At 38.5% G+C, this 212,968-nt stretch overlaps 2 protein-coding genes across 2 annotated transcripts; both read right to left on the bottom strand.

Moving 5' to 3' along the window:
• Positions 1-559: 559 nt before the first annotated feature.
• On the bottom strand, positions 560-42,039 carry LOC139709992 (uncharacterized). The gene is made up of 6 exons (XM_071621945.1): positions 42,023-42,039; positions 41,608-41,906; positions 7,612-7,811; positions 5,887-5,980; positions 4,743-4,846; positions 560-802 (listed from the first exon to the last, which is right to left on the bottom strand). Exons 1-6 carry the CDS (start codon positions 42,037-42,039, stop codon positions 674-676), a joined length of 843 nt encoding a protein of 280 aa, XP_071478046.1. The 3' UTR covers positions 560-673.
• Positions 42,040-80,782: 38,743 nt separating this feature from the next.
• LOC139709993 (uncharacterized) lies at positions 80,783-198,517 on the bottom strand. Its single transcript, XM_071621946.1, has 13 exons — positions 198,216-198,517; positions 178,496-178,576; positions 153,975-154,131; positions 142,013-142,087; positions 133,065-133,286; positions 126,272-126,509; positions 105,177-105,323; positions 103,806-104,390; positions 99,222-99,367; positions 97,148-97,333; positions 92,443-92,629; positions 91,392-91,636; positions 80,783-81,624 (listed from the first exon to the last, which is right to left on the bottom strand). The coding sequence occupies exons 1-13, from the start codon at positions 198,323-198,325 to the stop codon at positions 81,559-81,561; spliced, it is 2,445 nt and encodes an 814-aa protein (XP_071478047.1). The 5' UTR covers positions 198,326-198,517; the 3' UTR covers positions 80,783-81,558.
• Between the last annotated feature and the right edge of the window lie 14,451 nt (positions 198,518-212,968).

The raw sequence follows: 212,968 nt of genomic DNA on the forward strand, positions 1-212,968 counted from the left end.
GCTTTCATACTCTAACAAAATCAGGAAATGAATATTCTTGGAATCATCTGCCAATCCTCTATCACAAATAACCATGGACTTCTTAATCCCCTTTCTACTCCAAACAGTTTAAGCATCGCTCAGTGCACTTCAATACAACCTTACCATCAAAATCTCTTTCTTGATATAAAGTGTCACTGAATTCACACATGCTTTAATTTTTCTATAATATGTTTGGGTTAGCTAGCGACATCCAACTTTAACTTTAGTTGGGCAATTTCGATTTATATTGTTTCAAAGCTGAGACCCTTTTTCTTGGAAATTTTGAATTATCATATTTTTTTTTTCTGCAAGCTTTTTAAAGCAGTTACACCATCAAGTTATTCATGCATTGATCATCAATTTCTCTTCGTATGGGGGGGGGGGGGTTTGACAGAAATATTTTAGAGAGTAAAAAGTGCAACTACTGTAAAAGCTGTTATTTTCTGTACAAATATTTTTATCAATGAGGAGCTTACAGACATCTTAATAGTGAGGTGTTGCTTTCACAATTAGATACCAGGAACACAAATCTAATGTGAACAAGATGAGGTGGTGATATTTTCACACGCTGCTGTATTTGCTGGAGAAAATCTCCCCTCCTCCTCCCATGAATATAACAGCTTTTACAGTATCCAAGAAGGGAAGGAAGAATCTAGATAGGAGGGTCACCTATTGGCTTCATGATGGGCAGGCATCTCGTGGCTTCCAGGATCATCCTCCGATGGATCTCCTCCACGATACCGATGTCCATCAAGTCCTGCTCCTCGATGATGTCACCTCCCTAGCAACAAAGTAGAAATGATGGAATACTGATCAACATCAGTATTTTCACATGATTTTCTTGTACCACAAGCCATAACCATAACCCCCCCCCCCCAAAAAAAAAAAAAAAAATATATATATATATATATTTGCGGGTGCTTGAATTCAGGCTAAGCACTTACAGTTGTGGGTCCAGTCCAGGCAGGGGCGCACCAGGCCCGCGCCCCCCTTTTATTTTTTTGTTAAAACAAAATAGGTAAAAGAAAAGAAAAAGATGGGGGTGGGGTGCGTGCTCCTCCCTTTAATTTTGTGAAGGCACCCCCTATTTACGGAATTCCTGGATCCGCCCCTGGACTGCCTGCTTGCATGTTTTTATCCAGTCCTCAGAAAAGACAGAATTCAATTTGACACATTTATGCGCATGATACTGAGTTTCAAAGTGATGTGTTGCCTGATCCATTCAAATGCATGCCCTGTACAAGAACTGCTGCATACAAAAGGTGTACCGCATGTGCTTGCATGAATAGTAAAGCCTATTGATACTACTACTAGGAACCATGCAAGCACACAAATATTCATACCCGGGAGGCACCACTGACGAAGCACACGATTCCATCCATTCAAAATGTGGAGAAAAAATTGGGAAGATACTTTTGCAGGAGTTTAAGTTCGTGCTAGCCAGAAGTAGCATGAAATATGCAAAAGTTGGACTCTGAATATTTCCACATTCACCGTTATTATCATTACGGGAGTTGTGCGAGAAACAAGCACTATGGAACAGAAGCAATTCATGATCGCGGGGTTTTCCCTAACTTTGCCTTATTTGCTCATTATTACATCTGCTGATTAGGACAACATCTGCCCGCAGTATTTTCGTTGCCAGAATCTAGCAGACATCGAGTCAAGATGATGTAACCCTATACTGATGATCCAATCCCATCACTCCCTTGTGTATCAAAATGGCCTCCACTTGTGAGACTGTTGCATTGTCGCTCCCAAGAAGCTTCGCACATTGTTGACAGTGTTGCCAAGTCTCATGGAAACAAATCACAGACTGCAAGCACGAAAGAGAAGCCTGTAACAATTTATATCTACAGATGTTGGGGCACAGAAAGGGCTAAACCCAAAACATAATCAACCAAAGTGTAATTTCCACCAAGTTCATACTGGCTTACCCCTAAGCGAACTGAAAAAAATAAAAAATAAAATGAAGATAATACATGTATTTGAGGTTTTAGCTATATCAGTTCTAGAGTAAGAAAGTCACAGAATTATAAACCTTTCGATATAGTACTTTATAAAATGGGTTCAAGAATGTAGCCAATTGGAAGCGCTGAAATGAGTCACGTGTGCGTGCATTATTTTCTTCAGGTATGCACTAAGAAGAGTCTCTCTTCCAACTCCCTGGCCTGACGTACGTCACAATGTTTTACACTAGCAGTGCGCACTCAATCAGTTGTTACAAGTGCGTCACGCGCTACTATACGCGCTGTCAATCATGTAAACAACTTCTAGTTCGGGCCGCGGGCTGCCACAACAGCCGGCGGCCTTTCTTGTGCATAACAGTACGTGGCGTACATGTACGTATACTCTTATACGTACGTACAGTACTAGGTGAGTGTGCGGGATTTCCGAGTGCGACGTGCGTAAATGTTTGGGACGAACATCTTCGGACATCTTGACTTTTGAGCGAGTGCTACATGTAGCTGACTGGTATTGACCCACAAAGGTACGTGAATAATGCTGTTAGTTTTCGACCCATTTTATAAAACTAATGATGCACAGGATTATTTCGTGGCATTAGTGAAGGTGCAGCTCACTCTCGAGTATTGACAACGGTTGCAAACATGCACTCGGCTGCGCCTCGTGCATGTCGCACCATTGTCAATACTCTCGAGCGCGCCGCACCTTCACTAACACACTCTATCCTGTGCATCATTAGTATAGTATCTGATTAAATTCTTATGCGGAGGTAACTTCGTGAATTGCTACCCATCAGATATTTTTGTGTATTGTTAATTTCCCAGTGGCGAGGACCTAGTACTCCTTACAATGTACTTCACATTTTGCGAAATAGACAATTGTCAAAAGCAACAAGACTAGTTACATTGTACATGACTTTTGTTGTTGTTGTTTTACTTGGTGATTCCTGTGCATATTTTGTTCTGCATTAGAAGTGCTGTCCTAGTGTGTTGTTCTGCTCCAGGTATCGCTATGTCATGGCTCACGCAGCCAGCGATACCTACCATGTAGTTACTTCGGTGTAGTGTATGCCAACTCCTTCAAGAGTTGGCAGCCAGCAAAACCTACTGTGTAGTTCCTTCGGTGTAGTGTATGTCAACTCCTTCATGAGTTGGCAGCCAGCAAAACCTACTGTGTAGTTACTTCGGTGTAGTGTATGCCAAGTTCTTCAAGAGTTGGCAGCCAGCAAAACCTACTGTGTAGTTACTTCGGTGTAGTGTATGCCAACTCCTTCAAGAGTTGGCAGCCAGCGAAGCCTACTGTGTAGTTACTTCGGTGTAGTGTATGTCAACTCCTTCATGAGTTGGCAGCCAGCAAAACCTACTGTGTAGTTACTTCGGTGTAGTGTATGCCAAGTCCTTCAAGAGTTGGCAGCCAGCAAAACCTACTGTGTAGTTACTTCGGTGTAGTGTATGCCAATTCCTTCAAGAGTTGGCAGCCAGTGAAACCTACTGTGTAGTTACTTCAGTGTAGTGTATGCCAACTCCTTCAAGAGTTGGCAGCCAGCAAAACCTACTGTGTAGTTACTTCGGTGTAGTGTATGCCAACTCCTTCAAGAGTCAATATGATCATAATGAATGAAATGCAAAATACCTGTGCGTCTAATTCTGATGCAAAGCCTGTACGGACACCCCCCAAAATTAACATTGTACAAGGTACATATGTTGCAAATGGCCAATTGTATGAAAACACCAAAGGTAAACACGGCTCTGGCTCGAGTTCAAGCTGGCTGTAGTCCAGCTCAAAGACAAACACATTTGTGAACAACTGCTGGCATTACACACCTCTACTTTTCCAATCCTTATCAGACCTAGCCTTGGCTGAAAGGAAGTACAGAAACAGCAAAAGTACAATCTACTCGAGAAGATGCAAAAATAGATACTCCCAACAATGTAAATCTATAATGTAAATGCAGGCCAATGGTAAACAGCACGTGAAGCCCTTTTCCTGTTATTAGAAGCTGCTTTGTTATTTCTGGAAGAGAAACCTTTTAGAGTTGATCTACTTTCAGTCAATACAAACTTGCTTCTTGATGTTGAGAATTGAATGCGTTTTAAATGTGGATTATACCCCGTTTAGAGTCCCCCTGTCTAGGAGGACCTCAGGAGGACCTCCGGAGGACATGCCAGACATAAAATGAGCCTATTTTTATACAAACTGAAGTGGGGGGTGAGAGAGACCCCCGTTTAGAGTCTCCCTGTTGTCTAGCGGAGTGAGGTCAGCACACATTTCTATGGAAACTTGTGGAAGAGCATTTCTCCTCCAGAGAGGCAATTACAGTAGATTCTCTTGCGCACTCCGCCTCAAACAGGGCAGATCATCGGAAGTGTGTGCAAAGTTCACGCCGTGTTTATGCCGAGATCATTTCAGAGTTCCCTCGTCTGGCGTGACCACGGCACAACCTCTTGAGGTTGTGCCGTGTTTGGGGGGACTCTTAACGTGGTATTACTGTAAAACGAGGAATGTTCGCATGCATTTTAATTTCGCCAATTTCGCGAGCGCCAAGATTCGCGAATTTCGCGAGCGCCAAGATTCGCGAAATTAAAATGCACGCGAAATGTCTTATCTACATGTACACTCTGAAGCATTGAATGCAAGTGGCAATTCGTGAAAATTTCTTGCCACGAAAAAGGCCGTCGGCTCCAGGTCGCGAAAATTTCATGCCGCGCATATATCATGTTTTACAGTAGTCTAGAATAATGGTGGGATGCACTCACAATGAAATCCAGGTGGTCAAAGCCGTTTGCTATCAGCATGTTCTCATACTGTCCCAGGTTTAGGCTGTCCAACCACTCCCCTACAGTCTGTGGTCTTCCAGGGCCTATGGCATGGGGAAGGAGGAAACGGGAACAAGAATAGATAAAAAGAGATAAAAGGAGGGATATGAAAAATGGGATAGATAGATGGATAAGTAGATACATAGATGAATATAAACAGAAAGATAGATATACAAATAGGACATACAGATTATAGACATTATTCAAAGACATACAAATAGACATACAGTATATATACAGATGGAGATATGATAGACAGGTCAGAGAGAAGGAGGAAGCAAAATGACACAAATTCCATCAAAATTTGAAATTCTACAAGAAAAACATGGGGCTTTGATGTTTCACAGGTTTTCACCAATATATGAAGAGTTTGTTCGCAAAAACCAATAAGTCCATTTTTGAAGATTTTGAAGTACGGTCTCTGTCGTAAAGGACAAAATAATACCTTTTAAATGATATATTGGTCACTACATATAAAGGTACATTTTTAAAGTTATGGTCAAAAGAAGCAAAAATTTTCTTATTATTCTCCTTATTTTTCTTGACCTTTAATCGCAAATATCTCCACTTGGCAAATATGGACTGTTTTTGCGAACACATTCTTCATACAATATTATGTACTTGCAAATTGAAAGAAGCCAGTATGTTATCACCTCACAATTTTCCTATATTCAAATTTGGTTTTTACAAATATGTACCATCCAAAGCATGCTTTGGGTAATGATTTAATACCAAAACTGCAATTTCCTCAACCCTAAAATCATGAATGCTACTACTTGGATGCCATTACTAGATTACATCAACTTGATTCAAAGAATATATCTCATTCCTGTTGAAGTAAAAATTTGTATTAGGTTTATTTGGAGACTCATGACACTATGACATCAATACCTCTACTACAGTCACCATTGTAACTATAACAGCATCATTTTTTGAAATAATGGGAAACTATAGAAACTCCATACAGCTTTCTTTTTTAAGGTCTGAATTTAAAGGAACCTCTGCCGTTTCATTTTTTTTTATTTACTGGTTGGAGGTCCACTTTATATTCTAGCACAAAGTGACACTGTTGATGATGTCTCACTTTCAAACATTTTTTCAAAGTCCCGCTGGAAGTCCCGCTCGTAGACCGACTCTCGCACCAGTCCCGCCCCGAACGAGTTCATGATGCTCTCGATCTGTCATAGATGAAAATGGGAAACCAACTCTGCGTTCACATACTGCCATATAAAAATACAAAGGTACAACTTGTACGTCCCTATTGTAAGTTTATCAAAGTCACATACATATCGTAACACCTTACTTTACAGTATTTACTACAGAATTTTTGCATCAACACCTATACACATCCTAGAAATTTGTTTCTTCTTTGAAAAGAAGTCAAGTGGTGGGATTAGTTATTTTTAAGCTAGTGTTTCCTTAAGACATTTCATACAAAAATGTTTAATGTTTGATACACAAATTGGTAAAAAGAGATATCTTTTACTATTCTGCTGAAAGGGAGAAAAAGACCTAATTTGTAAAACAGAGTTTAAGTTTTGTTTGACTGTCTATACAGGCTAGCTTCCACTGTCAACTCGGCAACAAAAATGCTTCTTTTCTAGGAAAGTGGGTAAAAACTGTGGAATAGAGTAGGGTTGCTGGTAAGCAACATGGGAAGAAAAGTCAAGACTCATTGGACGACCTATTACGGTATTACACATACATTGTATATATAAAAAACACTGATAATATCAAGCAGAATGTTAGATAAATTCATGACAGATTTAGTTATAAGCTATAATATCCTCCTTTGCCTTTAAAGGGTGTGTACAGTTCTGGTCGAGGTGAAGATTTAGCTTTAACGTTTTGTGAGATATTCAGAAACCACTCTATGAGATGTGAAAGAGCATGCAGTTCTAAGGGGTATCAAAAGTTTATTCGATGAAAATCGGTTTTGAAATGGCTTAGATATCCAAAAACAAGGTGAAACAAAGAGATACTAATAAAGTTGGGGCGTGTCGCCTTTTATTATTAGCACTTTTTTGGATATCTCAGCCATTTGAAAACCAATTTTCATCAAATAAACGTTGAATCCTTCTTAAAATTACATGCTCCTTCATATTTCATAAGAGGCTTTTCATTATCTTACTTAGGAATGTTCAAAACATGAATCCTTACCTCAACCAGTACTGTACAGTCCCTTTAATAAGAACATGGAATCATTTTGAGATAAAGGCATTACATTGCATGCCTACGTATGGGTGTGTTTATCAACTCACTTCCGGTGTTGCCCAACACACTCATTTTATAATCCAAGAGAGATGCCACGGGTAAAACTCAAAGTCCCAGAGACAACGGTACTAGACAGGTTTCAAAAGCACAGTGTCATACATACAAGTCCAGAGAATGTATCACAAAGAACCTACGTCAATTTTAGATTTGAGAATCAGCTGATGATTATGGTATGATGTGTGTGCCTTCCAAGATTCTAACTTCACTGAAAAAAAAATCAATGAAAATATTGGAGACTTTTCTCTTTTCTGCAGGCATATACATAACGAAATAAGGGGCAAACTAATTTTTTTTATCAAATTTGTTTACAATTTGAGGAATGAACTGAATGGGGAAGACAACGGCATATCATAATTTCCTAAAAGCTGATCTCAAACCTTAAGATCAACTAAAAGTCTTTGCAAACACCCTCCAAATCTCCACTGTAACATTTAGGATCCCATAGTGTCCCAACACGCAATGTGCCACACCCAATTGGGCCTAGACCCGACCAGAAGTACATACAAGTATGGCATCCGCCCAGCCATCCACCTACCTGTTCCCATTCCGACGACTCGTCGATGCCCACCCCTTGGTCGTCTCCTTTCGCCGGCCCGTCCGTCATCGTCCCGTTCATGCTGGACATCCTGACGGAGAAGGCCCCGGCCCGCTCCCGGCCCGGGTGGAGCGCGGAGAAGCGGTCCTGCTGCGAGAGGGAGAAACTGCGGCTCCCACGGTTGGATCCGTAAATCAGTCCTGTCGACGAAAAACGGTGAGAGGGGGAGATGAAGAAAAGAAGAGAAAACAAATGGTTAGATGCTCAAGAAGGTCCAACAATGATGTTTGCTGTATAGACAAAAGTAAAGTAAGCAAGAAATATATAAGCAAGAAATATGTATGATGGAACATAATAATGAGAACTCACCCAAATGACTGTAACTTCAATGCAGTCTTTTCTCAGAGCTCGCATAATTATATGAGAATTCACCAAGGAGTTCCATTGAATAAGAGGAGTTGTACACAAATGGGTTCCCAATGAATATGAATTGATAAAGGATATTCTGCTGATAACACAAAACAAAAAATGCCACGCGAGTAGGACAGTACTTAATGTCAGTGAATCTGGTAGTTGGTCTCTTTTGAAGACACAATCATCTTTCACATAGCTTGCACAAATTGTATATTGTACAAATTTCCTTGCCATATTTTTCTCATAACCACACCCCACAACTGAGGTCACTTTCTTTCTCAGAATTCTGGGGATGATTCAGTCTTGTTTTTTCTTCTTTTAATTCCGACTAGCCACCAAATCATTTCCAATTTTAAAAATCCACTCTTGTTTTCATAAAAGAAGTCAGCTTCTCCCCCACAACAGATGAGGTCAGCCACTACAGGAAGATGAATTCATGAATATTATCCGTCTCGCATGGAAGTTCTAGACGTCACTACCGCTTCACACGGAAAGCCCATCATATCATCCAAACACAAATATGAATGCCTAGCACAATGTCTAACCCACACATTGTCGATGGTGTGTTTTCCTTGTGTGAGTATTGAATGAAACGCAAGAAGTTTTCAATGTTTCTGCGGCAGTGTACATGTTTGTCTGTGTGCAATGCCCCTTGTTCACATTAAGGAAACTAACCGAATATCCTGTGTGTATTCTGGAGCAGAAACCGGGGATTAACCCCGTTGACACAGATATATTATCACCCTGCGAAGATAATTCACTGATCTCGTGGGATTAGGGATTTAGCGGGAAGATGTGATGATGTCAGAGGGGGTGGTGTTTACCACTCATCACCAACAATTTCATTCTGCGCAGCTAAACTTCATCATCACGGGTATGAGCACAACACAGAGAGTGGATTCACTGATTGTGAAAGCAACCCAAAAAGGCATTTTCTTCTTTGATATAGGCATTAGATCTCCACTCAAAGATCATGCCGCATTTTACATGAAAGTCAGATCTCTTTGAAAACAAATGAATAACTTCAGGACCACATTCCTTGTAAAGAAATGTAAAGTATATGATATATCATTATTTAGTAGATCTAGGATTACAACATTCATTTATTAACTCGTCATCTACTGCTAGAGTGCTGCAGAAATTACATTGATATACCTTGTACACATGTAAAAGGTACAAATGTATAAGAATTCAAGCATTAATTGGTACTTGCACAGATATGAAATACCTAAAGGAACTAACTGTTGTTACTGGCTAATTGTAACATGTTTGCTGTGTTCAAATAGAGAGGGAAACAAAGGAAGCCATGATATGGCCCCTACAGGGGAAGATCAGACAAGTTTCATATTTGCATCACAGTACATAAATCAACAACTCCATGTTTACATTTGTGGAAATGAATGTAGTTCTTGAGCAGAGAAACCAAAACTCATTCATTCATTTCCATCTCAAAACATAACATTTGCAAAAATCAAAATACAAACGTCTTGGTACAATTTATCCATTTATTCATTTTGAATGAAGGGATCATAACATCACATATAAAGAGACTTGTTGGAAATGATCCCCATAAAACAAACAGAACCTGGAAAAAAAAAACATTTGAAAGCAAAACCTACACAGTTCTGTCTGAGTTAGCTCCATTCAGTATAATCAACTTTAAAACACTGGCATTTAAAGGCATTTCATCATCGGCTAATTCGAACTACAGAACCAAAATCCATCTATGGAAGTGATAGAGCCAGCATTGGCTTGCACCTAAAAATTAATTTTAGTATAGTATTCATATCACAAGCACAAAGTAAAGTCTGGACTAACACGACACGCAAATAAATCAAACCCGACAGACAGGAACCGGGAACCGATTATTCCGGTTTCACCGTAGAAACGCCAGGAAAACGTAAAGACCTGGCTTCCTTTTCTGCTAATCACACAAACTTCAGATACAATGGTGTGTATACAGCTGAACTCTTAAATGGCAGTCTGAGCATTCAAGCTTTGTGTACTACAGCAGCTGCTGTATGTTAAGCAATCTGAATTCATCCTAGTAGGTAATCTGACACGCTGCAAGAGCATCAAAGGATTAAATTACTAAATAGCCTACTTTGAAGAAATCATATATCCATTTAAATAGCTCTTTCAAAGCAATTAATGTAAAGTTTCTTCAGTGCATATAGACTGCATAGACAAATTCTTTCTGGCATCACAAGTTTTACGGTAAGTGTTTCAATATATGATGTAAAAATGCTAAAATGCACATGTATGTGTACCAGCTTTTTTTCTGCCACTCTGTACCCTATAATACATTACCCCAAAATATGGAACTGACAGCACAGATGGTTGCCAAAATGACTTAAAAACCATTAACAAAAATCTACCTTTCTCTCTCTCTCTGTCTATCTCTCTGTCTATCTATCTCTCCCTCTCTCGTAGGACCTACATATTCAACACTTCATACACTCAAATGATTCTGAACAAAAAAAAGAAGAAAAAGCAAAACAGGAGAGAAACTCTGTAGCCAACGTCCAAGAGCATCGTCCAGAACGATTTTGAACCAATCAAACATGCAGTTCATATCTGACTGTAATGAGTAGTGCACTGGGCATGAACAAAAGGCAATGACAGTATCATACAGAGTTCTTGATAATGGTACCCTCATGATCCGATATTTACCACTGTTCTGTGGACACAACAAACAATTTCCTGAAATTTCCTGGACAGAAATAGTTAAAAAAGGCTGCTGGGTCAAAATACATACAGTTTATGGTCAAATCAGTCAATCCGCTCTACACTGCATCAAGTCACATTATACTGTCACAACAGGAGAGATTTTCCCCGACTAGCCATCAATGCAGACAAAAACCAGAGTGAGTGGAAAAAGGCGGTTAACATTTTGATGATCAGTTCCCCTCTCTAGACCAAGAGTACAGGTCCAAAGACCAAGGTTCAGGGAGACACAGCAAACACCAGCACCACACATCATCTCATCTCTGTTGTTAAGTCAGCCACAGTGACAGGATTAGCACAGAAAGCGTCACAGATCCACAGGCGGGCCCGGACAAATGATATAAAACAAGTCTTGGTATGTTTGCTCTACAAAAACATGATTTCTTTTCTCACTTTGGTGTCTACACCCTGATGGGGTTGTTTAAATGCCACCTCAAGTAAGAGTCGCTTCTTTTTTTCCCTATATGTGAACTAATCAAGTGCACAAAATGGTAAGCGCATGAACAGTAAGACAGAGTAATTTATGAAGATACCATATAGGATGTAAAACCAATTAGAGCTATTATCTAGAATAACAGCCATCCTACCTAACTCACAAGCTTGCTGTACATAGGAAGTATAATTGCTCTTTTTCAGGGGAATAAAATCACAAAGGAACATTTAATGTTATGGCAGTGTCCTACTGTTCTTTTACACTGTATATCAAGGAATTGTGTCCTTTTTCGCAGAAAATTACAAAAGAAAGTTAATTATTCATATTTGAACAAATTCAGAGAGACACTATTCCCACTTCTACAAAAAGCGGTGGATGGAATATTGGTAAGTTGGTAGAATAACAGAATCTGGTTTGAAAAACTAAATGTAAGTACTCTTTTAACATATTGTATGTACCTCAAAACTAACATGCACTAGTTTGCAGTATACATGTACCTACATTTCATAACTGTGTTTGTCAGAAATGAACATAAAGTGCATTTATAAGTAAAAAATCACATGATGGCTAATGAAAAAACAACAACAACAACAACAAGACATCGCAATGTTGTCTCTAATACTAGATTGAGTATGAAACATATTAAAATATCATAAGGCATCAAATTTCTTGAAAGAACATTTCCTATTTTTGACACTTCAGAAATGATATTCTAATTATAATTTACTTTTTTTATTTTGCTTTGATTGCCTGTTTGTCTATTTGTTTGTTTGTTTGTTTTGGCAAAGCACTTTTTGGCAAAGCAGTTTTTGACATGTGTGAGAATACGTTCAATGACCGAAGTGAAAAATGACACGAAAGAGGTCATTCATGTGTCACACAGAGCTATAATCGTGCAAATGTGGCAAAAAGATCACGTACATTTCAAATCTTCATCCTCCAGAATGCAATCAGGGGGGTGTTGGACAATTTTGAAGTAACATCACAGATCATATTGATAGAAAAAGACTAATGTGGGAGAAAAGTGGAATTCTATGCATACAAATGGACCCAATTAGCTCTCCATACACTTCCCCTGTCGTCACTCTACCCTCCTCGTCGCCCCATGAGAAAAACTGGGAGGTGACAAATCTATGTTCGGATGACATGCAATTCACACTTAGCGCCACTGCACGTTGTGCATCCTTGAAAAGGTCGGCACCATTTCCTCCTGAATATTTCAGGGCACTTATTTGTCCAAAGGCTGTTGCCCCCTCACAAACACGCATACAGACACAAACACGCGTACGCACACAAACATGTGAACAAAAATGAACATCAAAGAGGGAACGGAGAGGAAGGAAAAGAGAAGATAAAGAAAAGGGAAGAAATTTAAGTAGAAGAAAGATGGGGGAAAGAAGCACAGAAGAGAAGGGGGAAGGAATATGAGTAGGATGAAATGAAGAAAGGAGAGTATTTGAAGGAGGGAGAAGAAGAAGAGGAGAAAAAGAAAAAGAAGAAGATTTCAAGGAGAGGAGGAGGAGGAGGAGGAGGAGAAGGAAGAAGATAGGATGAGGATTAGGAACAAGTCTTGATGCATACCCAATGGGAGCCTCGCTTCTCTCACTATCACTTGGAGACAAGCATGCTGCAATCCACCACACAAATTCCATATACATGGTCATATATGATTCAACGAACCACCACCATTATCATCACCATCATGAACAGCAGCGAATGAATTCTCACCCCTAAAAGGCTCAACGTCTCAGAGCTTAACAGCAAGGTGGAGACTTTTGCTTCATGATTTCCTTACACTCGACTCATAAAGTCAGATGAATTTCACCTCAAATATCTCACGGAAAACCGAGGGAGGTTGTTGGGAGAACACTCAAACTTTATAGAAGGTTACAACATCCATATCTCAAAGAGAAAGTGCATGGCAGCAATATGTATACGTGCGCATCATTATATATAAGCAAATTACCCCATAATTCAATTTGCCCGTGATGCTTTCTCTCTGCTACAGGGGTATACAGTGTAAATCTAAATTCTACTTGTTTAAAAAATATATATGAAGAAATGCAAAGAATATACTTTTCACAGCAGCTGATGACTGGGCAAGGACATAGACTGGAGCAAGGCTACAGACTTGTGACTCAAAGATCGATCACATTCAAAAGAAACTCCTTGTATGATGGCACTGTACAATGGCCTTGAGAGAAGGTGTAATGAATATGGACAGGCAGATGGAATGAACGCAGGATGATACCCAAAGCACCCTCTATTGGCATATTGTACAGGTGGATCTATGCTTCCTGTATATCAGCATGGAAGGCATTAATTCATACTCATAAAAACATACAAACAAATATTATAAGCAAAGCACACACACAAAAAAACAACAAATCAATAACAAAACAAGCAAACAAATTAACGAAATAATAAATGGAGACTGTCTTATATGGCACTCTCAAATAATAATCTCCCTATTGTAAATAGACCAACATTTTTACAGAATATTCCGAAAAGTGTGGGCATATAGTAGCTCATATCCCCCTCCTCTCTCACCATCCCTCTAAAAAAAAGAAACATACCCACAAACAAACACACAAACAAACAAGCAAACAAACTATTTACAACAAACACAACACAAAACCAATTTTACCGTCGCATACAAAAAAGTACAAAAAAAAAACCCTTTAAAAAAACAAAAAAAAAAACCAACTATGTGTCAATAGCCATTTGAATGTGTCCCTGGCTTAAATTGATGCCGAAACCAACATTCAGCAATAAAAGTACTCAAAACTATAGTCATCATCACATAGGGCCTAACTATTTGTGTCTCTCCTTAAAATCTGTAAACACAATTACCTTTTAGGTGAAGATGTGACTTTACTGTAGCTGAAAGGATATATAAAGGCATACACTGATCCGCGGCATAGAGCTTGCTGCCATGCCGTCTATGTATGAAATGCATGACATTCAAATCTACTGCTGATTATGCAAGTTTGTCCCAACATATGTTTCTACTTTACACCACGGCATATTAGGGAACTACTTTTAGTTTTCTACTCATAAGAGCCTCTAGACATGAATTTACATTTGATGTTAAATTGCAGCTTGTGATTTTGCATTACCAAATTCCATTTTCATCCCACAAACAAAACTAGAACATCAGTAAATGTTCTTCAACAGCTTGACACTCTACGACCCAAAAGAAATGGGGTGGTACAAAATCATGGAGATAAAGCATATTCTGGCATTCTGCTACTGCATGTCCTTTGAATTTTGCATTGTTGACATCCTATTTACAAGGCAATCTGAAAGTAAAGACTGTCTTTGCTTGCAAGTGAATGCAAATCCACCACACTGCAGCCGATGTAGCATCGCCCCACCCTAAACAGCACCAGCGCAGAAGACTTGCAATGACACAAATGATATCCCCCTACCTAATCTTGCAGTTGGTCCTGAGTGTGTGACATGCTGTACTACATTGAAACAAAATTCATGACAATCCATACACACATATAAATTTCTAGTTTTAATACAAGACACTAAATTGCTGAAGCAAGCACGTGTGGCCAAATATGGATTTTAATTCATTCATGGATTATACTAATATGCAAAAACTGGAAGTACATTTTTACAAAATATCTTCATTTTGTCTTTAAATGAAATTCACTTTTATATAAATTCTCAAATGTATGCATATCATATTATCATGTTTTTAAGAAATCTATATCTTTTCCAATTCTAATAGTTCTTTGAAAAAAATTTCCCTACTACATAAAAAGCTAACTCTTATTTTGCATTGTACATTTCCATCATCAGATTGTCAGTGCTGTAATACAATACAATGTCTAAGAGAAGAGAGCATTTACTTGTTATAAATTCTTTCAACACATAAACCAAACATCAATAATATGTCTTTACAACCATATATCATATATCCAGGTAAATTCTTGCCTTGAAAGAACATTTCCTGCCGACTTGGTGCATGGTACACTATGATCCCAAATATGAAAGGGAAACTGTAAAAGTAGAAATTTTCGCACATTTTGCGCAACCTGAAACTAGCATGAAAATAAAAGCACACAAATATTTTTGCTTGCCATACATTCCAGTAGTTGATGTCTTGACTCCGCGGAATTAAAAAAACGCAAAACTCTTCTTACCCTGCCAAGCGCAAGAAATTAGTCGCATGACAATATCAATATTTACAGTAACTGCTGATCTAGCAATTTTGCTCCCAGTATACACGCGTATAAATAGGAAAATACTGAGGAGAACTTCACGATGGGTTGATATCTACCTTTAAGCTTTGCTAATATGGGGTGAATACCGACTACCGTGCCCCCCTCTGGGGATGCGGTATCCACACTTCATCTGAGAAACACTAGACACACTAGCTTGCTTCATAGCTCACTCCACTGAAGCAAGGCCTGAACAGGTGGGGCATCACCGGGTTCATTTCAAATTCCAGCGAAGGAAAGAGAAGAAAGAATACGGGAAGAGAGAGAAAAAAGGGAAATTATGGATGAAGGGAGAGAGAGAGAGAGAAAGGAACTGATGGAGAGGGAGGTTATGGAAAAAGAGCGAGGTTATGGAAAAAGAGCGAAGGAGAGAATGGAAAGAGAGAAGGGCAGAGGATGAGTAGAAGAAGGTAAGAGAAAGCGAGAGGATGAAGGAGAGAGAGAGAGGGAAAGAAGGTGAAGGAGAAAAAAGAGAAGAAAAGAAGGGAGTCTTTTAAAGGGATGGTTCAGTTTTGGTTGAGATGGGGTTTTATAATAGGTTTCCAAATTTTTGTGTGAAATTAGAGCAATGTCTTAACGTCAGATATGAAAGAGCATACAATTCTAAGAGGAATTCAAGGTTCATTTGATTAAAACATTGTTTTGATGTGTCTTTAAAATAGATATAAAAAAACAAAGAGGTCCTAATAAAAGGTGGGACACACATTTCATCATGATCACTTTGTTTTACATCAATTTTGGCTATCTCAGCCATTTCAAAACAGATTTTCATCAAACAAACTTTGAATTGCACTAATGAATTGTAATTTTGTATGCTCTTTAATATTTTATAAAAGTGGCTTCTAATTATCTCACAAAAAACTGAACATAATATGAATCCCCCATCTCAACCAAAACTAAACCATCCCTTAAAGGGATCATGATTTTGGTTGAGACCAAACTTCAGGTGTTTAACATTTTTGGGTGAGATAATGAGAAACCTCTAATGAAATATGAAAGAGCATGTAATTCCAAGAGGAATTCAACGTTTATTTGATGAAAAATCGGTTTTGAAATGGCCGAGATACCCAAAATATAGCAATCCCAATAAAAGTTGGGACCCGTCTTTTATTATGATCACTTTATTTTACATTGTTTTTGGATGTCTCAGCCATTCCCAAACCGATTTTCATCAAATAAACTTTGAATTCGTCTTGCAATGGCATGTTCTGTACTATTTCATAACTGGTTTCTTGGTAATTCACAAAAAGTTAAAAGCCTAATCCTCGCCTCCACCAATACTGTACCATCCCTTTAAGAGAGATGGAGAGAGTGAGAGTAAAAGACAGAGATGAAAAGGGAGAGAAGGAGAAGGAGAAGGAAAGAGGGCGAGGGAGAGACAGGGAAAGAGATGGGATAAAGAGGTTCTCGGTTGTCAGTCTCAAAGGTTCAGGGCCGACATTGCGCCAATGGCATTCATTGCATATTCATAAACTTCTGCCAGACTCTCTCTCGCTGCAGCATGAATCCAGCAGATGAGTGTGGCTGCTTGGAGAAAGGTGAGATGGGGAATACTTCAAAGGTGCACACCACTGGCTTTTAAGGAAGATTTTTAAGGGCAAAATCACCCACTAAAAAAGCATTGACAGTAGATACTTACATCCTTTAGAGCAGATATACCCGTCTGATCAGAGTAGCCAAGAGTGAATAGAACTGAGTTCAACCATCAAAGTGTTCAAAGAGTACATTGATACCCAATTCTGGATCAGAGCAACTCTTAGCTATCTAACAACAGAACATCAGGTCCTAGTTTATTTTGCTGCAGGTATTATCAAATTGTCTTTACATAATCAAATTGGCAACTCGGAAGATTACCACATATCCTATAAATTCCTAAAAATCAGAAAGAAGTTTACAAATTTGCCAATATGTGAGAGAAACAAGAAGCTCTAAAAGGTGCTGTCAAATACAAAAAAAAATGTTTTTCTTTCTTTTTAAGTGAGGAATAATAGCATGTAAGATGCTTTTGATACTTCTGTAACACTACAATTGTTTGTTTTTATATTTAGTTTGTTTTAATTTCCATCTGGGGAAAAAAAAAGGCTTGGTAGCACACATCCAAGTGCACTAGCTGGTCTTCCATGGGGTCCAATTTTTGATAACTTGATAATATGCACCCTGCTCCTTGTGATGAAAGACTGAAGTGGGATCTTTTACGCGCATTGAGTTGTGACTCTCTCATACATGGAACCTCCATCTCATGTCCTATGCAAGGAACACAGTGTTTTCCCTCTAGTACAGGGGACGGTGTAGTAACAAGCAACACTGCTCAGCAAAACTCACCAAGATTCGAATCCTCACTTGAACCCAAGCCATTGGATTGAACGGCATAAAGTCTTATGCTACTGACTGAGCCACCTCAGTTATACTGTATGTGAATAGTAAAGTGCTAAATGGAAAATGATGTCTCACAGTATCTCATGAAACACTTTGATTAGCAAAATAATTATAAAAGGATAAAGCACCAAACCACAAAGGAGGCTTCTCATTCTTGGTGAATTAATTGGCAAACAAAATACGGCCTCACAGGCAGTGCCATTTTATCAATAAGAGAGCACTTGTAGTGACCATAAAAAATTAATCCCAGTGGTCAGCAGTTTTGTGCTCAAACTGAAATGTAGCTACACTCCAGAAATGCCACCTTCTCGAATGCGTTGCATCTTCATACAGTTCGTCAGAGGGCCGGATGGTAATAACTACTTATTGTGGCCCTATATCATTTACAATTGAGGAAATACCTGAAGGAGATGAAGACAAAATGGCAAAGTGCTTTTGGACCTTCCATCCCGCTGTTATAGAAATAAAAGGAAAGAAGAGGAAATGGATAAGAAAATAAAAAGAAAAGGGAAAAAGGATAGCCGGGCACCTTATGACATTTGTCTCACTACATCCAGCTTGAGTCATCGAGCCGAATATAGCCGCCATGGGGGTTTACCGTACTTGACATTATCGGGGGCTGGCCGGCCGGCCGGCCGGCCGGCAGTGATTTGGGCATTGGGAGATTGCTATAAACTTGCTAGGTGTGAGTGCACTTTTGGGTTGGCTTGAAAGGAGAGGGAACGAGGTGTGTAAAAAGCGGGAAATGCGCTTAATATACTGAGCATCTCCCTGCCTGTCCCAGCTGGTATGTAATCTCAAGTAGAAGAATGCGATGCATGTGTTCATTGACACGAGATGCGTGGACATCTCCCGATGGACCAGGATGGATTGGTAAAAAGGGGGGGGGGGTTGGTGGAAGGGAAAAGAGGTATTCGAGTGAAACATGAGGATAGGAGGAAGGATCAAGTGAAGAGATGGCGGATTAATTTGAAAGAAGGAGCTCACTGTACTGTGAACTCTCCAGCATAATGACATGAACCCTGTACTAAGGGTTGGTGCATATCTCGCCTTCAGACATGTCAGAAAGGCTGCACTTGTATCAGGGCAAATAGTTCTATCATCAAAATCTGATGAAATTTTTGAGGGGAAAAAAAAAATCTTAGTGTTCAGTCTTGTAACATTTTTTCAAAGACTTTCTATACTTTCTCAGAGAATGTCAATGTTCCTATAATCTAAGAGAACAACTCCCCCACACAAATCTATAGAAAATTTCTCAAAAGTAAGAGATAGGCCTTTAGATCTACTGTAAATTCATTTAATGAGTTCCAGAAATAAATGCCTAGAAATTTGTACCATTTGCTACAGTTTTTTCCTCACCTAAACAGATATTTCGAAGAGGAAGAATTGGAAAAGTAGCTGTATACACTTGTACCTGTCCCATTATACAACTGGATTTTCTCTTTGGCAAGTCTTGGATTACTCTTGAATATGGAATGTAGTTCAAAGCAGTGAAAATCTTAGAAATGTAATGCATGGTTGTTCATAAGAAAACAACAAGAAGATAGTTATAGGGATCGTATAGTTTTGGTTGAGACCTCATTTCAAGTTTCTTTTCTTTTTTTTGTGTGTGTGTGTGAGATAATGAGAAACCTTTTGTATGAAATATGACAGAACATAAAATTCCATGAGGAATTCAACGTTTATTTGATGAAAATTGGTTTTGAAATGGCCAAGGTATCAAAAAAAGAGCGATTCTAATAAAGTGTGTGACCCACCTTTTATTACGATCGCTTTGTTTTACTTTGTTTTTGGATGTTTCAGTCATTCCAAAGCCGATTTTCATCAAATAAACTTTGAATTTCTCTCAAAATGGTATGCTCTGTACTATTTCATAAGTGTTTTCTTGGCATCTCGCAAAAAAAGTTAAAAGCCCAATTCTCACCTCCACCAATACTGTACCATCCCTTTAAACACTTATACCAACAAAATACATGTACGCATGTGTGTATGTGTGTGTGTGGTGAGAAAAAAAAAATAGTAAGAAACAGACATGCAAGTTAATTTTCTTTTTACTCCTCTGTTTTCTCTCCTTCTCCTCTTTCTCTTTCATTCTTTTTCTCCGACTGGCTCTTGGTCTCAGTCCATCTGATTCAATGTTTTGAATTCCATGGGGGTGGGGTGGATGAGAGTGGATAGAAAAGGTATCCTTTACATGGATAGCATACATTGTAATCTCATCTGAGTCGTATCTTATGACTCAGTGCATTGCAAGTCATAGAGCATCCCCAGCTAACCATTGTATCATTATACCAGGGCTGGTATCATCTTTCCTTTCCTCTCATTAACCTCTGACCTTTGTGTAGCAAGTCTGTTGTGGAGAACAGCTATACTTGTATGGATGGGTTGGTAATGAGTAGTAATTTAGCAGAGACATTTTGATAGGCAGGCTACATTTCAAACATGCAAGTACATCGTAGAAAGTAAACAACCACAACAGGCTAATGTTCATCTGCTCTACAATCAAATTACCCACTCACAATAAAGTGTGTTCACACACACACGAAAATAATGGTTCCATCTACTTTTGCGATGTGATCACAAACTGATTTAAGCAATGTGCGAAACCAAGAAATTACAATCTGCATTGTGCTTGAATATCAGTCTAGCTTTATTTTCTTAAATATTCATTATTTTTCATATCCCTTGCAAGTGCGTATGAAAAGCACATGAATAAAAATCACTTCCTTTCAATCTCATGTTTGGGGATTTCAAACGTGGCACTTGCAGCCTTTTATTCTCGTTTTTTAAAGTCGCATGTGAACAGTGGCTAACAAAATCAATCTTTCCATCGTGGTCCAAAAACTCATGATCCTTACGCTTGAATTTAGGCCTTAATGATATCACGCAACGTTGTGGTATATCTTGCAGGACCTGATAAACAGTGCTTATTTCAGAAATGGTGTGATTTCTGGAAAAATGCCTCAGGTTTCTGTGATTAATTAGAAGTACAGTGTAGTAGGCACCCACTAATTTGAGGGAACTAAAAGGTGAGAGATAAATGACTTCCGCGTAAATGGCAGTAACAATGCTCAATCTCAACCCAAAATGCAGCCCCCACCCCAAGGAACACCCCCCATTCCCCCTCTGACTCTATAACAACAAAGCTAATTTTCATACGCAGATGCCCTATTCCTAAAAAAAAAAAAAAAAAAAAAAAAAAAAAAAAAAAAAAAAAAACAGGCGACATTTTCTACCTAATGACATGTGAGGCATATCTGTGGTAATGAATTGAATCCACATTACTTGTATTCCAATTAGGCGCCCCGGTCAGTCCGGTGCACGTTTGCACCATTTGTCAATTGATTAATCAATCTTCCCAGATACAGCGTACACATTAATAGTCTATGCAGACATAAACACATTTACTACTAGTATCATATGCTGCTTGTCCTTCAAGTTTATATGAAGCATACTCTGTGCAGTCCCAGTAATTCTGACTTATGCTGGAGTTGACTGCATATACAATACATCAAGTATATTGACCACGAGGTAGCTTTTGAAGCTAGTATGTTGTACTCAGAGGAAACAACAGAGGTAAATTCCCCACATCAGAGAATATCAAGAGCTTCTTTTACACAAAATATTCATAAGCTGAGAATAAAAGATGATATGACAGCTACCTCCCATCTATACAAGTTCAAGCGTGAAACTAATCTTTGTACCCATTACCAAAATGTGCACGGACATCAAAACACATCCATTCAATTTAGCATCCAGCGCAAATACTGCGTACAAGAGCATGCAGGAATCTTCCATCAGAAAAACAAAACAAAAGTAAACAAAACAAAAATTAGTTTAGACATCATGAAGAATAAAACAGACACCAAGAACAACAAACTCAATGAGAGTGCAATGAAAGCGAATCTAGAATGTATAAAAGAAGGACAGAAAGGGAAGAGAAACCAAAAGCGGGATGAAGAGAGTCGAGAGTCAACGATTATCGCACTAGATACTGTATAAATCAGATGCCGAGATCGTATCAAAACAGTCATTTTCAGGAAGTGACAACGGCACGCACCACGTCATCGCAAGGATCTCTGTGGGAGGAGAAATAAGTCCACAAAAAGGCGCTCATGTGTTTTACAGCCATTGCTATTAAAAAAAAGTACATGTAGAATCAGAAGTAATCAAAGAAAATAGTTGTGCTCCCAAATGTTAAGAAAAGGAGAAGAATGACCACAATTGCAAAAGTTAGACAATTGACATGAAAATGGAAGGAAGAGAATAAGAAAGAGAGAGACAGAGAGAGAGAGAGAGAAGGGCATTTAATGCTTTAAAAGTTGTGCACTTCTGTTTCAGGCAAACTAAAAGAATGAATTCATATATTTCCAAACCACTTTCCATTTACAGTACTGACATGCCTAGTATTCAATGAATTAATGTCAAAATTCACTGATAATGAATGAATATTCTGATATTCATTATAATGATAAAATGTACATAGCATTTTGCTCATAGATATTGAAATTGATGACATTTGCTGACTAACAAGGGCATCTGGTGGAATGCATGGCACTGTAACACTGAATGATTGATCTAAAAGATGAATTAGTTTGGCGTGTGTTAGAGCTACTGGGATGTCAATAATGGCAGAGAAAACATGTCATGAAATATTCATGCAATATTGAGATTTTTGGTATATCATGCTGTATTCTCTACCACCAGGTAATATCATGGCAACTGTGATGCATGCATACTGTATGATGTAAACTTGTCGAACTCTGAGTTGTGAGCGGATGGGAAAACATGAGACCAATGATCATGATGGCATTACCCTAGTCTTTAGCGGCCATTATATAATCAACTCTATTTCATTCAAAATGAATTGCAGCATTCAAATAAAAAGGCAATTGTTTCAGTATAATGCATCAGGTGTTGAAGAATATCAGCCCTGCATTATTAATGAAAAACAAATAAAATTACCCACAATGAATAAACTTCTATATTTATCACGGTCAAAATCCACAATTTGCATAGTTAAGATATTAGATGAAAGTTTTTTAATGTTATCCTTCTTTTTTTTTCTGGGGAGGGGGGTAGGAAGTTGATAATTCATTGAAATGTTGGAGAGGAGGGATTTGTGTATGTGCCTGTGTGTTGACATACAACCTCTAGGTATAGATATTAAGTCAAGATGTAAATTGGATGGCCTACTGATTTTACCTGATTTCCATTGGCAGCTTGTTTGAACAGTTCAAATTGGTTGTAATTTGCTATCAAATTAGGGTACAAATGAAATGACAAAATTTCAGATTTTAGCAGAAAATCAAGTATTGTACTGTGGATGAAACATTCATATAGCAGAGAATTGAAAGACGATAGGCAAGACAGTGGGATACTCAGAATGGCAGAATACAATATTATGCAAGATACGAATGGCGGAGAGTAATATGTCTCACAAAGACATATATACATGTATGTGCAGGAAACTTGCAGGAAAACATGGAAGATGACTTGTTGCTCAATGACCCATCCACCCGATAGATACAATACAACAGTGCATGGAGTGTGGAAAAAGGAATTAAAAGAAGAAAAAAAAAAGACATCTAAAATATGCAATGAACCACATGTTTATATGGGATTACATAGAGCCGCACAAAATGCAACAAAAGACGATTCGAGTTACCTGAGAATGGACTTCGTATCGATCCTGGTTTGTTTGTATTTTTTTGGTTTTGTGTTTTTGGGGTTTGTACGTGTGAATGGGCATGCAAACAAATGGAGAAACACAACAAAACAAGGTCAGGATACATAGTGAAACTAGACAGTATGATTAATCAACTCTCCGAGCAGTAAAAAAACTATTTTAAATACTACGCAAACTGAGCATCAGGGTATGTAAGTACTGAATATGAAAGCTAAATTCTGACATCACAGATGTATAATGGTTGAAGCATACAATGGGGACTAGCTTTCAAGCAACATTCTAACAAGGTTTGAACTATGTCTTGACAATACAGTGTGTGTACAAAGCATCTACTGTACAACTAGACTTACGATATGACACATTCTATTCAAACTGGACAATGTTTACAATGAATCTACACCACAAATCTATTCAGTCTATAGAATTAAAAATGGTTGATGATATAATACGCCAACTACCAACTACTGTGAAGACTCACTATGTTTGATATCCTAAAACACATTTGTTACAAATTTACACACTGCATTTATTAACAGAGCTCTACCAGAAAATGTGTTACTAACATAGTGACATCACATTTTCACTGGGTACACTGTACAACAGTCATGGGCACAGTGTTGATAACCACACTGTCACACAGTCAGCTACAGTGTGTTCACAACACTGTAGGCAATATGTGATAAGAACACACACACAAACATACAAACATGGACTATCTGTCATTACAAATAGAGATATTTCAGCATGAAACACGTTTTCCACACTGATACATACCGGTACTGCTTTTGTCTCAGGGGTTTAGCCTACGTTCAAGTCTGCATGTTATTCACGGTGCTCAGGCAAACTTCTCAATATGATAAAAGGGACTGTTTATGTCTTCTGGTGATATCTTTACCAAATTGTGTGTATATGTTCACTGATTCATTTTTTCAGAGGATTAAAACGAAAGAACCTTGAAAGTACTCTAAACTGTGATGCAATGACAAGATAAAATTCCAATAGGTATGGTCATACAAACTGTCACTTTTTTACCCTTTTAATAATGCAGCACATAATCAACAAAAACAAACCACAACAAAATTCTGGTATTATGTCACAAGGAATACTTACTTGCAGTTTACTTACAAATACCACAAGCATGTCTTTTATAGTGGTTCCTAGCATATATGTTAAACTATGGCATAACAGTTATTCATAAATACAGTACTGTGTAAATTCTAATGTCATACAGTAAACAGAAAAGTGCACAACAAGAATATTCAAAATATCTATACAAAAAGATCAAAAATAAAACAGAATGAAGCAAAAACAAAGGGGAAAAAAAACGAGGGTAAGTGGTGAATCGACTTGATTGGTTTGGCCTGCCAATATTGAATAAAACACCAGCCTCCCAAACAATATGGACCAACAGCAAAAATTTGGGTGAAGGCCGTGGGCCATTCTCCGAAAAGGGGCACCAAAGGGCATTTTTGTGTCTCCAACCTTCTCTAGGCCATAAAACACGATTTTTTCATCAGGAAACCAATTTTTTTACTTTTATTTATACTAGAGAATATAATGAGTAAAATCAAAATCAACTGAGGTCACAGCACCTCATGAAAAAATTATATACGACAACATGAAATATATATTTGTTGATTTTACCCATGTCTCCAGCCTACTCTGTGATTATATTTCACGCTCTCGCTCTTTACCGTAATATCAGAAATCTATGTTTTGTTCACTAATTTATAGTGCCTTCGGTGCCTAAATAAAAAAGCATAATGCTTAGCGAAAAAAGGTTTGTATATTTTTTTCTGCGATCTTAGCGATGGTGTCTCCAAATCTCCATAAGATACGTTACTTTTTGTATGACGCCCTAAAAAATATGAAGACAATAAAGCAGTGATCTGTATGTCGGTCTAGTGAATGAAGTCCATTTCAACATTATATAAATACAAATAGTGTATTCTGAAACTCTATAATGATAAATATATTCAGATACAAAGTTTGCAATTGTGTATGTTACGATAAGCTGAAATAAGATACGTTACTGAAACTTTGCTCTATTACAGAAAAAGTAATTTGTTGATAGAGTTATAATGCATTTTTCTTTAAAGCACTTTACATTGCTTGTATTCATACATGGGAGTTACGAAAGAAAAAGTTGTTATTTTGTGAAAACACAATGTTGAACATTAAGGCCGTCAAATACGTTACCGTCAAATACGTTACCGTCAAATACGTTACCGCATAAAGTGCATAAAATAGGCGCATCGCACTTTGCGCTAATTCTCTAATTTTGCATAACCTAATGGTTCTCTGCTCTTCAAAGCATGGCGGCCACTTTGAGCGTGATGTTGCATTGCGTTTAGTACCGAGAGTTTGAGGGAGATGTAAGGCTTCTCGCCGTTTGTTATTCGTCCCGGCTACGTGGTTGGTAAGAATTTCATTTTTGAATATCGGCAGAGTATAGTTCATTTATTTATATGACTAGTATGACACATTTGAGAGTTATTTAATGTTGATGGAACAGTTATACGGCTTAAAGACATCTTGTGTACGCATGATATTGTTTCGTGTGTGTGACAGCTCGCATGTACGTTAGAATATTACCCTGCATTGGCACGGTAACGTATCTTACCCGACTGGTAAGGAATCTTATTGGATGATAATATCCTGTTCTTACGTACACGACGACTATATATATTATATTTATGTGTTATTTTTTATTAAATAATATGCATATAAAACTCCCATGCTGATATTTCCCCTCTCTGTTTGTCTCTCGTGTATTTTAGAAAGAAAAAAACATGGGTAAAATGCTTGCTGAGATACAAAAGGCCTATGGATGCAGAGAGAGAAAGAAAAAGAGTGACCCCACGTTTCTAGCGAAGGAGCGGAAAAGACAAATCCATTATAATCGCGTTCCTGTTTCTGATCAAGACATGTCGACTCTTGAAAAAGGAAAATAATGACGTGTTTATATTTTTTTTTCGGAAAACATTTCTTTTTTTGAAATGGGCAAATTAATGATGTAATCCCCTCACAATTTTCTACACATTTTATTTTCAGACATCCTCAAAATTTAATATATCATATATGATTTAGTATAAAGCTTTCCCTCTATTAATCCACAATGAATGACAGATAAAAATTTGTTCTGACATATCTTAATATCAGGGTATGTTTTTTGCCTGTACAGGTATTCTGCAAAAAAAGAATTTCAAAAATGTCATGTATAACATAATGACAAATTATGAGCGGATGACATCAACGACTTGCTCATTAGAATCTTCATAAAGACTGGTCAAGAAATGTTTTCTGAAGATGTGAAATTTAGAAATGTATTATCTTCCTTACTTGGTATACTCGGATTGTATTTTTTGCTTCTCTTCCTTCTTAATTTTATTAATTTTGACCCGGATTTTCCCTTTAAAACTTGCCACATTATGTACAGGGGCAACGTAATGTTTATTGTCAACTGATACGTGGAAGGAGAATATTTATGATTCCTTAATCTAGTTTTTTTTTTTTTTTTTTTTGTCTTGGCTCTCTATGAATGTAAAAAAAAAAAAAAAAAAAAATATGAAGATGTGGAATACGTCAATATAGTGTAAGTTTTAAGATACCGAAATGTTTGAGTGGATGATGAATCAGATGTGTTAATGCAAAGAAGTTTTAGTTACTTGAGGGTTGTGTCGGTTACGTTATTTCCACCATTATCTAACGTATTACTCCGTGGCTTTTTTAAAACAAATTTCATGACAGGACATGTGGAAATATATTGATACATTATACAAAGCTTCTGACACCTATATGCAACGTGACTACTTGCTGGGAATGAAATCTTTTATACTATTTTAGAAGGTTCTTTTGGGTCTTTTTGTTAGGAGCAGAGCCGAAACACATGTAGCCCAAGTGAACATTGTCTTTATAAGATTAAACTGTCAGCAGTCAAATACGTTACCTTTTTACGTTGGAAGTGAAATATTTGTCTGTTCACTCGGAGCTATTCAACTTCATCATGTTGTTCCAAACTGAATATAATGTTGCATATCTATATGCGTTAACAGAGGGACAGAACTACATAATAGGCTGTACATTGTCCATTAGATATCAAAAGTTTCAGTCATTATATTTGAAACAGAATTTTAGTTACTTCTCGGGTTAACTTTTTTGTGTATGTTATCGATTAATAATTTTACTAACTGAAATATGTCAAATCGATTATCCGAGGTTATGATATGTTCTAGGTGGCTATAACATTTTGATGTAGACAATATGCAAGGGCGAGTCTATCGTCATGTTACTTTATAATTCACAGTAACAACATTTTGTAGTATAGATGTCTGTCAGATACGTTACCGTATCGACATGACCGTATATCTTCCTTGCACTCGTATATAGGTAATATAGATTTGATTTTTATTGTTGATACTGTTCCACCTTAATAATGCCAGATGTCTAATCAATAAGATAACAGAAGAAAATGGACTATATTGTACATTTTAAATCAAGTTTCAGTCATGCATTTCAAACAGAACATAATTATGTTATTGCGTAAATTTTGTTAATGCATGCACATAATGATATCATGATGAATGTATGACTTTGTATTACTGAGCAGTGTCAAGGCGATTAACTAGGGCTATAAATATGAATGTTTATGGTTGGTAATTCATTTGGATGTAAGATATAAAGCAAGATTGAGTTTATCGTCATCTTGAGATACAAATCTAGGTAACGAAATTTTGTGAAAGAAGTATGTCAGATACGTTACCGTTTTTTTCTTTCCTTGTAACTCGAAATGTATGAAATCTGTTGTAAAGTGCGCTTGCAATTAGCTTTCTTTGATAATTTCAGTACTTATGTATGACTTTTATTACTATGTCAAAGCAATATAAGATCAAAGTGTATTAGAGATAATAATTGCAATATAGGGTTGTGTATCTTATACGAAAATATATAATTTTGGCGCTGATTTTAACTTACAGGCTTCAAACGTCAAACCTTTTTTTTTTTACATCTGGACCGATCAAAGTTCAAGAATTACTATTTAGTCATGTGCGCATATAGTTACGTTTACATTGAAATAGATATTTACATTAATGGTCCACAAATGATACATCCACTGCCATTTTCTTGTCTAAAGCCTAATGGTAACGTATCTGACAGGTGGTAAAAACTATGAAAAAACGTGTTCAAGTTCAATGCTATTTCTTGAAAAATGTGTTTGTGTCAAAAATCACCCGTTGGTTGTTATGTGTTCTCAAAGTATTAAAGTTTCTGAATTCAAATGAGTTTCGTGACTTTTTTAATGTCGAAATTTTATAGTTTGTCCAACCCTGTTGGTGCCCTTTTGTGGAGAATGGCCCCATATATGCATATCTTGTGGTCAGACAACAGTGCTCATTTACCTCAGCGCATTGCAGCAAAGACCACAAAACATATTGATCCACGTATGGTTCGATACTAAATGAATTTACAATCGCTGGGCAATCAACGACGCACACGGCTTCAAGGGTCGCCACTCAAATCAGTCAACATCATTGGAAAGCCAATGTATGAATATTCATGTGGCTTCTACTCAAGATTGATTTGCAAGAGAAATACAAACCAAAGCAACTAAACATGTGAGTGTTTGAGCATGACGAAACATAATATTTTTGTTAACCCGTTGAGGACGGTTTGATTTTGCTACAACACGCATTTCCCATAGATGCTTGCCCGAGTATACTCAGGACTCGTCCTCAACAGGTTAAACTGTATGATTGCAAGTGCAATATATGTCAATTGCCTCATTTTTCCTGTTAAAAAAAAGTAGCATATTAAAATTGTCATTATGATCACATTACTTCTACTACTACTATACCTAGTCACAATGATCATCAATTGTAATATATCAATAGCAATGAGTAATCAAATTTCAGTGACATGATAATGGCAAAACAAAAAAATCCATCAAAAGTTATCTGAAAATAAAAACACAAAGAAGGTCTAGCATTTTTGTCATGTCAATTGCATTTTCAGCTCACAGTTCAAGTGTACATTATGGCTATCCAAGAAGAACAGAAGGGCATTCACATTGTGCAATGCTATCCCAGAAGTTGAGGCTCTTTGGTTTTCAAACTCTCTCTCCAAATAAGACATGCCCTGCCATTCCAGTCTATACGGGCAGGAAAATTGTGGCACATCTAATGTCTGCCTGCAGCACAGACAGTCATACTGCCTTAGAAATGCAAAAAAAAAGAAGAAGAAGAAGGAAGCAAAACAAGGAAGAAGACCAAAAAAAAAAAAAAAAAAGAAGAAAAGAAGATGGCAGCGCAGCCTTCTGCCCGGGTATTCCAAAGGTGAGGTGAAGAGCTGGTCAAAAATTAGCCACACGTACTTGGCTTCCGGCTCCAGGAGGCGCATCCTGGCCGACCCATCCTCTCTTTCTCTCCCCCCGGAGGTTGGGGAAAACGTTACCAAGGGCAACGGGGAAGAGAAATTGATGGCACTTAGAAAGTCTAACAGCATAAGAAAAAAACAAGACTCCCGAATAGTCTTGATACAAAGACTTTGCAATGGTATTGGCGCATATTAAATATTAACAAAGAATGACATACCAAAAATACTGTTGACATTGTATAGGACCCTACAACAAAGTCACCCATGGGAATGAGAAAGTTATTGTGGTCACTGGAAAACTGAAAAATAAAGATGTATTTATGACATTAATCCAAGCAGAAGTTGTGATCATATCAGTTCTTTAAATTCATTAACTTTCTATTTTTGTCGTGTTTATTTGTTTATTTGCATTATATGGTAATTGACACTAATGACAGCCAAGTGTATTCAGTCATCTGCTGTATATCAAACCATCTTCTAAAATTTCATTATCACTATAAATCATTTGTTTAAGTGGTTATCAGCTATTCTATTATCCAACTTGACTACAAAGATGTAATGGGACACTTGCTCATCTGCACAGTATATTCAAGGGGACATTCATTCTTCTTTCTCTTTTTATACAGAATAGCTGTAACAATGATACTGAACTATTGAGTTCAAGATACCTTTGCAAGGACAATATTATACCGAGCTTCATCTAAATTCCAAAGGAAAAAAAAATACACATTTCTAACAAACCAATTTCATTCAGGTAAAAACTCTTTCGTGAGATAAAAGGACTAGTGAGATTGTGCTGTACAATCAGTGACTTGCATTGAGGTATGCGTGCATGATGATTTGTTGTTGTTGTTGTTGTAGATGTGAGGCTTTTATTAAAGGGTGTGTACAGTTCTGGTCGAGGTGAAGATTTAGCTTTTAACGTTTTGTGAGATATTCAGAAACCACTCTATGAGATGTCACAGAGCATGCGGTTCTAAGGGGTATCAAAAGTTGATTCGATGAAAATCGCTTTTGAAATGGCGGAGACATCCAAAAACAAGGTGAAACAAGAGGTACTAATAAAGTTGGGGCATGTCGCCTTTTATTATTGAGCACTTTTTTGGATATCTCAGCCATTTGAAAACCAATTTTCATCAAATAAATGTTGAATCCTTCTTAAAATTACATGTTCTTTCATATTTCATAAGAGGCTTTTCATCATCTCACTTAGGAATGTTCAAAACATGAATCCCTACCTCAACCACTACTGTACAGTCCCTTTAAAGTGTGATCCATAATATTTATGTTCCATGGCCATTGATTAACTGAACTTTGCGTGATGTGAGTTTCAATTAGCAGAGAAAACCCAATACCTTGAACTCACTGTCTATAAAGTCCCTAGCACAGAAAGGGTTAAAGGGACACCCATTGCAATAATGAACATTATTAGAGTCAGTATTGTTTGGTTTCAATTTACACACTTCAAGGCCCCGTCACACTAGAGCGAATGCCCAACAAATTCGAAAATGTGAAGATATGTTTGCATCCCTTGCTAATACTAGAATGGTTCATAACATTTTTGACATTCTTTGTATTCACTAGCCATTTGTTGAATTTCACAGAAATACGCTGGAGATTTTGGACATGTTAGAAAAAACAACAACAAAGAATCAGTTCCAATGTATCTTCACAAAACATTATGAATAGCTAATGAATACAAAGAATGTCAAATGTGTTTTGAACAGAACTACAAATATTCTTGCTTTAGCAACAGATGCAAATGTATCATCAAATTCTTGAATTGGAAGGGCATTCATTGAGCATTTGCTCTAATGTGATGGGGTCTTCAAAAAGAGACCAGTATAAAATACACTGTCAAGAACTTTTCCAGTGTCATATCCCCATCACATCACACCAGGAGTGGGTCTAAATAATGAGACTAGCCCCTTCTGGAAGGAAGACAAATTTACCTGGGTTCCATGGAGCATTCTTTGGTTTGCTGCATGAACCCGAGGGGTTTGCCAGTGTCACTGTTAACTGAACTTGACTATTTCATTTCCCTCTCCAAAAGAGTACCGTATTCCTGCTATCATGTGATAAAAGTCTGTACAGAACTCATGCTGTGCAATGTTTGATCATGCAATTGTATGAGCAAGGAGAGAAAAAGAACAGGAAGGGTGGGGGGGGGGGCAGAAAATGAGAGAGAAAGAGGAAAGATGTATTCAATGTAAGAGAAACAGAAGTGATCTAGCTCACATCCAGTGTCATATGGACTTTGATACGTGAGCTGCTGGGAATAGAGACAAATGGCGAGTCAATCTGTGATATTTGCAGACGGACTGTGTGCAGTCGAACATCATACCGCTTGCCAGGTGATAAGTTGCGCAGAAGTGTTGCCGAGGCTTTCCTCTACGGACATTTCTGTCTTCATGTCCAAATGTATCTATTCAACAGATTTCAGGGGAACGACCTCATCTCTCCTACCATACGTGTTTTCATCTAATCCTGTTTAGATCATTTGCATGAATCACCCTCAAAGTACGACAAAACATCTTTTCTACTCAGATCTTCTCTCTGTCTGATTATTGTGAACTATGACACTGTATGCTTTATTTGATCTCTTGATCTGCAGCTTATACCATATGTGACAGTGCACCTCAAAACAAACAAAAAGTCGCCAGACATGAATTTTTAGTTAAGTCCATATTCTGAAAGAGCAGACTTTAAGCTTTAAAATGATGTATAACTCAAATCAAATGGACTCTCCTAACCTATCTAAATATTGGAAAGAAAGCACAAACTCAGCAAAAGTGTGAACTGAGAAAAGAGGCTCTGAAGTACAGTGTCTATTCAAGCGCTTAATCTTTACTAAACCGTGCTGGCTGTGCGATGAATGGGACAAAAAAAACAGGAAGTAAACCACCAGAGTAACAACAATGAAGGGATTATCAGATTGAACTGAAATTGAGCATGCCTCATTAACACATTCTGTCCATAATCAATGCCAACTTTCAAAGCAGTAGCACTATTCTTTCAAAAGTTACTAGTGTTGAAAGTGAAGAGTGTGGACAAGGTTTTTCAGAAATGAAAAAAGGATTCTAAAGACACACATAACCACACTATTCTACCAAAAATGTTTGAGATAAACTGCTAAAAAAACACACTTTCCTGCCCGTTTTATGATACCAAATTTTAGCATAATGTAAAAGAAGACCCGCTCTTTCAGAAAATATGAAAAAGTCAAGTTCGGCTAGGTTGACCTGTTTCACTTATTTTCAGTCCTCACGCAAAATCAGTGTGTGCGACTTTATGTTTGTTTTGAGGTGCACGGTCACATATGGATCACCTTTCACCCATCAATTACTGGGAAAAACTGGCTGCAGATATCATCATTTGGCCCTGATCAAAATGACAGCTGAATGTCACTGCAAATCATGTACTGGAAAATAATTAGATGTGACTTGTTGCTACATTCATTTAATCTTCACCAAATCAGAAATCAAATAATACAATTTTATAGATTTTGAAACAGAAACATCATTTAGGGCAACTTTAATCTTCTAAAAAGAAGTACTGCAAGTGTGAGGATCAGCTACACATTTAGCGATTTAGGGGCTTTGGATAATTCTGCAATTGAAATAAATGACATCTCAATAAACATTAAGAAAATTAATTAAACAATAAACAGATAAGTTTCTATTCTACAGTGCATCTTTTGAAATGAAATATGTACTTAAAATGAACAATAAAAGATTTTATCATGAAATTTAATACCCAGCATAAAACCAAAGAAATGTGGTATCTTAGACTTGATGGGTCAAAATGAACAGATCTGGAAAACAAAATCACCTGTTATCCGTCACAGGTGTTTTGACCAGCCATGAACAGGCAAGTTCTGTGTCTGTCCATTTGTCCTCATTGTGCTGACCCTGATTCCTTGCCCAGATTTCAATGTTTTTTCATTATAATAATAATAATAATAATAATAATAATAATAATAATAATAATAATAATAATACTTATTATTATTATTATTATTATTGTTATCATTATTATTATTACTAGTATTATTATTGTCATTATCATCATTATTGTTGTTATTATTATTATCATTATGATTATTGTTATTATTATTATTATCATTATCATCATAATTATTTTCATCATCATTATAAATATTCCTTAACAATGAGAATGACATTACTGTGTATGACTTGGCCCTATTCCATTTCACAGTTATGTCGCTTACACGGCATCTGATGTTCCTGATTTTAATTCAATGTTTTTGTGCTACAAATCAGATGACTAAATTTTGCAACTAGCTCTTTGTATGCAGTGTTGATCTTTACCAATGACAGAGAAGAAAGTTCATCACTCACTGTGAATTACAGCTCCTTTGGTATTCAAAGTTTGACAAGCGCAAAAGAAAAGTTTGCAACAGTAAAGAGAGCTTGTTGACAACAGCTGAAATACCCCTGCACGCTTCAAGGCAAAGATATGGAATATCGATTTGGTAGACAAGGTAGATAAGAGAGCTAAGAACACACTGAAGAGCTTGCCTCCCGTCTTTCTTGGTTAAGGAGATTTCCTGCTGCAGTTATCCCTTCCTAAAGCTTAAAGGTAAACTCCACTCGATATTCAAGCAGATATGGATTCATGAATTTAAAGTGGTATCAGTAGTAAACAATGCAAAAATCCATTCCTCAATTTAAAAGGAATGGTGTGGCTCTCACGGTTGAGATGGGGATTCAGGTCTTAACTTTTGTGAGATAATTTGGAAACCACTTATATATGAAATGTCAAAGAGCACACAGTTCAAAGTTTATTTGATGAAAATCGGTTTCAAAATGGCCGAGATATCCAAAAACAAAGTGGTCCTAATAAAATGCATGACCCATCATTATAAAAGGTAAACTCCACCCGATATTCAAGTACAGCCATGTCGATTTGATGAATATAGTATTCACAGTAAACAATTCAGAGATCCATTCCTCAAACTTAACGCAAAATGCACTTGATTTGATAAATAAAGTGGTATTGGTAGGAAACAATGCAAAGATCCATTCCTCACATTGATATAAAGATAAACTTCACTCAATGTTCAAGTCGATTTGAAGACTAAATTGGTATCGCTAGTAAACAATGCAGATATTAGTTCCTCAATATTTAAAGGTTAACTTCACTCAGCATTAACCCATTGAAGACGAGTCCCGAGTATACTCGGGCAAGCGTCTATGGGAAATGTGTCTTGTAGCAAAATCAAACCGTCCTCGACGGGTTAAAGAAAATTTGATGAATAAAGTGATATTGGGAGTAAACAATGTGGATATCCATTTCCAAACTTAACCCGTTGAGGACGAACTGACTTTGCTACAACAAATATTTCCCATAGACACTTGCCCGAGTATACTCGCGACTCATCCTCAACGGGTAAAAAAAAAAGGTAAGTGTGAAGTTACGTAGATTTGATGAATAAGATGGCATTTGTCAACAACGCAGAGATCCATTCTTGAAACTTAAAGATAAACTCCGGTCAATGTTTAAGAAAATTTGTTGAATGTAAAGTCGTAACTAAAGTGTCGGCACAAATTTGTCTTGCTGTTCCCCACCACCATCCATCCCCCCCCCCCCCCCCCCTCACTGAAGAAGCTGCAGAAACCATTTCCACAATGCACCGCCATCGGCATCCACAGAGGAGGAAGAGCAAGAGAGGGAGAGAGAGAGAGGGAGAGAAAATTCTCTCTGATCAATGGAGTTATGTGGTACCAAGATACATTGCACGTTGTTTACTGTATTGCATCTTTAAAGGGAATCTCCACTCGAACGCACTTTGAAGTTGATTTATAATCAGAGAGAGAGAGAGAGAGAGCAAACTGTAATAAACCACAGGAAACAGTTAGACCGAGTATCGACAGGAGAAAGTGAGAGAAGTTATTGACTTTACTGCTTTCACTCATTTTCACAAAGCAGCAATTTTTGGGGTGATCTCACATTGTTAATGAGGTCATGCTGACAGCAACCTTGCAATTATCTAATTGACTCAATATGACACGAACATTTCATACTAATGCTAAGAGAAATAATGGTATTGATAGTATTAACAATACTACTACTGCAATATAAATACGTTGTATTATCAATATTTTCAATAATGATGTAAACAGCTCATCACAAAGCATGTATGTGATCAATACTATTCTTGTTCTACAGCATGTGACTGTATATTCCGTATAGATCTTTTGTCTTTCTTTACCAGTACATTGTATGCTCAATATTCCACTGTCCTGCTTGTTTTAATTTTACACAGTATCTATTTAAATCAACTGGCTGGCAAGGAGGGACACTTCTCTTTAAACGTCACTGCGTGGGCTCCTGTAATACTATTCTACACATTCACTTCATACCGATCATATCGCGCGAGGCAGAACCTAACGGACAGGTCACTCTGCAGACTGGTGTCTGATGGCTTTGCAGATGGTATATAGCGATCATGTTTAGAGTACTACGGAGGTTTCAATCCCGATGTTCAGAGTACCAGTGCCATTATCAGCCACTAACTACTGTATACCCTATATATTTCGCGGGGGTTTTATTTTCGCGAATTTCGCGAGTCGGGAGCTATTCGCGAATTTAACAACACGCGAAAATATTACCTTCCCAAATGAATCCCTTGCCTTGATGATACGAAAATTTCAGTACTAGTAGTATACCATGTCATGGCTTACCGAACAGACCATATACTGTACTGGCTAAGATTGTTTACGTACATAGACGTCTACTTACGAATACTGTAGAGAGCCAATCCATTATCGCAAGGGGACCACTCGTCAGAAATCTAGCGCGATGGACTTAACAACTTAAAAAATGTTGAATTCTAACTTACTAGTTAGTAGAGTTTGGTAAGTCTTTTTCATGCAGTGTATAACTAGAATCATTCTTATTTGCTAGTAAGTTGAAAATTCATACTTTCTTTGCCACTTCATATTTTCTCTGGTCCCCCAATCGCGAATTTAACCACTCACGAAAATGTGTGACAGCGGCAATTCGTGAAAATTTATGTACGCGAAAATTACAGCGTATACAGTATATGAAACTGACTACAGTGTAGCTGGAGCTCATATGAGACCAGGGGCCCGTTTCATAAAACTTGTTATCAGTGACAACTGCCACATTTCTATGACAAATTTGCTCTCAGCCAATCAGATGCAAGGACTTCAGTAGCTTGTCACATATATAATGACAACTTGTCACTGATGACAAGTTTAATGAAACGGGGCCCAGATATGAAGAGTTTGATAGCAAAAAGGGGGTAAGTGACATCTTTAAACATTTGAAAATAAGTCCATCATCAGGCAGAGCACAAACTAAAAAACCTTTCCAGTGACGCCTCACTTGTTGCATAATAAGGCCTATTTTTGAAAATATGACTTCAAATAATACAATGATAACAAGGGAAATGGGAAAATGAGCCTGGTGAAGATCGATGAAAAAAGCTGTGGGGAATGGGGCAGAAACACAAAATTATTGACAGCTAGATGTACTGTACTTATACAGCAATTGGACGCAACCAACTAGAAAGTAGAATCAGGGCGAACACGAAAAAGAAAAAAAAAATGTAGAGAATTTACATACACCATGGCAACAGGTGTAGAGGGGATGAATCACAACAAGAGAGAGAGAGAAAGAAAAAGAGAGAGATATAGAGAGAGAGAATTAAAGAAAAAGAGAGAGGGATTGCCATTTATGCAAATTGGAAAAGAGTGAAAGAGTTTATGTGGATGGGGGGGGGGGGGGGGGGGGGGAGGAAGGAATATACCAGTACCACAGCGTGGAAGATGAGAGAGCAGTGAATTATGTGCAGACAGCCATATTCATTATTCCGGGGGATGCCGCCTTTCATTTTACGAGGAGTTTATCTACCACTCACGGTAAAGTCACTTGCCCACCGGCGTTCCCGCTCGTGCAGACCCAGAAATCTTTCATCTAAATGCTGGCTCCTAAAACTGCATATTAGATGTTGGTGGTAACACATCATGAAAAATTTCTCTGTTTGCGGCCGTGCCATACGGTGGGATACGATACGCCTTGGCGGCTTCACTTTATGTGATTATCATTTTGCGGTAATTGTATCGACCAAGTGCCAAACCACGCTTTGATATTCATTTGCCAACTCTTCACATCCATTTTTACCACAAACAGAGCAAAACGCATAAAAGCACAGAATGGTGATGGTATTATAGGAGAGAGAGAGAGAGAGATAACAGAGAGAAAAGGAAGAGGATATAGAATGCAGACACAATTCATCACCTGTTTAATGCCTGCGTCGATTCAGTTTCTTTAATCAACACCCATGGAACTACATGTTACAACATAAAACACTTTTATGGCCACATACCCCTGTTGATGATGCACATAAAAGATCAGCCATCCATGCTGAAATGAATGGACGTTGTCTGGTTTCCACGACAACGATAAAATTCACGAGCTGCTTCGAATGAAGCATGAAGAATGCTGGTTTATGCTGTTACAGTAGTTGATTGAACATCCGTTGTAACAAACACTTGGCTATGTTGACTGCATTTCCTCAGTACCAAAGTGGTTGACATTTTTACACCTAAAATCATTACTGTCATTTTTACTTACATTATAATTACACACTGGCAGACTTATTTGCCTGTGTACATAATTATATGAAATTGCATTCTGTTGTCCATGTGCCTATAATTGGGTGTGTATCTAAATTTGCAAGGACTTACAGTATCACAAACTCCTTGGTCTACTGTAAAACCAGAAACACTCATGGCACAAAATTTTCCCTATTGAAATTGGATCTAACAGCCTTTGCTTGTTTGTTTGTTTTTTTGTGTTGTTTGTTTGTTTGTTTGTTTGTTTGTTTGTTTGTTTGTTTAGCACAAAACTCTTGCAAATTGCCACTGGCATTCAACTGTTCATACTTCAGTAATGTGCATTTCATTTTAGAGAATCTTGGCTCCCGGCAAAATTTGCGCAAATTTCATGGAAATGAAAATGTATGCTTTTACAGTAAATTATGTTCTATGTATCATTCTCCTAGTCTTCATCAGCAAGTCATCTTCATTGAATCTCATCTGCCTACACGGCCGGGTACCCTCTTGCAAGGTCAATACAGCAATCTCGGACAATCATGGAAATGGATGTATTTGAGGGTGTCTGTCTTCACATTTTAATTTCTATGGGGGAGGCTTCTTATCAATCTGTGTTTCCAACTCTCCTCTCCCCCCTCCCCCCCCCCCCCCCCCCCACTCTCTTTCTCACAGAGTTGAACAACTGGTGCAGAGAGGTGAAAAATGCCCAATGAAATTTTCTACATCGCTTGTGAGGATTTTGACCTGTGTGCACGCAACCACGCATGAGCTCTGCCTCTCTACTGGTCTTTTCAAGGTTGCTCCTTCACATCAAAATATGCAACATTTTTTTTTTTTTTTTTTTTTTTTTCCAGAATGCTTCTGTCATCAACTCTTCCACTTTCCAAATAAGCATCAGTATTCCAATGTTCTGTTCAGTAAATGCTGCAAACTTTGTGTGCTCGTTTATATCTTTGTTTTAACTTCCATTGTACACAGAAACATGTACTCAGAATTTACATCACTGCGATGTACAATTTAGAATTGAATTCATTATAATTAAAAGTGATATTGCCGAGTTCACAATGACCTTCTTGCTTGACTAAACAATGGTACATGTACAAATTATGTATTCCAATACATTGTGCCAGCTAGTAGGCTACTTTACGCAAGCTTATATTGTTCTTGTGGAGAGAAAAATGATCAAAGTAAACACTGAATTATTAACTATTACTGAATATCAAAGACAGAGGGAGAATTAGGGGCATTACAGATATACAGGTGTATCTCTTGGAGCAAAACAATCACCATTTACAAGGGAGTTTCAGATGATGATTTATCTCCATTGTAGCAATTACATCTGTGATGAACATTTGTATTACAGTATGAGTTTACAGACTTTATGGGATGTTCAAAAACAGACATGAAGTTTTCTCACAGACCAATAAACAGCATGTAAATGTTCCAGGAGATACAGAATACATTTCATGGCATGGCAACAAACACTTGACTGGCATCATACACAGCTATTTCAGAGTACAAGTACAATGTAGGCCAACATTAGACATTTTATACGTAAATGCCTGCACAAAATGAGATCCATGTAATAAGGGAGCATGGTTTGTAAGCTGTTTTTAATAAAAGAGTGAATATGTAGTCACACTACATGTAAGTTCCGCCTCCTAATTTGTGTGCTGGAGGTCAGGCTATCATCAAATAACAGATGTGTGAACCAGAAAAATGGGGGAAAACTGAACTTTACAATACTGGAGAACCATCAGCCTAACATGATGATTTTCAGTTCATGATCACAGAAACATGGTTTGCTTGTTTGCTTGAGAGAGAAAGAGAGAGAGAGGGGGAGAGATGGAGGGGGAGTACACTTCTACTGGCAACGAATGCGTTTCCGATCACGTTCACACGCAAGTTGTCTTTGCCATTGGAAAAAGGTCTCCAAGGCAGCCAGCCGGCCGGCCGTACCTCACGAGTGGGATCCTACCTGGAAACCTATCAGTCTGTAATTATCTGCACCTGCTTGGCAGAGTCAAATGGCACACGATCAGACAGAACGAATTAATGAGCCCGCGGGACTGTTGATCATCAATGCACTATTAGAGAGCGCTGAATGCTTTTACTGCCGGTTAGGTGTACACAGCACAAACAAACAAGCTGGGGCAGTGGATGTCATGTACAAGATATACAGTACACAAGCCAGGGGGCTCCTGATTAGTTTAGTTTGCGAGTAACAATAACAACAACAATGCTAATGAGACAGACAGAGAGAGATAGATAGATAGATAGATAGATAGAGAGAGAGAGAGAGAGAGAGAGAAACAGAATGCAATCAACACTCAGATGCATTCCAGAGATTTCATTAACCCCAAGAGGGAACTTTGCTATGCCAGAATTTAACATCTTGTCATTATCATTAAATTGGCAGTTTCTGACTTTTATTGCTAATTACAAGTATAGTGTACAAGTCATGTTCACTGGAGAAAGACTATAGCGTGTATAGATCATACTGGTGCATTCAACCCATTATATTTTGTTTATGTTGGAGAAAACAGCAGCAGTGCTTCAGACTTGGAGCATGCTATTCTGAGGGCATTTTACTCTGACTTTGGAAAGGCTTTCTTCAACATCACCGTGACTTTGATGATAGCTGGAGACAATCGGTGCATGAAATTAATTAAATGTGACAGTAGTTTAGACGATATACATCTCCAAAGAGCAGAGAGGGAGAGCTAGTAAACAATGGGGAGATGAGAGGAGATAGGGGTGTTGAGAGATGCTGTAATATCAAAACAATCTGTGAAGTAATGTCACAGAATAATAATTGTTTTTAATGGCAAAAGTGACATCAGAGTATAAAACTGGGGCAAAATAGACATTTCCAGTAAATTAGCTTAAATGGTTTCTTTTGAAAGAAAGTCATTGCAAAATATTGCAGGAGAAACATTATGCAACACCCCTTTATATATATACACACACACACACAAATACACACACATATCCACAGCATTATTCCCGTGGAGGATGCGCCATATAAACAAATTTTGCTTTAAAACGCATATCAAATAGACACCTACTCGAGTATACCTGAAACTATAGTCTTCAAGGGGTTAAATCTATGGAACTGTATTTCCATAAGAAGTTGGTTCCTACCTGCAAAGGGGTGTGAGGCATCGGGCTTCAGTATCTCCTCTTCACTGTTGCCTTCCACAAGTTTGTTGTCGAGCGCTCCGGACTCCTCGGACCGCAACCCCCGAGGCAACGCCGGCTCCTTCACACTCTGTCTCCTGTTGGATGATCTTATCTCCGGGTTGTCGTTCTCGAACGGGAAGTGCGTTCCCGTGACGGCGGCCGGGTTGTTGTAACCATTTGGCGAAGTACTTGTGTCGTTTGTTGTCTGGTGGTGGCTTGCCTTTGGCGGCAGGACCGGCTTCGGCTGGAACTGCACCGGGCTGTTGATTCCCGGCGGTGTAATGTTCAGGCTTAGCTGGGAGTTCAGTGACCTCTTGGGTTTCCGCGGCGACCCCGACCGCGACTGCACAGGGCTGCTGTTCTGTCTGGTCAGCGCCCTGGGGTGGTTCCCATTGGCGGCTGTCAGCACCGTGGCGTTGTCAAGGGACCGCCGCTGGTGGCTCTCCTCGTAGTGGCTCTTGTGGACGTTCTCGTAGATGCTGCCGGACTCGCGGTCACTCTGCTCGTAGGGGCAGCTCAGGTGCGACTCCTCAACCCGCGCCTGCCACTTCTCCAGTCGCGTCTGCAGCTGGTCTGCCGCGGCCTCGAACTCGTGGAACTTGCGCGAGCGGTTGGCGAGGTCGAGCTCCAACTTGCGCAGCTGGCCACTCGATGGTTGCTTCCCGCCGTTGGCGACGACACTTTCCTCCTGCGGGCAGTCTGGCGGGAAAAAGACCGAGCTGCTGGTACTGGAGTCTAGAACGTCACAGGGACAAGGCACCAAATCCAGTGGATTGTCGTAATCCGAGTAATGCAACTGCAATATGGAAATAATCAGCAATGTTAGCACTGCACGACATAGACCTCTAATGACTGGCAAAAATGAGGTACTTCCTGAATTCTTCTAAAAAATATCAAATTGACTTTTAGCATACTGCACTAAATTTACTTCTGTGTAAATTCTACTTCAGAAGTAAAATATCAGCAAAGCACAGGAGAAGCACATTTGTTTGGAGAAGTTAAAGCAGGGCTGCACACCAGTCCATGCCAATGGGACCAGTTGGACCCAGTTTTTCCAGTTTTTACTGGTCCATTTCTGAAAAAGTTGCTGGTCCCACAGTGATTTTTACTGGTCCTGGACTATCGGACCAGTGCCAGTGTGTGCAGCGTTGGTATAAGAAATACATCATAAATTATGCCTTACATTGCTTCCATGTAGACATCCCTCTTTCTGCATTCAGTGTATTCATAACTCCAAAATGGCACTCACAGACCACTGAAATAGCTTGAAATATTTGGTGCACCGAGGGAGAGCTGGCTGCAAACGCTCAGCTGTGTATGACCAACAGATTTGCTAAGAGCATGAATTTTGTATCCCTGACATACTCATGGACTGCTCTAGATACACGACCATATGTGACTGTATAACTTTGGCAAGGAAATGATCAACCGTGCATTTTCCTAATTCCTTTTTTATGTGTGTATGTTTTGCATCGTTCACTTTCAATGAAATGATCATCAAATTTTATATCTCTCATCTGCTCAAGGAAAAACAAAAGCAAAACAAAAGAAAATGTACAAATTCATAAGAGTAAAAATTTACTTTATTTTACTTGTACCACAAGGTTGAACATCGACTTCATCAATCATTCTCAAAACATACATGTAGTCCTTACTATGTCTCACACAACACATGAATACCATATAGAAAATATCAGAAGAAGCTAAAGGCAACTAACTTCTCTACACTCTAAATATACTAATCGACAAGGGATGCTGACTCGAGGCATATAACTCTGTCATCCAACGCTTCATTAAGTATGCAAGATCGAGTCTTTCAAAGGCATCCACTGACATGATGGTGAGGATGCCTTGATTTGCAAAGGGTCACCATCTCAACTCATCCTGAAAATATGAAAGAAACTCAAAGCCACACTGTTCCCATCATAATCATAATGATCCCATCATAATCATAGCCATCATCATCATCATCATAATGAATTTGTATTCTATATTTGTTGTAACAGTGATCTGATCAGTTTGCTGTAAAAGTGCTTAATATTTAAAAAAAAAAATTATCTTTATCTTACTATCATTATCATATTGACGCTGCCCATCCCAAACATGCATGGCTGAGCCTACAGAGCCTGGACACTGCAATGGTCAAGACTATATGACACAAATTAAAGTCCCAATTTGATTACAATTGACCCGAGAGAATGTCTGACAGTTGATGCGACGGTCAGGTAGCTACAGTACAGCCCCTGGGGGGACAGTCTCGTTCGTTTGAGGTTGAATGGTCTCACCGCGACGGTTAATTACTGTGGGAGAGAGGAGGTGAGGGGACGAAGTGAAGATTCCACAGAAAAGATCTGATGTCGAATCGGTGTGACTATCATATGCTGTAAAATGCCTCTAGGCATCACTGTGCATGCAGTACTACCCTCAATAAGAAACGGAATATTAATCTCATTGTTAATCTCATATCTAACTGAGGTAGGCCCTACACCTACAATGTATGTCACGCCACATTCATGCTATATATGCACAAAGACTCAGCAAGAGGATGTATAATATGGTGTGTATGTAAATGATATGCAGAGTCCTTGTCAAGACTTTGGTGTAATGAGGGATTTATACACTTTTGATTAATGTCATTCATTTCAAAAGAAGAAGAAAAAAATCCTGGTTACACTTCTTGGAATTTCACTCATTCCTTTCCTGCATGATCATCCCTGTTCAAGAAATAGTCCTCACTGTTCTCCAATCAATTTTCCAAAAGAAAAAAAGAAAAAAGAAAGAAAGAAGAAGATACAAAAAAACAAAACATGAAAAAGCCAAAGCCCCTCCCATACATGCTGCTGTTTGAGTGTCATTGTGCACTGGAAATTTTGCCCACATTTTACATCTTGTTAACTTGGCAATATTTCTCTCATTTTCTTCTTTATTACTGTACATCCCTGCTGCCCCCCTCTCTTTCTGGTCACACCTTATATTCATTATGCCAAGTTTCATTACTGGTACCTACAGTATAGTTATGCCAACTTTCATTACTGGTACCTCAGTATAATACTATGCCAAGTTTCATTTCTGGAAAGTCTGTACAGTGAAGTTTGAATATTAAAGTCTTCACACCATAATGGTTATACCCTAGCGGTAATATACTATGCCTATATATAGACTGTATCTCTACTGAATTATCTACCAATGCCATTAGTAACTAGATCAAAGTATGCATTAGGTATTGCTGATTCGTCAAAACTGTAACTCCCTCTATGAAGTAAACCAGTGGATAGAACATGAATTTTGTATGTACTCTGTATGTATTCCACTCTCCCCAGTCATCTCACTATACCTTTTAAAGGACAGGTTCACCTTCATAAACATAAGGATTGAGAAAATGCAGCACTATAAGTAGAACACATCAGTGAAAGTTTGAGGAAAATTGGACAATCGATGCAAAAGTTATGAATTTTTAAAATTTTTGTGTTGGAACCGCTGGATGAGGAGACTACTGCAGCTTGTGAGTCATATGCGTACAACAGTATAAAGAAAATGTAAAGAAAATTCAACATATTTTCACTTTTTTCACATAATAAAAGACCACTTGACTTGTCTCTTTCTAGAGGCAGGGGGAATAATATTACCCATAACATATGTCGGTAACGAGTCAAGGGAATGTGTACTTTTTTTCAAAAGATGAAATTTTGTGAAATTCTCTTTATATTTTCCTTTAATTGTTGTACGCATGTGACATCTGAGTTATTCATACACTGCAGTAGTCTTCTCATCCAGCGGTTACTGCACAAAAACTTCAAAAATTCATAACTTTTGAACGGATTGTCCGATTTTCCTCAAACTTTCAATGATGTGTTCTACTAATATTGCTACAATCGCTCAATCCTTATGTTTATGAAGGTGAACTTGTCCTTTAACAACTGGCCTACATCAAGTATAACCACTGGTCGGTGATTGGTCAAAACGCAGTCATGTGACTAATACAGGGAGGATTGAAGTCATATAATGAGCAGTGGCATCACATCAGGTGATATATATACTTCAAGAATGTGACAGGCTGCCGATAGGGCTATGATGAAATGATGTGTATAATTATGTAGATCATACTGGTACAGTATAACATGATATTGTCGTATCTATCATTGCAGTATATTGCCTCATCTATCATTGTAGTATAACACTTGACAGTCCCTTGGGAATTATGTTTCTAACTTGAAGCAATTATAATTCTCACATGGATGTCAAGTGTTATACCCCATCTCTAAAAAGGCACTATCTGTATGATGTCAAGTAAAGTTTCAGTTCTGGTTGAAAGTGCATAGTGTTGTAATAAAAAGTTTTCACTCAAACAACATTGGGTATTTCCTCACATCCACTTGTCTGGTACTCAGATGTTTGTTGTGCTCTTTTGAATTTCATTTCCAAAATCGTATTCAGTTTTCTTCTGCAACAAAGAAAGTTTCTACATCTATAGAGCTGTGTAAGGTACAGAGGGGAATTCCCTAGCTGTACTTCTATTCGCTCTTCCCTTTAGAGGTAAAAAGGCATTTGTCATGGATGATACCCATATACTATAATGCCACATATTTTTCTAATGCCTTATTTCACAAAGTGGGACTTGAAGTTTGTTGTGTGATTGTGTATCACTGTGATGGAATGAGGAATAAGAATATTCATTTAACCCTTTTAAGAACAAAATTAGTTGTTACGTTGTATTTCCCAGCTTAGGAAGTGAGATACGTACAATAAATATGGTAACTGTTGTGTTACAGGTGGCAATACTTTTGAGAATTGTCAATTTAGCAAATATCATATCAATGCCTTGCAAAATTCACAAATGCACCCCCCCCACACATGATAATAATTGAGTTATTCCAAATAATTGGCAGTATATAAACATAATTATATGTACCATGCTTGCCAGCTCCTACATTGCACGTCCACCTACAGCTAAACAATTCAGCTGTTTATATTAAATGTAGGACACATTACACATAAACAGCCATACGCACATAAAAACATGCGAAAAAGTAGCCTTTCTATGTTAATATCATCACCAGAGAATTACAGTACAACTTGTATATATTTACAGTGTTGTGGATTAACACTGAAACTACCAAACGGCAATGGTAGTACACTACGTTGGCATCACTGTGCAGATGCGAGGACCAACATGTTCCCAGAAACATGGTCCCATTTCACTTGACTTTTATGACAATCATCTGCTGTTTACTCATCTATTTGGCCACATAGAGACGATGTATGACATCAACAGCCAATAAATGCACTGTTACTATGGTACAGATCGATTGTTTACATATATCTACACCGGCCTGTATTTGCTGCATTCTTCGATGCACAATACACCCACAAACAAACACAAAATGCACCACTTACGTAGGTCAAAATAGTCAACATTTTGAATTCCGAAATTATATGCACACTCACCAAAGCCATCCACAGCCCTGAGCCAATATCATCTGTATTATCATTGCAGGGTTTTCACGCCAAACACAATGCACAAGGGGGGTGAGGTCCATTTAATCAGGACACACAATAACCCCACAGCTGTGACGAGAACCATGCACACCACTGTCATATTCAGGACACGCTGTAATAATAATCGGTTCCAGCAATTGTTCAACTCGGCTGGCCGGGGTATTGTGGAACCCGGCAGGAATACTGTATATCTTCATGTCTGATTCTCACCACATATGATAACATCACTGCATGTGAGCACACTACTACCTCACAAACACGCACGCACACAAACATACTCAACACACAAGTCACAGTAATAATATATACGAACAATAACAACTAGAAAATCCTCTTACTCCATCTGTCGGGAATAAATGCTCAAATTGTCCCCCTGCCTGCTGCTGATGGGCACACTAGCGTAACCTTGGGAGAGAGAGATTCCGTGCCCGCTGATCCCTCGCAACGCCGCAAGAAAAGGTACCCACTGAACCGCAGAGACCGCAAGTGCCAAAGAGCTGGCTGACAGTAATCTCCTACTTTGGTCGGCAAAGAGAGCAACGACTAAAAGCCCCTTGATCCTTCCCCCCCCCTTTTCTTTCAAAAAAATTTTAACTTCATACTGACATCAATATGTTTGTATGTATATTTACTAGTCTATCTGCCTCAATATATCTTTCTTCCTCCCTCATATTCTCTCCCCTATTCTCTCTCCTTGCTACAATCAGTGTCTATCTCTCTCTCCCTCTCTCTCTCATTCTTTCATGCTATTCATCTATCATATCGATGATCAAAATCAAACTCACCTTTGTCGTCATAAAAAAAGAGAGTCTATTCAGGGGGTTGCCTCTGACAATGAATGATTAATGAATTACGATCGTTGACTCCACAAGCCACGAGTGATACCGAGAGCTCGGTGGAGAACACAACATGCGGCTCACCATGAGTAAAATAAGATCGTATGTATGCATGCAGCCCAGCCCCCTTTGCACAGTATAGGCTAGGAGTCCAACCACATTTATGTAGAGTTTCGGAAAGGCTGTAGGAAGAGCCCTTTTTCCTCTCATTTAAATACATTTACCGAGAGCGTGTACTTTGTCACAACGCTACATGCGAAACCTATAATCTCAACCCAAACCCTGGCACTTCATGAAGGACACTGCCATGGGGAAAACAGCAACAACAACAACAAAACAGAGTGGGGATTTTGGCAAAACCTCAAACAAGGGTCTGGCTGGGAAGAATAGATATGTATACTCTGCTGCATCGTGGCTGAGCACCGGTGGCTGGATCACTGGGCACATGCGGTCATTTCCTGGTGTTAGCGTTAATCCATTAGAGTCATGCAACTCCATTAATAACCCCATCTCGTTTGTTAAGTACCTCTGCATTTAAAATACGGTATGGCCCCCAAGTACACAAACGAAAATGGGTTACATTGTTTCGTTTTCAATTTGAAAATCCCATGGGCACATTATCTTAATCATATATCTTTTTTGATCATCCACAATTTCAGCTAAAAAGGGATGGATACTAATGAACAATACAGTTGTCATTCCTAAGAGGTTGTAGGCCCTACATATATGTTATAATGAGCAATATCTAATGACTATCTAGCCACGCGATGCATTTTCACTTCAAAACTACAACCTGTAATTACAGCCGAGTTGAAAGACACTAATGATCTTCAATAATTAGGCTGAGGCTTGTTCTGTAGTCCTAATGTTTAATACTGCATTTAGGCCAATGCACAGATCAAGGAATGCCCATCTTGCTGTATGACAAATGATTTGATATGATCTGATTTCATTCATGTTGTTTTGAATATCATAAATTATTTGATCAATATTCATGCTTGCTTATCATTACTTATAAAGAGTTGGATCATTCAATACTGAAAAAAAAGAGAGAAAAGTTACAGGTTGACAGAGAAACAGAGAGAGAAAGAAGAAACAATTTTCTGTTCAATTTGTTTTGATTTGATTTGTTTCATTAGTCATGGTTGTTGATAAACATGACTAGATATGCAAAGATGTCAATTCTGAGAATAACAATAAAAACAAGGCAATCGCCGAATTGTGTCTCGCCCATTCGCGTACAAGGAATTAATATTTTTTATAACTCCCACAAGTTAATTGACCTGCTTATGACCTTTGACCTTGTGGTGACCTTCAACACCCTAAGGGACATTCACCATCCAAGTTTGGTCACAAACGGACAAAGGATCAAAAGTAATGAGCCATAATCGAAACGCGCCATAAAAACTTAACATTGGGCCCTAAAAATTTGTTGACCCCTTTCTGTGACCTTTGACCCTGTGATGACCTTTAACTTCCCAGGGGACATCTAACGTCCAAGTTTGGTCACAAACAGCAAGCATAGGGATCAAAAGTTATGAGCCACAATCAAAACGCGCCCTAAAACATAACATTGGGCCCTAAAAGTTTGTTGACCCCTGTCTGTGACCTTTGACCTTGTGACGACCTTCACCTCCCCAAGGGACATCTTCCATCCAAGTCTGGTCACAAACGGACAAAGGGATCAAAAGTTATGAGCCACAAACGAAATGCGCCCTAAAAACTTAACATTGGGCCCTAAAAGTTTGTTGACCCCTGTCTGTAACCTTTGACCTTGTGGTTACCTTCAACTTCCCAAGAGACATCTACCATCACCCAAGTTTGATTGCCATTGTAGCAACATGTGCTGAGTTACGTGTGATAAGAGAGTCTTGCAAGTAAACTTTAACGTATGACCTCAAATGACCTTTGACCTTATCATGTGACCTCTTACGGCACCATAACATGAAGGTACCCCCAGTGCATCCATCACCCAAGTTTGATTGCCATTGTAGCAACATGTGTCGAGTTACATGTGATAAGAGAGTATTGCAAGTAAACTTTAACGTTTGACCTCAAATGACCTTTGACCTTATCCTGTGACCTCCAACGGCACCATAACATGAAGGTACCCCCAGTGCATCTATGACCCAAGTTAGGTTGTAATCCAAGCAACTTATGTGAAGTTATTTGTCAAAAGAGAGTCTTGCAGGTAAACTTTAACATAGAAAAGAGAGTCTTGCACATACTCTTTAATATATGACCTCAAATGACCTTTGACATCATCACATGACCTCTGACAACACCATAACATGAAGATACCCCTAGTGCTTCTATCACCCAAGTGTGGCTGCCATTGCTGTAACAGATGCCAAGTTATGCATCATAAGAGAGTCTTGCAGGTAAACTTTAACATTTGTGACGGACGACGGACGGACGACGGACGGACTACGGACGGACGACAGACGGACGACGGACGGACGCCATTTGGATCCCTTAGTCTCGCCTTCACCTCCGGTGGGCGAGACAAAAAGAGAACTTGACTGGAAGCGAGACTAAGAAGGAGCAAAGGACGTTCAAACAGGGAGAAGAAGGAGCCAAGTGTGTGTACTCTTTATCTCCGGGAGACACCTTGCTTTCCTCCAAGGAGTGGTAACGTTAGAGGAGGACAAATTGGCCCCCGGTAACGGGTTACGTCCCTCGTCGCCCGCAAGAACCAGGGATGTGAGAACAATCTCATGACACCGACAATTACCCAGCACAAATTCTGACAGTGCCCGTCAAAAGGGATCATTGCGTCTTTAAAGGCGCATCCGTCCCTACGGGTGTCGGCTGGAGAAAAAATGCACGTCATTGCAATTGATCACACACCAGTATTAAAGACAAATGGTGGAGCTTTTTCAGTAGAATTTACTATTATTCTTTCATCTGTATGCACGTAACACAGGAACTGAGTATAATCAGCTTTCTTACTTGTACGACCCTTCAGAAAGTTTACAATCCTGAAGTAGGATAATCTCCACTATTACAGCCTTTCTACAACTATACATTTTACAATGATGTTGATTCTGCGGTACAACACAGAGGAACCAATATTGAAAGACAACAGTAAAACCTGGGTCCTTCCTCATTTAAATCATCATGGTTAATTCGGCACGATGTATTAGCTGGACCACCTCCCCCCCCCCCCCCCCCACCCATAACAACAAAACAAAACACCATTTACATACCATGCATAATATGGCAGCTGCCACGGCATATCAATTTATTGTATCTAGTAAGACTCTAGTTACTACGTATGTAACAATCAGGGAGTCATGAAATGAATGAATTGGATTAATTAGGTTTGTTCCACGGCAGCTGCTGTGAAACTAGCCATATGTATTACCACCTTTATAATCAGCTCTTGGTTAATTGCTCTCCACGAGGGGGGGGGGGGGGATGGAAATTAGGCAAGCCCGATGGGCGTATTGACTGAACAAATATAATTGATTAACTTTATCTCACTACCTATATAAACAGACGTCTGCTACAGTTCCCATTCGAGAAGGCTTTGCAATTAATGTCATTGGAGAGCGATATTCCAAATTGCATAGATTGTCATTGATTACCCAGATCTCAATATCAATATTAATCAATATTATTGTTTGAGTTTCTGCAGATACCAGTACAGAACAGGTTGAAATGAATGGCGAAATATATACCTTTTTAAGTGGTTTTGCCATGATGTCTAGTGTACCAAATCGTGTCCTCGGCTAAAACAGCATTTAAAAATATGTTTCTCCCAAGTTCAAGTTCCAATATGAATCAATGCCACCATTTGGATTTATATTCATTTCGAAAAGCCCCTACTTGCCAAAATTGAGAATTGGGAAAAGGGTTTCACGCTTTTATAAACAGGCTAGCATCTATTCATATCACTTCTATACTGTTAAGCATGATTTGCTCTGGACGAGCAAGCATATACATCTATAGGGTTTGTTGCACACTGTGAAGTTAGTCTTTTTCCAAGTGGGAAGAATATGGCAGGTCAAAATGAAATATTACACGATGCCTTTAAAACACACAGGATAAATCGTGCACGCTTCTTCCCTCGTGATGGATGGTGCTGCCAATACATATTATGGCCCGGAATCTCAAACACGACGGAGCAGAATCCGTGGAATGGCAACCTCTGGGCGGATTCTCTTTCTTGGGGGTTTTTCACCGTCAACTTTTCTAGATTTCCCAGGGTTATGAAACAAGATTCTTCCACTGGAAACATAATATATATCTAATATATCTTCTTTTATTGTGGCTCTTCCAAAGGAAATACAGAAGCACAGAGGAGAGGGAATGCAAACACAAATACATACAAATATATACATCCTCTTACTATGAGAATATATACACAATGTATATTCTCACAAGTATGACTGAGATATATATGAGTATATATCAGGGTGAAAGTGAATTATGAGGGCATCTCTTATTTTGTGGGGGTAAAAAACACCGTAAAGTATAAAAACTGAAGCAAAAAGAGATGGAATTCAATGATTGCATGAAACATTACTTTAATAACACTATAAGATTTGACCCAAGTACTTGCATTCCAAACCCGAGCAAAACAACAATAAAACAAAATCTGAAAGCAGAGATATGTACAAATATGAAAAAACAAAAACAATGTGAGCAACCATCAAAAAGCCATTAGTATCTAATGTATCTCATCTTCAATAAAGGAGCTCTTCATTTCTTTGTTTCTGGCAAAAGTGTGAAGAACTACATACAGAAACTTTCATTTCCGATGTCAATACATTTGTACATGTACTGTTTTGCCCCCATCCCCCCCTGCAAAAACAAAAACAAAAACAAAACAATGAAACTATGAAACAATGGAACTATTCCGCACCCTCTATATGACTATTGCCAAATTGTGCATCATACTTACAGGACAAGAACAAATGAAAAAAGAATGTTGTACTTACCAAAATTTAGAACCACACAGGGACAATTTTCAATTTCTTACTTAGGACCAAAACTTTGGAACACATTGCCACGAGAAATGCGTGAACAAAGCAAAAGATCTACATTTCGTAAACGCCTTGCAGATTTCCTTCTCTAATAGATATTGTATCAAGTATAATTACTTTTCTACGTTAGAAAATATATGATGTACGTTGTATTTAAATATTAACAGCCATTTCAACCAACCATGTAATAATTTTTCGTTTGTGTTTAGCTTTTAGTATGGAGATCAAGGTGACCAATCTCGACTAGCACGTGTGCTAACTTTTGGTTTCCTTGTTAACAACAACTTTGTAGAATTACGCTACATGTATCACATTTAAATCTCAAATGTCTTCATTTAATCATGGTATTGTAAAGGAGTAATAGATAAGTATTTTTTTCATATATGTATGTAAATACAATTGTAAAATGATTGAAAATGTGCATGTTCAAATGTTGTTGCTAATAAAACTTCAAACTTCAAAAACTTCAACTTCAAAACAAAAACAAAAACGATCAGGTAGTACTTTGTAAAATGCACTACTTTTTATCTCATCCTTACACATAAATGCATCACACACATACACACTCACAATAGTACCAATAGTATCTGAACAGGAAAAACACAAAACCCCATAAACTATAAAAATAAATCCCCTCAGTAAATCTTTGCATATAAACATTTAGAAATGATGAAGAGCCCTCAAACAAATCTGGCTTCCATTCCACACCGCCTCATTGGAGGGGGGGGGGGGGGGGTATTGTACGACTGTCCAAACATTGCCAAAAATGTCTAAGTAGGCAAGCGAGCGCCCCCATTCAAAATTAGCGCAGATCACTATTGCACTTGCACTGGGCAAATCCGGCATGGGTAAACATGCTGCCAATCTCTCCCCTCTGCCTAGTCTTGGCAGCTTCAGACACATGCTGTGCTATCGACTTCATCTGCCATGCACAGTATCATTCTTCACAGGTCCACAGGCAGCTGCAATTACGCAAAATTACTCTCTGGTGAATTCTGGTAGCATTGCAGGGTTTAAAAAACACTCTAAGCTGAAACACTGCTCACCATTTCACAAGTCTACAAAATATCCTAGGCCCTCTCTCAGCAGGCACGTAAGGATATCGTTGAAATTTGTATTCAAACTGATCAAGCATGATAATGGTAGAATTAACATTATATCAACATAATGACACCCCTTTTTTCTTTTAATCCACATTCAACTGTTCTCTTTATCATCAAACTAAAACATTTCATAGAGGAAATGTGTTTATTTCTATGTACACTGTATGAGTGCATCTATAAATACACATATAATAGCTACTAAACTCTAATTATGATTTACAGATTTATAGTCACAGCATGCTGATGATTTCAGATGCTTGATATGGCAGATATCACATAGGCTCAAATGCAGATCGGCCTGTGCGTACGTTCACTCATCATCTGTTAAAGGGTCTGAATAGTAAGACTAGACCATTACTTGACATGAGTAAACACTGAGCAGAAAGCTCAGTCCGTCATTCATGAAGGTTTAAAGTCAGGAAAGCCAAATTGTCTCATGTTTACCCCTACTACGATATAAACACTAATACTATTTGTGTAATTTAAGCACACCACTAGTCTGTCAAAACAGACCTCAATTCAAGTACTCACGAAATTACACTTTCTATTTCCATGTATTCTGAAGGCATGGATTCTTGCTGATGTTTTCATTACTTCACTAGAGGAAGACTACAAAATCATGTGTGTTTCAGTTTCGGGTCCATGATATCTGCTCCTGCAACACTTGCCCCCATGAAAGATCTACACTCTTCGTCAAACCAAAATACTACCTACAGGCATAAACCTAACCCTGAACCTCACATCAACCTAAACCTAAAACCCTATCACAACCATAACCCTAATCCTACAGAGAGTCCTTGGAGACAATAAGACTAGAACAATTGTCACAGGAGCAAATGTTGTGCCACCTTAGGTTTTATGAAATGCGACGAGCTATCCCTTTCACTACTGCAAGGGTAGCATTCAAAGCTATTTATGAATATAATGCACTGTCATCTACTCAACATCTCACCCTTTCCAAAGGGCCTGGGCCCCCGAGGGGGGACTTGTGTTGGACTACTTCCAATATATGAATTTTGTTACATTTCTTCATTGCTCTTATTCAATTTTCAGTACATCTTTTTATAATAATTTTTAAAAATATATTCACTGGTAAAGGAAGTAATTCTTAACTACATGTAATTGTATATACTTTGACTCAATTCACAATAGGAGAAGGAAAGTTGAGTACATACCCTGTAAAAATTTAGAGCAATGTTTTTGGTTTATGAGAAGTCTTCAAACTATATCAGATAATGGATGAGTATGACAGTCTGAAGTCAAGACTACTTGAGGGGAAAAAAAAAGAAAGAAAACAAAAGTTCCTGCATGTTTCATAAAGCCTTGAAGTATGGTAATACAATGTGCATTTTTACACTTCAACAGCACACCAAGATTTCCCCTGGGATGACACATTCTCATAGATACTGCGCTATCAAGTATACATCAAGTCCTTTTTCCCTCCTGGTGTAACCATGTGCACTCATCCGTGACGGTGACAAGGTAGAGTGGTTATTATGTCAGTTCCGCTGAGGGCACCTGGTTATTAAAGAGTTATTAAAGAGGTGGGAGGGGGAAAACTTCTTTGACTGCTCAGCAATGCTATATAAATCTAGAGCTTTTCGCAGGTTCATCTGCTGATTATGCAGCGCCTGTCAAATCGCTCAAAAGGGGCACAGATTCCAGAAGAAAGGGGGTAAATTCTCTTCTGGATTTGATGACCGAGTGGTCCCAGTCAGTGGTCAGCTTTTTCTTTAATGTGCTTGACTTGTGAAGAGTCCATAATAAAGATGGTAATTTAGTGGACCAGTAAGAAAATATGTGTACAACTCCTTTATGAAAAATTTCTGGAGCAGAGAAGTTAACCCAGCATTACGCTTCAAGTATTAGTGGGGTGACCTATCTGCTTCCATCTTTCTTATTATGTATGAACCATCATCACTAATGTTCAAGAAAGCTTAAATACCAGCATTGATTATATGATTCTTGAACTATCAACACTCTGAGCATTCAAATAGTACTTCAAATACTCAAATTTATATCTCTATTAAAATCTATCGTCTGAATAAATCATAATAAAAACAAGCTGGCCACAGGTTAACAAAAAATGGTTTTGGTTTTGAGAAGATTAGCCTTGAATTCTACTTAAGAGTCAAGCATACAAGAAATGATATTTTAAGACAATAGCTCAATTTAAAATACACAGCAATGCGATTGTTTCAGAAGAATAAAATGAACATGTTTTACTCATCAAAAGCATTCCTATGCATTGAAAATTGGACAGGATCTAGTTAAGACATCAAAACACTCATTTCGTTTTGTATTATTTTGTATTTTTTTCAGGATAACAATTACATCAGGATAACAACCTGACAGATTGCATATACTTTAGATGGGAAGTGGCTGCATTATATAGACACCCAAGTGTACTGAAAGTCATGCATGTACACCATATGTGTGTATAAACACCTATCACATGCTACAGGAAATCCTCCCCTGCTTGTCAAGTTCAGCACCAACGTTTGTTGACACACGGTAACAGGAACAGGTAGCAGGCAACCAAGGGGAAGTGTGTGAGTGTCTGCATTGCCATGGTAGCACTGGGATACAAATCTCTTTATTGGCAAGATGATGACTGCTATGGAGCATGGATAAACAGTATGGCTGTGTACTTGCACATCTCTCCCAGGCCAGTTGTAAAATTGTTAAAGTCATTGCTTGGTTGAGATGATTTGGGGTGTGTCTTGACAACAAGGAACAAGCAAAAAGCTGAATTTTACAATATGATGCATACTGCTTGTTCATATTGATACACGATTATATCACCATACTTGATATCAGCATAACTACTACAGTATAGCAGTAATTAGTAGTACAGAGTAGTAGTAGTAGTAGTAGTAGTAGTAGCAGTAGTAGTAGTAGTAGTAGTAGTTAATGTCATTACATCATTAACTTTAAAGTATAATGCCACCATCATAGTAATCATTAGTGTTATAAATATCATTATTTTTTGTTTTAAAAAAACACGAAAACAAAAACAACCTGTATGCAGACAATGTAACACTATCCCTTTAATACAATTCAAGTTATGGGATCCAAACAGGTAATCCTGGAGCACACACACACACACACACACACACACACACACACACACACACATACATACATACACACACATGCAGTACACATTTTTTATAGCCTGTCTGGAAAATAGAAACTCAACACATAAGACTTATCATGACTAGTGGGTCTTTCCTCCCACACCTATGGGGGCATTTCTTTTGAGTACATGTTGTAACCTATCATACTGTAAATTAAAACAGGAAGGAAAATGAAAAGAAGACAATTTTGCCAAGATGAAGGGCTGAAGAGCCACATACTCTACTGTGACATCTTTGGTAGTAACATGCAAAATAAACAATAGAGTAAAAACAATCAGCATTTCAAAACAAGTCATGAAGGCCATGCTCAATGATGTATCAAAATGACATAGATTGATTTACTATGTTACAAAAAAAAAACAACTTACAACCTTGACCTAAAACAGCAGCTTCATCCTTCTCTCAAAGCTGCCATCATTGTTAAAAAGACAGTCACACATGTGGTTAATACTTTAATAATAACAAAACTGTATAAAACTGCCTTCTCTAGATGAACTTGGAATAGATATGAGGAGCAACTATAATGCTGCTACGTCCTCAAAGAGAGAGAGCCACTATGACTGCTGAGAGTTTGGGGGGGGGGGGGTGATAAGGAAGAAGGGGTTGACGAGAATGCAGCGAGTGTGTGCCATGCAGAAAGGGTCATAATCATGTGCAAATATCTAATAAGCGTGCCCCATCACGGCCGGCTTACAGTGATAAATGAGCGCTCGTTTTGACGGCCTAATTCGCCGGGCCGAGCACACGGACCGCTTTTACCCACCATCGACGAAGGCAGAACCAAGGGGGAGATGGAGAGTGGAGGGAGAATACATGTAGGAGTACATTCAACTCAAGACGAACTTTTTCTTTTTTATTGGGGGGGGGGGGGTAGGGGAGAGAATGAGGCCAGAAACAACATACAAATAGGTTTCCAATCAGATACGAGGATAAGGAGAGAGGAAGAGAAACTTGCTGGTCTGACCATAAATTTTTGTCAGCGATTGGGTCGTAAAAAGTGAAGCTGGGGATGCAACGATTCAAAATTGAATTGATTGAAAAGTGAGACAGAAAGATTGCTGCAGTACTGAAATGCCAATATGGTAATGGTCATGTATTAGGATGAATGATTTGCATCAGCATGATGGAAAAAAATATGACAAAAACAGAACTAAGTTAATTGTTGTTCACTGTCCCTCAGACCAATTCAGATTGATTACCTGTGGATTGACAAATAATGAAAGAATGCAGGTACAATAATTCCTAATCAGAGTTAAACAAATGACTGAATGAGAAATGGATCTGCTGATTACAACAAAGAGGAAGAAAAAATGAGAGAGTGGCGGATAAACAGACATAAAGACAGAAGGACAAACACAATCACACAAACATACACAAGGGAGAAAAAAAAGTCAAATTGTTCTAAGTGATGGATAGATATCATTGAAAAAAAATGGAAGGCACAAAAAGACTAAGATAGCAGACAGAAACAGGTACCAAATGTACTTTTGCAGTCAGTGGGTTAAAAAAACAACAACAAACAAACAAAAAACCAGACCTAATTTGTATTATACATAGTGTTGCATAGTGAGAGAAACAGAGAGAGATTGAGAAAGAGAACCATATAGGGTGAAGTACATTGTACATGGGGGGAGATAGAAAGAGATAGAGATAGAGATGAGAGAGAAAGATAGAGGATATACACACTGCAGTAGATAAAAGTGATAATATGCAAAAAGGGAGAAGATAAAATAGTATTACTTTCACTATTAAAGCATGAAGATGTATTTCTTTGTTTGCTGTAGTTTGTCATCTCATATAGACAAAGTCCTCCCTCTTGACATATTTCTCACACACAGTCACAAATACACACACTGGCAGATAAATACAACACAGGTAGGTGAATTAACAAAAGGTTCACGTAGACAGATCAATGTAGTAGATCTGGAATAAAGAATAAATGGCCTACACACAAAAGACTGATAAAGCAAAGGGGTGGGGGAAGTGAAAGTACTTTTCAACCAAGGTAAGAGATATCAAGAGGTGATTAGAAGACAAGGAGAAAGTTGTCTGCAAATAAAGCAATTGATGTCAGCCATGATGAATATAGAGCATGAGAGAGCAACAGGAACAAGGGAAGTGAAATATAAGGATCGATAGAGAAATATATGACAGAGATAGGGGATTATACATGAGAGAGAGAGAGAGAGAAAGAAATATATGACAGAGACAGAGAAATATATGAGAGAGATAAAGAAACATATCACAGAGATAGAGAAATATGCTAATATATGAGAGAGATAGAGAAATGATTGACAGTGATACAGAAATATATGACAGATACAGAGAAACATATATGACAGAGATAGAAAAATATATAAGAGAGATGCAGGAGAGAAAGCGAATGACTGATGGCTGAAGGATAAAGAGTTTGAAGAAATATAATCAGATTGCTGCAGTTTGTCATACAAACAAACAATGACACAAGACTGACACCAGAGAATGAATTACATATGGAAAAGATATAGATGTGGCAACTGTACTTTCCAAATCACGGTGGAATATATCAAACCAGGTGAGCAAACAATGTGAAAATTGTCTGTGGATGAATGTATAACTATGATGACAAAATATTTTAAAAAAGAGAACATGAATAAGTGAGAGAAAGAGAGAAAAAGAGAAAGAGAGGGAGAGAGAGAGAAGGGAAAATGGAGAGTGACTGATTGGTAGATGAAAAGATTTTGAAGGTATATATCACTGCCTACTGTAGTTAGCCATAAACAAGTCTTTTCCCTGCCGAGACCTACATGTTTTCATCTACCTTAGATGACATCCCTCTTCTGGGGATGTACTTTCATCTCTCCGAATGCTGCGCTGTATCTAATTTCCGGAGTGCTGTATGTGCCCCAACCTGCTCTGATTTATGCATGCTTTCCGCAATCAAATGCGCATGGAAAGGCCCCCCTGGGGGTACACGGAACATTCGCAAAGTGGGCGGAATTTCAATGCGAAGACAAACACTCACATACTGTAAGCCAGAAACGCATGCACACAAATCAAACGGGTACCCATTGTATTACTATGCTCCTCATAACTAATAACAAACAACTTACAATTACCCTGGGATTTAAAAGCTTCTCTGCATAAACAAGTAAATAACATATTTACTAATATTTTCCCTCATCCAATAACCCTGCGTGCGCCTCACTTATTTTCTGTCCATAGGTATGTGAGTGAAATGTGTGCACATTTAACTCTATCAATACAGAAAGAGTTAAAGATAAAGTGCATGTGACAACTGTATCAAAATAAGTCCTGCACAAAACAGAAGATCATACTTTAACATGTTTGTGTGTGTACGTGTGCGTTCCTTTTCTTGCCTTCAGACACAGACATTTAGACAGCGTCATCCACTCTGCAGATTTGAGACATTTTGTCTGGCCTCTTGTTTGGTTTAGTTTGACTGAATTTTCTCTTTTATGTATATGCCTGTGTCTTATATCTCTACAGGTATACAGATGCAGCCTGCAACCAAGACTACAATTTCTGTATGTGTAGCTGGTGAGTGTGGTGTGAGTGTACAAGACAAATAGACAAAAAACAAATTTGACTGTAAGACTTGAAGCACTGACATTATGCACTACTCTATAGTAGTCTCATTTCATGATGCAAGATGATGTCATTCTAAATACTCAACAGGGTAGAGAGTTGGAGTATGCATATCTCATGTGCGTTGCACAGGTGTACATGTTGCAGTGTTACACACTTTACATGCACATTTGCACAATTCTAATTTCTATGCTAATAGCTTTTTCATGCCGACACTTTGTCTGTTCGTTTGTTTTTGTATGTTTGTTTGTCCTGCCTGGCCTAGTTCAGTACACCTCCACCAATTGCAATCTCACACTTGGGAGTATTCCTACTCATATGTCAATATCTCTCTGTGATGTTTTCAATTCTATGCAAGCTCAGTGTGACACTACGACATAATTAAGTGGATTCTTTCGTAGTCAGTGGTTTACTCAGAACACCTTACCCCGTTGAGGACGGGCTGATTTTGCTACAACACGCATTTCGCATAGACCCTAGCCCGAGTATACTCGGGACTCGTCCTCAACGGGTTAAAACTTCAGCCAAATTTCCTCATAATGTGATGCAATAACCGACTGCAAAACTTAGCTCTTCATGTACCAAGGCTGCACTCGAACACAGCTTTCTTTCCAGTCTTTTAACCCATAGAGGATGGTTTGATTTTTCTACAACACACATTTCCCATAGACACCTGCCCGAGTATACTCCGGACTCGTCCTCAACGGGTTAAGGATGACAATGAAAACAATAGCATACATCCCTTTTCTAAAATGGGCACAAGGGGGGAGAGGAAGAGCGAGAGAAAAAAAAGGGGGTGGGGGACAATGAAGAATGTCTGAACATTTCCCCCTTTTCCTCCTCTGGGAGCATTCTGTTGAGAGTGTTCTACGTAAAATGAGTCATCAATTATACTTAGCAAGAGACAATGCAGCCGAAAAGGTGGTATATCACGTCCCCGGATTGGAGCTCTCCAAAGAGGGGTAGGGGTGGGAAATGGGAAGGGGGATTGGAGGAATGAGGGGGGGGGGGACACATTTGAAACATTTGTACTTAAAGTCCCTCTTTAATATCCATCAAACAATACAGAAATATATGTCATTAAAATATATGAACAGAATAAACACCGCTAGATGTAACCATGAAGAATTTGATCACAAAAGGAGTTAACTCCATTTTTGTCAATTTGAGATATTGGAGATGAAACCTGCTCTCTCTCTCTCTCTAAAAAAAAAAAATATATATATATATATATATATATGTATAGAAAAAAATATGGGATATTTTCAATCATGACTTCAGGAATATTCTGTATTATGCCACAACTGAGGGTTCATTGAAAAGGTTTTATTTTGTTCAATCTAATGATGGGGTAACTGTAAAAATGTTAATAAATGGCGATTCACTAGTTTTGCTATTAACTCTTCATTAGATTCTAAAGAGGAAGAAGAGTAGTATAATTTCTCACTCGGAAGTAAGAGTGCCCCCTTTTGTTACCCCTATTTTGTTACCCATGCCAGTTGCACTCCTAAATTCCAACCAGAAACTATATGGTTTGATTAGAGACACTTGGTGATACTCTGTCGCACCAGAGCTTAACCTTTAAAAGGCATTTTCCCAAGATGAGACCTAAACCAACATATAGATCCTAAAGTCATCTTCATTTCATACCTAGGGGGTGAAAACGTTTTTAGGTCAAGCTTCCCAACATTTGCAATTCTGCAGCCGAAATCTTGCCGACAAAGACGAAGGCAGACAGAAAGTGATCTGAAAATGGGCTTCTTCTCAAAACGAGGCTGTGTCTACAGAGTCAGAAGATCCGTGCCATGAATTACTGATTGTCTGGTGAAACTGAGGAGGATTTTAGAAGGGTTGCCCCCCCCCCCCCCCCCCACACACGTCATCGAAAACAGCATTCCAGGCAGTTTTGGGTTGCAATTCTTTATAATTGTTGCGTTAATAGAATTTGTTAGTGTTTCATAACGTTGAATATGCATGTGATATTTTTTTTTCATTGAGCCTTTTGTTGTTCATGTATACAAAATTATTTGTTTCAATAACAAAATTTGCAAAGTCTCTTCAATTTTGAAGTTTATAACTGATTCTTAGAATTCTCAACATATTTTCACAAAAATTAAAATCTTTGCATCTCTCTAAAATTGGTTGATCAGTTATCATTATTTTGTGCACGTGATTCTATGCAGGATGAAATGATTTTAACAAGGTTCATGTATTTTTGCTTAGATTCAAATTTCTGCTCGAAAAAAGACCCCCTGACTTGATAAAAGATGTCTATGTACTCCATAAAGGCGTCTTGGGAAAGTGCCTTGGGAAATCTGTCAGTAGGACACATGGGGTATCAAGCTTTGTGATTTGTCAAAACACAGACACGGTCTTGGCACATGAAGGTCAAAGGTTAAGCTGAAAGGTTAACCTTCCCAGTCTCGCAAGCATCATGTTTGCATACAGTATGAATAGAATCTATTCGTAAGGACTGTGGTCCCAGAAGGGTTAAAAGGAAGGAGCCATCAGCTTGAGTACGAACACTAAAGCATTACAATATGATGTAGTGTACCAATTAAATAAAGGTCACTTCTGACCAATATACAAAAGCCATGTTGTTAGAAGTGTCCTCGCATACATTGCATGTTACTATGCTGTGCATGGAGTCGGGACTGGCAGTAGAGTTTTGCATGTACACATTCACCAAACTGGGAAACTAGGTCAAGGAAAGATAGGAATGTAATTGCAGGAACAGATTTAGCAACCACAGCCCGCGGACTAGTCACGCTTCTCTTTCCTTTGAAAACCCCTACCTCTATTTTCCCCCTTCATCCTCCCACCCCTTCTCTTTCTCCCTCTCTTTCCCTATTTATCTATCTATCTATGGTATCTCTATCTCTCTCTCTCTCTCTCTTTTTATCTCTATATCTTTTAATACCTCTGTCTTTTTTTTTCTTCAGCCCTCACTCTGGCTGGAAATGGTGATGGAAAAGGCCTTCTCCCGACAAGGACACATCTGTCAATTTGTATCCTGCCCTATGGGATGCTGCGAGGAGGGGGACGAGTGTGAGTCATTCTGTACAGAGCACCATCTTTTCCCTCCTTACCTTTTTTTTTCTTTCTCAACTTACCCACCTGCTTCTCCTTCCTTTCTCTACCGCCTCCCACCCTGCTGCCCCCCCCCCCACACCTTCCATAAAAGACAAGGAAAAGAAGGAAACAGAATTCATTGGGCAAGTGTCTTCTTTCACATGACTAATACCCCGTTCAGATTGCGAAATTATCATCGGGGTGTGAAAAGCACTCTCCAAGGAAATTTCGTTGGAAACTTCGATGAAATATTGCACAACATATTTGAGCAAAAGTTCTCTTTTTTTCCAACCTCCTGGGTATAAAACTCACTATTGTCTGAAAGGGTCTCCACACTAACGTAAATACATTCACACTTGCTGCCTAGTTATGAAGTAGGCACTATCACTTTATCTGTAATTTTTAGCTAGCCGAAGATTGGGATTCATGTTTTCACGCTTGGGATTTATGTTACATTCCCTTTCCTTTTCAGTCTCAAAGATGGAGAGAGAAACTTGTAATAATGAGAGGGGCCTTTTCACACTGAATCAATGGAATTTCAGTGAGTGATCAATTTGGGCGAAGTCAGTCTGAAATGGGGACCAAACGGAATACTTTTCTGAGGAAGCAGGAAGAGAGGGTTACAGCCTACCCTTCTGGTGGCGCTGGGAGTCAACTTACTTTATGATCGAGATGGATTACTCCGTGTTGGTTTCTGATCATCTCTTTTTTCGGTCACACAGGGCTTTTTTCTGCATGATTCAGTCCCAACGTTAAATGGATACTCTTCTTGCCCAATAGGCTGCGATGGGCAGACCGACGTCTTGAATTGTCATACAGTCAACAGCGGCAACACTGAAGCCCACAAGGAAGAGATGGCGTGTTACTTTAAATTTTCTGCAATTTCCGGTTTGTCCGCCCTCTGACACAGTTTGGCAGCTCTAGAAGTCTTCCTACATCCCAAAGTTATTACTTCCCATGAATAGTGCTAGTTCTTTTAGCATGACAAATTTTCAAAATGTTCTTTGGTCATAGACGGTAAAAGATATTTTTCAATGCATTAATGGTCGTGGCATCAAAGTTGTGATTTGTAAAACAAACTTCTGATTTCTTCAGCAAAATTTTTTCAGTCTTTGTTCACTTTGTTATTCTATTTAATGCTTTTACAGTGTTTGTGATTTCGATAATACAGAGCAGGAAACACAATATACAGTGGTCAAGAAAAAATAGATAGGTGGGCAGTAAATCATTTTGAAAGATATAGCTAGAGCCCTCTTACAACTATGATCTCAGTGAATGCCAAGGCATTGTCATGTAAAATGTATGAAAAATGTGACCGAGTTCACACTGTCTCGGTTACTCTCAAAAAAATGTTGAAGTGAAGGTGCTGGTAAAGTACACCATGTTTGCTACAGTGCGATGGTGGATGCACCAGTGTTGCCACAAGTTCTGCATTTTGGGCAAAATAGAATGCATGTATTCCTCCCAAGCTGCTGCCAACGAATACGGACGAATTTATGAATACAAATCATCCGAACTCAGGGGGTGTGCTAGCATCAACTCACCCTGACAAATCTGGTGTGATTACACAACAAGGGACACCCACGATAGAAATTATTCTCCTGTATCTTTTATGATGCTGGAGCCATTGCAGTCAAGTAACTTTCATCATGGACTGACTACATCTCTCCTACACCAGGTGTGTTCATGCAAGCTGTGACCATCTCATTCAGAGCCAATGTGTCAGGAAAACCTTGCACAGCAAGGCATCTATTGACATCATCTCCTGAAATCATTCACTGTAAACAAGGAATGTTCGCGTGCATTTTAATTTTGCGAATTTCGCGAGCGCCAAGATTCGCGAAATTAAAATGCACGCGAAATTTCTTATCTACACAATATGCATTGAACGCAAGTAGCAATTTGCAAAAAATTCGTGAAAAAGGCCGTCGGCTCCAATTCGCGAAAATTTCGTGCCACGAATATATCATGTTTTACAGTATGCATCAGGAATGCTACTTAAAAATTGAAACAGAATGTATCACAGATTCAAACACACATACATTTATAAACAATGAATAAACGCTCATAAAACTTTATCACAGAAAAATAAATGTATACGGAAATCAACTAATGAAGCAACAGCAACAGGTGGACAATTAGATACAGGTGTTGTTTTTCCAAGTAGGCCCTACTTTCATACTATTAAAACAATATTTAAATGGCGTCCTTCCATTTTTGATCGGTGAAACATCGCATGGCGGAAGTTCCAAGTCTAGTGTCTGATTTATAAGAATTTAGAGGTTACACTTCATCTGGATTTAAATGACTGTCTGCATCAGTTTACCAATGTTTTACAATGTTTCTATATAATGCTGCAGTTTGAAAGAAATTGGTATAAAATGTTTCGAGAAATTACTGACAAAACTTTTCCACAGAGTATCAAAGGAAGGGCGTTTTTTAGGAAATATAAATAATTAAATTTGTAGAAAACTGCAATCTGTATTCAATGTGTACAAGTTGAAGTGTTTACGGAGACAGGAGTATACTTTGGCACTTGAATTGTACAGTCTGTTAAGTTTAGTAACTTAAATCTTATATTCTATAAATTGAATATGCATGGCACATTTATATTCAACACCTGCAATTCCCATCTGACAAGCAGTATTTGGAATCACTAAAATGTCTGGCTGATCTATTTGGGGGTTGAGCCAAACAAACTGCGGCAGCAGTGATTGGGAAATCTACTACACTTATGATCCACAATCATTTTGGTATTAAAACTTGATATTTTGCCCGGAGTCTTTAAATCACCAAACATTTGGGATTTCATTTTTGGATACAACAGCAAAGATCAGATAAAAGCTATTTATAATTCTATTCCTCCACAGTAAATGTTCACAGCCTCCAAATGAGATTACAGTGTATATCTTCCTAAGTATCTTTGATTTCCCTTATTTTTTTCCCTATAACACTAGCAGCTGACATATCAATTTTAGCAACACCCCCTAAATCCAGGGGCATGAGTCCATCAAACAGGGCACACATATATCAGCAAATATAGTAGTTGGCTTGCAAAAATTTTTTACTGCATGACAGATATTACCGGCAAAATGAAACAACAGAGCAAAATTAGATTGCGGAGAGGTCATTTTCAGCTTAAAATACCTTCTGCCACTTTCAGCTAACACATTGTAGCAGACTCAGGAAAAAGAAAAGAAAAAATAAGAGCAATACACACAAGGCTGAAGGAACTGATGGATAACTGAAAAAGAAAGGGGAACTAATTAAAGATTTTCCAGCAAAACTGGCCTCTAAACTGCAACAGTGCTTTCTCTACTGACAGAGTAAGCCACAGTTTGTGGCGCCCACATGCTATCAGAATGTCAAGGGGTCCTGCCTGAGCAATGAATGACACAGTTCTGAAATGTTGGGGGATATCAACCGAGGGCAGAATTGCAATAGACATGACATGTCCAGTCAAGCGATGCTCTCTTTCAATGATGCGGCACATTGAATATTCCAGGCTGAGGCAAATTTACATAGAGGTTTTTGTTTTTGTTTTTGTTTCTGTTGCTTTGAACACCAATCTAATATAAACCTAGACTTTACAATACGTCCTCCATATTTTCAATGTCCTATTAAATTGACACTGGTTTGTTTATTTGTTTTTGATAGCATTTATCATTTATGATTTTCAACTCTTTATATAATATTCTTAGCTTCATATTTACAAAAATGTATTAAGAGACTTTGGAAACATGCGAGTACCAGGCAGATCATCTCTTCTTTCTTATCATTTTCTATAGTACCTTTAACCCTTGGAGTCCCTTGAATGCCATTTGGGGGCATGTGTATACTGTTCGAAGTCTCTTGTAGAGAAAGGGTTAAAAGCCGTGACAGCATTCCTGATAGGCCCCTAGTGGCTGGCTACACTGTGAGTTGCAATGGCTGAAAAGTGCTTTGAATACAAATTATGTTTGCCATGGAGTAGTCTACTTGCTCAGGAAGCCAAGTTGTAAAGAAATGATAATAACAATGATGTTATTAATGATTATGAAAACAACAACAGCAATACTAACAGCAATAAAAGCAATACTACTACTAATAAAAATAATAAGAATGAGAATAAAAAAAATAATAATGACAATAATAATAATTAATATTATTATTATCATTAATATTGTCATCATTATTATTATTATTGTCATTATTATTATTATCATTAATATTATTATCATTATTATTATTATTATTAATATTATTATTATTATTATTATTGTTAAATTGTTATTATTATCATCATCATCATCATCATTAGAAACTTTTGATAATAACAATGCCAATAGCTGCATATCACCTGATATTGATATCAAAAGGACTGTACAGTACTGGTTGAGGTAGGGATTCATGTTTTGAACATTCCTAAGTGAGATAAAATTTCATAAGAAAAACCTCTTATGAAATATGAAAGAGCGTGTAATTTTAAGAAGGATTCAACGTTTATTTGATGAAAATTGGTTGTCAAATGGCTGAGATATAAAAAAGAGTGCTAATAATAAAAGGCGACATGCCCCAACTTTATTTGGATCTCTTTGTTTCACCTTGTTTTTGGATATCTCAGCCATTTCAAAACCGATTTTCATCGAATAAACTTTTGATACCCCTTAGAACTGCAGTCCCCCTTACATCTCATAGAGTGGTTTCTGAATATCTCGCAAAATGTTAAAAGCTAAATCTACACCTCGACCAGAACTGTACACACCCTTTAAAGAGAGAGTGGAAGGAGAAGATAAGATAGAGAGGAAGAGAAAGGGAGAGAGAGAACGGAGAAGGAGGGAAGAGGAGGAGGAAAAGGAGGGTGAAGTTATTTGGGTCACATGCTTGGCAATATATTCATAACTTGTCAAAGTGCCTGGGGCGAGTAATAATTCAGTTCAAGCTGGTGATATGAGAGATACTGAAATAATTGCCTCTTTTTGTCGAAACAGCTAAGGTGACATCCTATGATATGTTTTACACTTTGATGATTACAGTAGCATGCAGTTTTCAACTACTGTACAATGTGCGTCCACATGATGCCTACAGTATAATCTTAGAGACTTCATTTTCGAGCGAGTGTCCCCCCTTACAAAACCAGCAGATATACATACACGCAATGCTAGCGATAAACCTGATAATGTGCGACAATACAGCAGTGAACAATACACACTGGAGGTTGACCCGGAAGCTATTAAAGGGGAATAGAGTTCACCAAGAGGTCACGTGAATGCTGAAGTCCACTGGTTATCCTGTCTGCATGATGCTAAACTATTTAGTGGAGACTGCTGCCCACTGTGGCTCATGGATAAAGTGTAAACCCTGAGAAATTATGCAGTTTTAGTTTTCAAGCAAACTTTGAAGATAGCTAATTTTCAAGTGCATCTAAACAGTACTATAAACTACATGCTAATCATTCGAGTTTAAAAAAACTCTAAGCTAACCTCTACGTTTATGAACTTTCTGTGAAAGTAACTACAAAGAAAAAAGGCACACACATTTCACAATGTTTTATTAAAAGCTAGCAATATACAACAGTGTAAAACAAAGTGGAATGTTTATGCGTTCATATGATGTACATCATATCCAAACCAGTGCACTCATTAACAAAGTTCTCTCATTCAGGTCTACCACAGGCCTCACGGAGAATTAAGCTATCCATGCATATACAGTGTATTCAAGGATTAGAGGCTGCCTAGGCTGGTTAAAGCATGTGACAATGAAAGTTCTCAGTACAAACAAAAACACAAACCAATGTTTTTACACTAGCTTTGCTCAAGTACTGGCAAGGACTTGTAACAAAATTTCAAGTTCCTGTAAAAGATATAACGATAATAATGATAATAACTCTGAAAAGACACGTACGATTCACAGGGTATAAAAATGGATTCAAGGGGATGAATGTTTGTAGAGTAAACAAGAACTCAAGATCAATCTCAGCTTGTCTGACGTCACTGCTGTTAAAAGGAAACCCTTTCCTGGAGAGAAAGTTATTTTGAAAAACATCAGGAAAATGTGACGGCTCTGTGGGAACCAAAAGGAAATCTGACAGGACCTGCGTGAACATATTATGGCCATTTTGGGTGTCTTCACGTCAATTAACATAGTATCCTCTCAATATCTCAAAATAGCTGATGTAGCCATGTGATTGTGAGCTGCAGCTAGCATCATACTTCCTATTTGTACATGGCAATCCATTCCAAATCCTCACATGCCTCAAAATTTCATTAAAATCATATTTTCATCAAAATATGTCAAGGCCACTATTTTCTGTGTAGTACGAAGAAGAAGAAGGAAAAAAACAATGCCTCCGGCACCCTTGGGCGGAGGCATAAAAACCCTGAAAATGTTTACTTTTACAACTTTCAAATCAATGATGCAATCACCTCGTATATCTTCCATCAAAGTGTACACTAATAATCAGTACATTAATCTTTCTTGACACAAAATCAATAGGTACAACGTAGACGGTGTATACCCATCATTCGCAGCAAATTATTTCGTACTCAGATCGTAATAACATGGCAAGGGTGACTATTTGGGGGAAATAGGTTGAAGTAGCTACATGTAAGTCATTCATGATGCAAAAATGTAATTTCAGTGGAATTTTGCCAAGAGGAGATCAGCCAGGTGATGACATCATCACATCTTCCAATTTGAATGTGTGATTATGAGTAATAGTACTATTTCCTGAAAAAAACAACACTGTATACACATAAAAGTAAAGAATAAAAAAGAACAATTAACGTTGCCTTATTCTGTGTAAAAATTGAAGTTTCTAACTTTATAATCATCTAAACATACTTTCCTTTAATACAAAAGTTAACTTGATACACGGTGTGGATGTGTTGATAGATTAGTTTATAGAAGATATTAGTTAATACACTGTACCACTGGCATGCTGAATTTTTTCTAAAAAGTGATTTTAATAATCACAGGACAGTCATTGCACAAAACAATATCTTGGTCTTTGATCTGAGTATGCACTACATGTGACATCATGGCCATTTTGAGAATTTTGCAAGTTTTCAACAAATCAACATATTTCACACTCCTCCATAATCACTTATCTCACATATTTAGCCTCTTCAACCTGCCTTGCAAACAACAAACAGATCTGAGTCCCTATGCCGCGCAGATTTGTTAGTTACGGTGTGATCGCTATCAATCATAACCGAGAGGACTGACAGTGTAACAAACAAAGTCATCCTCACCTCATACATCGTATGAATCTTCAAAAAAGCCCTAGCTATCCTTTTGCATAACAAATCTGGTTATGATAATGACATGCACATCAATATTAAAACCATGAAACCTAAAAGGTGTCTTTTTAGACACCTTTTTTCTTAATGTATATTGTATTGAATTCGAAAAAAAAGTATGATGTTATTTGAAATATGTTGTAATATGTGTATAGATGAAAGAGAATAATAAATATCCCAGTGAGGGGAAAAAAAAAATGAAACATACCTTCAACAAAAATCAGATTTGTTTCAAGTTTTGGGGGCTTTTTGTTTGCAATGCACTGTTCACTCAAGATTTTAAATGACCAAGATTTTTTTTTTTCTTTCAAAGCCGTCAAATATTAATTCAATAAATCAGATATTTATTTAGTTTTCTTGTTTGTTTGTAGTTTGTTTTTGTGTGTGTGTGTTTGTTTGTTTGTTTGTTTGTTTGTTTGTTTCTTAACCCTGTGTAGTCCAAACAGTGGTTTCTAAAATCAAAAGTATCCCTGGGGGCCCTGCAACATAGTAACAATTAATTCAAAATACTACACAAAGTAACAAAGCAAGGGCATCGTCTTGAGCATGGCAATACATAAACCATGGCAAAATTGTATGCAAATAATGCCAAGTAATACATTGTATGCACAATTCAACAATTTGTCAGAGAGATAAAGTTGCCCCAACTTCTCCACAAATGATCTTGCTTGTCATATCATGATGACTGATGTACACATCCAGGAATAGAGGCAGGAAGTTGAAAACAAAAACATTAGGCACAGGCTGTTCTTGAAGGCTAACACAGACTAATCGAGCGGTATCAACAGTGGCACACCTTGAGTCTGACAATGTTTATCAAGGGGCCTATGGTATCAGTAGGTCAAGGTGGGCAAAGAATGTGCTTGTTTTTTATATAGCTATTGAAATGCTCACCTTAAAAATATCTACAGGTCTAGGACCTTGCCACACTTACTAAAAATGATAGCATATATATCTCTCAGCAGTTTGCATACTGTACATTAAAGGTCTTTTTAAAGGCATAATTTACCATTTGCAGATTAAACAAGAACCCAGCATTGGTGCTTTAAAATAGTCTAAAATGTGAGTTAGAGATAGAAACAACCACTGTAAAAATTTTGAATCAGTATAATCAATGTTAATTGTTAAATACACAAAATGTGAACAATAGTTATAATAAAAATGCTTCCAGACTAAACTGTGTACAGTTATGGTTTATTGAGAAAAATACTGATATCTCCCTATATTCTAGGCTTTAGTGGGGAAATTTTATATGGTAGGATGTTTTGTGATACAACAGACCTACACATGTATGCATCTAATGTGATATCTTGAAAAATTTTTAAATCACTGCTCCCAGAGGTAAACTGGACCTTTAACCTAATCCCTACAAGAGTGTCAATTGTCATGAATTATGTTCAAGACTGCACAGGTTCATGAACGTCATGAGTTAAAAACCACTGGTTCAGAGTACCAGTACAAAGTTTCTCCGCACTGATACAAGTTGGTATCATACTAACCGCATGTGTAACTTAATGAGGCACGCTGTCACTGACGAATGTAATCGAACACCTTAATGAAACCATAACTTTTTATTCCATATGACTCTTGACTGACGGAGCATTGGGGAATTATACAATTCATCATGGACACTGAATTTAACGGGTGTATGTGATAACTTGAAATATTATACTTGATCGTGGATGAGAATTCTGCATTTCAAAAATAGAATTGTGTTCATGTCTTCTCATTCTTTTTAAGATATTAACAAATTAAGCAATGTTGATTCACACAAACCACAATGGAAGGGCTCAGATGGTTCTGTAGGCTTTCAATTTACGTGTGATGTGCTTTCATATTTTCTTTTTTATGAGTTACAGAATTATCTTATGAATTTGAAAAAGGAAATATATTTCTCCATCTATTGCTATACTTCACTACAACTGTATGGTAAATTCAACCACCTGCAAAATTACTGGGAAGTCTTCATTCGTGTGTAAATATTATATTCGCTAGATACTGTATGGCATACACAAACTGCGTAGATAGTATTTCATGATATGGCATATGGAAGTCATGTTAGGCTTCAATATGCTACAAACAATCCAGATATAGATGGATTGTTGAATTTATATTTCTTAACGCTAAACACCATGATTATGAAAAAAAAAAAATCCCTGTCATTCACTCTTAAACAGGAAAATAAACCCCCTTGATGTTACAATGTCCCTTTTCTATTCATGTTTACCCTCCTACACCAAAGTATGAATGAAGTGTTCCATAAGATCCACAGTTTACTGTACACAGTATTAGCAGATCTCCCTCATAGGACTGTACTCACTGGACTGTCTGCTGGCCTAATTTTAAATTTACCCCATTTTGGCATCTTAGCAGGAAATACTTCATGAGCGAGATTAAAGGGAGCGACGGCGCTACTGCAAACATCCTTGAATTTCCAGAGAGGTGACCTTAAAATGGACGGCTAAGCAAACTTTCAAAAGGCACACAACTTGTAATTTACCATTTGCAGATGAAACAAAAACCCAGCATCAGTGCTTCAAAATAGTCCTAAAATGTGAGTTAGGGATAGCTAGGAACAACAAATGTAAAAATTTGAACCAGTATAGGTAATCAATGTTAAGTATTGTTAGATATACAGAATGTGAACAATAGTTATTGGATAGTAAAAATGTTTCCGGACTAAACCGTCTACAGTTATGGTTTCATGAGAAAAATAGTGATATCTCCTTACACTATAGGCATTATTGCAAAGAAAAAAAAATATATGGTAGGATGTTCTGTGATACAACTGACCTACACATATGCATCAAAGGTAATATCTTGAACATTTTTTAAATCACTGCTCCCAGAGGCAAATAGGACCTTTAATGCACAGAGAAACAAATTGAACTCGTTACTGCTACCGTACTATGGCAAAGAGGCGATCATGAATGATCGTTTTGTTTGCTGTGAACTGTGAAACAGAAATTATCCACTTTCAGCCATTTCCATTTGTCTTTAGCTAGGACTCTAGTAGAGTAACCCTTCATGTGCTTTGAGTGCTGATCAACACAGAATACTCCATAGCATTGCAAACACTGTCCACAGTCTATGGCACAGGAAGGGTTAAATATCACAAAGCTTACGCCATAATAAGGAATTTTGAGGCACTGGCTAAATCTTCCTCAACAGAGTTACATGTGCGGTACTGTAAACACGCATGTACAACAAACAGTAAGTCGCACCTTTTTTTACCGCAGAAAATATCAGTAAGGGGTGCGCCTTATACACGAATCCAAATACCTCTGTTCATGTTTTGTTGTTGTCGTTTTTTGGTTTTGTTATTGTTTTGTTTTGTTTTGTTTTGTTTTGTTTTTTTTTTGGTTTTTTTTTTTGAGGGGTGTTTTTAGGGGGTTTTTGTGTGTGTGGTTTTTTTTTATGTGCTTGTTACTCTGCCCCGATATCCAAAGTTGGGGTTCATCTTATACAGAAGTGTTTACGGTCAGTCCTTGTACATTTCCTTGAATGTGTAAACAGGCAAAATTAGATTTTGTGGTACCAGACCATTTGGACATGAAAATATCATACATACAGACACAAACGTGGCAGGCATTGGGAGTAGAAATGCCCATTACTCAGTAAACACATGCCCCCCCCCCAAAAAAAAAAAGAGAGAAAATGAATAAAAAATAAAAAGATGCCGCAATCATATAAAAACCTCCACACAAGCTACTGTACATGACACATAGAGAGTGTATTAACCTACATTATAAACATGGATTTATGGTACATGTTCAACAATGTGGATGCTTTGATAAGGAAGAAAGAAGGAAGTAGATGGTATGCATTCTTCTACACCTTTCAGGTACAGTCTCAACGGCAAAACTCAATAAACAAATCTGTCAAAGCGAGACAATGGGGGACAAACAAAACGATCTCTATGAGCATGAAAGACGTATCGTGTGGATTCACTCACCCGTTGGATTTACATTATTCCAGACAATAGAGTGCACGAAGTCTTTGGAATAGGAGCAAAGTACCGGTAGGAGGATTATATCCAGATGAGAGAAGGGGAGAGCGAGGTGGCCTTGATTTCCCCCCTGATCCCTGCCTTACCTCTGGCTTCCCTGAGCGGTGAGGTATGGTAGGTACTTAGTCCCTGGCCAGACCGGCGTATGCACACAGCTGTGGTTCTACACTGATCTCATCACAAGCCCTTGCTCCTTCTCTCTCTCTCCTCTCTCTCCTCCTCCTCTCTCAATCTATCTATCTATCTCCTGTTCCTTCCTATATGTTCTCTCTCCATGTCCTGCTCCCTTCTCCTTCTTGGGACAACTGGAGAAACATTCCTTTTAATACTACACACGTCGCGTTGCACACTCAACAGGCATGAAAATACTTCTCCAGGTTCACTGGCTGCCGACACTACCACACACAGATTGTTAGCTGACTAGCCGGCCGGGCTGGCAGGCAGACACACAAGCGACCCTTCTGCTCACTCACTGAACGTGAACTGCAGGTATGTATCTGGATCAGCAGAGCAAAGCAGGAGCCCTCTTGTGACTATAGCTGTCCACAAGTGTGCCCACTTCACACGCAAAAGTTAATTCCCTCATATCTTGTGCGTGACTCCTCAGCAGTGATGCACAAGTGTATAATGTACAAAGTGAGCACTGCTATTGTTTCAAGTATTTTTAGCATTGGGTATAATAAGAACTAGGGTTTAGTGCATGCTAGTTTGAAACTCAATTGCGTGGAAATCGGCTGGATGTCTTGCACAAGAATCATGCACTGCTCATCAGTGTTCATACAGCGTAATAATAAATTAGGGTAGATAGCACTGATATTAAAGTTTCTGCTCAGCGTCAATTGTCGGTTGATGGAAAGGCACAATATTTCTAATATTTGTATCATCACAATCAGTACACATAATGTGTGCCAGCACAAACATTTCGAAAAAACCTCTTACTATTAAAATGTTTAGTCCTCGTTAATACACGATGTCAAATAAAAAATGATGGTCATATCAAATGCAGATAAAGCTTTAGGTTTAATGCAAATGATACACAATATTCTCTTACCCACACATCTGCATACACAGGCACACACACAAACACACACACACACACACACACATACACCCATACAAAAATCAAACAGATCCAGTACATCCAAGTATTCAAAAGTAAAGAGGAAGGGAAAGAAATTCACATGCAAGCAAATAGGAGCGTATAGATGAAGGTGGAACTGATCTCCAACTGCACAGCGATCGGTGATCAGTTGGTCCGGATTAATTCTGAGCAATAAGCGAGCATACAAATAAAATCAAAAAGGTCACTACAAAAGCACTTGCGAGCAAATCTGGTTACTTACAAGTTGTAAATAGAAACACGTAGAAAGTGTCCCGCTGGATATGTACAGAAGATCTAGATAGGACGCACACTTTTGTTCATTTTACTCTTTTCTGTCCATGACGTAAATGGTTATATAGAAACTGAGAGTTTGTCATATACAAACGCCAATTAACTTTTTTTCAAAGTATGTGCCTACGCACCTAAGATCTAACTTCCCAAGTATTGTCATCAATCATTATTCTACCCATACATGTACCTACGCCTCGTAAAGTTAGCAAGCCCACTCAGAAAAATGTGGCTATTAACAAAGCATAGCAAGAACCAAAAAAAAAAAGTGACCTTTGCTCTTACTGAGCTGTAAGAGAGTGTTATTTTAATATAAAAGACGGATAGCAACAAAGATTCATGCACATATCACAACAGTTCATAAAAATCATGTTGTTGCTACCAAGATATCTTTAACCAGAATGACTAAGCTATAAACTATTGACTGCATAATTCAATTCAAGACTATCAATTAAAAAAAAAAAGTAAGTATAACAGATTCATCAACTCAAAAACTCAAAAACTTACACTTTTCTTTTTAGTTACTATTTCTGCTTATAATAGACTAATTTCTCTTTATCTACAGTCTTTATTTCAGTGTTTATTTGCTTTTTAATGCAAAAGACACTGGTAGAAGAGGAAACATTTTACATGGGTCAGACTTTAAAAGCTGAAAATTAACTGCGTCTTAAAAGCACCTGGATTTTCAACCAAAGAGTATGAACAGATCTTATTTCTGCTCATCTGTTTTTGTCCAGTCTCATTCCATGGTTGTTCTATTTTTGTTTTGTAGTATGTCTGTATGTTTACTGTTCTGTTTTTACTTGATGTTGTTTTTTCCTTTGTGTCTCTCTTTCTTTGTTGAATAAAAAGTTCATGTGAGGTTTAGGACCCCCCCCCCCCCCCCTCCAAAAGGAGAAGAAGAAGTAGAAGATATCTAGAAAAATTTATTACATAAAATGGGGGAGGGGGATATACACACACACAACAATCGAATGCATTCAGGTTTGGCGATATTTTGCCTTGTGCTGTTTCTGATGGCTTTTGGCATTCATTTCTGGGAAATGGATAATCTAATCATCACATTTTAGGGGAAGAAATTTCCATATTACTTTGCAAATGGTAACTGGCAACTAATGCCTCCACTCCCCCATATCAGAGCTGTAATGATTTTTATGCGACTACATGTACATTAAAACCAACATTTTACATAAATCATAGTATCATAGAAACCAAACCAAAAATAAAAGAAGCAAACAAACCAGCAAACAGAATTTATGACAGCCAGTCTGCAATGTGGTGTAAGATAGCAAATTCCTGAAATCATAAAATACATCCATTGTGAATCAGCTTGACGAAGAAAACTTGTGGTACATGTATATCGTGGAGGGATGAAACAACTTTATTTGTATCTTTGTATTAACAAAAATGATATGGACCAGAGATTCAAACATATGTATGTACAGTATCTGTATGTGATCCATACAGTATCATATATATTATACAGTCTTCATGATGTATACAATATAGTAGAGATCTGTACATAGTGAAAGTATTTACAGCTGACATTGTACACAGAATGACATAACCATGATATAAGATAAGAATCTTTATATACAATTGTACACACACACAGACTTATCGTACACTGTACTGTACCTTAAGATGGCACAAATTGGACCAGTGCTTGTCAGAATAAAGATTAGTACTATCAACTAAAAATCAGATCACATTATAACAGTCTCAAGAAATAAGCAAGTGTCCGCATATAAAATTGTAAACATTGGCAAGTGGAAGCCTCAAAAGCACAATCAAACGGAAAACACACTTTTGTCACTCAGCAAACTACATCTGTACATTCTTCTTTGTTTTCCATTTCTTTTCCTGGTCAATAGACAGTCTGTTTTGCCTATGAAATTTTCAAAACCTGTGGCCTATCTTGGAAGAGATTAGGATATGTGCCAGCAAACAACTAGTGTGAAGACTAGTAGAGCTGACATGTACCACAATCTGCCACAAGATGGCAGTATGCAGTCTAGTGGTGTCCTACAGCATTAGCTGCATATGTGTACATTCATCATCATGCTTTAACTGTAAAACCAGAAATGTTTGCGGCATGAAACTCTTGTGAATTGGAGCAGACAGCCTTTTTGTAGTGTAAAACTTTTGCAAATTGCCAACCGCAAAACAAAAATTTTTTAAGGTGCCGGTATACCATTGTACTCATATTCAATACAGGCATTTGCACGCATACATTTTGCTTTCACGAATCTTGGCTCCTCGCAAAATTTGTGAAAGTATCATGCACACAAAAAATATATCTGGTTTTCCAGTATTTGAAGAACTCTCTACAAATTACCCTCCCCTCAACCCTGCCCCCCCCCCCAAAAAAAAACAAAACAAAACAAAACAAAACAAATATAAAAACAAAAACAAAAACAAAAACAAAGAAAGTGCATTCCATGCTTATAGGTGAATTATTTTTTCAAAGAAAGAGCCCTAAATTCAGCAGGCTTTAATTGGACATTTCCAACCTCATAACAGGATGTCAGGTTAGTTTTAATATTCAAACAGCTACATGTACTTTTACGTCATCTTTTTGATATGGCAGGCAATATGACATGGATTTATCAACCTTCCTGGGTAATTATAGTTGTTATCCAGTTGCATACTGTAGCAATGTAGACCCTCTTCTGTAAAGATGCTCAATTACTGTGAGGTATACACGTAGATGACATCTAATTACACAACTTCACATGACAAGCTAATTTTGGAAATACTATCTAATGAATAATTTTCATCATGTTTTTGGTTTTTTTTAGACAACAAATTTGCCCTCTAAATCCTTGAAAATTTGCTTCTATTTCCTTCAAAATTTTCATTCTTCTAGTATATCAAGTATCAGGTTCTTCCCCATTGAAATAAACGACAATAACATTGAATGCATACAGATCTGCAGTGGTTATAAGCCAATGACCACTTACGTTTAACAGACATGAGCATACCAACGCAAAAGACTAAGGCTCATATATTGAAGGGTTAAAAAATATACATATATCTTCATACTCAGACAAGAAATGAAATACAAACTTAAAGTCAAACAGACTTAATAAAACATGATCTTCAGGTGGAATGTTCCGTGGAGGTAACCTCTCGAAGTTCTCAGTGTGCACTGTGACACCTTCATAAAACGTTTGCAATAATGATGTTAACAAGAGTTGATAAAACAAAAGGAATCATTCAAAACTTGTAGAATGTAGATTTTTTTTTTCTCTTTTTCATTTCCTCTCATGATTATAGATACTGCTCTCATTTGTTTGTATATTGTTCAGCAATCCTAGACTCTGACATTTGGACAAAATTAAGCTATCAACCTTTTAATTTCCATGACAAGTGTTACACTTTATACTTTTCAGCCAAATCCTTGTATTTCATGATTTTCTCGACTGTACTGTATGTATTGTGTAACTTTACATGAGAGGTATTATTAAACATGGGTATGAATCGAAGGTTTACAAAACAATAATCTTTCTTTTCTTGCACAATAAACTCATTTGATATTTTGCATGGTCATTCTTGACATAAATACGAACAAAATTGTCACAAAGAAAATATGTTTTGAAAGTCAAAAGTTTGATTTCTCTATCAGAGTCACAGTACATGTACATGTACATGTTTCAGAGGTACCTTTATGGTAATACTTGGGTTATTACAAGGAAAGAGAAAGATAAAGGAAAGCTGATATTCCCTGAACTCATTCCTGCAATGTTAGGCTGCCTAAAAATGGTAATAACCATAGTTGGTTCTAATTAAATACTATGCAAATATTTACAAAGCACTGCTTTTGATATGACGGTTGTATATGAGTGCTTCGCGCCGTATAAGTAACAGAATCAGGGCAACCTGCGTGATATATCACTTGCCAAAAAACAAAGTGGAAAGTGTCAACAATTATTAATTGCTTGCCCTTTTTTCCCCTTACGGGACTGTTGACAAATTTATATATAATTATATACAAATGTACTTTGTATATCAAGACCCTGTACACTTTTCACATGGACAAAACTCAACACTGTTGTCTTTTTTTCAATATCATTCATTCGTTTCCGCTCTGAATCATGAATTCAGCATCTCCGCATATTGGACAGTAATTATCAAAAAAAGCGTTGCAACATGGCAAGAACATCCCACCCTATGTATTCAGGAAAATATATAAAATGTCCTATCTTACGCAAGATTATTTGAGATATTTTGCAAGTTACAAACAATTATGAAAACACCTATTAAAAAAAAAAATAGTGGAGAATACAGGCATGAAACTAACTTAAAGAATAATTCATCTAATGGGGATAGAATCAGACAGATCTGAAGATAAAATGTATACTAAACTGCATGTAGTTGATTTAGAATGAGAATTATCAACCAAAGGACTATAATTATAGACAGAAGACTGGTATAGATTCTGTTCACTTGAATTTGTTGACCTTCCTACAGAAATTATATTGAAGTTTTAATATAAATGTACAAGTACTAGCCATCCACTTTACCTTCCACCATACATATAATTATTTCTTTCTCAAGGTATCTAATTCTGTCACTGAAGAAACTTGACATATTTTGCCATGACACTTTTATATAATACATCTAGACTTTTTTTTTTCATAATCTCGATTTGAACAGAGCACAGCAATGACCTTTAGTTCTGCGTAAATTAAAAACATCCAAGCTATACTGTTGTGTCTATTATTTAAAGTTAATGACATTTATCAAGCAATATTCATCAAAAGTGACTTCACTGGAAAGCTCTCTTCACAAAAAAAAAAAAAAAATAGCTAAAAGACTTGTTAACTATTCTCCTTCATTGATAACAGCCCTTCAGTAAAAGTTCATAAAACAGATGACACACAATGATAAAAAAAAAGATTAAAAAACAGAATGTGACAAGCAAGTGCTTGTGCTGAACAGGCGAAGGTTGTTAGCGATGGCAGAGGTACGTTGTACATTGAGCAGTGTGTGAAAGGTTAGATCTTACTTTGGGTCGCCTCCTATTCGCTCTTCCGAATACGAAGCAGTTGAATTTGCATCCAAGATGCTCTGTTGCCATAGTAACCCCACATCACCAGAGGTTGAGACAGGGAAGAGGAAAGGAGAGGAGAGGAGAGGAGGAGGGGTGAAGGGAACCAATGGCACGGTAGAGGGCGACAAACAGGTATGGCAAAGGTGCAAGGACGTCAAGACGCAGTACGGATGAGATGCAGGTGGTGAGGCGGAGGGTGAGTGAGACAGAAAGACAGACAGACAGAGAGAGAGGGAACAAGACAAGAAAACACAGACAAACACACAGGTGAAATATTGCAAGGGGCGCAAGCAGAATACAGCAGGTGTTTTGTGTGGGTTTTTTAATCACTTCTTTTTCTATTTCTACGCTTTGCTACGTGTAGGAGGAGGAGGAATTAGTGCTATGAATATAATGACATCTAGCCAATGACGAATGGAGCATTTCCTTGGTAAACATATTTTCATATGAATCCAAGGACTTATGAATAAAACATATATAGATATGTGACTGAAATATGTTACATATAAATAACATATGCCAACCTGCATAATGTATGAACAAATATATACCACTTTGTGTGCAGTATATTTGACCAAATTTAAGAGGTGCAGCAACTCAAACCACATTCAATGAGTTACCAACATATTAAAGTGAAATTTGGCTGTACAAAGTGCAAAATGTATTGTTCAGCAGTCTTAAAAATAGCAAGAAGGGGTATGTTTGCATTTCAAGTATTAACAAGTGGAAAAGAGATCATACACGAATCAAATACCCATTTAAATTCCCAGATAGGCAGAAACCCTCATTAAACTTATAATACCAGGACATTAAATGTGGCCTTGCATCACAAATCCAACAAAAAAAATTGCACCATTTGATTTTACGTGAGGGACAAGGAACCAGCTTTTAAGTATAAAAGGATATATAAGGGAAGATTTTTTGGGGAAAAAAGACAATTTTGCACGAGGGATAACACACACAAACACACACAAAATGAAAAAAAAAAGGTAGTAGTAGTAGAAGAAGTAATTATAATATTAATAATAACAATAATAATAAAAATAATGATGATAACAATAATAATAGTAATAATAATGATAATGATAACAATAATAATAATAATAATGATATTACTAACACAAGACTTTACAATCTAAAATCCTTCAACAGGTGAGCTGGTATCAATAAAGCAGGTAAAAATGACATGATACCTAAAATTCTAAACTCTGTAATAATCCTGTTTGTACCCGAACATTATGAAAGTGCTGGATTGCTAGAGACTTCCTTTTATCCCAAATATCTAGTTTAAAAAATACTCAGAAGAAAAGTACTACATTTTTGTATCAAACTGAAACAACAAAAATATTGACAAATAAAAATGTCAATTTGTATTAAAAAAAAAAACAACTCTCTAACAAATTCAAGTTGTAGTGAATGCAAAATGCAAAGATATTCAATAGTGAATGATCTATGGCATATTGTAAAATGCATGAGAATAATACAAGGATACACAATGCAAAAAAAAAATAATAATAAGTACATGATATTACGCTTCTTCTTTTTTTTTTTCAATGATTTTTGGTGTAACAGTATATCACAGAGATAATGCGCTTTGAAGCTACAAGTATAAAGTCTTTGTGGGCATGAAATGGGAAGAAATAGTGATTGCTTTAATTATTATTGTTGCTGTATTTTAGTGTGTGCTTTGTTTTGCTGTTGCTTTTTATAGGGTGGGTTCTGTTCATCTAATAGACGAAGTTCAAATGACGTCATCAAGTCATACTGAGGAACAAAAAAATTGCATACGGGGGCCTCGATATGTATTCACATGGGCAAGCGCGTAAGTGCTACATCCCATGTCCCATCATCGCGTGCGATTTTATCAGCCAGCAAGGCAGGCTGGTATGCTGTACGTGTACCACACACTAAAACTATGGTGATTTGTTTTTTGCCCCTCAGGCAACACATTTTTTGACGCCACAGAACCTCGTCTACAAAACTTGAATGGTTCCTTTGTGGTGGAAATTCTAAGCTGAGAACATTTGCATGTTTACAAAGCTACTCAACAGCCGACTCATATTATGATAACTTTCACAATTACTAGGTACTACTGCCACTACAACTACTACTAATCATACTGCAGTCAAGTTTCTAATCATGGCCATCCCTATCTTCAGGTCTGCTTGCCTGTTTCTTTTAGGCGTTTGTTTGTTTGTTGTTTGTTTGTCTCTCTCTCTCTCTCTCAAGTTTTGAAGTAATGGACCTTATGTGAGTATACATAGGTGCCATTATGACAACTTTTAGAAGATTAGTTGAGCAATGAGTAAAAAAAGATAAAATGTACACACATAGCTATGCAGTGTATAGCAAACTGTTACGATTATAAAAGTTGCGTGGCATTTACTACCAGGAACAATTGCAACACGAGTATAGTTTGAGAAAAGAAATGTGAAGAAAGCGTAAATATTTATGATAACAAAGACAGAAGAAATTGCACATATTGTTCATTGCTGGCATTCCTACAAACTTGTACAGTCCTAAAAATATGAATATTGGAGAAACCAATAAAAAGTTAACTGAATTTGAATTCAACCAATGACAAGTAGTGGATTTTGATTTTGCATGCATGGGTTTGAATTTAAAAATGTCTAGAGAACCTTGATTCATATCAGTGATAGCATCACTGGTTGGATTAGGAATTATTTCTTGTGATTATATCAAGTGCTGCATCTCATCACACCACTACAAACGGAATGAATATTATGTGACTTGCTTTTATCATTTGATATACTGTAAAACATGATATTTTCGCGGCATTAAATTTTCACAAATTGGAGCCAATGGCCTTTTTTGCGGCATGAAATTTTTGAGAGTTGCCTCTAACATTCAATTCATATAGTGTAGACAAGAACTTTCACGTGCATTTTAATTTTGCGAATCCTGGCTCTCACAAATTCGTGAAATTAAAATGCACGCGAACATTCCTCGTTTTACAGTAGTCATGGACCAAGCATTTGGTGCCATAGCAGAGTATACAGAAGATGTGTCAATATCAATTGCTAAAGGCAAACGCCAGGCGATGTCTGGCGCGCATATCACAATCGTGATGATACTTTTATAGTGCTTTTCAATGTACAGTTATTGACCTTTAAACCTTTGACCTTGTCCGACTTTATTAACCCATCAATATTCAAAGTTGACCGACATTTTTAGGTGATGTAGAAATTGTACCTGCGGTGATGAGTTTGATGGTAATAGCTCAAAGCTGTGAAAAGTTAGAAGGAGTACACGAAAATTGTTGACTATACTAACAAAGATGATGGAAAAGTGACACCTATGTCTTCATTTTGCTCCGCAGGTGAGATAATAAAATAATAAATGATGAACGTCTTGAGAATCACAAGTTATTCAGCAAGCTCATAAAAGTTTTCTTCTGCTTTTTCTTTTGTTTTTTGCACAACCAGGCTTCCATTATTACGCTTACTCCATCTTCTGTGAATCAAAGAGCATCAAACAACTAAAGTCACATCTTTGCTCTGTCAGATGCCACAGCAAGCAGGCCTACGAAGTACATAAAAACTACCAAACAAATCACAAAAATCAGTGAGACTAGGAGAGCCCGCCTGACAGTTCATGCACTAGTTCTTGTTCTCAAACAGTGTGAAGGAATAATGCTCACTACTTGTCTCTCATTTCTTTCTTGTTTCAGATTTAGGTATTGAACATGACATTATTTGAAGATAGACAGTAGGAATGTTGACCCATATCCATACATCACACACACAAATCCACACTAAAACAAGAAAACACAATAACTTTCAAACACAAACCACACATCCACACGCATACAATGTGTACACAGACTGTCAAAAAAAAAAAAAAAATGTCATTAGCTTGCTATTATGACTGGGAAAAATTCAGATATACTTCATTGCCATTTTCTCATCTACTTTCAATAATGTGGACCACTTTTTAAATGTATTAAAATCCATGGATGTTTCCTTTCCTACAGCATAGCAATAACTCATTTCATCCACCTGCTCTCTCCACGTTTCTCAAGCATACATTCATTCAACATTCATCAGTAGTTGCTAGGTAGGGCAAGCCACCTCCAAGCTCAATGGTTGTTTAAAAAGGAAATCTTTCCTTTTTGTGAAGAAAGTACAATGTATGCACAGAATCTGATATTTGAATGTATTTATTACAGACATGGTTTATTCCCTCTCTCTTTTTATCTACTGTAAAAGTGGAAATTTTCGCGGTGTTGAAATTTTCACGCATTTCGCGCAATCAGAAACTAGCGCGAAAATAAAAGCATGCAAATATTTTTGCTTGCCATACGTTCCTGTGCGTGATGTCTTGATTCCGCAGAATTAAAAACAAGCGAAACTCTTTTCACCCGGCCAAGCGCGAAAAATTAGTTGCGCGAAAATATCCACTTTTACAGTATCACTCACTGTTCTTCAAGCAACACCCTACTTTTTAATATGTGTATGTGTACAACTTGTGTGGGTATTTCTAGGACAAACTCATTGCAGAAATATTTGCATATAGAAAAAAGAAGAACCAACGAATAAAGCAATGCAAAGTCATTGTGTGTTCATGTGGAAAGATTGTGGATTTAAAACTGTTTTGTATTGTGGGAAAAATGACAGATACCCACTGACTCATGTGTGAACAGTTTAAGCATGGTTGCACACAAACACACACACACACACACACACACACACACACACACACACACACACACACAAAGTTTTGGGTGACAGAAATTCTGATTCAGGCAGCAACCATGACTGTTTAATGAACAGAGCTGCCGATCTCTGCATATCAAAATATGTGTAATCGTGATACTGATACTACTCATGATGAATAAATGTACACTGATGCACATTAAAAACAACAATTTCATGGGGAAATATATCTGGATTGAATATGGGAAACGTGCACTTACACACTGTTTCGTACTTTGGATGTAAAATAAGTGTTCATTTTTTATTTCTCATTTTAAAAACATACATTTCTATACTTGTAGCAGTTGGCAGCACTGGAATCTACAATGTATGTATATAGGAAAGGACAAAGTTGCTAAATATGCAGATCAAATACTCCATAAAATATATCTGACAAAAGCATTTTTGCATGATTGACCAAAAAAAAAGATACTCCTGAAAGCTATCAATGATCTTTCGTCACAAGTACAATGTACAGTGTGTATGAATGCACTTGTGAGATGACTGAACCACTGAAATAGTCTGAATTGTATGTATCCCTTATAATTTGGTAACAGTGATAGATTTGTACAAAACCATAAGGCTGTACATACGCAATGGAGTTTTGAATGCATGAACCATGTCTAGACATTTTGTACATGTACACATTTTGCTCATAATGGGGTTTATGAATGTACAATGTATGAACCATCTGAATTGTTTGAATTACTCCTGTGCATTTGCCATAGATTTCACTTTAGATGACAACAGCGATAGATTTGTATGAAATCACTTGTCTGTCTGTGCGCAAACAAAGGGGTTATGAATGCACGGACAATCTGACATTGTTGAATTGTTGGAATTGAATCATCATGCATTCTCATTGAAACCATGATGCAAATAGATTTGTATGAATTTGCATGTCTGTACATAAGCACTTGCGGGGATGACTATTGTGACCCTGTGAAAAGGTATAAAATTCTTGACACAGCAGCTCACTGGTGGACAAATAATGAATGTTTGTCAGGGCAATGGACAGAATATTTGATGAGGTGAAAGATGAAATGATCCATTTAATGAGGCGCAGCCAATCAATAATGTCATCTTTCAGGGGAATGAAATATTCTGTCCATTGCACGAATGAAAAAACATCTATTTGTTTTATATAACACCTTCAAAAAGATCCTTGTTATTTGATGTTTTATTGACTAATAAAAACAAGAAGAACACAACTGAACTGTAAACTGAACTGGATTAGGGAGTATTCCATGTCATTATCTGATTCCATAAAATTCAACTGATGAACTTGTTGCCTCGCAAAATAAAAGGCACATTTTCCATAGATATTATGCATAGCACACCAGGGTTCTGTTGTGGCTGAGGGTTACCAACTGACAACAGTGGCTCTGCTCTATGTTCTTGGGTCTATTCCACGTAAATTGTGGCACAGAGTTACTTTTTTTTTGCCTTTCTGGTTTTTTTTTTTTTCACCTACGATTCATCTGTTCTACATTATCTACTTGTATGCTCTGTCTTCTATTCACATGCATTCTATCTTGACGTTTCCTAATCTATTGTTGTCCTATTATTCTGTCTATCCTGGGCCATGAGAAGCTGCTGATATAAACACATGCATTCGGCTTTCCTCCTTTAATAACATCTATGGCAGTGAAACTTGAACATGTACGGAGAAAGATTGCAGAAAAACTGGCCAATGTGCATGTGCATGTATGTTTGTAGCAACACTTTCACTAGAATTCACAAACAGAGCTTAAATCAAGTCCATAGTCAAAATCCAATATCTGACCGGAAAAATAGGCAAAACAGGAGTACTTGCATACAACTATATGCACATTTCAGCATGCATCCATTATCGGATACCTTGGTGTAGACAATGGGTCCCATGCATTTACGTGTACGTGTATGCTTTCACAATTTGCATAGTCTACAGACTAGATTGAAACTGTTTGTGAGAAATTTGGCCTCTATTTTCAGACGAAATATTCCTCCTGCATGATCAAATTTTGTCATGTGAGAATGTAGCCATTGATGTCATGGGCAAGATCAGAGTCGAGACAAAACGATGTTGAAAGTTCAGATGAAATAAATTTTTCGATGAAAAAGAGAGACAGAAGTATGAAGGAAGTCAAAAGAAAATAAAAGAGAAGAGAACAAAAGTACAAAATCAAACATCGACATCTCTTGCGATTTGTTTCAAAGTACAGTATGTACATGTAGCAGCTACTTGGTAGCCTCTCTAACACATTTACAGAACATTACAGACCCTGGTACCACGGGGATCCATGGAGAATAAATGCTTGGCCAGTTCAGGATGAATTTAAGAATCCCTGTAACGAACTGTGTCCATTTTTATCACTGATCTCTACGTAAGTACACATACAGCTGAACAATCTCGACTAGACCATTACCGATGAGCATAAACTTTGGTGCATATATTTACAATGTATGCATTTGCTGACCGGTGTTATTCATGGTTTTCGAATGTACCCAGTGGGTAGCTAATGAATCGGGCCACCCATGAATTCCCACGCCACCTGGTTTTTAAAGGGGAAATCCAGCCCAAATATTTGTTAGTCTTTAAAAAAAAATAAAAAAAAAGAGTAAAGTCTATGCGAGTTCAATGGTAAAAATTTGACTGACATCGGATGAAAAATATGGAAGTTCTGACATTTTGAACGTTTGCCAATTTCTGCAGGACAGTTCTTGTACAGTGGATATGAATATGCAAATGAGTGAGCTACAAAGTGTAATGATGTCTAACCTCACAATTTTCCATTGATCGAGTACAAAAAATGATGAAAAGTCAATGTTTCTGTCATTGAAGTCTGAAACATGATGTTATTCCTGGCTGAATAACTTCAGAACAGTGATCAGTTTATAAATACATTGTATACCAGGATTGAGCCTTGGCCATAATTGCATTTGAATGAAAAACTGGAAATTTCAAAATGTTGTGTACAAACTACATGTATATGGCAAGTTGTAAGAGTATGACATGCTTACTTTGCCATTTGCATATCAATATTGACTGTTCAAAGGCTGTTTCCTGAAAAATTAGCAAAACTTCTAAATGTCGTTCCTTCCTTGTTTTTTTTTTCACCCGATTTCGATAAAATTTTAACCCCTAAACTCGTAATATTTCATTCTTTCTTATCAGACTAATTTGTATTTGGACTGGATTTCCCCTTTAAGCAATGAAAGGAAGACATTATCTTTCCAGATCTCGACCTGGTTTGACAAAGATCCATGAATGATGGAACATGACCTCCAAGTCAATAGTAATTTGATATCAATCCACTAAATTCTAGTTATGAATTATGACTTGTGTGGAGATGCTGGTATACATGTACATGTACATGTAGAAGGTATGGTGGTGTGTATTATTATGCATCAACAAACTAAGGATACATTTTAGCTTCACACCGTCTAATAATTCAACAAGTGGCATAGAAAATCTAAGATACAAAAAGCCGTAGCATTGAAACACAGGGGATAGGGTGTTCCTATTAAGTGAAGAAAATACATACACTTTAATGGTAGATTGGTACATCAAAATGTGTCTAGGGGTAATTCATTTGATGAATATATCAAAGATACTAAAAGCTGTATGAAGTGAGAGTGGTTGTCACATGTAGCTTACATACAATGTACAACTGTATACATTGAAAAATGAATGTGTCATACCCATACAGTGAATCTGAGATAAAGCCATCATGTGTTTTCTTTGAAGAAAAAATAATAATGATATTCATGAAAATTTGTACGATGTAAATGAACAGATCGAAGTCACACAAAAAAAAGAAGAAAAGATAACATGTCATCTGCTGTCCATTTGAATGTCGTACATACACATGTACTTGTTAGTAACCATGTATGCCAAGACTACTAAAACATGGTACATTGTACAGAATTGCTGCACGAATGTGCAAACTGTGTCCCCTCCAGTACTGCACCTCAAATAATCATGACACATTTACAAAGACATCCTACAAAATAATTTGTGCCAGAAATTGTTCAAAGTCAGCAACAACGGGATCCAAGCAACATGGAGTTTGTTAGCAGTAGGTCTAGGGTTGGCTTAAGATGAGTTGTAGGCAAACCATACCACCAAGGGTTTCTTTAGCTTAAAATCAACAACCCAAAAGGTATCATGCATGTGTAAACATTTTGTGTGCCGCATTTGAATGCTTGACTCAGTCAACAGCTTGCCAACTTCGCACATTGTGCTCAAATGCACAGTTAATACGCATAAACTGATGGATTAACCGCAATATGCTAGTAAAGGTAAAAGTGCCATAGCCATACACGTAGCTTTGTCATGAAATTTAAATCACAGCAAAGCTTGTAGATTTCTCTACAACTCTACTGTACTGCATCTTTAATATAAACACTTCTACAAAAAGTTATATGGCTTTTGAACAACAACAACAAAAATGTTTTCCGAAAGCGCTCATGTGTTATGATCTCAGAGTAATGTGGCATAAATGGGGCTTATGCTGCGGCACGCAAAGAGTTTAACTCTGTATGTGCCATGGTGTAAACCCTCTGTGTGTCACATTATTCTGACATTATTGTCATGCTTTGGGAAAACATTCTCTTTTTCAAATCTATGTAACTGTCATAGATTTCTGTTAAGCTGGACATGTAGTGAGCAATGTTGTAGAGAAAATACCAAGCTTCGCTTTGATTGTACACTGTATGACAAATCTATGATTGCTTTTCTTTCAAAGGACTAGAAGATACATTATTGTAAAGGCATGACTTTTGCTCACAAAACAGTGACAGAAACCTAGAATTTAAACTCAGAATCCAGTAGGGAACACCGCTTGCTGGTCATTTGCCACATAAAATGCCAGCTACACTGCATGTGCGAGAGGAACAGAATCGCGAGAAATGCTTTCATTGTACTGTGGCATTTGGTGATTTATCGATCGGTTTGGGCGGGTTTGTGTGTTTGAGCAGAATATGTGAAGTTGGCACGCAGTCGAATGAGTCGGGCGTGCGAACGTGGCACATAAAGAGTATAAAGGTGTGAAGAAGAGTAGGAAGTGTAGTAAGAGTTGGCTTACCTCTGAAGCACTGAGCTTTGCGTGGATGCCCATCATGGCCGTGTTGGGCGAAGGTGGGGGTTGGTCCGGCGTGCCGGGGCGCTCCAACGCCCCCCCTCCTCTCCCCTCCCAGTGCTCGGATGCCGTGGACGATGTCAGCTCCTCGGACGGAGTGCTCGGCTGCGAGCTGATGGAGCCCGGGGATCGCTTGGCGGGGACAGGTTTGCCGCGGCGTGGTAAAGGCACTGGTTTGTGTAAAGGTGAGGCTGTAAAGGATTCAAGGCAGAAATTGTTAGATCTTGGAACCAGGATAAAACAATCTTCATATCTGTATCAAGTATGACTATTAGAAAAAGAATACAAGGCTGCAAGAATGTAGAACACACAACGTCTCCATTCATTTGTGTGTTTTCATGATTAATCTCTCTCATAGGTTAAAGGTTATATATAAATCACTTTTGAAAAAGTCACAAAATTATGAATGGTGGAACAATATCTCCCAACCCATGTTGCCATCGGGGGGGGGGGGGGGGGGGGGGGGGGGGGAGGTTAATGCCCTGAGCGGGCGATTCAATGCACCTATGTATTTGCTGACACATACAAGCCTGTACAGTGGCTGATGGGTGCTATTTGTGGCTTTGAATGTACCCTGGTGGGCCAAGAATGGGGACCGATGCAATCAGACCACCCCCATTTCCCAAGGCTACAAGATCTTAACCCGTTCCTTCAGTCTGGAATTCTCTAAATACCTTCAATGTCCCCCAAATGAGATTCTTTTTGCCCGTCGACAGAGGACCTTATGTAGATCCTTAGATCCTTATGTCACTAGGTGAGTCCCATCTTTTATGAGGAACACTTTGTTTTGGAAATATCGCAGCCATTTCAAAACCAAATTTTCATCAAATAAACTTTGAATTACTCTGAGAATTATTGTATGTGCTTTCATATTTCGTACGAGGTTTCTCTCTATCTCTCACAAAAAAAAAAAGTTGGAAACCTGAAGCCTCATCTCAACCAAAATTGTACCATCACTGTAAAGGAGGTTTTCTGGTCCCTTTGAACGCTTCATTACCACTTTCAGTAGAAGGCACGGAAGAGGCGGAAGAGCTGGTCGGTGTTATCCTGGGCTTGGGCTTGGGACGACCCTTGGAGGGACTGCCCCCCGTCATGGCCTCGGACAGGAGCTCGTAGGCGTCTAGGTCCTGGTCGTCCTCGTGATCGAGGTTATATTCTCCTTCGCAGGTCGTGTTCACATCCGTCTGTGGGATGAGAGACAAGGAGGGAGAGAGAAAGGACGGAAAAGAAAAAAACAAAAATAAACACATCATGAGTCATTATTTCTCATTCCACTGTATTGTAAAACCAGAAACATTTGTGGCAAGAATTTTTGCGAATTAGAGCCTACTGCTTTTTTTTTTTCTTTTTTCTTTTTTTTTTTGCAGCATGAAACTTTCGTAAATTGCCCCTGGCATTCAATGCATTGTGTAGAAAAGAAACATAAAGTGTGTGGCCCTGAAAAGGGACTACCCAATCCCGACGTTACGGCAAGCATGTTTTCGCCATGCTCAAGGGAATGCGTGGAGCACCGTGAAGCCTTCTACCACCCAACGTTCTACCACCATGGAACCCTTCAAAGATTTCAAAGAAACATAATATTGTGTGCATTTTACTTTCACAAATCTGGGCTCCTCGTGAAATCATCAAAACTTTATGCATGTGAAAATAGCAGGTTTTACAGTATCGCTCATGGGATGACAAGACCTCCTATCTCAAAAGTCATGTATGCTTTAATAAGAGAACAGAAATAATATTTCTATTGTATCTACAGGTATTCAATTGTTTCACTTTCTTTTGCTTTCCTTTGCTTTCCTTCGTTATTTCAAAGGATGTCTGCTAGAGAAAAGAATTAACTCAGCTTGTCAATCAGCTACTGTAATGTCCTTGCACTACGTTCTGATGTGCATGTGTGTGGGGGGGGGGGGGGGGGGGGGGGAGGAGTATACTACTGCTGGTCTGTCAGAAGGAGCATGGCTATAACTGTCACCAAAATGTGTCATATTTCCACACTGCAGAATTAGACCACACACGGTGGAAACTTGTAGGCTGCAGTTTCCGCGTGACCGCCTCGGCGTGAAAACCGCTGAACCAGCCGGAGGACAGTGCACACGGAAGATAAAACACATCTCACACCACCCACTGATAAGTGGCAGGATGCAATCACTTCAAATTGTGGTATGTACTCAGATGTAAACATAACCTTTAATGGCAAATACCATTCCCATTAGACTGACTCATTACATTTATGCAAACACTGTTTGCAATACTTCTTGAGTAGAACATTTCCCATTTTTTCTCATATGTAGAATTTGATTGCAAAATGGGTTAATTGCCATTTTTAAACATTTTAAGGTAAGTCTGTCATCAAACAGAGCAAAATGAAACCTTTCCAGAGATGCCTCACTTGTTACACGACAAGGAGTATTCTTGAAATCAATACAAATATCTATATTTTCTACATTATTTTCTTTGTGTCTTTTTTTTTTTTAGCAGGTTTGATCATAAAATTTCTCAATTTGACAAAAGTGGAGTTGACTCGTTTTGCAATCACACTTTTTATATTGTATCTTGTGTCAAAAACATCATCAGAGCACTTACAGTTTAAAGCTCCCATCCTACATGGAATGAGGGACGAAAAATTGTCTGTCATTGGAATGCATTTGTAAAACACAATTTGTGTTTTGGGCACTACTGATATCTACCACTCTAGTATTAAAAGCCACAACTTTGCTCGAGACGTGTCACCAAATGCCTGATTTAACGGCTGAATACTGATTTCCTGATTTTGACATCTGTGGATTTTCCAGACACCATGCTCTTTGATAGCATATAATTTCGTTCAGCTTATTTTTACAAATCTGCCGCAGAAACATTTGGAAAGTCTGCCACCAAATACAAGTTTACGAGAATATTGATTTTGATATTTACATGCAATCAAGCATGCAAGAGATCGAACACAATACGATACAATAGTTTACTAAACAATGAAATGCAATGCACTACAGAAACATACTCAGGAACAAAGAAGCGTCACAGCTGACTTAGCTGTGAACTTAGATATTGGGATGGGTTCAGATTTTTAAGTATTGATTTTCTTCAGCAAACTTTGAGTAACAATGAAAGCAGATTCTTTCAATGTGCATTAAAAATACACAATTTGACTTTCACCCACTGCTTTACATGAAGCTGGTATGGCATGTGTTCTCTCTATGAGGCATCAGGCTAATTTACATCTTTGTGATAATCCCCTTCCGTAAAAGTGGAAACTTTTGCACAACAAGCCAGTTCAAAGTTACACATTCTGCATATGAGCAGATATAAAGGTCAACTGAGAAAAACAACATATTGAGACACAGAGTTGTAGTGAGCAAAGCCATGAACAGTGCCTGAACGATCTTTTGATATTACAGTGATAGAACACTAGAAAGCATTAGATCTTCACACCATGGACATTCACAGGAAAAAAAAAAAGTTCTGAGTATGCACACAAATTCCTTATCAAAATCGATCTCGCGTTCTCTTGAGTTTTTCACTATGCGTTCTGGGCCATTTTCGCATTAGCTCAATTCACTACGCAGAGAGCTACTGTACTTGATGCAGTGATCATACGAAGGCACTAATTTACTGTGTAAAGGCTGCATCCTCGGGTAATCTATAGGTGACCCGCTACAACAAAATGGTCCTAAAGTCGCGCACGGTCGAAGCCGTGAAAATCGAGTTTGACGTCAGAGCATCAAATTGGTCAAAACTTACTATTTTCTGAATTTGACATATCATTAGAGTATGGCATGTCTTCTATCATCTGTCGAAATTTTGAAGTAAAATGATGAAAGGAAAGACCAAAAAATAGCGTTTTTCTAGGCCATGTTTTTTGGCGTTTCAAGGAAGCAGAAACTGGTTCGAACATTTGGATTGAGCGCCACAGATAGGCTCCGCCCCTAACAATGACCAGAGTGATCTCATTGGTCAGTTTGCTGCTTGCCGCTAACCGAAGCGTGAAGCTCGCACACTGCCCAGTCGACTGGTGCGTGCTGGCGGGGTGCGCTATGCCCAGCCGCTTCTCCTCATCCTGGTCACTGATTGGTCGGTGAGGAGACCGCCGACGCTGTGTTTGAATGAGCATTTCGGGGGTTGCTAGGGCTTACCTTCTATTGTCCAGAGGTGAATACTGACTTGCGTGTCCCTTGATCGTGATTACGTCGCAAGGAGAACTTTTAGGGCGCTTTTCTCGAAACAGTGATTTCCCAGACGTCTCGACATGCTCTCTTTTAAACATCGATATCTCCGCAGCCGATTATTTTTGTAAGATGTGTTATATATCAATGTAAAGCAGAAAGATTAGGGAATTGTGTCATGCAATTTTCAAATAATCGACCTCGCCCGACTTTAGGATCATTTTGTTGTAGCGGGTCACATAGCTTCTTTGCAACACGATGCAGGGAGAGAGGAGAACGACTAATGCAATCGTCGTCTGAACGTCCACATCACAAATATAAAGCTCCCTATTTTAAACTTTCAAGGGAGCTTGTTGAATAACATAACATTTTGGATCACATAAGAGGGTGATATCTAGCTTTATACACCTTGTTTCATTTTGCATTGTTTGAAATTTGAGGTTATTTGAATCATAGCTAATTGTGAACTCGCCTATTGCAAAAATTTTGTGCTGGACCCAACATCAGTGAACCTTACTTGTTTAGAATTATATGAATGGCAGTATGTTTGTTGAAAAATCTAAATCATTAGAATTCAACGCTGCAAACTGTTCTCATGGTCAGAAATCTAGTTACCTATGTGACACGTTGTCACAGGGAGTGGCAACTGGAGTGGAAATAAGCCCTAAACAGTTGATCGATCAGTGTACTTTTGAGACAAAAGTGTACACTTTTCTTCCTTACATTTGATTAGCCCTGTAATTTGATGTAACCACAAGATATTGTGTACATGTACATCTTATCATTTATAAGGGCCACAAGAAATTTTAGTAACAAATCGTGGAAGGGAATGGTAGATCAAGGATTCTGAACGTCGACCGTCCAATTTTGTGAACGCAGAACAGAGAGTTTTGTCTGTATCATCACGTAGAGTCATATGCACTGCATTCACGCTCACGTTCCGCATACAAACAGAGGACTGTTTGTTTTCACTCCAATTTACTGGAAGCGATGTGTCAGAAATCAGAAATCAGAAATCTGTGAATATAGTGTGTCTTTAGTAACATTTTTCAAGCTTCATGCCACGTCAGCTGTCTCAATGAGGGATCATCCAATCTGTGAAAACAAACCCTAAAAACAAACCATCAATCGGTACACTTTTGAGGCAAAATTATCTACTTTTCTCTGGTAATTTGCTTTGTGATTCCATGAAACCATGAGATATGGTGTGTCCGAACATTTCTGATTGCCACAAGAAATTTTATTGACAAATCACGAAAGGGAATGGTACACGTAGATTGAGGATTCTGAATGCCGACCGTCCAATTTTGTGTTGAAAATGCAGAACTGTATTGTCTTGTATAACCACATATTCACTGCATTCATGCTCACGCTCCGCATACAAACAGATGACTGTTTGTTTTCACTCCAGTTTACCGGAAGCGAATTGTCAGAAACCAGAAATCAGAAATCTGTGATTACAATGTGTCTTTAGTAAAACATTTTTCAGCTTCATGCCATGTCAGCTGTCTCAACGAGGGATCATCCAGTCAGCGACAAACTCACCAGACTGAGGTCGTCCTCGGGTTCGTTGATGTGGAGTTGGATGGAGACGTGGTGGGGTGGGGCGGGGTAATCGCTACCGTGAATGGGCGACCCGCTCTTGGCCGTGGACAAGACCTCGTAGATGCTGCCGCGGCCTTCCTCGCTGGCATCGGTGGACGTATTGCCTGGACCCTCGTTCATTGCATCCTACAAAAAAAAAAAAGCGAATAGTAGGCCTAAAACAAAATGACAAGTTCGTATGACAGGAAAATTCAAGGAGGAAATGTCTTCGTCTGATAATTCGCAAACTCAACCAGTTTGCTTGACCTTGAACTAATTGATATTTGGCTTCATGGATGAATTTCTACATCTGAAATGTTGAGCTTTGCAACTACAGGGTACTAATTCTATCGTAATTACTAATTCTTGCTATACATTTGTACATTCACAAAGGATACTTGTGTGTGTACACAGCAGTCCAGATTATCATTATACAACCAAGCTGGTAAATACAAATAACCTCCACTACAGATTATTGCAATCATTTACAACTACTCCAAAGAGGACAGCTATTGATTTCAATTTGTATTTTTAACATAACTGTTTCACACAGCTGAAGTGAACTGTGTACAGCTTTGTCAGTGATTTCTACATATTAGCACAGGCCTCGAATTAACCGACGGCCACCGACGGCCATGGCCGTCGGTGCCCCTCTCGTTGGCCGCAATGCCTTTTGTTTTTTGATCAAAGTTACGGCCAAAAAAAATGTGCCCTTTTTCTTGGGGCCGTGGTGCCCTTTTAGAATGAAAGTTATTATTTATGACGTATGATATGCCCTTTCTCAAAGTCTCTTTAATAAGCTTGAACAACTTTCCTGATCTCAAATATCATACCTTCAGTTCACTCGCGTCCCGATATATCTGATTCAAACTCAAAGTATCTTTCCGAGATACGAGACGACGTGTACCTACATGTACGCCCGACCGGCTTTTACCGTCCCGACTAGTGGACTGCCTCCGCAGCGCAGCGGCCGCGAGTATGTACTAGCTAGGCAGCGCATATTCAGATAGAGTAGTGAAGAGTGAACTCCAAGTTCACCAAGAAAAAAAGAAAAATCCCACGATGCCAAGGTGTGCCAGACTGGGGAATGGGGAGGGGTGGAGAGAGAGAGAGACCAATCAACAGAAGAAACCGCGCGTACTTGGCGCATTCTTGGAGGTCATGAACTGTCTGTCACAGACTAATCATAGCAATCTACACGCGCACGCAAATTCCTTTGCCTTGTGGTTTTGCCAGCCAGCTGTCGGAATGTGCTTTGAAGTTTCATGGCAGCCTGGCTGGCCTGAAAGGGTGTCGAGTTTCAATCAATACCTACTGTTGTTTTATTCCTGTTTAAAAAAAATGTTGTTTCACTGATAGAAACGCGGAGATCGGGAATGTGTTACAGCTGTAGGGAAGAGGTTTTTGTTGTGTGTTGCACTTTGTGTGTGTGTGTGTGTGTGTGTGTTTGTTTGTTTTTCTCGGTTTGTTTTTCTTCTTTCTTTTTTCATAAACACCAAACATGCCCTTTCCAATGTGGCCTTGGTGCCCCTCTGACTGACTTAAGTGCCCTGGCCTCTTGGAAAAAGTGCCCTTTTCTAAATGGCCGTGCCCCTCCAAAATCCTATTTCGAGGCCTGTTAGCACACACACAACCAAAGAATCTCAAAAGGAGTCGACGCTTTGATGCACACTTTCGCTGACCACCGCTATTCATGGTGTTCGACTGTATCCCAGCGGGCAGCGAATTAATCGTACCACCCGTGAATCCCCCCCCCCCCCCCCCCCCCCCACTACTGTAAAGGTGGAAATGTTCGCGGTGTCAACATTTTCGCGCATTTCATGCAACCAGAAACTAGCACGAAAGCAAAAGCACACAAATATTTTTGCTTGCCATACCAGAGCATGTTCTAATAGTTGATGTCTTGATTCCGCAGAATCAAAAACATGCAAAACTCTTCTTTAATACCTACATTGTAGCCGAGCGCGAAAAATCAGTCACAGAAAAATATCCATTTTTACAGTATATAAAGATTTAAAAACTCTATAAGTCTCACATAATCAGGCTGCGGCGGACTGTAGTCCGTCTCTCTGTGCTTCTGAGGTTTCGGAGGCGGCGCATCTCTCCGCAGCTGGGTGTACTCTCCGGCCTGGTCCACGTCGTAGTAGTTTCGGTCTGGCAAGGGGGGTGGCGAGTCGGAGTCTAGACATTCAGTGGGGGAGGGGGGGGGGGGGGTTTAAGGGATGTGAGGAAAGAAGGACAATTATCATTAGTAAAAGTAGGCAGCTTTGCATACATGTATTTTATTTTACCTCTTTATTCAGTCTTATTTTAACAGGGTAGCCCCATCAGTGGGCAGGTACTGTTCTTCCTGGGGGCCCTGCACATACACCGTACAATCGTAATAGATAACAAAACAATCATGACATTTACACTAAGTACAATATACGTGGACAGGTACAGTTCTGCCACCGAACCCCATACATACAATCACACAATAACTACAGCTACACTGTATGTGTGCCTTGTTCTTTTAACCCGTTGAGGATGGTATAATTTTACTACAACACGCACTTCCCATAGACACCTGCCTGAGCATACTCGGGACTCCTCCTCAACGGGTTTACCATGACCTTTAACCTGTTAAGGACGGATGGATTTTGCTATAACACGCATTTCCCATATATATAGACACCTGCCCGAGTATTCTCGGCCCCCTTCACAGTGGGTTCATTGTACATACTTGTACAGGTTTACAATAGTACGATCTTTATGGAAATACATGTACTAATATGCTTCCATTCTGAAGCTTTCGATTTGGCACAACTGCCAACTCTACAGTTCATACAAGGTATGATGTCATTCAACACAAGAATGGCATACATGTCATCCTGCTAAAAATTCATATAATTTCCTTTCCTGTCGCAATTTTTAATTTCTAAGTTCATGATTTCGTCAGGTTAGTATAAATTCCAATGTGCAGAAAATAGTATCTTAAACCGTTGAAGACGAGTCCCGAAAATACTCTGGCAGGTGTCTATGGGAAATGCGTGTTATAGCAAAATCAGTCCATCCTCAACAGCTTAATGTGTATCATATTATATGCATGTACATACTACAAATACTGTACATGCACTCGTACATATGACTAAACACACATCAGGGTATGCCAGATCCCTCATAAACCAGTCTCTATTCCTTTCAATTTATGACTCAAAGGGTTTATCAGGAATTGAATTCATTCTACTCTTCTTCTTTTTTCTTTTTCTTTTTTAATTCATCACAAGCTAGTGATCATAAATTCGGGAAATAATATGAAACTCATCTCATACTCAACCCTCAACTTTCATAACAGCAGGATTGGGTACCATACATAATATGTTAAAGGGTTTTTTCTGTGTGTTTTTTTTTTTGTGTTTTTTTTTTCTTGTGTTTATAGTCTTTCGTTATTTCTTTCTTTCATTTTAGTCTGCAAAATCAGAAATAACTCATTTACACTATTGTTGTTTGAACAGAATGACCAAAACTCTGATGCCAAACATTTGACACTTGGTGACTTTACAATTCATCGCCATGTAGTGCTTTGTCATATACCTGCAGTTTGTTGCAGCACTGCACAAATTGAAAGTTGGACTGCAGATCTGCAAGTCATCCCTTGAACCACTTCACAAAGTAATTTCAGACTCTAATCTTGGAGTTTCAAACCTTCCCTTGACCTATTCCCTAAATTATACTTACAGGTGCATACTTGTAATTACACTCTACAAATATCTTGTAGTTTGTAGTCAAAATCTGCTCAAATTAAGGAATGCCTGAATGGTGATGAGGTTGTTGGTACCCTGGTATCAATTCGGTGGTTATCTACAGTACATCCATGTAGGGCAATATGTCAATCGGTTGCAGTAAAAATCTGAGACAACATTTCTAGAAGCTGATCTATTGTTCATATTCTGAGCCTCTGGACAATTAAGTCCAATTGGTTCCTCTTTTAATAGTGAGGTTGCATTGACATTTCTATTAAAAGCTACAGTGTGCTCACATACAGCAGTACCGGTACCGAAAGTTATTCTTACACGTCACTGTAGTTCACAGAACATAATTGCACAGACATTTGTTTGTACTGACAAGAGGGAACAGGGCCAATATCCACAACACTCTCCAATTCTATGCTATGGAGGCACTACCAATGAATATATGCAAGGCAATTTACAAAGAGGACACACATTTGGGAGGATTCTAGGTCGTTTTGTAAACACTAGCAACAGGTCTGCCGCAAAAGGCTGCGTTTAACGCTTTGAGAACTGGGCAGGCAAATGGTTTCCCCCATTGTATCACTTGAGTACTATCGGATGCAGAAACTACACGCTTTGAGAAGCAGGGGCTTAATCTCTGGTGCATTCCTACATATAACAGTTGACTGATTAGCATTCTGGTAAATGCTACAGAGAGCTCTGCCTGTGAAGAAACTTCCCTCCGCCTCCCCCGTCCCACCCTCCCCCGTCCCACACTCCCACCGAACCGAGTGCAATCTATCTTAGTCACAGGCGACGCACAATGGGAGGCAGCGCACCGTGAAGGTTGCAACAGGCAGCCATGCAGAGCTCACCCACCCTTTGTGCCGCTTTTCAATAGATCAGATTCAAACAGGAGGATCTCAAATTACCCCCCCCCCCCATACTCCTCTCTCTCTCTCTCATTTCAACCATTGTCTATTCTTTGCCAATCGTTTTCCCCCCCATTGAATTGATCCTGCAAACTGTCAGGAAATGAATACTATGCCAAGCGTGTACATGCTTTGGTTAAAAAACTGACAGATATTTGCCTCACTGCAGACAATGCCATGGCAAATTTGGCAGGATGAGTCAAAAAGTTTGGGAAACAAATAAAGTTTGGGAACTGGTAGGCACTTGAAGAAAAAAATATCCCCTAAAGTTATCCACCCTTGCCCCATCAAGAAGATAGAGAAGAAGATGAAAGAAGGATGCAGCAGAGAGGAGGATGAAGGAGGAGAGGGAGAGGAAGAAGACGGGAAAGAACAAGAAATAGAAGAAACAGAAGAAAACAAAAACAAAAGCAGATGAAGAAGAAAAAGAGCAAAGGCAGATGAAGAAAATAAAAGGCAAGAAAGAAGGTGGGTAGAATGGATGACTGAGAAGAGAAGCTAGAAGAACATGTTATTGGCAGATAACCAGAGGGGTGCTATGGCAATTTTAAGGGGTTATTGAGTTTAATATTGGTATCACATTGTAGAGATTGATCTCCTCTACATGATGGTGTCAATTTTAGATTTAATATTCGTATTTCCATTTTCAGTAATATGTTAAAAGTCCAAGCCAAAAGGGTGCTATTTTACCTGATATTTGGAACAACGCTTTAATGCAAATCTATCCAATTTTGATTAAATAAACTCTTTTATTTCATGAAAATTGATTGCTTCAATTTATCTATGCTCAAATCTTTAAAGGCATAATTTACCATTTGCAGATGAAACAGAAACTCAGCTTTAGTGCTTCAAAATAGTTGTAAAATTTGAGTTAGGGATACAAACAACCAATGTAAAAATTTGAATCAGTATGATTAATGTTATTGTTAAATATACAAAATGTGAACAATAGTTATAATAAAGATGTTTCTAGACTAAACTGTCTACAGTTACGGTTTATTGAGAATAATACTGATATCTCCTTATAAGAAATAGTCTTTATTGCAAAATTTTTACATGGTAGGATGTTTTGTGATACAACTGACCTACACATATGCATCAAACGTCATATCTCGAACATTTTTTAAATCACTGCTCCCAAAGGTTACAACTGTACCTTTAACCCTAAAAAGACATTTCGCGCGATTACTCTGCAACACGCAATGCTCTCGCCGCGATGTTCTATGACTTGACACCAAATTTGTGACGCCCGGGGGTACAGTTCTGAAGTTACGTAACTTTTTGTACATGCACGTGAGGCCGAAAATGGCTCAAAACTGTGATTTTGTGTACAAAGTCAATGCAAATTGAGTTTTTTCACATGGTTCATATAAATATGCTTATTTTTACTCTCAATGGCTAAAATTAATTTGTTTTAGGAGTATTATGCTTCAAAAAGTGTCTGCCACAAATTTTGTTTAAAAAAACAACAAAAACAAAAGGTCGATAAAACAAGGAAATACATAAGAAATTCATAAAACAATAAAATAAATAAGAAATTAATTTTGATACCGATTTTTTTTCCAAGTACAATTGCAAAGAATGCCACTAAGAATAATTAGACCAAAAATGAGCACTTTTGGAGCTTTATTTACTGATTTAGATCAAAGAGTCTGATTTCTTGCATAAATTAGCATAATTAATCAAAATAAAATAAAAGAAGACTATTTTGTAAAATTTAGATATACGATCTTGTAGATTACATCGCACACTACCATTGTGCAAATTTCCGCGGCGATCGCGCGATCCACAGCCGAGATCTTAAGGGGGGGCCCTTTAGGCCCTCCCCCAGTCTTTCGAGCTACCAAAATAGCCCAGTCTTTTTAGGGTTAATACAATAGCACCCTTGTGGTTCTCGGCTGATGATGTACGACACACACATGTAGAAGAAGCAGTAGAAAAAGATCTCTTTCACACACACTTGTGAAGGTCCCTTACCTTGACTTGACAAGGTGTTGGAGAGGGAGTACTGAGGGCCCTTGACTTCCAAGTGTGTCGGTCCTGATCCAGGCAGGGGTAGCCGGTTCTCTGGCTGTTGGTGGACGTCGGTATGGAACTCTACCTGGGAGCCCTCGTCGTCGTAGATCTGGTCAAGCAGGATGCCGATGGAGTTGCGCTGGGGCTTCTTGGGCGGGCCGGCGTTCCTCAGGAGGGGGATCTGGTTGACGTTCATGTAGAGCTCGCCCCCGCCCCCATCTCCGTCCCCGCCCCCTCCTGCCGGTGGTACGTGGGAGCGCAGGGGTTTGAGTACCCTCTGCCCGGTCGGGGGCGAGCTGTGGAAGGCCCGCAGCTCCTGGTGGAGATAGTGTCGCAGGTAGGCGCCGTCGTTGGGCACGTTGTCGTAGATGTTGTGCGACATGTCTGCGTCATCCGGCGTGGAGTGGGTGGGGCTGTGGGAGGGGCGCAACCCGCCGTCGTACCCCGGCCCCAGGCTGGGGTTGGACCCCCTATGCTCTCCATCACTGTACAGCGGTGACACTGAGCTCTCCACTGCACTCGGAAGAGGTTCACCTCGTATGTGGGCTAAGGTGTAAAACAGATAAAGAACAACACAACAATGAAAAGAAAATAAACATATAAAATCAGTTTGATAACATAATACAATACAATGTTTTTGTAAATCAATGTGTGAGTGTAACCTTTCTTCAGATTTTGATTAGACTTTATTGAGCCTAGATCCTCAAAGAATGACTCTTGCACACAATTGCCTGTGTCAAATGTTCACCCACTGCAAGTCACGCATGCACAACATATCTTTGATAGATATGTCTTCTATTTTGCTCTAAAAGTAAAGAAAAGCGCCAAAACTTGTGCAATGGCTCTGTTTTCATGCTCGATCATAAAGGTAGGAGGGAAAATATATGAGAAACGTATAAACACACACAAAAATATACAAAACCATCTACAATAGCATTGAGTGTTGGTACCGGTACACTAAAACAGGATTGCTGTAGAACATTGTCTTCTCTGCTGTATTATAAAGCATGGTACATATGATAAGGGCTCGAATCACACCATTTTAGTCAGGTCAGGGCAAACTATTGAATGTACGATGTGCATTCCCACACGCGTCTTGTTGACATGAATATAAAGAAGTTATGGCTTTCGATATGGGAAAAACTCGAATACAATCCACGCCAAACTTTGGTGAAAGAAAGAGGGATAGCAGCTGTTAATTTCCATTTCTCAAGCATGCGTACAAAGATGACGAGACAGTATATTCAAAGACACATCGAGCCCATGCTATGTTCAGATTTTCATGGCCAATGTGAAGATGTGGCTGCACACATTCTGCAAGCATGTACTGACAGCTTTTAATCAGCATCGTCTGGCAGTGTAAACTCAGGGCTGTTTGACAGATCTTGGGGATAAAGATCGCCTTGATTCGGAAATCACACGCCCAGTTTACTGCTGTGTCTGGACCCCGATATGGATCCGTAATGTGATCGCCGTAATCTGTACAGCAGTAAAACAAGGAAGAGCAGACTGTACACATACAAGTGATTTGTCAAGAACATTGCTAAGCGGCTCAGTAATACAAACTTGTAGGTATCAGTTTCTCTCTGTGTATCTTGAACATATATCTCTATCATCTATCTCTATATATATCTCTCTTTTTATTTATCTTTCTATCTATCTATCTAATCACTTGTTATCTATGTTCAGGGACTTAGTGATAACACTAATATCATTTTTGTTTCTTTAGCTATTCATCCAAAACATATGCCTGTTCTCTCTCTCTCAAACTCTTTTTCTATCTTTAAACACCTATATATTCATCTACAGTACCATCTATCTATCTCTCTACCTATCTGTCTACATATGGATCTATTTTGTATATTAGCTATCAACTTGTATTTTTTTTTACATTAATTTCTGTGTTGGATATGTATGGGATACATGGATGGCATAACAATTTCCAAAGGCCTTTTCATACAGAAACAGATTCTATATGTCCCCTGTATAAAAGAAGTATACAGAAATACAGTGTACATACTGTATCAGCAGGAGAGAAAATTGTGTTGAATCATTCTAAGAAAGAAGCAAGGACAACTGATAATATGTTAATTTTGGAAAGAAATATCCAAGTATTGAGGAAGTTATGGCAATCTAAATTACTTTTATTCAAGCAAATGTTCAGCCTTTTCCCTAATCTCTGACACTGCACTGAGATCAGTATTCAGATGATCAAAGCTTTCCAAATCTAATCTTTAAAACCTTTTAAATCCCTGATTTTTTTTTCTTTCTTTTTCCCAAATCCTCATGGTAACAACGATGGCAAAAGCTTTATTCCCCATGGGGGCCCACTAATCTCACACAGCTCACTAAAATCCCAAAACAAACAAATGGCTAAAAGTGAATCAGCAAATAAAAATCTTTTTACTGTTATATCTAAATAAGACTGTATCATCTAGACTTCCAATCACTATCTACACAGTGACTGCCTTCATGCAGCAGTTCAAGCCTTCCACATTTACCAGCAAAAGTGCTGTTGGGGCCCCAGACTCCACCGAATTAACTTGAGCACCTTTTGCCCGGGCCTCTGTCCCTGGCTAAATTAAGTCTGTGACGTGCACAGCAGAATCTTCAAAACAGCTTAAAACCAACTAGAAAAAAAAAAGTAACTTTCCATTAAAAGCTGCAAGGATGAGATTAGAAGTCCCTGTAGATAAAGAAGAAAACAGTTGCCCTCATCCACAACTCCTCACCCCCCCCCCCCCCCCCAAAAAAAAAGAGGGGGGTGGAGGACAAACATTTGTTGGGGTAAAGGACAGGCAAACGCTTGACGCAACTTTGAACAAGTTTTTTTGTTGTTGTAATTGTGCGTTTTTTTTAGCGTACTTGTAATTCAGCAAGTGCTTTAATAAAAATATAATCATATTTATAAATCAAGCAGCTGATGGCGCAATAACTGTCTCCAGTCTGTCAAAACTCCTTTGACTCATCAGATCCGAGATTAAAGGCTTTTATCTGCTCAGCATCTCCGGAGCAATTATGAGCGCATTTGTTCGACTTGGAGACATATGACTGCCACTTGCAAGAGATATGAGGAGCAATCTACGGCTTTATCTCTCCATACATCAGAAGAGTATGTGTTGAACATTACACCACCTACACTGTAGTTAGCAAACAAGACACCATATACAGTGTATATAATAACCCTCTCTCTCTCTACTGTATTTAATTGCAAATTGTGCAATCTGGTACTGTACTATATAGGCAGAGAATCCAACTCTCCCGCTTTCGACGGGAGATCTCCCTCCGAAAGCCCATTTTTGCAAAATCTCCCGTTCTCCCACTTGAGATTTAATTTCTCCTGCCCTAGCTCTAGCCTGTGTCTCCCGCTTGAAATGAATTCTTACTTTAATAGTGTCATCGTATGTTGAAAAATAAGCCTGTGATAGCGCAAAAGAGCATCTTGAACCCTAGATGCCAGTCGCAAGGAACTTCGCGCTCGTGATGTGCGCTTCGTGTGCACATCAAGTTGGAGTCTCCCGTTTGCTTGGGGTTGGAGTCTCTGCTATAGGCCTAGATATATAGCGGCTTATTCTGATTTAAAAGGATATATACTGTATCGAAATGTCACTTTTGGGTGGTTGGAAATCCATGATTCTTGTGATGGGGGGGGGGGGGGGTAAGTTTGTGCTGCATGAGAAAAAGCTTATCGGGTATGCACATGAGAAAGACCCCAGGGGCGGGAGTCTTGTGCACAAGGCACCGACACTTCAAGTCTGTTTGATAATTCTTGTTCATAATTTATGTACGATACCTACATAACTAGATACTCAGATATCATAAGAGTGTCTATTTATGGGACTCTTTCCATGGAGGAGCCATTTATATTCTATATGGCCACATATCTTTGATAGCCAGGATGATCCTTGCTCCTGACATAAAATATTTTCAAATGCTTGGACAGTTGTCCAACCCCTGACTCTGTCTGAAGGACAGATAGTCTTATAATTTCAGACTCCTCATGAAACTACACGTATGAGTATTAAATAGGAATGGGGATGAGATTAGAATGTTGTAATGACAAGATGTCAAAGGGCAAATTCTTCCACCTTTGCCTGGTGTTGAAAAGGGTCATACAACTAGCCAATTCATTGATGTCGACTATCCTATGTGTATGTCTACACTGTATACCGCTGATGGCCATGAGGGGGTATGGATAGCCAGACTACCTGCCAAGCTTGATTACTGGTAACTGTTGATGCTCTCTTAGGCCTGCTCTAAAAATTGTGTCTTTTATAGTTTCCGGTAGACAAGATTCTTCCCTATCCTGAACTTCTCTGTATTAAAGGGACAGTCTGGTTCAATTGCTTAAAGGGGAAGTTACCCCCAAGCACATTAAATGAGAATTCAGTGAATGTGGGAAAGATCTCTATATACCAAGTTAAAGTTCTAGGAAAAGTAGATTATCTGCTTGAAAGTATTGATTACGTCTACATGCCACTGTGTCCTCAGGCCACCCATTCTACCTGGAAACTCTACAACAATCTGCTATGTCACAGTGGTGATGCAATATTACGAAATCATAACTGGATTTTCATTTAAATCTAATGTTTATATGTGACCGTGCACCACAAAACGAACATAAAGTCGCACACACTGATTTTGCGTGAGGACTGAAAATAAGTGAAATGGGTCAACCTAGCCGAACTTGACTTTTTCATATTTTCTGAAAGAGTGGGTCTTCTTTTACATTATGCTAAACTTTGGTATCATAAAACGGGGAGGAAAGTGTGTTTTTTTAGCAGTTTATCTTGAACATTTTCGGTAGAATAGTGTGATTCGGTGTGTCTTTAGAATCCCTTTTTCATTTCTGAAAAACCTTGTCCACACTCTTCACTTTCAACTCTATAATAACTTTTGAAAGGATAGTGCTACTGCTCTGAAAGTTGGCATCAATTATGGACGGAATGTGTTAATGAGGCATGCTTAATTTCAGTTTAATCAGATAATCCCTTCATTCTTGTTACTCTGGTAGTTTACTTCCTGTTTTTTGTTCCATTCATCGCACAGCCAGCACAGTTTGGTAAAGATTTAGGGCCTAAGCGCTTGAATAGACACTGTACTTCAGAGCCTCTTTTCTCAGTTCACACTTTTCCTGAGTTTGTGCTTTCTTTCCAATAGTTAGATAGGTTAGGAGAGTCCATTTGATTTGAGTTATACATCATTTTAAAGCTTAAAGTCTGCTCTTTCAGAATATGGTCTTAACTAAAAATTCATGTCTGGCGACTTTTTGTTTGTTCTGAGGTGCAGGGTCACATATTCAAGGTACACATAACTGGGCTATCTAATCTGTGTTTTGTCTTTTGTCCTCAAAATATTACATATTTTGAATCAGTGGCATCATATAGAGGTATTAAATTAAAAAAAAATAATGATTACAAATCTCCTTGCTAAAACTCCGTATATCAAAGCCAAAACTTTATTTGTTACAGTCTAACCTTTGCTATACGGCCATGCTGGGACTGGTGCCCATCCGAAAGCAGTTTTGACTGCCATCCGTATAAAAAGCAGTTTGGACTGACTAGGGCTGCGTTCATGCGAAACTAGAATTGCATTTCTAAACACGTTTAGTCGCTAAACATGTTTAGTTGCGTTGCGTTCATGCGATTTTTCCATTTAAACGTGTTTCAAAACGCCGATCTGAAACGCGAAAAAAAGGGCGTTTTGAATCATGATTCTGCCAGAATCACGATCGCAGAAACCGCATGAACGCAACCGTGATTTCAATCATGATTCTATGACGTCATTGTGCGCTGTGCGCATGCGTGTCTCATGGGGTACCTCATGCACAGCTTCTAGTTCTCTTCGCGCGCTTGTGTACGTCCTATGAATCGTGTGTTTTGGTACCATACTTGCACTTGTTTGTTTACATCAACGCCATACACCGATTCTATGCTAGTATCTAACGTTAACTGTTTAATATCATAATACATGTAATCACTCTCCGATTGAGTTGATAAAAGTAATAGCTGCAGCGCTGTGTCTACCAAGGGAAACAATTGGAGAGAAGAAAAATTAGGATTATTCCTCGATCTGTGGGCAGAGCCTGCAATGCCACAGCTTATCGGAAAGTACAGTGCCGACCGCGGGAAACGTCACGCAAACCCCTAGGGCAAATGCGGGAAGCCCTTTCGTCCGGGCGTACTAGTTTATACGCGGGCGTTTGGACGCGTACAGACGAGGGAAGTCGCCCGCACTTTCACGCTCGTCTAAACACCCGCATTTGCCCGAGCGCTCCAGCGCGGAATTAATGATATGAAAATCAAACTCTCCCGTCAACCATCGGCTACATGAAGGAAATTAGCTGAAATCGATCCGCGAAAATCTTCTGAAAAGTATCAGTAATTTGCCGGATGTTTGCTTTTACGTTCGAAAGTAAAATAATAACCATGACACTCAGCTCCCGAATATGCTAAAGCAAATGTCGAATGATCCCTTTGACGTTTGGAAATGAATAACAATAATACTCCGTACGATGATTAAATAAATGTCGCATGTTTGCTTTTACTTTCGGAAGTAAATAGCAATAACATTCATCTCCGGAAGATGCTAAAATAAATGTCGGATCTTTGCTTTGACGTTCGGAAATGAATAACAATAATATTCAACTCTGTACGATGATAAAAATAAATGCCGGATGTTTGCTTTTACGTTCAAAAGTAAATAACAATAACATTCAGCTCCGGAAGATGCTAAAATAAATGTCGAATGATCCCTTTGATGTTCGTAAATTAATAACACTAATATTCAACTCCGTATGATGATTAAACAGATGTCGGGTGTTTGCTTTTACTTTCGAAAGTAAATAGCAATAACATTTGGCTCCGGAAGATGCCCAAAAAATGGCAGATGATTGCTTTTTACGTTTGGAAGTGAATAGCAGTAACAGTCTGCTCCATATAATAAAATAAATGTCGGATATTTGCTATTACATTTCGAAATGAAGAACAGTAACATTCAGCTGCGTTTGATGGTAAAGTAAATGTCTGATGTCTGCCTTGACGTTCAAAATGAAAAACAGTAACATTCGGCTCCGTACGATGCTAAAATGATTGTCGGATGTTTGCTTTTAAATTTGGAAATGAATAACGGTAATGTTCTGCTCCGAACGATGCTAAAATAAATAACAGATTGTTGCTTTTACATTTGGAAATGATTAACGGTATTAATCGGCTCAGTTAGATGCTAAAATAAATAGCGGATGTTTGCTTTCACGTTTGGAAATGAAAAAGGATATCATTCAGCTCCGTAAGGTGCTAAAATGAATGTCGGTTGTTTGCTTTAACATTTGAAAATGATTAACGGTAACATTCGGCTCCGTAAGGTGTCAAAATACTAGTAAATGTTGGATGATTGCTTTTACGATCAGAAATGAATAACGGTAACTTTAGCCTCTTTACAATGCTAAAACAAATGTCGGATAAATCAGATAATTTTGCTTAACATTCGACGTCGTGCGACACCAAGTTGATTGCATAAACCTTCGACACTTCGTTGCTGCTCAATTTTATTTGATCTCGACATTATGGACGCTATACCTATTTGAATTAATTGTCCTTATTTTATCAACCTTCGACATCAGCCGCTACTTTATAGTTTTCTCGATCACTGACGTCGGACGGTATGACCTAATCAACTTTGGTCATTGGTCGCTATTTAATAATTTCATCAACCTTACACATCGGTAGCTATTATTCCGATGTTCGTTATTCCGAAGGCTCTCTAGTCCGAAGATTCGTTATTCAGAAGGTATATTGTTCCGTTAATTTCATTTTCGGATTCATGAATCTTCGGAATAACGAACCTTCGGAATAACGCCACAAACGTTCGAATTAACGAACCTGTAGGTTTAGGGAATTTGTGTGTTTCGAATTTAACGACCCTTCGGAATGACAAACCTTCGGAATATTACGAACAGCACCCATCCGATTATCAACCTTCGACATCGATCGCTGCTTACTGATTTTATCAACCTTCGACGTCGACCGTAAATAACGTATTTGATTGACACTTTCGACGTCGATCGCTGCACATTAGATTGGCAAACCGTCGAAGTGTCGATTGCTGCCTATTTATTTACTGGTTCCCCAATATCTGACTTAGTTACTGATTTAATCTACCTTCAACATCGGTCGGTCATTATATTGTAAGTGGCCACTTATTGTCTCGAGCTTGATATTTCCCAATGGCGTCCACGTCCACACACACACACACACACACACACACACACAAAAGAAAAAGATCTGAGTCTTAAAGGTCTAACGAGGCGTGAAAGTCTTTGTGTGATGCTTTTAATTGTGTCATTCACAATAGTGTCACGGTCCCTAAGATGGATGAAAGAGGAGCAGATCTTAAGAAGCCACTTGAGTTGAAGTTTAGCACCGTCTGTCTATTCTTAAAGTACACGATTTGTAGGGAAAAAAGAAAAAGACAAAGAGAGGGAGAAAACAAAGAAAACGTAGGAGAGAGAGAAGGGTATGGCGAAACCACCAGAGTGGCATTATGTAATCAACAAAGCTGCGTTTAACCATGGAGCTACTAACAGAATAGCTCCATGGTTTAACTTTACTCGAGTCCCCGAGAAGTGGTACTACACGTGCATGCATAATGTTTATCTTGGATACAATGGTACCCTTCTCTCCTTTCATGATAAATTGTTTATACGTATCACGTAACTATATCAATGCATGTTTACGTCGCAATTTGTCCAATCGGGGTTTTCCCTCTTTAAGGAGTGCTTGCTTTCCAAGAAAAAAAAAAAGGATGAAATGATTATGAGCAAAACTGAATGCATTTAAGCAGCGGAATCGCGCTACATCAATAGCACTCCAAAATCTTCGAGTGATCCCGGAGGTCACTCCGAGTGAAAATGAACATTTTCACTCAAAATTCACTCCAATTTCACTCTAAATTGACTCCGTTTTAAATGTATCCACCCCTTCAAGTGTGAATGTTTTCATTTTTTTTTAAGAGAGAGAGAGAGAGAGAGTAGGCCTACTGTGCATTGGAATACGAATCTCTGCTGTGCAGCGATATTATGATCGCTATAAAAACGATCAGTTCGATGAGCAAAGCACGTGCTTGCCCTGCCAGCAGTGAGTGCGCCATGTGGTTCCAACATACTCATCTTGTGTGCCCAGCGTGTTTTTATCACAGAACTCTTGTGTGTAGAGTTCTGTCGTTTTTACGTTATGGTCAATTCATGACGTGTGAGTGCTTCGACTTGAGGCCTGTGAGATTGACAGGTGCCGTTTACAAGAATAAAAACTGTCAGTAGTGACTATCAATCCCAAAATCAGTTGCTATAGTAATCAGACTAATTACTTAAGTGTAGAGTTACATGTAGTTATGTATTTCGAATGACAATGCGCACATCCCCTTTATCATCACACTTTTGATACGGCGGACAGAAGGCCGTTAAATTTCATTGCTCTCAATGATTCGATACAATCATAGCTTTTAAAAGGTCCAATTAAACAAATCGGATATGAAATCACGGTTACAGCTCGTTATTCCGAAGGTTCGTTAGTAAGGTTCTTTAGTCCGAAGGTTTGTTAATCCGAAAATGAAATAAGGTTCGTTATTCCGAAGGTTCGTTAATCCGAAAATGAAACAAAGCTCGACTTACTTCGAAGGTTCGTTACGGACCCTATATCATTTCGGATCCTATATCATTTCGGATCAACGAACCTTCGAGATAACGAACCCTATTTCATTTTCGGATTAACGAACCTTCGGAATGACGAACCCTATGTCATTTTTGGATTAACGAACCTTCGAAATAACGCCGCAAATGTTCGAATTAACGAACCTTTTTTCGTTTTCGGATTAACGAACCTCTATGGTTTAGGGAATTTGTGTGTTTCGGATAAACGAACCTTCGGAATAACGAACCTTCGGAATAACGAACAGCACCCGAAATCACGTCTTTATCTTGTTAAGATATAAGACAAAAAAAAAGGTCTTTATATGGCAGTGTCAAACATTCTTTACGAGACGCTGTTGCCCCGATTTCGTTGCTGTTCCCACGGCCCTCAGTTCATGAACTTGCGATGTTTCTTTATTGCGTGTGTTTCTAGCTTGTATTTGGCACTCACGGAATGAATGCGCGTACAGTATGGTAGGCTACATACTCGTGCTCTTGTTGTTGCTGAACATTTCCCCTTCACAGTGATTGTGTGGCATGATCGTTGAGTATGTTCAGATGGTGTTAGTGCGTTGATTAAAATGTTACCACAATAGATGCACGTGTGCTATAACAACGATCTGAGGTCTTTGCTCCGCGCTGCTTTCTTGTTTACAAACATTGAATCTTGGTGAACTTAATTCACTATCGTCCCCATGCTAACATGCAAAAGAAGAAAACGCTTTTGTTCTTGTTTATGTGTACCATGCAGTGAACAGAAGGTAGACCTGTAAACTGTGCCGCTAGGCCCTAGCTGTAGTTTGCACTTTGACGGATTGTCACTGCTCGTCTACTATTCGAAGCGAAATGAAAATCAAACTAGAGATCTCGTGCTGTATACTTTCTCGTACTGTGTACTATATACCATATTTAAAATGCAATTTGTGGTAGTACTTGTCAACGCTGTGTTTTTGGCTCAAACTTTTCTCTCTCAAACTTACTTGGTTACGCAGGGGCGGATCCAGGGAGGACCGCAACCGGCGCCCCCCCCCCCCCCCCTTTTATTTATTTTTTTGTTGAAACAAAAGAAATGTAAAAAAAAAAAATGGGGGAGGGGTGCGTGCGCCCCCCTTTAATTTTGTAAACGCGCCCCCACTTTACGGAATTCCTGGATCCGCCCCTGTTACGGGATAATACCTATCAGAATCTTCATGTAGTATTTCTTGTGATTTTGGTGCAAGCTGCATGGCAGTATTGATTTTGAGACACTTCTATGGTCCGTCAGCACCTGATTCTCTTTATGTGACGATGTGCACGTGAAAAGCATTCAAACTTTCCCATGTTTTTGCTCTTGCATTAAAGGCGTATTAATTCACCACGTACATGAAACAAAACCCCCATAGTTCTGAAATGTGAGTTATAGGGATAGAAACAACCGCTGGAAAAAAAAAAATTGAATCCGTATGATCGAAAATACAGTACACAATGTGAACGGTTACAGTTCGCTATTCCGAAGGTTCGTTAATCCGAAAATATGAGGTTTGTAACTTGTTATTCCAAAGGTTCATTTATCAAAAAAATGAAATAAGGTTCGTTATGCCGAAGGTTCGTTAATCCGAAAATGAAACAAAGGTCCTAATTCCGAAGGTTCTTTACAATCTATAAGAGAAATACTGATATCTCCTTATATTCTAGGCTTTATTACAAAAAAATATGTAGGATGCTTTGCACAACGGACCTATTATGCATCACATGTGATATCTAAAACATCTTTTAAATCACTGCTCCCAAAGGTAAACATATGACCTTTGTGTATCTACTCGTTTGTGTGTATGTGTGTGCGTGTGGGGGGGGGGAAATAGTTTCCTTCTTCTTCTTCTTTTTTGTTAGAGTTTATCTTAGTTGATCTTGATACAGTGTACCTCTTTCGGTGCGCCCTTTCTCTTGTTATGTCACTTCATCTGTTTCTACATTTTGAAGCAAAGTAATTTGTTCAAGCATTGTGTATGTCCTCGTAACCGTAATGTGTCATTTTGCGGCGATGAGTTGGTTCTAGTAGGCCCTATTATCGCTGTGAGATGTAATTTTTGTAATAACGTGTTGAGAATAACAGATTTTTGTTTCTGAACGAAAGGAAAATGACGGAATTGTTTTGATAACCAATGTGGATGACGTGTTGAGAATTCTGATTCCTGTTTCAGAACGAAAGGAAAATGACGGAATTATTATTTTGATAACCAATGTGGATGACTACCTTCTATAAGTGATTTTGGTGTGAAAAGAGAGTTTGCTCAAAGAAACGCTTCTCATGAATGGTCAACGAAACAAAATACATCATACAATGCAACGTGACTCGCGTGCATTTAGCAAACGAAATGTCTAGACCTCCTTTAAGTTCAAGTAAAATGCATAAAACACAGAATAAGAAAGCAGACAAACTAACAAATATGGAATTAATGACCGCAGACGTAACGTAGGAAAACCTGACACCTATGCTTGAAGAAATTCCCACAAAAGCAGAGCGCAAGATAAAAGAATACATGTGCGTAGTCCATACAGGTCGTGATGCGCTCGGTCGAAATGCGTATGTCGCAGTAAACGAAATTTTAGGCATGTCTACACATGTATATATAAATACTTGAATTCTACATACATTGTATAGTTTTATCTTTACAATAATATATAAAACAACCCCTTTCCGCATCCCTAGAAGTCATAAAAGAAAAAAAAAAAGAAAATCGCCCTTAAAGTTCAGGTTATGTTCAAGCTCACAACCCGTTCCCCCCCCCCCCCCCCCCCCCATGATGCAACAGTCCTGCTTAGCGACGGCGTTAACGCTTCATCGCACACACATAAATGGCGACAGCTTGGGTGTGTGAGAAAATTCATTCTTAAATGGATGCACCCCCATGGCACTCAGGATTATCACTGACCCTCCTATGCCTTTTGTCTATCCACCCTCCTGCTTTAATCCCCCTCCCTTCACCTGTTGGCCTCCTTGCCCATGACCTCCCATCCTCTCCTTTTGTTTTCTTTGTTCCGTGTCCCTAGCCTGTCCCTGACTGTTCGTGTTGTGTGAACTTCTTTATAATGTGATTGCTTTCCCTGCCTGATTATCATTTTGCCTCTGACGAATATTCTTCTGGAATCAAAAGCTCAGGCCCCTTTAGAGTATAGACTCCATTTTACTCCTTTGGCACGCCACTGATATTCGATAAGCAGTTTTCAGCATTTTTGTGTTTGTTTGTTTTTGTTTTCGTTTTGTTTTGTTTTGTTTTGTTTTTGCTACAGATAATTAGCCAATCACAAGACAGATATAATTCGATTCTAACCAATACCAAAATACGGTTGCCTGAATGTAAACTTTGGTGTGTTTGTGTGTGTGTCGGCTGCAGTGTAGTTTGAAACAACAGAAACAGAAAAAAGAAAGAGGCACGCAATGTGTGCTATATACGAAAAGCCTCATTTACCGAGAAAGTTGATCGCTTCCATTCTCCTCCCATGTTGTTGTCAATGGAAGCTAAAGAGAATGCTTTTAGCAAGTATACCAGTACCTAAAGAGGACCTGAGGAACCCGTTGTTTTGAATGCTGTGCTCGGTACGAATTCAAAACGCAGTCGAAGTTATCAGAATGCCATTATAATAGAACTGATAGCTCTATAGAAAACTTGTTTAGGTCAGTAAAGGTTGCCGTAATGCAATCTTTGTGGAATTGACTCATTACATCTGAGCATTTTGAAAAACGTGTAGAGTACTTTCGTTTTGCATATAAATGTTAAGAAATAGTTTGAACTATGAAAATAAAAAAGTATGGTTACTTCAACGATGTTGAATAGTTCGATTAGCCGTGATGCATAAAGTGAATTCATGAATTCATCTGACTAATCCTTACCGATTGATGATCACTTCTATAAGCCAACAGTTAAGCTGAACTGCTTTGGAGTGATAAGACGCCAACTAACGAACAAAATGCCACATAATCGCGCGATTTTCAAACATTTTTGTGAGCGTCACCCGACCAATTTCAAGTGACGAATGTAACACTATTATATTACTGTATAATAGCAGACTGCTTTACAATTTGTAAATATTACGATCAACTGTTAATAAAAAAATAAATAAAACGATGAGGCAAAGATGAGGCAAAGTACGGGTAATTGCGAAAGGGTGTATTCCCGCCTTTTCTAGACAGGTAAACGATGAAAACTTGGTACATGTTGTATGCTATTATAATTATTATAAAATCCTGTAGCCAGAACTGATTTTACGATCATCTTTAACCTTTCAGAAAGTTCCAGTTTTCAACTTAAATAGTAGCGATAGCTTGTAAGAGTAAATTAGCATCCCTCTGACTATTTTTGGTCAATATGCATACTCTTAACCCTATTCTAACTGGGGGGGGGGGGGTCAAATTGACCCCCCCCCCCCACGTTTCGCGCCACGATTCTGCAACGCGCAAAGATTTTGCCGCGTCGTTTCACAACTTTTTTCATTGAAGTCTTCCGCATATTTTGAGACCAAATTTGCGACGTCTGAGTACACCGTTCTGAAGTTACGTAATGTTATGCAAATGCATGTCAACCGGAAAACAGCTCAAATTCATGATATCGTGTGCAAATTGAATGCAAATTGTGTTTTTTTGGTTAAATTGATATAAATTAGAGTATTTCATCTTTGAACCATTGAAATTAATCAATTCTAGTGTAGATAAGCCTGAAAAAGTGCCTGCAACAAATTTTGAAAAACAACAGAAAACAAAAGGTCGAAAAAACAATAAAATACATAAGAAATTAACAAAACAAAAAAAACAAAAGAAATTGATTTTGATTGTGCTTTATTTTTAAATGAAAATTGGTTTATATGTCTTGAGGAATTTTGACACAAAAATTTAGCAATACTTCAGTCTTTTTTATGGAGTTATAGGTGAAAATATGATTTCATGCACAACTTTGCATAATCAATTTATTAAAAATAGAAAGGCAATATTTTTCTATTGTATGACCATGTAATCTTGTAGTTGACATCCAGCTCTATCTTCAGGAAAAATTTCGCAGCGATCGCGCGATCGGTGGCCGAGATCTGAAGGGGGGGGGGGGGGGGGGGGGGGGGTCACCCCCAGTAAAAACTCCTCCCAGTTAGAATAGGGTTAAGCCAGCTGGACAGAGCGATCAATGGGCGCGATTATCACCACGCGTGGTTAACCTAAACAATGCTCGGCCGGCTTGTTCGGTTTCAGTGTTGTTTTTTGTTTCTATTTCCCCCTTTTAAAAACGAAGGTTCCTTAGTCCAGCCATTGTTTTCGCTTCCTGCTCAAGACATTGAACAGTTCAGCAAAGCTGAAGTTTAGATCACTAAACGGCGACATGAACTCATGATGATAATAGGACTTAGATCACAGCCGAAAGTGCGCTCCTTCATTACTCTAGAATGAGAAAGAATACCCTGTCTGTGTTCAAAGTTGGGTTACGGACGATGAAAAAAAAAGGTTTGAATCATGAATTGTCGGATGACGTCGACAGGTTGATGATATAAATATTAGCGTATCATGGGAAAGATTAAGTAATGATGAGCCCAATGATATCGCAGGGCTCCAAACTAATTTTTATTTTTTGACCACCAAAATCATTGATTTCTATTTTTTTTTTTTTTTTGGTGGCCAAAAAAATCAAGAAAAACATAGGAAAAACTAAATCGGTCCTGCTAAAAACAATTATTAAGCATTACTGACGTGACAGGTACCCATGTCTAAAATAAATGAATACAAAAGTAGATCATCTTATCACCATTATTCTGAATTCTAAGATTTAGCAAATAGGCTTATAGATAATTATAAAAGTTGATGCCTATTAGGTGGTCATAGCTTACTTTTGGGATGAGAAAGTGGGAGCATTTCCAGATTGTTTGTTTTAGCATTGTAAAGAGCCGAAAGTTACCGCTATTCATTTCTGATTGTAAAAGCAATCATCCAACATTTACTATAGTATGTTAGAACCTTACGGAGCCGAATATTACCGTTAATCATTTTCAAATACACTGTATAAAAGCAAACAACCGACATTCATTTTAGCATCTTATGGAGCTGAATGTTACCCTTATTGATTTCCGAATGTGAAGCAAACATCCTCTATTTATTTAAGCATCATACTGAGCCTATTTATACCATTAATCATTTTCAAATGTGAAAGCAATAATCTGTTATTTATGTTAGCATTGTACCAGAGCTGCCAACCGTTCCGAAAAATTCGTATACGAAAAATCGAAGGGAATACGACAATATGAAAACGTCCTTAGAAAGTACGAATTCACAGTGGGGAAAAATAATGGGTAAAAATATAGCAAACGCACGTCGCATGTGCCATGTTATCTGTATTCAGCTGGGATATCGATGCAACGCGTACGCACCGTATGTGGAAAGCGCTGAATAGAAAAATGTGCGCACACGCATATCGCTGCTTGCGTACTGTGTACACCGAACAGAACTTCGCGCGCGTGAATCCCTGTCGCCTACGGACCCTGGATGTTTACATGGATCGCCGTGGTATCCCCATGTGTGGCCGGCCGGCTGGGGATTGTCTACACACTGTAGCCAGCTGCCACTACAGTACCGTATGAGGCGGGGTGAAAGCGTCCCGTTGTGCAATGTCTGCTTCTTTTTCTCTTCTTTTCATCCTCTTGTCCCTTGCCTCCCAAGTACGAAATGATTTTTAGAGTGTTGTGTGTTTTTTTTATAACGCTATTGCATCATTTTCTGCGAGGAAGTTGTAGAGGTGAGTTTCTGTTCGTGTATTGATGACTGATGTGCACTGCCCTCTGCAGTATATGTGCAGGTGAAAAGCGTTCGAACTTTCTTTCCCGAGTATCGTGGAAACTCGATTATTTCTAGGCCTATTAAAGGAGATCTCATATAACAGAATACTTATAACAAACTATTTTCCGGTCAAAATGAATCAATTTCCTTTGTTTTGTATCGTTTATTGACTTGATCCCATAGGATCTCGTCGCAATACCGAGTTTTATATGTGTGTTTATTTTCGCGTAGCTTTCGGTGCTGCAAAACTTTTGCTAGGGCCTAAGCTTACTACTAAACTTCGTTTTATTTCCGTCGTTTCTCACACCTCGTTTAGTACGATTTCTTCCATTTTATATCACTTTATCCGTTCCCTTTATACTTTGAAGTATTTAAACCTAATTCTCTTAGTGTCTCGCACTGTTATTTTCGTAACGGCGATTTCTCCGCTTCGCTGCAATCGAAGCGATCCCAGCCGCTTCGATGTGCTATTTGTTGTCTTTTCTAAATGTTTGTGTTGTTGGGAGGTGTTGATACTTTGTATTTATTATTGAGTTTCCTAGGTATTTATCTCGAGGGGTTATGCGTGTTTCTTAATGTTGATCATAGGAAAAGGCTAAAATGATCTTGAGTGATGTCTGATAGTGATGATAACTCTGCTAGTGGTGACTGGTGTAAAAAGACGGCTTCCTGTGAATGCTTAGCGTACGTGACGTTTGTTTTATTTCCCTTTCCCTCTAGTCTTCTTTCCCCCTTACTCCTCTTTCCCCTCTCAAGAATGATTAAAAAAAAAGAAATTACGTACACCTCACAACAAAACGAACCATGTGCTATAGCAACTTTCCTAAAGTTAAATTTAAATGTTCAATATCAGCAAAGAATAAGGCGAAAACACGAATGACAATAAATAAAAGCGAAGAGATTGTGTATGCAGTCTCTTCGGCTCGAAGAAACTTGACACCCCACCCCTCTCCATCGTGGAAATTTCCACAAAAGCAGGTGCCACACCCAGGTGCGTGCCAGACGAAAGAATGCGCGCATTGGAATAAACAGCGTGTAAGTGTCCTGGAAATATCGATCGAAGAACCAGCTCATTAGTTGAATTAAAGGAATAATTCCAAAGATATCATGATTCTATGTCTATAGCCTTTCTTTAGGCGCATAGTAGGGAACATCGAACAGTCCATTATAGTGTACTTGATCGAATATCTAATGTTCCCTGAACAATAAATAAAAGGATTGATTATTCAGTCAATTAAAAATGCAATCACAGAAATACATGAAAGGTCTCGTATGCCCAGACAAATTCACTACGAGAAGGTCCAATGAGATGCAGTCATCACTTGGTTAGACAGCAAAATCAACGTGTAATGACAATTAATTTCAGTTCACGCGCATCAAAACTGCTTATTACTTTTCAAAGTTTTGGCTATCAACATTCGTTCGTGGGTGTGTTTTGTTTGTTTGTTTGTTTTGTGTGTTTTTCCCTCGTGAAAGACGTAATGATTTCTTCATATCGAACGTAAACTGCATGTTTACCGTAAACAAGCCATTCAGCTCAGCTCAGCTATGGCGCATTCGATCCATCGAACTTGCAGTAACCTCTTATAGGCAGGAGCACATGGCGCATTCATTTAAACTTGAAAATGAAGCCACGTGTTTGCACCACATCGGCGCTTCCACACACAGCGCGGCATTTTGCGATCATCGTTATAGCAGACTTTCCGATTCCAGTCAGGGGAAAAGGAATTGGAATACTTCGAAAAATACTGATGTTTAAAATCCAATAAAATGAAAAAAGCCTGAAAACAACGCATGATTATGTTTTGATAGTACATAATTGGAAACACAGAACAGAGTTTTGCATCCGCTCACACAGAAGCTCTCTTGAGAAGATCAAGCATTCCCCGTCCCCTGCTAGAAAGTGGAAGCTTCCATAATCAGCCCAGACAGTTTTTGGAGGTACAAACTTGCACTTGTACACATTGCGAGAAAGCAATCAATCAACGCTGAACATTGCGTAGTTTAGAATCTTTATCGTGCTGGTGACCAGCTGGATGCTTCGGCATGTGTCATAACGTTATGTTTAGAGCCTGTAGGCCTCATAGCAAAAAGAGGGAGATTGAAAAAATACGAATTCTGATGGATAATACGAATTTTGGAGCTGCTGAGTACTAATTTGTGCTTCGAAAGGTTGGCAGCTCTGTCGTATACGGAGCAGAATTTAACAGTTAGTCATTTCCAAATATAAAAGCAAACATCCGACATCTATTTTATCATCGTACGGAGCCGAATGTCACTGTTGTCCACTTGCGAAAGTGAAATGAGTCATCTGACAATTATTTCATCATATCGTACGGGGCCGAGTTTTGAACGTCAAGGCAGACATCAGACAGTTTTTGTGTGTGTGTGTGTGTGTGTTTTGTTTTGTTTTGTTTTTGTTTTGTTTTTTACCATCAAACGCAGCCGAATGTTACTATTCATTTCGAAATGTAATACACATGTAGCAAATATCCGACATTTATTTTAGCATAGTACGGAGCAGAATGTAACTGCTATTCACTTCCAAACGTAAAAGCAATCATCCGGAGCCGAATGTTATTGCTATTTATTTGCGAAAGTACATAGCAATACAAATTATAAGCAAGCATCCGACATTTATTTAAACATCGTACGGAGTTGAATATTATTATCATTCATTTCCGAAAGTCGAACGGAGCTGACTGTTATTGTTATATTTCGAACGTAAAACTGAATATCAGACATTTATTTTATCATCGTATATACGGAGTTATTTGGGTTATTCATTTCCGAACGTCACAACAAACATGCGTTATTTATTTTATCATCTTCCGGAGCTGAATGTTATTGCTATTTACTCTTGAACATAAAAGCAAACAGACATTTATGTTATCATCATATACACGGAGTTGAATATTATTGTGTTCATTTCCGAACCATCGAACGCAGCTGAATGTATAGTGTTATTCATTTCGAAATTTAAAAGCGAACATCCGACAGTTATTTTAGCATCGTATGGAGCAGAACATTACTGCTATTCACTTCCGAACGCAAAATCGTATATACGGAGTTGAATATTTTTGTTATTAATTTCCGAACGTCACAGCAAACATTCGACATTTATTTTAGCATCTTCCGGAGCTGAATGTTATTGCCATTTACTCTTGAACATAAAGGCAAACATCAGACATTCATGTTATCATCGTATACACGGAGTTGAATATTATTGTGTTCATTTCCGAACCATCGAACGCAGGTGAATGTTACTGTTATTCATTTCGAAATTTAAAAGCGAACATCCGACAGTTACTTTAGCATCGTATGGAGCAGAATATTACTGCTATTCACTTCCGAACGTAAAATCGTATATACGGAGTGGAATACTTTTGTTATTCATTTCCGAACGTCATAGCAAACATTCGACATTCTATTTTAGCATCTTCCGGAGCTGAATGTTATTGCCATTTATGTTATCATCGTATACACGGAGTTGAAAATTATTGTGTTCATTTCCGAACCATCGAACGCAGCTGAATGCATACTGTTATTCATTTCGAAATTTAAAAGCGAACATCTGACAGGTACTATAGTATAGCATCGTATGGAGGAGAATATTACTGCTATTCACTTCCCAACGCAAAATCGTTTATATACGGAGTTGGATATTTTTGTTATTAATTTCCGAACGTCACAGCAAACATTCGACATTTATTTTAGCATCTTCCGGAGCTGAATGTTATTGCCATTTACTCTTGAACATGAAAGCAAACATCAGACATTCATGTTATCATCGTATACACGGAGTTGAATATTATTGTGTTCATTTCCGAACCATCGAACGCAGGTGAATGTTACTGTTATTCATTTCGAAATTTAAAAGCGAACATCCGACAGTTATTTTAGCATCGTATAATGGAGCAGAATATTACTGCTATTCACTTCCGAACGTAAAAGCAATCATCTGACATCTATTTTGTCATCTTCCGGAGCCGAATGCTATTGCTATTTACTTTCGAAAGTACAGGCAATCATCCGTCATTCATTTTATTATCGTAAGAAGTTGAATATTTTTGTTATTTATTTCCGAACGTCAAAGGGATCATTCGACATTTACTTTAGCATCTTCGGGAGCTGAATGTTATTGCTATTTACTTCCGAACGTAAAAGCAAACATCAGATATACATTGTATATTCTATCAACGTATATACGGAGTTGAATGTCATTGTTATTCATTTCCGAACATCAAAGCAATCATTGAACATTAATTTTACCACCGAACGCACCTGAATGTTACTGTCATTCATTTCGAAATCTAAAAGCAAACATCCAACAGTTATTTTAGCATCGTATGGAGCAGAATATTACTGCTATTCACTTCCGAACGTAAAAGATCTGACATTTATGTTAGCATTTTCCGGAGCCGAATGTTATTGCTTTTTATTTTCGAAAGTAAAAGCAAATATCCGTCTTTTTATTTTATCATCGTACGGAGTTGAATATTTTTTGTTATTCATTTCCGAACGTCAAAGGGATCATTCGACATATAGCCTACTCAAGCATCTTCCGGAGCTGAATGTTATTGCTATTTACTTTCGAACGTAAGAGCAAACATCCGGCATTTATCTTATCGTCTTACGGAGTTGAATATTATCATTCACTTCCGAACGCCAAAGCAAACATTCGGTATTTATTCCAGTATCATACGGAATCAAATGTCAGCGTGATTCATTTCTAAAATCAAAAGTAAACATGCGACATTCATTTTTGCGTCTTACGGAGTCGACTGTTACCGCTGTTCATTTCCAAAAGTAAAGGCAAACATCCGACTTTTTTTGTAGCCCGATTGGGCCACCGAATTTTCAGCAATGAAATTTTGGTGGCGCAGGTCGTTAAAAGTCGTGAATAGCGAGATGATCGTAACCGATGTCGATATGTTCTAATAATTATTGATACTTGAGTGATGAACGCATGTGCACAACTTCCGCAGGTGTACTTCTTTAGAAAGTAGCGAACAATCAAGGCAGTGGACATCAGAGTGTGATTAAATCGAAAAGAAGCCCCTGAAATCGGAATTTGATGAAAATGGGCAAAGTCGGAACTCCATGAAATGTATTTTGATTGAGCGGTCAAAATAAAGCTTAACGGGAATGTGCCCGTGAATACCCTCGTCCACCCTCGTCCACCCTCGTCCAACCCGCGTCAATCGAGACGCATATTCCCGAGGATGGATTTTCCGTGCGGGCGGATGGACTCGTCCACTGAACGCGTATACCCGCGGGTACCCGCGGGGATACGCGTCAGTGGCCTCGTCCAGATCTCGGAAAAGCGTGACGTTTCCCGCGGTCGGCACTGTATTCATCGAAATAAAAACGTAAAGGCCTGTACAGCTGGAATAAGGAGGTCTGGCTCGAGTTGCAGAGACAAGGTCAAACTGCGCAGTGCGCTGCGCAATGGCAAAGGATGAGCTGAGCCAGAATCAGCATTGCGAAAGCCCGCGTGAACGCTCTTCCGCTGAGACCGTGATTTGAAACGCCGTTTTGAATCATGATTCATGTTTGTGATTCTGGCTACGAAATTCGCATGAACGCGGCCATAGAAGAAACAATGTTTGTGTATGAGTACATGTACACTGCTGACCCAGTGGTAGCTGCGTATGAAGTGTTCATCCAAACAGGGGTGTATCACGCTAGAAACTACTTACATCATACAGCTAGTCTTGAAGTTCCAACATTTTACTATAAAATCAATAACATGTTTTCTTCAGTGTATATCATAGATTAAATTGCGTGAGTTTCACAGGAGTCTTAAGTTTGTTTGAAAGCACTCTTTTTTCATTTCTATTTTTCTTTTTCTTTTTCACTACTTGGAGAATTTCAGATAATAGAGAAGTCTGGATAAGTAAGGGCCAGATAATTGAGGTCAGACTAAACTTCTAAATCGCGCAGGTCTGCGACCTGCCACATGGTTGTGTACTCCTTTCAAGTTGCCCCACACGAGGGCGCTCTCACCCATTATCATCTTGGAGATGTCTTGGGAGACCTTGGAGGAGTGCGACTCGATCTTCTGCAGCGCCGTCTCGCTGTGGCTGTCGGCGATCTCGACGTCGATGGACTGCCGATGCTCCAGGAGCACTCGCACGACCTCGATCTTGCCAAACACGGCCGCTTCGTGAAGAGCGGTGCCATTTTTGGTCTGAAAGAGATTATTAGGGGAAATGAAAGAAAAAGAAGAGAAAATAAAGAACAGGAAGCTGACATGCAAAGTTCACGTAGATGACAAGCTATGATTTGCTTTTTGCAGTAAATGCAATTAAGCAAACCTCAGCGAAATGATTCAAGACCACAGTATGCCTCTTCAGCAAACATACAGTGTACAACGCCTACATGTACATCTATCAAAATTGTCTTCTCTCAATTCCTCTACCACCCCCTCTCTTTCTTTCACATCATTGCGTTTTACATGTATATCAATCCATATCAGTTTCACACCGGTAGATGTGAGTTTTACCACAGACCAGTGAGGAGGCTTTTTTAAGCTTTAAAGGGATCGTATAGTCTTGGTTGAGACCTAACTTCAGGTTTCTAATATTTTGGGGTGAGATAATGAGAAATCTCTTATGAAATGTGAAAGAGCATGCGATTCCAAGAGGAATTCACCATTTATTTGATGAAAATTGGTTTTGAAATGACCGAGATATATGCAAAACAAAGCGACCCTAACAAAAGGTGGGACCCTCCTTTTATTATGATCGCTTTGTTTCACTTTGTTTTTGGACGTGTCAGCCATTCCAAAATTAAAATTATTTGAAATTATTTGATTTTCATCAAATAACTTCAAATTCCTCTTAGAATGGTATGCTCTGTACTATAAGTGGTTTCTTGGTATCTTGCAAAAAGTCGAAAGCTAAATCCTCATCTCCACCAATACTAAACTGTCCCTTTAACTTGTCAGAAGTGGGTTTCTGTTTTCACTCTACCATCGTCTCAGGTGACCACTTCCTTTATTACTTCATAAAAGTGAAGCTCTACTGGTGTGAGAATCAGCAGAATATGACATCAAAAGTGGACAGGTTTCACCCGAAACAATGAGGTAATCTCTTTCTGGGGGAAGTACATAAATAACAGCTGAAAAGTTTGATCTCAACATGAGCTATTACAAAAGCGCCGTTTAGTCTTTTGTAACTACTGGATATCAATGGACCAGTTTATCTTTACCTTTGGGAGTAGTGATTTGAAAAATGTTCAAGATATCGCCTTTCATGCATATGTGCACATGTAGGTCTGTTGTACCACATTACATCTTAATACCATATATAATTTTTGCAATACAGCCTAAAATATAAGGAGATGTCAGCACTTTTCTCAATAAACCGTAACTGTAGACGGTTTTAATAGCATGGAAACATTTTTTATCATAACTATTGATCATATTTTGTATATCTAACAATATTCACCATCGATTTTAATGATTCAAATTTTGACAGTGGTCGTTTCTATCCTTAACTCACATTTTAGAACTATTTTAAAGCACTAAAGCTGGGTTTTTGTTTCATCTGCAAATGATAACTTATGCCTTTAAACCTGAGGCCTACTTTATGAAGATGGTACAGAATTTTCCCCGATCATCTATCCGTTGCAAAGTGTCAACAAAATGGGAAGGTGCGTTCACACCATGCTTAGCAAGCAAATCAAGAAACAAGGAAACAACAACAAACACAGACAAGCCATCGGCTCCATACCACTGCTTTACGGGGGAACCGGATGTACTAAATATCAAAAGTCAACGGAAGAACCATCAAGTGTTTAGAGTCAACAAGTTAATAAAGACTGCAAAGATCAAAGTCAACGGAGGGTTTTCTACCTAATGATTATAGAGGAAGTGCTTCAGCAATTTCCAGATACTCATTTGAGAAACCAAACAAGGTGCAGCCTCATTAATGCTGAAATACAAATGCCATGGTACAATGTGTATGTATTCATAGTGTAAAAGCAGATAAACACTCTATGTTGTACGACCTGAAATACAGTACATTGCCAAATTGTACAATGATATAAAAGTTTTAGGGTGGTAATTCAAACTTTACACGAAATAACATATGCGCAAGATTTGAGTGTGAATCATGCCATGAAATACCAAATTGCACCACCAATCGTCGTCGCAGCAGAGTACATGTAGTTGTCATGTGATTTGACACACTTCCTGTTGTTGTTGTTTTTTTTTCCTGCAGAAGTCATGCGCAAGCACAGTCCTTTATACCAGAAATATATACAATATGTGGTTATTTTGCGAATGAGAATGGTACCAAGTAAATTACTGTGATATCTATCACTGAGATATTTTGATGAGAAGGCTGCCAAGAAATAACCCCGACATTTAATACCACAGTATTACAAAAATGTAACTTCAAATGTGAATGCACAAACGGACAGTGTATTGAAGTTTACTCTAGGGGGAAATGTAGGTGGTGCTTGTACACTGTACATGAACGTTGTATTTACACATATCGTTTTCGGTCAAATATTTGCAATGTACGTTGCGTCGAAACAGGGATGAGCTATGTATTATCCTCTTTCAGTCTACTTTATCAATGGGAGTATTGAGTCTTTGGTGCTGTATGCATTCCTCTTGGTAGTATTGACTGTGTCTACAAGGTACAATGTATATTGGTCTGTGAGGTGAGGTTTTGGGTGTGTTTTTAAAAGGGAAGACTAAACCAAACAAAGTCAATTGTGGTTTCGCTCAAATCCCTAAGAAATGGGGGAAAAAAAAGAAGTTTGATGGCAATTTGTTCTCAAATTAACAAATTATTTCATATCCTTGTTTCTTCATTAAATTCCTCTCGATTGTCATTACTTTGATCATCATGTACGTGTATACATGATACAATTAACCTAATATCAAATACAATGTATCTTTCAATTTCTCAATTCAAGCTCATTTCAGTAAGTGTGGTACAATGTACATTGTACCTCACAATCCTTGTTGAGTATACATACATTTGTTGATTTTTCTCATTAAAAATATGAAGTGCTTTTAATATCTTTTTCACAATATCTTCAAAATCTTTTCCATATACTGTAAACGTCAATATTTTCGCGCGATTAATTTTTCGCGCTGAGCAGCTCGAAAACGTATTCGCGGGTTCTTAAATTCGCGCTCCGCAGCAGGTTACTTTACTGTAGTACACATTCACTGCTTTCATCCAAAGCCTCTGCTACATAGCTTGCTATGCCAGCGTACGACAAGCGACGTAGCGAGCGGCTCGACTGCGAGTACAAGCACTCAAATACGTAGTACAGCTGTGACTGTAGTACCGTAGTCACGGGGGAATGTAGCATCGGTGCGCGCGGTGCACACGGCATGCTACAGTACACAGCAATCTATCGTCTCTTCGCACAGTACTAGTAGCGTAAACATGCCTGTACATTGTACTACGTAGCAGTATCATCGATGAAGCGCACACAATTCATCCCATTCAAAATGTGCATAGAAAATTGTGAAGATATATTCGCGCATTTTTGAATTCGCGCTAGCCGAACGTAGCGCGAAATCCGCGAAAATTAATGTACCGCGAAAATTTCCACGTTTACAGTACCTGATGCATTGATATGATAGCTGTTTAGACACAATAGGTAGGGCCTAATTCTTTAACCATGATAATTCATGAAAGCAACTCAACACACGAGTATTTCACTTCTAATCTATGTTAACTTTTCATCGCTGACAACTTCTTGTATCCATAACTCTTCAAATGAAAGAGCAGAAAACAACAATTACAGTTGCGAAACAATTTACGTTAGAAAAATTATGTAAGATAGAAAATCAACATTCAAGCAGGATTCATTACAATTATAGTAAAAGTGGCTGAAAAAAAATGTTTCTCATAGTCTTAGAATGTGTGTTTTAATGTACTGCAGCATGCTAATCCCTTGCGTCGAGCAAACTGCAACGGTGAAGATGGCATTGCATCTGTCAATACAACACAAATTTATTTCAGTCCATAATATGCCAGCTGTTTTTCTCATTGCTTATCTGCTGTAGAATCACATGAGCAATCAACAGAAACCCAACAAAACCACAAAATTCCTGCCCCATCAGTCATTTACATTTTGTACCTAACTCTGTCAATTTGGATAGACACAAAGCATTATGTCATAGACCACATTTCCATTCAACTTGAGAAGAGCTCAGTACATACAATGTATCTTCAACAAACAATACATAGGCCTATATGTCGCAAACGACACACATTGTACATGTACGGTACAAGTCTCGAAATGTGCGTGTTGTTTTCAGTGCTGACACGACATTTGCTGCTGCGACAATTGCTCCGGTCTTTAATATTTTCTCTAAGGACCTAGGGTTAGGGTTAGGATTGTGATAGGGTTTTAGGTTTAGCTTGATGTAAGGATTAGATTGAGGGTTATAATTGCAGGTAGAATTTATGCTTGGCTTTAAGCATGCAAATATTTAATGGGAGCATCTGTCCCAGAAGCACATGTGATGGAACCGTTTTCAGCATAACATTGCAATTAGATACAGATGAAATGTAAATGTCAAGTTTCGTCCCATTCAATACGCTCAGCTACTCATTAGTTTGGCTGGATAAATGGTGAATGTTTACTCATACCACATATAACTGGGTAGAAGAAGCATTTGGAGTTGAACATACCAATAGGGCCAGAATAGAGGCAACAAAATCAAGGAGGTTTCAATGACCAGTATATGGGAATATACCTGAGCATCACATTGTATGTGTGCATCTCAATCACAGGCAACCTCAATCCCCATCTCAACCAAAACTGTACCATCCCTTTAAAGTGAACTTGTCCTTTAATGATATAAAAAAGAAAAAAAGAATGTTCATCGAATGTTCACCTCTTTGCAGGTCATGCAAAAAATAATAATAACAATAATAAATAAATAAATAGAAAATAAACAAATAAATAAATAAATAAATAAATAAATAAACACATAAATAAATAACTGAATGAATAATACTAATAATGATAAAAAATACCTACTAAACCCTTTTAGTGTTTTGACAGCACCGAAAACCCCACAGCACTGTACATCCTGTCTAAAGTCCCTGGCTTTATGGAAAGGGTTTAAAGACTGTACAAAATGAAGATAATCAGCATTACAGTAGGATGATATAGGCTGCAGAGAATCTGGGACCTTCCAAAAGTTCACTGCAGCAATTCATCAACGCTGCAGCTCAAAGAAGAAATCCATCCACTTCCTGGCTAATGCGCAATTAATTGACGCAACGACGGATACTCACAATCCCCCCTACTTTCCTCTTTTCTCGCTTTTTCCGCTTTTTCCGGGATGGCGCGAGTCTGCTTTAATGAGGTGCGAGGGGAAGACATAAGCCGTTTGAGCTCAGCATAAAATAAATTGTCATGAGATTACGGATTAGTGATAGCTTGTTTGCTTCAATTTTTTTCTCTCCCCGAGACATATTGAAATACTGATTCCTTGCCTTTTCTATTATGTTATTGCTGTGTTTGATGTCTGATAATTTGTGAACATACATGAAGGCCTACAGGCTACATAGTAGAAAGAATTCCATGGACGAACTTCATCTTTACGCACTTTTCGTAATGACTCGCATTTCCTGCATTGTCAAACATGGAACTACAAAGTACTTGCAGTACCATGAGTACATCCATTGTACATATTCCTGGAGCCAAATACTGCCTCACCCGTGCAGTATACAGGGTGTATGTGTACAGTGTACGTGTAGACTTTAAATTTCACTAAAATTGGGGTCACAAGGTCGACATTTACCATCAAGCTAAAAAGAAAGGCTAAGTTCCATTGCAACATGGGCAAAGCAAATATCTCCTACAACTTACAAGTGGCACATTACAAATTTTAAGTGAAATTCTAATACCTTCAATCAAAACTAAAATAGGTAATGAATTTGGTATCATGGCTACAGGTACACCACATAAAGGTATGCATTTATTTTGCAGAACACTATCAATGTATCTTTCTTCCTTGAGCTCAAGGCTGACTACAGACAGCCTATAAACCATGAATTCCCCAATCATCCGGACTTTCCCTCTCCCATTTCTCTCGCAGCAGAACCTTCTCTGATCGCAAAAGACCTGACGGCTTCTCAAGTGGGTCCCGCTATTAGAAAACTCAGCGTCATCTATAATTCCGATGCCCTTGGCATTCTACAGTCTGGTGGGGGCAGGGCAAGAAGAACGTGCCCCATCGCAGATCACCATCGTAACCCACTCCGCGAACGGTTCGTCCTTCCGCACGAAGCCTTCCCCATTATCGGCACTTCCTGCTTGGGGAAGAACATGATCACTTAGCTATTTTTTAAAGGTAGACACGATGCAAACCAGAACCAACACTTACAACTTGCCACACGTGGAGCGAATTCATATTGGTTGACTTACCTTGCATTATTACTTTATATTCCACAACAGGGGTGGGGTGGGGTGGGGGATAGGGGGTACGGGTGTGGCTGATTGGCAGGATTCTTGGCGTGTTTTTTTTTTATTTCCTTTACAAAACAAAGATAAAAGCAAAGATGCCTAATATGGAACGATATTGTAAGAAGTATTAAAACAAATCCATTTCTAATGCTGCTGTCTGGAGTGGCCTCACTAAACTTTCGATTACATGCACTGGTCAGCCACCAAAGAATAATGATGATACAACAACAAAAGCTATTCTTCTTAATAATATTCTTCATCAAAATTCAAGATGAAGCTGTGAACGAACCGTTTTGTTGATGTCACAGCCTGCTTCCAGAAGCAGCTTGACGATTCGGTGGTGGCCGTTCTTGGCCGCAAGGTGCAGCAGGGAGCGCGAGTCCGGCACCTTGGACAGGAGGTCCGGCCGGAGCCTGACCAGCAGCTGGACAGTGTCCAGCCGGCCGTACTGAGCTGCCAGGTCAAGGGGACCCTCTTCCTTGCGATTACATAACGTTGGGTCTGCCCCATGCTGGTGAAAAAACATACAGCAAAAACAGACAAGTTAATTGAAATTCATGTTCAAGGCCTACAACATATAGGGGAAACAGATGTACTGTATGGAAACATTATTAAGACAACAACAACAAACTGAGTTCTTTGCAACTGATTGTCAAATGGCAATTTGTCAATCAGTTGTAATGAAAACATCTCGACGGAAGAATTTCATGAATTTGAAAAACTGAGTTCTGTTGACTTTAGGCAAACTACAATTGTAAAATGTAGAATGGACATTACTGAAGGTGATCAGTCTTATACAACACATATAATTATATATGTTGAAATTATACCTTGTACGTGCAGTAAAAGAGAAAGAAAACAAGTCAACTTTACTTCAAATACTGTAGTAAAGGCCAACAAACAAAACAGGAGAAACTTTGTCTACAATGTATTTGAACTTCACACATATGTACTGTAGAACTGCAAGTTTTGGAATGACAAATTATGAAATTTTGATGTTCTCACAAAACAATTGGTAATTTCTGATATGTACATATGTAGCTGAAACACTGCAAAATGCAGATGAAGCAGTTTATAGCTATTGCTACTTCACACAACCTGTTGAATACCTTGATTGAGAACAAAAAAAAAAACAGAAAACAAAACATTAAAGATTAACAATATTCAATTCAATTTTAATAGCCTAGTCATCACCACCTCATCTCAATTGTCAATAAGTGTCACCATGGCTATATAGTATTCTACAACGAGGCATGAGGGAGGCAGACAGATGTCTCTTCTCAGTGCTCAATATCACTTTAAGGAAAAAGTTACCATTATTAAAAAAGATTTGTATATTTGTACCTGGGTCAATGAGAGGCCTGAAACATAATGACTATCCTTGAAGAGATTCACTGCGCTTTGGCTGCATTTATCACCTTTTCCCATGCGTGTTTCAAAACCCACTAACAAAACATGTTTGCAAACACCTTCTGGATCTCATTTCTTAAGTTTTTGCATACAATGTATCAACTCTGTTGGGGGGGGGGGGGGGGAGGGGGGGTAGGCCCAGAGCTACCAAGTCTCACACATTCTGCCTGAGACTCAAGCATTAAGGGGCCGTCTCACGATCTCACGCATGGCACCCATTTTTCTCACGCATTGGGCGAATTCTGCAACTTGGGCCAATGATAGGGAGCATAGCTCGAAGGATTAAAGTGATAGTTGCAATTGAAGGTATATTTCCCTTTTGTCTTTCAAAATAAGTAAAAAATAATCACTTAAGTATGCACCTGCACCATTAAGAGCTGAAAATTAAAAAAGCTCCATACCATGGGAGGTGGGAAAAACCCCTCCGACACCCCCGCTTGCGCGCATTTTCGCGTGCCGAGATGCCGAGTCATGAAATCTCACTCATAATTTTTTGTTTTTTTTTAACTTGGCATCCCTGTAGGCCTTGTCACTGAGAACTGCCATGATGCAGTTTGACCCAAGGAGCAGAGATGTGTTTAAACTAGCAGTAGTTGCGGTGGGCAGGTCAGAGCAATCAACACGTTTCAAAACAACTTTGCGCTTTCACATCAACTCTACAGAAACACGTTTCTGGTTCAAATGCATTTGCCACGGCACGTCACACTTTTTCCTAGTCTCAGAAACATATTTCTAACTCCATAATCAAAACAGTTTTGCATTTAATATCAACTGCCCAAAACTCCCTGAAAGCTGCTTGGAAAGTGAGTTGCTAAAATGCACCAGGGCTTTGATTGTTCCCTGTTTCTGGCCTTGACCACTGCTACTATTAGATGAGAGGCCACCCATCTTTTGACAAATGTGGTTTCTAACCCAGTACTGTAGGTTAACGAATCTCATAAATTTCTTGTCTGATCAAAACATGAAAAATGAATACATAGATTTTAAAAATATTAAAAAAAAAAACTTGGGCAGTTTGTCAAGTGTGTAGAGAGAACAGAGGTGCCGCCACTTCACACAATCACTATAAAGAACATGGCTCTTCTTTCATATTATAGATAAGCTCACTAATCTTGACCACTGACCAATGATGGACATTAACACCCTCTCTGCACAAGAGAAATCTGTATATTTTCATCCATAATTCACCATTATCATTGGACTTTCACATAAACAGTGAAATTCATGACCAGAAATTATAGCAGTTATTAGTTTTCGATTATAGTATTAGGCTAATTATTGTAGCAAAATTTTGACGACATTTGACCTTTGACTTTTACTCCTTTCATTTCAGGTGACTAAGACTGCTTTAAATCAAGTTTTATAATCCTTATTAATAAGAGCTGATATTCACAAGAAACATTCTTTTACATGAAGCAGTGTAATGGTTGAAAAATATTTAAACCTTTTCAATCACAGTTCAGTGTCCTTTCACCTTTTCATACTTAAACCTAATCAGTGCATCTACAACCTGTACACCTCAACTTGGTATTGTTAGCATGGGGTGACCGTGCATCACAAAACCAACAAGAAGTCACACCACTTGATATTTATGTGAGGAGTCAAAAAAGGTGAAACGGGTCAACTGAGTCAATCTTGAGTTTTCATATTTTCTGAAAGAGAGCTCTATTTTTCCGCTACATTATTCTTTAATAGTTTGCGATCATAAAATGAATGGGAAAGTGTGTTTTCAGCAGTTTTTCTTCAACCATTTTTTGTAGAGAGGCCCCTTTTCATTTCTCAAATATCCTTTTATACACACTCTTCACTTTCAACTTTGACAATAAACCTTGAAAGAATGATTCTACTGTGTTGAAAGTTGGCCTTGATAACAAACAGAATGTGTTAACAGAGCATGCTCAATTCCAGCCTAATCTGATAATCCCTTCATTGTTGTTGCTATGGTAGTTTACATCCACTTGTCCCATTCATCACACAGCTAGAGCAGCTTGTGGAAGTGCTTGAACAGACCCTATACTTCAGAGCATCTTTTCGCAGTTCACACTTTTCCAGAATGTGTGCTTTCTTTCTGATATTTACAATGTAGATACAAGCATTGTAGGTTAGGAGATACCATTTGCATTGATATATCATTTTAAAGCTTTGAGTCTGCTCTTTCAGAATCTGCTCTTAACTAAAAATCCATGTCTGGTGACTTTTTGTTGCTTTTGTGATGCAGGGTCATGTGGTCCCAAGGAAGTGATTTAACCTGTTGAGGACAGACTAATTTTGCTTTAACATGCATTTCCCATAGACGCCTGCCCAAGTATTCTCGGGAACTCGTCTTCAACGGGTTAAAGAAAGTTTTCGCAACAAACAGCAATTTCATATTACAAAATATGGGACAGACTGACAGACAAACAGAACACCAAAAACAAACTGTTTCTGACAGTGTACGACTGTACTCCTTCAGGCTGAAGGCCTATGGAATTAAAGAGAGAACACAACAACACACACACACACGCGCGCACACACACACACACACACACACACACACACACACAAAACACTCACAAAGGTCAAAAGGAAAGTTGGAGAATACGAATTCCACATCTATTGTACAAAAGCAAGGCCCAAAACCCAACTGGGTAGCTCGCGCTTTATCACAAGGGTCGATTACACCGGACAAGCTGTCAGCAACACTAACGAGAGTGATGTATGAGACTTGCCAGGTTTAGGTGTCGTTATAGTCAGTACAAGTGAACAGTTGGAGAGTGTGAGAGAATGAGTGTGAATGTTGCCATATGGCCTGGTGTCAACAGCAGGCCAGACTTCTACAAGGGGCTTCCTTTATTTCCATACTTACTGTAATGCACCTGTTGTATTAAAAGGCGCTACCACGTGTGCACACATACTGGCTGTAATGTACAGTGTACGTACTGTACTGTATTGTACCTATAAAGTACCCCCTTGAACATACTGTGTACAAACTCATTACAGATCAAAATGTTCTGACCAGCCTGGCAGTTTAACCCACTGTTCACCAGCAGCCTGGAGGGTACCATACACGTCAGTTTAAAGGTACAACCTAGTTCACACAAGGCATCGAAATTCATCTTCTACCATTTGGAATTTGCTTGCAATTATATCAAAATGGAGATACCAATATCTCCAAATAATCTGCCTGCATTCACTCTCATGCAGAAGATCGGTAGATACTGCTATGCCCGATTTGACAATTGATTTACTCCACGAGAAAACATTTTACAGTTTATGTACAGTAGCAACCAAAGTAAATACAGTCTGTATGCTTTCAGACCGTAATACTGTTAGCATACCTTTTTGGCTACCATTTCTTTTATTTTCGTCAATATCCTTGTGGAACTGAAATTGTGTTATCACAGCATCATTTCACATACAATTGTACTGTATCTTATACACTGCACAAATGATATACAATTGTATGGTGTCCATTCTACAGAGCTAAAATCACCAATTTCAGGTGTAAAGGAAACAATCTTGTACCTTCTAAACACAGGGCAGTTTAAAACAACAACAACAAAACAAAACAAAACAAAACAAATAAAGCTCTTTGTGCATGCTTCTACTCTAGCCGAGTCTAAATTTAGAATAATTCTATACAAATGTCATGTCATGGCTCTGTTGCTTTGTACAAATGCATCTCATTTTATACACACTGCACTTTTTAACCCATTGAGCACGATTCCCGAGCACACTCGGGCAGGTGTCTATGGGAAATGCATGCTGTAGCGAAATCAGACCGTCCTCAACGGGTTAATAGTTTTAAAGTTCAGACTGAACAGAGGAAACATAGTGTGCTGAAAAATCAGACTCATGAAAATTGTTTTTTAGATGAGTTACTTCCCTGTTTTCACCATGAGAATATTAATTGTATGCTAGTAGTTCCTCCCCGACCTTATCAATCAAACAAAAACTGACTTTATCTGCAATTGATCAGGATATACATGTAGCCCTTTATAATGATCTGCCATCTTTCCTCTGCAAAGGGACATAAAACTGCCACAAGAAGTTTAGACATACATTTTTTCCCACACGTAGTCTTTCATTTATTCATTCTTGGCTGTCACTATTGTTTGCTTGTTGTTTTGTTTGTTTGTGCATTAGTTTTACTTCTTGAATGAAAGTTGCTGCTACGAAAACTGTAGGTCGATGGCGGGTCAACTTCAGCAATAAAGCAACATGAAGTCTGAGATCAGAAAAGGGGAAACAAAGATAAAATATGGCTGCTTCAAAAAAAAAAAATAGTATGTCTTATTCAGCTGAGTTACATTGTTTTAACATCTATTTTCTTGTCAAATTCTGTCTTTCTCCTAAACACTCGAGTTACAATGTAGTACACGTATATATATCTCACACATACGGATTATTTGACAATGAGTGGGGTGTATGAAATTCAATACATTGTAATAGTCACAAATATCAACAGAATGATACAACATACAGTAAACCTCGCATGAGTCGAAGCTCTCGGGACTGACAAAAATGCGTCGACTTAAGTGAAATTCGACTCTCGCGAGAGTCGATTTTTTTCCGACTCACAGTTATGTACATGTATTATAGTACATTTGAATGCGTGTGTGTGTGTGTGTGTGTGCGTGCGTGTGTGTGTTTGCATTCAAATTTGTCTGTTCTTGAAGATAATGTTCTTATTTTGTTCTAAATTGAACATGAATTTGTATCAATACTAGTTAAACGTAGTTCTGAGAATGTCTGCGCTAATGTGGCAATGTGCATGTGCTATGTCTATGATGCAACACAGGTAGCCATCTCTGTCAACCAACCCTGAGACAAACACTCTCCCAGGCCCATCCCACCTCCATTGAACAAAACTACTAGTATACAGCAAGCCACGCACAAACAAACTCCGCCCACTTGGCCTGTCACTAAAATATTAAAGCAGCGATTGGTTGACCAAGGAGTTCTGGCTTGACATGGATAAAGTATGGATGTGCTGTGTGTATGGATAAAGTATGGATCGATGTGCTGTGTGTATACATGTATACATGTGTATGTATTCGATATGCGTGCGGAGCGGTACGGTGAGTGTGCATGCATACCTGCAGCAGGTCATGCAGGGACGAGGTTCTGCGACATGCCGATTTTTTTGTTCTCCTCTAAATGTAATGAGAATGCCAGGCAAAACATCTTCGGCTCAAGTGATGTAAACTACGTGTATTTTGTACAAAAGGGACTGAATGTTTTACTTCGACACAGCCGAAATTCGACTCTCGTACTTCGGCTTATCCAAATATTTCTTAGAGAAAATACATAGGGAAAAATCGGGACTTTTTATTTTGCTTCGAGTTAAGTGATTTTCGACTCACTCGACGTCGACTTATCCGAGGTTTACTGTATTGTCAAAATTGATTTTAAAATCATCACTCCTTCCAACAGATATTCATAAATTAGCGAATCATACGGAATAATGTAATCAGGGTGTAATGATAAACACACGCATCCAGTGTCATTGCTATACATTTATAGAGTTAGTAGTAATTTACGATGATGGTCCTAAAAGGGTTAACCCATTGAGGACGGTTTGGTTTTGCTACAACACACATTTCCCAAAGACACCTGCCCGAGTCTGCTCGGGACTTGTCCTCAACGAGTTTAACAATGTACAGTGTATACTCTGCAGCAGAGCAGCACAGCAGAGCAACATGCAGTAAATGTTAAAAAGGTTGTGCTAGAATAGACCCAGTTTAGATTTGATCATGAGTCATTAGATAATCATGCCTTGACATTTTAAATAATTGTACATATGCATAAAATAGATTTAAACAGTAAAGACACTGTTCTGGCTGGATTAACCATGAGGCCCGATAGTTCTTCTGTATGGTACATATAAAACCAGTCATTTAATCATGTAGCTCAAACTGAAAGATTCCGTACCCAGGATGACACTCCCACCAAAGTGAGTATGTGGGACCGTGGTCTTTGAGCAGGCGCTGTTTGTGTTGAACATCTCTGTTCTGTTCACTGCTAAACTTTCAGTTTTCATGAGCAGGCTTGTGTACCGGTAACTGTCATCTTCTCACATAACAGTAAAGATATAAAGGACATACAACACTATTGTACTCGTAGCGCTGCTTTGTTTAATTAACTTTGCAGCATCTATTTTCTTTTCATGGCTTCCTGAAAATGACTTCTGAATTCAGGTGGGAAAACTGAAACTGAACCTACAATTTTTCTTTGGGGCATATAATGCAGGAATTACTTTGTCGTTTAGGAAGAAATGTGTAAACTTGCAAAATTATTTCAAAAGCTTGTTGTTTGCCCATCTGAAATGGCTCTGTGTGGGAGGAAGTGCCTACGTCTTTCATGGAGGGTTTCACGAAAACAAAAGAAATTGTTTGTTATCTCTTTTCAAAGACATGTTTCTTGAATGTTTTAGCAAGTGTCAAGACACAGAATAAGGTTTAATGTTTTAGCAAGTGTCTAGACAAAGAACTAGGTTTATCTCAATGATGACATTACTCAGTTTGTACTGCAAACAATTACATACGTACAAATACCACACACCACTGATGGTCAGACACATTATATGCAACTCTCACTGCACATTGCGACATAAAATACAGTATGAACACACCACTGTGGATGTGTGTTCAGGATTGCGCACAACTCCACCAACTCAAACGTGTCTGTCAAGTTGTTTAGTTTTCAACAGCACAGCTTAGATCAGTGCTGACCCATTCAAACACGATTTCAGAAATTACATGTATGTGATTGGAAATATTATGATTCATGTTTGCTCAGACTTAAAAAAAAGAAAAAAAAATGAAAAGACCTAATTTGCAAGAAATTTGATGTTTGATATTGGGTGGTTTTAATATTATGCAAGTATACTTCTCTATAAAGTATGATTGTTTTTTTACCCCTGGATCATCCCACTCCCCCCCCCCCCCCTCACCCCCACCCCACCCTTATTTAGTGCATGCCTACCTGAAGACTCGGCGCCACCTTTCACTTCCTATTACCCCTTTCCCCAACTTGATGATTACATCACAGCTGCATTCTTGGGATGCCTGGAATACCAGGCATACCAGGAGAGTCCATATCGGGCCTAGGCAGGCCAGGAAGAGGGGGTGAGACAGATGCCCATGACTGCCACGTACTCTGGCCTGGTAACATAAATTAGCCCCATATCACAGGATGTTTGTTTTCATGTTTACTGCCCATCTCCGTATCTCTCCCTGGCCGATCAAGAAAGAAAAGGGCCTTTGAGCAGCTGCCAAGCAATTTCTTTCATTGACTCAAAAGAAAGGGGTTGAAAGGGGGTGATGTACAAAACAACATCGCAGGCATCCTTGGGCATCCTTGGGCAAGCGAGGCATAATAATCACGGAGATTGAACCGAGATAACATACTTTAGTATCGGCATTAGAATTTCATAGTCGAGAAAGACACAGGTGTACATGGTAGATGTTCCACTGGAGAAAGAAGGTGCCCCACCTCCCCAATTTGACAAACTTCAGCAGCCGAAACTTTACGCTGGCACATGCATCCAACATTTGGGGAAAGAAAGGAAGGAGATTTAGGAGTGATGGGCAAATTAAAGGGGGAAAAAAAGTTTGGTGAGTTGATTTCTTTGCTAACTATAGATTACTGTACATCACAGATATTATTCAAACTCATCCTGGTACATATTGCATCAGTGATGTGATAACTATGTAATCTGTTGTTTTAGAGCATTTAAACCTTGGCAGAAATGTGAATACAACGACAGATGGGCAAATGAAAAAATACACCTTGTACATGGGTGTAATGTGTTATAATCTCATTTGATGCTGGAGTTACACTTACATCAAGCAGGATAGAGACGACTTGTGTGTGCCCATACTGAGCCGCGAAATGGAGAGGTGTGTCCAAGTAGTTGTTCTGTGGGCAAAAACAGAAATAAAAAGGAAGATAAACACTAACTGCAGGTCTGCCAATATTCCCACATCCAAATCAGGGAGATTCCACACAGCAATCAGGGAGATACTGTATCTGTGTGTTACATTATGCATTTCAATGGGCAAAAATAATTCTCAAAATAGGGAGATTTTAGTATTCTTTTATTCAGACATGAACAGATTTTGACATTTTCAGGGAGACTCCTGCAGAATCAGGGAGACTTGACAGCTGTGCTAAATATCAAATATCACATGCACATCTTTTTTTTTTCTTTTTTTTTCGGGGGGGGGGGGTTACATGTACATCACATCAAAGTAAAATGCTGTCTGTATAATGATAAATATCACAAACATATATTGCTCTAGAAAATATGATTTGCACACAAAGCTCATTCCCTCAATTGCACATTTTTATAACATTAGAATATCAAGATCCTTACTCGTATAAAATACAAAATACAGTTTTAAAGAAATAAATGAACGTGAGGCTATCTATAGGGCTTTTTACACTTGTGTTTCTTAACCCCGGACTTTCTCTGACCCAGGACTATCGTTAGTCCCGTACAAATTTTTTTCAGCTTTTTACACTGGCCAATTAGTCCCGTACTACAATGTATCTCTCGTCCGGAGCTAAGGAGAAAACTGACCTTTTTACACTCATATTTCTTAGCCCCGGACTTTCCAAACCACATGAATATTCATGATTACGCTGTGCACTTTACACGTACACGCACGCACCGGCAGCACTTGATTACCTTGTTTCTGATTGGTCAGTGGGGGTCGGACTTCGTCTCCGTCGCTTAGCCCCGGATTATTTTTTCGTTCTGTTTACACTCACTCGCTTGGCACCACAATTGCGGTGCTAACCCTGCTATTTTGCAGGGCCAGATAGTACCGGACTATTGGTGGGGCTAGCCCACTTTGGCAAAAACCAGTGTAAACAGAAAGTGGGCTAAGGATAGTCCTGTACCAACGGTGGGGCTAAGGCCCCCCCCCCCCCCCCTTAGCCCCACCGTTGGTATGGGACTAAGCAAAAATTTACAATTGTAAAAAGCCCTTATATGCAGAGAAAGAGGGACAGAGAGAAGTCCACAGGGGAAACAAGCAACTGCCTGAAGATTTTAAAGGATTTTGGAGAAGAAAAACGAAAGTAATAATACTACTGGGGTCAAGGGTCAAATATCGTTCTGCATTAGGCCGAGACTTCAAACAAACAAATGCAGTGTATACCCAATACTCCCCCTAAATCTTCACAGACACTCAGTGGGGAGAAGAAAAAACATGACACTGACTTCTAGACAGGGCAGATCTTTATTTCTGTCTGGAGCTGTGAAGCATGCAGGGGCCAACCACAGACCTACTTTAGGAGCAGCACCATATCCTGAATCAAAACATTGTGGCTGGACGGGGCGATAACCGCATCTTTAAAATATCACATACCACCGGGGATCACTGAAGTAAGCCATAGAAAGAAAGGAGAAGGAGATGTGTTGTTTCCAACCATAACTACAGACTGGTAGGCTATATCACCACTTCTATAGTGACAGGCAAAATAAATGATATCAACGGGGTTTGCGATAGACACAGAAAGGAAAACTTGAGGTCTACAATATATGTTAAAATTGTCAGTTCCCCCCCCCCCCCCCCCTTTCTCTCTCAAGTCTCATTCATCTTGGGTATGATTATCCATACTTTGTTTGTTGTTTTATTCATTTTTTCAAGTTGGAGATGCCTTAAAATTTCACCACCCCCACCCCCAAATAATCTGTAAACCACCACCATACAATGTTGTACAGTACAATTGTAGGTTGTAACTTTTTTTTTGTTTGTATGTACACCCTGCACAGGTACAATGTGTAATGAAAGGTTTGGAGAAGAGTGAAATGCAGTTTAGTTTCATTGTTTACTGGATTTTCCTCTAGCCAAGTAGGGAAAACAGTGAAAAGAAAAAACAAAGAAAAAACACTTGAAAAGAAAGGAAAAAACCCCAGATGTATTCAGTGATTCACCTTTAAGGAAGGGGACAGCTTGACTTCTGATACTTTCTTTCTTTGAATATCGTTCCTCACTCTTAAAAATAAACCCTGTTTTTGTTGTTCCCTGACCATTACTTTGTATTTCCCCACAAACTTCTTTGGTTACACACAACTCTGTGTACTTCCTGGCATCAAGTTTTCAAAGGGCATCACATTTTCAAAGAGCATCGACAGGGCTCACAGCTGTACATGTAACTTCACACGTACAGTAACACACACACATACACACACACACACACACACACATGCACAAACACACACACACACACCAAGCCTATGCCAAAGAACACAAGCTCACACCAGTGTACCTTCAACAGAATACGCTGGAGAAAATAGAAAGTTACTGTAGAAATGCTACACCTGACCCATGGCATTGACTGAGAGACCCTTTCTAGCCTGGGGTATATCCTTCCTCCCGCATACCTCAGTGGAGGAAGTTGGTGATATCCCAATGTTTCGAATGCCAAGTGGTGTACACGTAGTAATGCTTGCATTGATATTCGGTATTACAGTGCTCTCCGCTTTTAAAGGGATCATATAGTTTTGGTTGAGACCTAACATCAGGTTTCTAACATTTTTGGTGAGAAAATCAGAAACCTTTTATGAGATACAAAAAAGCATAAAAATGTAATTCCATGAGGAATTGAACGTTTATTTGAAGAAAATTGGTTTTGAAATGGCTGAGATACAGTATATCAAAACAGAGCAATTCTAATAAAATGTGGGATCCACCATTCATTACGATCACTTTGTTTTACCTTGTTTTTGAATGTTTCAGCCATTCCAAACCCGATTTTCATCAAATAAACTTTGAATTCCTCTTAAAATGGTATGCTCTGTACTATTTCATATATGTGTTTTCTTGGTATCTAACAAAAACTAGAAATGTCGCTACAGCGACTGGTTATACCCCCGGCAAACAACATTTCATAAGCTTTGGTCAAAACAACATTTCATAAGCTTTGGTCAAAAAACTGAGGAAGTAGTTAAATCCGCAAGATCTTTCCTTGATCTTCTGCCATTAATATGCCGTTACCATGGCAACGTACTTTCGGGTACTGTCGAAAAATGCGTCTTGCACATCTACAACCAAAGGCACACATCTGTACCAAGTTTCATGGAAATTGGGCAAAAACTGAGGAAGTAGTTTGCAACACAAAGTTTTCCATCATTTTGGCTCATAATATGTGAGCTGTTACCATGGCAACATACTTTTTGTCACTGTCAAGAAATGTGTCATGCTGACCTATATCCTAAGACAAACATTCAATATGAATTCCATGAGAATTGGAAGAACACTGATGAAGCAGTTTTGCCATGAAGCATTTTTCCCTATATTTTACCAATAACATGCCGTTACCATGGCAACGCACTTTTTGCCACTGCGGAAATATGTGTCTTGCACATTAACATATTCAGATGAACATCTGTACCTAATTTCATAAAAATTGATCAAAAACTGTGGGAGGAGTTCGCGACGCAAGATTTGTACCCATTTTTGCCCATAATATGCCGTTACCATGGCAACGTACTTTTGGGTACTGTCAAAAAATACGTCTTGCACATCTACAACCCAAGGCACACATCTGTGCCAAGTTTTATGGGAATCGGTTGAAAACTGAGGAAGTAGTTCGCGACGCAAGATTTGTACCCATTTTTGCCCATAATATGCCGTTACCATGGCAACGTACTTTTGGGTACTGTCAAAAAATACGTCTTGCACATCTACAACCCAAGGCACACATCTGTGCCAAGTTTTATGGGAATCGGTTGAAAACTGAGGAAGTAGTTCGCGACGCAAGATTTGTACCCATTTTTGCCCATAATATGCCGTTACCATGGCAACGTACTTTTGGGTACTGTCAAAAAATACGTCTTGCACATCTACAACCCAAGGCACACATCTGTGCCAAGTTTTATGGGAATCGGTTGAAAACTGAGGAAGTAGTTCGCGACGCAAGATTTGTACCCATTTTTGCCCATAATATGCCGTTACCATGGCAACGTACTTTTGGGTACTGTCAAAAAATACGTCTTGCACATCTACAACCCAAGGCACACATCTGTGCCAAGTTTTATGGGAATCGGTTGAAAACTGAGGAAGTAGTTCGCGACGCAAGATTTGCAACGGACCGACCGCCCGACCGCCCGCCCGACCGCCCGACCGACCGCCCGACCGCCCGACCGACCGTCCGCTGATTCCTATATACCCCCTTCAAACTTCGTTTGGCGGGGGTATAAAAAAGTTGAAAGCTCAATCCTCATCTCCACCAATACTGTACCATCCATATTCCGGGTACTGCTTAAATCAGGTAAGAAATGCTCTGCTACACACAACCTGATTAAGCGGAGACTACTGTACTAACCCACTTTAGCTGTAGCTGGAAAGGGGAAGAGATTGGAAAGTGAAAGTGTGCGGCTGCATTCTGACGAGTATTATTCGACACTGTCAACACACTGTGCAGAGGATCAACATGCTGTGTAGTAGTGTGGGTGTGTTCAGAGGCATTGGTCACAACAATCGGAATATTTTCATAGGTTTCCAGTCGTAGAGTGGGTTCAAAATAACCTTCCAGCCTGATTCATGTCTACAAAAAGGCGGTTTACTACAAACAAATTACACATTGGTACATTGTATCCTACCTTGGGTTTCCCATGGAAGAGCAAAGGTAAACCAAGTTTTCAGCATGGTCTATGGGCAGAAACATGGTACCTGTGTGCATGTACATGTCCTGTCAAGTGGATGAACTCTAGACTTTATTGTCACATTTATGTGGCATTTCCTGAAGTCATTCATGCAACACATACAGGAAATATACGTACTCTTCTCACTTCAGACAATGTGAACACGCCATTGGGTTTATTCCGAAAGAAAGTGATGTTTTCAAATTTGACATGGAAAAAAAAAATGTGTTGGCCTGAGACATTGTTACGACCAAAATCACTCTGAGAATGATCGCACAAAAGAAACAATCAACTGATGTTCAGGCGGTTTATTAACAGTGATATTGTGGGTACAGACTGGTAATCGGTTTCACATCAGTACAATAATGATCAATAAAAATAAATATAAGTCAGTAATGGGATCACTTACGTACGCATTACACGCAATATCCCTGGAAATGTCCAAATACGATGCTCGATGCACAAACGAATGATCCGCGATGCACCGATGAATGATTCCTCTGACGTAACTCCAGAGGCACAGTTTACGATAGTCCACGGTATAAATCCGGGGTAAAATCCACGATATACATCCACGGCGAAACGTTCAGAGTCCAAATGTTGTGACGACCACGTCCAGTTGATGCGTTGAATGATGATTCACTTAATATTGTCCAGCTAGGAATCCAGCCCGTCACAGCTTTTCCGTAGCAATGTCCATTGACATAAAGATGGTGTCTATCCCCAATGAAGGCAAATTAATTATCTGCAGGCAAAATGTCTCCCAGGCCTTATCTCCACAAACATAACAGGTCAGCAGGTAACACAGGACTGACTATAACAAGTCGCTTCAGAGCCAGAAGTGACGTAACTCTCAGAGCAGAGGTGTTGGTTACTCTGCCTACTGCAGAATTTCTCTAGCTTATATACTATCTATTCACCCCTTCTAGCACATTCTATAACTCTCTCCAACCTACTAGCCAGTCCAAGTTCCAGGAAACCTGGATGACTCACTGCCTAACTATGTACAAAACATCATTACCAAGAATAACTACCAATCACATTGGGCTACAGGGACAGTGCCTCACTCAGCCAAATATGTTAGCACTTCCCAGAACATTCTGGAAATGGGTGAAATCATTCTAGATTGAGTGAGCTATAATGTTTTTCCTATTCCATGCATGTACTGTATAGCTACATTGTATACCACCTAGAAAATTCTCCACTGATCTGGTCAGCCTGTATGTACTATATGTATACCACATAGAATGTTCTCCATTAATCTGGTCCACCTGTGTACATACACATTAAAACAACCATGCATACAGTACATCATACATGTACATAACTACTAGTGTGTACATTTGTGACACCATCCCCCATGGGAAAAAGAAAGCCTTGCCGTAGCAAGGGTTTCTTTTACCTTCACAATTTCTCATTATTATTTACAATGAATGTGAGGTAAAATCCAAGTCAAGCTACAATAATCACATACTATCACATGTCTTTTGGATAGCTGTATTCATTCCATGTTCTCTTTTCATGGATACCATTTACAATGATATTGCTTGGATTCTTGGAGCTTATACAATCATATCAAACTGTTTTGCACACATTAATGAATATGCTTAACACATACACTGGAAATGATATATGCCGGTGAAAACTTTTCACCCTTAAATTCTACTGTGCTATCCACTATCTATGTCACACCAACTGACTTTCTGTCATAGCACTCTTTCAGCACATTGACATGACACATCCTCTGATCTTTTCGTCTGTCTGGCGTACTGATCAAATAGTTCACATCATTGAGTTTCTTTTTGACACAGTATGGGCCACTGAACTTGGCTTTCAGTGGTTCACCTTGCATGGGCAGCAGTACAAGAACTTTGTCACCTGGGTTGAAAGTTCGGGCTTTGGCATTTTTGTCTGCCTTTCTCTTCATAGAGTCTTGTGACACTTTCAAGTGTTCCCTAGCTACCTCACAAGCCTTTGAAAGCCTTTCACGAAACTTTGACACATAGTCAAGTAGGTGGACCTCATCATCCTCAGTCATGAATTTCTCTTTGATGAGCTTCAGTGGGCCCCTAACTTCATGACCGTACACCAACTCAAATGGGCTGAAACCCGTCGACTCATTTGGGGAGTCCCTCGTTGCAAACAGCAGGAAAGGGATGCCCTTATCCCAATCCTCGGGATACTCCTCACAAAATGCCCTAATCATTGTCTTTAGGGTCTGGTGGTAGCGCTCCAACGCACCTTGGGATTGGGGATGATAAGCTGACGACTTCAGCTGCTTCACACCCAAACGATACATCACCTCTTGAAATATGCCTGACATGAAATTTGACCCTTGGTCAGACTGCACTTCCTTGGGCAACCCATACCTAGTGACAAACTGCACTAGAGCATCTACCACAGTCTTAGCAGTGATATTTCTCAATGGGATAGCCTCTGGAAACCGTGTAGACATATCCATGATTGTCAAGAGGTACTTATGACCCGACCTAGTCCTAGGCAAAGGTCCAACACAGTCAACTAGAACCCGACTGAATGGTTCTTCAAACGCAGGTATCGGAATCAATGGCGCCGGCTTCACCGAATGCTGTGGTTTACCAGCCACCTGACATGTGTGACAAGTCTTGCAAAACTCAGCCACATCCACATTCAACCCCGGCCAATAAAAATGCCTCATGATCCGATCCTTTGTCTTTCTGACGCCTAAATGGCCGCCAACAGGTAACTCGTGAGCAATCCTCAAGATCTCACCGCGGTAACTAGGAGGGACAACAACTTGACGGACCACCGTCCAATCCTCATCAGCTGGCCTATGGGGAGGTCTCCACTTCCTCATCAAAATGCCATCTTTGACATAATAGCACTCAGGGACCTTTTCAGCCTCAGCCTCAGAACTCGCCGTCTGAGACAAGCCTTTCAACTCAGAGTCTGCCTGCTGTGCTTCAACCAAGGAAGACTTGCTAAACAGTCCATCACTGTTAGCCTCGGAGCCTAATACAGCAACCCCATCATTCAAATCCTTGAAAAAGGTTTCTGCCAACCAAACACCGGAATTCTCCTCCACATCAACAAAATCCGCATCATCTTGAACAGCTCTACGAGCCTGAGACCTAGTCACAACACAATCTGGGAAAATCCCAGGAAATTCCTCCTGCAACTGCTCAGTTTCAGCAACCACCACTGGTTTCTCCGAAACAACTGGAGACGCAACCACCTTGTCCCCAGCCAAGTCATTCCCCAACAGGAAGTCAATGCCTGCCATGGGCAACTCAGGAACAACTCCAACAGTAACAGGACCAGAAACTAGGTCACACTTCAAATCCACTCTATACAGTGGTACTGACATATAACTGCCATCAACAGTCTGAATCAAGACTTTTGCATTCACTGCACTATCTGGTGGAAAAGTCATACCACCATCCACCATCAACGACTGAGAGGCCCCCGTATCCCGCAGGATGACTACTGGCTTACCTGCCTCACCAGAAGTGCATGGGGTCACCTCACCATCAAACAAAAAGCTACGATAGCTCTCATCCACCTGCTTCAGCCTATCTTTGAATTTGGGAGATTGACTTTCAATGGCCTGTGTTTCACTGAACGGGACACTGTTTTCGGGTAGGACACTTTTTGACATGACAAATCCCAAGTCCTTCTTTGTTTTGTTTTGCAACTTCCAACACTGTGACTTTACATGCCCTGTCTTGTTACAGTGAAAACATTTGATGACATTTGCGCTTGTACTGGACCCTTTTTCAGATTGAGGCTTTGGTGCCGATGACATTCCTGAACCAGGATTCCGTTGGTTGCTCGACTGATTTTTGTCTCTCTTATTTCCAGAGAAATTCCTGAAAGGTGGTCTGTTCTCATTTCTATGGATGAGCTCATACTCATCAGCCATAAAGGCTGCTTTATGCAAACTTGTCACTTTGTGATCTTCCAGATGCAACCTCACACTGAAAGCAACACTCTTTTTGAATTCTTCCAAGAGAACAACCTCACGTAGGTTATCAAAGTCCTGATCCACTTTCAGGGACCTGTACCACCTATCGAACATCATTTCTTTTTCACGAGCAAACTCAACATGTGTCTGGCCTGGTTTGCGGTACGAATTTCTGAACTTATGTCTGTACGCCTCTGGCACCAACTCATAAGCATTCAACACTGCTTTCTTGACTGTAGCATAGTCACGTGATTGCTCTTCAGAGAGAGATGAGTACACATCAGCTGCTTTGCCGACAAACACACTTTGAAGGAGCAAGGGCCAAAATTCCTGTGGCCAGTTCAAACTGTTAGCCAACTTCTCAAATGACACAAAATATGCATCAACTCTGTTTTCTTCAAACTTTGGCACCAATCGAATATTCTTTGCCAAATCAAATTCAGAGGGAGCCCTTTCACGATTTCCAAAAGTCTGTGCATGAGTCAATTCCATCTCACGCAACTTCATTTGCTGCTCCATTTCGAATTTCCTCATTTCCATTTCTCTTTGTTCTCTTTCCCTCTCTCTTTCTATTTCTAATCTCATCTTCTCTTTCTTCATTTCCATTTCCATTTTAGCGAGCTCAAGCCGCATTTGATCAGAAATTTGAGCTTGATCTGGAATGTCGATTTCTTCTTTGAGCTCCATGTGACCAGCTACTAAGTCAAGAATCTCTGCCTTTCTTGCACCTTGTGGAACATCAACATTCAAATACTGTGCAATAGCAGTCAAATCACATTTGCGTAATCTTTGCAAGTCTTTGAGGGACAAATCTGTCCTCTGAACAAATGCCTGAACATCCATTGTACTGATTGACATTGTCACAATGTATTATGCACAATATACACTTATACAACCAACTCAACCGGTATTTTGTCTGTACCAATATTCTGGATTCCGGAACGTTCCAAATTCTAAGTTTTGGCTTAAATTCACTTCTCGGACACAAGCCCCCAATTTTGTTACGACCAAAATCACTCTGAGAATGATCGCACAAAAGAAACAATCAACTGATGTTCAGGCGGTTTATTAACAGTGATATTGTGGGTACAGACTGGTAATCGGTTTCACATCAGTACAATAATGATCAATAAAAATAAATATAAGTCAGTAATGGGATCACTTACGTACGCATTACACGCAATATCCCTGGAAATGTCCAAATACGATGCTCGATGCACAAACGAATGATCCGCGATGCACCGATGAATGATTCCTCTGACGTAACTCCAGAGGCACAGTTTACGATAGTCCACGGTATAAATCCGGGGTAAAATCCACGATATACATCCACGGCGAAACGTTCAGAGTCCAAATGTTGTGACGACCACGTCCAGTTGATGCGTTGAATGATGATTCACTTAATATTGTCCAGCTAGGAATCCAGCCCGTCACAGCTTTTCCGTAGCAATGTCCATTGACATAAAGATGGTGTCTATCCCCAATGAAGGCAAATTAATTATCTGCAGGCAAAATGTCTCCCAGGCCTTATCTCCACAAACATAACAGGTCAGCAGGTAACACAGGACTGACTATAACAAGTCGCTTCAGAGCCAGAAGTGACGTAACTCTCAGAGCAGAGGTGTTGGTTACTCTGCCTACTGCAGAATTTCTCTAGCTTATATACTATCTATTCACCCCTTCTAGCACATTCTATAACTCTCTCCAACCTACTAGCCAGTCCAAGTTCCAGGAAACCTGGATGACTCACTGCCTAACTATGTACAAAACATCATTACCAAGAATAACTACCAATCACATTGGGCTACAGGGACAGTGCCTCACTCAGCCAAATATGTTAGCACTTCCCAGAACATTCTGGAAATGGGTGAAATCATTCTAGATTGAGTGAGCTATAATGTTTTTCCTATTCCATGCATGTACTGTATAGCTACATTGTATACCACCTAGAAAATTCTCCACTGATCTGGTCAGCCTGTATGTACTATATGTATACCACATAGAATGTTCTCCATTAATCTGGTCCACCTGTGTACATACACATTAAAACAACCATGCATACAGTACATCATACATGTACATAACTACTAGTGTGTACATTTGTGACAACATGTACATCTTGAAGGTCCTGATAACCTTTGGAAGCAGTGATTTTAAAAAAAAAAAGTTCAAGGTACCCCATTTCATGCATACATTGTATGTGTACTAACTAGGTCACAATTTGTATCACAAAACATTCTATCATATGAAATTTTTGCAATAAAGCCTAATATATATAGGAGATATCACTATTTTTCTCATTAAACCATAACTGCAGATGGTTTAGACTGGAAACATTTACTGTTCACATTAAATTGTAGATTTAACAATACTTGAATAACCCCGATTATACTGGTTCAAATTCTTACATTGGTTGTTTCTATCCCTAACTCACATTTTCGAAGTATTTTGAAGCATGAATGCTGGGTTTTTGTTTCATCTGCAAATGGTAAGTTATGCCTTTAATACATTTTCTATTATTCCAGTCCTGTCTTTGTAACTGTTATGATTCATTTGTTTTTCTTTTCTCTCTTCTTTCTTTTTTCTGTGAATAACTCCAACATAGAATTTCATGGAAATTGGAGTGGTCTGTGAGAGCTTTCTACCGCTAGACATAGCCTTTGCAATAAAAAGTGGGAGGGGCTATACTACTTAGGCCTATATAGAGAAGGTGTTTCTACCAATAGACATGGCCTTTGCAATAGAAAGTGGGAGGGGCTATACTATTCATTAAAAAGAAAGACAAGGTTTCTATCAATAGACATGGCCTTTGCAATAGAAAGTGGGAGGGGCCATACTATTCATTAAAAAGAAAGACAAGGTTTCTATCAATAGACATGGCCTTTGCAATAGAAAGTGGGAGGGGCTATACTATTCATTAAAAAGAAAGACAAGGTTTCTATCAATAGACATGGCCTTTGCAATAGGAAGTGGAAGAAGCTGAAGAAGGAGATTTCAGTGTACCAGTAAAGGGGGAATTGTAGAAGTGGCCTTTGCAACAAACAAACAAAAAAAAAAAACCTCCATATTTCAGCTTTTAACTGCAAGAGGAAGCTCATTTAAAGCCCTTTACACAACAAGATGCATTTCTACTCCAGGTACAGTTGTAGCTTTACAGCACAGAAAAATCCAGTTTTCATAAAACAAATACTGCCCACTCTATCTACCTGTTCGTTTACTTGGTCCTTGCTGACACCGACAGTTAGCAGGGTCTGTACAATGTCCATGTTGCCCGTCCAGGCAGCAAGGTGCAGGGGGTTGCTCCCCCTGTTATCCGCTACCGTCGGCGACGCATCAAACTTCAGCAGCATCTGAATGGCATCCCTGTCGAAATAGAAAAGAGAAAGGAACACATCACAAATGAGAAAGATATGGTGTATGTCGTCAGCATCATTTCTGCACACAATAGAATATGAAAAAAAGTCATTCAGAGCATTGCCATTACAATAGATACAGGCACAAAATATTGTATACAATATGTAATATACATTCTATAACATATAATATATAATATATGATATATCATATGATATATGATAATATATGACATATATAAAATACATGATATATAATATTTAATATATCATATATCATATATTATATTATATAATATATAATACATTATATATAATAACATAGAGCTGTATAGATGAAAGCTTCATCACTTGACATTAGCTTTTATGGTAGGTTGGGGAGAATGAATTGTTGAATATGATTATGATAGTCTTGTGGATATACATAATTTTGTTCAATTTCTTTACTTGTACTTTTTTTGTTGGGGGGGGGGGGGGTTAAAATGGAATTGATTCCACCCTGTCAAAAAGCTCTGATTTTAATCCAATGTACAATTGACTTTAAATAGCCTTCAGGGGTGTGATATGATATTTTCATCAAATTGTCTCGAACCAAGAAGCTTCTTGACATTTATAGCATACTCTAAAAAAGATAATAATAATCACACTTCAAAAGCAATCAATATGTAACATGCAGTTGATTTTGTCTACGATAGATAGCCACAGTGAAGGAATGAAAACTAAATCAGCAATGATAAACATATCACTCTTATTCAAAGAGAAAAAAAAATGTAATCCCCCACATTTGAAACAAAACACAAAACAATCTATAAGATGTGCAATACACTGTACATGCTTTTTCTGAGAGTTGCTCATGTGTATGGCAAACATAAGTTTACTCACCAAATCAGCAAAAAGCTACACATATATGCGGGACATACATATGGCCTACTAGTTCGCAATAGTACGATAGAAATCAAGAAGTGTGTGTAATCTTTCAAACCCTGTTGTACTAAAATCCCCTTGACATGTATGATAAGAATTGTGGTGGGAAATATGATGTTTAGCAAAGTTTTAAACTTGACCTCAATGGGTTAACCCTTTCATGTAGTTTTGTGATTGTCATAGACATTTGTGTACAAACTAACTCTGCATTCAAGTAAAGTTTATTAAACCAAATTCTCTTGAAACAGTTTTGCACATTACGTGTACACTACAGGGGGCAGATTCAGGAATTACGTATAAAAGGGGGCGTACGCAACCCTCCCCCCACCCCATTTTTTTCTTATTTCTTTTGTTTCAACCAAAAGTAAAGAGAGGGTGCGCATCCGGTGCACCCCCCTCTGGATCCGCCACTGCACTAGAAAGTTTGTTGGAACGCAAAGGGTTAACCCTTTGTGTAGGGTTAACCCTTTGTGTAGGGTAACCTGGTGGTTTCTGTAGGCTGCTGCCAGGACACTCCCTGCTGACTGCCACCACAAAGCTACATTCCATACAAACAGCTGTGTCATAATCTACTGGACCTGTCAATCAAACTCACAGCTCTAAAAACTATACATGACTGAACATACATTACTGAACATACATTGTACTACTGAGGGATTTGTTGCGGAAGTACATTATAAATGTCCCAGTTAAACTGAAGTTCCCTCATAAATGTGTCTAAGACGACAGACCCTTTAAAATGACAAAGGTTCATAAAGAATGCAGATAAATTTGACTATGAAAAAACTCCTCCAAATCACATCCTGCAACAATAATGTAGGCACAGTCAATATAGGCATCAGTTAATTTATTGATTTCATCAACAAAATGTTCATAATTGTTTAGAAATGTTAACATTACATTGATGAAATGATCATTTTGTGACGAAATGACTGATTTCGTAACGAAACAGGCCATACGACACTTGGCGCCCCATTAAAAAATATGGTCTTTGTCCATGGTTCTATTAAAGGGATGGTACAGTATTGGTGGAGATAAGCTGGGCTTTTAACTTTTTGCGAGATACCAAGAAAACACTTAAGATATAATACAGAGAATACCATTTTAAAAGGAATTCAAAGTTTATTTGATGAAAATTGGGTTTGGATTGACTGAAACATCCAAAAACAAAGTAAAACAACGCGATCATAATAAAGTGTGGGTCCCACACTTTATTAGAAAACCAATTTTCATCAAATAAATGTTGAATTCCTCATAGAATGATGTGCTCTTTCATATTTCATAAGAGGTTTCACATTACTTCACCAAAAAATGTTAGAAATCTGAAATTAGGTCTGAACCAAAACTGTACAATCCCTTTAAACCATAGTTTCAAATGTACCACCTTCCGTGAATTCCAGTGAAAGGGTTTATAGTGCGCAGTGCAGTATTGATAGATCTTGTACCTACTAATGAACACCTCATGCATAGTGTTTTGTAAGCCCCACTTCTGCGCATAGTTTACATGCTTGGTAACCCAGGGGACCTGTTATTGACAGCTACAGAATGGATGTACCTCCAGCATATGTTTCAACCCTCGGGGGCAAAATATATTGCAAAATGCCTGCCCATGATTTTCATCTCCTAATAAATATATTCCAGAAGTATTCCATAAGCATTTCACTTTCTGCACATTTTTGGAGGCTCTGTGAATCTACCTGTACATAATACAAAGTTCCCTGTATTTCAAAATGCATGGGTCCGTTTCTTGGAAATCGGATCAAGCAGATCGCACCAAGTTGGGAGATTTTAATGTCCACAATGTCAAAAATCTTGTTATAGAATATGGATTGCAATGTAAATCCCAAGATTTGGATTCCGCTTCAATAATTGCATCAGTGTGAAGGCTACAGTTCATTCATGGCTAATTTTTTCACTTGTAAAGATTCTTCCCATTATCACTTTATGATTACACAACACCTAAAAGGAATGTAGCTATTCGATTGGTTGACTGCCCATCACGTGACATTTAGTTAAAAGTTCAATCCTACGCTGTGGCCGTCAGCCGTGCAATTCTGTTTGAGCAAAAATGGAGAGCGCATGGCAGACGTCACCCATTTCCATTGACTCATGTGTTAAACTCACAATGGACTTGAAGTTTTTGTTCCGTCGCACAGCTCTGATGGCACGATGAACAAACATTTGCTGCGCACTTTAAATTACGAGTGTGTATTAGTTTTGTCACCATTTATTCTTTGTAATCAACTTCAACCGATCAGCTTCACGAACGTATAGCGTACATCGTATACACAGTGACTGTGACTGTGCGGCTACTCATTCATCTTTCATGGAAAATGGTTGCCATTCTGTGCTACAATTGTACATAATTCAAGAATCTATGTGGACCAAATCTGTTGACATTCGAGGTGTCGTATTCAAACAAACAGTGCATTGTCTTTACACGTGCAATGGAACAAGATTTCGTACTCGGTGAAAATGAGGCACACTATTTCACTCAGCTTTGCCTCACTGAATAGAGTGCCACTATCTTTCACCTCTTGCGAAATCTTGTACCATTGAACTTGTGACCATTCACTCTTGTACTACTTTACAGTGGGGAAAGAGGGTCATCCGCTCATCCCCTGACTTTTACCTAAAAGAAATGCAATACTTTTCTTCACTCTGGCATGCCATCGTTTGAGGGGCTGTCTCCATCAATCAGGCACACATCTATGAACCTGGGTACCACAGTGACACCGTGGACACACCCCCTGTCGATTGCACTCCGTGCTCAAGAGTACCATGATGTACAACCTACACTGTAGGAGTCAATATCCCGGTCACCAAAACAGGATGCCCCCCTACTGTAGGTTGGGCTGTCCCTTCTGGGCATTTAAATCAATCTGTGAGCAGAAATTCTGTTCAGAATACACGCATTTACATGGTGGGAGGTTTCAGAAGCTGATATTTTTGGAGCAACAATGAAAATCGCAAATACATGCAAGTATTAAAGGTGCATGGTCCCGGTGTTTTAGTCAAATGCGTACGCAGGCGCACGGTGCAAGTTTCCTATAGAGACCTATGCTATCGACTCCTCTTTAGCGCTTACGCTTTGGCCCACTTCCCCGAATCCGAAGAAGTCCGATCCACTGTAGTCAGTGGTCCGATCACAGTTCGGCTCATGATTCCGCTGAGGGGGATGACTGCTTTCATAGCAAACTTCTTTTGTGATGTCATAATAACAAGCACATATATGTACAGTATGCACGCACCCTGGCATTACTACAGACTGCGCGATGCACAGAGAAGACATGCAGTTGACCTTTATTTCCCAGATGGAACGGTGCAAAGCAGATGTGCAGTGACAACACTCACATCCTGATTGAATAATGATTCAATGGTTTACTAGATACACTATCAAAAATAAAGCACCCCAAGAATCATGTTTCAAACCATGTCCGTAAACACCATTTTGAAATGGTTTTGAAATTGATGCCATTCTCTTGTTGAAGCTACAATGCAGGGATCTCGCCAGCGTATATCACCCTTGTCGGCCCCGACAAGCGTGCGGTTGGAAGAAGCAATTGCCGACAAGGGTAAAACTTGCCGACAAGGGTAACACCACGCGTGAACTTGCCGACAAGGGTAACTTGCTTGACGAGCTAAGTTCGGACCAATTTCTCGCCTTTTTCAGTCTTTATTATCTGGCTAGAAAAGAAGCTAGATGTTGAAAGCAGCAGCAGTTTACATACTTATACAAGCGCAAAAATTTACCCACGCAGTCACCGCACCGATCACAACAACGCGGCTCAACAGAGCGACGTACTACCTCCCTGCAGATAACGAACACACCACATCACACACTTGCTCACCACATGCGCTCTGATTTGGGATCCACACACACATGCACAAGCACCCAGCCGGCCACTTATCCAGCCGCGTGCGTGTACAACGCTACAGTGTATTGTGAGAGGGAGAGAGAGGACGGGAAGAGAGGGTCGGAGGCCGAGGGAGGCTGAGGAAGGCTGACACGTGCTCGCTTGTTGTCACGCTTGTTGTCGGGTTACGCAAAAACAAACGATATGAAATGCATGCCCCCCTCCGCCAAAGGTTGTATTTTTTTTTTTTTGGCTGCTTTGGTTTGTTTGTTAGTTTGTCTGCCTGTCTGTCTCTCTATTCGCAAAATAAGTCAAAATTTGGGAACAGATTAGGATGAAATTTTCAGGAACAGTTGGTTGGTAAAATGGTGCAAGGAACAGATGATTAAATTTTGATAGTGAGCAGGATTTATAATACCACCGAAATTCACCGCCAGGATCCAGGATCTTTAGACTTTGTTTCGTATATTTGAAAGGATTCGTATCAATTCTTTAGGAAGCTGGCCATCGGCAATGACGCAAAATTAGATGCGTTCAAAGCATTGCCGCAGAGAGAAAATTAACTCCATTTTTCGTTAAAAAAAGAAAAGAAAAAAGAACGTGCGATGGAGTAAGCAAATGCAAATTGTTATTTAGGTTTTGGTAGTTTCAGTGGGTTATTTTTTTTTAAATCTAAAAAGCCATGCGTTCCATTTTAGCCTTTTCAATTTCTATGGATTTGTAAACGTCATTCGTGAATATTCCATTTTCCTTCTCCGGGCCGAAATTTATAGTAATTCTGCATGATGGTCTTTCAAGTTCAACGTATACGTAATGCTCCACGTGCTTCTGGCTTGGTTTGTTAAAAGGTGGGTTAGGGGGCCTTCATGGGCAGAAAATAAATGATGATCATTCATCAATGTTCCCAGTTGGTTTACATGCTATGTACACGCTGTTTACGACCACTGAAGCAAGGTGGCAGTACGCGCGACATTCTTTATCTGACACCTGGCTTTCGTGGAAATATCGTGGAAATTTCCACAAGCCATGATATCAAGTTTCCCCACTGCTTGAGGTCGTGCTTTTTTTTTTCATTCTTCATTACGAACATCAATTTGTTCAACTTGAAAAGTGTATATAGATAATTTGCTTTGAGGACGTGTTTCTTTCTTTCTTTTTTTTCATTGCAGCATCGGTAACATTTTGTTTTGTTCATCGTCCCTGCATGGCAGGGGTTCATGGGAGGAGAACGATAGGAATGACTGGGGAGAAAATAAACTGAAAGAAGGAAGCATCTTTTGAGCGAACTGTCTTTGTTTTTCTCTACACCAGCATCAGTTATCGCCACCAAGATTCATTTTTTTTTTCGTTACTCCGACAGATTAATGATAAAATGATGCTAGATTCTTTATTCTGAAGGTTCGTTAATCCAAAAATGATTAAGAAAAAATGTCCGTTCATTTCACGACGAAATCAGTTTTGTTATTTCGAACGTTCTGCCAGTGAAATTTCGGAATAAAACGACGGTACAAAACAGCGTGTTTTCGTACTCTAAGGGTCTCTTATTCCGACAGAAGTAGTAATGATGAAATAATAAATTGTAGATTCTTTATTCTGAAGGTTCGTTAACCGAAAATTGAATAAAGAAAAATGTCCGTAAATTTCAAAACGAAATCAGTGCGTCATTTCAAACGTTTTGCCAGTGAAATTTTGGAATAAAACGACTGCCCCAAAATAGTTGCAGTTTTCTTACTCTGAGGGTTCGTTACTCCGACAGATTAATGATAAAATAATGCTAGATTCCCTATTCTGAAGGTTCGTTAATCCAAAAAAAAAAAAATGATTAAGAAAAAACGTCCGTTCATTTCACAACGAAATCAGTTTTGTTATTTCGAACGTTTCTGTCAGTGAAATTTCGGAATAAAACGACGGCACAAAACAGCGTGTTTTCGTACTCTATAAGGGTCTGTTATTCCGACAGAAGTAGTAATGATGTAATAACAATAGATTCTTTATTCTGAAGGTTCGTTAACCGAAAATTGAATAAAGAAAAATGTCCGTAAATTTCAAAACGAAATCAGTGCGTCATTTCGAACGTTTTGCCAGTGAAATTTGGAATAAAACTGCCCCAAAAACAGTTGCACTTTTCTTACTCTTAGGGTTCGTTACTCCGACAGATTAATGAAAAAATAATGCTCTATTCCTTATTCTGAAGGTTCGTTAATCCAAAAATGATTTTAAAAAAATGTCCGTTCATTTCACAACGAAATCAGTTTTGTTATTTCGAAATTTCAGAATAAAACGACGGCCCCAAACGGTTACAGTTTTCTTTTCTCTGAAGGTTCGTTACTGCGAAAGAATAACGATATAATATACTTTAGATTCTTAATTCTGAACGATCGTTAATCGGAAAACGATAAAGAAGAAATGAAAACGGTTACAGTTTTCTTACCCTCAGGGTTCGTTACTCCGAAAGAATAATGGCAAAATAATACTCTACATTCTTAATTCTGAATGATCGTTAATAGAAAAATTATAAAGGAGAAAATATTCGTTTATATCCAAACGAAATCAGTTTTGTTATTTCGAATGTTCTGCCAGTATAATTTCGGAATACAACAAAGGCCCCAAAAGGGTGTTTTCTTATTCAGAAGGTTTGTTTTTCTGAAGCAATAACGATGATAGATGATAGATTCCTTTCTGAAGGTTCGTTGATCGGAAAATAATAAAGAAAAAAATGCTTGTTAATCTTCGAACGAAATCAGTTTTATTTTGAACATTCATCTGTAGTACCGACAGTGGCGTATCTAGGGAAAACGGCGCCCGGGGCAAGCGCGAAAATTGCGCCCCTAATTTCTGAAAAAGACTAGTGTTCAACCCCAACCCCATCCCGGTAGGGACTTTAAGCAAAGTCCACATGATATGCTTTTCAAGCCCTTAAAAGGGGTCTTTTGAGGGTGATTTAAATGTAATGAATTTTGATAAATTTTGGCGAGCGAGCGCAGCGAGCGAGCCGAAAATTTTTGTATTTCAGCTGACAAAACATGAAATTCTTGTCATTTTTTGCTTATCAAATCTTACAATTCTAATCAAGATAGTGACGGCCTTATAGATAACGATTTATCTACACCAACAAACTGAGTACTTTAAAAGATATTCTAAATGGGGGGCATTTCATGAAGCATTTTGTCCGACAACTTGTCGGACAAAATTTGCTTTCAGCCAATCAGAGGCAAGGATTTAAGTAGCTTTTAACAGTTTGTCAGACGAAATATCTGACAAATTGCTTCATGAAATGCCCCCCATGGACGCGCGAGTGAGCCGAAATTTGTATTTTTATTTCCGCGTCATCATCACGTTTTGTTCTTGATAAATTTTGGCGAGCGAGCGCAGCGAGCGAGCCGAAAACTTTTGTATTTCAGCTTACAAAACATGGAACTCGTGTCATTTTTTGCTTATCAAATCTTACAATTCTAATCAAGATATAGTGACGGCCTTATAGATGACGATTTTTACCAACAAACTGAAGACTTGAAAAAACACTCTAAATTAGTACGAGTGAGTGAGCCGAAATTTGTACATTTCCGCGTTATCATCACGTTTTGTTCTTATCTCCTTTTTGTTTAGATAAATTTTGGCGAGCGAGCGCAGCGAGCGAGCCGAAAATTTTTGTATTTCAGCTTACAAAACATGGAACTCTTGTATTTTTTGCTCATCAAATCTTACAATTCTAATCAAGATATAATGACGGCCTTATAGATAACGATTTTTACCAACAAACTGAAGACTTGAAAAAATACTCTAAATTAGTACGAGCGAGTGAGCCGAAATTTGTACATTTCCGCGTCATCATCACGTTTTGTTCTTATCTCCTTTTTGTTTTGATAAATTTTGGCGAGCGAGCGCAGTGAGCGAGCCGAAAATTTTTGTATTTCAGCTTACAAAACATGGAACTCTTGTCATTTTTTGCTTATCAAATCTTAAAATTCTAATTAATCAAGATATAGTGACGGCCTTATAGATAACGATTTTTACCAACAAACTGAGGACTTGAAGAAATACTCTAAATTAGTACGAGCGAGTGAGCCGAAATATGTATATTTCCACGTCATCAGTACGTTTTGTTCTTATCTTGTTTGATTTTTTTGGCGCCCCCCCCCGTATGTTCGAAACCGTTGGCGCCTTCTTTTGATCCAATAATTAAATTGGCGATCGCTTCGATCAGAACGAAAGAAATTGCAGCCGCTGCTCCGTGAAACATTTTGCATGCTAAATATAAAATGACATGTGTGAACACAATAGACATTGTCATTTTGTCCGCGTCATCATCACATTGTTCTTACCTTCTTCTTCTATATGAAATTTAGAGAGCGAGCGCAGCGAGCGAGCCGAAAATTGTTGTATTTCAGCTTACATAACATGGACTTCTTGTGTGAACACAATAAATATTGTCATTTTGTCCGAGTCATCAATATGTTTTGTTTTTATCTTTTTTTATTTCGTTTTCTGCCACCCCCACCATTCTTCCTCCCCCCCCCCCTTTCCGGTGAGTTTCTTCTTCTTCTTCTTCTTTTCTTTTTTCTTTTCTTTTTCTTTTTTTCTTTTTTTTTTCTTCTTCTTCTTCGTTTTTTTTTTGCGCCCCCAAGGAGTGGCGCCCGGGGCACGTGCCCCCCTTGCCCCCCCCTAGATACGCCACTGAGTACCGACCTTTGGTGTTGTTGTTGTTTCCGATTACAAACCTTCGAAGTACTCAGTAATGAATCGTTTCATTTTATGATTAAACAAACCTTCGGAATAATGACCATCATTACATTTTTGTATGATATCTCTTTGATGTCACGGCCAAACTACCGCAGTATACCCAGAAAGGAAAGTGCAACGATGTCCCGAAAGTTCTCGATCGCTTCTCGCGCATCTGCATGCAATAGGCCTACCACGTGGTCGAGCAGACGGCGAGAAAGCAACACGGCGCGCGTTGTTGCGATGCATGCAGAGGCGGCTAATTATTGCAACAGTGAAACAGGAAAGGCCTAAAAGAAATCGGAACCTCCACCATCGGCACCTACTTCTCTTTCATTTATTATTTAGGAACTGCCGCTAACAAAAGGTATGGAGTTTCTGCATTGTTTCTGTGAGAATATGCCCCTCACAACGTTCATTACATCTCCGTGAAAATGTCGCATTTAGTGGCATTTTAGCGGCGATTTATCTGTGTTGTATTGAGCATTAGCGAAGGTTTCCGCGCTTCGCGCGGGAGGGGGAACCCCCCTCCCGTACCCACCCCCACAACAGCGCGCATAAATGCCGACAAGCGTGAAGAAATTCCTGGCGAGAACCCTGCAATGTAGGTACATTGTAGAAGTTGTAAATGCTGCCAAAGTACTGGGTTGGGGTACACTACGTATTAAATCAACCAGAACTTGGACTTGATTTTCACTGAACGGAGTTGAGATCACTTTTGACAGAGATCAGCCTTCCCCCCAGTATGACCTCCGGGATCTGGGCAAACCTCTTCCCCCCTTTCCTCCCTTTTTCTGCCCTCCTTCGTTCCTCCTCATGCTATTTTTGCAGCCCAGGATCTGTCCCCTGGGATGCAGTCATGACCCCAGCCGAACTCTGAGATTCTGCTGGTGAGGATCAGCAGACCTTTCTGCCTGTCTGTCTGTTTGCCTGGAGAGAGAATGAAGGGAAACCCTCCATCCTCTCTCCCTCTCTTTCCATCTATGGGCAAATGGCATATCTATGATCTCCTCATTTTAATAGGAGATGGGCCATGTATTAAACTATGAAGGGAGCATCAGACCCTATTAAAACTGCTGAAGTGTCTACATGGCAGTCTTTAAAACTGTAATTGCTCATAAAGAGTTTGAAGCAGCTGTTTCATTGACCTAGCTCTATTTTCTTGGCACTTAATAGTATTACCCCTCAAAAATACACTAGTTTGCCTCTATATTACTTCAGTGTAGTTTTGACATGTACCTACTCTGGGACATGGAAGCCCCTTTACAATGAGCTCACTTTTAATAGCAACAACGGGAATATCTTGGGAGGTTAAAAGAAAACTTAAAAGTGCAATTTACACAATGCACATTATACATGTACATTGTAGGCCTACTTGCAGTTGCACAATTGTAGCATTTTGATACATTACTGTATGAGCTGAAATTTCCCGGTGGTTTTATTTTCTCGAATTTCGCGAATCGCCTTTGAACCGCGAAAATAACAACGCACAAATAACTAAGTTCAGTTAGACCCTCGCAACCGCGAAATTAACAACATGCGAAAATGTCCTCCAAGAAGCAATTCGCGAAAATTTCAGCTCGTACAGTATAGCAAGTATCAACCATGTGTTGTTGTTGTTGTTTTTTTCGTCCACACACAGGAATGAACAGGTTTTGCATCACACTGCAAAAATCAATTTCCCAAAACTATTAAAAATATTTTTTTTACGTGAATGTAAAGTATGGGTCTTCAAACGCAATGTCCAATTGTACTTACATGTAGGTTTGGTTTCCTTTGTGTGTTTTTTGTCGGCTTTTTTTGTTTTTTTGTCCGACAACAGGCGGCAGGCGACAAGAACAAGAGGAGGAATGGGTGACACATGAGATCGTATCATGCATTGTTGTCCCGCTTCCAAAGGACAGTTGTGCACATTTGACTTTTATTTAGCACCGCAACCTTGCAGAAGGCACATTTGGCACACCATCTGCAGTCATGACAACAACAACGGCAACAAAAGTTGCATCATGCAAATACACCTCTAGGATGTGAAGAATCACAGAGAGCCCACATATAGTCTTTTGTGTCGGCACACTGTCAACAGGAACAAGGACTCTGCGCCCTTTTCCCCCATTTCCTCATTATATTCGGTGAGCTGCTGTCTGACAATTATCCTGTTCCTCTATGAAATTTGAGCTACTGTCGGACTGTATGTGGACAGAGGAATAAGTGATAAGCCGATACATGTGTGTTAAGGAAATCGGGGGGGGGGGGGGGGGGGGGGTGGCAGACATTCACTTTTTACGTCAGGTGAGTATCTCCTGAGAGGAAATAGAAAATACTAATAAAAGAGACTTGAACCAGTCAACAGGAAGTTTGCCTAACAACTCAGCATTTTGATGACCAATTTTCAGCTAACAAATCATTTTCCGTCACACAAATTTGAATGACAAATATTGTACATTCCCCTGACCTGCCAATATTGTTGGTAATTTTCAATTTTATAAACAACTGAGAAAAAGGAGCTGCTATTTGTCGTTCTACAGCTCTTTGAAACAGCAATTTGGCACTTTGTTCATACAAGATTGTAATACAATGTACTTGCCCTTACACATACACGTACAATTGTATGTATTCAAAGGTGTACAAAGGATTTACAGAAGTGTTGATTTTTTTGTCACAATTTTACTATAAAACTTACGGAATTGAAAAGTTCTCGTATTCTTAAATCAGTGATTCAAAGTAACGGCCACACTACATGTAGCAGTGCATAAACTGTCATTACTTCACAAGAATATCTTTCAACTGCATGCAATGTCTCTCCGTCTCCAATCATGTCTGGACGAGGAAAATCTGGCAAATCTGGCAAATCTGGCAAATCTGGCCAAGTCTCGATCATCACGCGCCGGCCTGCAGTTCCCCGTCGGCCGAGTTCATCGCTTCCTTCGTAAATCCTCACTCGATCGCACGATTTCCACGTGGCAGAAGTCAAAAAGAATTCCACATGTATCATTTGCAACTCACTATTATAATCTTGCAATTTAACTCGACAACTAAACAATAGCGACTTTTAGGGGAAAGAGGTCTCAATGGTTATTTGTTTACAATTTCTGAACGGTGCCATTGTTTAACATGCCACTTGAGTCCAGTATGCCAGGTTTGGTGCTCAGTGTGATTGTTTGTGGTACAACTCGATTGTTTGGGTCTTCACGCTTCAGGGGTTCACGCATGTACTATGCCTTCACAACAATGTCCAGAACACAATCCAGGAATTCCAAAGTCCTGAAAGTTGAGGCATGCTATGCAAAGTGTGGTGCACTCTACACCTTGTAGTCTGCAACTTCAGCCGTTTTCTCCCCAATTTGAAAATGAAGAGGGGTTATAATAGGATGGACATTCAATGAAGTTTCATAAAATGTATAATTTACTTTTATATAGTAATCATACAGTAAGCGGTAAAATTTTGTACAAGTTGTACATAATTTACTTTTATATGTAGTAATCATAAGTGGTAAAATTTTGTACAAGTTGTATATACATAGGCCTATTACCTGACTCCTTTTTCTTTATTTTATTAAAAACTGGTTTGGCAATGGTTCCTCTTTCTTAATTTCCTTTTTTACGCTAATCAACTGGTCTACAAATTAAGGATTGACTTTGCTGTAGGATCCTATTACTAGCCAGTACGAATGGTAAATAGAAAAAGGCTCAAAAGAAAGCATGCTCATACAGACATTTGAACACACATGCACACATCACACACTTGAACAACATTGAAATTCTGTAATAGTCATAACCTTCCAGTTCCACTATAAAAAAAACTACAACTTGATCTGAAAACATCATGTACATTGTATTGTACATGGTACATTTCACATTATTTTCACACCCAGTGAAGGGTGATAATTGTGCATCCTACCGCAGCCACACTACTAGACAATATATCTGTACACCACTACATTGTATGTAAAATGTTTACATGTCAGCCTACATACCGGTGTAGGTGGTTTAGATTCGTTACTGTTACAATTTTTCTCAGTGTGTGAACACTAAAAATGTACAATGTAGTTTTGAGATGAATGCACTGATCAAATTGTACAATGCTCACTATCCGTATATTGTAAATACCCGTAAACTACTGTACCCACATCCAAAGAGGAACGTGTACAACACATGTTTTGGGATGTGACCATGGTTTACAGTGCTGTCATATCCCACACAGGAAAGCAATCACTGGCATCGCAGGGAGTCTAATAATAATACATCACTTCTGATTGAAAGCTCTTGGGGTTCCTCGAAAATGGCAACTCACAAGCGCAAGTATGCCTGTGTCACAAACTAACTTCCCCATTTCCTGGAAAATCGTTTTAACCACAAGTGCCACTGATGAGGTTACAACACTGTACATTGTATACAGTACATTGTTGTAAATGTACTGTAATGTACGCTGTATCATAAAAGTGGATGCCTCTAGGCACACATTCATAAAGCATCATGTACAATAGGTTGGGACCTTCAGTAATTCACCTCTTTGGAATTCTACAAACCATACAGTCATCAGTAGATGAATGTTTTACCACACCAGACACTCCACAGTAGCAGTCTATGCCTTGTCTTTACATTGTACAATGTATTTTTCACAACGTACACAACAGTATGGACACTGTTTGTAATCTAATGTACATGCCTACAGTAGCCATAGAACGTGGGATACATATCCATGGTATCATATTATCAGAAAGGTCATCAAACCCAAGTTGCCATACAGTGTTCCTGTTTATAAAACTTGTGGTGAATAAAGAAAGGTTATCATCTCAAAACAGTTGCCCTCAGTGCAATTTTAGCCCCTGTGTGTGGGGTCCAGTTAAGCAGCACCCTTGCCCTCCAGTATTTCGGGTGATAAAAAACTTGAGCGTCTGATACAAACCTCATATTCACCATCCAATTCAAGGTACAGATAATTCACAGATCTGAGAATCCAGTATCTCTTACAGCTGTCAATCAGTTTATGATAATCACAAAAATGACAGTACCCCAGAATTTTGATTCATTATCAAATCTGAATGGGCGGGTAGGACACTTTACACTTGACAAGTTTTATTCATAACACAAAATGAGCTAACTCCATTCTTGTGAATAGGTTGAGATATTTGTGACTGTAGCTGCTAAAAAAACAGAGAAAAAAAATACACAGTATTTTCAATCATAACTTTGCACAAGTGAAGTACACGTTTTGTATCATTGGAAAGGTTTGATTTTGCTCTACTTATCTGATGATGGACTCACTTCAAAATGTTTCAAAATGGCACTTTATAGTTCATTTTGCAATAAAACTCTTCACTTGTAGATGTGTCTCTTTGGGTATTTTGTTTTGTTTTGTTTTGTTTTGTTTTTTGGTTATACGTCATATATTTTGCAATGTTAGGTAATTTTTCATGAATCAGGACTTCCTGACAATTTCCCTATAGTGGTTATAAATTTGTGAACGAGGAGTACACTTTGAAGTAGTACAGTAATGAACAGATTGGTGCATGTCGCATTCCTGTTGGGATCTGGGTTAATACTGAACATCATGTGTCGTTCAATTTCTGAAAATAAAAAAATCCACAAAGTTGCATACAAAAATATAAAGTTCCATACAAATTTGTTTTGTCTAAATATAATGTGTTGTCACAACAGTAAAGGAAAAGTAAAAAAAGGAAAGTAGTTTTTCGTTCTGATTTTTGCAGAGAGATACACTATTTGTTTACAAAAAAAATGCACATGTGCCGAGATGCTTTCTCAATATTAGCACGCTGCGTGCAGGCCTACAGTACAGGGGTTGGTTTGTACACAAAGTACATCCCACTCTCGGCTTGATAGCGGTATGATAATGAGTTTGTAGTGGATACGCATTTTATTATTACTATAGAGAATATTCTAATGCAATGAATGTGTGCATGACATCACGATTGGTTAGAGAATTTCTGATGTTTTTCAGGTGCCCCAAAGTAGTAAATATCAAAAAAAGCTGATATTTATTGGCAACTCAAAAAGATGCAGAAAAGGTGGAGGATCACAAGTTTGTTATTTGTTTTTTTTATCACCATTTTGAAAAGTAGTAAAATAGTAAAAAAAAAAAAAAAATTGATGCAGCACCAAAATCAGATGCACATGAGGACGAGAAACTACTTTCCTTTTTTACTTATATCCTTATACCTGATTCATAAACATGCAAGACTCGGCTTTCAACAGTGTAAAGTAATATGCCACTTATCGATTAGATGGACATGAATCGCGCAATTAAAATCTCATGTTGCGTATTATACAGTGTAATGCCTCCAGTATTCATTTCTTGTACACACTTAAAAAGTACCTGGCATCAATCAGTGTATGATGTATGACAGCCCAAACATATTCTTTGCAGGATCATCAGTATGATATTACTGTACAAACTTGTAGGCCTATACAATATGTACACCCTGTACATTATGCACAGTGCAGTACCACTGTACAATGTGTATAATGCAATGTACCATTATGTTGGTGTTGTTAGGAATGAGTTTTGATACACACTGCATTGTGATGTATACACGTACCATGTACAAAGTGCACTTAATACATTTTAATTTAAGAAAAGAAATGGCTTTAAAAAAATGCTGAGTAGGCCTACAATGTTCATTGTACATATGACACAAATATAACTACAGTGTACAACTACACACATACAGGACATGTACTTGCTTGCATAATGGTGGTTTACACACACTACAGTATACTGTACAGTGCACTCCCGTTATAACGAACACGGTTATAACGAAATACCGGTTTTAACAACGAAACAAAAATTCAGGCCGCGATGCTACTCACACTATGTATTTTCATTGTTTATTTGTTCGGTTATAACAAAATTTTGATATAACGAAATAAAACTGCCGGTCCCCAGGACTTTGTTCAGGCCGCGATGCTACTCACACTATGTATTTTTATTGTTTATTTGTTCTGTTATAACAAAATTTTGATATAACGAAATAAAACTGCCGGTCCCCAGGACTTTGTTATACATATTGTACATGTAACAGGAGTCCACTGTACATGATCACGATTGTTGCACACATTTTTTAAGTCCGGGGGGGGGGGGGGGGGGGGGGGGGGGGCATTTCATGAAGCATTTTGTCAGATATTTCGTCTGATGTTAAAAGCTACTGAAATCCTTGCATCTGATTGCCGAGAGCAAATTTGTCCGACAAGTTGTCGGACAAAATGCTTCATGAAATGCCCACCAGGGGGGCATTTCATGAAGGAACTTGTCGGATAAAATGTCCGACAAGTCAATTATATCCGACAAGTTCAGAGAAATCAGCCAATCAGACTAAAGAATTTCTCAAAACTTGTCGGATATAATTGACTTGTCAGATATTTTATCCGACAAGTTCCTTCATGAAATGCCCCCCTGGTGTAAAACTACAGTGTACAGTAGCATTTCATAAACTTTCACAGTAGGCTTGTACAGTACGCATTTTTGCTAAACTCCCACAGAAGATGCACTTTAATAAACATCGTACATTGCTTGCAGAAAGGAATAATGGCTGGATACAATTCATGTTCAATCAAGTAGCCCTACACAATAGGCCTTAGTGCCTTCTGAATACAGTGGGTACATGTAATTGTAAAATGTACTGTACATTGTACCTTAGCTTGTACATCGAGTAGGTGGTATTGTACGTGTTTACTACGTGTATGTAGCTCTGTTCTTCTGTTCTACTGGGACTTCGTCATTTTTCTGCCTTTTCGTCGAAAACTACATGATGATGGCTGCTTGCCACTGATACAAAGTTCTGTATCTTGCCAAGTCAAAAACCACAGAGAAAGGAGATGCCATTCCTCCCCCCCCCCCCACCCCCTTTCATTTCAATACACAGTGGGCCATATGCCTGACAACAAAGCACAATGTGCCATGCCCTGTTTTTGTATTAAACTCATGTTTACAAATTATACAATCAACTAACTCTTATTTTGATAATGAAGACAAAGTGCACACTCATTTATGCAGGGCTGCCAACATTGGAAACTAGTTGAGAGTGAGACTCCCATAGGCCAATGCTATAGGAGTACAAGTGAGTGAGATCAATAGAACTTTATGCATGCAAATGAAATAAAGTTTTAGAGTGAGAAAGGACCAAAATGCGTGAGTCTCACGCTCAATGCGTGAAAGTTGGCAGCCCTGTTCATCAGGGGCGGATCCAGGGAGGACCGCAACCGGCGCACGCTCCCCCTTTATTTTTTGTTGAAACAAAAGAAATAAAAGAAAAAAATGGGGATGGGTTGCTTGCGCCCCCCCCCCCCTTTAATTTTGTAAATGCGCCCCCTCTTTACGGAATTCCTGGATCCGCCCCTGTTCATGGTGGTTTGATACTTCACTCACTATATACATGCACAATACATTATATAGATCTCAGAAGTTGCTTCAGAATACAGCACTACTGTATCAAGTGTGATACCTGTGACCAACTCCCTATTATGTCTAGATCACAACTTTATTCCATCAAAATGTATAAAACTGCGTGAGGTACAAAGGGTCTTTCTCTCTTTTTTAATCATTTAAATCATACAACTTGTACATTTGTACATTCTGCGGCCTGATCAAAGCAAATAGATGCAACCACAGAAAAATCAATGTGCCTGAAGATTATCAATTGTGAAGTTTATTTCCAACATCAATGTCATCAATCACTTGTTGAAATTATCTACAATGTATGCAGCAAAATCCCTCCACAGAGAGAGAGAGAGAGAGAGAGAGAAGTACAGAGCTGTACTGTATGAAAGAATTTGGATAGATTGAACATGATGAGGTCAGCTATTATGGTATCCTACTACTCTGTGATTTCATAACAAGACAAAACAATGTCAGCATCGCCGAAGAGATCATCGGTGTAGGCCCTACACTGTATACTCTATGTGTTACAGTACATTTGCTGTACCTGTTATAAAATTAAGTACAAGTATTACACAAAACCAGGTACCTTGTACACTCTCCAGTGAAGACCCAGGGAGGTGGGAAGTATCTCTTCCCACCTCCCTGGAAGACCATAGTGTGTACCAGGAGTTGTTGTGTTGTGTACACCATACAGCTGTAGGCCTATACTTTCACTTTCCCAGAGTGGAATTTTCCACAGCTCTAGTCAAGATTCAGGGCAATGCATCATCATCATCATCATCATCATCATCATCACAGCACCTCTTTCAGTATGGCGAAAAATGCTTTTTAAGAACCCTCTTTTAATACTATAACAAGGAAAAGTAGAAATTACGCGGTGCGTAACATATATCCCCGCCGGAAGTAGCAGTTTGTAACAAAATGTGCAATATAGGTAAAAAATCAAGGTCAAAGGTCAAAGAAGTCAAAGGTCAAAATTCTGTGTAGAAGTTTTAAAGCCCTCACCTAGTGCCATCACATAAAGCAAATGGAATCGAAATTGGGTTAGAAATGGCGAAGGAGTAGCATTTTGTAGCCAATGTACAATATAGGTCAAAAATCAAGGTCAAAGGTCAAAGAAGACAAAGGTCAAAATTCTGTGTAGAAGTTTTGAAGCCCTCACCTAGTGCTATCACATAAAGCAAACAGAATCGAAATCGGGTTAGAAATGGCGAAGGAGTAGCATTCTGTAGCAAAATGCACAATATAGGTCAAAAATCAAGGTCAAAGGTCAAAGAAGTCAAAGGTCAAAATTCTGTATAGAAGTTTTAAAGCCCTCAACTAGTGCCATCATATAAAGCAAACGGAATCGAAATCGGGTTAAAAATGGCGAAGGAGTAGCATTTCGTAGCAAAATGTACAATATAGGTCAAAAATCAAGGTCAAAGGTCAAAGAAGTCAAAGGTCAAAATTCTGTGTAAAAGTTTTGAAGCCCTCACCTAGTGCCATCACATAAAGCAAACGGAATCGAAATCGGGTTAGAAATGGCGAAGGAGTACAGCATTTTGTAGCAAAATGTAATATAGGTCAAAAAATCAAGGTCGAAGGTCAAAGAAGTCAAAGGTCAAAATTCTGTGTAAAAGTTTTGAAGCCCTCACCTAGTGCCATCACATAAAGCAAACGGAATCGAAATCGGGTCAGAAATGGCGAAGGAGTAGCATTTTGTAGCAAAATGTACAATATAGGTCAAAGGTCAAGGTCAAAGGTCACGACTGAAATTCTGTGTAGAAGTTTCAAAGCTCCCATGTAGTGCTATCATATAAAGCAAACAGAATCAAAATTGGCTCATAAATGACAGAGAAGTAGCAAATTGAAGATTTTGATCACACACGGACGCACACACGGACACACGGACGGACGGACGGACACATGGACGGACGGACACACGGACACACACACGTGCGGAGCCCGTTTCATAGTCCCCTGCTCGAACTCGTTCGGCGGGGACAAAAATACAATGAAATTGCTTTTCACTTCTGGCCTGTGTATTTGTTTGTTTGTTTGTTTGTTTGTTGCTTCTTTTCACATGCAATCACTCTGTAGTGTCACAAGTTCTTGGCAACAGATTTTATAGATTAGACACATGACCATTGAAACTTGAATCATTATGGTTCATGGCGACCTTGGCTGCCTACATGATACATTTAATAGTACAATTGTACAAGAAGCTGTGTTTTCAAAATGCTGACATCAAACTGGTCACAACATTTTCTCTTTTTCTTTTGTGCAAATTTTCTGTGATCTGTATAGGGCCTAGTATTTTGCTATGACTGTATTTACAGTCCTATCAAACAACATCTCCTCTCTCTCTCTCTCTCTCTCTCTCTCTCTCTTTCTGTCTTTCTATCAAAATATAATTTTCCCTGCATACTCTGGAGTTGTAAGTCTATTAAATTCTGTATAATACGTGTATACTGACAAGTTTGTATTTCATATTAGAGTAAAGTTGAAAATAAAAATTATGTAAAATCAAACAGCTTTTTCTGTGGAGAAGTGTTACAAGTATAGCATTTTACAACTTTTTTAATTTCTTGTGATGTTGATGACGATGATGATGACGATGATGATGATGAAGAACAGCATTAACTGTATGTAGCACCATTTCATGTACAATGAACATACAAAGTTGCCCAGCTCCCACAAGATGTCATAAAACAAAATGTATGTACAAAAGAGTATTAAAATTTATGAAAAGATATCTCGAATGCTGCATGTTTTGACTTTTTAAAACTATTGACATTACAGTATAATTTCTATCAAATTTCTACAATGTCAAGCAATTCCACCTTCATGAAACATGATTGTAAAGAGAGTCCTTGATAGTGTATTGTATTTTAGTATGCATTGTACAAGTGTACAATGTACCATTCGTCTCGCTAGATTTTAAATACACAGCAGTTCTGGTACATTGTGAGCTTCCTGAATGCAGCAGGCTGTGATCTGTCTACTGAGAAGGAAGTTCTACATAACGTTGGTGGGGTGACAAAACCTCGTATCTCAAAAATGTCAAATGTTCAGGAGAGCTAAAAAACATGGCTGCCATAACATGTAAGTCAATGGAAACAGCCAACTTTTATTTATCATTTGTGACCTTACTGTATTTTTGCAGATGGGCATATAAGGATTGGGAATTACATAGTAATGGTTCCTAGCTTCAATATAATGAAGAAAACTCATTTTCACCAAATATTGAGATACGAGGTTTTGTCACCCCACCAACGATAAGTAACATTCTGGTATCAAAAGCCTGCTTCCCTTGCTAGCTACACGTATAAACATTTTGGCAATGAGATTATGGCCTTCAAAGACAGCACATTCAGGAATTCCCTGGCCTAAGAACGGATCCCTTTGAGGGATTCAATGCTAAACCAATTGGCATTGAATGCAAGGTTATCAAAGACCCAATCATCTTTCATACAGAGAAAACCTACACTCCAGGCTCAATGCAACAAGTCATATTCAGTTTAAAATGTGAATAGAACTTTCAACGTGAAGCATTTTAATGTTTACTGCATGGTCATACATTTTAAAAGGGCTGTTATTTTTGCATGTAAACCTACAGATGTTTTTGCGATTGAGGAATTGTGTCATAGACAATCTTGTGAGACATTGTTTTTGCGTTTTGCCATCTCGCACTTTTATATCAAATTATGATAATCTTTATTATCCATTGTTCTATAGTATTATACAAGGTAAAGTAAAACATAAAGTGTTTGTTGTATACATCTCAATTCAAGCTTTTACTCGTTCATACCTTGTTCTTTTCTCTCTTTTTTTTCCTTTCCAGTATAATTTTCAATAACCTCTTATAAAGTTGCCACAATGAGGGTAATACACATGTAAGTTCCTCCTCCTCCTGCCGAATACAAAGTGATCAGGTCAAGAAGAGGTGAAACTTGCTTGCACAAAATCTCAAATTGGCAACATTTTGATCCACACCACCCCATCTCCCTCACATTTCTTTTTTCCATATTTTTCCTCACTACAGTGTGCATCTCCAAACATATTTACTGTAAAAGAAATGTATGCCCATATGAAGTGTGCACTCCACAGGCTGGGCAAGCTCTCTATGGAAAAGGGAAGGTCGCGCACAAGTTTAAATGCCACTTTCTGGCAGATTTCCGAGCCTCGTGCCAGGAACTCCGTCCCCAGCAGTGGCTGTCACATTTCCAAGGAAGCGCAGGAAATCCCTAATTTTACTCAAAATATTATGCCGCTAATCCCAGAGCCTTCAAAAATAAAATCGCGGCCAGTCCGCTCGGTGTCCCCTTACACCACTTGTTTCGCCCCTTCTCGCGGTTTTAACGGGGCATTCTTCGGGCAGGCAGGATCTCCTCAACAACGATGGTCAACTTCTCAAGTCGGGGAGTTTCCTACCACGGCAATCTGACTGACAGGATACACATAGCTCAGACACTACAATTTGTACTAACTTTCCCTGGGGGGTGTTTCATAAAGCTGTTCGTAAAGTTACGAACGACTTACGAGCGACTGATGATCAGTTCTTGTGCTGAACTATGGAAATTCTGATAAGTATTTATATAGCACATCAGAACTGATCACCAGTCGCTCGCAAGTTGTTCGTAACTTTACGAACAGCTTTATGAAACACCCCCCTGGACAGGTAGGCCTACACATTACGAGTGCAGGGAGATACACTGTACGTGTACTTCATACTGTGATGTACACGTACACATCATCAAAGTGGCCATTAACCCGTTGAGGACGAGTCCCGAGTATACTCGGGCAGGTGTCTATGGGAAATGCGTGTTGTAGCAAAATCAAACCGTCCTCAATGGGTTAACGATGAATTGTCAGTGTCTGATTGATCTGTTTTGGTGTCTGGTCTGCACAACTTGCACCTCGAGATAATGGGTGTGGAGTCTAGGCCAACAATTTGACAAATGAGGTTGGAGAGTGAAAGGAACAGCTTTTTTTTTTGGTTTCTACGCTCATGTGCTATTATTGTCACATAATGTACTCTATAGATGGAAAAGCACTTCAACACATCACTTTAAAAAGGGATGGTATCAGTATTAGCGGAGATGAGGATTGGGCTTTAAACCTTTTGCGAGATACCAAGAAAACACTCATGATATAGTACAGAGCATACCATTTTAAGCGGAATTCGAAGTTTATTTGATGAAAATCGGGTTTGGAATGACTAAAACTTCCAAAAACAAAGCAAAACAAAGTGATCATAATAAAGTGTGGGTCCCACACTTTATTAGAATCACTCTTTTTGGGATATCTCAGCCATTTCAAAACCAATTTTCATCAAATAAATATTGAATTCCTCATAGAATTACATGCTCTTTCATATTTCATAAGAGCTTTCTCATTATTTCACCGAAAAATGTTAGAAACCCGAAATTAGGTCTCAACCAAAACTGTACGATCCCTTTAATATGAATGAAATCTAAATGTCATATATCGAAGTTTAGTGTACCACTGAACAACTTGATAACACAAGTTTCTCATTCAAGGCACAACGTTAAAGCTATTCCCTATCATAGAAGAGAGGTACAACCATGTACACACTATTTTCACAGCTATTGAAGAATCACACTTTTTGTACACGTAGATATCCCAGCTTATTTCCCACATTATATGAAAGATCGGGCCTCTTTTATCCCCTGGAGAATGAGTTGATTTTGCTATTTTGAACACTAAGATTCCCATACATCTACACTGTACACACCTGTCTGAGTATAGGACACATTTTACTCGGTACGACAGTACTCATTTAATGCGTTTAAAATTACAAAAAATAAGAAATATTCACATAAAGAATAATAAATTGCACATATATGCTGTACATAGGATTTCCTATTTGATTAATACTCTTTTCCAATCTTAACGAAACTTTCACTGGTTACATGTAGTTAATTACCCAATAACAGCTCTCACCCTTACTTTATCCATTGTTTTAAATAGCAAACTTAAACATGAAATGGGTTTGTCACATGAAATGGGTTATCATCTTTATATATTCACCATAAATTGAACTTTGCTTTGTATTAAATGTCGGGGTATCTATGAGACACTCTGCAGAGCGATATGTCACAGGAATGCCCAAAAACTAGAGCAATACAAAATTTGTCTGAATATGCTAATGGATAAACAAGAAAATGATTCTATAGTATCTTTTTTTTTTCATATATTATATCTAATGATTGAATACAAACAGACAGCATACTTTAAAACACGATATATTCGCGACATGAAATTTTTTGCAAATTGGAGCCGACGGCCTTTTTTGTGGCATGAAATTTTCGCGAATTGCCACTGGCATTCAATGCATAGTGTAGACAAGAACTTTCGCGAATCTTGGCATTCGCGAAATGTGCGAAATTAAAATGCATGTGAACATTCCTCGTTTTACAGTATGAAGTGGATGTACGATGCATGCACCCTCGGTGCCTAGGGCCTAATATTACCTGTGGCCATTCAAGACTGCATGGTGTAATGGTGTGTATCCAGACGTGTCCTGGCAATTTGGTCCCAAGGCTCTCCTAAAGCTGACAAACAAACAAACAAAACAAACAAAGACAAAAAAAGTTATAATTCAAGCCTGTATGACACTGTAGATGCACACTATCTATACACACCATCAGTGGTTCATGTACAACTTTTGTATGGGTCACAACCTGCAGGGAGTGCCCAGACATTTTCAACCACACAAGTTGCCATTTAATTAATGATAATGATGATGATATTGATAATAATAATAACAATAATGATAATAATACTAATGATAACAATAATAATAATAATAATAATAACAATAATAATAATAATACTAATCATAATAATAATATGTAGGTTAAAACACTTCAAATCAGCGACTGCATTTACAAGTACATCAAAAAACAAGAGACCTGGGGGTCTCGCGCTCACCTGAGTATCGCAAGGTCACCTTCAATGCATTCTTGCAGACTCTTATCTGAGAACATTGGAAATTTTTTGGTGGGGGGGGGGGGGGGGGGGGAACAGCTTTGAGAGCTGGGGGCATGGTGTCCATTTGCATACACCGGTAAAAATACCTGCCAAGTATACTGTACTTTATTGAATGTTGGACTATGCAGTTTAGAAAAGAAAAAACAACTTAAAGCTCTATTACTTCTGATTCTAGAGAATAATATTATTGAATATTCCGTAATTTAAGGGGTTTGGGCCCCTTGGGGGCCCCAAAGAAAAGCATGGTGCTCATTCAAACACTTTGAGATCCTATCCCCCTAGGAATGCTATTTGCCAAGTTTGGTGAAAATCCATTATGTTGTTTCAGCAAGAAGATGAAAATGTACAATTTACAATTGTAGGTCCGAATTTGGATCCCCCCCCCCCCCCCCGACTCCGGGGGAGGGGGGGGGGGGGGCAGCCCTGGATCTGCAATGAACAACGTGTGGAACTACAGTCATCAATGTACAAACTCATCTCTGCTTTTTAATCACTTCTGGTTCTAGAGAAGAAGAATTGTATACATGTACTTCTTAATGTTGGGGGAGGAGGGTTGGGCCCCCTAGGGGCCCCTGAGGGAAGCATGGTACCCTGTTGGACAAATTGAGATTTTAACCCCCTGGTATGTTACCTACCAAGTTTGGTGAATATTCATCACTTCAGGGTTTTCAAGAAGAATACAAACATGTAGGCCTCCACAAAGTCCCCATTTGGACCCACCCCACCCTGGGTCCCAAGGGGGGCACCCGTGATTCCAGAATGGACAAACTTGAAACCTCTGTCATCAATGTACTAACTCATAGTATTAACTTTAACAGCTCTATCACTTCTGGTTCTAGAGAAGAAGATTTTTAAAGATTCCTTGATTTTTTTTTGATTTTTTTTTGATTTTTTTTTTTTTTTTTTTGGGGGGGGGGGCTGGGTCCCCCTGCCTCCCCACCCCCCCCCCCCCCCCCCCCCCCCCCGGTGGGGCATGGTGGTGCCCATTTGAACAAATTGAGATCCTATCCCCCTATTAGGATGCTACCTGCCAAGTTTGGTGAAAATCAGTCATGGTGCTGTCAAGAAGAAGATGAAAATTTAAGAAAGTTTATGCACGACGCACGACGCACGACGCACGACGCACGACGCACGATGCACGACTCACGGCGTACGCTGGATGAAGAGCGATCGCAATAGCTCACTTGCGAGCCTTTGGCTAAGGTGAGCTAAAAAAAAAGCCTCTCAAACTTGTGCCGAGATTGACTTGCTACCATGCGTTATGTATGACAGGACATCACTGATCTTTGCAATCCATGAAAGCTCTGGTACGAACTGTAGTATCACTTGTTTGCAGTGGTAGCGCATACAGGTGGTTTTCGTCTACCTGCAAGTCTGCATTAAGTGGCCTGGGCAGGGGCAAATGTAATCTGACCTGCGTTGCGTGTCATAAGCTTGCCATTTAGCGCATGCGGCGCTTTACGAGCACAGTTGTTATGTATCTGATGTGCAAGTACATTGTACACAGGTTCCTTGCATCATATAACACAATCAGTCTCTGCGGACAGTGTGGTGGGGTTTACATTGACGTGTCTACTATCACACCGTTTTCTACAGTGTAAAGGGTCTTTCACACTTTGTATGTGACCACCAGATGTTGTATTATTCTTCACCCTTTCAATACCACTACATAGCAAAGCCATACAAACTGCACTGCGGCATTGTGGATAAGACTCCTGACTCCCGTTCGAAGGACCCGAGTTCGAATCCCGCCCAGTGCTTTCAAATGTCCTTGGACAAGATGTTTTTACCCACTATATCCCTCTCGACCAAGGTGTAAAATGGCTACCTGGCAACGCTAGGGTAATAATACCAGTTGTAGCAGAGCCCTCTGGTAGAGCAGTGGCAACACTGAAGAGGCTACCCTGGGTATTAAAATAAGACCCTATACTGTTTAAACATGTACCGGTAACAAACAAGATGCCAAATTGACAGAGTCATTCATTTCTTATGAGCTTTCTCAAATTTTTCCAAACTTTACATTATGCATGCTCCAAGTGGGAAATGAAACTCAAACTGTGTGTCTTGTTGGGCACAATCATTATAAAAGCTGTGATGAAATGAATTCTTTTACCTGTCATTGAGTGCTCTGACAACAAGTACAAGTTGTATAATTATGTCCATGGAGTGGATGAAATGGCAATGGGCTAAACTGTCACATCCTGAAGACAAAATGTGCACTCCACCAACCAAACAAGTTCATCAAATTTTTAACCCGTTGAGGACGAGTCCCGAGTATATACAGTGTAATTGTACTCGGGCAGGTGTCTATGGGAAATGCATGTTGTAACAGAATCAGCCCGTCCTCAACGGGTTAATAGCAGATCAAGTAAATTGTATACAATGTATTTTACTAATTTTGTCATTGGGCAAGTCCAAGATAAGGTCCCCTCAGAAGGCAAAATTTCATCTTTGCTCAATATTGACATGTTTGGTATCATTTTGAAGCTTATGAGTTGAAGTTTTGATTTCCATGGAGGAAAAACTGATATTATGTAAATTTATGCAAATTTCAAGGGCTTCATTTGCATAAATGTGAAACACAGCGTTACGTATGGGACATTTATAAAAATTCATATTAATTCAAAGGAAAGCAAATGATATTTGATTTATATGTGGACATAAGAAGTTCATCACATAGTTTAACTTGGTATGAAAATTTAGGGATTATGCAAATGATTATGCAAATTAGCTCGTGTCCTATCATGAGATGTCCCATACGTAACAAAATGAGGTCATTTTTTTAGGTTTTTTCTGAAATTGCTAAGGTTATTTTAATGCCCTTTTGGAAAGTTCTAATTTATTGTTTAGAGAAATTAAATACCAGAGAAAAAAGAAAAAAAAGTAAAAGAAACATTTTTTATTAGGCATTGAAATAATGTTACGTATGGGACAAATGCGTTACGTATGGGACATCCTCATACATATTGCATGTGAATGCATGTAGCTAGCTGGGAAGGTCTCTCAGTACACAAATGGTCAATCATCCTGAAGAAAGCATCCCAACATTGTAGCTACTTTTTGAGTTATAGACACTTGAAACAATACATGAACTTGACTGAACAATTTTCAGAAAGGGGAAGGGGAAAATGGCAAAATACACAATAAAAAATTAGCATTAAAGGGATGGTATAGTTTTTTGTAGAAATGAGGATTCAGTTTTCAACATTTAATGAGATGATTGGAAACCAATTATATGAATTACTTAAGAGCATACAATCTTAAGACTAGAGGAATTCAAAGTTTATGTATGGAGTTCCAATTGGAAATGGTTGTGATATATATAAAAAAAAAATAAAGTAAAATGATTTTTTATTTATTGCAAGTAATACACAAATTGTCCTTATTCAGTTTTCAGTAGTAGTCACAACAAAATTCATGGGTATACATAATGAGGTGTGACACGAATCAATGACCTGACTGCTAGACAGACATCATATATCTACTTGATCACTGGGGTTCCATACAGCAGGTACAAATGTATTGCTTACTTATTAAACTTGATATTTCTTGTGTCAAGATGATTTTCATTGAAACTGAATGGCAAACTGCCCTTCATCATAGGAAGTAAACACTATAAACTATTCAATTTTTCAGGAGTAACTATCCTGATAAAAATAGGGCATCTACTAAGGTTGGTCATAAAAATATAGAATATGATTAAATGTGATTATGATGGTAAATATCTGGGGAATATTGTTCCCTTGTCAATCTGGATCAGTATTTGAGTAATTTCAACTGATTTCACCTCAATAATTATGCAAAAATTTGTTTATGGGTATTTTGCAAAATTATATTGCAAAATACCCATAAACATGGTTCTCCACACACTAAACGAATGGGGGACAAAGGGCATGCATACCCAGGTTGGTCATAAATATATAAAAATATGATTGAATATGATTATGATGGTGAATATTTGGGGAATATTGTTTCCTTGACAATCTGGATCAGTATTTGAGTAGTTTCAACTGATTTTACTTCAATAATTATGCAAAATACCCATAAACATGGTTCTTCACACACTAAATGAATGGGGGACAAACTGTCCCATACGTAACTGTCCCATACGTAACGCGTCATGTCTGTCTTTAATTAGAACCTGTGATTAGAGCTTTTTGCCTAATGACATGAAACTTACCTGTGATAATCTTGAGTGTTGTGACTTTCATCACAGTGAGTTACAAGTTGTAGAATGATATACTTTCAGAGAGTTTTGAGGTTGAAAAAAATGTTCAAAAAAACAAAATTTTTCTGGTCCCATACGTAACGGCACATATTTTCTCTTCTAGAATATAATTGTCAAGGTCATTTTTCTCAATTTTTTACATGATTATACTTCTCCTAGATATCAATCACCATGATGAAGTTCAATATGATCAAAGGCCATTAACACTATTTTTCAGGTCATAAAAGTCTCTGAATGTCCCATACGTAACGTGCGCGTTATCTTGGACTTGCCCCATTTCAGAACAGAGCAAAGTATTTGCATGAAACACACACAATACAATGTACACATATTGTATGTACTTGTACATGTACATACAACAATACACGTACCTCCTGTGACAGGGTGCATACACGTTGTACAGTACGTGTGAGAAGTGTGTGTTGTAATGGCTACATTGTACAATTTGCCACCCTTCATCACACTGTTTTCTCTTCCAACAACATGGTTTCACATCATCTTTTAGAGTTGGACTATAAATTACTATAAACTGTACAGTATGATCTCCATTCAAAATCAGCTACAAAAAGGGACTCAAATATCAATTTTAAGCAAAGACAGATCTCAATTTAAATGCATTTATTATGTACTTTATTTATTAAAAAAAAAACTAAATACAATACTTACAATATAGAGAGCAAATTAAAGACAATTTTTCTTTTTCTTTTTGCTTTTCTGTTCTCTCATCCCTTCTTCTTCTTCTGGGCTTCTTTTGCCGGTTTTAGCAGAACAAACTCTACATCATTGTTTCTACAATGAGCTTTAAGGAGCGGGAGCCATGCTACTCCTACAATAAATGCTCTACAATTTATCCAGGCCCTCATCAGGGACACAGAGAGCCCCCATTAATCTCAATTAGTTTGGAGAGCGATTGGGTGGGGGGGGGGGGGGGGGGGGGGGAAAGAGACGATCACAGTCAATGTCAACAAAACGGCCAGCCGAGACAAAGGTGGGGGAACTCCATTAGTGAGTCATCTTTTTAGACAGACGAGGCTTAACAAGCCAATTTGACAACAAAGCCCACGGGGGAGGCCCGTGTAAAACAAGTTAGCACGGTAAACTTCACTATCGTGTGCTTTACCTTGCCACAGTTTCTGCCTTGACAATCCTGCGTTTATCAAGACATTGCATTGGATCCAACTGCGACGCAACATTAGTCTAATGGCATTTCTATCAGGGTGAATTTCTGGGGATCACAGAATCAATCATGGTGATTATTGTTAATACGTGCATATGCTAACAGCTGAAAAAAACTGAAATCATTTGCAGGTTTATACACTGTCCACTTTACACAGTTGCAGTCCATTAGAAATCATCATTCATTAAAGATGGTAAATGTACTCTCATGGTCAATAACATCTCTCCCCATGGATGTACTGTACTAAACAGTTTGTACTGTACAGAGTACTGTACAAGCTGAAATTTTCGCGGTGGTTTTATTTTCGCGAATTTCGCGAATCGCCTTTGAACCGAATAACTAAGTTCAGTTAGACCCTCACAACCGCGAAATTAACAACATGGGAAAATGTCCTTTAAGTAGCAATTCGCGAAAATATATGTACACGAAAATTTCAGCTCGTACAGTATTACAATTGTATCAAAAACCCATTGAAGACTAGTCACAAGTATTCTTGGGATGGGGTAAATGGGATAGTGTGTGTTAAATCGATTGGAAAATCAGTCCATCTCCAATGGGGTTAAAACCAAGATTGATTGTTACCACAGGGGATTAATGTTACACACGGCAATGATGTGGTGTACAGTTGTACTGTATTATGATTGAAACATTTGATGAAAACTTCAACCAGATAGTACCCTAGTATTCATGTGCACATTGGTGAGTATGTTCGTTGTTTGTAGTATTTCGAAAGTGAGACGGAGGAGGGGGACGCATTGTGCTTTTATGTACATGTACACTGTTCTCTGTTCTATTCTTTAGCGACTCCAAAACTGGGGGAGACAAAAGGATGAGCCATGAGGGTACATTGGATCAATCACAGTCTTTAAGTGTACACGATCATACAGCAATATGTAGGCCTACACTTGTACTATATCCAGGGTTAATTGATACAAATGGGTTTCAAACAAAAATTACATTGTACTTCTTTCATTGATTGGCTCACATGTACATTGTACAGTGTCCCACCTCATTAGGCCCATTTCAAGTCCAATGACTGGTACTAGTGATAGTGCAATAAAGACTGCACAGTAAACTACCAAAGTATGGATTTGATATCACAGCCATTCGCTAGGCATTATGTACAGTAGGGAAAAATGTCAATGAGTTTTAATACAGACATTGGTCAGCCAGATCGACTCAATTTCAAGCCTCATTTCACCACCAATGTTTGAGAGTGAATGATTTCAAGAGCAGGTAAATCTCTCTTATCCCATTTATCCCAGAGAGTTATCAAATTTGTGATACATAGTTTGCACCAAGATCCTTCTCTCATTTTGTTCAGAGAGACTGACATTACTCCATTGAAGATGTGTCCTGAGTATTACAACACTCGGGCAAGTGTCTACGGAAAATGTATGTTATTCTTTAATAGCAAAATCAGCCGGTCTTCAACAGGCTAAAGACAGACTCGGGAGATGAAACAAAAGCCTCTTTACACAAATCAAAGAATGAAGATGGGAGGGGAACTTAATCGACAAAAAGCGACATGTAGCTCTAATGTGGGTCAAAATCTGGAAGAACCAAAGGCCAATGAATCATCTCTGCACAAACACTGCTGATGCCCTTGAGTGAAAAGCTCTTCCATCCATTTTCGTGTTTACTTGGCATGCTCAAGTTGGCCCGAAGCTCATAAAAACAGTATGTCTAGAAGACAAAGAGCCCTTTCAGACTGACGAAAAACCTCTCTTGTGCGCAGACTCAGAAATTTGTAAGCATCTCATGCAATTTAAGTATTAGTGGACATACATTTTTTTTTTTTTTATTTCAATAGTTTTTGTGTTGTCTTTAGATCAGAGAGCCATCTTGATTGAGTGTTTTCCAAGGCACATTTCTAGTAAAAATTATGTCTCACCAATCATAGCCCATCTTTTCATATTTTGCATTTTGCATCACACAGGTCTACATACAGTAATTTGTAGGGTACAATCAGGGGGATGCTTCCATCTCCCTGGTGCAATGTAAATACTACTCCTACATGATAGCTGATCTACATTGTACATTGTACAATGTTTGTAGGTCCTATTCCATGAGAAAAGTACAGCACATTGTTGTACATCAGGAGTTGATGCCTGATTGACAGGTTTTATACAAAAGTTTGTACAAGCTGTGGCGTTGTATAAATCTGTAGTTTGCTGCACAGCTGTTACAGTGTGGGATACTTACTTCAATAGTTCAGCACGACCGCTAGTGAGAAAGCTAGTACAGTGTAATAATTCAAATGCCTGCATGCTATTTCTTTATAAAATAACACACACACACACACACACACACTTGTACTACATGTGGTATGTACAGTGTAGAAGCATGTTTTCAAAGTGAAGTTCTTCAGCAAGTCTGAAACCCCCCTCACAGGGAACAAAGGCTGTTTGACTACAATTCCCACCCCTCCCCCCCCCCCCCTCCCCCTTCTCCAAAGTAGATGGGACCTGTCTTCTCTATCATGGGCTTGAGATATAATGAGTGATTCATCAGTGTCCCGAATTCAACAATTAATCTCATTCCTGACAGAATACCACTTTTGTTGTATATTCAATGAAATCACAGAGCAAGTATTCTGCTATGCTCAATTTGAGTCACAGACGACACCAGTGGGCATTCAGAGATAAAAATACAATGCATTTAAAGTCATCTCAGATTCAATGACAACGTTACAAAAAATAGTATACTGCCCGCCCCCATGATATCTGCACTTCCGGCATTTACAAAACATGCAATGGTACTACAATTGTACAATTTTGTACAACTATTTCGTTTTAAAATAGAGGGGATGTGAGTGAGGTAGAAGGAGTGGGTGTCCCAAATAATGATGGTAGAAAAGCACGCTTGTTCAATGCTATTAGTACCACAATTGTAGATTGACAAGTCTGAGTCATAGAAATCTTAGTCCTCCATTGCTGTGTATTGTATGTGAAGCCATAAAAAATAGACAATAGGATAAATTGGCAAAATTGTACAATGTATAAAATCCCTAGAAAATGAACATCTGTACAAATGTAAATTAAAGGTTTAGGCCTAAATACCATATTCAGTATTTCTAAATTAAATAAACTGTGTTTTTGAAATGTACCATATTACTGGTAAAGCCATTTTAACAGCTAAATATTGTAGGCATACTGTACACATACTACAGTAGGCCTACTTCACGTCGTAATATTGTTCATACAGTGTACTGTCTCCCTTGATTAGTGACAGCACATTCACAAAATTCTACTATTCTCATCAATTTCAGATGCTGGAATATTACTTTCTGCATTTTGAAAGATACAGCCTCGACCAGGCAAAGTCTGAAAAAATTTCTTCTTCTCTTTCATTATGATCAGATTATCATCATTATTATTTTTTCTTATTTTTTTTAGGTTGAGCAACCACAAGTGTCCTTTAAGACTAGAACACTGTAAAATTATAAAGTGGTCTCTACAAACTGGGTGGTGGTGCATGCCATCAACTTGGTAACTTTTGGAAACCCCATTTAATATAATAGTCTGTTTAACCTTTGTTTAAGACATGTGTATTAAAAAGGCAAGTTCATTTTTTTTTTGGGGGGGGGGGTGGGGGTGTGGGGGTGTTTTTTTTTTTTCAACAAGCCTCCAATTTTAAGACTCATTGAACTTTTTGACGAGGGTGTTTCTTGTTGACGATACGGTCAGCTGCTCATGATGAAGAGAGGGCAAACAGACATGTGTACAAAGAATATCTTCACAAGTACATCTGTACTGTAGGTCAGTACAAAGTAGGTCAGTAGGCCTACATCATACAGCATTGTTTACAAACGTATTCTGACCACCATTATATTTGTTTGCATCTATCACTTTGTACACTGTTACAACTATGTCTGTTTGTTTGTCTTTTGTTGCTGTTGTTGTTGTTGTGCACTGTTTGTTTACTCTGCCCTACAGTCATTGTGTCTCAATCCAGTTTCAAGTCCTCTATTTTTGAATGTCCATGCCCTGCAATGTACAAATTGTAGCTCTACTAAAAGTGAGAACTCACTACACTTGCAAGGTTGATATTTTGTAGGACAAGGTCAATTTATATTGACAACAGTGTCGAGCACATCACAAATAAAAACATCTTCTTCTTGGTCTGTTTGGTCTAGACAGATACAGTACATGTACCTGTCGATACAAAGAGTCAATACAGCGTACAAGTACACGAACCGTACAATGTATTGTACAGCATAGTGGATTTTGTTTGGTTTGTTTTGTTTTGTTTTGTTTTGTTTTGTTTTTTGGCGGGATGGTAGTGTATACGGTAGGCTCCCACATCATAGATACAATGTAGTACACTGTAGTTTCTCTTTAATAAAGGCTGTATACATCTATCAGCTCATTTCTAGCATAGAATTAAAGGGACGGCCACGTACAGCTGTACATCATTCATGTACAAGTACACCGGTATAGTATTGGTTGAAGTAAAGGATTTGAACTTCTTGCAAGATACTCAGAAACCACTTTATGAAATGTAAAAAGAGCATACAATTCTATTAAAGAGGAATTCAAAAATTATTTGATGAAGATCAATTTATGGCTGAGATATTAAAAAAAACGTAGTCAAACAAAGCCATCCTATTAAAAAGGTGGGTCCCACCTTTTTGAATTAGGATCACTTTGTTTTGGATATCATCTCAGTGATTTCAAAACCAATTTTCACCAAATAGAATTCCTCTAGAGAGGAATTCAAAGTTTATAAGATGTTTCTTATCATCTCAACAACAACAACAAAAAAATCATCATTATAAACGTTGGAAACATGAAGCCCCAACTCGACTGAAACTGTACCATCCCTTTATGAAAGGTTTCTGAATATTAAACTTTCAGGGAGATTTTGGCAGATGATGGTACTGCAAAGTTGTTTTGATGGGGTAATACCTTTATTTGTAGCTCGGACTTGCTTTCACCAACCACTGCCAACTGCACATCTCCGCTCCTTGGGTATTTAAAAATGTGCAATGGAGCTGTGCAGTGACAAGACCTCCCTCTCAACTCATGACAGAGCTACATTATTGTACTGACTGTATACCGGTATGTGATTTATAAACACGATGACTTGAGAAATGAATTCCCAAAGGCCTACATGTACTGTTGCAAACACATTTTAATACAGGGTATTGATGATACAGTTTAAATGTAGCCTAAAGAAAAAAAATAATAACTCAAGCTCTCTATTCTTTTCTTCATCATTATTATGATGTGGCAAGAGTTCTGCTTAACAACTTTTGCAAATGTCGACTTGATTTACTTTTCTGTTGCATGGCAGGCATGGTGGAATAATTGTTCTTGTGTTGAAAAATGCATTGGATCTGTAGCTGTGCATTCGAAAGGACTTCTGGAAGTACAGTAAAATTATAATCCATAGCATAGAATATGATTCCACTCAGATCCATACAAAGTTTGCATTTTATTGTTTATCTACGTATACTTGTACACTGGCACTACACAGACAAAATACTCTACAAGTGGATATTTTCGCGCGACTGTAATTTTTCGCGCTTGGCCGGGTAAGAAGAGTTTCGCGTGTTTTTAATTCCACGGAATCAAGACATCACGCACAGAAACATATAATGGCAAGCAAAAATATTTGCGTGCTTTTATTTTCGCGCTAGTTTCTGGTTGCGCGATATGCGCGAAAATTTCAACACTGCGAAAATTTCCGCTTTTACAGTGTTAGCAGGATGTCGATCCCAATCTACACTTTGTACACACATGTAAATAGTATGTAAATACTGAGATTCTGCACCCATTCAGATGGACAGAATACTGTATCACGCTGATTGCTGGTCACGATTATCAATGATTTGTCGACAAAATTGCACATGTCTGAAATCTACCATTTCAGTGACCCTTGGCCTTGTGTTTGTGCACAGTTTTGAATGATAAACAATTTCGAGATTGATGCAGCATTCACTCACTTGTTGCGGTGCAAATTGTCACGATAATTCGGAAATATGTCTTGCAAGATTTCTTGGGATTTGGTTTGCAATGCTGATCGCGCTATTTGGTGAGATTTTAGTGACACAAGCGGTCTACCACATCGAACACACAGTAAACATGCAGGGTGCTAATACGTTGTATACATACACTGTAATTGTAAGTTTATTTTACCACTTGCCCGATCGGGCAAGCAGATTTCCAAATTTGCTGCAAAACACTTGCCCGAACATTAATTTTACTTGCCCGAAAAGAAAGTCCAAAATATAAAGAAATAACACAGAAAATCATGTGTACAAAAAAAAAACCTCGTTGGGGCTTCTTCACATATATAGTGTTGGAAAGTTGCTGAAATGAAATATTAAAAGTGTGTTGCATCACTTAACAGCCATTATCTATGGGCTTCTGTATGGTTGACTTTGTGGGTTTGTTGGGGGGAATAGTAAGTGAAAAAAGGTGGCTTCAAAACTTTTTGCTTGCCCAATTCGGGCAAGCATTTGTTCTCAATGTTCAAAAACACTTGCCCGGATTTGATTTTCACTTGTCCCGGGCAATCGGGCAAGTGCTTACATATGTAGCACCCTGACATGTGTACAACACAGTGTACTGCCACAAAACGGGAGCAGCCCTGGAGCAGCCTCTTTAAAGAATGTGTGAAGATGACACTGACTAGGCCTACATGTGAGCAGGGTTGTGTTCAACATTGGCGGATGTCATCAGCAATCAATGGGGCACAATCTTGTCACCTCACAGAGAGGTAAAGGTGGCTGCTGCCAGACTCAGTCACAGATGTCTGCAGCCTTTATTGATTGATGATCAGCTCTTTTCTTTTTAACCCGTTGGGAACGGGCTGATTTTGCTACAAAACACGCATTTCCCATTTAGACACTTGCCCTCAGTATAATACTCGGGGACTCACCCTCAATGGGGAGGTACACGTACGCGAGTTGCAGCACTTGTGGCCAGCAACGTGTCAATCCTCATATACAGTTGTACCATACATGTACCACCTCCCCGCTCATGGCACGGTTGCACGATTGTTTCTCACACTTCACCATACAACAAGTAGTACACTTGAACACTATGCTGGTAATAAAATGTACAACATTTGGCATGACTAGAGCAGCAAAAAATCACTACATACAGTACAATATGTGACCATGCACCTCAAAACAAACAAAAAGTCGCCAGACATGAATTTTTAGTTAAGACCATATTCTGAAAGACCAGACTTTAAGCTTTATAATGATTTATAACTCAAATCAAATGGACTCTCCTAACCTATCTAAATATTGGAAAGAAAGCACAAACTCAGGAAAAGTGTGAACTGAGAAAAGAGGCTCTGAAGTACAGTGTCTATTCAAGCGCTTAATCTTTACCAAACCGTGCTGGCTGTGCGATGAATGGGACAAAAAACAAGAAGTAAACCACCAGAGTAACAACAATGAAGGAATTATCAGATTAAACTGAAATTAAGCATGCCTCATTAACAAATTCTGTCCATAATTAATGCCAACTTTCAAAGCAGTAGCACTATCCTTTCAAAAGTTATTAGAGTTGAAAGTGAATAGTGTGGACAAGGTTTTTTAGAAATGAAAAAGGGATTCTAAAGACACACCTACATTGTAATCACACTATTCTACCAAAAATGTTCAAGATAAACTGCTAAAAAAACACACTTTCCTGCCCGTTTTATGATACCAAATTTTAGCATAATGTAAAAGAAGACCTGCTCTTTCAGAAAATATGAAAAAGTCAAGTTTGGCAAGGTTGACCCATTTCACTTATTTTCAGTCCTCACGCAAAATCAGTGTGTGCGACTTTATGTTCGTTTTGAGGTGCACGGTCACATATATGTACTGGGTACAGTGCACAATGTGATTTCAGGTGGGGGGGGGGGGGGGGGTGATGATGAAGGAAAGTCAAAACATCTGAACTTTCATTATGGTTGCCCAGTGTGGCATACAATGTACAATGTACATTTTAACAATGAAATAAAAAAAAAAACAGAAATTGTTCATTTGAAGAGCATGTTTCATTTGATTTTCTTTGGTTTATGCATTTGAATGAGCCTACACTGCACATTATGTACATATTGTAGTACACAACGTTTACCAATGTACCGATATGTACAAGAGTGTCGTACACTATTGTACGTACAGTACACTGTATGTACAACTGTAGGCCTACAGTGTACAACTTGTACAACTGTACATGATGCACAATTTTGTATGAAAGTTTGTGGACAGGTCTGTGTATTTCACCTCACACTACCCACAGGTTTAAACTATTGCAACTGTTGAACTCTTTGTTATGAACTACAATGTACAGTAATTGGAGCCAAGGGCTACCCTATTCTGGAACTAATTACCACATACAAGTGTACGCCAGGATGAATAGCGGTTATTTGCCATAGTTGGAAAAACCTGATCTCACTCCGTGCCAATAAAGTCTGCTAATCAATGAAATACTGAGAAGGGATGTGGTATATTGTTTTCATAACAGAACACCAATTTCGACTACCCTTGATCAAGCAAGCAGGACAGTTATTGCAAGAGTGATGTTGCTGAATCCAGCTGGTTAATATGACATCAATTACAGGTGCATTTGCATTGGAATTACATAAATGTACCGTGATATTACAAACTCCTCTCATGCCATGGTATTGTAATTTGCTGGTACTGTTCTCCGTTTTGGCAATGCTACCACAGTTAATAGACAATGCAGGAGTTCATTTGGCGACTGTTCTCATTCACACACAAAATACCATGGCAGTAAAGGTAAGCATTGCACATGTGTACAGTGTGCGCATTCAGGAAACGGCATAAAGTGTGTCGGGTCACACAAGCTACATTGTACTCTGCTGTACAATCAGTGACATTATTTCAGACACAGTTCTAAGTATTCAGATCTGGCATACATGTACATTGTACAAGGGCGCAAATATAAAAATGCAAATTATTGAAATGTGAGTTACAGTAACATCCCAATGTTAATGGTATTGTTTACCATTGGGAGCAGTGATTTAAAAAATGTTCCGAGTTTATTTGATGCATACATAATGTATTTTATGTGTAGGTCAGTTGTATCACAAAACATCCTACCATGAACATTTTGCAATAAAGCCTAAAATATAAGGAGATATTTTTCTCACTATGAAAAAACCATAGGTACATGGTACAGTCTAGAAACAATACAACTACTCTAAATAATGATTCAATTTTTATTGGTTGTTTCTATCCCTAACTCACATTTTAGAACTACGATATTTTGAAGCACTAAAACTTTTTTTTTTTTTCATCTACAAATGGTAAATAATGCCTTTAAAGGCATTTAAAAGGACTTACAACTTTGGTCAACCCAGGCCATTGAGTCCGTTGAGTACCAAAATTCAAAATCACATCTCCAGTTTGGTGCTTTCTTCTGTATGTACAGCTGTATACAACGTATAACTTCAGTCAAGGTTCTGATGTTTCATTGTCATTTTTTTTTTTTTTTTTACAATGCAGAATGAAAGCTTCTCTTTCACTCCATAAAATAGAATACGAGTAATGTACAAAACTTTAGGCTTTAATATTTTGAACAAGATACATCTTTCTCAAAAAATGAATAAATAACAACTTGCTTTTTCATATTCAAGCACAACTGTATGATGCTCATGCCATTGTGTATTAAGGCCTACAATTAATGTACAGTGTATAATAGTACCAGGGCCGCTGTGCACAACTTACTGAACTTACTTGGGAATTTGGAAATTTCTGTAGTACATTATATACTGTACGAGTATATCTACTGGTTCAATACTACCACATCATACAAAAATAAAATACAATGCAGAATTAATATTTTGTTAAGATCAATGAAAGATGGCTCAATGTTTATTAATCATTACACACCACACAGTACTTAGAACATCGTCTGTTGATACATGTAACAACCACAATGAACAATAGTATCAGAATTATGATCAATTCCAATCACCCAATCAACATTGAGTCTCCCTACACACATGTTTTGTATTAGTACTGTATCTCTGTGCAGAATGGAAAGAACATTTATAAAAAAAAAAAAAACTAAAACAAAAATGGGCTGTCGAAGGCTGAGAATTCTTGTTGGAATGAGTGAATACACTAAGGTACATTTCACTCGTTGCCATTTGATTTAAAGGACGCACAGTGAGAGAAAAACTGGCATGAATCCACAGCTGTCTGACAATAAAACTTTGCAGAGTTTGAAAGAATACTGTGAGAGAAAGATAGTGTCCTCACTACTATGTACAGTGTACAAGTGTACAGAACCAAGTCAGCTATTGAAACTAAACATGCATAATATCAAAATCTGTGTATCATTTCATTGTTTTCATTAGAAGTACAACCATGTACAGCTGTACTTTGTGTATGACACGCAATATGCAATGCAATCCAATGTGATATTTATGTGCAGTTTTTAGTACATAGGTACAACCGTACATTATACTGTATGTAAAACATAAGGCCTACAGTAACTCATCTCTTCACCAATAGTATACATTACAAGTGTAACAATCAGCCTTTTACTACAGTACAGTATAGCATATCAATACCCTATTACAATGTACATTACAGTATGTATACATTGGAAAACCAGCCTTGATATGTCATTACTGTATACATGTGCAATAATAGGTCTCATACAAATGTGTATGTCTTTTTCCGATTCCCTCATGCGCTACAATTTGTACATTGTACAATTTATTGTCTCATTCTTCTGTTTTCTACAGTATGTATGTAAGCCTGATGTGCAATATTTATGTTGGTGAATATGTGTATTTTTTTTTTCAGCATGTGGAATGAATGAACTGAATTTAATTGAATTGAATAGTACTACAGTACATGTGTACACGTACAATTGTACATTATACCTCTGTACTTTGTATTCAGTAAGCTTGCTCATCAACCCTATCCCATATCTTTTACAGGGTTCGAAATTGGCGATGGTCCGCTGGCCATTGGCCACCCGAAATCACGTCAGACTAGCTAAAAATCGTAAAATTCTGAAGTTACTAGTCCGTCTGGCTAGCCAAAATATTGCTTCAGTGTCAAAATTGATTCTAAGTAGTCCGCCTGGCTAGTTATAACAAAAGTTACCTGTAAGTGCGACCCCTGTTTTATGTTTTATGTACCATTGTCAAGCCATGAATTGCAACCAATAGAGTATTGTACTTTTGACGTACCATAATACAATGCATGCTGCAAAAGTTTGGGAGGGTGTACCTGTATGATCTGTAACTTAAAAAAATAAAAATAAAAAAATCATGAGTTGTTCCATTCTATTTCTGATTTTGTTTGCAAGGTTATTTGCTTGAAACCAGGAGTAGAAACAAGAAACTCATGCACCCCTCTCAGCAACTGTAATACTACCTGCAAAAACAGCAACTTCAAAACTACATGTTCTGTTCGAATGACATGAATCACAAATCTGATATCGATTTAGACACTTAATAATAGGCCTACAGTAAAAGATGCAGAGTAATCACACAACTAACCACACAAGTGCTTGCTCACAATAGTATTAAATTTCATTGGCCTTTTTTACTAACATTTGCTGGTATACAAATGTACATTTTGTACTTTAACACGCCAAAGTAGATCTAGGGTCTACAATGGGTGATTTCAAGTTCGGTGCTAGTGCTAGTGCTAGTGCTATCTCAGCACTAGCACCGGCAATAAAACCGAACTTGAAATCACGTCGGTGTTGGGAGTTGACCTCAAAATTATGACGTATTTCCGGTTGCTGGTGCTGGGCTTGGTGTTGAATGTCGTCTGCTGAACCGAGCTCCGCCGATTGTGTTAGCGATTTACGTGCTTTTTCGCCATTGACTAACACTAGCCCCTAGGGATTAACATTTTCGTCATTTCAAGTTCGGTGCTGGTGTTAGCGTTGCCGTGCGAGACTCAAATTCACGTCCATAATAGATGCACGTTTTACGTGCAAAGTCTATGCTAATGCAGTGGTCGCCCACGTAACGTACACGAACACTCTCGACATGGCTTCATAAATCTGAGCCTGGGAGCAAAATTAAGATAGTTGTATTTTGGGGAGTGGATGAAATTTGTGGCATTTTAATATTTCTTCCCCACTATGTCCCTAAAACTAAGCAATTTTGGCTACATCTTTTAATATTTGACTGTAATCACGCGCAATCACTTTTTTCGTCGCGCAATTCCCGCGGAGCTCGCGGTGCTGTGATTCCAACACCTAGTGCTGGTGATCGATAATTTTGATCGGTATCGCCTCGTTAATCTGACCGTCGGTGTTGGAGCTCGATTTAACGCTGTTATTCGGGGGCTAGCACTAGCACTAGCACTAGCACCGAACTTGAAATCACCCATTGTATTGCATTTCGTTTCATACGGGCATAGTTAAATTTATACTACAAAGTATAACCATATCATCACAGAATTAGTTTGTGGATTAATAGGTCTACAAGTTTGTTACTGTAGATTCTATTGTCAGGATTGTAAATTTGACTATCTACAATTGTACACTAGCTACATTGTACAATGTAGTGTATGATCTACTATACTAGTGTACTGACTTTTTACATTCATTTGGTCTTCTCCTCTCATTGCAAAAGTCACATCTTTTCTTTTGCTACCACATGGACACCAATAAAATGCAAAGAGGGTTTCAGATGCCGCTATACCATAAGAATGTGTGTCGATTTTATGTTGCAAAGACCAAAGAACTAGTAGAGTGCAGATTTTCTACACTTCCTGACTACATCTCTCTCTCACAGCTCACTAGCCTGACCAGACCGCTGTGCTTCACGACAGCGGCTGCGTGTAGTTAACAGCTCACCAACCATTGCTAACGTAAATTTACCAATTATCAAAATGGTCATATCTGCTGGGGGGTATATTTTTCTTCTTTTTTTAATGATTAGTAGCCTATTAAATCCTATTCCTACATCATGGAGGCATACAGTAGGTCTACATTCTCATGAATAATTTGCAGCATCAACAAGCTCGTCCTACCCTCAGAATTGTGTTGTTGCCACCCACTTGCGCGTGATTAGAATCATCTATTCAATGATATTAACATTGACAACGAACAATAATATTCACAATCACATCCTGAAAGGATAATCCCTGCAGCAGCTCGTAGAAAGCTAAACTGGGATGCTTGATCTTGAAAGGATAATCCCTGCAAAGGAAATCCACATTAAATAAACAAAGCATGGAATGAACTTCACCCCTCTGGCTCTGGCTCTGTAATCACACAAACTGATCCAGCTTAATTTAAAGGAGATACTCAATGAAATATTTGTTTAAATGTCAACCCTCTGCTATCTGGCACCTCCAGTTAAAAATCCAGTGGGAGTATTCAGGAGAATCCCGACCAAGTACCAAGTACCAAATCACATTCTCAGGAACACCTTTCTACACTACAGTTCCGGATTGGCTACCATACCGGTACTCGATCAGCTACCCTGAGTATTTGCTGAGTGTATTCTGAACTTGAAGTCTTGTAGAAATGATAGTCGAGATCATTTAAGACATTGCATTCGAATCTGAAGCAATTTCAAATGACTTGCGGAAATTACAAATACTGGTTACTAGACAAAATAAGTCGTCATGCGAGTCTGGACTTTGGTAACAGAACTTCAACGAGAGAGTTCCGGTTTTGTTCATAGGTAGGTCAGGTGTTTGGTGGGATCGCACGGGGGCGAGGAAGGCAGTGTCGGGCCACCACCCGGAATTGGATTGACGATTTGCCCGACTGCACTGGCATGGCTATCCAGCGAGCCTGTTGATGTGAATACGGCTGCAGATACAGCGACTTACCTCAATGCTTGCGACAAAACATTCCTTCCGCGTCCGCTGGATAGTAATTTCCCAATAGTTACAACGTTTCCAGTCCTGGCAGCCTCCAACAAATCATTCTCCTTGCCCATTACGACTGATTATCCTTTATAAATCCACAGAATGGCCAAAAAGGGTTTCACTCTGATACAAAAAACATTCACAGTTTCCGTCTATAAGGTGTCATTTTCTACAAAAGAACCGTACATGTACGTAAGCAGTATGTTGTAGACTTGTTGGGAAACACGTAGTAATGTGAGCGCACACGCACGCAGCAGCCAGCGGCGGGTTGATAGCATTCGGACTGCGCTGCTGGTTGACTACCCCACTCGTACTCCCACGGCTGCTTTTTGCGGTGATTGGGAATCTTTGATACATAGTACGAAGCATGGTAGTCTTTTTCCCACGCACGAATCTCTATACCCTGATGTGAGTGAAACTGTAGAGGGAGTCGAGAGCTGAATGATTGGCAGTGATAAATAGCTGACACATGAAGTTAGTATTCCTAACCCAACGTTTTGACATTTGAGAGCACAAAATAATGTGAGAAGATTCAATGGACCCGCGCGAGGTTGAAAAGAAAGAAAGAAAAAAAAAAAGGATGAATACATAGTCAAAAGAAACCTGCTACGTGTAAACGAAAAAAAAAGAAAAAAAAAAGAAAGAACATAGGGTCCTATATTACTAACAACTTTGAAATAGTTTATCTATTATGCGGAAACAATGTGAAAAGCAGAGAATCAAACTTTGTTTTGTGTTGAAAAAAATTGACATTTAGAAATGGAAATTGCTCACAAGATACAGTTCAATGGTAACAGTACAATCTCGGCATCTTATAATAATCTTGTTGTGTGCTAGAAATAACAAATTACCGGTACAGTAAATTGATCTGAAACCCATCCAGTGGCGGATCCAGAGGGGGGCGCAACCGGCGCACGCCCCCACCCCTTTATTTTTCGTTAAGAAAAAAGAAATAAAAAGAAAAAAGATGAAATGAAACCCGGAAGTGTCACCAGAAATATTAGTCACGCCCCCCCCCCCCTTTACAGAATTCCTGAATCCGCCCCTGCCATCCCCCCCCCCAAAAAAAAACCAACAACAACAATATAACAACAACAGCAACAAACCATAATCGAAAGAAGTTATCAGTCAATAATGTTACAATAGCTCCTACATTTTTAACGTTCCTGGTTAGGGCGGCCCTATGCATTATTTTCTGTCAATTATTCTATAGTTGTTGAAATAGCGTTAAAGATATCTTCATATGACAAAATTACAAATTTCTAGAGAAACTGTCGACCCTTACGATGTATACTAAAATGTCAATTCTGTCAATTATTCTATAGGTGTTGAAATAGCATTAAAGATATCTTCATAGGACAAAATTACAAATTTCTTGAGAAACTGTCGGCCCTACGATACTAAAATGAGCACGGTTCAGAGGCAAAATGAGGACAATATTTCTCGCTATTGACCATAATAGGTCCATTAAAAAAAAATCTAGTTCGACTTTGTCATTGTTCTTTCTTCTGTCAATATTCACACATGGCTTTTAATTCATCATTTATATTCGGGGGTTATCCCACGAGCTCGACACCCACGAGTCATTATGGCCCACGATTCTAGAAACTTTGCGTTTAAACGCAACTTGCAACTGATTGTCACTGGCCAATCAAAATCATTGTTGCATGCATGTCTTCTTAATAGGGCAGACCCTGAGCCAATCAGAATGGTTGTTTCAAAATTAGCAATTATTTGCAATTGATTGCAACTTTCTTGCAACGGGGCCCTGAAAAGGTCCACGAGTCATAAACCCACGAGTCATAGGCAGCTCCACTATGTAAGCTAGACACACTGCAAAAACAGTGGTGTTAGATTTAACACCACTGGTGTTGAATCTAACACCGGCCGAACTTCAATAAAGGACCACACCATCTGGTGTTGAAGTAACACCGTCTCTGGTGTTAAAATATCCAACACCCATGGGTGTTAAAGGGTGTAAAAATATACCAACACCAGCCTCGGTGTTTTTTCAACACTTAAGAGAGTGTTAAGAAGTTGACACCATAATGGTGTTCATTTGACATCCCAACACCAGTTATGGTGTAAGTTCAACACCCGTGGTGTTAAAATATACCAACACCAGCTTTGGTGTTGCTTAGATTATTGATAAGTTGACACCAATTTGGTGTTCTTTTGACACCCTTTAACACCAATGACGGTGTAACTTCAACACTATTTGTTGTTAGAATCTATACCCCAACACCTGTCATGGTGTTATTCTAACACTTCAAAGTGTTATAAGTTTGCATTATTTGGTGTTTATTTGACACCACAGAAGTGTTGATTCAACGCTTCAGAGTGAGAAATAAATTCCAAGTGATGCCAACTTATTAACAATTTGAAGTGTCGATACCTCGACATCATTTCACACTCTCCACATTCAATCGCACAAAATAACACAGTAATGTAAGTAGGTGAAAGACAGTCACGTGCTACTAGGTTGATCAAAATATTTAATAAATTCTGTCTGTCACAACAAAACACAATAATTCTATTACATGTAATGAAAGCCTCATCTCTACAATATAAGTATCAAAATGGAATACCTTTGACCCTGTCAGTTGGTTCTTATGCAAATGAGACACATTATGGCTATTGTAGGCTAAAATATCAAATTTAAATACTCACTCTGAATACCTTTGGCCTTCTTGACACTATCAAGTTGAATTTTCAAATGAAATTGATACTAGTATTATATCTTCTTGGCTCTATCATTCAAATGTTCAAATTGAATTGCCTACTCAGCTGTATAATTCAAATATTCAACATAGATCATCCAGTCTGGTTGTAAAATGTTAACATAAAAAAAATTATACTCTTTCTTTTGATCAATGCTATTGCAAGTGATGATACAAGCATGTGAAATTCGGATCATTTAAATATTCAAATGACACACATAAGGCCTTCTTGGGCCAATATTTTCAACTCGAACTGGATGTAATTGATACCCCCACCTAAAACTTAGAGAGTTAGCTCAATTCATGATATTCTTGTATGCCTTTTGTTGAAAAAAAGTACAATGTACCAAAAGTTGTTACCATAGCAAGATTACTCAACAGTGAGATCAGTGTGCGACTCATTTTAAGATTACACTGGTTACATGAGCGAAACCTCAAGTCAAATGCTAGAAAACTGAGGGAGCTCACCCAATTCACAGTATTTTTTGTTTGATTTTCATTTTAAAAGATGGTTGCCATTACATTAGCACTCTGTTCAATATTTCAGGCCAGATGCTCAGAAACTGAGGGAGACTGCATAATCAACTGTTGTGTAAGTCACTGCCATGATAACACTTTCTTTGACCGATACAAAAGATGACATTTGCACATTAGCGCACTACAGTGGTCACGTGCCAAATTTCAAGTCAAATGCCTAAAACATGAGGGAGTTATGAGTCAATCACAATATCTTCGATTGCTTTGTATTAAAAAAAAAGATAAGTTAGCATGGCAACGCATTGTTTAACATTGACGAGAAAAGTGTTTTGCACATCTAGAATTTATCTTGTCACAATATATAGGTGTCATATCTCAAGGTTATTGCTAAAAATTGAGAGAGTAAGCTCAATCCACTTGTAGTTTATACGATTCTCATTACAAAATACCATTAACTTGACAACATACTATTTGACAATGACGAAAAATAAAATTTGCTCAGGTACATAATACAGTGGTCACATGTGCCAAATTTAAAGTCAAATGCTCAAAATCTGAGGAAGTTAGCTGAATCCACATCGTACTTGTGGATGATTGTATGAAGATGCTGTTGCCATGGAAACGGATTTATGACCCCCACAAAAAGTGTCTTGCACGATAACATATTATCACAGTGACCATATGTATCAAATTCAAATTTAAATGCTAAAAAAAAAAAGAAACTAAGAGAGCAGCGTGATCCACACAATTTTGTATGATTTGTTTAAAAACTGCAATTGCCATGGCAACAGATTTCTGGACAATCGAATTTCAACAGAATTGATTTAAAACTGAGTAGCTTGATCCACATTCTGTATTTGTAATCTTTATGAAAATTTGATGTTACCATGGTAATGCATTACTCCATACTGACACATGTAAACTAGGACATGTAAAAATTACAAGGTCGTTGTTCAATGTCCTCTGGACTAAAGGTAATCACCTCCTCATCAAAAGCTGTCATCGACTAATGGAGAGTACTGCTTCATCAACTGTATACAACTTGTATCATCAGTCTCTATCTCGGTTCCTCCATAGAACTGGACTTGGAGTATCTTCACAGTTTCATTGTCACAATGATGATTCTTCAAGTGTCTTCTAAAACCATCAAACGAATCAAATTATGTCCGTACACAGGCCCCCTGGGCGCAATTTATTGTTTGTCCATCACTCAGTCCATGTTCGTATGGCAAACAGTGAAAAAAAAAAAACAGTTTCAGTGGGAACTCCTAAAGAATGCATCACTTCATTATCTATTTGAAAGTTTAGATCTCGGTTCACGAACTCGGGGTAATTCCAAATGTCCAAAGGTTGATGAGAGGTTTTGCATACCGTAGACAAAACACATATTTAATGTGCTTTGAACAATGTGTCGAAGGCACTCTGAATGATATCACCAGGGCAGGGTAGTACCAAGTGGTCAACAATGAAGTAATATTGGTACACATGTATGTTTTCCTTCTGACGTCCTCTGTCAAGCAAGCTGCATCTTCTGATCTTCAAGCAAGCAAGCTGCATCAAGAGCTGCATCTTCTTCTGCTTTCCCTCTTCAAGTGGTGATCAAAACTAGCATCAGGTTGAAAATGTAAGGAAACAATGAAAAACAAACAGACATTGTATGAATATATTACAAATAAAAACCAGACAAATTTGACTGTGACCTTTATTTCGATTCCATAATGCAATTTGATAGACTCAGTCATACATAGGCTTAACACATTTTATTCACATTTATGATTATTTTAACAGATTTCAAGCTATCACACACACGGAGGGATGGACTACTCAAAACCATAACAATTCAGGCACCACTTCTTGGCAGAGGATAATAAATGGATCTTATTCCATTTTACTTAAAGATCACTATAATTTCACAATTAAAACTCACTTATACCTATTTTTTCTTAAAGAAGCTTTGAAATTTATCACTTTTCTCTTATTCGTGACTGATCAAAAAGCAACTTCAAAATTTCAGCCTACATATGGGGAAGACAATCTTTAAAGTTCAAGGATCGACTTTGAAGCATTCACGAGTAAAGTTCTCGTCGACATCAGGACATAACCCTGACAAAGGCAAGTGCGCAAAAATATTCACAACATCCAAAAAAAAAAAAGTTAACCTGTGAAACATTGAAAAGCAAGTGATCTTAATAAATTACATAGTCCAACAACACAAAAAAACCCAGAAAATTTCCCTTGACCTCTAATTTCTTTTCTAATACAAAAACAGATCATAGAAAGTAGAAAATGCAAAATCAATTAAACTCGTAAAAATCAATTTCATTTTCAGAATATCAAAGTACTGTGAGTTCTAATTGCCTGTCCAAAATGACTCATAAAGGCTTGTTCAGATATGATGAGTCAAACTCCGGCAACATTTTAGTGCACAAATCAAATGCGATATGAGATGGTAAAAAACAAACAAATAAACAGATCAAAATGCAACAAAACAAAACAAAAACACTGAGGCAAGAGGAATATATTTTGCCACACAGTGGCAAGAAGTTATGGTGCAATCAAGCTCAAAAGTAAGTGAAGATACAATGTCATGAGTTTATCTTTATCTTACACTCTTTTTTTGAGTCATGTGCATTCATTAACATAATGAGAGTGGCGTGGTTCGGCGCACCATATCTGAACACTAAAAATGTCAGGGGGTTTGTCGCATCATATTTGAACAAACCTTATAATCATGTAGACTTACCTTTTGAAATCGGATAAGGTAGTCTATAGCCAAAGCCACAGCAATCTTGCACAATCCTTGCGCCCTGGTTCACAGGTGGAAGCAGATAGAGTACAAGAAGGATTTGCAGGTTACTTACATTCTATGCTGTGTTGTAAGAAATGCATGTTATATACAATATATTCTATGACTCATTAACAAAGTATCCAGGTATCAACAGAAATTATCAGTGAATTGCACTGCATAATCAGGGAGCATTAAGTAAAACATATGATCCTTCATGTAGGATGAACCCATGGGTTGTTGTGTGACTTCTTAAAAAAAAAAAAAAAAAAAAAAATTCTTCTTTATTTCATCAGCATCTCCAAAATAACAAAATTACATTACATATTGATTTGTGACTGTGAACTTTTATATTACAATTGAGTTTGGTGAAATCCATTCATCTGCCTTTGAAAAATCAAAGTCACAAGATATTTCCTGCATTTTTTTTTTCATAATGAAGGGCTCCTGACCCTTGATTATTGACCTCATGACCCTTATCGACTCCAGGGAAACGTTTGATAAAATGTATTGTCAGATGCAAAGATTTCAGCTATTTATAACAGTTGTCACCAATGACAAGTTTTGTGGAACGCCCCCTGGATTTACATAGCCTTACCAAGTTTCATTCACAGATGATTGTTTTCAACTTGCGGCATGATACACAAGAAACGATATTGGATGGATAGACATCTAGAACATAAAAAAGGGGCTTTCAAAACCTATAGTATTGTGCATACCCTGACTGCTACCAGGTCTGGTGGTACACTATTTGATGATTGCTCCAAGTCTCATGAATCCACATCAGTTTTCCGCATGTGTTCTCCCAGCAATCTCAACAGCTTGACTGTGGTTTCTGAAGGCTTTCCTCTTGCTAGCTTGACAAGACCTTCCACCAAAAACTGGCCACTGCTCAAAAAAGCTTGGCATTGTTGCCTGGGAGAAGGAGTGAGAAGTACTGTTCAACCTGCAAGTGTAAGGACCATGAACATACATAATTATCAAGTGGCTACAAGTCCACAAACTGTCAAACTGGTGCGCAAGGTGTGATGCACTGGCTTAGGATTCAAAGTACTGAACATCCACATAACTGCACTAGTGTATTTACTGTATACAAGTGCATGAAACAGATTTATCTTGTGTGCATGAAAGATTTGATCAGAACTGCAGAAAACAAAGGGTTTTGTTCAGGTGGCTTCAGATTAATTCAGTCGGTGATTCTATTATATATACCTACTTGAGATATGCTCATGATTTCAAGTTCGTTTTAATTAGCCACCAGGGGGGGGGGGGGGGGGGGGGGGGCAATAATATCCTGCTTCCAGGTATTCATCATCTTTATGCAGTGTACATATATGCAAATGTTATTTGAGGAGAAATGGAAAAATCAAATGCCATTTTGCAATTGATCTACTCTCATTTTCAAGGTTTTTTAGATAGATAATAAAAGGTCTTTTTTGCAATTCTGTCATTTTCAAGATTCTCAAGTGCACTATTGCCAATATCATGGGTGTGGCAATAACATAAGTATGGGGAAGAGGCATATTCCAGAAGGGATTTTTTTTTTTCAAGAGATTATTTCAACAAATACTACCATCAAAGTAGACGTATATTCCCTCACCTGAATCATGAAAAAAGCGATGATACATGTATTCCATTTTGACTCATTTGTGAAATTTAGGATCAGTTCTCAGACAGAGAACAACTGCCAGTTATTAATATGGGCTGTGATTCTGTTTCTCGCTACCCTTGAACTCGCACCTTACAATTAGATCTAGAGTCTAGAGTCTTAACATGGACATGGAAATACCGGTTTTACATGCATGTGACGTCATCAACTTTATAAGAGCATATTCTTATATACATGTAATATAAATTTGTAAGCGGTTAGCAAACTCATAAATAGTAGTACTCATATTAGAAACTAGTTAGTAGATTCTAACGTAAGATCCACGCGCAAACACTAGCGTCCTATATAGGCCCCTACGTTCCTACGTGTACACTGTAGCTACTGAAAACATCACGTAACCTGTTGTGATAAACAAAAATCGGGTCGGGAGAACCCCCCACCCAGCCCCTTTAATCGGGTATTTACGCTCTTTTTAGAGCGATATTTGCTACTAGTACCTAGTACTAATCTAAACCTAACAGTTTGGACCTAGAACAGTTACAGTAGGCCCTACAAAAAATATAGTAGGCCTAGGGGCCTACCAGTATACCTACGAACATGTACAAACCTACGAACATGTACACATAAACCCTGTTCGAACTTCGTCTTCGTGCACGTCAGTAGCGGGTAATGATTTGCGCGCTAACAAAGATCCGCACCAGAGCCTCAGAGGTAAGAAAACTACATCAATTACAATACAAAATGCCACGGAACCTTTTATATTTAAAATTTGATGATATTTTTAAAATGCAATTATTGGACAAAGGAACCCTCAGCGAAATTCGGACTCGATGCACTGCTGCAGCGCGTTGGTGTTATGGCCTATTATGTATGGCAAACACTATAGTCTACATGTACTTAGTATGCTGCGCTACATAGTATACTATAGTATTACGTGCGTGCAAAGACAAAGTTGTCTATAATATGCGATGAAATCCGTGAAAATCATGCACATCGTTTATGATAGAAAATAACTGGTACAGGAAATAATTACCTTAAAAGATACTTATCCCCGCTGACAGACTTAGCAAAGTCACCATCATAGATTCAATGTCATTTTTAGCCCCAGACGACATCGAAAACCTGACTATCGCGATGACAGACGTTGACGACTCCGCGCCACAGCAACAAATTTCAGGCATTTGCATGTGTAACCAATGAGATCATCGGACTGCGAACACGTGACTTTCTCTGGTGGACAACTAACACCGATACGGTGTTATTAGTGAAAACCCCCTTTTCATGACAAAACTATAACACCACTTGGGTGTCATTTTAACACCGAGAATCTAACACCCAATGAATGAGAGAATGTTGGTGTTAAATTAACACCGAAGGGTGTCAAATTGTGTCAATTTAACACCAAATTTAACACCCACAGTTTGACACCCGGTTGGTGTTACACTTTTAACACCGCATTTTTTGCAGTGCAGGCTCACCGTTGGGCTCGACACTATACAGTTTGAAAAGACAAAAATCATGGTCCTATAGGCGAAAAAGGTGGCCACGAGTTCGGCACTTGCTAATTAATAAGGCCCAGAAGCTTGACAGAATGAACAGCACCATCTCGGGCAATGACAATAATTGCCAACGAGAATTAGCTATTTGTATAGGGTGTTGCAATAATGGCATAAGGAAAAATAAAATAAATGACAGAAGGAGACAGGTTCGTCATGTTAATGGGCGCTAGATTGTTACAAATTAACAATTTTATTTCGAAAACAGTGTGCTCTTTAAGCCCCCCCCCCCCCCCCCCCATTAAAAAAAAAAAAAAAACACCAAATGTCGTCTAATTTATATCAGGCTTCTAGGCTTTGGTCTTCGACTGCCGCTATTTAGACTCGCAACGTTTCCAGCTAAAATGTTAAAGGGACGGAACAGTCACTGTGCTGGTAGAGATGAGAATTCGGTTTTTAACTTTTTTATGCGAGATACCAAGAAAACACTTTGATATGAAATAGTACAGAGCCGTTATTTTTAAGAGGAATTCAAAGTTTATTTGATGAAAATCGGATTTGGAACGGCTGACACATCCAAAACATGGTAAAACAATAAAGCAATCGTAATTAAAGGTAATATGGGTCCAACATATTTTAGGATCGCTCTGTTTTGGATATCTCAGCCATTTCAAACCAATTTTCGTCAAATAAAGGTTGAATTCCTCATGGAATTACATGCTCTTTTATATTTCTTAAGAGGTTTCTCATTATCTCACCTAAAAATGTTAGAAACCTGAATTTAGGTCTCAACCAAAACTATTCGATCCCTTTAACCAAAATGTCAGAATTTATTTCTATTCTCCACCCCCCCCCCCATCACACAATGCAGAACCACCCGTCTGTCAAGAAAATAGGACCATGTTATGAGAGAAACACTTTGTAATCATGTTTGAAACCATGTCATATCAAAATGCTGTATCATTGACAACAGCTTTTGATATTGCACCGATGCATCGTCAATTTGTGTTTTTCTTTTCTTTTATTATGATTCTCTCAAAACGTTAATTTAATATTGCAAAGGAAGATAGCTGTTTGCGTGGACGCACCTTCTATCCCTGAACCATTACAAATACCTTGCTATACCCTTTCACTGTATGTTTATTTAAAGTGAATTCATACTAAATCCACACCTTGATGATGACTATACCACACGGCTTGTAGGCCTACAACCTGTGCACGTCGAATACGGACAATTTGTGAAACACAATTCTTTGTATTTAAAACTTCATTTCAAACTGAATGGGTTTTTCCCCAGTAGGCTGATCTGAATGTAGGCCTACATTACTTCATCTTTTTTTTTTTTTTAATGAAGGGGGGGGGGGGACTTATTCCTCCACCCCCTCAAGAAATAATATGCCTAATAACACACGGTGACGATGCAATTTGCATTGCATAAAGACTGCAATCTCCTTAAAAAAATGATAATGATAATATATAGGGCCCTAATCATAGCATAAAAATGAACTGAGGCAATGTAGAAAAGCCTTTATATTCATAGGTGATAGAAGACACAATTTTTTGATAGACGTTAGATTTCAAACATTAAAGGGATCGTACAGTTTTGGTTGAGACCTAATTTAAGGTTTCTAACATTTTTGGGTGAGATAATGACAAACCTCTTATGAAATATGAAAGAGCATGTAATTGTATGAGGAATTCAACGTTTATTTGATGAAAATTGGTTTTGAAATGGCTGAGATATCATAAAAAGAGCGATTCTGATAAAGTGTGGGACCCACGCTTTATAACATTCGCTTTGTTTTACTTTGTTTTTGGATGTTTCAGTCATTCCAAACCCGATTTTCATCAAATAAACTTTAAATTCCTATTAAAATGGTATGCTCTGTACTATATGAAGGGGTCGGTGCAATATAGTGCTAACACACGATTTGGTCAAAATTGAGTTACATGCATTTTCATAATCCTTATCCTTCACTCTAACCTCCGTGAAAATATCATGTTTGAATTCAACCAATAAGATGGTAAAAAATGCATGCATTCATGTTTTATTAATGTATAATGTGTGGACTTTCCAAAGATTCAACAGCGATTATCTCAAAATGACTATTGTGTGGGTTAGCACTATATTGCACCGACCCCTTCATATCATAAGTGTTTTCTTGATATCTCGCAAAAAGTGAAAAGCCCAATGCTCATCCCTACCAATACTGTACCATCATAGGCATGTAGTCATGGACGTCAGTACATCTCGACCTCTAGCGTAGAACGAAACTACCGCCTCCCGTTTCCCTATCATTATTAAGCCTTTCTTCCTAAGGCTTGTGCCATTTACCTGGACACCCTGCGTACACTTAGTACTAGGCCTGCGAGCATGATACACGCCATTACAACCAAAACAACGACAATTAATCATAGATGGCGCTGTTCAACCTGTCGAGTTCGTCCTCTTTTCGGTCTTATACTGAGTACTCCGTCGAGCTCGTGGACCGTATAGCATAGCTCGTGGGATTATTTTACTTGATGTCGAGCTTGACTAATGTGTGCCATGCTCACTAAACTTATTCTAGTTCGTGATATGGATTCTATGACTCGCTGGCTGTATGAATTACCCATGTCGAGCTAATGACGTGTACACAATAATTTGTTTTGCAAAATAGAATTGTTTCAAGTTTCCTATTCTGTTTTTTGCTCTGAATACTCATGATGTTCACGTCCGCACCTCCAAACTAATTAAAAGTGGCGCCAGCATAAGTATTTTCAATGAATATTGCACCAGGTAGATGTAAAAAGAGAGATTTTAAGTCATCGTTGTTCAAGTGCTAATATAAAATGTCTCTTCTTTTTAACGAAAAGCAAAATAAAGCGTGGCTTATGTCATTAGCTGTAATCACTAAATTTTATACAACCGCTGAGAGAAAAATTGACTTACTTTTATGATTAAAAAAAAAAGTAGGTTCACATTAACTGATGATAGAAAGTGTAAAAATGTACAATACTATGAAATGATCAACATCAACGTTGCCAGTGTTTGGGGCGAACACTCCGTAGTAAAAGCGTCCTTATCAATAATTGAAAAGATGATAATAAAACGTATCGTAATAATGAATCCATTATAGTAATATTGATACAACGTGCGATGTCATAAATCCATAACGACATCGTGACGACGTATCTTTTTTTAACCCCATCAAAATACCAACTCCTATTCGACCTTCTGGTCTGAGGAGGAGATCGTCATTTCCATTAACAACGCGAGAGATATCAGCACTGGCATGGGTTGAAATGCGCTCATTACAGACTTAAAACTGGCCTCTCTGTTCTCACCTGGCCACGCTGTGCAATAATGCACTTTCTTTAGAGTGTCGGTTTGCAGCCAGCATTCTGTATTTGCAATATAGAGCTTATAGTATTTGTAATATCGAAATTTTATTATACATGAATGTTCTATCATTTAAAAAGCGTCGAAATAATGATGCTAAAAAAGGAAAGCTCTTTTTGAAAGCAATTAAAAAAAACACGATGATCCCTTTAAAGACTCGCTCTTCTCATCCGTGCCTTTCTATTAGACTTTCAGTCATTCGCTTCATCCCAAACCGTTAGCTGATACTTCTTTATCATAGAATAATATCGTACATTGTAGTGATTCATTCACCTGTTTCTACTGTTAAATGCAAATCATGTTATTTATTAACTTTGGTCAATATATGAAGAGTTTGTTTGCAAAAACCGATAAGTCCATATTTGCCAAATGGAGATATTTGCGATGAAAGGTCAAAAAAATAAAGAGAATAATAAGAAAATTTTTGCTTCTTTTGACCATAACTTTAAAAATGTACCTTTCTATGTAGTGACCAATATATCATTTAAAAGGTATAATTTTGTATTTTATGACAGAGATTGTACTTCAAAATCTTCAAAAATGGACTTATCGGTTTTTGCAAACAAACTCTTCATATTGACTTTGTGTTACATTTATGTATTATACAAACAAAATGCAGAAATAAAATCAATGGATCAGTCAATCAATTAATCAATCAATCAATCAATCACTCCAACCAATCAATCAATCACTCCAATCAATCAATCAATCAATCAATCAATCAATCAATCAATCAATCAATCAATCAATCACTCCATCAATCAATCAATCAATCAATCGATCGATCAACTTGTATTTTGTATGTTTATTTATATAGATTTAGGTAGGACACTCTGCAGAGATACATAACTTTATAATCGTGCAATCGCTATTGCAGCAGAATTTTTCAAAATGAGGCAAGCATACAGTGCCTTAAAGTATAATGTTGATATAAGAAATTCATGGGGAACTTTTAGGAAAGTTTTGATATGCCGGATAGCTTGTTTTTATCTGTTCGTTTGTTTGTTTGTATTTGTCTTTGTTTTGTTTTGTTTTGTGTTCGTTTTGTTCTGTTTTTGTTTTTGTTTGTTTGTTTGTTTGTTTTTGGTGGTTTTTTGGTGGTTTTTGTTTGTTTGTTTTTTTGTTTGTTTTTTTGTTTTTTTGTTTTTGTTTTTTGTTTTTTTTTGGTTTTTTTTAATTTGTTTTGTTTTGTTTTGTTTTGTTTTGTTTTGTTTTTTTTTTTGGGGGGGGGGTCCCCATAACCATGCTGTGACAAAACGAGCTAAAGAGGACAGCTTTATTGATTTGGATTATGGTTCATAACCAATTATACTGAATGTTTGTAAGCCACAACCTCAAATTACCCTTTAGAAAAAAGGAAAACAACAACAACAACAACAACAACAACAACAAAATAATGCATATATTATGGCAAGAACTACATTCAAATCAGCACGTTGTTATCTGACTGTTTCATAGTTATTGAAACTTGCATGCGAATGATTGTGTGGGTTCAGTTCAGTTCAGTTCAGTTTTTATTTCTGCATTTCAAAATCAATACAAATCAACAAATCAACAAAATACTTACATAGTCATTTACACAGCTAATATTCGTAACGTTTGGATCTTACATACATTTTCTTTTCTTTTTTTCAAGAACGAATATCATTATGAAAGGAAGCAATAGGAAATGATAAAAATGAAATGCAGGGGACCATCATCATAAGCTAAGCTTGACGAGGATGATGGCCCCAGGTAAAGAGATACATAAAGAAAATCTTGCCACTCACTGAGTGGGGGGTAATTGTGCAATGGGCTCAACGAAGAGATACATAAAGAAAATCTTGCCACTCACTGAGTGGGAAGTAATTGTGCGAAGGGCGTGCGGTGCAGTGCGGTGTGCATTGTGTTGGGATGAATCTTGGTTTGTACGTTGAGTGTTATTTTGTGTATCAGTGTGATGAGGTGAATGTTACTTCAGTTATGGCCGTGAACTCATTGTTTAGGGTGTTTGTTGACCAGGTGGTATGAATATTTATGTGTCAGAAGTATACTGGATTATGAGGGTGTTTTTTAGTTCTCGTTTGAAAATGTTCAACGACGTACGTTGTTTTAAATTAGGGGGTAAAGAATTCCAAATATCTGGTCCATTGTGCTTTAATGATTTTTGAGCTAAAATGATTCTGGGGTTTCCGAGATGGTAATCGGACGACTGACGTGTTGGATATGAATGAACGGTGAAATTTGGAGTGAAGAAGCCATCAAA

The sequence above is a fragment of the Diadema antillarum genome, unplaced genomic scaffold (assembly GCF_040938485.1).
Source record: "Diadema antillarum isolate AM-2024a unplaced genomic scaffold, OU_Dant_1.0 seq00001487_RagTag, whole genome shotgun sequence".
Lineage (NCBI taxonomy): Eukaryota > Metazoa > Echinodermata > Echinoidea > Diadematoida > Diadematidae > Diadema > Diadema antillarum.

Coding starts and splice junctions, on each gene's coding strand:
- LOC139709992 (XM_071621945.1), bottom strand. Junction 7,812..41,607: donor TGCCTCACACCCCTTTGCAG/GTAGGAACCAAC, acceptor TTTCGTCGACAG/GACTGATTTACGGATCCAAC. Junction 803..4,742: donor TTGACCACCTGGATTTCATT/GTGAGTGCATCC, acceptor CTTTGTTGCTAG/GGAGGTGACATCATCGAGGA.
- LOC139709993 (XM_071621946.1), bottom strand. CDS start 198,325: ATGGGCAAGGAGAATGATTTGTTGGAGGCTGCCAGGACTGGAAACGTT. Junction 105,324..126,271: donor AGTACACAACCATGTGGCAG/GTCGCAGACCTG, acceptor ACTGCTGTACAG/ATTACGGCGATCACATTACG. Junction 91,637..92,442: donor CGTGCCTTCTACTGAAAGTG/GTAATGAAGCGT, acceptor AATCCTTTACAG/CCTCACCTTTACACAAACCA.